Here is a 225,107-nt window from a genome sequence, read left to right as displayed (position 1 = left end):
ACTTTGCTGAAGGGATGGATTTAATCATGCACTTAAAGTAAGATTGTGCTTAAATGCTTTGCTGATTTGAGGCAAAAATGATGGTGCAGGAAATAGAAAAAGAAACATTTGACATCACAGATTTCACCAAAATCAGAGTTGTAATTTTATGTAAACAGTGAAAACACAAATCTGAATGTATTTACTATGTGAACATTTTAGTTAGTGCATCACTGAACAGACAGAGCATGAAGAAGAGAGAATTCTTATCTTTCTAACTTTTGTTCTTACAAGATCTCTAAATATATATATATATATATATATATATATATATATATATATATATATATATGTATATCACTATTTTTTTATCGCTGTCCTCCATGTGGTGTGAGAGGAATAATATGTACTGAAACAAGCAATGGTGTAAAGTGGAAAAGCCACTTTGAAAATTGTACTGCATACTGTAAGTGCATTAAAAAGAAGTTATAGATGGCCACAGAATAGTAATTGGTTGAGCTTCTGATGTTCTTACTGAAATGTAAACATACATTTTGTTTCAGCCCTAAACTACAATCTGTACTTTTGTCCTAAATAGACAAAACAGATAAGATTTAAAAACAATATTCAAAGGGGATGCCATTATATCATAACCCAAAGGTCAAAAAAATGCCACTTGATCAGAGAATGTGCTAAATTAACTCCAGTAAAATTAAAGTGAGCTCTCTCTCAAATGTTAATTGGATAAAGCTAAAATGCTATAGTAAAAATTCTCTCAGAGAATATATGCCTCTAAAAATAAACAAAAATAGTAAATTCAAGAGATTCAATATCAACCTTCATTTCTCAGAGGGTTTAGCATGATTAAAAGAAAAATAATCAAAAGTATTTCTGAAAAATAATGAGTGACTGGAATTAGTCTGGGCCATAAAACTAATCCTTCCCACAGCTAAAAGATCGCAACTTTGTTTGATCATATTTTCTTAAAATGGTTTCAGTGGCATGAATCTACTCATTTGAACTTCTAAGTAACATGAGGCTATATTTCTCTCTCAGAGAGTAATCCCTATTAAAAAAGCCAAAATTTATTTTGTTTTTTTGGGAGGGGAAAAAAGAGCAAATACTTGAAGTGAACTATTTTTCCTTTTTGTATATCTTGAAGTTCTTTTGCATTGCTGGGGTTAATTGAGAGATTGAGATTAATTGGGAGAGAATTTGGGGGCATATATCTAGCCATGCCGAGCCCCTAAAGCAAGGAAAAATGAGGTTTTTCTAAGTCCACAATACAGTAAATTTCTTTCTTTCTCTTTTACAAATGTCAACTGGCACTAATATGTTGATACAGTCCGAGTATTACCAGCAGAATTTTGACATATTTTTCTTGCATGCATATACAATTCTATAAAAATAAAGCTGCTTCTACTGTATCTAGGCATTAACATCAATGTAGCTATATTATACAAATGATGTACTAACGTGCATTAGTACAAGCTGTATGGAGTCTGGTGATCTTTGAACCAACTGGAATGCAAAATGCAATCCAGAAATTTAATTTACAATCACTAGGTCCAATCCTGCTTCCATGAAATCCAGTAAGTGCTTCCACCATATTGAAAACAAATTGACTGTGATTATACAGCCTGAAGCAAGATATGATTCTGCTTTGATTTTGATGGGAAAAATCAAGACCAGTATTAGTATTTAATATTTACTAATTCAACAGAATTCCTGCATAAAAGCTAAGATAAATGCTGTATTTTCATTTTCACACCATATAAACAGTGTGTTCAGATATATTTTATTTTTTCAAGAACTTTCAAGTCACCCAAATACTTGTAGGCTTTATTCAGAGTTGTTGCCAACAATATTTATAACCAAAGAACATGTGTCATTGAATCAGCATGGCTTTCCTGTGACTCCATAAAGTCTTTTTATTGCTAACTGTTCTTTTTATAACCAGTATAATGCTCCCCACTACACAAGAGAACCTCACCTATATTTTTTACCATTATTGTTTCCTTTCCCCTGAGTTCAGGTCTTTGATCATCATGAAAACTATCTCAATGGCACTTCCTGAAGGGTCTGAGGTGTTTGTTCTGTGGGTTTTTTTTTTAATGAATGCATCAGTGAACTCATTCTATTTAATAAGAACATGGAATAATCAAAGGGAAAATAAGCTCTAAGCAGTTAGCACACCAGTATTCTTTAATGTAGCAGAGACAGTGGGTCAGATGCTTTCTTTTAGCCTAGCCTCTATATGTGACAGTATGTGGACGCTACGTGAGGTGGAGTGACAATTCTGGTGTAGGCAACTGTTCTGCCAAAGCGGGTGGCAGGAGCATTCTGGTATGTTATAGTGCTATGGAGGTTCTTCGTTATGACACACAGCCTGTAGGTAACTCCTGAGAACAGGGCCATCCCTGGTGGGGGGCAAATGAGGGTGAGGAGCCTGGGCCCCGCGCTTTGGGGGGCCCTGTGGAGCTGGGCGAAGCGGCTGCAGCGACTCTGCGCCACTGCCACTTGCTTCGCATCCAGCCACTCGCTACCCCCTCCTCCCCATCTGTGACACCACCAGTGCCTGGCAGCAGCAGCCTCTTTGCTGCATGTGGGGATCGGAGCTGGGGCGGGGCCCCACATGGGCTGATTTGCCCCAGGCCCTGCACCCTGCTTGGGTTGGCTCTGCCTGAGAGACTGCTATAAATTACAGCAACCATTGGCTGCTCTGGTTTACTTTGGAGGCTGCATTTGCCCTCACAAGATCTGCAAATCTGAAGTTGCTAAGGTGATTTAAAGTCCTCTTTGCCCCACCTCAGACTAAACTCCACTTTTTCAAAATTTGAAAGAAAGCTGTTTCTGTCTCCTGAAGATCAAGAGCTGTCCTACTGTTGTGCCAACTCCGTGCTCCTAGTTTCTCAAGCAGACCTTTCTGCCACTGTTCTGGGATCATTTGTTTTCAAAAAAACTCTAGGGCCGTGTATAGGTGAGCATGGACTTGCAGTATGTGGTGCGGCAGACCCATCTGCAGCAGCACACACTACATGTGCAGATGTTCCCCGAGCTGCTACTTTGCAGTGGGGACAGGGGGATGGGTTGACCCTTAGAGATGCCAAGGTAAAAAAAAAACATGCCCTAAAAAAGCAGGTGGCAGCACATGGTGGCAGCACATGCTACCCAAAACTGGAGACTGGCCTGCTGGAGCCACATGCCGGCTGCCAGCCAGGTTCCCAGCTGCAGGAGCACTGTGGCTGCAGCTCCCCAAGCCCACCAGGTAAGGTTGCTAGGGCCAGCACAGTTACTGGCCCCAGCTTCCCCCACCCAACCTGGGGTAACCTGCTGCATGCCAGAGGGCACGTGGATGTGGCCAAGTAGTGATGGTTGGCCACTATGCCAAACAAATCATTTTGAACATGGAATATTGATCATTGATCATAAGCCAGGTAATTTTCAGACCTGGGCAGCCATCCATTAATCTGGAGAAATGGTGCATCCTTTGTCCTCTTTGGGGAAAAAAAGCCATTAAATTATTGCAGGGAGTTCTCAGGGTTTGAAGAACTTTAGGTGACAATGTAACTTTACCTACTCTCTTCTTGGCACTTCTAGTTTAAAAGGTCAAAGTACAGATTCTCCACCTCCTCACCAAAAAAGTAGATTTGCATATGGGAAGGAGGACATCATTAAGACTTCCTTACATCCCAGGAAACACTTGCTGTTGGCCCTTTGGAGCTGTTGGAGTCCACTGTAAGAGAAAGGTGCCTGAAGGTTGTCCTTCCACATGTCCACAGTTTAGATGAGACCTTACCAGTTTTGGAGTCAGGGGGCACATCTACACATGCATTTTAATGTGCAGTAGCCTATTTTACTGTGCATTAAAACATTGCATCAAAAACCATGCTAATACACTAATGCACAGTAAAAATAGGCTACTGTACATCACTGAAAAAGCATCACTGAAAAAGCATACACTTTCGCTACTGTGCATTAGGGCAGCCTAATGCGTATGTATTTAGTACCTCACATTAGAGGTACTATATTTAATGCACAGTAGCAAAAGCATATTAATGAACCTAGGGAGTTGTAAAGGTAGATGGCTTAAAGCAACTTTACTCCATAATCAAATACTGGAGGTGGGCCAGGTGCAGCTCAGCTGTCCAGAGAATCTAAACCCAAAGGTTTTACTCTACCATAGTTATCAAGATTCCAAAAAGGACCTGTGAGAATGAGGACAATGTGCCCAGTGGGATTAATTTACCAAATAAGATTAATTTACCAATATTGTCTGAAATACGATTATATTTATGAATACAAATGTATTGACATGCATAAATCAGAGTCCAGGACTACTATAGGCCAGTCCTGAAAAAGGTCTGCAAAGGCATATGGGACCTGTCTGTATGGATTATTGTATACGGTTGGAGCTTCTGCCTCCACCTGAGTACACCCCAGTTCACACTGTGCATGTATTGGAGAAATAGCTAGGAAATTCTTCCCAGTAGAGTGGCATTTATTTAACTTAGGCTTTACAAATAGAACGTCAGTTTGTGTAAAGACTGAGCTACGTCAAAGGGTGTAGGCTTTATAAGAGATCTCCTTCCACATTGCTGTACAGCCTGGACTACTGTGTTTATAAATTATTTAGAGAAAGCTGGAGGTATCTCCTATTCTTGAATAATACCTGTTTGCCAATTGTGCAAAAACTGAGTAATGACAGGGAAGACTGCAGCTCAATATTAACTTAGCTTAAGTTACAATCCTCTTTCCTTTTGCTTAAACTTCGGCACACATTAAAATGCTGTCCTGGATTGTAGCGGAAGTTTTTGTGCAGTGCATGTGTTTATGTGAAGAAGGATAATATAGCTTCTGGCTGTCCCATCAGGTCTTATCAAACTGCCTGTTTCTGCTTCTCTTTCTAGCAGCTTTGTCTCATTAAACCTAAGCTTTTGAGAAGCTTTTACAGGTGTCCTAGATTCCTGTCTGCTTTTATTTTCTTTCCCAACAAAATAACTGTTCATATTATAGCTCAGGCTCTCAAAAGTTCTTGATTTGCCACACACTGCTGAGTACCTAAAATTTAATCTGAACTATTAACCCTTAATGACTGAAAATTAATATGTGTTATTATTTAAGCAAGAGCTATTAAAAGTACTATTCTTAAAATTATTTTAAACTTCATATAAACATAACCATTTTTTAAATTCTGATAAGTTCTGTTTATTAATGTGTAGGCACCTGATTCTCTATTCTTGGTATAACTGTGATAGATGAAAGAACATTTTTTAACAGAAAACTTCATTTCTACATTACAAATTATACCATACTTCCATATTGGGAAGAAATATTAAAACTAGTTTGGGGTTTTTTTGCTTTTGTCTGATTTTTGAGATAGCTGATATATTACTGTGATCTGGTGTTAATAAGGTATTAAAATATTAAATAAAGAATACTGAGTATACTCCATTACATTCAGGAAAAATATATTGTCATTCTTAATGCAGGCCAGTGGTGGAGTAGGCAAATGTAACTGTCTATTTTAATTAAAATATGTACTTATACTGCCTGTATTAAATGTGATAGTCTAATACGTTGCCCTGTGCATTAACGCCACTAGATTGGAGGAATTGTTGTTGTTACTAAAAAAAATACTAGGTAGCAAAATATGTTGCTTGACTGGAAATGTCCAATAAACTTCTGTCCCTAAACTTCTAAGATAGTATTTATTCTCAGGCATTTCTCAAGTATTAATACAATTAATACTTATTGTAAATGCATCTGACAGAATATTGCAAATAACTTATGTTTTCATATTATCTTGACACTTTGGGCCTTTGTACATGCAACAAAATTGGCCTTTAAAGTGGCTTAATTGCCCTTTTGCACCACTTCAATGGCGTTGCTAACATGTTCAGTGGCATATTCCACTTCAATGGTGTTACTATTTACACACTCGGCGGCATATTCTGTTTTAAATGACTTTGTTATGTAGCAAGGTAAAAGCCATCCAAGGTGTTTTAGTTTGCTATGTAACAAAGTGCAACGGTACACTTGGCGCTGGAAGCCGACATGCTTGGGGAAGCTCGGGCTTGGAGGGCTTCCAGCGGCCTGTGTACTGTCCCTGCCGCCTTCTCCTGCTACCAGTACACCCAGCTGCCCTCCTGCCACCTTGCCGCTCTACTCCAGGGGAAAGCCAGCCATTCCCAGGCAGTCCCAAGTGGCGGGAAGGCAGTGGGAATGGTTCACAGGGTGCTGGAGCTTACTTGCCTTTCTCTCTCAGGGGCTGTGCAACCCTTTGGCAGATTGTGCAGGCAGGCTCAAATGAAGGGAAAAAAAATTGGTGAGGAGCCTGATTTTTTTTTTTCTCCCGGAGCCTGCCTGCCTGCCTGAGCTGCGCAGGGCCCAGTTCTTCCCTCCGCAGCTGCAGTGCCCCCGGACAGTGCCTGCCTGCTAGCAGCCCACCTGGGATCAGTATTTTGTCCCTAGCAACTACAAAACAAATATGTCTGAATCAACAAATCCTGTTTACTGGTCAGAATAACAGTGAGACCTGTTTTGATGCTAAGCTAAGCTTAGTATCTAGGAAGGAGTTCTGTTTTCCTAAAAAATGGAAGCATTTCAGTTTAAGAAGCTCAAAAATAACAGGATAGAGTATAATAAAAGTGCACTAGTATTCTGAATCCTTTTACATTCGACACTGATGTATTACAAAGAAAATATCCTTGTAACACCATTAATTGCTGGGCCATAGGTGACTTCTGTTTAGTTTACTAAAGTAGCTAATAAGACTAGTGTAAATAGTCTTTTTTAGATAATGCTTAAATGTATGAATATGTATGACACCCTTGTACTATGGCTTGCACTTTACTTGCATATAAACTGTGAAGTAGGCTGTAGTAATGTTTTGTATATTCAGGGGTTGAAATACCAAAGCACTGGAGTATTGTACTGCTGGTGTTCAACCTGTACTGTTATTTAAATCTGAAGAAGCTCACAAAGTGTATTTTGAAAACCCAGCTATCTTAAAATCATTAGCAAATAATGCCATGGGGTCTCCATGGTCTTTTGTAAATATGAACATTCTTACTATTTCTGTAGCAATAGGAGGTTATAAACCAAACTTTCACTAGGACTGTTTTCAACAACAAAAAATTCTCTAGCGCCTTGTATAAAAACCATGGAGACTCCATGACTTGTGGGCATTTTGTTTACAGGCAGTATGTATATATGTATTAGAGGCAGAACTGTTATTTATCACAAACTTATGTTGTAGTTATTTCTAAAGAAAATGTGTATGTTTTCTGTTATTAAAAAAAAATAGTATTTTAGTAAGAGCCATCTTAAAAAGAAGTTTGAAGACTCAAACCTGCAAGTATTAATATGTCCATACTACTGATGTTCCAGCCCCTCAAACTGTACATTTTCCTTAATAAATCTGACAGAGATGCTAAATCACCTGTCTGTGCCAGTTTGGGTAGAATTACAGGTCATACATGGATAGTCTAAAATTGCAATGTAATTACCATTTTGCTTGCACCCTTTTATGAGCAGACACCATTCAGATCCTGTAGTAAAATCCTTCCACTCACTGATGCTACAGTGATAGAAAATGAATTCCTCTAGACTCATACAGGTAAAACTAGATTTCAACCCCTGGATAATACAGTATTTCTTCAGTTTCACAACAGTATTTTTAATTTTATACTTGTCCTATGTTGAGAGATGACCCACTAGTTTATATAGGCTATGAATGTTAGTTTATTTTTCTTTTCTCTTTTCAGATGAGTTCTATGTGAATTACTGTAACTGGCTGCATTTTTTCTATCACAGATTAACTTGTTAACTTTTTGTGTGTCTACAATGAGAATTTATGAATGGAAAACTTCACTGTGTGTTGCTCACTGGGCATATACCTCATGGTACATTGCACAGACGTGTAAGTTGTAAGTTGCACTGCAACATTAAAAAAGGAACATATTGCTCTTTTTTCAAAGATATTAACTTATTTAAAAATATAGTCTGTACATTATTGAAAAGGACATTTATTCTTCCTAAATTCAAAAGTAGCTTTTGTTTTGGGAAAAAAAGTTGAAAAATTCAGTTGTAAATTTGGACTTCAATAAACTGAATTCTCTGCACTTAATTCTTTGCTTCTCTCTTCCTTGATATTTGTGTCTTAATAAATATAATTAAGATGGATAATTTATGCTTCGGTCCTGCAAGTAGATTAAAACAAACATAAGGAAACACGTCTACATTTAGTTGTCTAATTTGTTTTACCAACACCCTCCATTTTACTTTAATATTAGAAATTTGGCTGGTAAATGGCCCTCTTCAAATGACTGTTTGAATTATTTTTTTGGCCAAAGCAATGTTAAGCAACTTTTCCATTCCTTTTGAAAAAGGTATAATTCTAATTTGTTTGTGAACATCAACATCAACAGCTGAGGAAAAAGTCAAATGGTCTTATGATGTGCTCCTGAAAAGGAATGTTGTAGCCATGATTATCCAGGAATTATGTGAGAGCCAAGGATGTCTTAGGGCAGTAGTCACCAACCCATCAATCCTGATTGACAGGTAGATTCTTGAGCCTCCCCCACCTGTGCTCAGGGTGCAGCAGGCAGCCCGCAGCAGCGGCTGCCTTGTCCCGAGTGCAGGTGGGGTGCCTCCAGCAACGGGAGCCCCCTCACATGTCCCTGGATGACCAGATCTTCCCAGACTCGGCTGGGCCAGGGCCAATCCCACTTCTGTGCTGCAGCTGCACTGAGCCATGCCCACCTGGCAGCCAGGTGAACATGGCATCGGGCCCCAGCCCGGCTGGGTCTGGGACTCTCTGAGGCCTAGGTGCGCATTGGGTGGGCTCCCACCACTGGGCACAGCTCGGTGGAGGCCTCAGGGGCCCGTGCCCCCCCTTGTGCTGTGGGCACAGCAGGCAGCCCACAGCAGCAGGCTCCTCCTGGAGCACAGGTGGCAGGGCACAGGCCCCCGGGGCCTCCAGAGCACAGATTGGGGGGGGAGGGGGGCACAGGCTGCTGAGCCCTCCCCATGCACCCCTAGACAGTGGAGACTTCCACACCCCGCCAGGCTGGGGCCTGACGCCACTTTCATCTGGCTGCCAGGCAGGTGCAGCTCAGCGCAGCCATAGCACAGAAATGGGATCGGGCCCCAGCCTGGTCTGGCTGGGTCTGGGACACTCTGCAGTCCAGGGGCACGTGGGTGCCCTTTACTTGCAAAAAGTGATCTTCACCATAAAAAGGTTGGAGACCACTGTCTTAGGGTAATATTTTTTATTGGACCAACTACATAGTTGGGATATAGTTAGACAAGGTTTCAGATGGAAGACCTTCTTCTTCAGATCAGATGCACCTGATTAAGTAGGCTGTCACCTACGAATGCTTATGCCTTTTTGAATGAGGTAGTCTCTAAAATAACAGCCTGTCCTGCCTTCTGCCTGACTTTAAATGAACACAGTTAACTATCTCGCCTTATCAAAAAAATAATAATAATAAAATTTTCAAAGTGAGTATAAGTGGGAAGAGACAAGAAAAGCATGTTATGGCTGCCACCTTAGGGGGATTTGGAGAACAGCTGAAGTGTATTTCAACAGTAAGAAAAGACTACAAAATTGCACCTCACCTTATTTTGTAGTTTGACTACTCCAAAGTGGGACAGCCCTGCTTTAACCTATTGCTCATATTTAGCGTGGAATCAGTTAACTCGTAATTGATTCATAGTCCCTCTTCCCTCTTGTACTCTTTCTTTATGCAGTTTAGTAGCCTTGTTGACTTTGAGACAGACTAGAATATAACAGCCATGTGTTGTATAACTGAGGTGACTAATAGTACATTCATTATTTACTATTATTTTTATTAGCCAGTCATAGTGCAGAAGCATCAGGACACCCAACTCAAAGTTGGGACCACATTTGGGTAGACAAAGTACAGACAGAAAGACCAAGTCCCTTGGTACATTACTTTAAACCAGTGGTTCTCAACCTTTTTAGGCTCAAGGCACCCCTTGGAAAATACCAGTTCCTAGTTTTCACTTATTTTTTGACTATGGAAAAATAATAGCAAAAATGTTCTGTTTCAAAGAACTCAGAAAGACCACAGCAGGTCAAAATGTTTTTAATGCTATGGATTCTTATATGAAATCTTTGGGTTTATCCTGTGAATCATATTTGCACACCTACAGTACTAAGATTGGGTGGCATCCTGCAAAACCCCTGAAAGGATCTCAAGGCACTCTGGGGTGCTGCAGCACCCTGGTTAAAAATTACTGCTTTAAACAAAGAAGAGAAAGTTCTTGCTTTGGGTCTTGGAGAGAAAAAAGAAGCATTTGGGAAGAAAAAGCAGGACTCCATGATAAAAACACTGATATCTCTAACCCAGGCCACATGCAGCCCCTGAAGGTTAACCTGAAAACTCCAGGTTCCCAGTCAGGGCACCACTCCCTCACCACTCCAGCTACTGCTTCCACTGAAGTCTCCAGGCTCTCTCCTGTAGCTTCTGCTTCCTGTCCTTTTCCTTATGGGCAGGATATGGCTGGGAAGTAGAGCCTGCAGGACTGAGGTAGCCCATAGCAAAGTGGCTCAGGTGGACCCAGAGGCATCAGACATTTTTGTTAAATGTCTTCACCAATGACCTGTAAGATGTTAGAGAGAGCACCCTCAGGAAGCTTGCAGATGACACCCAACCTGGGGGACTACTAGATACGCTGAAGGGTAGGGCTAGGATTCAGAGTGACCTAGACAAATTGGAGGACTGGGCCAAAAGGATTCTCATGAGGTTCAACAAGGACAAGTGCAAAGTCCTGCACTTAGGATGGAACAATCCCATGCACTGGTACAGGCTGGGGACTGACTGGCTAAGCAGCAGCTCTGCAGAAAAGGACCTGGGGGTTACCATGGACAATAAGTTGAATATGAGCCAGCAGTGTGCTCTTGTTGCAAAGAAAGCTAATGGCATACTGGGCTGCATTGGTAGGAGTGTTGCCAGAAGGTGACGGGAAGTGATTATTTTAATCTATTCAGCACTGGTGAAGCCACATCTGCAGTACTATGTTCAGTTTTGGCCCCCCACTACAGAAAGGATGTAAACAAATTGGAGAGAGTTCAGTGGAGGGCAACAAAAATAGTAAGGGGATTGGGGAACATGATTGATGAGGATAGACTGAGGGAACTATTCAACAACGACAAGTGCAAAGTGCTGCACCTGGGCAAAAAGAACCACCAACACACTTACAGGCTGGGGGATGACCCTCTCAGCAGCACAGTAACGGAAAGGGATCTTGGAGTCATAGTTGACTCCAAGATGAACATGAGTCATCAATATGACAAAGTGATCAACAAGGCTAACTGTATTTTATCGTGCATTAACAGATGCATAACAAACAGGTGGAGGGAGGTGATGCTTCCCCTCTATGCAGCACTGGTGAGGCGCAGTTGGAGTACTGCACCCAGTTTTGGGAGCCACACTTCAAGAGGGATGCGGAGAATCTTGAGAGGGTTCAGAGGAGGGCCACTCATACAGTCAGAGGCCTGCATGCAAGCCCCTATGAGGAGACCCTGAAGGACCTAGATCTCTTCAGCCTTTGTAAGAGAAGCCACCAGATCCCCTCTCAGCCTTCTCTTGTGGAGGCTGAACAGGTTCAGGTCCTGGGCCTGCCCTGCTGCCCCCTGATCATGCAAATGGCCCTCCTTTGGACCCTCTCAATGCTGTCCACATCCCTCCTGAAGTGCGATGTCCAGAACTGGACATAGTACTCCAACTGCAGCCTCGTGATGGATCTGTGGATGCATGACAAGGTGCGGTTAGCCTTAGTGACCGTGTAAGTCAGTACTCACATTGGCGGCCCATGTTCATCTTGGAATCAATAGTGTCTCCAAGATCCTTTTCTGCCTCTGTGCTAACGAGAAGGGAGTTCCCCAGCCTGTAGGTATGCTGCTGGTTCTTCCTCCCTAGGTGCAGTACCTTGCAATTGTCAGTATTGAAACCCATCCTATTCTCATTCGCTCACCCCTGTAACCTATCCAGATCTAGTTGTAGCATGTCCCTCCCTTCTAGTGTGCTCACTTCTCCCCACATTTTAGTGTAATCTGCAAATTTGAACAAGGTGTTTTTCACCCCCTCGTCCAAGTCGCTGATGAAGATGTTGAACAGTGTGGGCCTGAGGACCAAGCCCTGGGGAACCCCATTGCCCACATCCCTCCATGTCGAAAAAGACCCATCCACCAACACTCCCTGGGTGCAGCCCTCCAACTAATTTGCGACCCATCTGACTGTGTAGGTATCGACACCACAGTCACCTAATTTTTTAATGAGAATGGGGTGAGAGACAGTGTCGAAGTTAGATATTAAGAATAATTTTTATCACGAAAACACTGGAAAAGCTTACCCAGAAATGGTGGAATCTCCAACCTTGGAGGTTTTAAGACCCAGCTAGACAAAGCTTTGGCTAGTAGTGGATGGTGATACTTTGAGCAGGAGGTTGGACTAGATGACCTCCTGGTCCCTTCCATCCCTAACTTTCTATGATTTTATGTTTCTATGATTGGCATGGTACAGAGGGGATGCACATGGCATGGTATACAGGCACTGTCTCAGAAGTATGACAGCCCAGCTCTAACCTATTGCTCGTGTGTTTAGCATGGACTCACCTAACCATGAGCAGAGTAGGCCTTAGGGAAAATTGCATCCTTGGCAAATTTGTATTTTGGGGTGGGTGTGTTGTCCTTTCCCCAGCACCCCCCAAGTCACCAGTGCCATGTGTGTGGGCTGTGTGCATGGGATGTGGGTGGCAGGGGACCCTGTGGGCTATCATGAATGTCTGCTCACCTGAGATGCTGACCTGGTGCTGGGCAGTGGGGTTAGGCACGTGGCAGAGGCTCAGTGTGGGGTGGCAGGAAGGGCAGCTGGGCAGGCAGAGCTGCCTGCATAGGAAGCCAGCCCCAGCAGCAGGGGGCTGCCCCCCAGCACCACCCAGACCCTCGCCCTCAGCAGTGGTGATGGTGGCTAGGGAGGACTGCAGCTCAGCCCCCAGGCCCACCGGGTCAGTGCTGGTAAATCCCTTGGTGCACAAACTGGGGCTGGCCAGCCACACCATCTTCTCATTGGACATCATTGCCTTGCCCTTGGCCAAGGCCTTGGCACCCTCCTCTCAGCTCCTCATGCTGCCTGGCAGCATCTACTGCTGCCATCACCACCCAGGGGCTTTTTATTCTGCTGCCCTGGCTGGCTGGCTCCAATCAGCTCTGGGCGTGGCAGGCCCTGCTGCCCAGCCCCTAGGATTAGTTGCCACCAAAGTCCTCCAGTGGCTCCCACCCGGCATGAGCAGCAGGGCAGGACAGAGCATGCATGTGTCTAACCATGGTGTCCTGGGCATTTGTCCATGCCTCCCACTCCAAAAGCTAGCTCTGACCAGGAGTTGACAGTCATGCCCCCTCTTGTGCTCTTTCTTTATGTATTAGTGGGCACATCTACACATTCATTAACACACCTTAGTTACTGTGCATTTAGTTTTATACTTCCTTAATGGAGTATTAACTAAATGCGTAACTATAGTTACTGAGCAGTAGCGCCAGCACAGGTTTTTAGTGACAGTGAGTGTGCATTAGCCTAATACCACTGTACAGTAGCTTACTAGCATTGTTTTTGACCACTATGCTACTACGCAGTGGTATTAGGCTAATGCACAGTAAGCATCTCTTGTAGATATGCCCAGAGTCTTGAATTCCTTCCTGCATAGTAGTAGTTTCATGAGGAGGAAGACGGTGGGGTATCCCTCTACTTCTATAGCCAGATGGTTAGAGCAGTCACCTGGGACGCAGAAAATGGAGGTTTAAACCCATGTAGGCTTACAAGTGGAACAAATCAGCATCTCCCAGTTCTGAAATAAATAGTTTCTTTTCCAGCTATGGTTTAAATGAAGAGTGACCCACTTGGAAAAAGTTTACAGGTACCTATGCTGAGGTTTTAGACTCAGTAGGGCAGGAGGCCCCAGGCACCTCCCTGTCGCCTGTTCTCAGGTAACTGTCTATTTGTAACACTCATACTGTGGGCCCTAAGGCCCACCTGGCTAACTAGTAACCCCATGTGGGGCTGAGTGAGCAGTACAACTAAATTCTTGGGACAACTAATGAAAAAACCAGGATAGGAGTGTTGTGCGGGTCAAAGGGTCAAAACATGAAAATAAGTGCACCTGAGGGGGACACTGAGCAGAGCCCCCTGGGCTGGACCCACCGGTTCTCAATGGCATCCAAGGAGCCAGTGGACACTGCCCGCTGGTGCTCTGCCTGGAAAGGTGCATGAACAAGTGAGGGGAAAGTGGCCCTGCAGTCTCAGGGCACATTCCTGGCCACAGCCTCCTTCCTGGTCAAGTACAGGGCCCACTTGGCCAGGGCCAGACAGAGGTTGACCAGGAGGTCCCAGGACTTAATGGGGCCATGGATGGGGTGACCAAAAACAAAAAGATGGGGGGTGAAATTCAGGAAGCGGCTCTGGGGGTGGAAGCAGATGGGCTGCAGCCTGGCATACTCAAGGGTCATGTGCACCAGGGTCTCCCTCTGCCTGCAGAACGGGCCAGCTGAGGTCCCCAGTGGGTTGTGGGGTGATGGTGGAGTACAGACTCAGCCACAGGGGATCTTGGGCACCTGAGCTCTGCAGGGAGGGCAGCCAGCCCTCTCCTGAGTGCTTTCCACCTCTAGGGAGCTGCTCGCTGGGGAACTTCTGTTCCCCATTCTGCGCTAACTCCCTGTGCCCTAGTCAGTCTAGACACTGGGTCCAGGCTTGGCCTTGCCAAGGAGCCTGACTCCCTCAGCAGAGCAGGCTGTGGCCGCCTCAGTGGCCCTTTGTGCCCCACACTGAGGTCAGTGTAAGAACAGCCCAGGCAGCACCGGGGCACTGAGGCTGCCTGTCTTGCCAGGTCTTTGCGACCAGCTCAGGACGCACAGGGCTCGGACCTGTCTTTATAAGGGCTCAACACGACTTTATTTTTGCTCAGCTGAGACTCGTTGAGCTGAGACGGTGCGGATCCGTGGGGCCCCAGCGCGGGAGAACTGGGCGTGGCTACTGCAGACGCCTGCTAGCCCCGCCCCAGAGCTCCGCGAAGCGGCCGGCAGACTGTTTGGTCCTCCTGCTTTGCCGTAGGCAGCCGGCACCTAGGAGGCGCTGCTGCCGCCAACATGGCGGCCAAGGTGAGCCGCTCACTGGGCGCGCTGCAGGGGGAGGGGCGCGGCCAGGCGTGCGGGCTGTGCCGCTCCCCTCGAGATGCTTCAGCCCCCCGTGGTGTCACTGTCCCAACAACTGCAGCCCGGCGTGGGGGGAGTCGCTGCCGCGCGCTCCAGTCGCTCGCCCCGCACGCCCGTGAGTCGGTGACGTAGCGCCTCCCGCTGTGAGCCTGCGCAGTGAGTCGCGCCGGGCTGGTGCAGCTCTGCGGCGGGGGGGCGGGTGATGTCCCGCCCCGGCCTGCGGCGCTGGGCCCCTCTGGTGGGCACGCGCGGGCTGGCTCTTGCGGCCCCGGCCTTTGCTGCTGCCGGGAGCTGCGGCTAGAAGTACGTCCGGCGAGGTGCTCCTGGGGGCTTTCAGGAGAAGCCGCTTTGCCCCGGGGTTCTTGATCGGATCCCCTTGAAAATTCAGAGTATGAATTCTCCCCCGCCCGCTCCCAGTGACTCCCAACCAGGGGCCGTGAGAGCCTTTCTCGAGTGCGAGCGTGATGGCACCTCTTCCCTCCCCTCCCGGGCCCTGCCCCACGCTCCTGTGGCTTATCTCCGTGGCCAAGCAGGCCTTCCCCTGCCTTGGGTGTCTCCCCCAGGGCTTTCCTGAACGAGCTGACAAACAGACTGCAAGTGCTCCTAGGGCCTCTCAGTTGCCCTCCAGCTAGTGGCATTCAGGGATTCCTTGCACAACTGTTTCAATGCCTTGTTTGGGTTCCCAGATCCTAGATCATTAAGAGGTATGTGTGTGTGCGCGCGCACGCTCCATCACAATCTAGGGAAATGGAAACACTGGGGTGCTCTGCATCAGTGGTTCTCAACTTTTTTTGGCCAGGACCTTTATAGGCTTTGGTCAGTCCTGACCTAGTAAACAGTTTAAGTAGAAAACAGTCCTCTGGCTCTGCTGGTGCCCCTCACTCCTAACCCACAACTCCCCACCCCTCCAGCCCTGCTGGGGCCCCTCACTCCTGATCTGCCCCCAGACCCCTGGTGTGTGGGGCATGGGAGCAGGCATGTGCACCCACAGCGGGCACAGGGCTGCTATTGGGCTGGACCAGCATGGGCAGGAGCTGCCTCCAGGGCCCAGCTGGTGGGACTTGGCACAGGAGGGCAGAGTGGGGCACCAAGACTCATTGCTGCCATTGCCACAGGAACCCCTGTGACAACCGCGCTGCCCTCACCTCCAGTTGCTGATGCATAGGCTGCAGCTCTACCTCACCTCCATGGCCTGGCGGCTTCTACCACTTCTCTCAGGCTATGGCTCTATCCAGGAGAGGATGTGGGGTAACCTGTGCCCCCCTTGCAGCCCTGATGTCGTCTGTGACTCCCCTTTCTCCTGCAGACTTACCTGCAGGAGCTGCTTTCCAAGCCACCTGGCTGTCATGTGCACATGGCACCCCGGCCTGATCACACTCCTCCCATTCCCCCAGCCCCAAGCAGTCCCTTGCAGACTGGAACTCTGCTAGTCTGCAAGGGAAAACCCAGTTTCCCATGTTTTTCTCCTTAAAAGGAAAATCCATTTTTAAAATTTGTTAATTTTTAAAAATTTGTTCACAAACCTTTCATATATTCTTGCGACCCCCTTCTGGGTCGCAACCCACAGGTTGAGAAATGCTGTTCTACATAACTGGTCTGAATTAGCACGCCTCATTTTTTAAGGTAAAATAATAGGATGTTGAATAATTTACTTATTGTATTGGAATTAAGAGGACTAAATAAGCGTAAGTATAGGTATGGAATAACCTTTTTATTCAGTTTTTCCTCTGAGACATTTTCCACAGGGAATAAGGAGCTCTGAAAGATTTCTTTGTCTGGCCAATACTAGGGGTGCACCAACAGAGGTTTTCGGAGCCAATACCAATAGCTGATTTTTAAGGAGGCATATCGGCCGATACTGATCTGATTTCTGATGCAGCTGTGTGCAGCTGGTAAGTCTGTTGTGGTGGTGGAAGAGGAGCGGGGAGGGAAGAGGCATGGGGGGTGGGGTAGATCAATGCCCCCTGCAGTGAGGGAGGAAAGGAGGGAGGGGTCAGGAGCAGGCAGTGCCCAGCCAGGGTGGACCAAGGTGTGGGACTGACCCGTGGCTCAATGTGGGGGGGGGGGGCAGCTCCCACCATTGGGTGCATCCCGGGAGGGTATTGCAGGGGGAAGATCTGCGCAGGGCAGGGCAGGGCAGGGCGGACGGGCTGGAGCCGGGGCTGCGCCAGGCTCTTCTCAGTGGGGACTGGGCTCAGGCGGGGGTGGAGGGGGCTACAGAGGGGGCTTTAGCCATCCCAGATTTCACCGTAACCTCCCTATAGCCCCGCTCCCAGTGCCAGCACAGCCCCAGCTCTTCCCAGCACATGGTTGGAGGCGGGGTGTTGGGCTCGGGGCTGGGCTCAGGGCAGGTGGCAGGGGCTGTGGGGAGGCTATGGTGAAACTTGGGGTGGCTGCAGCCCCCTCTGTAGCTCTCCTCTCAGTGCCACTGCCCAGCTCAAGCCCAGCCCCCACAGAGAAGACTCTGGTGCAACTCCAGCTCTAGCCCGCACCTGCAGCCCGCCCACCCTGCCCTGCGCAGATCGGGGGCACATGCCCGCCATGCCCCCCCGGGGTGCACACAGCATTGGGAGCTGTCCCTCACCTGCACCCCCCAGACGAGCCGCAGCTCAGTCCCGTGCCCTGCCCCACTCTGGCCGGGCAGTACCTACCTAAGCTCCTGCCCCCTCCCTCCCTCACTGCGGAGGTCCTTGATCTGCCCCCCCACATCCATTCCCTCCCCCCTCCTCTTTCACCACACCAGACTTACCATCTGCCCACAGCTTTCCAAGCTGCTGGGCTGTGCTTCTTGCTGCTTGCGTGCTGCGCTGTGTCTGCAACCATGCACAGACATTTATTGGCATCAGACTGATTTCCAACACAGCCAGTTTTCTTTATATCTGTACCAATCCGATATCGAACCAATGTGTCGGTGCACCTCTACCCATTACTCTATCAGTGGTCACAGTCAGACTAATGCCTGAAGAGCTATATGATAATCTAGTCTGACCGCTAGGCTCACTTTTTCAAAGAAACTTCCAGTCATTGGGTCTTGCTCTGTTTGTCTGTAAGAATGAAAAACTTTTTCATGACTAAGTATCTGAACCAGTGGTTCTCAACCAGGGTGCCTTGGAATCCTTTTAAGGGTGTTGTACGTTACTAGGTATGTAAACACTTACACATCATTCACAAGATAAACATAAAGTTGGCAAGCCAGTCAGTTGACCAGTAAATTGACTGCATATTTTTGACCAGTCAAAGATTATAGCAATTTTACAAAAAACTATTTTTTTTATAGTTTTCTTGACAAGAAGGATTTTTAAATTGTTTTTGACACATTTCTTAATAAAAAAAAATTGTCCTTTTTCTGTGTACTATTTGAACATATTGGCAATTGTTTTAACCAGTATTTGACCAGTCAATTGACCAAACTTTATTTGACTGATCAAATATCGAACCCTAGATAAACCCAGATATATCAACTAGAGATCCAGATCCAAGTACATTCTGACCTGTTGTGATCTTTCTGAGTTCTTTGAAACATAATAATTGCCTGTTATTTTTCCATAATTAAAAAAAAAAGTGAAAACTAATTGCTGGCATTTTCTGAATAGTGCCTTGAGTCCAATAGGGAGTGTTTTGCATCTAAAAAAAGCTATCAATTTATAGACAGTAATCAAATCACCTCCCAACCTGTTCTTCAATAAGCTGAATGAATTGAGCTTCATAAGCCTCAGAATGTAAGGTTTGTTTTCGAGCTCCTGAATCATTTTGTGGTCCTTCTTTGAACTTTGCCTAATATTTCCATATCCTCTTTGAATTGTCAACACTAGCAGTTGACACTGTATCCTGTTTTGCAGTTTTACTAAAGCTGTGTTCAAAGATGAGACACTTCCCCACTTTTGGTAGATATTTTCATAGTTGGTAGGTTCAGAAGGGACCTGAGCAGATCATCAAGTCCAACCCCCTGCCATGGCAGGAAAGAGTACTGGGATCAAATGACCCTGGCGAGGTGTTCATTCAGCCTCCTATTAAAGACCCCCAGGGTAGGAGCCAACACTACTTCTCTTGGAAGTTGGTTCCAGATCCTAGCTGCCCTGACAGTGAAGTAGTGCCTCCTGATATCTAGCCTAAATCTACCCTCTGACAGGTTGTGACTGTTATTTCTTGTCACTCCTGGTAGTGCTCGGGGGAACAGGGACTCCCCCAATGCCTGCTGGTCCCCCCGACCAGTTTGCAAACGGCCACTAGATCCCCCCTCAGCCTTCTCTTGTGGAGGCTGAACAGGTTCAGGTCCCTTAACCTCTCCTCATAGGGCCTGCCCAGCTGACTCCTGATCATGCACGTGGCCCTCCTCTGGACCCTCTCCATGTTGTCCACGTCCCTCCTGAAGTGCAGCGCCCAGAACTGGACGCAGTACTCCAACTGTGGCCTGACCAGTGTTGCATAGAGGGGGAGGATCAGCTCCTTGGACCTGCCTGAGATGCATCTGTGGATGCATGACAAGGTACGGTTGCCCTTCCTGACCGCATCCCCACACTGTCAGCCCATGTTAATTTTGGCATCAATAATGACTACAAGATCCTTTTCTGCCTCTGCACTGACGAGAAGGGAGTTCCCCAGCCTATAGTTATGCTGCTGGTTCTTCCTCCCCAGGTGCAGCACCCTGCACTTGTCAGTGTTGAAACCCATCCTGTTCTTATCCGCCCACCCCTGTAACCTGTCTAGGTCCAGTTGCAGCCTATTCCTCCCTTCTAGCATGCCCACTTCTCCCCACATCTTAGTGTCATCTGAGAATTTGAACAAGGTGCTTTTTACCCCCTCATCCAAGTTGCTGATGAAGATGTTGAACAGTGCGGACCCGAGGACCAAGCCCTGGGGGACCCCGCTGCCCACATCCCTCCAGGTCGAAAATGACCCGTCCACCACCACTCTCTGGGTGCGGCCCTCCAGCCAGTTAGTGACCCATTTGACTGTGTAGGTGTCGACACCACAGTCCCCTAGTTTTAACGAGAATGTGGTGAGAGACAGTGTCGAAGGCCTTCCTAAAGTCCAGAAAGACTACATCCACTGCTACCCCTGCGTCTAAGGATTTTGTGACCTGGTCATAGAAGGCCACCAGGTTGGTCTGAAAGAACCTGCCTCTAATGAACCCATGTTGGTTGCCCCTAAGCATAATCTCCCCTGCTGGCCCTTCATGGACATGCGCCAGGATAACTCTCTCAAAAAGCTTACTCAGTACCGAGGCAAGACTGACTGGTCTATAGTTTCCTGGGTTCTCCTTCCTCCCTTTTTTGAAAATGGGAACCACATTGGCCCTTTTCCAGTCTTCTGGCACCATGCCAGAGCACCATGAGTGCTCGTAAAGCCATGGCAGGGGTCACGCAATGACCTCTGCTAATTCCCTCAGCACTCTGGGGTGGAGATTGTCAGGACCTGCTGAATTAAATATGTCCAGTCCCTCCAGAAGTTCACTGACTAGGTCCTCGCTGACCCTAGGCCTGGGTGCGCCTCCCCTGGGACCTATGGGGGTCCCAGTGGTGGGGGGTGACTTGGTCCCTGCTCAGAAAAATGAAGGCAATTCCCCTCTTTATATATTTCATTAGCCTTTTTAGCTCATAACATGTCACAAAGAGCTTGTGTTGAGGCAGCTATCTGCAAGGATGCCCAGGCCTCCTTGTAGTTAACTTCTTTCTTTCCAAGGAAAGCCTCCCATCCTATAGGACTAACCTCCTCGTTTCCAGATTACCTTGCATTTAGCTATACTGAAAGACACTGTTGGACTGTGACAGTTTTAATGAGAGTATTAATATCACTCTTACAATAATTATTTCCCCTCATTATTTACTAATCTAACAATCCTTGTGCTATCTGCAAATTTTGCCTCCAAAGAATTTATCATTTATGTATTTTATTAATACAAATACAGAAAAGCATTGCATCAAGATTTGATTCCTCTCATTGAGGTCTCTCAGTTAACAATTACAAATTAAGATTTGTTGTGAAGCCAGTTCCAGCATTGGTATATAAACAACAAGAAAAATGTTCCTAATGTGCATCTTATGCAACCCGTGTAGCAGTTTGTAGGCCTACATTGAACTAGCTGATAAATAATTGGGGGGGGGCGTTTAAAATAGAACTGTTCTAAGTAAGCTTTTTTTCAAAGTAATGTATGAGTTCAGCATATAGCTTGCTCGTTTGAGGCTACTTTTTTCTGCACGAGACTTAGTCGCAACTGCTGGACAGGTTTCTTTAGATATGCCCGAAAAGATGGAGAGAGAATACCAAGTTTGCAGCATTTCAGTGAGAAACACCACTTACTTAACTTGTGTGGATCTCCAGGACATGTAGAATATAAATTAAAGCATAATAAAAGCCTTTCAGTTGTAAGACACCTGAATGCTTTGTAGTTTTGTGGCTCTTTAGAATTCACACGTCTCACTGTTTCTGTATTTTTGATCTTTGATATGATTCTGACACTTCAAAGTAGATTATTTGAAATGCAGAAACTTAAAGCCCAAATTATGCAAGTATAGTTTGACAGCTTCATTGTTATGTTTTGATAGTTTTATTCTAGTTCTATTTTTTAAAAGCATGCCTTTAACAGTTTTCTTTTGACTTTCAGGTGTGCTTTCCAGTTTTCACACACTAGCAAAGTCTGTTGTTATGGTCCACTGATCAAAAATAATGCCAATCCTGACTGTTAGTCTGTGGTGTTTTGTGTAAAGCCTGGTTTGTGTTTATCTTTTGGAAAGCCCGGTTTGTGTGTTATCCATGTGAGAAAACAACCCTGTGATGTACTACATGGTACCACGGTCTCTTTTAATCACCCTTCTATATAGTATTAAGGGAGATGCTTTCTGATTATTATCATTGACTTGCTTTCAATTCAGTTATTCACAAAGCAACACCATAAATGTCAGCACCTTAGAAGTCAGCATCTGTATCCGTATTGAATTCATGTCTACAAAATACTGTTTGGGCTCATGCCTTTTTCTTTCTTTTTTTTTTAAGTTCTGCTTCAGGACTCACCCATATTTGTTTAACAACATATCCTATGCTGTGTTTGCTTTGGATACTGAATCAGATCTTATTTCAACAAGCTTAGGTCACCAGTACGGGAAGTGCTGTGGGACCAGGGACTGAAGACGAACGCCAGGTAGAATATAGGATGAGCACAGTAGGAATAATCACCTTCCTACTATTGCCATAGAATTGGTGTATGATGAATTAAAAAAATTAGACATATATGAGTCATTGGGACTGGCTCTTCATCCAAGAGTGCTGAAGGAGCTGGCCAAAGTCATTGTGGAACCCCTGGCGAAACTCTTCCACAACTGGTGGTGCTCTGGAGAAGTCCCTGAGGACTGGAAGAGGGCCAGTGTTGTACCCATCCACAAGAAGGGCAGGAGGAAGGACACAGGTAACCATAGGCCAATCAGCCTAACTTCCATCCTAGGGAAAATCCTAGAAAAGGTCATCAAGGAGTCGTCTATCTGAGATAAGCTTGCAGAAAGTAAGATTCTGAATGACAAGCCAACATGACTTCCATCACAGGCAGGTCTTGCCTTACCAACCTCATCTTCTATGACCAGGTAACTCGCCACCTGGACATGAGAAAGCAGGTTGACATTGTATACGTAGACTTCCAACAGGCCTTTGATCTAGTATCCTACCATGTCCTCATGAGAAAATTGGAGGATTGTGGGCTTAACTCCAAGACAGTCAGGTGGGTGAGAAACTGTCCTCAGGATAGGACCCAGAGAGTCGTAGTGAATGGATCTGTGTCATCCTGGTGAGTAGTGGGCAGCAGTGTCCCACAGGGGTTGGTACTTGGTCCAGTACTTTTCAACATCTTTATTAATGATTGGATGTGGGTGTGAAGAGCTCACTGGCCAAGTTCACGGACAACACCAAGTTATGGAGAAATGTGGTCACTCTTGAAGATGGGCTACAGATGCAGGCAGACCTACACAGACTAGCAAATTGGGCGGATTGGAATCTGATGAAGTTCAGTGTCAATAAATGTAAAGTGCTCCACCTTGGGATGAGCAACCCCCAGCACACCTACAGGCTTGGCAGCACCAAACTGATTAGCAGCACGAATGGAAGGGACCTGGGGGTAATAATAGACCACAGTATGAATATAAACCGGCAGTGCAGTGCTGTAGCCAATAGGGCAACCAGCACTCTGGCATGCATCAATCGTTGCATTTCCAGCAAAATCAAGGAGGTGATTCTTCCACTGTATTTGGCACTGGTGAGACCGCAGCTGGAGTACTGCATCCAGTTCTGGGCACTATACTTTAACAAGACATGGACAAGCTTGAGAGAGTCCAAAGAAGAACCACTTGTATGATCCATCTTACACAGGAAGCCATACGAGGAAAGGCTGAGGGATCTAGGACTCTTCAGCTTGAAGAAAAGAAGGCTGAGAGGGGACTTGCTAGCAGCTTACCGCTACATTAGGGGAGTATATCAAGGGCTTGGTGAGCAACTGTTCACCAGGGCACCCAAGGGGAAAACCAGGAGTAATGGCCACAAACTCCTGGAAGACCAATTCAGGCTCAGCATTAGGAAAAACTTCACAGTTGGGGTGTCCAGACTGTAGAATAAGCTCCCTCCAGAGGTGGTGCAATCACTTACCTTGGAAATCTTCAAGAGAAGACAAGATGGTTACCTGACCCCCAGTTATCGTTCCTGCTTGGTGCAGAGGGCTGAACCCAGTGGCCTTGCAAGGTCCCTTCTGACCTTACAATCTATGAGTCTGAAAGCTAGAGGAAAGATATTAATGGACTTTAGTTTGGGTTGGATCCTTCTTAAGGGTCCCTTTACTAAGGATAAAAAAGAAAACCACAAGAGGAAAAAGAACCCGTATAAAAATATAGCGCACGTACTGGGTAGCCGAACATGCATTGTACAATTTCAGTTTAAAGGAAATCTTTTAATATAAAAGAGTTTAAATGAGCATTTATTGAGAGTTTTTACTGGTTCTTTGCAATAGAATATGAGATTTTTACTTCAGATTAGACAGATGATTCATTGCTGTTCTGAAGTCACTTTACTAGTTAGTCATGAAATTACAGATTGATTTATATGGCCATGAGCTTTTTACAGAAGTTTTTCACTGTACTGCTTTCATCATCTCTTGCAGATTTGTTAAGACTTCATGATCATGTTCTTCTTTGGTCCTTAGTATCTCCTTATAGACTATTTGAAATTCTAAAGAAACAAGAAGGCTTTGACTTGACCCACATAATATTACATTTCTAATGCTCATTAGGTGATCTTACTCTTTTTCTGCTTAACCTTGTTTTGTTTTGTTCAATGTGTTCTGGACCTTGGCATTCTCAGTAATTGTATTTTACTTCATTATACCTAATTATTAGTCTGAGGAAGGAACATACTAACCTGTGAACCTGGCAAAGTTGATTGGATGTTGCACAAATTAGGATATTGATTTTCTTTGTTTTGTCTGGTAGAGCTTTTGTCATTTCAATAGGGAAAAGTAAGCCTTTTTAAAAAAAAATAATTGCATTAAAACAATTACTGGACAGTAGAGATGCTCCCACTAGCATAATCATGCAGTTGTCTTGAGTAAGTGTCTAATCAGTGCTATTCTGAAGTTGAACTATTTTCAGCATTCATAAAACACCTCCTTTTCTTTTTCTTTTTTTATTAATTTGCCACAATACAGCTCTCTGGCTGCTTTAATTTACCACAGTAAATATGGTATGTGCATTAAAACAAGCAAAAACTATCTTGTGTTTTTCCTTTGGAAAGCCTGGTTTGTCTTCTCGTTTATAATGTTACAACTTTGGTCTCCTTCGTTGTATTGAAACCAGGTATAGTTGTTTGCAGTATTGTGTCCTGGATTACAGTGACAATAAGGATTAATTCTGAGAAGGCTTCATAGGTAAAGAAGAATGATTTTAAGCAATTACAATCTATTAACATGTAATTATAAAGAAAATTTGTTTTAACAGAATATATTCAAATAGCAGAATAAAAGTTTGTGTGCTCTGTGTTCCCCAAGAGATAAGTGTCTTTCTGAGTGACATCTTCACTAGCCCTGACCGTGGTATTTTATTCTAGGTCATATTATCACAAAGGCAATTATTCATGTGTTAATTGGTTTGATTATTGTCATCCTGTTTCTGTTCTCCCTAAACCTTTAGGGTTTGTCTGTGCTTTAGAAGGGCCTCTATGGCTTTAGCTATTCCAGCATCACTAAGGGCTCTCCTGACATAGCTAATGCTGAGAATATGCCATAGTGTTTTTTCTGTTGGGGTTGCATCATCTTCCTAAATGACATATTAAGCCAAGGGTAAGCATCCTGCTGTCAGCACAACTGCATTGGATGTTGTACAAACTACAGTTTTGCCAGTGTACCTGAGTCAGTTAGGCTGTGTGGTTTATTTTGTGCTCCTCCCTGACTCAGATAAACTTGCAATGCTTGTGTAATATAGACTTGACTTTAGTCTCTAAATATGAGTAAGGCCCTATCAGTCTTCTGTTCAAGCCAGGTCTTGACTAAAAAGTTTTGTCACTATAATTACATCAGCTAAGAGTGTGAAATAAGTCACTCCTTTTAGCTGCTAGCAAACCCTGTGTTTTAGATACAGCTATGCTGGTCAGAGTGCTTTGTCAGTTTAATTTCAGAAAAGTGGTGTGGCCTTTCTGGCAGGAAAACATGTCAGCGTATGCTGTGTCTCCACTAGGGTGTAGTGCTATATAACTAGGGGTCTACCTAACTTGAGGAGGCGGCTGGCTGATTTTCTTGGGCAAATCCCAAGGCCGGCTGCCATTTTCTCAGGCTGTGGGCAGTAGGGCCTTGGGATTTGCCCAAGAAAATCAGCCATGCTTCTAGCTGAAGGGTCTCAGTGGTCCCATCCGTCACTGCTGATAGTTGCAAGGGCTGTCTGTCACTTGGCCTTGCTCCTTGCCACTGATTTGTTGTCAGGGCTGTCCGTCATGCACCCTTGCCCTTCGGTACCAATTGGTGGAAAGGGGTGGGGCCTCATGACAGGCAGCCATTTTGCCAGCAGTCCTTCTTGCCAGGAGCCTCCCTCCCCACTTCCCACCTGGTTTGCTGCCTACCACAAGGACTGCTGGCTCCCCCAGGGGACCATGCAGGCAATCCCCCCTGGGGAGCCAGCATTATATTTTCAGTGAAGTATTTTTTTTTTTGTTTATTGGGTTTGGTTTGGTTTAGTTTTGTTTTGCAGTGACTCTGCTGTGTTTTTAAAAAGCCCACCATTTTTTGCGGAGCTGGCTAAAATCTGCAGTTTCTGCAGAAATTGTGCAATTACAGACACAGTAGGTCCCTGTATATAACTGTTCCAGCAGAGTTCCAGATAGACGTCACGCTTAGACTGTTTTAAATGCTGTTTAAACTGCAAGCGTCCAGATGTTCAAGCCTATTTAGAATGTTGTAAAGCTCCTGGAACGTTTCAAAAGTATGCCTGGATAATCAGGTGTTATTTTGAAATGGTCCTTTAACTTGTTCAGTGTTGTGAGAGGGGTGAGGACAAAAAGGGGTTAAAAGACAAGCTTACCTTGCCAGAGGGGTGCTGGAGCAGCCAGGTGAGCAGCTGGAACCAGAAAGGACATGACACCTCACCCCCTTTTCAAGAAGCAGCTCACCTGCACATGGGCAGGCTCAGCAGTTAAAAGGGGCAAGAACAGCAGTTCAAGGAGGGCAAGAGAAAGATGAAGGGGTTAGGTTTGGTTGATCTGGTTGTAGTGGATGGATGCAGGGATTGGTACAGAGCCCAGGGGGAGACAGAGCAGAAACCTTCCCGTGGCCCCATGGATTAAATGAGAGTGTTCTGGAGCAGGAGGCAGCGTACAGAGTTAGTACAGGAGCAAGAATCTGCTTCCTAAAGCTTGTTACCAGAAGGTAAACAGAGAGGATATCTGAAACCAAGTAGCAAAGAAGTGGTAAGTGGGCTTCAGGGCACAGGCACTTCTAGCTAAAAAAACAAACCAGATAGGAATTAACCCTTGCCTGCCTAGTTCTTTAGGTTTCAGTACCTAGCACTTTACATTGCCCCTAGCACTCAGCTAGATACGGTGGCACAGGTGCATCTGGTAAGTTATGAGTTAGATTATAGTTTGTTACACTTTAAGATTCAATGGGAATGTGTAATATTGATAAAGCCATGTGCAGTTTAGATGAGGCTGAGATGCAGTAGTCACAAATCTGGGGTACTTGATGTGAAGAAGGGAGGCTGTCCAGTAAAGTGTGACAGACAGGGGAGTGGTCTGAAGAAAACAGGATTGTGATGGTTTAGACAAGCAATTTATCAGACAAGACATTAAACATCAAGGTGGCATAAGGCTGGGGTGTCAGGGGTGGCAGAGCCCCAGAATCTTATACCGGAAGGAAATTCACTGGTCTCCAGATCCAGGGAATTAAAAGGGGGGCTGTGACTGGACTGAACACCTCCACATAAAGCTTTGAATCTGTTTGAATGTAACATTTAAACCACATTAAGTGTGCTGTATTTAATTTTTTTTCCCTAATCAAACATTTCAGTTCAAATACTTGTTACTATTGAGACATAAAATTAACGTGGGGGTACTTTTTTAGTTTTGTTTACTAAATATAAGTCAAATAAGCATGCTATATCAGATTGTGCTCTATTTAGGGCTTTGGAAATTTTTCCAATTCAAAATGTTCTGGAAAACCCACATATCTGCCCCTGTTTTTGCATTCCCAGGGAGCCATCCAAGATCTCTGCAATTTTTAAGCAACACTTTTCCCAAGCCACTGGTCAAATGCTTGCAATGCCGGCAACTTACATGGAGACCTTCAGCAGTGCACCCAGGAACCCTGAAGCACCTGGCCAACCCTCCTCCCCCACCCCAAATCAGCCTGGGATGCCCCAAAGCCTGGTCAGTTGCCACAAATGCAATGAAACCGATAAGCAGCTTGTGGGGAAATGTGTTTAAAAGCAGAAACTTTGGGGAGTCCTCAGAATACCCAGCTCCCTAGGAATCCACAAGCAGGGGTCTAGGCACTTTCCCACCTGACCACCTGGAGGTAACGTTTCTTAAGGGAGTAGGCTAAGCCAGAGACCTTGAGCAGCACTCTGGAGTACCCTTCCCCCCAGGAAGGGAGAAGCAGAGGTCCAGGTAGACCTGCCCCTCCCCAACTATCTGGTCAGCCCTTCACCTCCTAAACAGCCTGTGATACATTACCACAAATTGAAGAAAATTGATGAGTGGCCTGTAAGAAAGTGCTCTTTGCAAGCCACAAAAGCTCTGACAATCCAGAGCACCCAGCTCTCAGGAACCAGAAGCAGGGGTCAGGCAGCTTCTCCTCCCTCTCCTCTCCCCCCCCCCCCCCCAACCCTTCCACGCACATATCTAGGCACCTCTAGTCAGGGTACTACCATGAAGATTTTGGTACAGCACAGGGAATGGTCTTTACTGAACTCGGTGTTAGTGAGAAGGAGGATCAGTGAATTGCAATTGTGGGCCATTCATACAGTCTTCCTTCTCTGCTCAGGAAATATTGGGGAAACTGGGCCACTTGCTACTAAGGCATGCTAAGCTGGATATTCACTGTCACCCCCTGGTGATAGTTTGACAACACTGCAATATCTGAAAAGTGGCTCCTATTTAGGAACCTTGGCGGTGTGTGTATGGACACCTCTAAACCGCGACAGTTGTGAACCAGTTCCCAATCAGTGACATTCTTAAAACTGTTCAAGTGTTATGTTTGTCGCCCCCTCAGAGGTCTCCCATTGCAGACAAATGCTAAATCACCTTCACTCTTTTTCTGTCCTAGTAAGTATTTGTCAGTTGTGTTTCTGACCGTCTGAACTTCCCTTGACCCTGCACCATCTTTCAGCTTTGTAATTTTTTATCTGCTTGCCTTCTCTGCTTGCTATACAGCTCTAACGTTAGCATTCTTCTTTTCTTTGTGCCTGCCTGATCCAGCTAGGCCTCTTTGCCTTCTTCCAAAACAATAAGTGAGTTCACCTCTTTCTCTTACCTCACTGTTTAGCTGTTTGCTCTTGTTATATTGACTTCTTTGCTTCATTCTTCACAGAAAAATACACTGCCATGAAACTAGAAAAAGTAATATAAAGAAATAGGGGGAAAGGATACAAATAATGAATTAACAGTGCATCTAAGAACTTCTGAACAATTTAAAAGACTTCAAACCAGTAGGGCCTAATGGATTTCACCAAGGGTCCTGAAATGATTAGCTGAAGAAATTCTTAAAGCCACTGGTAGTATTATTTACAAACTTATGGTACTAATTGAGGTTCTAGAGGATTAGAGAAGTTATGAATATTAAAAAGTGGAAAAAGGAGGACCTGGTAAAATAATAGTCTGGTTAACCTGATTTTGATATTTTGGACCAGGGCTGTCCAACTGGCAGCCTGTAAGGGGTTAAACTGTGGCCCCTGGGCTCCCACCCAGCTACTGCTACCCCCTATGCTCTGACTGCAAGAGCAGCCAGGGTCTTCAGGTTCCTTCTCCCTCCTGGTGCCATCCCAGGGATTGCACTGATGCAGCATGGCCCACCCGGCAGTGCTAAGAGCATGGTGCAGCAGGAAAGCCCACAACTAGGGAGCTGAGGGTGAGGTGGGGTGCCTGGTGTAGTGTGCAGGGAAGGGGGTGAGACTTAATTTATTCTTTACTATGGTTTTCAGAGAAAATATGCTTATCATTTGATTTTCTGTCATTCGTAGGGTAACTAACCAAAGAGCAATGGAGTATGCAAACTCCTATAAAGAACTAATTACGTGACTTCTGATTAAACATAATTTGCAGTAATCTTGTTGCATATCAGAAACAACTGACAAATTTTAATGCTAAAATCATGTCTGTCTTGAGCTTAATGTTATAACCATGACATTGCTTTGACATAATGGAACAGTAAGTAGCAAGAATACTTCTATGATCCTTAAAGGGTAGTAGGAACATTCTCTTATCTTTTCAGGAATTATCCCAAAAGTCTTGTTCCGCTGGATTACTTCACTGGATCAGTTCTTTTAAGCAGGAAACCATTGATGGGCACTTAATAACCTATGGAGTTGTAGACTACACTGTTTTTTAAACCTGTCTTCTAGGAATAAATTATTGCTGATACCTTGAGACACTATCATGAAAGTCGTGTTCATTTCTCGAAGAAAAGTAATTAGAGGTGCACCAATTAAGCTTTTTTGGACCAATACCTGTGTTGATTATTGACTAGCCATATTGGCCAACACCGGTCAGTTTGGCAATATGCATCGGAGAGCAGCATCTGGCTGGTAAGTCTGTTCGAAAGAAGGGGTGTGGGGGAGGGAAGAAGAGTGGGAGGAGTAGATCGAGCTCCCCATGGTAAGGGAGGGGCTGTGGCAGGCATGGCCTGGCTGGGTGTGGTGCTGCTGATCCAGGAGAGGAGGGTGGCTTCTGCCACTGCACATACCCCAGGTGAGGTGAGGCATGGGGGGGCATGTGCCCCCCCAGATCTGTGCTCAGGGTGTGCAGGGGTGGGGCAGTCAGTGGTGGCACTGGGACAGGGCTACTGGGGAGGGCTACAACCACTCCAAAATTCACCATAGCTCCCCCATAGTCCTCCCTCACAGCGCCATCACTTCCCAGCCCGAGCACAGCATCTGGCCTGAGCGCACAGCAGGCAGCCCACCCTTGCCCCATACACAGATCAGGGGGGCATGTGCCCCCCATACCTCTCCCCTGCAGCCGTCAGACAAGCTGCTCATGACTTCACTCTGCGTCCCACCCTGGCTGAGCAGCACCTGCCCCAGCCCCATTCCCTCCCTCCATGGGATCCTTGATCTGCTTTCCCCATGCCCCTTCCCTCCCCTCCCCCGTCCCTTCCCCACCACACTTACCAGCCAGGTGCTGCTCTCCAAGCTACCAGGCTGTATTCTTGGCCCCATGCATGCTGCAGCTGTACACATGCACGCAGCGTTTATTAGCAGTATAATCAGCCAAAAGAAGCTGATTGCCGATAATGTCAATTTAATGCACATTAAGCAATTTTTGCCAGGTGTCTGCACATACAGAGACTTGGGACTAAAGTTAGTACCAAGTCACTGCAGCCCTGCCATGTACCCCTACTGGTGTCTACACATGCATTAATGCGCTTTAACTAATCACACCTAAATTTGCTACCTGCATTTGCAGCCAAAGCATTGGGGGTAGCAGTAGCTGGGTATCAAATTTGCAGGTATCAAATTTAGGCGCGATTAGCCTAATTTCACCATTTTAATACGCATTAAGAGCATACATGTGTAGACATGTGTCCATAATGTGCATTAAATTAAGCTAATGCACATTAACGTGTCTCCTGTAGACACGCCTTTAGTCTAGCAGATTTAACACAACTTCGGGTTTTTTTATTTTTGTTTTATCTGAAGAATATCTGGAAATTTTTTGAATGAACCAACATAGCTTTTTTGATCTTGGTAGAATTAGTAAATCTGGCAGTTACAGAAACAAACTTTATTTTACATGTAAACTGAGAGGGTATCTTTCAGTTACTCCAGATTATAATAAAACAGACTCTTAGTCTACAGATGTAACCACAAGCCCAGTTTACAATCTTTAAAGTCATACTATATCTGTTGTTTGCTTATTTACTGACATGGTTTGAGAATTCTGTCTTAGGGAGCTGTTATTTATATGTTTATCTATAAAGTTTGTTGGGGGTCTTAAACTTAATTTTATTTTAATGTTTCCTGTTAGAAGCCCCTTTTCTGTTTGCCTATAACTGTACCAAACTTAAACCATTTGTGCTGACATTTTCCAGGTTTGATAGTTTTATATTGGTTTCAGATTATGAGGTCAGAGAAAATATAGTGTATTTTTGGTATTAAAAAATGTTCAGCATTTTAAGAGTTCCAGAGTCATGGTTTGAGTCTTTTCTCTTTTAAATCTGCTGTTTTTTTTGCAAAAAAATGTATATGGACAGAGTCAGGTACAGTATGACAGTCTCCTGAAATCAAATGAAATGTCAACTGAAGAACAGTAAGAATCAGTGGAATGGCCCTAAGATATGCACTGTGTACATCCTTTATCTCTAACATAGTACTTTATTGTTGCTCCACAGAAAATCCGTATCCCCTGCATATTCACTGTGTTCTGATAGTTTGTTCAGACCCTGAGATACCTCAGGCCTGACTTACTGACCACTTGTTATTCCCACTGACTTAGATTGGAGTTGTGGGTGCTCAGCATTTCCTAAAACCAGGCCTGACAGGTCTGTCTCGACCAGGTGATCACATAGGAAATACCCATGGTCACATAGCAAATAATGTGTCATTCTGGGGTAGAACCTAGAAAAGAAAACACAGTTTACTCTTTAGATAAGTTTTTTTGGATATACAGTAAAATCCCTCTTATCCGGCATTCTGCAAGCCAGAATATTCTATTTAACCAGTATTTCCGGCTGGACCTGGGGAGGTGGGGAGAAGCTTGCACACATTGGCCATTGCCCCCACCACCCTGCGCTGCCGCTGTTCTGCATGTGGTTGCCACTACCCCCTCCCCCTCCACTCTGTGTTATCTGCCTTAGATAACTGGAATTTTTACATAACTGGCACCCAGCATTCCCCACTCATGTCAGATAATGGGGATTTTACTGTATATGGTAATTTTGAGTTTTACTACACAATTTCAAAAGATCTGAGAAATAGCATAAATGTTGTGGAATACTACCAGTTATCCTTAAAATAGGGGGCTCTAGTAGTTGTGAGGAATACACACCCTCCCACTAGGACCTATTGTCTCATGTTGTGTTTATACAGGACTTAGCACAGTGGGATTGAAGTCTGTGACTGGGCAATATATGTAATAATACTTCATAAGCAATGTATGACAGTATTGTTCAGTCAAGATTTCATTGTATTAACTAAAATGAGTGTGGACAAAAATATCCAGCCACAGTATTGTGGTACTGGCAATGATAGTAACAGTGAGAAACAACTTTTACTGCTCTCTGAGACTGAATTAGCTGATATACTAGTGTACTTTTAGAGTACTTTCAAAATTAATTCTGAATAATAAAATATTGCTTTAAAAAGTAGTTGGGCTGTACTTGTACACTAGACTGTACTTTTCAGGTTGTGGACCTCTCTGTTTGCATACCTGAGTATTTTTTTGTTTAAAAAACTTCTGTTGTTTCTTCTAAAATGTTTTATATTACAAAAGAGGATTTTAAAAGGTACATTTTTAAACCAATTTCAATTAAATAATCAAATAACAGATTAAGCATGTCAGATTGATCAGACGCACAGAAATTACTACTGGATGTTAATGAAGAGGAGAAAATATGATTTCTCAAATAACATTTAAAGCTGCTTTTTTTATCTTTCTCTGTCCTAGATGGCCAAGCTGGTCGCTGTCCCTTGTGCTCTGGCATGTACATCTATTAGTGTATATGCTGCAACAGAAGAAGGATCAAAAACCCACCCAATAAAGCCAAATCAGGTGAGATTCTTATTGCTGCTGCTTTTTTTTTTTTTTTTAAACAATAACTAGAAGTATTTGAAAACTACCAAGGCTTCCCTTTGAATGATGTTACACAGCAAACAAAATTATTTAACTACGAGTGATACGGAGTTATACAAAAGTAGGCCTGGAAGGGATTTCACAAGGTTATCTAGTCCAGACCCCTGTTCAAGGCAGAATCATTCCTAACTAAACTATCCCAGCTAAGCGTGTCCAGCCTGTTCTTGAAAATTTCCAACAATGGGCATTTCACAACTTTTCTAAGAAGACTTTTCTAATGTTTGACCACCCTAGAGTCGGAAAGGTTCTCTGAAAGTCTAATGTAAATTTTATTCTGCTACAGCTTGAGGCCATTGCTCCTAGTCACAGCCACAGACAAAAGTGCATCTTCATCCTCTCTATAATCTCCCTTTAGACATTTGAATGCTGTTATCAAATTCCCCCTTAGTCTTCTGTTCTCCAGGCTAAATAATCTCAGCTCTTCCAAAATTGACTTATAAGTCATGCTTCCCAGACCTCTAATCGTTCTTGCTGCTGTTCACTGGACTCTTTCCAATTTGTCCACATCTTTAATGAAACGAGGGGCCCAAAACTAGACCCAGTACTCCACACCATGCCTCACCAGTGCAGAATAGAGTGGAAGAATCACTTCCCTTGATTTGCAAGAGACACTTCTGGTATTGTAGTTCAGTATACTATTGGCCTTTTGCAACAAGAGCAGTTAGCTCATATCAGTTGATGGTTCTCTGTAATACCCAGATCTTTTTCTGCAGTACCACATCCTAGCCAGTCATTCCTCAGTCTGTATTTGTATATGCAATTGTTCACCTGAAAGGCAGGACTTTGCACTTGTCCTTATTGAATTTTATTCATTTGACTTCAGATCATTTCTCCAGTTCATCAGGGTCATTCTAAATCTTAACCCTACCCTCCAGAGAGTCTGCAACTGGTGCCCTCTGCAAATTTTCCAAGTGTATACTCAATCCCAAACTTCAAATCATTAATTAAGGTATTAAACAATATTGAACCCAGGATAAACCTCTGGGGAACCCCACTTAATACCTCTTCCCAACTAGGCATCAATCCATTGATAACTGCTGATTGAGCATGATGGTCCAACAAGTTATATATCCACTTTAGAGTACCTTCATTCAGTCTCTGTTTCTTTAGCTCTCTAATAAGAATGTCATGGCAGACAGCGTAAAAAATCTTGACAAAGCCAAGGTATCACATCAACTACTTCCGTCCCCACTATCCAGAACCCATCAGTTTATCATGGAAGGAAATCAGGTTAGTCAGGCATGACTTGCTCTTGAATCCATGTAGGTTGTTCCTGATCACATTTTTTCTCCTCCAGGGGCTGAGAAATAGATTCCTTGATAATCTGCTCTATGATCTTTCCAGGTACTGAAGGCAGACTGACTAGTCCCTAATTCTTCAGGTACTCTTTCCCTTTCTTAAAGATTGGTACAATATTTGTCCTTTTCTAGTCATTTGGGACCTCTCATAGATTCATAGATTCTCCTGACTTCTATGAGAGCTTAAAGATGATAAACAGATGATTTTGAAATTATCTCAACCAATTTGTTCAGTACTTTTGGATGCGTCCCATCCAGCCCAGCTGACTTGAAAGCATCCAGCTTCCCATGGAAATTCTTAACCTATTCTTCCATTACTTCAGGCTGCTTACCTCCTTGCAAACTGCACGTGTCAACTAATAGTTGACCTTATTCATAAAGACCAAATAAAAAGAACATTAAATACCTTAGCCTTCTCCTCATCCATTACTACATCGCCCTCTGCATTCAGTAAAGAACCTACACTTTCCTTGTCACATTTTTACTTCTGACTTGCTTGTAGAACCTTTTTAATGTTCCTTGTTAGTTGCAAATCATGCTTTGGACCTTCCTGATTTTCTGTCTGAATACCCATGTGATACTTCTGTACTATGTCCTAGTAATATGGCCAAGTTTCCACTTTTTGTAGGATTCCTTTTTGATGTTCAGTGCATTGAAGAGTTCACTGTTTAGCCAGGATAGTCTCCTGCTGTACTTTTTAACTTTTCTTTGAATCATGATAGCTTACTCCAGGACTCCTTTCTCTCAGGCTTGTCTCCCTGGAAATCCTACCCACCTGTTCTCTAAAGTCTAATGTCTTTATACTGCTACTCTCCCTTCTCCCTTTTCTTAAGATCTTGAAAGCAGTCATTTCATGGTCAGTGACTTCCAAGTTGCGTTCCACTTTGACATTCTCTACCATTCCTCCCTGTTTGCAAGAAGCATATCAAGAAGAGTTTCCATGCAAGTTGGCTTCTCCACCTGTAACAGGGAGCCAGAGGCTCCTGTAACTTTAAGGATAGTGGCAGGCCAAGCTTGCTGGTTGGGACTGGCAGCTGAGCAAAAGCTAGCTGCTGGGAAGCAAACAATCCAGTGACAGCAGGGATAGAAGCTACCACTTCAAGAGTGACTATCCTAAAATATCCTAAGATAGTCACTGCAGTAAGCAGTGAAAGGGAGCAGACATCTAGGCAGCCCAGAAGCAAAAAACTGCAAGCAGCTGAAGTAAGCCACAACAGGGAAGGGCAGGCTGGCCATCAGGCCACAGCAGAAACCCCTGTGGGTGCCTGGAGAGCCATTTGACAGGAAGGGGTGGGGCTCTGGAGGCACTTAAGGCTAATGCCTGAGACTAGGAAGTCATAATGGGCCTGCAGTCTGCAGGGAGAGGAGATCCTGAGCAAGATGACTGCAGAAGATGGACTGACTGGCACCCAAGCTTTCCCAGAAAGCTGCAAGGAAAGAGCTAAGGACGTCAGGGAAGTAATTACCCAGTGTGGGGAGAATTTTTGTTGTACAGCCATTTTGCATGCATTTATGTTCTTACTAGGAAAACTGTAGGGCCAGGTTGTGGCTATGGGGGAGGTGTGGAGGCCACAGAGGGATGCCTGGTGAGGTACTCAATATCAGTAAGCCTTGCCTAGACTCAGGAACCCAGAGGGCTGAAGCTGATGTGATGCATTAAGCCAAGGCTGGGAGAGCTAAGGCTAGGGTCAGGCAGCCTAGCCTGGGGTCAGGGGTCCAGAGGGATGTGGGCTGGTGTGAACTGAGGCTGGGAGAGCCAAGCCCAATGGGAACAGCTTGGCCTGGGTTCAGGGACCTAGGGGGTTGAGACCTAGCATAGAGTTACAGTAGCTGTGTTGGGGCCAGCGGCCCAGAGAATAGAAGGCTGAGGCTAGAGCAGGCCAAAGCCTGAGGAAGGGCTAAGGCCAGAGGCCCAGAGAAAAGAGAGAGCCTTTCCAGGGCCTGGCAGGCTGACTGAAGTATGAAGAGCCTTGACAGGGCCCAGTAGACAACTTAGTCACAGCTGTGAGGCATGGATGTGGCTACAGGGGCAGAAGGAGACCATGAATAGCCCATAAGGCAACTGGTGTCCAGAGGTACTAATAGGGCCAGGAGGGTCATAGCGTAGTGTCTGAGGGGCAAGGTGGAGCTAGATTGGGTTCACTCTGAGATCCTGGGGGCAGCCTCCTGAAACCTTATGAATAACATCAAGGTATAGCAGGTAAGGTAGAAAGTGAGGGTACCCTGAGAAGCCAGAATGAGGTAGGGGGTCAAGTGGCCATCAGGAGACGTCATAGCCACTCCTGGGCCCTGATCCGGTCACACCACCCCCCATACCGTAATGTCATCTCCAGCACTTCAAGAACTTGATGTGCACTGCTGATGTGCCTGTGCACTGCTGATGGGCACCGATGGGCAAAGTCCGGCTCATGGGCTGAATCTGGTCAGCCATGGACTTCATTTCGCAGCCACCCCTGCCCACATGGCTTGGGTCGGTCTCAATGGAGACCCCAGCTGCACCTGCATGGGAAAGTGGAGGCTGGGACTGCCATGGAGACCAGCCTCAGCAGCACGCTTGGCAGAGCAGTTCAGGGGGCTGCTCCAAAGCCAGGACAGAGCCGCAATCTGTAGCCTGCACTCTCTGGGCTGGAGCGCGCAAGCAGGGGATCACGGCTCTGCCTCAGCTCCAGACCAGGCTGTCACCACTGCAAGGAGCCGGGGTAGAGCTGTGATCCTCTGCTTGCACGCCCCTGCCTGGAGCATGCAGGCTTCAGATCATAGCTCTGCCCTGGCTCCAGAGCAAGCTGCCCCCATTGTAAGTTCCTAGAGGCTCTGGAGCAGCCCCCTGCACTTTTCCACCACCTGTGCTGCCCTTGCTGTTGAGGCCGGTCTCCATGGCAACCCCAGCCTGAGCTTTCCCACACAGGTGCAGCTAGGGTCTCCATGGAGACCAGCCCAAGCCATGAGGGCAGGGGCAGCTGGGAAATGGAGTCCAGCTGCCAGCTGGTTTGGCCATTTTGCCCACCCCTGCTCTAGAGTGATTATTTACATTACTGTATGTTGCAGTAACTACATTGCTGTTATATGTGCACTACCAATAATCAAAATGTGTTAAATTATAGAAAGAAAATGTAAAAAGTGTGTGTAAGAATGAGGATAGACAGCCACATATACCAGTGTGATTTACATTAGGATCAAGAGGCAGATGTGCAGTTCTTCCAGGATCATAGGCACCATTATTGTATCGTATTGCTTGGTATTTAGCAAATGGCTACCCCAGGATGGAAGCAGATACAGTATCTAAATCAGCATAACATAACAGTAGATTATTTTTCCATCCTTTCAACCCTGTCCTTCCCTTATTCTTTCAGGGGCAATTCTCTACTTGATTGGGTGAAGTTACCATAGTTTAAGGGTTTATGTTGTCTATCTCTCACTGTTTACCATGATATAAAGCTGACTCTACCAGCATTAACTTTTTGTCTTAAGTAAATTATGTTCAATAACATTAATTCTTAGTATTTGTATATTTATTCAGTTTATATGCTGCTCTTCCCAACAAAAGCTCAGTATGGTTTACTTTAGAAGAACATAATAACTTTTAAAACAGGAGATCAACAAGAGAGCAAAACTACTTAAAAGAGAACTAGAATATCAACATTAAACAGAGACTCCCTAAACATATTTCAGCCTAGTTTTGTTTGCTAAACCTCTGCCCAATTATATGTATATACAATGATTCTCATTTTCAACAGATTTTAAAATAATTAATTACTTTTGTTCAGTAAGTCCATAGATATAAAACTTTGTTTTCTAATGGGAGGGAAGGATTTTCTTTTTACTTTAAAGATGTTTTTAAAAGCAGTTTTCATCTGAAGACTATTTATATGTTTCTGAAACTAGTTATGTACAATATGTTTGTTCCTGCCCTTCCAGCTTCCCATTTATTGTGCACCACCTCTGAAATCTAAATACATTGAAGAACAACCTGGTCGTTTGCAGATGGGCTTTTCTACATTAAGAAAGACAGCTAGTCGCTATGTTAAATGGACCACGGTAAGAACTATACATTAATGCTTGAAACAGTGTCCTGGATTTTATTCCACCCTATTTGTTTGACTACTTAATTAAATCACAGTTGCTGTGGAATTTCAGGGACATGTGAGGATGATGACCTTTGTCTCAGCATAGTAAGGGGAGTGAATGGACATATTCGGTATCTCTGCAATCTAAGTGAAAGAACAGAGAGACAAAATAGATTCTTTCAGCCCCTTTATGGAGTTCACAAATATGGTTGGTAGCATCTATTGGTAACATTTAAAATGTTATATAATTAAAAAAAGATGTAAACTGTGACATCTCTAGTGTTGTCTCAGTAATTGGCAAATGAAGATTTTATGTTTTTATATCTGTCCTGACATTAATTGGCTTTTTCAAATATGTGAAAAAGAAAACGTGTTTCTGGCAAATCTTGATTGCACTGAAATCACTGCATGCTTTGTCTCTGACAGTGAAACCAGGATTTAGCTTCTACACATTTATGCTTACTCTCATAGCAAAGTCAGAATTACTTTTTCTGTTAAACTTTTTCCATGTGCTCTATCTTGAACAATTCCTCATGTGGCTTATGATGTTTCAAAGCTTGTATAGCAGCATCCTCAAGTGGTGCAAATAGAAAATATGATTGCACCAATATAGCATTGAATATCTCAACTCAGATAAATACTGTTCATTTATTGTTTTTCAATTTTCTTTTTTGTAGGATGCCTATGTCTTCGTTAAAAATGGCATAATGGACTCAGTCCAATTTGGCAAAGGTAGGCAAGGCTTAAAGAGACATTTAAAAATGTCTCTTTCTAGTAATTGTTTGGCCATGTGAATTACAAAGCTGGTTGAAACTGAAGAACAGTAAATTTTATTAAAAGAATGTTATTGCATCAAAACAAAATCCACAAATAATAAAAAGGTGTCTGCCATGCATATTCCACCCTAATAGTTTTGTGTGATTTACTGTAGTCCTTTATTTAAAATAAAAAAAGGAAACTCATAACATTGTTCACAAAATTAGGTAGTATTTACAGTTAGTTTGGTTCTTATTCATCCTCCTGTGGGTTCTCTTAAATGGAGCAGTCAAAGGGCTACTGATAGGGATGGAGAGGAGGAATGGAGCAAGAAGTCTTGTAAAGTATCTCTGTAGTCCACATGCTCTGTGCGCTACATAATTTGCTCTTGTGTCAGCAAAGAGTAGAGCGTATCGGGAGGAAGGGGTCTGCACCCTCATGAGTTGTGCATAGCCAGCCTTAACTTGGTACAACCTATAAACTGGTAGCCAAAGAAAGGAATGCATAAAGCTCTACACCAAGCTGTTTGATAAAAGAAAAGAATTTCTGATCCCTGTATCATTGTTCTAGTTCTGAATAGCAGTTCAGTTTTTTGGTAATTCTGGCATTGCAGCTAAAAGTAATGAAGTGCATATCAGAAATTACCAACGGAAAATAACATGATAAATAAGAGATTAACTAAAATGAGTATGGGAAAACAACTATGCTATACATCTATCTCCATTTTACATATCTGAAAGTAAAAACTACTGGGTTTTTTTCTTCTTTGCTTTTATTAAATCAGTGTTAGCATATTCAAAATTATCTGCTGAACCCATTTGTGAACTTCGTTGTATATTTTGGATTCACATTAGAGTCCTAATCCTGCCAGTGCAGATTCCTGTGCAGTTCCTGGGTGCATCTGCATGAGACACTAACTGCAGTAGCCTAATAACACTGCGCAGTAGCGTGCCAGGCAGAACTCATGCTAGTATGCTACTGCACAGTAGTATTAAGCTATTGTGCAGTTAGTGTCTGTAAGAACCTGTGCGCCAGTGCTACTGTGTAGTAGTGCCAGTTACTGCGCATTGTTTTAGTACTTGGTTTAGTCCTATGGCACGTTAATTAAATGAACGTGTAGACGCACCCCTAGAGAGTAAGTTAATGAATCCTCAGGAATATAGACATCTTCACTCATGAGGATCCAGTTGTAGGACTAGGGATTATATTGAAATTAATCTTTGGCTCGATATAACTTTGTTAAAATGAAAAAATAATCTCCACTTAACATGTCTTATCTGTTTTAATTTTTAAGATACATATGTTTATCTGAAGAATCCACCTCCAGAATTTCTTCCAAAAGTTGGTGTAATTACAATTTCAGGCCTATCCGGTATAGTCCTCGCAAGAAAAGGTATGGGTTTTTTTTTTCCTTGTTTCAGATATCATCTGGTTGATTGTATACCACATCTTTAATTTCACAGTATCTGAGATGCTTTGACATAACTACTGGAAAAAGCTTTTGTGCTCTTGTGAAAGCGGCGGTAGTAAAAAAGCCAAGCTTTATACAAGTACAGCACATAGAGGTGATATTGGTGAACATTTTTCGCTAAGGTGTCTGACCTGCTAATAACTTCTGTGCAATATACTTAAGTATTAGAGTATTTTTGAGGATCAGAATGAACTACTAGGGCTATCCTGAGCAATCTTAGCCATTCAAGAAGTATCTCTTAATTCTGCACCTATGCTCCTGGAACAAAATGATGGTATCGATGACACAGAGTGTTGAAATGGAGGTGTGTTAGGTGGTGGGAACTTGTTGCTCAGACAAAAGACCTATTGAAAGAAATAACAAAGTCAATATTATAATCAAATTGAATTTTCATAAAATTATGAGGTAACAAACCGTGAACATTATATTTTATTATTTCAAAACATTCAAATATTTCCTTAATGACATTTTCATGAAAATAACTGTCCAGGTAAATTAATGATTTACACTGTAAATTTACATCAGCATTGACTCTTTTTTTGTAAAGTCACTGTCAAACTGAAAGAAAAATACTGGGCATAATTAGCATATCACATTTTGCAAATTATTTTTGTTCCTTTAGTTTTAAACCATTCAGAATTAAATTTCTCAATTTTCATATAGAAGAGCATGCTAAAGGCAAGGGGCTTAAATATTTTATCACTTCAGAAAAGAAGAAAAGATTGTCTAGGCAGAAGGGCTCTAAAATGAATCAGTGATTAAAAGTTAAAACAAAAACATAACAAGAAAACAGGCACAACAGAGTAACTGGCACTGGAAGATTACTTTGTTATACCAAGCTTTGTTAAAACATGATAGAATCAAAACTGGTAGGTATAAAGGTGAAACATTTTTAGTTTGAAAGGTCAAAAAAAAAAAAGCAAGTTAAATTAGTCTCTTGTCCAAATGAAACAGCTTTTGTGACTTAGAACCAAAAGAATAGCAAGTAACTTGTACTAAAATGTGGATATCGACCTTTTCAGAGTCAGAGTGGTTCCCAGCCACTATATTTGAATATAGTGGTATCCCTGGTTGAGAACCACTGTTGGTGCTGCCTCAGTTTACCTCAGTGGTTCTTGACTGGGTGCTTACAGGAAAAATTGTCCCACATGCCTGCTGCCCAGCCAGATCAGGAAGGGCTATGACATGTGCATGTTCTCCTGCCTCGTTAGGGTTATCTGATAAACCTAAAGGAGGCAGGAGAGCTAGTTCAAGCAGCAGCCCTCCCCAGTCTGACAGTGTACACCTCTCCCAGAAACAGAGGCACACAGGGGGAACTGTCCAGCATGCCTCTGTTTCTAGCAGGAGCTTGGTGGGGCAGGGGGCCGAACAAGAAGAGCTGCCACACAAGCCAGCTCTCCTGCATGCTTTTAAGGCAGGGGCAGGCAATTATTTTGGGTGGAGGGCCACTGACTGAGTTTTGGCAAGTTGTCAAGGGCCGCATGGGTAGCCCCACCCCTTTACAGGTGCCCTGCCCCCTGGTTGCCATCTTGGGCCTGGAAGTCCCACCCTCTAACCCCTGACCTTTGCCACCAGAAGTCCCTTCCCTTGCCTCTGGAAGTACTCTTTTCAGCAAAGGGTTTTGCTATTTCAGACCAAGAAAAAAACCAAATTATATTCTAAAAACCAAACAACTACAGCATTCATTAATTTGATTTAAAAAAATCTTTTTTTCCTGATTTACATGTCTGTGTAGTGTACATAGAGGTGATCACACAATAACTTAAAATGAAGTCTTACTCTTGTAAACTGTGCGGGACATGGGGGGTGGGTATAGGTTTGTGGGGGGCTGTGGGTGTGTGGGGGGGGTGGATAGGTGTGGAGGGGTGAGGGAGCACAGCATGTGAGGATATGTTGCATGTGGGTGGGTATGAGGTTTGTGTGGAGTAGGGTGGCTGTGCTGTGTGAGGGGGTGTGGGTGTAGGGTTCTGCGTGTATGTCAGTGCGAGGGGGTTGTGGGTGCGTGTGTATGGTGGGGGGTGCTTGTGGGACTTACCCTACAAACACACACTGTGTTTGCCTCACTATACACACACGCATGCACTGTGTGCTTGCCTCATTGCTGTCTCTCTCCCCCTTCCTGATTGCGTGGGCGCGCACACACACACACCCACCCACCCACCCAGCCCCTCCTGATCCTGGGTATCATCACACCCCTGCTCCTGCAGTCCGGTGATGCAGCTGGAGGCCACATGGTGCTGAAGCAGCTGTGTGTGGGGAAAGCTGCCGCAGGCAGACACTTCCAGGTGGGGGGGCATGAGTGGGAGGGATTTGGGGGTGGGGTGGGGCTGAGCTGGCCTTTCTCCTGACTCCTGCTGGCTCTTCCTGGGTCTTACCACCCCTGACTCCTGTCAGCTTTGACAGGGAGCCCTGAACAGATAAATATTAATTTTCTAAACTTTGTAGGTGCCCCACGGGCCAGATAGAATGGCCTGGCAGGCCGGATGCAGCCCGCCTCTGTTTTAAGGTTGTCAAAGAACCCTGTACATGCTGCAGCCCTGTGCAAAAAGTTTTATTTGGTTTCCACTGCTGCGGTAGCAGCACCTGCCACAGCACCCCAGATGGTCTTTCTGCCAGGATACATCATCATCCAGGTTGAGAAGCACTGATGTATATCAAAAAGTTATGGAAATGAAACTGTTTTGCTGCTATTAAGAATATGCTGCCTCTCCTTAAAGAGAGTTATGGTACCCAGAAGGATTAAAAGAGGACAGAAAGGAAAGATGGAAAGGTAGCAAATATATTTCTTTTTTTCTTTTTTTTTGGAAGACATGCTAATGGTGAATTGCAGACCAATGCACTTTACTTCAGAACCAGGCAAGCTGCTTAAAATAATATTTGTCTAATAGAATAATAAGATACCTATCACTAGTTGAATATGATGCAGATAAATCCCAGTCCATTTTTTTAAAGAGAACTTTGTGTTTTTCCTTATGACTAGATTTTTTTTCAGCATGTAACTAAATAGTAGCTAAAAACTGGAGAAGAGATTTTATTTGAACTTTTGGAACCCTTTGAAAAAATCTGTCAAAAAGGCTATTAGGGGAGATCATAAACATTGCTGTTCTTTCAAAGGAATGATTTTAATTGTATAAAGAAAATTAAAGGATAATTCATAATTAAAGATATAGTGCCTGTTGGCTAGCCCCACACTGAAGCATCCTCTTGCCCCAGCCAGCCCCTCTGCAGTATATTGAGTCAGTGGGAGCAGCCCTGGGCTGACAGACTGACCCACTGGACCACTTGTCAGCCAGGGCTGCTCCAACCTGGCTCAATGTGCTGCGATCCCGGACGCGTGTGTAAGCGAATGCCTGGGAAGAATAAACTCTGGTGCGATAAGGATCAGAGTTTCTTGCATTGTATTAATATGCACATGTAAATGCGCCCAGATTCTCACTGTTTGTCAGTGTCTGTTTCTTAAACAACATTTCTAAATTTCCTTTTCATGAGTTAAGAACATTTTGATTTAATTTGAAATGGACAAAAACCAAATTTCAGATAAGTCTCCCAGTCAAACTGGGGAATCCATTTGTTCTGAATAATTGCCAAGATAAATCTCTAAAAGGACATAGTACTGGACAGCTATGTTTTATTTGTATCTAATATCTGGGTTTTTTTGGCTTATGCAGGTTCTAGATTTAAGAAAATTGTTTATCCATTAGGACTTGCCACTTTAGGCATATCAGTTTGTTACCCAGCTCAGTCGGTAAAAATCACTAAGGTAAGAGTTCATACAGTGTGAAAGTATTGATATTAAAAAATTTAAATGAGACTGAAATCTTGCCAGTCTTCAGTTTCCCGGGGTATAGAGTTGGCATCCAACTGCAATGACAGTAGTTTATAAAAAATTGTGTTTGTGATATGTCGGTTGTTAATTACATGTCCATTAAAAGTGAATAAAATAACTGAATTTATTTTAATATAGTGCTGTTTCATGTATTTAATTCTTATGTGGAGGAACCAGTTTCAATTAAAATGTGGTACAATTAAATTTTCAATTAAAAAAAATCACATTTTCTGGCAGCCGTTTCTTTCAACACATTATCATAATACAGGACAATCCAGTTGATCTACAGCTGAAGTTTCTTAAGCTTAACTGTAAAGTGCACCCAGTCTTTTAGCAGGGAATCACTGTCTTTTTTACTACCATCTTGCAGTTATTTGGCTGTCTGGTTAGAATACTGTCGTTGTCTTGTCTGTGTTAATCACCTAGATGTTTGTTTGTTTGTTCTGTCATTCATTTGTTCATTCTGTCATTCCTTATTTTGTAAATATTATTTGTTTACATCTGACTGTGTTCTGTCCTGAAAACTAGAAGTTTCATCCTTTCATGTAACGTTTGCTGTAATTGTCAATGGAGCTTGGGCGGCTCATGATCATGAAAATCCAAATTTCAGTTCAAACGAATAGGAGAACTACAGTGACAATACACTGTGGCCTTGCCTCAAGAGTTCTCATTAAACCAAACCATTAATCCCTATGCAAAATCTAAGTACAGAAACTTTTACACAGTGTGTGCAAAAATTTTTGTCTGAGTAAATAGCATCTTCCTTGGTTGCAGAGAATTAGTAGAACCGTTATGGAGATGTTACTGCAGCTTAATGCATTTTCCTGGTTATAGGCTGAGTAAGGACCTCGGGACAGACTTTTGTAAAGTGAAACAAAAGTGAACTTTTGTAGAGTTCACTAATCAGTCAGGTCTTTTTTATTTCTTTGTTTTCCCTTTCTTCTTTGTGGGTTTGCTTTACCTGTGTTTAAATTTAACTTCCATTTTCCTTGTATGAATGATACCAGACATAAAGTAAGCCAGATTTTGGTCTGTCATGTTTGTCGCATGTGTTAGATTGATGCTCATCTAGCCAGTTGTATGCACTTATTCAAATCAGTATTCCCTGATCAGGTTTCAATTCTATTTCATGTAAAAGGATGCACGGTGATTAAAAAAAGGAACATTGCCTTCAGATTTACCATAACTAATTAAATATGATTTATAACCTAAGAACTGGGGGAAATAATTCTGGGTAGCATCATGTTTTTGAAAGGCAGATTACTGAAAAGTTATGTTTTATCTAGTATTGGATAATAGTTTATTACAGGAGCAAATTTGCTTTACATGAAATGTTCAAAAACCTTGAAGTTCTTAAAACTTCCTTTGAAATAACACATTTTTTAAAATTAAATTAGGTAACAGGGAAAAAGGTATATTCTGCAAGCCATCAAACGTATGAAACAATACAGTCGTTATGGACAAAAAGCTCTTCTGTCAAAGAAGAAGGCACAAAGGTACGTTTTTCCAAGGACTGACCTGCTGTATTTTTTTTTTCTAAGTGCAGCTTTAAGCAAAAATATAACATATTTGATAATATAATATAATTATGTTTGTTGATAGAACCAAAATAAAAGAGGGCCAGAAAGGACTTCAGGAATTTATGTAGTCCAGTCTGCTTCTCAAAGCAGGATCTTATCCCTGTCTAAGTATTTGCCTAACCTATACTTAATACCTTCCAGTGATAAAGATTTCACAGCCTCCCTAAGTAGCCTCTAGGGGTACTGCTTAACTACTCTTAGGGTGCGTTTACATGTCACCATATGGTGATGTTGCTAAGATGCTGTGCTTTAGTGTTTCTTTTTGGTACTAAAGTACAGATGGTTACTTTGTCGTGCATGCAGTGGTTACTTCACCATGTGTGCGGCACATGAGTAGATTTCACTGCTACATCGCTGTAGCATACTATAGCATACTATACCCAGGAAGTTCACCCCTACAGTGATGTAGCTGGTGATCTTGTCGTCATAGTGCACCATATGGCAATGTAGCATATTGCTATGTCGCCGCAGGGTGACATGTAGACACACCCTTATAGACTATTATCAAGTCCTCCCTTCTCTTTATTTTAGTTTTCTCTTCTCCTTCTTAAATAATCCCAGTTTTTCTAATCTTTCCTCGTAAATCAGGTTTTGTAGACCTTTAATCATTTTTGCTGCTCTCTGGACTTTTTATTTTTTATGTTTCTTAAAGTGCGGTGCTTAAAACTCTAGGTGATGCCTCACCTGTGCTGAGTAGCATGAAAGAATCACTTCCCATTACCCACAAACAACACACCTGTTAATATAACTTTGTATACTATTGACTCTTCTGCAGCAAGAGCACACTGTTGACTTTTGATCAGCTTGAAGTTCCCTGTAACCCCGGGTCCTTTTCTGCATTACTGCACCCTAGCCAGTCTTGCTGCAATTTGTATTTGTGGATTTGATTGTTCTGTCCTAAGTGCAGTACTTAGTACTTCTCCTCACTGACTTTCAGGCAATCGCTTTGAACTGTTTCTCCAGTTTTGCAAGGTTATTTTAAACCCTGACCCTATCCTCTAGTGAGGCTAACCTTTTTAGCAGAAGGACCACAAATTAGCTCCGCACCCTTCCGGAATATCACTTCGATCCCACTCCCCTGCCCAACCTGCTGCTCTGTTTCTGCTCCCTGCCTGATCTCCTGCTATGCTTTCTGCTTCCTGCTCAGTCTCCTGCTGTGCTGCCTGTCCCACACAGAGGTTGCCCATGCCACTTGCGGTATTTGTACCACAGGTTGACCACCACTGCTCTAAAGTGTTTGCTGCCTCCCTCAGCTTGGTGCTAGCTGCAGAATTTCTGACTGTGCATTCAGTCCCATCATCCAAACAGTGCCGTAGCCAGGAAAGACCAGTAAAAAGAAGTTGAAATTGGTAGCCTATGTTTCTACTTAGATTATTTCATTTATTTCATAATGAGATTATCAATTTCAGCTGCCCTTTAGTACTTGTGTAGCTACTTCTGATAGCCTCTTCTTCACAGTTGTAAAGCCCTCATCCAATTCTTTGGGTGATTTATTTTCATTTAGGTAATGGAGTTCAACAAAAGCCTTTGTTTTATCAAGTATTTAATTACTCTCTATCTGCTTCTTTCCTAGACTTAAAAAAGGCACTTTGTGTTTGTGCCCAAGAGTTTATTTAATATGTTAAGAAGGTCTGTCTTTTTCTCCCTGGTCTGTCCTCTCTGAACAAAGTGTACTCATCCATGACAACTTTACAGTGATGTTAACTAGCTGACCAAGTCTCAGTTATCTTAAGTTGGTTACAGTTTTGTGCTTGGATTAAGTCATCTTGCTTATTCCCTGTCTTTCTTGCATTAGTGTATAAACATCTTGAATAACTAGCTAATTGCCCAGCCAATTCACTTCTTACAACTTTAAGATTCCCCTTATTACTAACTATTCTTTGATCTTAATCCAAGTCACCCTGCTTTTTACTTACTGTGCTTTTGTCTCCATTTCCTGTTGAACCTAGTTTAAAATCATCCTCACTATGTTAGTGAGACTATATGCCAAGATACTTTCACCCCACTTCATTAGATGGATACCATCTCTTCCTAGAACACCTTTTCTTGTAATACCACCCCATGATCAAGAAAGTAAAAGCTGTTTGAGAGAGACTATCTGCTCAGCCATGTTATTTTCAAAATGTGACTACACCTGCCTAGACCTTTACCCTTGATTAGAAGGGGTGATGAGAACACAGCTTGAGCTCCTGTCTTCTCTTCATGGCCATGGCTCAGTAGTCATTTCTGATCTGTGCAGGGTCGCACCTGGCTATATCATTAATGCACCCATCTCAGCAACCTTTGCATAACATCTTATATTCAGGGTCCTGGTAGGCACCAGATCTTTTAAGATGATAGGCAGTCAACAGATGAATGCCACTGTGCCCATCTATGCCATATCAGCCACTTCCAAGCAGCTTGGGACCTGGTAACCCAAATTTGGGCCCTTGTGGTTTTTGGTACTTTGATCCGTTAAATGCTTTCCCCTAAGGGAGTCTTCCCTTGCTCACCTTGGTCTTAAAAAGGTAAGGGGGGCTTTTTCATATGGTATGGACCACCCTTAGGTGCACTTCGTACAGATGTTTCTTGGGGCGCCTCCTCCCCTACACCCCATCCATGTGCCAACCTATAAGTGTCTTGCGAAATGGTTTTCACTGCCTGGACTTTTGTCTGGCTGGACCAGCCTGATGACCCTGGTCCTGTTGACTACTTTCTTGAGAGGGAGCTGGTTTGTTATCACTGAACAGCTCCAGGGCTACTGAGGAGTAGCCAGGGTTACTTCGTGACTCCAGTCATTGAACAAAAATGGTGAATGGAAACTTAAGTTCTATTCATAGGCTGTCTCAGTCTTTAGATTACAGTCCGTTCCACTGGGGCTTCATAATCAGATTAGATCATCAGTTAAATTCATTGCAGATCCCGTCATCCACGCAGGCCCTCTAGGAGCTCTCGGTCTCCTCAGCCCTGCAGCGCTCAACTGTCAGAGATAATGTGTGGGAAATGGTGAAAAGAAAAACAAAGGTGAAATTAAAACACAAACAGGGAGGCTGTAGTGCTCCTCCTCACTCATGCATCCCCTTCGGTAGCCAGGCCTTCGGATCCTAGGCCCTTCCTCCTCTAGGGTGTCATCGGTCTTGGGACAGGGGAGATACCCCTCTGTAGAACCAGTGTGGCATGTGCTTGCTTGGTAGTGCTGCCCTGGAGCTTGCAGCTGCTGTGATGCTGCTCTTGCTTCCCCTTTTGCTGTTCTGTGCTGGCTCTTGTTGTCCATCTCCAGCATGGGCATATAACATCATGTCTCTGCACTGCCCCAGCCGCACTGACATCATGATTAAAAACCACACAGACAGTGTCAACCACTGCTCCATGTCTCCAGCTGCTGCACTTGTAGCAGGTAAATTCCCTCTGGTTCCAGCCCTCACCAGGCCACTTATCAGGACCTCTGGCATCCTTCCACCGCCCTTTCATCCCCAGGGCAGGGGTTTTCAGCCCCTAGGTCTTGTTGCACTGCAGCAGCCACCATCCACAGAAGGGAATTGGTAACAACCATCACCCTTTGTTTTCTTCTGGATATCATGGATTTGTTCTTCCCAGCTGTTAGGGTACATGGTTTTCTTCTTTCACCAATGGAGTAAGCTCCTTCTCTGATGCCAGGGGTTTGTACCAGTTCTTCACCTTGATGGTTGGGGATTTAGAACCCTACTTCTGAAGCAGAGGTGACCAGCTGAGAGCTTCTACCTTCGTGAGCATCCAGTTCTTCTTTGTTCCCTTGCTGCCTTCACTGCCTGATATTCTTGAAGGTCTCCTTAGCAGCATCATACCATGCTGACTTATGTAATTTACCTAAATATTCTTTAACTTTAGAAATTCTAAATATTCAATTTGTTCCCCAGTCCATTCTTCACTTGTGTCCTTTTACTGTACAAACTTTAGTTTTAAATATCTGGTCAGAATTAACCTCCTTAACTTGAATAAGTATTTGCAGGATCAGGGCATAAATCCTTAACACCTCTGATGTTGCAAACAGGAATGCCATTTAGTGAGAAATGTGGTACAGGAAACCCTTGTTATTTGCAGGTTCGGCATTCGCAGTTTCAAATATTCACGAATGCCGAACATGAATTTTACACTTCTAGGAGCTCCTCGGGAGCTCTGTGCTTGCTGCCGCCGGGGTCCTGCCGCTGGAGCTGTGCCTGCCCACCCCGTCCCCTTCCACTGGGGGCACTGCATTCACGAACGCAGACTGTGTTCATGAACACAGTGCCTTATTCACGGATTTCACCATTTTCAAGAGATACAAGAACGTATCCCCCACAAATGGTGAGGGTCGCCTGTACCTCTTATCACAGATTACTGTCTGCTGGCAACTTCCATAAAACAGGTGTATTAAGGCCAGTTGTAGAATACCTTAGTTTGAAAAAGATGGAGCTGGGAGGACTTTTCATCCAGCAAATAAAAAAACTTTTTCCATTGGTTCAAATATTTCCACATTTTGGTGAATTTGGCTTACTGAGGTTTAGAAAGCAGCATTGTGTTGAATTTTGATATACAGTTTAAAAAATCTTCTGAGACTGTCTGTATTTCTGAATAACAGTAATAATTAGAGCTGACCAAAACTGGGAATTTCCAGGAGAAAGTTTGATATTTAAATTTTCCTTTCATCATGAAGCAGAAGAAAAAGTTAAAATAATAGAATTTTTTCTCACAATATTCTCTCCCTCCTCCAAAAAAATTCAGAAATGGCAAACATTTCATTTTGCCTTTTTTCATAGGATTAAAACATTTTGATATACGTGTGATTTGTCAACTGGCATGTAAGATTTCAAATGAATTCAGGATTAAATTGCCCTCCCCATAATACAGCATTTTCTACCTCGAGTGGTTCCTGCCTCTATTTTCTTTCTTTTCTCAACTTTTTATTTACATTGACATGATAGAATGCCCCTCTGAAATGAATGGTGTATCATAGGAGATATAGTCCAGCATAGGAGATGTAGCCCAGTCCCTAGGAGGGAATATGGATTTTAAGATACCCAAAATACAACTTCCATAATACTATGAAGTACCATAATTTTTAACATTGAATTAGTTTGAAATGAAAAATTCCAGGTCAGTTCAACAAACTGAACTAGAACCAACCTGAAACAAAATACTTCATTTATTTCAGTAACACATAATTTTTAAAAAGCTTTGGCAAAATCTTAATTTTCTGATGCAAACAAAAAAAAGTTTTGTATAACCTGCTTTTGTGCTCAAAATAATGTAAATGGAAAATTCCTGACTGGCTGTAATAAAAGCAAGGCTTCTTATTCTAGCCCTACAAAATGTATTACAGATTTTCCTTTTCATTACTCATCAGTTGTATTAATAATGAGGCTTATGAGCAGAACATACTGTGAAGAATGCATTTCATTAGAATGTACACTGGCCTAGACGACTTCCTGAGGTCCCTTCCAGTCCTACTTTTCTGTGATTTTAGGATTGTCAAACAATTTGGGAAATGATGACTGATGTGGTAACAAGAATTACAATCATGAACACCGCGTGCCCCCGGAGCCTGGGGGGGCATGGCGAGCTCCCTCAGGTGGCAAGCGGCAAGCTCCCACAGGCAGCTGTGGTGCTGTTAGAGGGTGTGGGTGGATGGTGAGCGGCCAGCGGTGAGTAGGGACCGCCCGCAGACACCGCCAGCAGTATTGGGAGTGGGGAGAGGGGGTGGTGAGCGGCAGCAGCATCAGCAGCATTTTTTGCGGGGGGTGCACTGCCAAGCTCAGGGGATGCACGTGCACCCATGTGCACCCCCTGTGCATCGTGAATTATTACAATATCAACTTTTTTTTTTTAATTATAGTATTTTCTAACTAAATTAAACTGTAGGGGTACCAATAGCCAATTATTAACCAGCCATATCGGCCGATACCGATCCAATAACTGATACTTAGTATATTTAGCACCATTTCTAAGTGTGAGGATGCTGATACAGGAGACACGGTGGCACTTTATCGGTGGCACTGTACCCTGGGGCACAGACCGCTGGGTACTGGGGGTTGAGTCATGCCGAGCCAGGCCGGATAGCTCAATTCAGCTCTGCCTGCCCCTTGCTCCCCACCCCAACCATGTCTGCATCATTTGGCAACTCTTACAGCGCTAGCCCAGGCACCAGCCCACAGTCCTCACCACATTGCGCTAAAACCCGGGACACCGGGGCAGCTGCACCACTCTAGTCCAGCCCAGGCCACCAGTGAGAGGATGGAGGTGTATCTGGAGTCACCCCGGTTCATTAGAGGGTGCCCCAGCCAGAAGGCATAAGTATTGGAGAACATTATCAGCTACAATGGCCAAAAATAGCTGATAGCCAATAGTGTAAATTTCCCTTTTATTGGTGCCAATCTGCTAAGCAACTGATATATCAGGGCATCTCTACTAAACTGCCATTTATCATTAATCAAGATTAATCTGTAGGCATATATTCTTCTGGTAAGATAGGAACTAATTATTCAAATTTTGCCTCTTCCAATAATTAAAACTTCCAGTTACCCTAACTTTGTTCAGCACCTCAATTTCCATCTGTAAAATGGAAATAACAGCCTGTACCCTTCTTACTAAAAGCATTTTCAGAGTCCTGGGTTAAAAACAGAAGATAAAACCTAAATATGGGCTGCTTGCAGATGTTAAACGAACAAAACAAAATGGCACTTTATTTTAAACTCAGCGCAGCATATGCCCAGAAGAGACAGCATGTTAATTGGACCGGGCTCTCCCAGCATCTGTATAAATCAGACATTTTCTCATAGATAATTGACTCGGCTTTAGATAGAAGTGCCAAAAAGCCCCACTGAATTGCCCGATCTATATAGACAGCGCGGAGCTGGGTTGAAGTTGTGTTCATGCCTCTTCCGATGAAGCACAATTTGTTTATTTGTTGTTTGTTTATTTTGTAACGTCTGCAGACAGCCATTATTATTTACTAACTACCAAATAAGCTTATGTTTTCACATATGAATTTGAAGTTCTTAACTATTTTGGAAGGTAGGGCACTTTCGTGTCTTATCAACTAACTTATTTAGAGGTGTGAGTTTTCACAGGTCAAGTAGCTTATGCCTTTCTGAACAAATTAGTCTATAAGGTGCCACGCTTCCCTGCCTTCTGCTTAAATTCAAACCAACATAGCTAACTGCCTCTCAGACCTATTTATAGAAACGATTTTTTTGAATTCCTGTTGTGGTGCTGATTGCTGAATAGATAACACTTCACATTGTTAGGGAATATCTCATAATAAGTGTACTAAGACACTCTTAAGAAATTTCTTCTGCATATTTCTGTGTATCCAGTTCAAAACACTGTATAAAAAGAATACATCCGTGGAAATAATTTATTAAACGATAAATGAAAGAAGGCTCTTCTACATAAAATGAATATAATATATAAGTATATGCATTCACAAATATGTTTTGTTCTTTATGTTCATTATTTAGCTTAGTTCGCATCTTCAGGTGCTGGAACCACTTGTAGAAGGAGGTAGTAAAAGTGCAGAGGGTCATAAAACAACCCCCGAATCTCAGGTGACAGTAAAACTACCTCCTATAACAGAATTTGCTGCCATGAAGACTCAGAGCCCCCAAAATGCAACATCTGTGTCAGCAGAAATAAAAATTCCAAATGCGGTCTCAGGTATGAAGTTCAAATAACCACCAATCTCAGTAAATTGTGATTTATTATTTTAATTACTCTTTTATTTATTTTATTTTATGTTATGCTTAGCCATTAATAAGTATGCAAAACATTTTATTTTATATTCACTATGACTTTACTGTAGTGCTGTTCATGAATCTTAAAATATCAATAAGAAATTCATTGCGTTGCATGCTAACAGTGGTATTCTTGGCATACGCTCATTTCTCCATATAATGATGTCGCAGCAAAATTCACATCCTTCTGTAGGCAGTAATCCTTATACAGTAATCAAGAAAAGTAATGATGGCCTTAGCTAATAAACCTGAGCTTTTCCCTATCACTTGATAACTTGAATTTTTGTTTGAAAGTGTTATAGCAGAGGTAGGCAACCCCTGGCACAGGTGCCAGAACATAGCATACAAAGACATTTTGCTTGGCACGTGAGGCTCAAGTGGTCAGCAGGGAAGGGACCAGGACTGTGCTGTCACAACAAGGATCAGGCCCTTTGTGGCGCCCCCTGCCCCTGGCACACCAATGTCTTACAAGTCAAAGTTGCAGGGTTTTTCAGCACTCTGCCCAAAAATACTGCCGAACCCTGTGTTATAGCAAGATCAAATAAATGGGGAGTCAGTTATCATTATTTTTAGCTAAGATATTTCATTGTGTATCCTCTTATCCTTTATTCTAGCCTTTACCTCTTCCTTTTTGTAAAATAAAGGGGTTATTTGGGTTTTTATGTTTCTTTCCCTTGATATTTTTAGTTTTAATTTTCCTCCTTAAACACATCCCACCTCTTCCTCTTTTTACTTTATTTTTTAATTTTTTTGTGGAGCCTTTTGATCACTTTTTACAATTCTTTTAAATTCTTTTCAGTCTATACATCTTTCCTTTCATGTTACGTATCTATATGTGTAAAACTTATATTTTCCTATTTGTTCCTTATCTTCCCATACAAGTAGTTTCATGTGCCTAATGGAGCCAGCTGATTTACATCATTCTAAATAAGTTAGGCTAAATAAAGTACTCATTCTTACCTGATTCTAAGCACTTGAAAAACTTGCTTGTTCTATTCCTACCAATGTAACTCTGAAGAAGTTACATCTGTAGAACACTAGCCATATGTATAAAAATCATCACAGCTTTCTATTTTAATATCTTTTAACAGATGTAGTGAAGACAACAAAATTTAAACCTGACCCAAGGCTTATGGATCATGGGCAGTCCAAACCAGAAGATGTGGATATGTATAGTACTAGAAGCTAAGGTGGCTATTTGCAGGTCTATGGAAACTCCTAAAGATGTCAAATTAAAATGGAAGGATTAATGATTGTATGATTGATACTGTGTGTAGTATAATTTAATCAGGTATTTTCTAAAATCTCAATGTGTACAGTTTTGTCCTTGTCTGTGGCATATTTTGTTTCTTACCACCTATAAGAAGTTAACAAAGAATTCAGTATTATGTTAATTATTTTGAATTATGATTAGCTTCTTGACACAGAGAATTAGTTTTTTCTCAATATATGCTTGCAGTAGAGTGTATCAGGACTGTTAGTGCCAAGTTCTTAATAAGCATAAATCACCCTTTCAGGGAATATTTCAAAATGTAAATATATTTCCATTTTCCCTCCAGCCAGTTGTTTAAAGATGGCAAGAAATCTTCTTTCATCTTTTGTTTTTCTCACCTTGTTTCCATTTCTGCAGTGTTATGGTAGCACTTGCCCACAGTGTTGGAATAATTAGTGCAGCTGAAATACTAATACAAAAGTATCTGTACTGCTTCTAGTTATAGGAGGCAGCCCATGTGGAACAGAGCATGTTTGAGGGTGGTGCTGCTGCCCTGGCATGGTAAGTTTCCGGTATAAACCTGCCTTAAAAAGATGTTGGGCAGAGTGGGTGAATCCTGAGTCCTGGTCAACTTCTTAAGTAAGAGCATGGGTAATTTTGCATCTATTCCCCCAGGTGAGTGAGTAGATACAAAGATAATGGAATAACAGTCAGCTTATCAGAAAATGGATACAACCATGGGGTTACCCAGCACCATTGAGAAGGGAGATCCTTTGCAAGAGATACGGAGGAAGCTGATGGGGAAACAAGAGGGACAAAACAGAGGTTGATCCACGTTGTTTCCCAAGAAATGTTGCAGATCTCCCTGGAATCCATCGAGTACCTCCCCACATTTATTACCCTTCAACTTCTGAACTGAGGAAGGTTTTTCTAGTCAACACCCAACCTGACCTCCACACACTGAAAAAGTAGTCTGCTACTGCCCAAGGCAGGGAAAGACACAAAGGAGAGAGTGTACCCCAACATAATATTTAACTTTGCTGTTTCTTAAGCACATTGTTCCCAAGAGAAAAGTGATGTGTTATAATACAAAAAGGATTTCTAGTAGTCAAATAGTATCCAAGAGATTCATTGGACTATCCTCTAGGTAATTGCTTCAGAATCCTCTAAGATATCTCATGAAATGATGAGAGAAAAAAAATCAATGTATGGCTCATGAGGTTGTATGTCAGCCTATACCTTGTTAGTAGATCACTGAATAAGGAACTTCCACAAGAATTTTTTACTTTTTTCCGGGGATGGGATGTCATGATGTTGTTTTCCCAGAAGATGTTTCTGGGTGGGTGGACGTCTGTAATGAGGTATATATACCCTACCCAGCAACAACTGAATGAGGGGCCTAATTAAGTTGCCCGTTGTGGCCAAGCTGCCAGTTTGAAACAGCAGTGATAAAGACTACAGCTCAGTCAGAAAGGGGCAACAGAGAATCTGCAGGCTGCCATAGATAGGCTTCAGAAATTTGAGTTGAGAGAGGTGGTTGAAGGAGCAATCTAATATTATCACAGCATGAAAAATGATAGGTAAAGTAAGAGCTATTTTGGTAATATGCATGTTTACTCTAAATATAAATAGGCATGCAGGACAGTCCACACAGTACAGTAACATTTTTGTAATGTATCTGTTTGGTGCAGATAGAGAGGTGGAACAAAATAAAAGATGAGCCAGTCTCAATAGTGTCTATTTTTCTAGGAGAAATCATGACAGAAACTTTTAGTGGTACCTAACAATAATGGCAAGGAATGCTGCTTATGATGTAGAGAAGATACTTAAACTTGATTAATCCTTTTTAAATGCACAACACAAGTTAGAATTACTGGGTATAAACGGAAGATGTTGTATTTTGCTAAAAGGAAAGTTGGTCAGATCAAATTAATCTGATTTTGCACACATTTTGGAATGGTGAGTGTGAGTCTTCATTGTTATTCAGTTGCCATTCTGAGAAGAGTCTCTTTGTCAAATTTGAAAAGATGCCAGCCCTCTTCAGTAGAAAGATCTGAAGCTCCACGTCTCACATAGTACTCGATAGACGGCTTGTTCCAGATGACTACAAGGAAATGCATGCGGCTACAGTTGGTCTCAATTGCTATCTGTTAAAAGTAAATATTCTGTATTACTTGCAAGGCACTATTTTGGAACTCATTTTTCATATTAGTTGGGATACTGTTCTGCATATAGAGAAAATGGTCTGTGTAGGAAGAGTCATTGGTACCATGTGAGGAACTATTGTACACACAGTAGATGCTGAAGCAGTTCATTTTTTCTAACAAATGAGTCCATCTTCTCACATAGATCAGTAAACACTCAAGAAAACAGCAACACTTTGAGACTTAATTGTCCTTGATGACACCTTATCTTTTATTGCCATCATTGTATTCATGGGACCAATGAGTCAATAGGGTGCTGGATTAAACAACTCTTAGTTACTGAAAAGAAAAGGGCAGTATGAAAACCTAGTCTTTGGGTCCAATTCTGGAGAATTGTGTGAAACAAGTAAACAGGTTTGGAAGAACTAGATACTCCTTCATGAGGAGTGGCATCTTCAGTACAAACTCTGGTGCTGATTCACAGCTGCTAGTATCGCATAATGGCTGAGAGTTGCTCTGCTGTTTTGTATAGGAGTTTAGATCAAGCATGTGTCCTGGCCAACATATTATATTTACCTAAATCCAAGGTGACTTCAACATTTAAGATGATTTCCACCCCCTCCCCCCATTAGATTCTATACGTGGAAAATGTATAAATGTGTTGTTATTTTCTATGTATAGAATTTAATTACTGTCATCTTAAATTTGTCCCTTCTACCATTACCCTGCTGTCTGTGTCCCGCCCCACCATTAAATGCTTGTGCCCCTAGCACCTGCTGCACGCTGCTACTTGCCACCCCTGCTGCCACTTGCCCTCAGTTGCTGCTCCAGCTCTGGCCCCCACCCAGCCAGATGGTAGCAGTGGCAGCTCTGGCACTGGGACCCTAGGAAAAACACAACTTTATAAAATCTACATTCTCCATGTTTGTCATGTTAGTCCTTAATGTGGATTCTGTAAAATGAATGCACAGATAAAAATCTTACATTCTACCATAATAAAATGAGGAAAATGACTGTTTAAATTGTGTGGAATTTGTAAGTCTTTGTCGTAAATAATACATGCCTGGCTTAATCTCCTTAAGATTTCAGATCCGATGCCCAAACCTGTTAAATAATGCAAGAATTAAAGTATCAGTATAGCAAAAGTTGCACTGCAGGATGTAATTTTAAGAATGTGTAGTGGAACATTTTAAATACATTGAACGTATTTAATAGAAGTCTCATAGTAATTTAACTTTAATTTCTATTAGAAAAATCAAGAAAAATATTCTATTACATAACTTTGTTCTATATTAGTAAAGTTAATATAGCACTTCACTGAAGTCTATTTTAGAGAGAATATACTTTAATGTTTATGTGAGTTGTTTTGAACTATTCTGTGTGTGCAGCTAAGCTTGTATAAGAAAGTGATCTTAAGTTAGAATGATATAATGATCTCTTTAAAACACTACATAGAGTATATTTTTATTTAAGATTAATTATTTCCATTATCTGCAATTCTGGATTTTGGTTTAAGTTTTTTCTACAAATATTGGAATATGATATTGTGTTGTCCTAACACACTTTAAAATAAAAGAGTAAGAAAGAAAAAAATAAAAACTTCATATGATATCTATCATGTCCTATTACAGGTCAAGTTCTGGATCTTTTAATTAATTACATTTAAAAGCTAACTTTTTAACATTTTTTATCAGAAGTTAAATCACATTGACTTCATTGAAAAATAATTTTAAGTTCACATATAAACTAACAAACCTCCTGTGACTTACATTCTGAGAAAAGCTTTGAAAATAATGGGCAGCCTGTGTTAGTAATTTGTAGTCAAGTATATTCTGTTTTGAAAGAGACTGTTTTTAATGTTTGGAAAGAGATTCATCTCTTCTTTCCATACTAAACTTTCAGGATTTTTTTCCAGAATTGTGTAGCTCAAAGTATTAGAGAGAGAGAGCTAAAAGTTGCTAAACAGTAAAAAATTTAATTGGTTAATTATTTAATATTAAGAGGAAAATTACAATTATTTTGATTTTTACCTCTATATGTCTCCATAATATAGAAGTCTTCCAGGTAAAGTAACTTGCCAATCCAAGGGTCATATGTAAAATAATACATAGCATAGCCTACAGCGTAACTACCTGCAGGGGAGGCGGAAAGGAAAAAAAATGAAGTGTGGGATAACTAGTTCGTTTATGTAAAAGCTAATATCATTTATGGCTCTTCTAATAGATTCCCTTTAGCTTTCTAAATTAGGGCTGTCCAATCAGCAGCCTACAAGGAATTAACATGTGGCCTCTGCACTGCCCCCCCACATGACACCTGTTGCTGCCGGAGCTGGGGTCCCAAGTTTCCCTGTCCCTCCTCTGGCTTCTAGTTCCTGCACTCCTGGGGGTGGGGCAGTGGAACGATGCTGCTCGTTGCCCACAATGTGCATGCACATTCAAAAGGGAGTTGTACATATGCAATCCCTCTCCCAGAAATTGGACAGCCCTGATAAACTCAGGTCGCTCTCATTGAAGATTGGAGTCTACTGAATTATAAAATGCAACAAACATAGATTTTGCAGTAATAAGTACTACATAAAAAGATAGCATTAAAAAATATTCCTTCTGAATTGCAGGTATTTTTCAAAATTACTCATATATTTTGACAAAGAACTTTTAACATCTGGAGAGTCTAAACTTTCTGCAATTCAGGAGAGCCTAAGATGCAATGGCCATAAGCTACTGAAGAGAAGGTTTAGATTGAACATTAAAAAAAAAGTTATTCATGGTCAGGGTTGCCAGGATCTGGAATGGGCTTCCAAGGGAGGTGGTGCTCGCCCCATCCTTGGGGGTCTTCAAGAGGAGACTGGACAGGCACCTGGCTGGATTCACAGGACCCCAGGTTTGGTGACCCTTTTCTTGCCTGCCAGGGGCAGGGGTCGGACTAGATGGCCCACTGAGGTCCCTTCCCACCTTAGAATCTATGAATCTATTAAGTGCAAAGTTACAATGTAGAAACAACCATTTTGCAAAGGTACTTTTATTATTTGTATTGCATGGTACCTGTGAGCTCTAGTTGTGGACCAGGACTGGATTGTGCTAGCTGCTATATAAATGCACAATCCCTGCCCCCAACAGCTTAAGCTACAGGCCTGTTTATACCTCACCTCTCAGTAGTGTTATGTAGCACAGCAGTGGGGCTAGTTAAGTGTGGCTACACTGCTTCCAGCTCAGGAAGCAGTGCATGCAGAGCAGTACGGCATGTGTGTTTGCTACAGCCTGGCACAGAAAGTTTTTGTGTATGCATGTCCTACGTATCAATTTGTTTTATCTTGTCTGATACAGACATCATGTAGAGTTGAAGGAGAAAGTATGGATGGGCAGTTGTCTCAGCATGCTAGCAACGTCATCATTATCGAGTGTTGCGTTGGCAGTACAGCAAAGGAGAGTTTTAAGAAAAGTTGTAAAGGAAGACAATGAGATAGGTGAATGGCACCATAGAAGACGGCCTGAAGGTGTTTATTTGAAAAGGTACTGGGGGTTGCTAATATGGGCTGACTGGAGGCAGGAATCAACTTTTTGATACTGAATGAGACAGGATAAATAGGATGGAGATGGGGCATGATGCAATTTAGAAGTAAGGACAAGTAGCTTGTATGTGACTTGGTAGAAAAAGAAGATATAAGGAATCAACATTTTCAATGAGAGATGATTGCATAGGGAAACAAAGGTTCTTGAAAATGAAGACAATAAGTTTGTGACACAGAAGAGGAAGCCATTAGAGGGATATGAAGAGAAAGGGAAATGGTCAAAATGACAGACTTAGGGGCTCTTTCAAATATTTTTGTCACACTTTTATCATCTGTTTTAGCAGCACAAAAAGTCTGTGCGCCCCACATTCATTAAAAAATATGGCCAATCCAGACTAAAAATTGTAGATGTACAGGTGAAAAAATTACTGTTTAAAACAGAAACTTTTGTTTTGGGGAGGCTTTCTGCAACAAATTTAAAATGCAGACAGGTATTCCTGTCCATCAGTATTCAGTAGTCCTCACTCTCCCCACTTCCATGAGGAAAGGAAGGAGGGAGGACTGGCTTGGTCTGCCCCTCCGCCCTTTACATGGCTGGCTGGCAGTCAGCTGGAGTCTGAAGAACACCACTACCCTTTAAATGTTTGCACAGCAACAGCAGATGGGAAACCTGTCTGCTGACTGACAGACTCCCTTGAAAGTGGGGGGAGGGATGCTAAGGATCAGCCCCCTATTGTCCCCTGGATGGAAAGTGTGCCTTTATTTGCAATTGTGTTGTTCTCCAGCCAAGGGAGCAGGCACATATGACCACCTGTAGCACTTTTTACATTTTTTTTCTAGCGCTACAAGCTATTAAAAAAGAGGAGTGATATTTTCTGAGTTAGACTGCAATGTTAGCATATATGTCATTGTTTCTACAATTGTTGAAGATAATCATTACATGAATGTTTAGCTTACTTCCTGCTTGCCCCTCCTTTGGCACCTCTGCTATTAGACAGTAATACAAAGGATGTTCTCTGAAGCCATCTTCAAGCAAATCTAAAATTAAAATGAAAGCCGTTGAGCTCATGGCTATCTTCCAGCACAAAAATTAGTACATGAGATCATTTGTGTTGCCATATATTGGAGGAGATTACCTAGACTATAACTTTTTAGAAACACCACCATCTCTCTTTCTCATAGGAGTACATGTCTTGTTCAAAAAGTGGTAGCCTGGAGTAAAGAAGGGAAAGGAAATGGGTTTCTCCTTTCATTAAGGTCAGAAAAAACTATGTTGAATTAGAGGAAGACATGGCATTTGTCTTCATTATATATATTTTAAAGGTAGCATTCAACAGGTACATGGGTACAGCATGGAACCAGATAAGAAAAATTCTGCCGATTACAAGAACAAAAGTATGTGAAAAGAATAGCAATACTTTTCTCTTGCACATCACCTTTAAATAGGGATCATGTGTCTTTTCCCTAAGCTGTTACATTATTTTTCTCTGTTCTCAGAGGAAGAAACAAATCATATGACTTCAAAACTAGTGAAACTACAAGTTAACAAAACATAAAGGACAGAGCTTGGAATATCCATATATTCTTGTGTACCATATGCCCTGAAATAAAACATGCACTCTGTTGTTGAAAGGAGGAATGTAGGAGAAAAGATTTTTCCAGTCATGGCCAACTGTGTGACATGGAGTAAGTCTTACTGAAAACGTGGAGTATCCAGGAGGTGTGGCATTCCAGGAAACAGTCTAGGCAAGACAGCAGGAACTTCCTGCAAGAAGGCTAAGCCCCAGATTCATGCAAGAGCAGTGGCAATATTTACTATAACTATATATAAATTCTTGTAAATAATGAAGTGTTGTTTCCACACCATAAGCCTCATCAAGATACTACAGACTGCATGTAGCCACTCACTTGCCTGAGCCAACTCAATTACTGTTTTAGCTTGTGGGCGACTAGTGCCACTGTAGTCAGGGGGGCACGCTCCCACCTCCCGGCCAGTGCTCACGGGGGGCACCAGCGCTTTCACCTGCTCCCCCTGCCCAAGGCCTAAGTGGCAAGCATGGCTTGTCAATGGGTGCACTGGTGCTCTCAGGTGGTGTACGTGCATGCCCTACGCGTCACCACTTGTTTTAGGCACAAGCTACAATGCTCAGCCAATAGCTACAGCAAATTCCTAAGCAGCTAAAAGAGGGTTAACACTAGTATCTGGCCCTTCTACCTCCTTGGCCACAGAGAAGCAGCAGACACCCTGATAGACATTGGGAGCACAAGGTATCCATGCTTGTACTCCTCCCTGCTTCAGTTCATAAAATCACAGAAAATTAGGGTTGGAATGGACCTCAGGAGGTCATCTAGTCGAACCCTTTGCTCAAAGCAGGCCTGTTCCCAACTAGATCATCCCAGCCAAGGCTTTGTGTAACTGGATCTTACCTTTCTGGGTAACGTGTTCCAGTGCTTTACTACCTCCTAGTAAGAAAGTTCTTCCTAATATCTAACCTAAACTTCCCTTGCTGCAACTTGAGACCATTGCTCCTTGTTCTGTCATCTGCCACCACAGAACAGTCTAGCTCCAACCTTTTTGGAACCACCCCTGAGGTAGTTGAAGGCTGCTATTAAATCCCCCTTCAGTCTTCTCTTCTCCAGACTAAATAAGTCCAGTTCCCTCAGCCTCTCCTCATAAGTCTTGTGCCCCAGCCCCCGAACCATTTTTGTTGTACTCTGTTGGACTTTCTCTGTTTTGTCCAAATTCTTTCTGTAGCAGGGGGGCCAAAACTGGACACAGTACTCTAGATGTGGCTTCGCCAGTGCCAAAAAAAGGGAAAGAATCACTTCCCTTGATTTGCTGGCAACAGTCCTACTAATGCAGCCCAGTATGCCATTAGCCTTCTTTGCAACAAGGGCACACTGTTGGCTCATTCTCAGTTTACTGGCCACTGTAACCCCAAGCTTTTTTGCTACAGATGTGCTGCTTAGCCAGTCAGTCCTCAGTCTGTACCAGTGTAGCCCATCAGGTGTATCCCTTGAGTGCATCCCATCTGGCCTCATAAACTTGTACATGTATTCCAGTGAACAAAAATCAGCTTTCCAACTGAAGATACGCAGCCCAATTTTGGAGGGTTGATTTTTGTGGGAAAGGGTGTCTGTGATATGCTAATAAATAATATAAATGTGAGTTTTTCAAAATTATCCAATGGAATGTCAAATATTTTACCAATGGACTGTCAAACCCGCCCCAGGCCAGATCTGGACTGGAGGACTCCTTGTGGGTCAGATCTAATCCAAGTCCTGGGGTAGCAGTGGTGGACCCAGCCTTGAGCCTGGAATAATGTCTGTGGCAGATTCAACCCAAGGTATAGGACAGCAGCGGGGATGGCAGCAGGAGTCAATCAGGCAAGCTTGCCATGGACCATGGTAACAGGCCAAGTGGCCTCAGAGCAAATGGGCTGTGTTAGGCACAGCCCTCACTCATCCTCCTGCCACTCTAAATTCTGTGCTAAGTCATGCCCCCAACTTCTCTAGCCTGCTGGTAGCTGCCAGACGTGGCCCGTGGACTATTCATAGATTCATAGATGTTAGGGTCAGAAGGGACCTCAATAGATCATCGAGTCCGACCCCCTGCATAGGCAGGAAAGAGTGCTGGGTCTAGATGACCCAGCTAGATGCCTATCTAACCTCCTCTTGAAGACCCCCAGGGTAGGGGAGAGCACCACCTCCCTTGGGAGCCCATTCCAGACTTTGGCCACTCTGAACTGTGAAGAAGTTCTTCCTAATGTCTAGTCTAAATCTGCTGTCTGCTAGCTTATGGCCATTATTCCTTGTAACCCCCAGGGGCGCCTTGGTGAATAAAGCCTCACCAATTCCCTTCTGTGCCCCCATGATGAACTTACAAGCAAACACAAGGTCGCCTCTCAACCTTCTCTTGCGGAGGCTGAAGAGGTCCAGGTGCCCTAGTCTCTCCTCATAGGGCTTGGCCTGCAAGCCCTTAACCATACAAGTGGCCCTTCTCTGAACCCTCTCCAGGTTATCCGCATCCCTCTTGAAGTGGGGCACCCAAAATTGCATGCAGTATTCCAACTGCAGTCTGACCAGCGCCCAATAGAGGGGAATTATCACATTCTTGGTGCTGTTCGTCATGCATCTGCTGATGCACGATAAAGTGCCATTGGCTTTTCTAATGGCTTCGTCACACTGCCGACTTATGTTCATCTCTGAGTCCACTAGGACTCCAAGATCCCTTTCCGCTTCCGTGCCACCAAGCAGGTCATTTCCTAGGCAGTAGGCATGCTGGACATTTTTCCTCCCTAGGTGCAGCACTTTGCATTTCTCCTTGTTGAATTGCATTCTGTTGTTTTCCACCCATATGTCCAACCTGTCCTGGTCTGCTTGTGGTTGTTCCCTGCCCTCTGGTGTGTCCACTTCTCCCCACAGTTTTGTGTCATCTGCAAACTTGGACAGAGTACACTTCACTCCCTCGTCCAAGTCGCTGATGAAGACATTGAAGAGTATCGGTCCAAGGACCGAGCCCTGCAGGACCCCACTGCCCACACCCTTCCAGGTCCTATGTTTGACACCCCCACTTTACCACATTATCTACAAAAGCAATATTCACCATAAACTGTTGTAAATATTACAGCAGGTACCTATTTTATACAATACATGGGTTTGCATTAATGTTTTTATTTAAACTCTGAAAAATTAAGGTTTTTAAATTTTACCTGTTTCTGTTAGTGTTACTGCATTTGGCATATTTTCATAAGCAGCTAGTTCCTGTCAAATGAAGAAATCCAAGTATGAGACTTAACCAATAATTGATGAATTTTCAGAGCACTATGGAAAGGATAGTACTCATTGTAAGATCAGGATTTTATTGGACACTTCATGATTTTTTTCAGGGAATAGACCCTGTCAAGTGAGTAGAGGGAAATTTCATCTATTGTTTAGTTTACTATGGGAATTGCAAAAAACACATTCTAGTATTTATAAATTGAGTACTGTGTGACAAAAATAGTTCTGCTAATCAATTTCATTTTCATAACCTTTTATAGAAAATCTTGAAGGAACATTAAACTTGAAATCTAGTAAATTTTGAAAACAGAAGTAATTATACAGACAATACCTTGCTGTTGTACGAAAGATAAAAGCACACAGACAAACTAACTTTATACACAGGGAAGAAAAATACTGATTATATACAATCTGAAAATAGAGAAAATATTTTTTTCACTGCTTAGTTTTGTAGTAACTTAAGTGTCACTTATAAGTTATATTACAAGTGTGAATTTTCAGTCTAATTGCCAAACTCCTCCAATTACTATAAGAGCTTTCTGGGTTTGAGGTTTTTGTTTGTTTGTTTTTGTTTAACTAGGAACAACATTCCTAAATCCAATGTGAAAGTATTTCTGAAATTAAAACAGTTTACTGTTAATTCAAAATTACTGCTATTAAGTTAGCTCAATATCTTCCAGAAATATTAGCTAAAATTAAGCTGTTGACAGATGTCAATGTTTTAACTGTCTTTGTATAACTTCATCAGGTGTGGCATGCACATTTGGTACCAAAGGCTATATTATGTCCTCAGATCTTAAACAGTTAATTAAACCTTAATGGTGTGGTAGAAGTACCCTGGGATAATGGGTTGGCAAAGAGAAATAGTTTATTGCCTCTATAGACTGCTAGGTGGAATTCTGCATTTGGGGATTTTTTTCATCCTCTATAGAAAATAATGTGTTAATATTGCTCTTTAAAAGCCAGATAAACTAGGTGAGTGATATGAGGACTTGTAGAGCTACCTAGGATGTGCTGGGACAAGAGACGGAAAGAAAGGGACATGCTTTTATAGTAAGAGAAAGAGTTGTGTTTATACCTTAGGACTAGCCAAGGTCAGAAGTTGCTGACCTGGAGAGAGAAAGAGAAACCATGGTTCAGAGGACAAGTCTGAGCTGCCTGAGAATGATCCTGGACTGCTTTGTAGCACTACAACAGTCTTGCATACCCCTGACAGTGCTACAAAAATGGCAGAAGTGCTGACAGAAATGTTGCTGAAGGAAACAGCAATTTGAATAGAGCTACATTTTGTAGTGCTACTGCAATAGGGAATGTAATGCTCCTGATACGTTAAGAAAAGAAAGGCTGTAAGATAAGGCTCAGGCAGGAATCCAGGGGAAACACCTGATTGGAAAGGGGCAGAGCTTAAAGAGTATATAAACTCAGGGCCTGAGTTGAGGTAAACAGTCTGGCCCTGGAGACTGTGAAACAAAGAGCTCCTGAGCAGGAGGACTGCAGAGAAGCTCCTGATTTACACCTAGGATACCCTTGTGCAAGGCAAGAGCCTATCCACTCCTTCCTTATGAGGGAAGGGGAGTAGGTGGCATATTGTGGGTATTGTGGGCTAATCTATGATGGGGAAACTAGGGGCAGAATTGAGGACACTAAACCTATTACCATTTCCTATATGTGGGCAAGACCCAGTGCTGCAGTGCCATTTCTGAGTCCTTGCTCTTCAGGACTTCCTGTGAATTGATCCAAGAATCCTGCTAAATCCATAACCTTTTCTCTGTGCAGATATATTTAGAGAGGGCCTAGAAGAAGCATGGGCAATTTATTTGGGCTGAAGGATCACTTAACAAGATTTGGTGAGCTGATGAGGGCTGCACACATATGCATGCTCTGCAGCCCTAGCCCCAGCCCCCCTAACCTTGGCCCCCTCGCCCAGAATTAGCACCTGCTGGCTGCATCCACTGCTGGGAGGACAGGAGATGGAGCCTGGCTGTGGGCCTCTGCGCTGCCCTGCCCCACCATCAGGGCTCCTAGTGTGTGTGCGAACCCCCCCCCCCCGCCAACACACACACACACCCTGTGGCTCCCAAGTGCCTGGGGGGGGGGGAGCACAATTAGTGGGCAGGCCCGGCGGTGGACCAAAAGCCCCATATCCACTCCTATACTTTTGTGCTGTGGCTTAGTGTCCCGCATGGCAAAAAACTGCCCCACCTTCAGGGGCCAATCTCGGGGGGGGGTATATGCCCCCCCATTCCCTTCATACCAGTCACCTGTGCCATCATAGGGTGAGAGGAGACAACATAGAAACCCATGGTCAGGCTCCATTCCCCCGTGGCACCTAGGAGATGGCATCTGGCCCTGCAGGCCTGGTGCTGAGCGTGTAGGCAGGGCTGTTTCCACTCGGCATTCCCTGCAGCACCAGTAGAGGCCAGAGCCACCACCCACCCGCAGTCCAGATAAAATCAATTGGCAAGCCAGCTCCGGCCCACAAGCCGTATTTTGCCCACCCCGATCTAGAACCCATCTGTATGGTATATAAGGAATACAAAGACTCTATGCATTCACCCACATGGAAACCTAACGTGAGACTTGACAGTACAATGAGCCTTGACAGGCCATTCTGAAGGGATGAACTCCTGCCCCAGAAGCACTAGTTAAAAATAATAATTAACTGGTCTCATTAAACAATTTTGCACTCCAGAAGGTTTATCTAGTTTCACATATTAACACCAATATGATGTGGTTGGTATGCTCATTTACTACCGTTATTTACCATTCACTGGGTGTGTCTACATGAGACAGTTACTGTGGAGTAGACTAATTAGCTCCACAGTAGATTTCTCACGTTTACATGTGCTGCCCTATTAACCCACAAAAAACGAATTAACTCTGCAGTAGGGTAGTACTTGTAAATACAAGTACCATAGTGCTGCATATTTTTTAAACTCCACAGCACTGCACTTATAGATACTGATGCGGCTGGTTGGGGCACAAGGGTGCTTCAGTGCAGGGGCTGCTTGCCAGCTAGCGCTGCAATGGAACACCCCCATGCCCTAGCCAGCCCCTCCGCAGCACATTGAGCCGGGTCAGAGCAGCCCTGGGCTGGCAAGCTGACCCCTGGACCCCTTGCCAGCTGGGGCTGCTCAGACCCAGTTCAACATGCTGCAGTCCCAGGAACACATTCAAACAGCACACTGGGGAGCAATAAACTCCGGGGTACAATAAGTGCTGGAGTTTATTGCTTCACCTTAATAGCATATGTAGATGTGCCCCCTGATGGGCAATCTATTTGCTTGCTTTTTTTTCCCTCAAACTATCTTCTACCATTTTTTTTCAACCTAAGCAAATAATAGAAAAGTAAAACAGAGCTTTTGATTAAGTATGGCAAGTCGCTCTGTCTTGATAATACCATGACATCAACAGCATTGCCTGAGCACCATGTTTTTGTATGACTGTAATAGTGCACGTTACAAATGCTATTATAATATATTAATTACCTCTATTTTTCATAGTTATATTTAGCAACATATTTCTCTTGTTTTTGTCATAGACAGTTTTAATCATCAGGATTACAAGCCAATCAGTCTTGTCTGATGGAAGAACAACAGTAGTTCAACACAATCTGTTATTCAGTAATATATAACTTCACATTTTTGGTAATAATAATTAGTTTAAAATGCAAATGTCATTGATTATCAGTCCTACTATATTTTCATCTATCTACTCTTCTAAGTCCCAAGGAAACTAAGTGGCCAAACTAAACAGTTTCTCTTTTGTAATACAAAGATATTTAGAAATATGCTATCTCCAAACAATACTATTTTTTTCCAGCAGCCAGTTACACAAACAGTGCTCTCAGATTCAGCACTTTGTAAGCAGTATCTCTTAGCTTCCTAACAGAACTCTCACAAAAAGCATAACTGAGCTAACTCCAACTATGTTTAAGAACAAATATGAACATTGGCGCTTTAAAGAGTAGCTATTGCAATTGTTTTGTTTTCATACTATGTCAACTGTCCATAGAGCAACAGAAGTCACAAGTAGAAATAGACCCATTAGTTCATCTACAGTAATCTTCCCCCTACCAGTAAAAATTGTTTCCTGTGATGCATCATCTCAGGTTTTATCTCTTGGGTTTTATGCTCTTAAAATTCACAAGTGTGGCTTTTGCTACCAGCCTTGGGGAGACTGTTACAAGCTTTTAGTGAATCTCAGAAAAAATTCCTGACAGTCAATATGTTCCCTTTCTAAATTGATTCTTAGTAGTACAATATTGTATTCAAACAGCACCAAAATTCTGTTAGATCCTTTGAAGACATGATCCCTATTTCAAAGAGTTTACAAAGATCTAGTGTGCTAATCAGGACACTGTTAGGAAATAGAATCCAACAAGAAACAAGCTCAGTCAGTGCACAAAGTTCAGCACAAACCTATGTATCATGGTAGCTGTATGACTTGTTTTCCTTCCCTGCCCCAGGTCCTGTCTAGTTCATTGGGCACCTATTTTTTCAGGAGGATTATAGCCTTTTTGAAAGAAATAAAAGTAGCTGAAGGAAGAAAAGAAGAAAGTATGAAATATCAGGACAGGGAAGAAGCAGCATGCAAAAAGAATGGGGGACAAGAGAGAGAAGGACATTAGTGGGCAGGTAGTTTTGTTATTTGGGTACACTGAAAGGGAGAAATAACTGGCAGAACAGAAAGTAAGTTTTTTGCCTACTCCTCTGACATGCTGTTTAATTATGACCGGTAAGGTAATTCTAATTAATTTGTTTCATACCACCAGCACACTAAAAGCAGTAAATTCAAAAGATGCTCACTCTGGCATATGGGTAGGAGAGAAAATACTAGTATGTTTTAAAAAGTAAACATGGAAGGAAAGCGGACATATCTGACCTAGGATAAAGCAAAGATACCTGCACACCCCACTGTCCCTTTCTTACTTTGATAAGACGCAGGATTTCAGGACAGTCTTGGGGCCTGGCTGCACGGATTCTGAAATGGCTCATGGCACCAACACTAATTTCAGGCCTAGGGGAAGCAGGAGGCAGCAGAGGACTGGTTACTTCTCAGGAGGAAGCTTAAGGAGGAAGCTGGGATGCTACTTGAGATCTTGCTCTTCATTCACCATTTCAAAGGATGGACAAAAGGTAAAATGTTTATTCCTTCCCCTCTTCCTCCTCCTCCACTCCCTGCCTCTTCCTGGGTTACATGCTGCCCTGTTTATACCCTGAGTCTTACAACCTTTTCAACTAGCAGCCCTTGAGCAGGTGGAGAGTCACAATGGAATCCAGCATCACAATCCTGACCTTTCCCCTGTCTCAAGGTAATGGCACAGTGTCATACTAGACTGAATTAATTCACTAAGAACAGGATAGAAAAAGGCAGAGGCCAGTCTGTGGAGTGTTAAATTTGAGCAGTTGCCTGTCTTAGCACTAGCTATGGGTTTTCTCAGGTTTTTTTTTTTTTATTATTTTTTGGGGGGGTGCCTAGAGCTGATGGCCATCATCTCTCATCTCTTCTTTGATTTCTTTGGGTAGCAGGTGGACTCTTTCACAAAGATGAGTGAATTGAGAAACATATTAAGCTGAAGGTGAGAGCACTGAGAGTGCTGGGTGTCAGGAAGATTCAAAGTGAGTCAAGGACATTCATAGCAGGGTACAACTGGCCAAGAAGTAGGGGAGGAAATCAGCAATAAGCATAATCCACTGTTTTTCCCCAACCATAGACTGATTAAATACCACTCCGTGTTTAAGTTTTATGTTTTTGCTTTCTTTCCATTTCATGCCAATATGTATTTATCCTTCTGCTTCTAGCTTTTTAGCTTCTATTCCCTCAGTTTCTAAAGTATATGCACCTCAAACATTTTTAACTTAATATAAGATGTTTCTCTAAAAATATTTTCAGCATACCAAAGGGTTTTTTTTTGTTGTCTTGGTTATTTTCAGTACCATTCCCCACAGGCTACAGTATCATCAAGCCCAGATACTAATACTTTGTAATAGTTGCTAAGATTTTCCTTCTTAATTCAACAAATGTAGAGAACATGTAATAAGAAAAGCTCAGTCAAGAGCAGCCTTCTGCAAGTAGCCTCCATGTGTCAAATTCAAGTGGCGAAAACACCCAGGAGAGTTCTGTGGTACTTGATCATCAGCTCTTCAGCTCCCTCCCACTGTGATCCATCAGGGCACAGGCATGATAGCTTATGGAAGACCTTTTTACTTGGCTGGGCCATCAGCAGGCAGTTTCAGATAATTGTCTAGCAAGTTTTTTTCTATTTTATATTATTTTAATATTTTAATTGTAAGCCACCCCAAGTTGCTGCTTGAGATCTGGTAAAGAAATAAACTTGGCCTTCCTGATTTGCTCCCTAAGCATGCATGCAATATTGTTATACACTTCACTAGAAATAAGTTGAAGTTTCCACTTTTTTGTTAGGTTTTTTTTTCTTTTTTAGTTTCAAATCATTGGAGCTATGCTGGTGTCTTCCTGCACTTCCTATCCTTTTTTTGCATCAGAATACCTTGCTCTTCACTCTTAATATTACTTCCTTAAGGTACAGCCAGTTCTCCTGGACTTCTTTTCCTGTCAGCTTTGCCTTCCATGAGATCCTGCCTACCATTTTCCTGAGTTTGCAAAAGTCTACTCTGCTAAATTACAGTCTATTCTGCTTTCCTTTCTTTTCCTTAGGATCTTGAACTCTATCATTTCATGGTCACAGTCACCCAACTTGCCTTCCACCTTCATATTCTTGACCAATTCTTTCCTGTTTTTGAGATTCCCCCATAGTTGGCTCCTCCAACATCTGTACCAAAAAGTTCTCTCTGACATGTCACAAACTTGTTGGGCTGCCTGTATACTGCTGTGTGGTCTAGCCAATAAATGTCATAGTAACTGAAGTCCTATGATTTGAATGCTTCTGTTAATTGTTTGAAAATAGTAAACAGGCTGGTAAACACAGCAGCATACAGGCAGATAGTCACTATGACATCACTTGTGCTGTTCTCTGGTCTTCTCTTGTCCCCAAGGCTTTCAACAGACCTACCTCCTACTTCACACTGCACCTCAAAACAAATGTACACCTCTCTTTAAAGAGTAATAGCAGTTCACTTTTCCCACTGTCTCTCCTTCCCAAACAACTTGCACACTTGCATGACAGTATTCCAGTCATGAGAACTATCCCACCAAGTCTCAGTTATCCCAATTACATCATATTTCCCTGATTATACTAGGACTTCCAACTGTTTCTACTTATTCCCTATGCCTCTCACTTTAGTATACAAACATTGTAGATAACTAAGCAAATGCCCAGATTTCTAAATCCATTGTTAAGGCTCCCCATATTGCCTCTTCTTAATTTGCTATTATCTAGGTTATCTGGCTCTTTTATCAACAGGCCTTTGTCTCTGTCCACCGTTGAACCTAATTATCTCTATGGACACAAGGGAAATTATAATTGAAAAGCAGATTTTTTTTTTCTATAGTCATAGAATCATAGAGAAGTAGGGCCAGGAGAGACTTCCACTGGTCATCTAGTCCAACCCCTTGCTTGAAGCAGGGTCATCCTTATCTAAACCATCCTATACAAATCCCTAATCTAAACTCTTCCTAAAACTACAGTTAACCCTAACACAACACAACACGGCACTTTAATCTGCCTCAGGTAAAGCAGAGAACCATGGCAGCCAACATCCTGCTTCTATAAAAGGTTGTTGACATATGCTCATTGTACCTATGTTTGATCATTCTAAAATTTACTATTGGAATGTTGTTATATCCACTATATCAATAATGCTTAAATAAAAAGCTACATTAAAAAAGTAAATAGCTGTAACAAAGTTGAACAAAATGTTCTAAATATCAATTAGAACATATCAACTTATGTCGCTAAATTAACAGTTTTAGTATCTGGTTACAATACTTCAGCCATAAAGATGTTAATGTTAAACATGTTTATGGTCCTGTTTACAATCACAGAAGATTAATATATAGAAAACATTTTACAGTAACTTTGATACAGGCTAGTAGGTCATTCTTTACCAAGACAGATGCTGTAAACTAAGTTCAAAGTCCGTAATCAATGATCTGCTATAACAAAACAAAATCTGAAAGTGACAGTTGTGTTCTGCTGCAGGACAAATCTAGAAGAGTTTGAGTAGTTGTGTGGTAAAAAGCTTCATAATGTTGCATTTCAGTGACTTACTGCTTCTCATCGTGCTGCTGTCCAGTGTTTTGCTGACTGCCCAGGCTTCAGAACGTAAGAAACCTTTGGGTTACTATGCATTATAATTTTAAAGAAACAGTGTTTTGTATAATCCTACTCACCTATTCCTAAAAACAGCTATGTTGGAAAACCTTCTAATAGTTAAAGTAGAATATATTTACAAAAATGAAAAAAAAATACACCAAATGTGACAAAGCTGTTATGAACACTGACAATATATATATATATATATATTTGTTGTTAATCATTTGAAGTTTTGAGTTCTGGAATGTCAAGTGATAAGATTTTATAGAGATGTAGGTAAATGAGAGAGAATGTGTGATTCTATTTTTGTTTGCTGTTGCTGTACTCTGTCTATATAGACAAAAGTACTGCAGCATATATGTTGTCTCATGTGCATGTAGACAAATAATAAGCTTTACTACAAAAATAGTTACATTTTTTTAGCAAATCCAAATAATTTTGAGTCAATTGCATTTGACGCCGAGTTTAAATGAATACGGTGGTCTAGCTCTTACATTTGGTTAGAAGGAATTAACGATACAAAGTACAAATTCAAAGTTATGGTTTTAGAAATGCTGTAGCTCCTTATAGGTGAATGGGAAGAAAGTGATCTGAGTTAACAGACCCAGATAGGTTCTTTTATAAAAAATGTAAGCAGCTAAGCAATATAAAGCTTTATCTGGGTTCTGTTGACATATTTTTGTACAGAATATTTGATTTAACAAAATGGGTTTATCTTTAATGCGCTATTATTTTCATCCCAGCTTCAATATCATTATTGGAAATAAATACTGTGTTGCTTCCTAAAGTCTAGGTGGCATAAACTGTCTTCAGTTTTTAGCTTCCTGATCAAGACAGTTGTGATATGATTTTTCTTTTACCCCTCACAAATCCAGGGACGCTGATAGACGTGATGCTTTGGGCGCTTTAATTACCATGGCTCTTGGAGCCATGCTAATTAAAGCATCCCCTCCCCCCACCTCCTGAAATATGTCTATAAATGCCCTTAGGTATTAAATCACAGTACACATGGTAGGTATGATTTACTGACTGAAAGAGAATAGATCAGGAGGTATGCAGAGATTCAGAGTAAAATAATTTGAGACGGTAAGCATTTGTCCCTCAGAGGGAAAAGATGAGATTTCAAATCGTTTCAGGTCTGCGAATCATTGAGAGAGATAATTTATAAAGTTTAAAGAATATTTCACAAAGTCTTGAGGTTTTTTCTTTTTTATGCAGCATATCTACAACATGCTCACTTACTATGTTGTTACTTATGTGTGTGTGTGTGTGTTTGTTTTAATTTACAGCCAGATGCACTAATGTTTCTGACTTTGATAATTGCATGGGTAATACAGAAGGCTTCTGCCCTAATAGCATTGCTTGTGGATGTAAAGACCAAAAGCCCTTTTGCAAGTAAGTGTGAGATATACTAAATAAATGTAAAAGTGTCAGTGTATTTTTGCTGATAAAGAAATAATGGGCATTGCATTCTGATCCATGAGGATGAACTGTTGTCTTGATTCACTTCCTGCAAGAACAAAATATTCTGATCATGAGACTCAGATTCAGGTTCAGGGTCTAACATTGCTGCAGTTTGGGTTTTGTTTGTTTGTTTGTTTTTTAGCTTGTTTTACACCAACTGAGATGCAAGAATTGCATATATAGTTAAGATTACATATAATAATTAATGATTAGGACCCCCTGTTTTCATACTCTTATCATAGCCTCAATTGTTTTCTCAATGAAGTGAAATGCTCTGTAAGATTCAACCCAAAAGTGATTTATTTACGAGCATGATCAAAATGTAAGAAAGAGTCTGATTTGTAATTCCTTAACAACATCCACCTCTTTTCTTTCTAAAGTACATTTCTGGTTCAAATACAAATGTAATACCAAATTTTCCTTCCTTATAAGTTAATGACATGCCATGTACTGTAGTCAGCATTTGAAATTTGCTATTACAAGGCAGAATTGTTTTATGACTGAATTGCATTTGTAACTGTATAGATTTAAAATTCTGATAAGAAAAACTTAATGCCCTGAATCAAGCCATAATTTTAATCACTTTTAGGATTCAAGAGAAGAATTTCCCTTTGACAATTACAACACTTCCTTATTGCTTAAGTTATAGGCAGAAGTATGGCAAATCCTGCATGCCTAATTTATAGCTCAGTGCAATTTGAAAGTAGCTGTACATTATGTTCTGGAAACTTGATCTATATAACAAATATATTAAATCCACTTTTAAAAAGCTGACCAGTGGAGGGGATGCAACTATGGAACAAATTTCCAGGGGGAATTAGGTAGAATCCAAACTGAACATTGGCAGAAAATGTTACAAAAACTTCATAGTAAAGGCCTTCCACTACAAGACTGCACACAATAGTGACACCCTTTACACTAGGGGTGAGCAAAATACAGCCCACAGGCCAGATCTGGCCCACCAGGTTATTTTCCCTCCACGCCATCCAGCCCATGGGCAGGTGCCTACCAATTCACTATATCCAGCCTGGCCCCAGGCTGCCCCTGCTGTGCTTGAGTGGGGCCGAGCCCCGCTCACTCCTGCAAGGGCAGCGCACACTTCTCTCCCACCTTCACCTGCAAGATGGCACTGACCCTGGCCCTGCAGGTAGGGAAGTGGTGGTGGAGGGGGAGTGGTGGTGGTGGTAGATGGGGAGGAGAGGGCAGTGGGTGAGTGGGCGGGAAGGTAGGGAAGTGGCAGGGGAAGGTTGGCAGCAGTGGCAGTAAGGGGTAGTGGTGGTGGCGGTGGCAGGAAGGAGCAAAGCAGCAGATGGGATGGGAGTGCAGGGCCCATGCTGCTGCCCCAGGGCCAGGGCCAAGTCAGTGAGGACCCAGGACAGGGGGGCAGGAGAGTAGAGCCGGGCCAGTGGGGGCATGGGGTCCATCTGGCTTCATTGCATGGGGCTCGCAGCGGTGGCTCAGCCCCACTCACTGCTATGCGTAGGTCATGGGGAACAGTGGGGGGCTCCAAGTTATGGAGCCAGGATGCCTCTGCCCCTCTCCCTGCTGCCTCAACTGATCCCCATAACATGCACCACTGTCCTCATTGTGTAGGGCTCCCCCTAGTGTTGTGAGGCGCAGGTATGTGAGCTCTGTGCAATGGAGCTGGTGGCCTGGTCACATGCAGTCCTGGGGCTTGCCAGGACGGTTCGCCATCAGGGGTTCTGCCTCCTGCTGCCACTGACAGCAGGGGCTGTGCATAATGGGGACATGTTTGTAGGGGGACCACACCCACACACCCTACACATCCCCATCCCCACACCCACTGACATCCACATACACCCCCACAACCTTCCCCACACCCCACATACACGTGAGCGCACACACACGTGCACACACACACACACACACACACACTTTCCCCTACACTGCACATCCACACACCCCACAATATACAAGAGTTAGACTTCATTTTTTAGGTATTATGCAGTCACCTCTACATATGCAATGGAAATACACACAAATCAGGACAAGAAATTATTTTTAATAACATTCAAATATGTGATTGCAGATTTTTAGTATATAATTTGTTTTGTTTTTTCTGGTTCCAAGATGGCAAACCCCCTTCCCAAAAGGCGTACTTCCAGTGGCAAAGGTCAGGGGCATGGGGTGGGACTTCCAGTCCCAAGATGGTGACCATGGGGTGGGGCACCTGTCAAGGGCAGGGCTACCCTTGTGGCCCTGGACAGCTTACCAAAACTTGTTAAGTAGCCCTGCAGACAAAATAATCGCCCACCTCTGCTTTATACCCAAACTCTCAAACAAAGTCAAGAAATATTGAAAATAAAAGAAAATCAATGTGCAACTTAAAAATCAACTTGAAAACTCAAGAGTTTAGCATTATTGTTTTTACCCTGTAGATACATAGATACAACAAAGATGGGTAGTAGTTTAAAACATGAATGCCACATGCCCCCGGAGGCTGAGGGAGTACGGCGACTGCCCGCAGGCTGCAGTGGCAGTGTCGGTGGCAGGGACATGGTGATGGCAAGCGGGGAGCTCCTGCAGGCAGCCACAGTGGTGTTGGTGGTGAGGAGAAGAGGTGACAAGCACCACAGATGCTGCTGGCAGTGTCGGTGGTGGCCAGCAGTAATCAGGGACCACCTGCAGATGCTGCTAGCGGTGTCAGCTGCGAGGGGTGGGGTAGCAAGCAGCGACTGCCCACAGGTACCGCCAGCGCTTTTTGCAGGGGGTGCACATGCATGTGTGTGCACCCCTATGCATAGCTAATGGTATAAAACAATTATATAGATCATGTTTCATGTTTCCCTGGACCCCACATGTTAAATAAAAATAGAACTAAACATTTTTTTCTGATTATTTAATGATTTTTGGTTAGACTAATGCTTTAATAACTCATTTTTTATTGGCAGATGTCCTTACTATAGAGGCGTCTGGGGAGAGTACTGGTATCTGGGTGAAAAATGTAATCAACTTTGGAGAACTTTGGACTTGATTTTAGTAGCTGTACTTCCTGGAGTAGCACTGGTTTTTCTGGTTTGTGTAATATTGCAGATTGTCTACTACTGTAAACGTGATAAGGGAGAACGGTAAGTTACTTATGAACATAAGCTTTTCTGAAAAAAAAAGTGGGTGGCAGAGGGGAAGGACCGAAATATAACTATGCCCTAATGTTATGTGTATGTTTATTTATTTAAAAAACGATCACATTTTCTTATTAAAAATAGGAAACCAGTCCTAAGAGAGGCTGTGGAAAGATAGATTTTTGCACACAGTTTTAGGAAAACAAAGTAAAGGCTAGCATTATAGTCTTTCATAATTTAAATTAACAGCATTGCAATTCAAAATAACCAGCCATATTGCATATTATTTTATCAAAACACTATATAATCATTCAGCATTTTATTGCTACAAGAAATTTGTTTCTCCTCTCCAGAACTGACCTGGCTGACTAAGCCCCTTTAACTTGCTGGTGTAACCTGAGGCTACCATATTTGTCCTGTCCTACTTATTTGTTACTAGGGCTTGACTGCATTTCAGTAACATCAGGCTGAGAGAGAGACCTGTAAAAGCCTGATCAGGATCCTGTCAAGTTCTCTGAATTACTAAAGGAAAAAATATAGCAATTTAGGGTTGCATTATTATTGTAAGTGAAAATAACTGCTTGGGAGATATCTAAGTGAACTGAGACTCTGTTAGACGTAAGGGAAAGAATGTAGTTGTATTTCAGAGTGAAAAGGGGTTTGAAAACATTAAACTGTACGTTTTAGGGCATGGACAGACATAACCTTTAAAGTATTCCAAACAATTTCATAACACCCCTAAATGTGACAGTACAGATTCATGCAACTGATGAAGCACTTCAGAGATTATCCTGGATAAAGCAGGAACTTGAAGAGCTTAACAGTGAAGCAGTTCAAGGTTACATATGCATCCTCAGGCAGAAAGGTAGGGAGTTGGTCAGTCCTGCATCCCACACTCCTGCTGCTCCAAGGAAACACTTATGTGACACACCTGAACTCCACTGCTTCAGGGTTACAGAACTTGACTGGCCTGTGACCTCAACTATTTACTGCCAGGTATAAAGGCACAGCTAATTTTTGCTGTGCACCAACACTAACGCTTTAGCCTCTGCTAAAGTATTGAGGATCTTTTGGAGCATATCAACAGCTGTCTCCACTCAAAATGTTGGCAGCTGCCATATCCACAAGGAGGTCTATCAACTAGATGGTGGACAGAGGTAATATTGCTCTTTGACATTTAGGATAAAAAAACACATTGCTCACTCCAGCTGAGCCACTGCAACAAGGCCATCTATGAGCACATTGCCTCCAAAATGGCTGCTCAAGGGCCCAACCACAATCAACATTATGTCCTACTGTCCTCCCATCCTCACAGCCACCTATCTCCTCCATATTCCTACCACACATCCTTCCACTACTTGCAATGAGTATCCTCCAACAGTCATCTGTGACAAGCTGGCCTTCTTCCTCTGAATGCCCTGAGCTGAGCTGACCAAAGACACAGACAGGAGTGATGGCCACCCAACCATCTGGTAATTTTTTATGCTCCAGCATGTGACAGTGCTTGTGGTTTTCAAGTCCCCCCCCCGCAGCATCATTATATCATTAGGCTGCCTCAGGAGCATGAGGTCCCATACTGTTGCTTAATGAGGACATGGCCAACTTGCAACATATACCCTTAGGGAGAAAAGGTTTCAGGATGTGCAGAGCTGGTTGGGGGTGGGGGAGGGAAAGGGCATGCTTGCTTTGAATCACTCCAGGGTCAGGTTCCTGCCCTAAAGCACCATTGCTTTAAAAGAGTGTAATGCTGGTTTGAGGGGGAAGAGGGAAGATGGTGGGAGATTACATCCTGAGAGTTTGTGCCATGTCATCATTTTTGTGCTGGGTTTGATGCATCTGCCATGAGGCTGCTGCCAGGGGGAATAACCAGGGTGCAAATTATGGGCGAGTTCAGGGGGGCTGAGCCCCTCCCATAAAAAATGAGAGCCCCCCTGTAAGATTTGAAAATCATAACCCAGGGCGTTCTCCAATCGGTTTGCTCCTTCCAATGAACTGGTTTCATTTTTTTTGCAGACCTCCCACTCAAGAATCAAAGTATAATTCGAACCCTGGAAATAACACCTGCCCACATAACCATTACAGTAACAAGTTATACTAAAAGGAGAGTGATTAAGCAGTGTTTGGGGGATCAGTGGAGATCTCTCATTGCAGAATGCTATTTGTGGACTTACTTGACAGTTGTCAGGTAATTCACTAACAGGCAGCTTAGCACTTTTTTTGTTCCTGACAATCCTCCTTTCCTAACTATCAAGCAATAAGTCTTGGCAACTGTTCCCCAGTTCCTGTGCCTTGCCTCCTTCAATTGCTACAGAGTGAGGGCTACAGTGGGTGGCAACATCACTGGCACTGCTCCGACATACTCCCCACTCCCCACCATTGCCAAGTGGTTGGCCCCAGCCACTTGGGAAATGGTCACTACTGCTTGGTCACCCCCTTGGTTTGGCTACATCTCTCTAAAGACGTTAGCCAGGCAGTCGTATGAGCAAGGGTAAACAAAGTAACATAGGAACTCAGCTGCCACTCCTCTTCCCTGCCAATCATTGCCCAGAAAGTCACAAATAAATACCTGAGGCCCCCTATGCTCCTTCCCAACACTTCTCAGTTGTGGAAAAGTGAGAGTGATTGTCAATGCAGGGAGAAAATTTAGAGCAATTAATCAAGGTACTGCTCTTTTATTTGCTAATGTTTTCAATCTCAGTCAATACCATGTAAGTAGAAAGCATCAGTGGAAAACCATGCTTTCCAACAGACTGTGACCTGCCCTCCATGCCCAGCCCACAACAAAAATAGGTCACTCTCGGCAGGATGAAGAGGAAGAGCTTACCCTCATTTTCCCACACAGCAAATTGTGTGAACACAACGAATCCCAGAAGCGCAGCCCTCTTCTGGTCCTTTTCACTCCCCCTAATCTCTGGGATCAAGTAGGAGGGTAGAAAGTATATACTGGGGGTTGGAGTGACTTGCATTCTTCACAGCACAAAAGAAAGCCCTGATGGTAGTCCTTTCAGAGATCTCTTGCCTGGTGAAATGGTTTTAAATGTCTTAGGAATGGTTCCTGCTCTCAAGTTACTATTGGTCAGCACAGTGGCAGGCAGGCTTCCATAATTCCTGTTGTGGTGCCTGGGGTACAGCAGGAAGGGGTCCAAGCTAGTGGGTGCAGGAACAGTGATGGTCAGTGTGGTTAAAACTCATATAACTTTAATGGGGAGGCCTTGCATGGGTGGCAGTTGAGGTTGTCTGGAAGCTAAAAGCTGTGATGAGAGGAATGCCCAGAATCTGTCAGTTTTACACTGTGCTTACAGTCTCTCCACAGGAGTTGCTGGACTTCCTAGGCAAGGAAGAACTCAGTGGCATTCTTCAGTGATTCCCAATTGTTTGGTGATTGGTATTGGAACGTCCTCTGCAAATACTCTCTCCTGACCAGGGAACTGGCTACCATCCCCTGCCATCCCTCATCAACTGAGGAGAGGGCTGTGCAGGCAGAGGAGGGTTCCCCCAAAGATAGCCCTCTCTGTTCTCCAGAAAACATTGGGGGCACCAAAAATGGCAAACCAGGCTGCATCCTCAGGGTAGGAGAAGGACCTCTACCTTTTGCTGTCCAGGAGCATGATGCATAGGAAATTATCACCTTGGAAACTAGGAGCAAAAGTAAAGAATATCTCAAAATTGAACATGGAGACATGTTTGGGAGTACCTCACTATCTTCATGTCATTAAAGTTTAACAAAGGATGCTTGTTTCCAGGTGCAGCTGGTGAACTCTGAGACAGGTGGGGCGGGTGGAGCATCACACTGTATCACCCAGTTTCAAATCTTTTTTAATTTTATTTATTCAATTTTTGTTTGTTTACAAAAACAGTGTTATAAAACATAACATGTAATTTTTTATGTTTATCAAAACTAACCCCTCCCCCCCACCCCCCGCTCCCTGGCCGCAAACCACCCCACTTACCTCGCAGGCTCCAGAAGGAAAGTGAGCCTAAGCCAAGCCCTGGGTGACTGAGAGCGTCAGGCCCCACACTTTCGCCTCCCCCTCCTGCTCCCCGTCCCCCTAGGAGTTTCCCAGGGTTTCCCCCTGCCCACTTAAAGAAGTGGTTATTGCCATCCATTCAAACTGTTCACGTGTTTTTCCTGCTCACACACCACTTGGGTGGTAAGGAGATTGCCCCAAGGTGCTTACTGCGTATACTCAACTTTTTGTTGTGTATGCATAGTAGATGAGCATAATCATTGATTATGCTACTAGCAGACATAGGCAAGAAAAAAATTATTATTACTTTTGTTTACATTGTTAATTCAACTGACACTGTTTTGGATACTGCCAGTTAATGATACTATTATTTTTATTTATTTATTTAGCTGACACATTTTTTGTGTGTCGTTTTGAAACTGGTGGGGTGGCACCCAAGCGCCCCATATTGACCAGCTGCCACTGTTTGTTTCCCTGCCACTAATTCAGGGTCAGCATCTGCTTCAGGTGGAGCTCCCACGGCATTAGGTACGGAGGCTTTCCCCAGGGAAGGCTGTCTTGCATAGGGTATTGTGGGCATGACTTTGCCTCAAGCTGGACAGGAAGGACAGCATCTCCTAGCTCTGCTCAGTCAGCAACTCCAAGGTGAGGAGAGGCTAGGCATCTTGTCCAGGCTCCTCAGTGCTGATCCTGTAACTGACAAGCCTTACCAAGGTGAAATTGACCAGGCTCTCAGTAGGTCTGAGGACCCAACAGAAGCTAGGAACAATACAGCCAATGGGCGTTCTCCTCTGAACTCAGCAGTCCTTGAAAGCCTCTAAAGACTTGGACCTGAAAGTCACGTGTAGGATCTGTGCTCTCCAGCTCCTAGCTGCACAGCACTGCCACAGGGTCATTTTTGAAGCACTTGAACTGGAAGGGGCCTGCACATCTGTATGATGCCAAAGTGTTTCCAATTTGAAATGCTTCCCTCAGAGCAGTACTTTAAAGTACTTCAAAGACATGTCTATCCATGCCTTAATAGGATATGACCCTACACTGCATGTTATTATTATTAAAACATTATTATTAGTCATACATACAGGCTTGTTGACATCCACAGTGCAATATAAACAGTAAAATATGTTTTCTGCTCCAATTTCAACATTTAAGGACTACAAGAAAATGTATAGGTCAGTGTCAGTCAGAAAGTAATTATTACCAGGGAAAGCGAGGAAAGATGGTTTCTTGGAAGATGTAAGGAGGAACTGGAGCACATTGGGAAATGTAGGAGACTGTTCTAGGCCCAGGGGTGTCTGAATGAAGGTATTGAGCTGAAAGTAGGAGATGAAAGGGACAATGAGAAGAGGATTGAAAGGAGATATGTGGTAGTTTTCTAGATCTTTAGCACAGTAGGCTAAATTTTGACCTCAGTTATATCCCTGCAGCATTGTCAGTGGATGGCCAGGTGTCAATAGAGGGAATGTGTTACATTTACTTTAGCATGTATTTCTGGTCAACTAGAACTCACTGCCAACAAGTGCTCACATTGTTGTCATGACTGACACAGCATATAGGCAGCTGAACCCCAGAAGACAGATTTGGTGTTCCTAGTTTTCACTGCATCTTCATACAACAAAGAATGAACTTGTGACATCTTTATACAATGAAGAATTAACTTAAAAGAAATGGTCATGCATACATTGAAATCCTGTCCATTTTTTTAATTTTCAGGAAACAGAAAAGACAATTAGAACACAAGGCACACCATAACCCTGCATACACTCCAGAGCTGACTGATAACTTGAGAGATGTTTCTCAACAACCATTTGCTGAGGTAAAAGGTGAAATACTGCTGTCACATGTTCCCTCCTCACATTATGTTTAGGTATCATTTTCTGGTGTTTCATTGTAAAGATGAATAGTTAAACTCAGTGAAGCAACTCTGGCTCTTTTGACTCAAAATTAACAAGCCTCATCTTGCCCATCTGAGAGGCTCCCATCTCATTCTCACTCCCAAACCACACAGTTTGCTGTGGCACTGTTCAGCTCAATAGTTGAATGTCACAAAGCTCTTTAGAGCCTTACAGAAAGCTAAGCAGTATAGCTACATTATCTAATTAGGCTGTGTGGAGCACTGCACAAAGAGTATGTTTAGAACCAGCTGAGTCTGTGCCATGCAGATGTACATTTGGACTCATAAATAGTTTTTATTACATCAGTAAAACTCTTTGCATAAGTAAGGGTTACATCATTAGATTGTAAGATATTTGGTTGAAGGACTGTGTCTTCCTCAGTTTACACGGCACTACGCACTGATATATTTAGGAAAAAAAAAAAACCAAGTCATTTTTCTTTATAAGCACGCCGACTTAGACAAAAGGTTATCTTCCTGAAGGTTAGTTCTATTGCTAAAACAGTAGTGATAGTTGTTGCTTAGAAATGTCTGTTTTCCATGGACTGCTCTATGCTATTGTGGTTCAGTGCAACCATAAAATACAAAATGATCATTTGCATGATTTAGTTACCAATACATCTTTATTTTGATATATAGAGTTCTATGAGAACTTGCTTCAAGAGATACATTTTCAGTGCACTTAATTTGCATCTGCAAAATTTGCAAGTGCACCTTATTTGCATGTGGGAAATGTACAAAAAGAATTTTTGCGTGAACAGAGTGGGCATTTCACAAACATTTTTGGCCCAGCTACAGAGGTTCACCTTCTATAAAATATATTCTTGGAGACAAGAGATCAGGCATTATGGTAATTCTCTGTTTAAGCACCTTCTGTTATGAACATCTACCAGGTAGATTTTTTTTTCATCTAATGTAAATCAGGCTAACTATATTAATGTCAGTTAAGCTACATCAGTTTGTTGTAGCTGAGGATCTGGGCCACCATGGATAAACACAATGTAGTACATTTATAAATCTGTATAATGAAAACTTAGACTAAAGCTGTGTATAAACTTAAAATTAAGCATTTTTCTTAATGTATTTGGTTTGCCTGCCAATTTATTTTAAACAATAGATTTAAATATTGTTAGAATTGTAACAGTATGATCCTTTTTCTCCATCAGACCTGTTGAGAGTGGTGTTATCTAGGGACACATTGATGTTTTGCCGAGCCAGCAGGGTGTGGTTGTTTCTAATCTAATTATCATTTTATCAGGTTTTTTCCAGAGGAACACTGGTTTGGACTACCATTTACATACCTAAATACTAAATAGTTTTACAACAATTCAGAATATAAATTTAATGCTTATGCATTTTCCATTTTCTTTCACTAAATTAGTATAGACTGAAGTACTACCAACAACTATTTTTTGTTTTATGATCTTCTCTTTTGGCACAAGGAAAATCAAATCCCAGATTGCAGGGAGCGTGCAGCTGCCTGTCTTACTCATAGGTTAAACTGAATTAAAACATGGAAATTATGATGTGCCCAAGGTCATGCTGTAAGTCAGTGATGAGTCATAAAAAGATCCCAGTCTTCGTTCCTAGATACTTTCCCTATGAAATAATTGGGGTACTTTTTATGTCCCTCTCCCCCATTATGTTTCAGCAGTCCATTACAATTCATGTTTTTTAACTGTACAACACTCCTGTGAAATAGAGAAATTGTAAGTGATCTGTGTAAGTTCATAAAGGAAGTCCATGAGTGAATACAAACATTAATCCAGATCTTGCGAGTGCCAACCGCCCTTACCACTAAACCGTCCTTCCTATGTCAAGTTCAAACTCAAGTCTCAGCTTTTTCCTATTGCCCTTGACAACATACTCTCAGTAATATAAATCATCACTTGTACTGACACCATCATACAGATGGGAGGGATAAATAAATTTGAACTGTAAGGGATCAGGGAAACACAAGCATGTGGAGAAATAGCAACATTATTCCATGTGCACGTTTGTTTTCAGATAATCTTTCTAGATAAATCAAATCTGGCTGCCTGAAAAATTAGTGTAGATACCAGGTATGATAAATAAATGTGTTATATATTTTAACCTGAAAAACATTAATGTTGACACTTAAACCTATGCCTCATGCATTTTTATATTTTAACCAGTAGGTGGTGCCATTTAGTTTAGTTTATAATGATAAAACTTTGTAGTTCAGTATGTTGCTGTGTTGGTCTAAGGACATAGGCAGACAAGGTTCTTTGGGTGAATCTGATATCTTTTATTAGACCAACTTAAATAGTTGAAAACAATTTTTAAGCATGTTTTCGTGTTCAAAACCCTTCATCAGGCTGAGGAAGTTCAGCAGTTGGTATGCGCTCTTCCTGGATGGAATAAAAAGTAAAGAAGCCAGAGGCTGGGCTGGTATGCATACAAGATAAGCAGTCAGTGAAGATGTAGATTGAAGAGTCAATGGGTGAGAGACAGGCTGGGTGGCGGGGAGAGAAGGGGGTGAATAGTGGAGAAGTACCTGGGTAGTCAGAGGTCAGGCAGGTTATAAGGTGCATAAATCCAATGTCTATATTTAGTCCATGATTTTTAGTATCCAGGAGGTTGATGAAGTGGAGTTCATAGGCTCATCTGGGTTTTTGAACCCGAAAGCTTGCTTAAAAATTGTTTTGCAACTATTTAAGTTGGTCTAATAAAAGATATCAGATTCACCCAAAGAACCTTGTCTGCCTAGGTAGTTTAGTATGGTACTTTCAGTTGTCTCTTACTGACATACTGAGTGATCTATCTACCAGTTACAAGTACAGTTTAAGTGCTAAAATTAGGAAATTAATTATGTACCCTGTACTCATATAAGATGCACAGTAGCTGCTCTACAAAGAGTTACTACACTAAGGACTGCAGGATTAGGTCCAACTCATCTGCATGGTGAAATCTGGCAATGAAATACTTCAAATTGTCAATTTCTAAAACAAAAAAATGCAATAAGATAGCTGTTGCTATTGTTGTTATGTTGTAGCAAACAAGGACCAAATACTAGCCTGTGCTATAGCTCTGTTGTACCAACCCAGCTGTGCAAACTATAAAATCATAAAAGTGCCCTGAAGAAGATGCTAGCTGGAGACTTCTCATGAGCATGGTAAGAACAAATCAGCAGGAAGTTTTCTTCCTCAGTTTCCAATCCTGACTTTCCAGGCTGCACTTTGCCCAAAGAGACTTATTCTTTCTTGGCTTCCACTCAGTGCCTTACCTCCAGTGTTCCTCTAGCTTTCTTTTTGGCTGTTGCCTGGGGGCTTCACAGCTTTGACACAGACATCCACAGAATGTAAATATCCCAGCTTTTGCATTTGCAGTCACATCTCCATGGGCATGTATGTCTTCATCCAGGCTTACCATGCAGTAGTGCTTTCAAACATATGCCATATAGACCATCCTGAACCAAAAAAGCAGTATTGTTGCTTTCAGACAAACTAATCAGGATTGCTGAGAATCAGTACTAATTAGCCCACATGAACACAGCCAGCAGTGCTGCTTCTGTTTCAAGAGATCTCCTGCACAGAGCATTGTGCTGCGTGGCCTGTGGAGTAAGTTTGCAGGGCAGACATGCCACATCTCTCTCTCAGTTAATTCTTGCTGAGGTCTCCCAAGCTGGTGACATCCATTCTTGCAACTATCTAAATCCATAAAGGAGCTTAATTACTTCTTCTGTTTATGCATAATGAATGGTCTAACATGCCCAGAGGCTTCACAGGGAGGTCTGTGATTAACCAGAGATCAAGGATATGCTTCCTGACAGTTTCCAGCACCCTCCAAGGTAACAACTTTCCTTGACCATTACACACAGTTGCAAATTAAAGGAGCCCAAATAACTATGCCCTTGGTTGACAGGGTTCTTTGGGTAAATGTGATATCTTTTATTAGATCAACTAAATAGTTGGAAAAATTGTTCTTTGCAAGCTTTCGGGCACAAACACCCTTCTTCAGCATAGGAGAGTCTGCTATTGATTTGTGTTCTGCTGGATGCCCTTGGTGGTATTTCTGGTGATGCTGCTGGAAGCACTCTGATAAACACAATATCGGCAGTTGTCATACATTTAAAAAAGTTGAAGAAATGATGGAACTGTAATCAGTATGATTTTTTGCCTGAATAAGGAAACCAGGTCTCAGGGGCTTTCATGCACTGGACAACACTGGACTTGACAAAATGCTAATAACTAATCACCTATGGATACTGGGAGGGAGCTGTATCAGTGCCCTTCCCTCTAGATGCTAAGTTGTTAAACTAAGTACAGTACTTACTGTTATTCCTGAATTGTTCTTGAAGAAGAAATACATTTTATTAGCTGGGTTGGCAATACAGAGTACTTTTTTTTATTCTTCAGGATGTTCCCATTTCTGCTGCATAAAAAATGCTGCCTGCTTTGACAGTATCATTTTCAGGAAAGAGCTCTTGCCAAAACAAGATGGTGTTAAAAATGGTAGTTTATTATGTGGCTCTGTAGAGTTGGAAGACAATATAGGACCCTGCTCATAGTAGCTACATAGGTACATAGTTGGTTTATATTAATGCAATCTAAAACCTGCATTTAGTCATGCAGCCTACATTAGTCTGAGGTAAAGGGATTGAGAAGGTCCACTGTGACACTACGGAAAGTAGAAAGACAAAACTTTGCACATTGGTTAGAGTTGTGAGTTGTAAGACATTCTTAGACCACAGTTTTAACAGGCCATGTACAATTGTTGGGGTAGGTAATATTCAAAGGCATTAACCCCTAGTAAGCCTATAGTATGTCTCATGGGGGAGGGGTATCAGTTTATCTCCTGGGTATTGTTTTTGGTGGGTGGTGTCAGCCAGCTGTCTTCATACTAGCAATGTCCCATAATGTGCTAGACATAGATGACCCTTGAACATCAGATAGTATAGGATACCATCAGTTTCACGTAGTGGTGGGGTACTCTGCAGGCTCCCAGGATGCTCTCGTTGCTTGGGTCCCAAGCTCAAAGTTCCCATGATCAGTGCCTGCACCATCACATCATGCCCCTTCTCTGTCAGGGTATCAGCCAGTGGTCTGTTTTTGGACAGCTTTGACTCCTAGGATTTGACAAAAGCATGTCACCAGTTCTCAAATGGGATGGTCACATTGACCATCAGGATCTTTTAGTTGTCCTCATCTATTACAACAATGTCTGGATGTAGCTGGCTGTCACAACCTGGGCCAGTATTGTTCATAGGTACCGTCCTGACCAACACAGAGACAGCCTTCACCAGCCAGTCCTGCACAGTATTGTGACAGAGTTGCCATGCTCTCACATGAGTCTTTCAGCCACAAAAAATGTGGGATAGGGTCTCATTCTTGTAGCTGGACCTCTGACACCTCTTGTCTTAACGGCCATAGCTAATGGCACCATTGAGTGAAATGCAGTTGAGACTGGCCTGGTGGATGAAGTACTACTCTCTATGATTGCTTGCATCTATTAAACCTTCCCTAATATTGTGCAGGGGGAAAACAAATCTTTGGGAAAACATTTAAATGACCTTAGCTATCAGCAGAGATGTGGGTTTTCCAGAAAATTTTGAATTGGAAAATATTCTGGAAATTTTTCCAATGCCCTAAATAGAGCATGATCTGATTTAGAATACTTATTTGACTTATATTTAATAAACAAAACTAAAAAAGTACCCCCATGTTAATTTTATGTCCCAATAGCCACAAGGACTTGAACTGAAATAGTTGATTAGGATAAAAATTAAATACAGCATTCTTAATGTGATTTAAATGTTATATGCAAACAAATTCAAATCTTTATGTGGAAAGAAATTATTTTTATTGGAATACTTGTAAACATGTAAAGATAATACATGATAGCATATACTTCCCTTGAATTGTTTGTTTAAATTTTAAAAACCAAAAAAATGAAGGCACTGAAAACTGTTGACACACTAATTTTAACATACCCAAAAAACTGCATGGAATGCCATGCTTTGGTTTTTATTTAACTTGCACAGACAATTAGATGAATTCATAATTTGATTTTTGGTTTGGATTATTATGTGAGTATATTTACCCTCCTGTTTACAAATCAATAAAACGTGTACTCTCTCACACACTAGGGACAATCACCTGAAAAACATTAATTACAACTTTGAAACTGCCAGGATTGCCTAATATTGTATTGGCATCCATTCATTGTTACTAATGAATGTTATGAAACAATTTTTAGAAATGGAAAATTTCCCATGGAAAAATAAAGCACTGGAAAATTTTCCACCCCACATCTCTGGCTAGCAGTCATTTCAATGGGTTTGATTATTCTGTCTTCACACTGGATGTGAATCAGAAGCAACTCCACTAAAAAAGTGGCAGGTGAGGATGATCAGACCCACGGAGCATTTTTGTTATGTGGAATTTAAACTTATTAAAATATGAATGTTTCAAGTCATTCTGATGATATACTAACTTTACAACAAATAGACAAAAGTAAAGTTTATATTTGTAAATGAATTGATAAGAAAAAATCCAACTAAACCATCAGCTTTTTAAAACAAGTGAACCTCTAACAAGCTGTACGTAATGAGCTACTTTATACCATTTGTTGACTTGCTGTGTAAAATCTTGGCTTCTGATCTTTCATATGCAGGGTCACCTCACCACACAAAGTATGCAAATACCAAAAGTTATGTTGAAAAATAAAAGCTTTGGCCAACCTCAGGCACCAGGTCGAGTAGAAGTTCACAGGTATGCTGTGTTTTGTCATCTTTTTTTTCATTTTCTCTAAATATTTGATCCTTGGTTTAAAGGGTAAAGTTTATATAGTGATTCTCCTGCCAGTGACATAGGTAATGACAAACAGGATCAAATTATAGCAATAGCCAGGACGAGATATTTCAAAAGATGCTGGAAATTTTATAGTGCAAAATTCTGGGGAAAAAACCCTCTTAATTGGAGAAGTTTTTTTTCATACTTTCTCCATGGTGGACATCTGCTTTGAAATTTGCAGATGTATTTCTCTTCCAACTGGTGTAACATTGACTATTCTTTTACACTTGCAGTCTATAAATGTCCAGTGCGTCACTGAATCATTCTAAACTAGGGCCTAAGTGGCATCTAACACTAAAAAATTCCTTATTTTAATGTTGTTTTGTATGTAGAAGAATATTTATTTTTACCAGCTTAATATTTGAAACTTTTTATTTAATTTTCTTTTGTTCTTTTCTTTTATCAGAAGAATAGAAATAGGGCTGGAAAGGATAGCAAGATATCAACTAATCTGGGGTGACAAAGATGGGTCCTCAGGACTCCTCACAGACTGAGGCAAATGCATACTATACTCCCTGACTTCCAGATCCTTAGCTTTACTTTCTCTGGGCTCCCCCAAAAGAAAGCAGAGGCTAAGTCCTCTGTTCTGGCATTAGGGTCAGAGTGATACTTTACCACAGGCTACGGTTCCTACAGCTGCAGGGATGTCATGCAGAGAAATTACCAAGGGCTCAGTTAGAGAAGGACTGTATCCAAGTTCGATTCTCCAAGAGCTCACCTCATTACCACCAAGGACAGCAACAGAATCAGCACACTTCACGCACCAGAGACTCTCTCTCTGGAGCAGAAACCCCCTCCTACTCCCATATTCAAGCTAAACTCAGACTGTTATACCCCAAAATCACCCCTTCTTACTCATCCAGTCACTTCATGCTCTGGCCTTACTTACAACATCAAGTTTTGTATCAAGCCCACACTCAGCTCATATACTCTCCTATCAAATTTTCACTTACCTCTTGCAGGCTGCAACAATTCTTATCATAAAATTTTATCAAACACTTGCTCGGACCATGTCCTGTCCAATCAAATGCTTATGCACATGCTACTACACTATTGCACACGGCACCATACCTTACACTCATAGCTGCTCATGCAGGTGGCCCTCATCCCTAGCTTGATCTGTCCCCAGTCCCCAGATATCTCCATGGCACCATCATGGTGGGGTGAGGAATATGCTTCTGCAGATACCTGCACTGTCCGTCCTGGCTGCTCCTGAGCAGCAGCTGGGGCCGAAGATTGGCTAGGGCAGGGCGGGGGTAAAGTGCTGGTGTTTGTGTGTTTATGGCACTCCCCTAATGCCCTCCCTGGTGTCCCCCTGACGAAGGCGCCCTTGGCCACCCATGTCACCTACCCCTAAGGCCAGCTCTGCTCACAGGCACAGTGCAGTGGAGGGTAGAGTATCCTGGTAGACCTGATGCAGGAGGGAGTAGGGAGTGTCTGCATGCTGTGTGGCAGAGGAGTGCCTACAGAGCCTGGTTTGGTCCCTGCAGCATGGGGCCATCACAGCTTGCAGTCTCCACTAGTGTGGCAGGGTATGTGGACATTAAGAAGTTGGAAAGCAATGGTTTAAGAGAAGAAGTGGAAGACTTTCAAGTACAAACATTCTGCAACTTTATAAGCCACACTTGCAGTATATACATATTGTGTAATTTATTTGAAATATGTTTTATATCATGGAGGCTTACAACACCTTCTAACCCTCCCTGTTGCTATCAGAAATCTCATATGGGCCTAGATTTTAAAAGGTTACTGTGTTCTAGAAGAAAGTATGCTTCATAACTTTATAAAAGAAATTACTGGTATGTTAAGTTAGAAAAGGTCCATAGAAAAGTTATTTTTAATATAATTCAAAAGATAATACAATATAATTGAAATTGATTATAATATAAAAATAAATATCATATATTTAGTTCAAATGGCAAATGGGTGGAAGTAATGTTCCATTCTAATAGCAAATAAGTAGAATACAGAAAGGTTTGGGTTCTCTAGCTTTGGTTAGTATTTCCTGCTCTGATTTCACATTTGTTCTGATTTTAGCCATATTTAATAATACACATTTTAGTAAAAATAAATTTATGACTATATGGGTTTAAAATATTGTTAATAAATCATCATTTATATTATGTTGGGCCCAAACTGGAATTGGTGCTGCATTGCGCTCAGTTCATTGTGCATGTATTTAGAACCAGATTCTCTGATCTAAGTAACCTCACAGTCGGGGAGAATTATTCATATGCCTAGATTAACTCACATGGTCAAGTATTGGTAGGACTGGAGCCTAAGAGTAAAGTGAAATGGTTAAAAAAAAAATTAATCTAGTGATTGCTGTGACTTAAAACATACGAAAACTATGTGACTGTTTCTATTTTTCTAAAAATAATGTTATAAAATGCCTAACGTTTCATATAATTTTCTTTTTATTTTAGCTACATTTTTAAAGCCCTGTTTATTTCATTTTGATAGCACTCTCTTCCATCAGCCATTGCGAGGGCCAGTTTCAGGAGCAGATCATTCTTTCAGCCACCAATATCCTCAGCATAATCAGTTTGCCTACCCAGGCAGTAATATTCCTTATGTGGATTATGAAGAGGAAAATCCAGTTCCAGCTATGCCCATCAGACAATTTCCAGTATGTATTAACAACCTCAAACGCAAAGATTAACTACATAATAATGTGTGCACTGAAAGCAAGCTGTCATAACTTGCACTTCTACGTATAAGCTAGAACAGTATTTATTTGGAAAATGCGTTTACTGGCTACAGGTCTGCCACATCTCTAACTTTCCTGGGCTTTATCACAGAAACCTCAGATTTGCTTGCTTTAGGCTATATTGTGTAAATCTCTTTTTGAGGATTTAGGCCCTTTGTGGGCTCTCTGTACGTGGATGAATTTTATCTAGGCTATGTACAGTCAAAAAACCTGGGCCTGAATTGATTCAGTCTTCGCAGGTTAGTCTAAACTGCAGAGATTAAACTGAGAAACAATTGGATACACGCTTACTTTTGATTCAGGGGATGCAGCCACATGCCTGCAGTGCATCAGGCCAGAAGCCAGGGGGCACTAGAGCATATCGCTCTGGCACCCAGCCAGCATGGGCTGTGTGTTCGCTTCCTCTTCCTGCTGCCCCTGAGGTCTCTGGGACTTGCAGTCCAGAATCACAGCAACAGGACTCTCCAGGGTTGCTCATCACTTCCTCTTCCTACTTCCAGGTGCCTCTGGGATTTGTAGTCCACAGTCGCAGCCAGCAGTAAGTTTCAGTAAGTTTAGCAGCAGGGCAGCTCTGTACTCAGGGGAAGGTGAGTTTAACCTCCCGCCCTGGCCTCAGACCCCAGCTGGAGTTTGCTGGGTTGGGGGGCGGGGGGAAGGAGGGGAGGGGAGGGGAGGGTGTAGTCCCTGCCTTCCCCTCCCCCACCCCCAACTCTTCTCTGCTGGAGCAGATGACACAACCCAGCCCAGGGGTGGAAAGCATGCTAGGATACTGGGGGATTATTTCATAGTTTCATAGTTTGTAGGGTCGGAAGGGACCTTGACAGATCATCAAGTCCGACCCCCTGCCATGGCAGGAAAGAGCACTGGGGTCAAATGACCCCATCAAGGTGTTCGTCTAGCCTCTTCTTAAACACCCCCAGGGTAGGAGCCAGCACCACTTCTCTTGTAAGTTGGTTCCAGATCCTAGCTGCCCTGACAGTGAAGTAGCGCTTCCTGATGTCTAGTCTAATCTACCCTCTGCCAGCCTGTGACCTTTATTTCTAGTCACTCCTGGTAGTGCTCGAGGGAACAGGGACTCCCCCAATGCCTGCTGGCCCCCCCTGACTAGTTTGTAACAGGCCACTAGATCCCCCCTCAGGCTTCTCTTGTGGAGGCTGAACAGGTTCAGGTCCCTTAGCCTCTCCTTGTAGGGCCTGCCCTGCTGCCCCCAATCATGCGGGTGGCCCTCCTCTGGACCCTCTCAATGCTGTCCACATCCCTCCTGAAGTGCGGCGCCCAGAACTGGACGCGGTACTCCAACTGTGGCCTGACCAGTGCCGCGTAGAGGGGGAGGATCACCTCCTTGAACCTGCTTGAGATGCATCAGTGGATGCATGACAAGGTGCGGTTGGCCTTCCTGACAGCGTCCCCACGCTGTCAGCCCATGTTCATTTTGGCATCAGTAATGATTCCAAGATCCTTTTCTGCCTCTGCACTGACAAGTGATTTAACTAGAATCAGGAAGGGGTCTGGGACAGAAGTTTCATAAACTGATTTGACTGAAATCAGTTAAATCTCATGCTACATTCAACTAGGTTTATCGTAAACCAGTTTCAGCCATTTTGAAACTGGTTTATGTGTACTTAGTTTCTGTTCTGTTACAGGTTTAAACCAGTTTCTGGTTACTTAAACCAGTTTATGTGTAACTTCTATCCCTAGCCCTACTGGTGAAGTTAATGGGACTAATCATAAGTAAAAGTTATTTGAGTTTCATCAAAATGAATATGGCTGCACAATCTAGCCTTTTCATTGAGAATATAGACCAAAGTCAGAGTAGGGTCATCCTTCCACTGCTAGGGCTACAATTCTAGGATCAGAATCTATGAGAGGAATGTTCTTGGTTGACATGAACTACATATCTAGAGAGCTCTCTACCATGATTCAACATTGTGTTCCTACCATTTTATGTTCGTAACGTTCCTCTCTTCAGAAGCTTGTATTCTTTCTTAAGTATGGTCTGCATTTAATATTTCTATGATAGCAAATGGGTAGAAGTAATGAAAGAGTGAAAAGTGTGTTCTTTCTCTTGAGCAGCAGCTATGTTTAAGGATGCTTCTTGCCTACTGTTAAACTAGTTTTTCTGGTTCTGGGAAAGGTAAGATCTAATCTGTAGCATAATTTTGTAAAACCATGTTACATAGATGAAATTGTGGAGCCTTGAGATAATTTGCATTTATCATATACTTTTGAATATATCATCTATGCACTGTGCTACCTTGACAGAAAATATTCTTACATTCCAAATCTCTTGGTAACTTTAAAAAGATAAGTCTTTTTAAAAGAAGAAGACATTCTTTCTTTCCCAAGTATGAAAATTCCTCCCCAGAGTTACACTGGCCTGAGTCCCACAACAGGTGATTAAACAATATAACTCTTTCTCAGCCCTGAATGATCAAAATGGAAGGTGCTTATCAGGAAGGGTAGAAAGTGGCTCCTAGATTTCCAGTAGAACATATAGCACTTGCTTCAACAATTACATCATGAACATGCTTCATGATGGTGCAGTTTGTAGCCTTTGTGGACACATTTTGGATAACTAACTTACTGGTAGCTTCGCTATCAAAGAAATACAGCTATCCATAGTTCTAACTTATAAAATCTATGTATTGTACTAAAACTCTGTTATCTCTAACAGTTTGAACTCCAGTGCACAAAGGGCCCAAACCTGTAGTAATTTACATCAAAATAATCTCAAGGCAATGTAAATAGCTAGGTGTTCACACTGAAAACATAATTTCTGAAACTGGGACATGAGACATATAGTGTAAAAATACATTGTTATGTTAATACATACAGCCTGTCTTAAATACAAACAGAATAAGAAATATCTTACTAAATTAAAATCTTATTAAATTACTATCTTACATGTTAAATTCATTCTCTTTATAGAAATATGACATCTCAGCATTTCCTAGGCCTGACATGTTTCAGAGTGCTACTCAACCAATGGACAACATGGAAAGACCAGTAAGACCTTATGGACTAAAACACTCGGGAAATAGATATAACTACTAGAAAGTTTATAATACGGGGAACACATGAAAAATCAGTCGTATATTCGGAGTCTTTCTGAAAATATCATGTGATTTGTTTTTTGGTATGATTTGATACAGTTCTAACTTTCTTTGGAAGACTTGATGATATAGAATACCAGGTTCTGCTTATTGCCAAAATTGCCGCATATCAGTAATAGCACAGGAATATTTTGTATCGTTAAGCATGTGCTGAGTGCCAGGAAATGTCCTAACACACAAAGCCAAATGTTGTTTTCCTTAGAAAAACACACAAGAAGGAAAAAATGTTCATAAATCTCAGACTAAAGAAATAGAAAAATCCATGGAAAACCATTGTTTTCCCTTTGAGAGGAGAGTCTTGAGTTACGGGGAGAAGACTGGGAGTATGGCTCACAGATACTCTCACCTATTGTTTCATGTGAAAACCTATCCCAGTGCCACTTTCTTGCCCCCTCTCTTCTTTACAGTGGTCAGTCCACTCCCATAAGATTCCTTGCACTGCATTACTATGTCATGTCACAGACTGAAGAGAAAGAGCAAAAGTATAATATTATTGTTAAGGACATGAACTTCCATCAGCTTTTCTGTCTAAAATAAACTGTTTTTTTTAAGACAGCATAGGATGTAGACTAACTGCTCCTCAACTGACTTCTTCACAGCCTCTGATTTTTCCTTTAGGAGCAATATTCACAAAATAATTCCAGTTACAATTATAACTTTCGCTTTTTATTTACCACCTACATAGATTGAAGGCCAAATTCTGTTCTCGGATTACAACCATACAACTATGCTGACTTCAGTAGTGGTGCACATATGTTACTTGGTGCAGATTTGGCTGCAGATTTCACTAACTCCACAAACAAAATTCTACAAAACATCTTCATATATATTCATACATTTCATATTGTCCTGCACTATTCTTCTCCTTTCTGTACAGCTGCTGTCCCAGTCACCAGACACCTCCATAACCTAGGGGCTGGCAAGCTTTTATGGGGTAGGCAGGAGCTTGCAACCAGGCTATCGCTGGGCTACAAGTCTCCAGCCCTCTTCCTAGTTTATGTGGCCAGTTGCCAGATATCCAAGCTCTCTGCAGCAAGGATAAGCTCAGACACCATGGAGCAGCAAACTGCAGCAGAGGGGAGCTTTGGGGAGAGGATGGGAGGCATTGGGCTGCCCCTCCGTGGGACTGGACTTCCACAGACCAGATCCACCCTGCAGGCCATAGGTTGCCAATCCCTGCCATAACCCAATTTCTCACTGATTGATAGAAGTTTGTAATTTTAAACCTACTAGGCAGAATATCCTTCTGCTAGAGATCCGTGATGTCAGATCTCCATGGTTACATGGGCATATAACAAAGAACAGGTAGAGCTGGGGAACATGTTCTACAGACTCAAAACCTATCCATTTGGAAGTTAATTCTGCTTTAATTTATATTAACTCCTTATTGCTTTTCCCTCTGGTTGCTACTGTACGATTCAAGTAATAGTAATAGTATCTTTGAGGCCATGTGAAAAGTGTGTTGTGATATTGAATGTCCAAGTGACCAAAGATCTAGCCTACTCTGGGATCATCCATTAATTAACAGGCCATTCCATTGTGCTACCTAGTCTCTCTCGTACTTTGTGCAACCCTTGAATATTCAGGAAGGTACTTGGTCATATCCCTAAGCCTTCAAATTCAACTTGAAATTCTTCAGTTTTCTCTTTTAAATTATACTTTGATGTTTTTGTAATTTGTTTTATAAATAACATAAATAAAATGACACTGAAAATTACCTACTTTATGAGCATCTAAAAAAGAAAAAAGATATCATCTGTCCAGGTCCTGAATACCTTTGAAATTGCCAGAAAAATAGTGTCTTAAGTGCATTTTAACCTTTTTATTAAAGTATGATCTTAATTAATTTTAGAAAATCAATAAAAATTAACTACAGAGATATAACAGAAACAGAGACTTTTGTATGTTTCTTTTATGTAATTATAGTGGTTTTCTCTCAACATCCCTATGACAGCCTATATCCTGGCACCTTCCATTTTTTTCCCCACAGCTTTCAGTTATGGCCCAGTACATGTCTATCTTCCCCTGACTGCATAATCAGAGAAGGCAGAAGCCTGTTCAGAGTTCTTCATTTTATTTCCTGTTCTTTTTGCAAGAAGTCCGTTGAATAGACATAGCTTCCGGGAGGGGGAAAAGTAAAAGTGGCCCCTCCCCACTCCTAGCTAGCATCCTCTAGTGCCTATCACAACTGCTGTTTCATTCTTTTCCTTCCAAATACATGTCCGTCTTCAATGAGTCATTAGCTGGGGAAGAGTCAGTTTTACTATTCCTGTTTCTAGGGATGGAATATGCCAGCAAGGATAAAAGATATTTAAATAAGGGTCTTCCACACATCACACATATTACAGGGGCACGTTGACCAATGCACTTGAACCCATTTATCACACTGTGGTTTAGCAAACCACTAACTTATATATAGCTGCAATATTATATGCCATAATCTATACTTCCATTAAAAAGAAACTGAATTTGCAGAGACACCCTGCGATAACAGCTTTACACGACAACATTAATAATATCACTATTGATCAAAACCCAGAATAAGACATGTCCATCTTATAAGGATTTTCATGGGCCACTAAGAGAATGATTTTGTTTTAATGTTACAAAATAACAGAGTTTTTCATATACCATAATCTATACTTCCATTAAAAGAAACCAAAAACTTTCCAAACGTGCACTGAACTTGCAGAGACACCCTGCCATAACAGCTTTACATGACAACATTAATAATATCACTATTGATCAAAGCCCAGAATAAGACACATCCATCTTATAAAGATCTTCATGGGCCACTAAGAGAGTAATTTTGTTATAATGTTACAAAATAACAGAGCTTGGGAGATGCAACTGTTTAATTCATTCTTTCCATTAATCCTTCGCTGCCTAGCAGATTTAAACAGCCTCAGCCATCTGGTCTCCCAGTTCCTCTCATAAATAAGAAAAAAAGAAGCAATTTCTTCAACAGTTAATACTATCCTTAGACATGACTGCCATAAGAAAAGCAGGGAGAATTCGGTGTCCTCAAATAAATTTTAGTAGTGAAACAGCAATACAAACTTTAATGACCCTAGAAAGCTAGGTACCTGCATTTGCATGAGTCTCACCTCTGACTTTCTCCTCTCATATTTTTAAACAAAAGAGTGATCTGTCCAGTAGCCTGCAATCATAGAATCTGAATGTTTTAAGTGGCTATTGGCCCTCAGCTCTGTCCATCAAGTTCTGGGAAACAGCTGGGATTTTCAGTTGTCACTTGAGAACATACAGGCTGCCTCAGTTTGCCCTAGCATTCATTTGAAGAAGTGGTTGACAATATCAGAAGAGGAGATGTGGAATGACCTTTTCAAAGGAAGAACAAAGAGAAGAAGAGAGGAAGAAACCCTGAAGGTTTAATGAATACCATGCCCCACAGAGTTGGAAAGAAAAAGTAGTAGCCTTAACAGTGACAGAAGGTATCCCACACTGGTGACAGTCATGAGACTATAACAGGGTGAAGGTAGTTTTACACAGAATTACATTTTCTTCTTGAGGGTCCCTCTCTTGCCTGACATTCTAGGGGTTTTTATCCTTTTTTAACTAATGTACCCCTTCTGGTGGTGGCGGCTGGACACAGGGCAGGGGAGAGGTGGAACTCGCGCACAGCCACCACCACAGCCCACTTTCCCACAGCTGGTCACACATGTGGCTCCAGGGGCTGCTGACGGGCCTCGCACCCAGCCAATTTTGTGCTGCCCATCAGCAGCCCACGGACCCGCATGTGTGACCAGTCATGGGAAAACAGTGCGCAGCAGCAACATAGGGCAGTGGGTGGTGGCGGCTGTGTAAGGTGTCGGCTGCCGCGTGCAAGAGCCCCCCCCCGGCTGGCTGGATGGTGCCTGTGCAGCCCAGAGAGAGAAGCCATTGCCCTCATCCCCCTGTTGGCACTGCTCCTAGGAGGTGGCAGTGCAGGGTGTTGGGTGGTTGCGGCAGATGCTTCATGCGAGCCCTCCCACCTCAAGTCTGTCCACAGAGGGGTGCTGTTGCCCTCAGCCTCCCTGCCCTGCTTCTGGGAGTGGGCACAGAAACACACTCCCCTCCCACCCCACCTCCTGTCATTGAGACCCTTTGTGCCTTGCTGCCCTCATGGCTCTGTAGGCAGGGGTGGCTGCGATGCCTCCTTGCCGTGGGCTATTAGCAAAGGGCGGTGGCCTGGCAGCCAATCAGGAGAGCGAGCTGTTGGGGGAGCAGGGAGGTGCCGCAGTGTGCTGCATGGGGCTGGTGGTGCCCCATGCGCCCCTCCCTCTCTGCCAGGTAAGAGGCAATGTGTAGGAACATACTGGGGGGGACATCGCCACTGTGCCCTGGGGCACGCTCCATCCTCGCCCGCCCATGCATATCCCATATGACCTTTCTAAGTACCCCTAGGGTTATGCATACCCCCCGTTGACAACCCCTGTTCTAGGCAGATCAAACACCAATAGCAGGACACCAGCAGCAGGAGTAAGTGCTGCTGCACACAGATATAATATTCAAGAATCAATATTAGGGCATGGCACCAGGCCAGCTGTATTTGAGTTATAGTACTATAAAATGCTCTGACTGTACTTTCTAATAATAGTAATACTTTCTTAAGGATCCCATTCATCAAGAATCTTGTTTCAGTCTTTGCTTCTTTCTTTGTAACCTGCAATGGAGTTCCTTAATTCCTTAGGTCATCTGCATCCCAAGCAGCATGGCAATGAGCAATCCAAGCATACTAGAGGCTGTCATACACAGAATTCCTGTCAAGTGTAAATGCTGCCTTCCAAATGTTACTGTTTTTGTCTAGGGTTGCTTGGGGAAGAGTATTCTGTTGGTTTTTGGTCTAACACATCACTATGTTCCAGTGAAATGACTATGGTATTCTTTATTTATGACCTTTAAACAAACTTGCTTGATTATCTAAATTTTTGAGGCTTTTGCTTCAGGCACTTTGCAGCATTTCCTGTGGCATTTTGTGTTCAGTTTATTCTTGATGTCTCAACACTGCTATTTTGGTACTTGGAATTTCTGTCTTCTCTGTTTTTTTCTGAGCCTCTGGCCAATTCTTGCACAGCATTTTCTTATAATTTCTGTCTCACTCTGTAAACTTGCATGTGGGTCTCATGCTGAATGTTGTGTCACATTGTTGGCAGTAGCCTTGTTGTTGTTACTTATTGTGGCTTTATGTTCATTTTGCTTCTGAGACATCCCTTGATCTTATTCCAGGAGGCAGATGAGTTATTTTTTCAGTAAGAAATAATTAATCAATATATAATTCTGCTTCTTTGAATAGATCACCTTGCAGGATCTCAGTCATCTGCCCAAGTATCTTCAGAGTTTGGGAATTTCCTTTTTTCAGATGTTTTTTCTGTCATTCTGTGCTTATGTTTATCATCTTGTCCTGGATAGATAGGAAGGAGGGAGGGGGAAAGGTTGGAGTTGTAAAAAATTAACTCCAGAAGTAGGAGAGTCCTCCCAGTTTTATTTTAAGGAATTAAAATTCAGAAGTGCGGATCCTGAAAGATTACGTCTTCAGAAAAGGAAAATTATTTTATAATCATTTTTATTTAACTGTAAAATTAAATGAACATTAGCAAAAGGAACTCAGTCCCAAATGTAATTATTTTATAATGGTAAGCTTTTACAAAATTTTAACCATTAGAAATGTTTACTTTAAAACAAATTAAATCAGTTGTTTATGTTCCCTTTATGCATTGGAAGTGGAAACACTGCAACACGAGGGCTGCTGTATACAAAGTTTGTGCACTGATCTACCTAAATCAGTTCCTAAACCAGTTTAGTTAAGTAGGTGTATATAATCTTTTAAAATTAAATCTAATTTAAATCTATTTAAAGATATTTATAAACAAATTAAAGTGTATACACCAAGAGGGTTTTACCACTTTGGTTTCTAAATCTCGTTAGTTCAATCAGAGCACAAAACTTGAAGGCTTGTCTACAGAGAGTTGATCGATATATTTATACCGGTATGGTCTCCTATGTGCACACTGAGAGCAGTTGCTTTGTGATTTAATTTAAAACCCTGCCCAACTAATAAATTAAGGCAAGAAGACACTTTTACACAGGAACAAGAATGTTGGCATGGTGGTTATACTCACATACTTTTATTGATTTAAATCTGCCCTTTTCAGTTATCACAATAAAACCCTTTCCATTTTCTGGAAAGTAAACATATTTTTCTTTTTTTTTAACCAGAGAAGCAATGTGTCTTGAAACCCATTATCAAGTTGTACAATTTTTTAAACAGACATTTCTTGATTAAAAATAACAATTTCAGAATCCCCCAAATTCCCCAAAAAACAGCTTATTTTATGTACACATGTAACAAACTTCCTGTAATGATTAGTCTCCAGGGTCAACAAAAATATTTATGCCCTGTTTTTTCCTAAAGGTAGCTTATTAATTCCTTAGAACAGAGGTCAGCAACCCCCGGCACACGTGCTGAGCATGGCACGCAAAGCCATTTTGCTTGGCACACCACCTCCAGCCTCCAAGCAGCTGCTGCCAGCCACGGAGCCCAGGCTGCTCCCAGCAGGCAGCTGGGAGGCAGCAAGCCCTGCTGCAGGCAGACTGGGCTCCGTGGGCTGACTGCAGCCAGGAGGCTGCAAACAGCTGCTTTGGGCTCCAGCATGCCAGCGCTCCGGCACATTCTAAGGTAGACATTGTGGTTTTTTTGGCACTCTGGCCAAAAAAAGTTGCCTATACCTGCCTTAGAACATAGGTTGGCAACCCCTGCCCCCAGCAACCTGGAGCTTGTGACCTGACCCCTGTGGCACACTTAAATTTCTGCCCCCCAACCCACAGCAAGATAACTAGCCTCTCTGCAGCAAGAGGAAGCAGGTGAACACAGCCAGAGAGTGCTGCAGAGGAGGATGCTGTGGAGGGAATGGTCAGCTCAGTGCAGCTCCATGCCACCTGATCCCACATGCTACCCCAGGCTGGGTCCGCCCTTACAGGCAGAATCTTACCTGTGGGCCATAGGTTGTCATCCTCTGCCCTAGAAGAGTAGAGCCCTAAGACCCTTGGCTAATCTTCAAAAGTTCAAAACTTTTATCAATAGTTCTAGTTACACATAGATGCTTGGGTTCACATATGCACCAAATAGTTCAAAGAGCATGTGTGCCAAGAGGGATCTGGGAGTTTATGGTGGATCACGGGCTCAACATGCATCAACCGTGTTGTGGAGTTACAAGGCAAGGAAATGTCATTTTGGGTTGCATTAACCAAAGCCTTGTATGGAAGATATTGGACTTGTATACACCACACTACTTAATGCTGGTTTGATCCGAGCTGGAATATTTTAAGAATGTAGAGCAGTGATTCTCAACCAGGGTGCCTCCAGATCTTTTGAATGGAGATAGGTAAGGTGTGAGGAGATAAACAGATTCAGGCTTGTCCCCCCACCCCTACTGACCAGCCCCTCTTGGAGGTGTAAGCACTGTAATATATGAACTGTTTTTTGAAATGAGGTGGCACTCAATTCACAGAAATTAGAGGGGTGTCTTGAATCCCAAAAGATTGAGAACAACTGCTGTAGAGAACTGGAAAGAATCCAGAGGTGACTGACAGAGATGATACAAAAGGTTAAAGCAGCTATGTTTGCAGAACAAAAATAAGGGGAGATATGATGGCAGTCTTAACATATTTGAAAGACTGCCATGGAGAGAGAAGACAAGACTTGAGGCAATGGGTTTGACTACAGCCTACAGCAAAACAATTTTAGATTGAATATGGGGGACCTTTCCCAACTGTCAGAACAAAGAAGGATCTTCTTCAGATGTTTTCAAGAAGCTTGCTAGGCATGTGTCTAGGATGGTTTAGAAACAGCAAGCCTTGCATATATCTGGGGGGTGGGTTATGTGACCTCAGAAATCTCTTACAACTTTGTAATTCTATGATTGATTCAAAGTCAGAATACCCAAACAGCTTGGCTTGCTTACTTTGTCAAGTAATACGGAAAAATCATTTAAAAAAGAAAACAAAATCAAACAGTAACTTTGTAATTAGATTGCTCACCTCATGCATACTGTAAAACTGTGGATTTACACCCAACTTGCAGTCACATAACCTTAATTATGCCAAGTGGGATGGCAGTAAGAACTAGGAATAGTACCGTATTTTCCCCCCAAAAGGACACCTGAGCAGGACTGCCTGCCCACTCGGCCATAAGGAGTTATTGTTGCTAGATGACAGCCGGCCCTGGCAACGGACATGTTGCTGTTTGTGCTTGTTTCCATTTGCAGTCACAATGAAGCTAACAACTAGCCTGAAGTGGAGAAAGATGATTTTGTTTCATAGAAGTTTTTATTTCAAACGTTGTTCAGATTGGGAAGGAAATGGCAGAAAGCTGGAACTGCACGAGGAAACGTTCTCTCCCAGTCTGCAGCTCTGTGGAGGTCTGGGAGGCACTCGAGCAGGCAGGCTACCACATAACTGGGCAAATATCTTGGCAAGAAACCAGGCAGGTTTTGAAACGCACCTGGCAGGAGCTCCTGTGTGTCCAGGTAGCTCTGTACCGATTCAAACTCTGTAGTTCCACTGAGGATGCAGTGCTTGGTGCCCGGAACCTTCCTACCAGCACCAGCGCTACTAGCATTGCCTAGGGTCCCGCACCCCCTTGGACAAACGAGCCCTCTTCCTTGATGTGCTGCTCTGCTTTCAGCCGCTAAATCTCCTACTCCTCCCGCCCAGAGCTGCAACGCGAGCTGCGCGCGCTCGCTGCCCACTTTTAAGCTTTGCTCCCCCCCTCCCCCTTAGCTGAGGGCAGAGTAAGGGCAGCGGCTTCAGCAGCCCCTGGCGCGCATGCGTGCAGCTCCGAGGCACGCTCCAGAGCCAAGTGACGTGTGGCCGCCGCGGCAGGGCTGGGCGCGAGGCGGGGGGGGAGGGGGAGAAGGCCGCGCGCGCTCGCGCCCCGTTTCCTAGCCCAGCCCGCCCGGGATTGGTGCAGGCCCGGACCTGGCGGCCCCGAATGCAAGGCCCCAGCGGCGGCAGCTGCGGCGGCGGAGTGCTGCGGGCTGCCCCCCACCCGGACCCCGGCCCGCACGGCGCACGGAGCCGCACAGGTGAGCGCAGCGGCCGGGTGGGGGACAATACAGGCGGGTAGGCCTCGCGCAGGCCGCGCCCGGGACCTGGCCGCTTGGCTGCTGCCCGCGGGCTCGGGCGCCCCCCTCCTGCGCCGCCCGGGCGAGCGGGGCTCGGCCGCCGCCGCCTCTTTCTCCGCGGAGCGGCGCGCGCGGCCTCCGCGGCCGGTCCCTGCCGCCGAGCGGCCTTGCGGGCGGCGAGAAAATGGCGGAAAACAAAATGGCGGCTGCCGGGCCAGGCAGTGCCAAGGCCTCCCGGCGCCTCCTCCCTCCCCGCCCGCACTCCGCGGGCCCTGACGCGACGCGCGCAGCGCGGGGGGGGGCTGGGCTCGGGCCTGGTGGGCGGCTTGGGCAGGAGGCGGAAGGGCCCGCGGCTGCACCCGGCACGGGGCCTTTCGCGCACGGCCCGAGTGCGGGGACGCGCCGAGCGGGGACTGCGGCTGCAGCTTTTATTGTTCGCTTGTGACTGGCCCCGCGCGCGACCGCCCCGCCGTGCGCATGCGCGCGCTCCGCCGCGCCCCTCTGCGTGCGCGGCTCGCGGCCTGGCTGCGCGCTCGCGCCGGCGGTCACGTGTCCCGGGGCAGCCTCTTGCCCGGCGAGAGGGGGAGGCTGCGGGGCCTTGCGCGCGCGGGGCGGCGCGTGCTGGGTTGTTTTCCTGCTTCTGCGCGGCGCCGGCTGCAGGGTCTGGGCCCCGTCAGGCTCGTGAAAGCCTCTCCCTGCCCTGCTGGGCCCCGTTCTCGTTCACACGCAGGCCCGGGGTGCTTCTAGGACGGGGTTCGGCTGCAAATTCCCTTCATGAGGTTCTCACAGGGCTGCAGGTAGACCCCTCAGTGGCGCGGGGCATTTGATTCCAGGTAGCAGCTTTTTAGAGGCGGAGGGGAAAGAGCCACGGCTTCTTTTACTTCAGCATTGAAGCAAAAAATGCTGTGTATTAGATAATTTAGGCACAGGCATTGCAAGATTGTGAGTGCCTTTATACCAGTGGCTTACCCATTGAATGTGGTGGAACTGCTTATGTAGACAAATCTACAGACATACTTTCCTGGCAGGACCAGGCCCCTTCTATGTATAGAGCAAAATATATTGACAGTTTTACCCAAGGTGTGTTTTGGTGTAGTGCTGATGTTTCCGTAAGTTACCACCCCGCTATTCAGATGAGAGAAATTGCTTCCTGTAAAACACGGCGTCATTATAAATACCGTAACAGCCCCCCAAAACCAGTGTAGATATTTGGAGCCCCATTGTGCTTGTACAAGCAGGTAGGAAGATGTGTTCTAGAAAAAAGGCAGGGAGGGTTCTTTGGGTTTTCGGGGCATTGAAGACTATCTTGTGTTTACATGTAAGCTTCTTGCCACTTGGAAAATTTGTCAGGAGAAGATGAAAGAAAATGTTCCTTAATTAACAAAAGTAAAAATACTAAGTCTTAGGTAGGAAGCAATGCCATTGGAGGTGGGCAGCCCTTTTCAATTTCAGTTATAGTTTTAGTGAAAACTTAAAGCACTTAGCAGGTATGTGAGCAGCAATATATACTTTCAGGCAGTTATAAGCTATGTGTGATCCCCAGATTTTCCTACTCTTTCCACACTGCATATCTGTAGACTTCATTGCAAGATCTCAGTCAGGGCCTGAGCCCTTTTTGAGAGAGAGGCCTGGGACAAATAATTGTAAAGCCTCTCTGTAGATCTGTTCAAGATTTGAAAATTGCCAGCAGCAGGATTTTTAAATTACAGCCTTTACCACAAGCCAGTTAAGAGGCTAGTAACTCTCTTTTCCTAAGAAAGCAAAACAGCTTGTAATTTAAAAAAGGTGGGCAGGGGTGGGCTTTAGAGTACAACTGAATATAATAACATGAGCTTGGCCTGTGTGGATCTCCTTATTTTCTAGACTTTCCTGGCAGTGGGTTCCAAAGTAACTCTTTTAACAAGACAAGTATTCTAGAACTGTTAAAAAAGAGAAATAATGGATAGTAGAGAACTGCTGAGCTATGAAGCAAACTCGATTTATTTGCTTCTGTGCACTGTCTTTCCAATTAACATTTTGTTTAAATGAGAGAATAATTTTGACAGGCATAATTGTTTAATAAAGGGGGGTGGGAGATTCAGTTAAGGTTTCTGGTTATAGGTTTGTACTACTTCATCTTTTGTTTCTGAAGACAGTTTTGTATAATTTGATTGAACTACCTCCTCTGTCTCTTTTTTATAGATGTTTACCTTGTATTCACCACCACCAGAAAAAAATCTAATGAGCCATCATTAACATACTACACACGTCTGGGGATGAGGCAGTCCAGGGCATATGCTGCATGTATTCTCCTGTATGCTTATTCTGATCTGAATCAGGCCCACAGATTGGCCCCATGCACTGAAATGTGCAGAGCCAGTCCAGCAGGGGTGCCTCATACAGTGCATGCCCCATGCTGGCTTCATGCACAAACTCCAAACTAATGTCAGTACATGCAGCATGCAGGGCTGGTACACAGTGTGCATGGCATGAGCTGCCTGCACTGAACTAGTCCTGTGTTTGACAACCCTGAACTAATGTGTTTGTGTATGTGAGATAGATATAGGTATACATGTCAAGCCACTGTTTATTAAAGGGACACATTTATACTATTTAAAGAACTGCATTTGTTCTGTTGACAACATTGTTCCCTGGCCACAACTCTGTTTGGGGTCATCCATGCTACAGATTTTTAAGAAATCCCTGGTTTGGTTGAATTTGAAAAAGAGAACAAAAGATGAAGTAGCACAAACCTATAACCAGAAAATACTTGACTTCAAACCAACACAGCTAACCATACGTCTCTGCTCACGGTTGGTACCACACTTGTAATGGACTGCAGTCAGTCTACACAAGAAACTTACTCACTCTGTTCATGTCCTTTCACAGCAACTGATGACATCGGCTTCAAACCACAAAAGCTTGTATTATACACATATACAATATCTGCTTTGGTTAGTCTGTAAGGTGCAAATCTACCCTGTCTTCTATTTGTAAATGTAAATAGACTTCAAGGATCACTTTCTTTTGAGGTTATGAGGACCTTAGGCAAAGCCTCAGCAATACCATGTATGGAATTGCTCCAGTTTCAACTATTAGTTGTTAGCCTTTTGGTGTACCTGCAGCAGCAGATAAGCCTAGGATAGATAGGGAAAGCTAAAAATTGTTCCTGCTATATGCTTATTAGTATAGTTCATATTTTGTATGTGTTTAGGATTTGTGCTACTACACGTATGTGGGTGGTTGGCCGTCAGTTGCAAGAATTAGTGGAAAATTCTAGAATAGGTATGGCCTATATACTCTCAGCTGCCTTTTAATTAAGTGGGAATTGAGTATACACTGTGTGATTGGTCCCTACGTGGTGCTGGGTGCATCTACATGAGAGGCTCCCATGGCAAAGTAGATTAATTCTACTGTGCATTACCGCAGCATGAAGAAACCGTGCTATGTGCAGTAGAATTAGTCTACTGCACATTAGCGTCTCTTAAAAAGCATGCACTGGTGCCAGTGCACACTAATGCAGATTACAGCGCTTTAAAATAGTACCTGTTTAATAAACACGTAGATGTGCCCACCCTTTCCCATTTTTTAATCTTGCTATTTGGAAAAGTAATCTGTCCTTGCCAAAATTTTGATTTTTGTTTGTTTGTTTGTTTAAATAAATTTGAAAGATAAGGCAGCAGACTTGTGTTGTGTAGAATTTTCTCAGTACTAAAAATGCATAATTTACTTAGATAAATAAATCCAGTTAATCATACAATCATAAAATTTAGGGTTGGAAGGAATCTTAGGAGGTCACCAGTCTTCTAGTCCAACTCCCTGCACAAAGCAGGACCACCCCAGCCAGGTCATCCCAACCAAGGCTTTGTCTAGTCAGGTTTTAAAAGCCTCTAAGGATGGTGATTCCACAACCTCTCTGGGTAGCTGTCCCAGTGTTTTATTACCCTCCTAGTGATAGAGTTTTTCCAAACATCTAACCCAAACTTCCCTTGCTGCAACTTGAGACCATTGCTCCTTGTTTGGTCAGCTGCCACCACTGAGAACAGCTAGCTCCATCCTCTTTGGAACCACCCTTCAGATAGATGAAGGCTGCTATTAAATCCCCCCTCAGTCTTCTCTTTTCCAGGCTCAGTAAGTCCAGCTCCCTCAGCCTCTCCTTAGGAGTCATGTGCCCCAGCCCCCTAACCATTTTTGTGGCTGTGCACTAGACTCTCTTCAATTTATCCAGATCCTTTTGGTAGGTGGGGCCCAAAACTGGTCACAGTGCTCTAGATGTGGCCTCACCAGTGCAAAATAGAGAGGAATAATCACTTCCTTTGATTTGCTGAAAACACTCCTACTAATGCAGCCTCATATGCTGTTAGCCTTCTTTGCAATCAGGGCACACTGCTGGCTCGTATTCAGGTTATTGTCTGCTGTAACCGCCAGGTCCTTTTCTGCAGATCTTTTATTTAGCCAGCCAGTTCCCAACCTGTTCCAGTACATGGGATTGTTCCATCCTAAGTGCAGGCCTTTGCACTTGCCATTATTTAACCTCATGAGGTTTCTTTTGGTCCAGTCCTCCAATTGTCTGTCTAGGTCTTTCTGACAAATTTGACAAGTTTTTATATTTGCTTTTTGGCAAGTTGCATATTTAAAAAAGCAAAAAATATCACAAACCAGCCTCTCTATAATCTAGCATCATCCTTTACGTAAAATAGTGTAGGAATTACTCATATAAAATATTTTAGAGGCTAAGGACTGAGTTGGAAATTGTTTCTGGGTTATTAATTGTGAAATTACTATTTTAAACTGGCTTAAACCTGGTTTTCTTATAGGTATACTCTTTGGTAGCAGTCATAAGAAGTTTGTATGGCTATAGGAATAATTTGAGAATACCTGAGCACTACGTTTGTAATCAGAAAAGTAGGTGGTTTGAAGATTTCATAGAATTCATAGACATTAGGGCTGGAAGGGACCTCGGAAGATCGAGTCCAGCCCCCTGCCCAAGGGGCAGGAAGTCAGCTGGGGTCATAGGATTCCAGCAAGATAAGCATCCAAATTTCTCTTGAAGGTGTTCAATGTAGCTGCTTGAACCACCGCCGATGGCAGGCTATTCCAGACCTTGGGGGCTCAGACAGTAAAGAAATTCTTCCTTATGTCCAGCCTGAAACAGTCTTGCAGTAGTTTATAACTGTTCAACCTTGTCATTTCTTGGGGCGCTCTGGTGAACAAACGTTCCCCCAGATACTGGTGGTCACCTCTGATAAACTTGTAGGTGGCCGTCAGATCACCCCTGAGCCTGCACTTTTCCAGGCTAAAGAGCCCTATAGCTCTCAGCCTGTCATCGTAAAGTCTGTTTTCCTGACCTCTGATCATGCGCGTGGCTCTTCTCTGGACTCTCTCAAGCTTCTCCACATCCCTTTTGAATTGTGGAGCCCAAAACTGGATGCAGTACTCCAGCTGCGGCCTGACCAAGGCCGAGTACAAGGGGAGAATGACATCCTGGGATTTGCTTGAGAAGCATCTATGGATGCAAGCCAGCGTTTTGCTCACTTTACTAGCTGCAGCATCGCATTGAAAGCTCATGTTCATCTTGTGGTCAGTGATGACCCCCAAGTCTCTTTCTTCCATAGTGCTAGCCAGCATAGCACTGCCGAGCCTATAAGGATGCTGCAGGTTTTTCCTCCCAAGGTGGAGAACCTTGCATTTTTCAGTGTTAAACACCATCAGGTTCTCCTTCGCCTATTTGCTGAGCCTGTCCAGTCAGCCTGGATCACCCTCCTGTCTTCAGGTGTGGGTGCTTTGCCCCAGACTTTGGTGTCATGGGCGAAGTTGTCCAGTCCGCTTCTGACTCCAATGTCCACATCATTAGTGAAGATGTTGAACAATACAGGCCCAAGGACAGAGCCATGGGGGACCCCACTGGTCGCAGGGCAACATGACGATTGACTTCCATCAATTACCACCCTCTGGCTCCAACCACGGAGCCAATTTCCCAGCCAGCGGATCGTGGTGGACCCAAGGCCACAGCTGGCCAGTTTCGCCAAGAGGTGATCATGGGATACCAGATCGAAGGCTTTTTTGAAGTCAAGATATATGACATCAGTCTCTTCTCCCTTGTCCTTGTGATATGTCACCTACATTTAGTTTCTGTTTTGAATAGTTTCTGATTCAGGTAGTAATGAATCTATGGATTAGAACTGACACTGAAATCAGGACAAACTCATGAGTGGAAATTGTGGAATTAGATCCTTAAACGTTTACTTTTTCCACTGTTTCTGAGTAGCTGTTTATAGTATTACTGTGCCTATCAAAATACTTATTTCTTTCTAGTACGGAAGGATGCAAAACTTCCATTTGAAATTGGGCACCCCAGCTCTACAAAGAATAAACTTTCTTTGCTTTTGAGACATTTATATACTAAATCAGGGTTGTCTAGCTTCTGAGCTGCCAGGGTCACACCCCACTAGCCACATCAGTGGGGCAGGCTGGACAGGCCACACCAGTGTGAGCCATGGTTCTGGCCCCCTTCCCAGTCACACATGACAGGACTTTTCCCCTCTTCCTCCCCTTGCTGCACAGGGGCACCCTCTAGATACTGTGGGTTGCACCACACCACATCCTTCTCTGGGGTGATCATAGGAATTAGAAGCCGGAGGAGGGAGGGGAAGGTTGGAGACTGACTGCTACTGCGGCAGCTGGCTAGGAGCACCGGTGCTATAAATTAAAGGATAACATGAAACAAGTGTATTTGTACAAATGTTAGGAGAGAAGGGATAGAAAGGATAACGGGGAGATTAAGAAGGTGATGTGGTAGTACGTTTTCTTCAAATGCCCTTTATGTATTCCTTCTTGTGGGACTGGTGCCCCCCGATCAGTTGATCAGTAGAATTTTCAGGAAGGCGATGGCTGTTTTCCTTGCCACCCTCACGGGGAGATTCCAAGTGTACAGAAGGGGTTGTAGTCTCAGTTCTTTCATCAGTGAAGCTAGGGACAGAAATCCCAGTTTAAGTGATCCAAAACTGGTTTAAACCTGTAACAGAAAAGAAGTTCAGTACACATAAACCACTTTAAAAATGGCCAGAATCAGTTTAAAATAAACCTGGTTGAATGTAGTACCAGACTTAACTGATTTAAGTCAAACCAGTTTATGGAACTTCTGTCCTAGATCCCTTCCCAATTCAAGTTAACTCAGTCTCCCAGCATCCCAGAAGGCTTTGCAGCCCTGGACTGTGCTGTCTGCTTTAGAGGAGCAGGGCTGGCCCCTCCCCTAGCTATCACAGAGCTAATGCACTAAAGCAGGCTTGTCCAACATACGGACACGGGCCGCCATGCGGCCCGCCAAGGCATTTTCTGTGGCCTGCGGTGCTGCAATGGGAAACGAAAGTAAACCCGGTTTACTTTCATAGATTCATAAATTGTAGAGTCGGAAAGGACCACAGTGGATCATCGTGTCTGACCCCCTGCCCCTGGCAGGAAAGAGGACTGAGGTCAGATAACCCCAGCCAGGTGACTATCTAGCCTCCTCTTGAAGACCTCCAAGCTAGGTGATAGCACCACCTCTCTTGGAAGCCCATTCCAGATCCTGGCCACCGTTACTGTGAAAAATTTCTTTCTAATATCTAACCTAAATCCACTGTCAGCTAGTTTACACCTGTTATTCCTAGTCACTCCCTGGGGCGCCTTAGTAAACAGCGCTTCCCCTATTCTCTGTTGACCTCCCCTAATAAATTTATAGGTGGCCACAGGATCTCCCCTCAGCCGTCTCTTGTGAAGGCTGAAAAGATTCAGCTCTCTCAACCTTACGAAGGTCTATCACGAAGGTCAGTCATGCGAGTGGCCCTCCTCTGGACCCTCTCGAGATTCCCTGCGTCCCTCTTGAAGTGCGGTGCCCAAAACTGGACACAGTACTCCAACTGCGGCCTGACCAGAGCCGCATAGAGAGGGAGCATCACCTCCTTTGATCTATTAGTCATGCACCTGCTAATGCACGACAAGGTGCGATTGGCTTTGTTGATGGCCTTGTTACACTGCCGGCTCATGTTCATCTTGGAGTCAGTTATGACTCCAAGATCCCTCTCTGCTTCCGAGCTGCTGAGAAGGACACACCCCAACCTATAGGTGTGCTGGGGGTTCCTCCTTTCCAGGTGGAGTACCTTACATTTATCTTGATTAAATTGCATCCTATTTCTCTCTGCCCATTGATCCAACCTGTCCAGGTCAGCCTGAATCTGCTCCCTGCCCTCCAGTGTACTAACTTTGCCCCATTACTTGGTATCATCAGCGAACTTGGAGAGGGTGCTCTCTGTGCCCTCGTTCAAATTGCTGATGAAGATAATAATATCGGTCCGAAGACCAAACCCTGCGGGACCCCACTGCCCACCTCCCTCCAGGCCGAGAAGGAACCATCCACCACCACTGTCTCGGTGTGGTCCCTAAGCCAGTTGGCCACCCACCTGACCGTGTAGGTGTCCACTCCACAGTCTGCTAGCTTCCCAATGAGGATAGGGTGCAAAACTGTGTTGAAAGCCTTCCTAAAGTCCAGGAAGATGACATCAGCCTCGGCTCCCACATCCAGGCAGTGTGTGACCTGGTCATAGAAGGCTACAAGGTTTGTCAGGCAGGATCTACCTGTGACAAACCCGTGCTGGTTTCCCCTCGGCATCATTTCCCCTGCTGGGCCTGCACAAATGTATTCTTTGATTATTTTCTCTAGCATTTTCCCAGGAATAGAGGTAAGACTGACTGGTCTAAAGTTACCCAGTTCATCCCTTCTCCCTCTCTTGAAAATGAACACCACATTGGCCCTTCTCCAGTCCTCAGGGACCTGGCCGGAGCACCACGAGTGCTTGAACAGCTGTGCCAGCGGCTCAGCTATGACACTGGCCAATTCTTTCAGCAGACGTGGATGGAGGTCATCCGGCCCTGCTGACTTGTACCCATCCAGCTCCTCCAGGAGCTCCTTAACTATTTCAGAACTAACCGTAGGCAGACTGGTGCTATGTGGACGTCTGTCAGTGATGGAGGTAGGGGAATTGGCTTGGTTGGTACATCGAAATACTGAAGCGAAGAACTCATTGAAGAGCTCTGCTTTTTTCCCTGCGTCAACCACCAGCTGTCCTGATTTGTCCTTCAGGGGCCCTATGTTGCTCTGAGCTTTCCTATTGCCCGCTATATACCTGAAGAAGGACTTTTTATTTTTTCATTCCCACCCCTTGTCCCTCCCCCAGCCCCTCAGCAGCTTCCTAATGGCTGCTGAAGGGCTAGGGAAGGGACAGGGTTCCCACACGCACCGTGTCAGTTTGATGTTGCCAATATGGTGCGTGTGAGAAGAGGAGTAGCCATGTGCCGCTCGGGACAGGACGAGACTGGCCGGAGCGGCAGGGGCTCAGCTGCACTTTCCCCTTACCTGCGCCAGTCCGTCCCGAGTGGCACACGACTCTGCCGCTGCCTCTGCTGGCTGGTGCCAACCTGGGCAGGTCTGTCCCATCCGGGGCAGCATGCAGCTGAAGCCAGATTCCCACGTGCTGCTGGGGACGGGAGGAGCCTGACTGGGTCAGCACCGGCCAGCAAAAGTGGCATTGGAGCCGTGTGCCACTCGGGACTGACCAGCACGGGCAGGGGGAAAATGCAGCTGAACCCCTGCCACTCCAGCAGGGCTCGTCCCGTTCCAAGCAGCACACGGCTCCACCGCCACTTCTGCTGGCTGGTGAAAACCTGGCCGGGCTCCTTCCATCCCACGAGGACCAGCCTGGCCCACACTGGGCATTGACACAGAGCTCCGCGACCGAGGGAGCCAGAGCCGGGACTGGCACTGGCAACAGGGCCTGGCGGAGTGAGGCAGATCAGCAGCGGGTCAAAGTGGGGACAAGTACAGACAGGTCCTTCCCCAGGAGAAGCTGTGCTTAGCCCACTTTACTGTGCTTGGGAGCCGAGTAGGGCCCGGAGCCGCGTGGGGCAGTGCGGCTGGGCCGGGGGAGCGGGGGTCCTGCAGGAGGGAGGGGACGGGAGTGCCCGGGTGCAACCCACAGGCGCTCACCTTGGAGAAGCTCCGCACCCGGCACCATGCACAGCTCATCTCCAGAAAAGTGCTGAGCCAGAGCCTCCCCCTGCCAACACCCGGCCGCACCCAGGAGGACCAGCCCAGCCAACACCGGGCACTGACACAGAGCTCCGTGACTGTGGGCGCTGGGACCAGGACTGGGCCTGCCCGCAGGGCCTGGTGGGGCGGCAGCAGGTGGAAGCGAGTCCTTCCGCAGGAGAAGCGGTACACATCCCGCTGTTCTGTGCTTGGGAGCCGAGCAGGGCCGGAGCTGCGCAGGGCAGTGCTTCCCACCACCCAGCTCTTCTGTGAAGTTCCCACACTTGAATACAACGTGGTACGGGTTCATATGCCTTTGAAGCTTCTTGTCACCACCAAGATCGTATTTGACATTTACCATAAAACTTGTGCACCTCTTCAGATGGAATATATACCCCTCAGAAGTGTTTGGTATTATTTATATACTGGCCAATTTATAAGACATCCTTTAATAATTTGAATTGCAACAGGCAAACTTACCTTTTGAGTTTACCAAAGCTACCCAAACAACACTGCACAATTGCTGAACCAAATTTAGTTTTGATTTTAACCATACTTTAAATGCAGAGGTTCTAAGTTCAGGGAAGCCTTGACCCATTGTTTTAGGGGAAACAAAAACCTGCAAGTTAATTAATGCAGCTTCTCACACATCCCGCTGTATTGGTACTGGCAATAGCATCTCAATCCAAACAAGATTTTCTTTATAGCCTTAAAAACCACTTGTCAGTTGGCTTGCTAAAAAACACACACATTACCTTTTAATAAATGCCATTTTGCTACACAAATGGAATTTGTAACTCAAAACTTTTATTTGAATTGCTGTCCTTTGTTTCAAAAATTAAGACAATCTTCCAGTTCAAGCTGGAGAAAAGTGTTCTCTTCTGGGATCCACAGCCAAATTCATTTTTTTTGTAGATAAAAATCAACCATTTGTATCGCATCTTGATGATATCCATATATGTTTCAACTTTTGACAACTTAACCAAACAACACAAAACAAACAAACACATTTTTCTAATAATAAAGCCATCACTTAGTTGAGGAAGAGCTGTTGGTGGTAACAAGGCCTTGTGCTCTTATCAGTCACCTTTGCTACTGGATTGAATTTTACCCTATAGCTGCTATGAAAAAAAAAGCACGCACACAAAACTCCTTGGAGTAAAATCATATTTACAATACTAACATGTACAGTGGCAATGTACACATTTTTTTGATATTTCTATATACATATTAAATAACAAGAATTATCTATATTTATTTTATTCTTTCAAAGGCCCATTTTGGCAATTCAAATGGGAACCTTTACAATTTTTTTTTTTTTTTTTTAAATGTGAGTTCATGGGATGCCAATACCCTTGTTACAATTTTAACCACATTGCCATTTTAAAAAGGAGTTTTGTTTTGTTTTTTCCTTCAGGGGGACAATTTCTCCCTCAGAATTTTCACTTAAAAAGCTTTTTCCACATTCATATTGCTGAGACAGTTGCAGGGATTGGGAGGTCCTGAAGGCTGAGCTGACTGACTGACATGGGTCTGGCTCTGGCCCTCCTGCCTGCTCTTGCACCCAAATGAGCTCCATCAACCTCTGCTCTGCGTTGCTCTCTGACTTCCCACATTCATTTGTTGACTCATTCCTCTCCTCTGCTGTTGTCTTTTGTATAACGCCCATCTGCAAAGCTTCAACACACATCTGACGCTGAGGATCTTTCAGCTGCTTCACCTGTTTCTCTGTATCACCTTTCAGCTCCTCTACATACTGCTGCAGTCTTACAGGCTGCAGAAGAATGGACACTAGGGCTGTGTGAAATTTTACTGCCTGTTTTGTTTCGATGCTGTTTTGACCCATTTTGACCTTGAAACAGCGAAGTCAAAACAAAACAGGCAGCATTTAAACATCATGGAAACAAAGCAGGGCAGGTCGAAACATTTCAAAAAATTCGAAACATTTTGAATTTCGACCACGAAGCTGGGGCTTCTTTTCAATGCCTTGCCTGCAGGGAAAGAGAAAGTAAAGTAAAGAGGGGGCGGGGGGTGGAGGAGTGCTCTTATTATTGACTGTGTAGCTGGCCAGTGACTGTCACCCTTCTCTGAGGTCCCTTCCAACCCCAGTGCTCTGGGGGAGGGATGGAAAAACTGCATAAAAGCCATCCTTTTTTGAACTGCCCTGTTTTATGCTTTGGGGTCACTTGCTGAACTGTCTGTTCTAGCAGCTCACCGTCAGACCACTATGGCTAGGAGCCCTGATTTTCTAGAGGATTCCCTGCTTGCTACCCTAGCTACAGGGATTTCAGTATACTTTTTTCTTCTAGGCGCTTTTAGCGGGGAATGGGAACAGGGTCTCTCCCATTCCCCACTGGTCCCCCCCAGGTAAATTCACAGATGTCCATCAGGTCCCCTCTCAGCCTTCTCTTGTGAAGGCTGAACAGGATCAGGTCCCTTAGCCTCTCCTCATAGGGCCTGCCCTGCTGCCCTCTGACCATGCGAGTGGCCCTCCTCTGGACCCTCTCTCCATGTTGTCCACATCCCTCCTGAAGTCTGGCGCCCAAAACTGGACACAGTACTCCAGCTGGGGCCTGACCAAGGTCACATAGAGAGGGAGGATCACCTCCTTGGACCTGCTCGTGATGGATCTGTGGATGCACGACAAAGTGCGGTTAACCTTAACTGACCGCGTCCTCATATTGGCAGCCCATGTTCATTTCAGAATCAGTAATGACTCCAAGATCTCTTTCTGCCACCATGCTTTCGAGAAGGGAGTTCCCCATCCTGTAGGTATGCTGCTGGTTCTTCCTGCCTAAGTGCAGCACCCTGCACTTGTCAGTATTGAATCCCATCCTATTCTCATTCGCCCACCCCTGTAACCTGTCCAGGTCCAGCTGTATCCTGTCCCTCCCTTCTAGCGTGCTCACCTCGCCCCAAATCTAGGTGTCGTCAGCAAATTTGAACAAGGTGCTTTTCACCCCCTTGTCCAAGTCGTTAATAAAGAAATTGAACAGTGCGGGCCCAAGGACCGAGCCCTGGGGGACTCGACTGCCCACATCCCTCCAGGTCCAGTGGATGCTATACAGGTGGAGTTTTGAACTGGTTAGACCCATTTCATTGTCACTTCCTGTAACTTCATTGGTGTCAAAGGTCACGTGACATCACTTTCTGATGTGATACCACTTCCTGTGAGGTCTTTGAATATGGCTCGCCAGCCCACTGGGTGATAAAAAGTTTGTGATCTGGCCCCACATTCAAAAAGGTTGGACACCCCTGCACTAAAGCCTCTGCTCCCAGCCAGCACCTGTCTGCCAGGCAGGATGTGGGAGGCAAGGTCTCTAGCCCCCTGTCTGTGCAGGACAAGGGGAAAGAAAGCACTGTCAGTGGGGGCTTTTCATCCCTACAACAGCCAGGCGGGTAGGATTGGCATTGGCTTAGCCCCTCCCCAGCCCCCCACCTCCAAGAGGGGAGGTGGAGTAGGAGGGGAACGCACTGGCCTGGCACCAGCCCCCGCCTCCTTGCCTAGCATGGGAGGGAGACCCCCACCAGGGGCTTCTCAGTTCTTCACAGCCTGGATCCCCAGGCTGGGATCAGCTCAGCCTCACCCCCTCTCTAGCCTCCACCTGTGGGAGGTGGAGGGCGAGCAAACCAGCCCAGCTGGGCACTGGTCCTCCTAGCTGGGGTCTGCTGGGGGTGGGGAAAGGAAAGCCCCCACCAGGGGCTTTCACTCCCCTGCAGCCTGGCTCACCAAGCTAGCATGGGCTTAGCCCCACCCACCCCCTCCACCTGTGAGAAGTCTGGGAGTGGGGAAGGGAACGCACTTGTCTGGTGCTGGCCCCGGGCCCCCCCATCAGGGTCTGCCCAACATGGGGTTATGAAAGCCTCCACCAGGAGTTTTCATAATCCCACAATCTGGCGAGCCAGGAGGGGATCAGATGGTGTGTTCCTCCCTTACCGCACTTCCTTTCTTGGAGGGGGGGGCTGAGCTTCCCAGCCCAGCAAGCCAGGCTGCAGGGGAACAGAAACCTCCATGGGGGCTTCCCATCCTCCGCACTGGGCAGACCCCAGCTGGGGGCGGGGGGGAGGCAGTGCTTGGCAGTGGTAGGGCTGAGCTGATCCCTGCCCAGTGAGCTCAGTTTCAGGGGAGCAAAAACCCTATGGTGGAGTCTTTCCCCCACCCTGGGCAGACTCAGGCTGGGGGAGGGGGAGAGTGCCCAGCTGGGTTTGTGTGTTCCTCCCAACCTTAACAGGCATGGGGCTGGGGAGGGGGTGGGGCTGAGCCAGTTGGATCCCTGGTAGCCAAGCTGTGAAGGGGTGAAAAACCCACCTGGTGGGGAAAAGCCCCCACTGCTGGGGGACCAGGGCCAGGTGCTGCATACTCCCTCCCCAGACCCCTCAGAGGTGGGGCCCAGGGAGAGATTTTTCTACTGACTCTCCCCTGGTGGCTGATAGCATTGGGGGGGGGGTGGAGGGGGGCTGTGTCTAGCAGCCAATCAGGCCTGGGCTTCCACTGTGCTGGATTTAGCAGCCTTAGGCAGCTGGCCGTTAAGAGTGATGCGTGTGAGCGCTCCTAGGCTACCAGCCTGGGCCAGTATAGGCTTCTCCCTGCCCTGGCCACCCAAACACTGAACAGAAGTTGAGTTTGTTATCGGTTCAAGCTACGCAGTTTAGAAAAACCAGTGAAGATTTAACCAATTTTGTCTTGGGCGTTCTGAACCTCTGTACTTAGCCTGAATGCTTAGCAAGCTTAGATTGTCTGCAGCATCATCAGTGCTTTCTTTGTTTTTTTCCTCTGCCATTTCAGAGCTCTTTTAAATTTCATTTGCCAGTTAATACTGACTTATTAATAGAGCAAAGAAGAAATAATGTCCCTCCCATGTATGTGTCTGGATCAGCATTTAGTGGTGTGGCTGTTTCTCCCCCTGCTGATGAGGATTCTCCTCAAATGCAGTTGAATAAGTTTGGAACAGTACTAGTCTACTGTTGACTTTGATCTGCCGACCTAAGTGGTTCTGCCCGGTTGAAGTAGCATCCATGTCTTCATTTTAATAATTTGAGCAATCCTAGTGCCAAAGCTGTAGTACACTACACAAATACTAGGGGTGCACCAATAAAGATAAAGAAAGATTTTCTTGCCCAATGCCAATAGTCAACGATTTAACCAGCCATATTGGCCGATGCCGATCCGATAACCGATATTTAGTAATAGTGCAAGGCATTTTAAACTGCTGACATAAATAAACTTTTTGTTTGTTTGTTTGTTTGTTTTGTATTTATAGCACATGTCTCCTGCCTGCTCCAGCCCTCAGTGAGGAAAGCGGTGACCATGTTATTCCCATACACGTTACAGCCTTGCCCACAGCTCTTACCTGCAGGCCCATACAACTCATGCTATCATCCCAGGCGGGTGGGGCAGACCTTTACACGGATAGAGGCGCCGGGTCGGAGCCCCAGAGCACACTGCTGCCTCAGTGCTGCCAAGCCCCACACAGCTGAGCTGCAGCCACTAGGGAGAAGCCACTTTTGCAAAGGCATCCGATGGAGCAAAATGTCCCTTGTGCAGCACCTTACTCTGCCCACACACAGCCCAGTATCTTCACGGCAGCCCCGATGCTCAGACCTCTGCTATGCATGCACCGTTGCCATGGCAACAACAGCAACAGGAGCTGGTAACAGCCCCTTTGTTGCTGAGAACAGAGCCCTATGCCTGTTCCCCAGTGCTCCCTCCCTTTCCTGCTGCTCTCCAGGACCTGTAGTCTGCCACAGGCTCAGGCTGGTGGTGAGGTACGGGGACCGGACTTCGCTCGCCAGGGTGCTCCAGGAACACGGCTGTAATTAACAGCTACAACAACCAAAAAAAGTTGATAACGTCATCTCTCCTTTTATCGTTGTCAATCCAATAGCCAAGCAATATATTTAAACAGGTAATAGCTAACACGTACCATTCAGTAGAATATCAGATACCCTGGCTCAGCTTAATTTAATAAAGGCCCTGGTGGTGTTAGTCTCAAGTCTGTATTCATCTCAAGCAACTTGATCTGCTACTAAGGTTTGGGCACTGCCAGTATTAACAAACCAGAAATGCCAGTATTAGCAAACCCCACAGCCCACCCCGCCCCCCACTTCTAGCGCTGCTGCCTCCCACCCCAAGTGCAGCCCCAGGCTACCCTCTCTTCCCCCCCTCCCCCCCCCCCCCCCAGCCAGGAAGAGCATGGCTCAGCCTGCAGCAGCAGCCCACCCTCACCGTGTGCATGGATCTAGGAGGGCACATGCCCCCTATACCAGCCCTGGGGAGTGCACGCAGCAGCAGGAGCCACCCCTCTCCTCCCTGCACCCCCAGACGATCCACTCACAGCTCTGTCCTGTGTCCCATCCCAGCTGGGCAGCACCTGCCCGAGCCCTGCTCCTCCCTCACTGCTGAGGCCTCAACTTGCCCATTTCCCCACACCCTTGGTCCCCTCCCCCCGCCCAACACACTTACCAGTCGGATGCTGCTCTCCAGGCTGCCATGCTGCATATCAGCAATTAGATCAGTATCAGTTGATACGGCTCATTAATTATCAGTCATCAGTATCGGCCCAAAACATTTTTATTGTTGCACCCTTACTGTACATTACTGTTCTATCTACATTTATGTCAGTTCTGATTTGATATTGGTCTTGTGCCTTGCCCTTCCCAACTCTGAAAGCTGTTTTTATTGTGTGCATGATGCCATCAGCTATCATAAATGCTCTCTTTCATGTCAGCAAAATAGTACAAAATATCCTAGCCAGTAAAACCTAGATGCTTGAGTTACAGTTCTGTGAAGCATCTCTTAATAACTAGTTTACTTTGTATCTCCAAAGTATGTCCCCAAGAATTTGTCAGTCTTTTACTCCATCGGTGCTAACAAACATTTGTGGAAACTGTCATATTTTGGTCCATCAGTTGCAGAGTATTTTAGAATCTCTACAGTTAAAATAACAGCTAGGTTCCTCCATCTTCCTCTGAAGTATCTGGACTCCCCATAATCATAGAGATTGAATGTTGTTATCAGTTTGTTTAACAGTCCTGCTCATGGATTATGCTAGGTACTTTATGGACACAGAACCAAAGGATAGTCACTGTCTCCAAAGAGCTTACAGTCCAAGTATAAGAAGCATCCGATAAATACAGACAGGAAACTAAACGGAAACAATGCAAAAAAAAAAATGCCCTGCATAATGGGTGGTGCTGTGAGCACAAAAGCAGGCTAACTTTGTCAAGTTTTATGTACATCTCTGAGCAAAGGAGAGTCTTAAGGAGAAGCTTGAAGGAGGCTATATTACCTATAGAAAGTAGAGGTGCACCGATACGTCGGTCCAATGTTGGATTGGCACCAATATAAAGAAAATTTTCTGTATCAGAAATTGGCCCAATGCAGCTAATAATTTGTCTGATAAATGCCCGTGCATGTGCGCAACTGCTGCGCAGCACGTACGCAGTGAGGAGCAGAGCTGGCAGTGTATGCAGCTGGTAAGTCTGGTGTGGTAGAAGGGAGGGGGAGGGGGCAGATCAAGGCCCCCGCAGTGAGGAAGGGTGCAGGGTTGGAGATGGAGCTGGAGCAGGGGCTGCCTAGCCAGGGTGGGCACAGGACGTTGGGGGGATGGCTCCCACCTCTGTACACTGCTCATCCAGTGCTTATCAGGATGACTCCAGCTGTTCATCCACGAGGGCATGGGGGGGAATGTGTGCCTCCATATCTGTGGGGCAGGGTGGGCTGGGGCCGGGCTCTTCCCAACTGGGGAGATTGGGGGGCACATACCTCCTGCCCCCATGCCCTCCCAGACAAGCAGCAGGACCAGTGGTGGAAGCCGCCAGATGAGCACTGGACAAGCTGCACCTCCGTCCCACGCTTGCGCCCCCTGTACATGCAGATCCGAAGGGCACACCCCCGTGTCCCCCAGACAAGCCACTTGCGGCTCTGTCCCATGTCCCTCCCTGCCCCAGCCCCATTCATTCCCTCTGTCGCTGTAGGGGCCTTGATCTGCCTCTCCCCACCACCTCCAGACCCCTTCCTTCCCCTTTCACCACACCAGACTTGCCAGCTGGGTGCAGCTCTTCAAGCTGAAGAGCTGAGTATCGGAAATCAGGTCAGTGTCGGCCAATATGCCTCCTTAAAAGTCGGCTATCGGTATCGGCCCCAAAAATCTTTATTGGTGCACATCTAATAGCAAGTCTTAAGTTCAAATCAGGGATCAGCAACCCCCCGGCATGCAAGCCAGTTAGTGGCACATGGAGACATTTTCCTTGGTACTCCAGGAGGCATGTGAGGAAATTGTTTAAAAACATTTTTTTTTTTAAATTGCTGCTCTGGGCTCTCCAAAGCAGCCACCAGTCCCGGTGCAGGGGCAGGCACTGGGGACGGAGTCAGGATAACACAGGCAGGGACACAGGCTATGTCCTGCTAACTCTGCCCCCTGTCCCTGGGCTTGGCCTTCCAACCCAGCCTGGCCCCTAGAGGGGAGCTGCAAGGGGGTGATGGGGAGGTGCTGTGCAGGGCCACTGCACTCAATGCAGGTGAGTGGGCCCAGGGCTTGGGCAGATGGACACCCTGTCTCACCCAGGTAGGGGCAGCACTGGGGTGCCAAGTGCTGGGGCTAGGCGGGGCAGGGAGAAGCTGTGGGCAGTAGGGCCCATGAGAAGTGGGGCTGCCCCAGGGTTCCATGGGCTCAGGCCACAGGGGGATGAAGGTGACCAGTGGGATCCAAGATAGGGCCTGGCCCGCGCAGCTCCACAGGAATGTGGTACAGCTGCCCTACCTGTAAGAGACTGCCACGTGGCCAAAGCAGGATGCTGGGCTCGGGGGCTTCTGGTTCTGAGGTCAGCCTACTTACATGCTGGGCAGAGCAGAGCCCCACCCCCCCAGGGGAGGGGCCTGACAGCAGGAGCTCCTGGGAGCAGCTGCTGCAGCTGCCCTGGCCTTGCCCACCTGCAGCTCCCCTCAAGGGGTCAGGGCCAGGTAAGGCACTCTGCAGGGTCACTGCATTGAAGGCTCCCAGCCAGCTCAATCCTAAGCATCACCTGTGGTAGCTGTTCCCAGAGCTTGGGGGGCTCCTGCCATGACCCAGGGGGCTCTGCCCCACTCGTGCTGTGCCTGGTGCACACAGAACCTGAGCCAGGAGCTCCCCAACCCCAGCGTCCTGCCCCCGCCAGGCAGCATCCCCTTTTTCTTTCTCTCTGTCCTCTTTTTCTCTCTTCTTTCCTTCTCTTTTTTCTCCTTTTTTTTCTTTGTCCTCTTTTTCTCTTCTCTCTCTTCTCTCCTTTTTTCTCTCTCCCCTTTTATCTTCTTTTTTCTTTTGTTTTCCCGCTCTTTCTCTCTGTTCTTTCTTTTCTTTCTCTCTCTCATCACAACATGCTTAACAAAAAAGACTACACAAAAACAAAGATAGTATATGAAGTCGTATTTATTGTCACCAGATTTAGAACTTTTAGAAAACCTGGTATTTGCCATAAAAAAAAAAGGCAACATCGATGATTATTAACTATATTAATTTGCAGTGCGTCTTGCCATGAAGCCTTCGACCCAGTTTTGTTTTTCTGGCATGCTGACACTCCAGTCAAGGTAGACATTGCAGTTTTTTCTGCACTGGCCAAAAATGTTGCCTACCCCTGGTTTAGATGTTATAACCAAGGGCTTATTCACTGTGCATACAAAACTAATAGCTTGTTGGGGTTGGGCACTCATAACGCTTCAATTAGGACCTATGTTTTGGCAGTTTTATCCAGATGCATTGAAGGGTTCATCTGCATTTGCTGATAAATAAAATATCAGCAGCTACACTTTTGCCCTCATAGATCGGACTCCTCTATGCAGTTTTTTCAACCCCTGCCCCAAATTTTTAAAATATATATATTTAAAAATGTGAAGGAATGAATATGTTAAAAACTGAGTTATGAAGCAGTTTGCTGCTATATACACCACGTGCCTGACATAAAACACTCCTCCCAAGGAGCGTCCTTCCATACACATTCCTTTATTTACCTATTCTTAAACCAAGCATCTGTAACTACTAATGTTAAGAGATGGGGAAATAATTAGATAACAGGGTGCATACAGGAAAATGCAAGTGGAGGAAGTTTTCATGAATGGTCTGTAGTCTCTAGTATTATGATAAGGTGTGTGCTTGCGAACAGAATATGAGAGCTGTTAAGTGGCTTACTTTTGATTTCCTTGGTGTAGATTTGTTATAGCTAAGTTGTCTTTTAAAAACCCTAACTTTCTTTTGAGGAAGAGTTTTGTGTATATGTATTAATAAGATTAGTAACTTGCTTCAGTTACTAGCATACTTGTCACGCTGTTTGTTACCACAGTACAACATTTGCCAAAAACAATACTATCATTTCAGCTTTTTTTTTTCCCTTTAGTTTTGCAGAACTTCAGACCATCTTTTCTTATTATATACAGGATAGAAATATGAAAGTTTGAAACTTAGTGTCAAAATTTGCTCCTTGACTTAGTTTCACATTTGTCAGATGATCCTAGTATCACAGATGTTCCAAAGCTTGTTGTAGATAAATCCACACAAGTAAAAAAAAAAAAAAAAAAAAAAAAAAAGGAAGACCACACAGTAATAAAATTGTGTGTATAAAGTAAGGCCATACCCAACGAATACTTACATGTACTTAAGTTTATTTTATGTAAGTAGACCTTTTAAGTTCTTTAGGCATACTCTTGGATATAAGTAGCTGCAGGATGTAAAAGGCAGGGTTCATAAGGAAACACAAAATAATATAACCAGCTAGATCAGGGATGGGCAAAGTATGGCTCGGCCCATGAGGCCATTCTATTTAGCTCGCGGGGCCCCTAAAAATGTAGAAAATTAATATTGATTTTCCCTTGGTTCCTGTCAAAAATGGGAGGAACCAAGGGCAGTAGGACCCAGGGGAAGCCCAGCAGGCTTCCACAACAGCAGGGCCCGCCCACCTGCCACAGGGCCCGCCCACCTGCCCAGCTGGAAGCCCCAGCCCGGCTTCTGGCCTGGGAGCATGGGGGGAGGCGAGAAGGGCAGGCCCTGGGCAGAGAAGGGGGCGGGGGAAGCTGAGCACAGGGGAAGCAGCCCCGCCCCATGCCTGGCGCCCCGCGCTGCAGCTGCTTGTAGCCCACCTCGGGCTGCCTGTGCCTGCTCCGGACAGCCCCGCGCAGGCTGTGAGCACCTGCAGCAGGGAGCTCTGGCCATGGGGTGGGGGAGGGGCCACTTTCCCCCCCCCCCCGCACTCAGCTTTTCCCTAGGATCCTTCCCTGCTCCTTCCTGGCATGGAGGAAAGCGGCCCCTGGCCCGCCCCATGGCCGGCGCTCCCTGCTGCAGCCGCTTGCAGCCTGCATGGGGCTGTCCATGTCCAGAGCAGGCATAGGCTGCCCCAGGCGGGCTGTGAATGACTGCAGCATAGGGAGCCGGGCATGGGGCAGGGAGGGGCTGCTTTTCCTCCCTGCACTCAGCACCACCTTGTAACCCGGCCCTGCTGCCAGCCTGGGCCCCACGCCGGCTCCAGGCTCGCCCACTGGGGCTGCGCTTGGCGACAGCAGCTGCAGCCCCCCTGCTTGCCACGCTGGGCATTGTTTGCCACCGCTGCCTGTGGGCTGCCCAGCGCGTGAGCTCCAGGGCAGGTTACAAGCTGGTGCTGAGCACGGGGAAAAGCGGCCCCTTGCTTGCCTCGTGGCCGGCACCATGTGCTATAAGCTGCTTGCAGCCTGCCTGGGGTTGCTTGTGCCTGCTCCAGACAGCCCCGCACAGGCTGCAAGCACCTGCAGCAGGGGTTGCCAGCTGTGGGGAGGCGAGGTGCCACTTTTCCCCTGCTCAGCACCAGCTTCTTCCCTGCCAGTGAGCAGGGGGTCAGAGCTGTGTGCTGCACCCCGCCTGTACCGTGGGGCCTGGGGGGCGTTGGGTGCGAGTGGGGGGCATTGGGTGTGAGTGGGTGGGGAACCAGTGGGAGCATGGGGCCAGTGCCAGGAGGGCCCAGAGCAGGGTGGCAGGAGCACGGTGTCCCAGCTCGCAGGGGCTCTATGGAGCCGGGCCAGCTCCCTGCTGGTGCAGCCCAGCCTGACTCCACAGACCCCTGCCAGCCTGCGTTCCGCTTTGGGCCCCACTGGTGCTGGCCCTGAGACATTGGTCCCAAGACGGTGACCAAGGGGCAGTGCTACCTATGCGACCCTTGACAGCCTGCCAAAACTGGGTAAGTGGCCCTCCACCCAAAATATTGCCTGCCCCTGAGCTAGATTGTATAAGTTAATACATATCTTTTCCCTTCAGGTTAGGAGGCATATATTCCTACGTCTAAACTGCATTTATTTGCACATAGTGTATTATACACTAATTCAGAAAATTAATGCATTTAATGTCATTTACAATTTTGCTTTTGCAGCTGTTTGAAAAAACATAGCTGATTATGGATCCAGGTGGTGGAAGTCTTGGATTGCAGACGCAAGATTCCAGAATGCCTCACACTATGATTATGCAGGATTTTGGTAAAACATTTTTACTTATAAACACTAATGGATAATACAGATAGGTTGTTTCAAGTAAAACTATTCTCTTCAGTATGAGCTTATGCTTAAATGTAAAGTTGTCTTGAGGTTTATAATAACATTCAGCATTTCAGCATCTTCAAAATGCTATGCAGACACAAAGCTTCAGGAAATGTCCTGTACACTTTTTGAATTCCTGTTTTTGTTACTGTTCTGCTCAGTTGCTGATACTGAAAAGCATGTGTCAATTTTAAAAAGTGAAATGGCTCAAGACAAAGTTGATTATGAAGAAGCAAGTTGTATAGGGTTCTGGATGCTGCTTGCTGAATGCCCTCTAATTGGAATTGAAAATTGAGGTTTAGATTAGACAAGTTCATGGATGATAGGTCCATTAATAGCAGACAGAACAGTCAGGGATATGTTTTTTGACCTCGCTAAACCTATGATGGTAGATTCCATCTAGACAAAGTGGAGGATTAGGCCAAAAGAAATCTCATGAAGTTCAATGAGAACAAGTACAAATTCCTGCACTTAGAACAGAGCAATCCCATGCACCAGTACAGGCTGGGAGCTGACTGACTGGGCAGCAGCTCTGCAGAAAAGGACCTGGGGGTTAGAATGGACAGTTAGCTGAATATGAGTCAGCAGTGTGCCCTTGTTGCCAAGAAGGCTAATGGCATACTGGGCTGCATTGGTAGGAGTGTTACCAGTAGGTCAAGGGAGGTGCTTATTCCCTTCTATTCAGCACTGGTGAGGCCACATCCGGAATACTGTGTTTAGTTTTGGGCCCCGCACTACAGAAAGGATGTGGACAAGTTGGAGAGAGTCCAGCGGACTGCAGCAAAAATGGTGAGGGGCTGGGCCACATGACTTATGAGGATAGACTGAAGAAACTGGGTTTATTTAGTCTAGAGAAGAGGAGACTGAGAGTGGATTTAATAGCAGCCTTCAACTACCTGAAGGGGGGTTCAAGAGGATGGAGCTAGACTGTTCTCAGTGGTGGCAGATGACAGAACAAGGATCAATGATCTCAAGTTGCAGCAAGGGAAGTTTAGGTTAAATATTACAAAGAATTTTCTCACTAGGAGGGTAGTAGAACACTGGAACATGTTACCCAGAAAGGTGGTAGAAGCTCCATCTTTGGAGGTTTTCAAAACCCAGCTAGACAAAGCTTTGGCTGGGATGATCTAGTTGGGGATGGTCCTGCTTTGAGCAGGGGTTTGGACTAGATGACCTCCTGAGGTCCCTTCCAACCTCCTGAGATCCCTTCCAACCCTAACTTTCTATAATTGTATGTCAGGAAGAGTATAATGGGGTGGGTGGATCACTTTAGATATGCTCTGTATGTATGTCCTCCGTCTAAAGGATCTACTGCTGGCACTGTCTGAAACAAGCCTGTGTTTGTTTTACATATTGATGGTGGGCATGGGCCCACCAGAAACTGTAAGCCTCTTCTTTCTGCCTGCAGTAGCTGGAGGGAAGCCACTAAATGTATAATAACCAATTCTGTGTGACAAATCATGAGTAAACAGGAACAGAAGTTAAGGTTATAGGTTAATAAATTAGGGCTGCTTGCAGATGTTTAAAAAACCCCAAAAACCAGCCCTTTACTTTAAAATCCACGCACTCCTATGCCAAGCCCAGCACATGCCCACATGGGGCGGTGTGTTAGTTAAATGGAGATAAGTTTCCATCTATGAGGTGTTAGTCAGATGGAGGCTCATCTGGCATCTGTGTAGATCTGGTGATTTAGTGGGGGGTTTTTGACACTTTTATATCTAACAGTTGATCGACCCTTTTATCTAATAGCTGCATAGGGAGGTCGAATTGATGTGCTGCTGCTTCCAGTAAAGTGGGGTTGTTTCTTTTTTTTTTTGGGGGGGGGGGGGGGGGGGGGGGGTTAATGTCTGCAAGCAGCCAGTGGTGCTAAGGGAGAGCACTAAGCAGAGAACTCCTACTAGCACCCACTGCCCCTTAAATGTACCTAAGGAGCCTGTGGATGCTGCCCAATGAAACTTTGCTCAGAGATATGCATGAGCAAGGGAAAGGAAGGCTGCCCTGCATTCACTCAGGTTCCTTCCAGCCAGCACCTCCTTCTAGCCTAGCACAGCCTAACCAGGGGTGTGATAAAGCAAGAAATTTTTTAATGACCTGTAGGTCCCCACCCCCCCCCCCCCCAGTCTTTTAACTTTAATAGTAAATGCAATTTGGTGATATTTGTTGAGCTAGATTAATGGTGTTAATTCTTTTTTGACTTTGCCAAATTTAGTTACAAAGGAAATAAAAATGGTAAATATGTTTAAAGTTTTTTAACCCTTTATTGATAAAGTTTTTAATACACTATCTGTAAATATTAAAATTGATGGATAGCATTATCTGTCATTTTCTTTAGGCTCTAAGCTTGACAGTGTCCTCCTTAGATGAAGAGAAAATAAATTTATTAATATTTATTTTATAACTGACATTTCTGGCATAACATACTGGAAGTAAAACAAAGGATCTTTTCACAGTTTAAACTCTTCACTTTCTGATAAACTTAAACCATCATCTTTCATATTGAAATAAATTTTTCTCATCTGCGTTAGCAAAGTCATTTGACTTCATGCTGTTTAGTCATCTTGTCGTCGACAGCCTTGCACAGACAATGCTTTTCTTTTTCCTTTCCAATCAGCAAAACTGATGCATGTGTAAATTAACTTATTCAGCTTTGCTCTCAGCTTTTGCTACACCAAGGAATAATACAGGATTCAAGTTGTTAGCATAATTGTTTTAGTTTTTAAAAATTATTAAGACTTGTTTTTAAGAATTGTTTTAGTTTTAAAAATACATATAAAATCTCATAATGGTCTTTTGCCGTATAAAAACTTTTAGCAGGTGTTATAATTTTAACCCTTTAAAAAGAAATGTGCTTTTGTACTCTGACTTAAATAATAAAATGTCATAGTCATATGTTACAAGATAGTATTAATTTATTAAACAACATCAAACATAATAAAATTCAAGGGGAAGCTGAGGAACTTTTATATATATAATTTACTTTTATGTTTTAGTTATGTTCCTTGGCGTATGGACAGATGAACAAATTGCAGTGAGCTAAAAGGTGAAATGTTACTTCCACGAAGCTGCTAATTGTTAGTAATTATTTACTACCAATTTACTATTAATTATATTGTGGTGAGTGCAAACTAACGTGATAGCTTGCATCTTATTTCACTGAGAGTAAGATGGGTAGGGTAAGTTGAGGTGGATAAGTCTCCACCTTCTTTAAACTTACTGCAGTTTGTCCATACCCTTTGATATAGTAGTGGTGATGCCATATGGTAATATAAATCTTAACATTGTTTTCCTCCATAATTGTTTCATAGTGGCTGGAATGGCTGGCACTGCTCATATTGATGGAGACCATATTGTTGTATCAGTCCCTGAAGCTGTACTAGTTTCTGATGTAGTCACGGATGATGGAATAACTCTTGATCATGGCTTAGCAGCTGAAGTTGTTCAAGGACCTGATATCATCACTGAAACAGATGTTGTAACAGAAGGTGTAATTGTTCCTGACTCTGTGTTGGAAGCTGATGTTGCTATTGAAGAAGCTTTAGATACCAGTGATCATGTTTTGACTTCTGATCTAATAACAGAAACTGTTAGAGTTCCTGATCAGGTTTTTGTGGCTGACCTTGTTACGGGTCCTGATGGACATTTGGAACATGTAGTACAAGACACTGTGTCAGGAGCTGATTCTCCCACAATGGTGTCAGAAGAAGTTCTTGTAACTAACTCAGATACAGAAGCTGTGATTCAAGCGGCCAGTACTGTTCCTGGTTCTACAGTTACTATAAAAACTGAAGATGACGATGATGGCAAGAGCACATCTGAAGACTACTTAATGATATCTTGTAAGTGAAATAATGGTAGATATAAGTAGGAGACTGTTTGAACTAGAACTGATCTAGTGGGGAGAGAGTAATGAATCTGAAATCTTGCTATCCTGTGCTCCTGGACTATCAAAGAACAATCTCACCACATTTTTTTTTATCAAGAGTTGGATTTTGTGAGTGGATAATCTGTAGGCAGTGTTGCAGAACAGAGGCATGATGACCATACTGTCCTGCTCGTAGTGCCTATGTGCGCAAAGAGTCCAAGAATTTATGAATAGTGATATTTTTTAAAATCTTTTTTAAAATCTTGTTTAGCATACTATGTGGGTTGTCTTCTTACGGTTCTAAGTATAATACATTTTAAAAAGTCGAACCTACTTACCAAATTTTCTAGATATATGCCAAAAGTAACATTTGGTAAGTTTCAAGAGTATCAGGAAAGGGGTGAGAAAAAATGTAAATTGAAGGCAGTTTACTCAGGAAGTGATTTTGGCCATAACTTACTTGTTTGACAAGAAAAGATGGTTTACAGATAAAATATAGTAGCCAGATTTTTGTTTCCTCTGGAGCTATTGTCTGAAGTGGTCCTCAGTATCAGTACCTCTGACCTGATTTTGAAAATGAAAACTAACTTCCTTTTTCAGTTTTCCAAGTATCATGTTCCCCCCATACTGCTCTATGAGGAGGGCACTTTTATCATTAATTATGCATTTACAACACATACAGTTGAAGGAATTTAGTAAAATGGCATGCTGTGAAAATACTTGTTCTTTTTTGGTGTTTAATTGGATGTTGGGGACCAGTTTTCACTTTCAGACACAGGACAGTTATGCAAGTAAGTTAATACACACAATAATTTTCAATTCAGCCTTTCAACTCCTCTAAATTAATGCAATTTTGCTAGACCAGAATGAGTTTTTGATTCTCCAAGTAATCATTGTAGCTACCTGGAAGCAACACAGTTCAGTAAGTTAAGTTTTGACATACATAATTTACATGGCATTGTCATAAGAGATCTAGGCACAATAAATTGCTTTTATTCAACTTTCCAGAGTAAATATTGCTATGTTCATGCTTGTCTTGTCAACTCTTTAGTGACATGCCTGTGATACTATTTAAATAATTTTAGCAGTACTGCATGTTTAGTTTTTCCATCATTGGAGGAGAGATATTGTAATTCTTATCACTCTGTCCTTCATGTAATGTCATGTGCTGCATGAAAAAGTATTTTAAGTATAATATGTTACTTACACTTGTCTTAGTTTGTAACAGAAAGCAAAAAGAAACCAATGTGAGAACAAATCAAAAAGTCTCCAGCGGTGGCATTACTTTTTAGGTTTTTATGGAAAGGAGTACCATTTTAGAGCTCAGTTACTTTAACTGAAATCATTTCTCCTTTCTAATGGCAAACATAAAATGATATTATGTAACGGTGATATTTCCTGCATCCCTGTATTTGTAAGTACAGTCATGTTTATAATTCTTTCTGATAGAGGAGTTGATGATGGAGACTATATTAAGCCAGTAGTTTTCAGATTTCTTTGGACTTGGACACCCTTCCAACTACAAAAATTACTCTGCAAACACTAGCCCATGTGATTATTTTAAATAAATATGAATATGGTCAGTGTTTGTAAACCTGTTAATAAGGTCTGATAACCCTATTGAGGTCATGAATCCTGCTCTGAGAAACTCTTCTTCTTAAGCTGATCAAGGTTATATGTCTGAATAAATATAATTGCAGCCCAGATTATTAGATAGTCTGTTTTTTTAAGTCATTAGTAGACTTCAGTATATATATTCAAATATTTTTGGATTTGTCTTTGTTAGCTATGTAAAAACAGAGCCCCCCTAAGTGAAGGTGCAGCATATGCTGACGGGAACCTTTTCTGCCCCTACAGTTACATTAGCTAGGTCAGGTTGGGGGGGTGGGGTGAAGAGGAGGGGCAACCTTTTTGGCAAGTGTGCTAGAAATTAGCCCTGCATCCTTGAGAAGTTCCCTCTCCCATTCTTGATCACATAATGTTTAGCAGCTAAAGCAAGGAATATAAGAATAAGCTTTAAAAGTGTTTAAAAGTATTTTTAGCTGCCTTAATTAAGTTTGGCAACTGGAAACAAGGAGACAACTTCCTGAACCAGTTAGCTTTTCATGGATGCACCACATTATGCTTGTGCGACACAATCTGGGAGCCTCTAGTAAGGGAGAAAGCTAAATTCAGAGAATCTTTAACATATAAATATTTGCTTTTTGTTAAAGTTATAATTTAAATGAAGTTTTCACCATTTTAAATTTGTCTTATCTAGCTATTCAGTGGATTTTTTTAACAAGTGATATAAATGTTGCTTGGGAAAACTATAGTCTGATACTTACTTGACGTATGTGAAAAGAACTTTGTATCTGTCTGAATTTTGACTAGAAATTTGTCACCATCTATCTGTCTAGTTACTAGTGCAGATGAGTTTAATTTCTTAAATTAAAGGAAACATGACCATGTCCTATAAGAATTGTAAGAAAACTCTATTCTTAATAAATTGTGCCATGGCACACCAGATACCAGATCTACTCCCAATGGGACATATTAACCCCATAAAAATAATGAAATATAAATGTGGAGTAGAAAGTGTGTTTTTAAGCATAATTGTGTTTTGGAAAGTAAAGCACTGAGCTCCCAAAATATACACTGTACACATTACATAACCAGATTAAATGCAACAGTAGGCACCGCTCTTAGCTTAAAACACGCCCTTTTTTTGTTTTTCAGGTTTGCGATATTCAGACCCACAGCGGATTGCCAGCTTCTGATCCACGTGTTGGCCCTGCATGCACTATGCTGGTGACCTCATACACACCAAAGAACAACACTGGAGCTGGCCTTTAGGGGTAAGGTAATGTTCCACCACCACCTTTTTAGTATATTGCAGTACAGTGTTGCATAGTTTGCTAAACATTTTAATACATATATTCCTATATTGTACCTAAGGGATATAAAATAAGCATATTAAACTTTAGAAAACTTTGCAAAATTGTAAAACTGTGGGACTTATCTTGCCCTCCTGTCATACCTTGGGGGCTTCTATGGTGGGTGTGATATCACCAGCATAGTGCATGCTGAGACATCACGTGAATTGGGAGCTGGCAATCCACGGTGAATCTGGACATCACACACCTGAAACCAACTGAAAAACGTAAGTTTTAAATTACAGGTGAGCTGAATATTCCTCCTACCTTGGTACCTAGGAGGATTCAGCATTTATTTCTAAAGCTATCGGGATACTTTTATAAATGTGGAGGCAACATTATGTAGTGTTGCTGATGAATGATTTTGAGCCAGGAGCCTGTGTTTTGTTCCCTATTCTTCCATTGATTTACTAAATGGCAGTTATTGCTTTAAAAAAAGACAATTTGCAGTTAACAAAAGGCACAGGCTTAGCAGTCTGTAAATGGAATCCTGTTTGTTAACACAAGGATTTGGATACTGCCTGACATCAGTGGGGAAATATGTGGAGATTATAAATTTAGTTCTTAGTCTCTCTGCTAAATAGCGGGAAAGGATTAATTAGCATTATTTTTTTTCTCTACTGGAAAATGGCCTGAGGCCACCAAAAATTATTTAATGTAAACCCACAATTCAAGTGGTAACAATTTCTGGTTGTCCTTTATAGTTGCCACCGAGGTAGGGCAAATATGAAGCAAGTTGCAAAAGACATAATAATTTATTACCATTCAGTCTTCTGAGTTTATCTGTTACATTGCAGATTTAAGTCAGGATTTAATGCTGAATTTTATTTGTTTCGCTTGCTAAGAAAAGTAGGAGCCTGACTTTTAGAGGGTCTATATATATAGACTTGGGGACAAACTCAAACTGAAATTTATTGAATTGGTACATGCTGCCCATGTCTGAATGAGAATCAGGCTAAGGATGCTGAATGCTTTAGAAATGCCATCAGTCTTTTAGGTTTTGAAACAATGTTGCCTCTCCGAGGAGGGAAGCGTTGCTTTTAACAAATATCAGTTTTCTGTGTCTTAAAGGTAAGATGCAATTTGTGATGGTACATAGTCTATGAACATGTTTTACTCTATCCCCAACTAAAAATACTTTGTAAAAAAAATATTTTAAATTTTTCATTGTGAAATACTTTATCTCTCTCTGTCTTTCATTGGCATTGATTCCCTAGTAAATCAAACAACTGACCGACCTAAATTATTAGTTCCTGGAAGTATATCATCTCACACAAAGAACATTCAGTCATTTTCATGTCTATATACCTTGAATATTAGAAAACTTTCTTTGAAAAAATTAGTGTAGTGGCACATACTGTTATTCCATTATTACTTATCTGTAGGAAACTTCCACTTTTTTAATAGCCTTTAAGTATTAACATTTTTATTTACTATGTTTTGTTTGTGTAAATCTTATATGAAAAAAGGGATTTCTGCTTTAAGATACCATCAGCTTGAAAAATCACTTTTTACCTCCAAATACAGTACATGCCTGGCTTACAAGTAACAGTCAGGAAGGAGTACAGTAACTGAATGAAACTTGAGCAAAATATTTCTCTGAACATTTTTTTTTCTACTCATAAACTTCATAAACTTTATGTATTGTTTTCATTCCTTTCCTACATGGTTGTTTAGGCTCAAGCCCTGCAAAGACTTAAATATGTACAATAGAATTTCTGACTTTACTAACCATGCATACAAGTCTGCAATATGGGAGCCATAGTTGGAAAAAAGATTGTAAACCTCAGATGTAGAATAGAAAAATCCTTTCATCTTTAAACAAGAACTTTTTAAATATAAAGCTTTAGGATGTTGAGGTAGTTTGCTGGAAGATAGATTTGTTTATAAATTATATTCAAATCATCTAAATTCATATTGCCTTTTCATAGAAAACATTAGCTATCTCTGCTAGCTTCCCTACATTTTCCCAAAAATTGTGCTTGTATAAGGCACTGGTCACACCAAAAGCTGAGAAAGCAAGCATGCTCCTATAGAGGATGTCACATTCAATTGCATGAAACAACTAACATTTGTATTAACAACTTTATGCTGGTAAACGTAATAAAAGGTATTTGTAGATTTCTATCTAGTGTTGCTGGTGTCCTTGCTATTCATTTTCTTGTTATGCTTGATACCATGCAGGCATTTGCAGGGGGCTGCATATGTTATGCAGTTCATTTATTTGGAATACATTTTTAACAAATGCATGATCTTGCTTCCACTGACTTAAGTAGAACATTGTCAAACCACTAGCAAGGTTTTAGTTAAATGATACAATCTAAAAGTTGGTATTTATCCCAAAATGAAATTCATAATATTTCTGGGATCAATTCAAATTTGAGTCCTCTGTAAATTCTCTAAGCAATTAATGATCAGTGTTTAAAAAAAATCCTTCATCCATTCATATTTTCTTGTTGTTCATTATCAAATTGCAGAAGTCTATTTTTACAATAGTTGATAACAGTGTTTGTTGATTTTAATTTTAAGCGGTTTATTTCAGTTTTGTTTTTAGTTTATTAAGTTTTTTTTCAGTATTTCCTGTATCTTCTGAGGCCCCTGCTACACATTACATATATTACACAATTAAGTGCTTAATCAAGCCATAAATTTAGACTAGTCAAACATGGAAAGAAAGACCGTCCGCAAGTGCAAAGCAATAATCACACAATTAATTGGTTAATTGCACAATAAATTTACACCAGCCACAAGGTGCAAAATAATTATTACACCTTAAAAATGACTGTCTAGCTGTAAAAAAAGTCAACCAGCTATAAAGTTAGTGCTTGGAAATATGTGACAACTCTATAGCTGGTTTCTACCTAGCTTTAATTTGAATGTGTAGCAGGATCCTGAATGTCATGAGGTTCACTAAAAAAGCTGGCTACAGTTTAGTAAATATTACTAAATGACATTCACAGTAGACAGTATGCAAAGTCATAAAGAAATAACCTGCTGTTGTTTCTTACATTTCTTTTTAAAAATATATATATTTGTACATGTCTAATATAATAGGTATACATAATTAAAAATATGTGCATATTAGAAAAGATAGGGATTACATTTTCTTTCAGATCAGAAATCATCCTTGTTATGAGGGCTTCAATGGGTATTCAGTGGAGCAGTGGCCTTTTGCCGGACCTTTGCACTGGGGTGCATTTCACCAGAGAGAGTAAGCAGTGTGCTACCGATACATAAATAGTAAAGATGTTTGCAGATACATGCCTTTGTGATCAGGGTTTAACTGTCCTTTACTGTGAAAATCAGGCGATATATATGTAAACACCTACATTATCAAAACTCATAATATTCCACCTAGTAGGGGTTGGAACATAATTATTTAATTGATTTAATAAAAATTCCTTTTGACTAAATAGATTAAATATTGCTTAATTTTTAGATGTAGACATAAAATATATTGGTAACTCAACTTGAAGTAGTTGGAAATACATCCAAATACTGTCTCAGAAGATACCAAGCTAAAGACCTGAAGTACTTTAATCTTTGTTACATTGTAAGTTTTTAGGGAACGTCCTATTTGCAGGATTTATCAACAGTGTACTATTTACTCTTTTCATTCTGCAAGTCACTCGTTATTAGCCAAATGTACATTTGGTAAGAATAGCAGCTGCTAGTTGCCAATAATAGAATTCACAAAAACAACCCAAAACTGTCTTCACATCTGAAATTTTCAAAATGTTCAACTGCCCAAAATATCATATCTATTTTATATTTTTATAGATATAGATATACACACATATGCAATGTGTGTATTTATGTATGTATATTGCACTTTATTTACTCATGTATCATCTAGGCTTAACATAGAACAATATCTGTATACTATTTACATGATTTAATCATGCTTTTTCTTATGAAGTTTATTTTATAGTAAAGTTTTTGTCCTGAATTTACTAAAAGGTTGATAGTGAAATTGTTGGATTTATTTAAATGGCCTGGAACATATTGAAAAAGAATCTGGCTTACATTAAAGCCAGTTCCAGTGGATCTTGCATCTCAGAATATAGACCTTCTGTGTGTGTGCGTACATGTGGGATGAAGGAAATATTACTAACATTTTAATTTTTAAAAATTGTGTTTGAACCTCACTATCACTTTTTTGTTTGTTTTTGCATTTTTACAGTGGATGATGTTGGAGAAAAATTGGACCATATTGGAAGCGCACCCTTAAAAATCAGCACTGAGGTTTCAAATGATGATGTTGCTAAAGATGATGGTTTTGGTTCAGAAGTTATAAAAGTATATATATTTAAAGCTGAAGCTGAGGATGATGTTGAAATAGGTATCTATCTTAAATTCTGTTTGGTCACATAGTAGTTGAAAATGTTTGCTTCTCTTTATAATTAAATCAAATGTTTTATGGCAGGGGTTAGCAACATACAGCTCATGGGCTAGATCCAGCCTGTGGAGCCAGAGTTTTGCATCTGTCCACACCTGTGTGGGGGCTGGGCAGCTAGAAGCTACACCTGCGTCGTCACGCTTCTCCCCACCTCCTGCTCTGCCGCTGCAGCATGGGGACAGCTTCCAGCCAGTGGGGAGCTGAGCTGGGGGTTGAGAGCTTTCAGCTATACCTGCATTGTAGTTGGGAGGGAGGTAGGGTGCAGGGAGAAGCAACAACAGTTTGAACACAGCTTGCAGCTTCCTGGCTGCCACACAGCTTCCCATCAGCTGGAAACTGCATCTGTGCTGCAGCTGAGGAGCTGGGGGTCAGGGAGAAGCAGCAGCATGGACACAGTTCCTAGCTGCTCAGCCCCAATGCAGTTCCTCTCCAGCTGGAAGCTGTACCTGTGCCCTGGCTGGGAACTGGGAGACTGGGAGAAGTAACATCAGCATAGCTCTCAGCTCAGACATTGGCAGACTCCCCCTTACTGCTGAGACACTGCCCAAGCCACTCAGCACATGCTGGACTTGAGCCAAGTTATTCTGGCCTGTGGCTTAAAAATATTTTTTCCCTCATTTTATGGAGTATGGCATAACATTCTCTGAGGGTTCGTACAGATTTCGTACTTTGGGGCATATAGTCCACAAGTTTAGCATTCTGTTTGAATAGCAGTATTCATTCAGTCTTTGCCTGTACTTCTCATTCTATTCAGACTGCCGTAGTCAGGCTATTGTGAGGGGTGGAGCACCTGTAACCACTACTTGGGTTGTTCTTACCTTCCATGGGCTTTTCTAGTTGGACAGTGTAGAGATACACCTTATAGACTAATTGAATCAGAGATGCATATGCTTTCATGACCAAGAGTTCACTTCATCAGATGCTAGCTCACAAAAGGTTATATATCTCTGATTCAGTTAGTCTACAAGGTGCGTCTCTACCCTGCCTTCTGCCTGAATTTAAACTAGTGCATCCAACTACCTCTCTCTCTTCTAGATAAGGGAATAATTTTTTTCCCCTCATCTAGTTAGTCAAATTATTTTAGTTTTTCCTTTCATTTTACTTCTGTCTGGTGGCTTAAAATAGCTGTTGATAGATATTCTTTGAGGGCTTAGATGGTCAACTGTCTTGCTCAGGAAGCCAAGAAATGGCAGAGGAGGAAGGAAAGCACACAACATCCTGGCCAACCGTTTTTTTCTTGCTGAAAAAAATCCATGGAAACTTCGGTATTTTTTCCTAAGGAGCTTGAGAAAAATCAGCCTCATCCTTCCTTGAAACAATTAACTTTTCCTTAGTGTAGATTCTGTTCATAGCCCTCACTCTTCATGCCTTTGTGCTATCAAGGGGTTTGGCCGGTGGAACGAAACACCATATCCTGGAATCATGCATATAAGCAGGAAGCTCTAAACTTCTCTATGGGCGCATTTCTCCAAAATCCACAGTTCTGACACTCTTGTTACGCGCTCTAGCACTGAAAACACACTGGTACCAATTGTTTTCTCATCTCCTGAGGACCATGCTGTTCCAGCACTGTGTTGGACTTTGCTCTCTGGGATCATCCACTACCTTGCCTCCCACTACTTAGTGCTTATACTTTATCACTGGCTCTCACTTTGCCATCAGATACTTAGATCAGGGTTGTTCAACTGGCAGCCCCTGAGGAGTTAATTTACAGCCTGTGGGCTCTTACCCAGGTGCCAGCTCTCCCCCTTCCCCACACACACTCTCTAGAGGCTGCTGCCATGAAGGTCTCCAGGCGTCCATATTCCCACCTCCAGCTTTCGCTTTCTGCTCCTGCCCCTGGGGGCATGCCAGGGTGGTATGGCTGGGGGACAAGGGACCCAAGTGCTGGGGGGGAAGCTGCTAGCAACCCAGTAGAGGACCCATGTAGCACATGACCTGAGGGACTCACACAGGTGCAGCCTACAAAGCATGCAGCCCCCAGATACTCCAAAGCTGGACAGCTCTGATCTAGATATCAGACATCCCACAATTCACTGTAACTGATAACCTGTCCATAAGCTGGGTAGTAAAGCCTTCATGGAGTATGTGAAATATCTCCAAGCCATGATGCTCCCTGATCCAGTACTGTGCAGACCTTCATCCCAGGCAGAACTGTGCCCCCAATGAATGGGGTTAATGTATTCTTACCCTTTTCTCTGAGATGCACCAAAGAGCGAAGACAATGGGAGTCCATCAGAGAATAGAGAGAGGAGTACTTAAGGAATACAAAAGAACCAAGACCCTTGAAGGAGTAACGATCCTTGTATGCTCTCATCTGCTTTTTTCCTCAGTATGCCTTATTATCCCTGGATACAATATCTTTGTAGGTTATGAACATTACTCCAAGAAATCTTCACCCATATCACTTTCAAGATCTGCTTCTTGAAAGATTGGATGCAATCATCTTGCGTTCTAAATCTTCCTTTAGGCTACAAAAAAAAACTAACGCAACGTGGCTTCTATTTTACCCACTTTGAAGAGAGGGATAGAAAAATACCAGGTCTTAGTGAAAGCATGTGATTATTTTGGTCAACTCCTAGTGTCTTAATGAAAGTGGACAGGAGAAGTCTAAGCATCAGGTAAACATCAAGACCACCTTGTCTGAAAAGGTTTTGAAGTTTGGCCTTTTTTGGCCATAATGTTTCTTTGTCTGCCAGCCCTCAGGTGAGTGTGTGGATAATTATAAAGCCCCATTTTAGAAATTAGCTTCTTCGTTTGGGACATATGGTTGGGTTGACAGATAAACTGCCTCCAGCAACAGGAAGAACTGAAGTATTTTGTGGCTGAAGGCCAGCTTACAGCAAAGATCTTCCTGCAGACTGCTCTGGATGCATTTAATATGTGCTCTTTCTGTCTTCCATCGTCTCTTACAACTGTAGAAGCCTTTCTCTTTAAAGGGAGTAAACTATTTAATACTACCTCTGACAAGTTACTTTACAGTCTCAAGGACATTAGGGCAACTCTGCAGTCTTTGGGTCTCTATCCCTTCATCCCAAAGGCTACAGCAGCATATTACAGAAGTGAAGTGTGCACTTCCCTTTTAACTCTGCCCATCAGTATTGTTTCTCTAAGCCTTCATAGTAAAGTCAGAGACTTCATACACAGTGGCTCTGCCCTACCCAGACCTTCTATCTTCACTTATCGCTTTTGGAAACAGCCTTTACTTTTTCCTGGAGCTTGGATGAGGATAATCTCAGTTTGGTAGGTTCTTGGTACAGTGAGCAAGGAGTACATCTGTACCTAATTCTTTCTCCATTCCATTATAGCTTTCTTGGCTAACATTCCAGTTCCTGATTTTTCTAGGATATATAGAGCAGTTTTGTGAAGCACATTCCAGATATTCATCTACCACTCTTCCTTTGTTCCAGTTCCCAAACCACATGCCAGATTCAGATGTCCCTCCCAGTCCCTTTTCAATTGAGGCTTTCACACTAAGAAAACCAGTGATTAGTTACCAGGAGAGGATTCTGACTTCTGATACGTTGCATTTGACATGGACCTCATTGTCCCATAGTTTGATGCAGATCAAAGCAGGCACGGCATGGTTACACACACACGTTGCCTGTCCAAGCTTCACTCTGTTAAATCAATCGGACATTATCATAGACGGAGGAAGAAAAAACAATTTGGGGGGGCTGAGTGCATGCACATGCAAGCATGCATGCACCCCTCTCTCCCCCTCCTCCCCCAGCAAGTTAGTCTGTCGTGGGGAAGGGGCATGGTGGGGTCAAATCAAGGTCCCTGCCAAGAGGGAGAGAGTGGGGCAAAGGCAGGGGCTGATGTGGATGGGGGGCTGGGCCAGGTTGTGTGGGATGCCTGTTTCCCGGGTGGCTCATCCAGGAGCACAGAGGGCTCCTGCTGCTGTGTGCACCCCCGGGGCAGACAGAAAGGATACATGCTCCCCCTCCCCGCCCCGATCTGTGGTGTGTGCAGGGCAGCGGCTGCTGCGGGCCACATACCACACCCCACTGCTGGTGCCGTGTGCCTCCCACCGCTGGGCAGGGGGTGCAGGCAGCACGCAGGAGGCACATGGCGTTGCACAGCGGTCGGGGCACTGGCAGTGGGGTGCAGAACAACTGCCTACACCCTGCCAACAGCACAGATCTGGGGGGAGGGGGAGGGATGGACGAATCCCATGTGCCTGCCTCAGGGATGCGCGCAGTGGCAGGACCCCCCCCGAGCCCCTGGACGAGCCACCTGGGCAGTGAGCATCCCACAGTGCGCCCCCCCTTCCATCCCCCACACCCATTCCTGTCCACACATTTACCTGCTCAGCTGGGCGCTGCTCCACACACTGCTGACCTGGGCTGGGCTAAGTTCTTGCCCTCCAGCTGCTTGTTTCTGTCTCTGTGCCACCGCCCCCCCCACCCCCGTAGCCGCCTGGAGCGTGTGCACGGTCTGCCTGCATTTTGCTAAACTCCCTTAGCCCTGGCCTTTCGCTGCCTATGGACATTATAGTATGGTTGGTTATTATTCAAGATAACTAATTGAGGTTGGAGCAGGTTGAGAAGACAGCCTACTGGCTTGCCCCAGGATTCGTAGATTCATAGACAATAGGGCTGGAAGGGACTTTGGAAGATCATTGAGTCCAGCCCCCTGCACCAGGGGCAGGAAGTCAGCTGGGGTCACAGGATCCCAGCAAGATAAATGTTCTATTGACTCTTAAAGGAGTCCAGAGTAGGTGCGTGTACCACCTCTGGCGGCAGTCTGTTCCAGGCCTTGGGGGCTTGGACTAAAGAAGTTCTTCCTTATGTCCAGCCTGAAACGGTCTTGGAGAAGTTTGTGACCATTTGACCTTGTCATCCCATGGAGCGCTCTGGTGAACAGGCGTTTCCCCAGATCTGATGTACACCCCTTATATACTTACAGGCATTGTCTACACAGAGAAATTTACTAGCAGTATTATTCTAGTAAAATCAGAGCACTTTGGCTGCTCACAGACGTGGAGAAAAAACAAAACAAAACAGCGCTTTACCAGAAGAGGCATTGCATTAGTTTGACCTGCCTCACTGTAGAGATCAGGTGCTTCAGCAGGGCCCCCTGGTACTTTTATGTAATAGATGATTCTATCAGCCATTTGATAAAATTAATAAAGAGCTCCGCTGAAGCATCTAATCTATACAGACATTGGACAAACCAGGTCAAACTAATGCGATGCCTCTTCTGAGCATGCACTGCGGTTGGTGCAGGGGTGCACTGAGTTTAAAGCAGGGGTGGGCAAAATACAGCCTGCGAGCTGATCCAGCCTGCAGCAGGTCCTTTGGTCTTGTGTGGCCCAGGTGCCACCCAGCCATGGTGCATCCTGCCACCCCCTGGGCACACAGCGGGGTCGGGGCAGCTTTGTGGCTGGACTGCCTTTCTAGGCAGCCCAGGCAGCAGTGACTCCTTCCAGCTGCCACTGGCCCCAGCCCCACAGCACCAGCAGGGACCCATGCGCGGAGCCCCAACCTGGTGCACCCCATGCCTGCTCCAGATCAGTCCATTCAGGCCTAGCAGTGGCAGCTGCCGGGGAGATGATGACTTGTGATTAACCTTACACACATGCTGATGTCCTTGGAAAAAGTAATAGCACATTTTATCCTAAATGATTCATCAGGACTAGATGCTGGCTAGCAGACTTGCCAGGGTTGCAGCTTGCTCCAGGATCAGTTACTTATAGAATAAGTAACAAATTTATTTGTAATGGGTCTGTGGCTACCCACTAGCATCTAAATAATACTATCCAGTAATTTAAGCCCTGAATTTGTTGGGACAGATACAGGAAGACAGGATTTTGTCTGACCTATCACTGATGAATGTCAGACTAGGGATTTTTGATGGCAGAATTATGTTCATATATTTCAAGGCAGTTAATCAGGATTTTATTGAATGCCTGTCTGTTCTAAAATAGAGAAAAAAAAACAGAATTTTATTTTATTAATCACATGACAATACTTCTGTTTGTTTAGGCTTATGTTCTTCTTTTTAAAGGTGGGACAGAAATTGTCACAGAGAGTGACTTTCACAATGGACATTCTGTAGCTGGAGTAATCGAGCAGGGAGGTGTTGGTAGAATGCAACGAGAGAAGATGGTTTACATGGCTGTAAAGGACTCTTCTCAGGAAGATGAAGATATTAGTAAGAATAATAAGAAATTTTACAAGAAATGAAAGCTGTGCATCTAATTTAGGTCATTTCTAAAAAGATATTTTTTGTGTTTGTGAATTATTATTTCACCTTTAAAGTAATAAAAATGATAAATTGTCTTGTATACCAGAAAATCAGGCTATCTAACTATAAAGAAGTAGAGTCATATAAAATGTACTGTGTGCCAGTTATACAGAATCATTATTTTTATTGCATTTAATGTGTTCATGGCTGAAATCAATAAATCACTGAGGTTTTTTATTTTTTTACAACTTTCTCATTTTTGAATTTGTGTAATGCTCTGTTTAACCAGTCTTATTTAAAGTGCTAGCACTATTTCAGAGCAATTTTCAAATTTTATTAAAACCAGAGGCACTTGTTCTGCCACACTAGCAAGTCAGCAAATATATATATATATGTGTGTGTGTGTATATATATATACGTATGTTGTTGTTTTTTTAATTAACTTTTGTTGGAGAATTTTTCCTTTTTAAAAACTAGCAAGGCATATAAATGAAGTAATGTAACAATCCTGGATAAATTGTTGGAGGGGGCAGTAAATACCAAGATAGAAAGGAAGGAAATTTTTAGTTTAAGTTGCTAATAATCGTAATAACGGGATTAATTTAAGTGAGGGACAATTTAGGCTAATCATAAATTAAAATTAATTAAATAATATTTTTTCCTTAAATCCAGGCTGTGCTGAAATAGCAGATGAAGTGTATATGGAGGTTATTGTAGGTGAAGAGGAAGCAACATCACTTCCTGACACACAGCTTGAAGAGTCTGGTGTGAATAAAACCTTTGTTCCTGTTGCTTGGGCTGCTGCTTATGGTAGGGTACTAGATGAATTTTGTGGGAATCCTTTGCTATTTTTTCCCTTAATTTTGTCCCAAACCCTTTTTGAAATCATTATAACTTGTGTATACATTCAGTTCATTGGAGGGCTGTAATTAGCTGTCTTACAGGACATGAGTTATTTTATAAAAGAGTCAAGACAGTGAAATTGTTCACTAGAGAACTCCTGTGTTAGAGGCTATCTACTTTTTACAAAGAATACCCTTAGTTCCTCTCAGTACAGGCATGCAGGGAAATGCTGGTCCTGAACTCAAACTAACATTTTTGTTACTCTTTTTAATCCTAAAAAATGGGTTTGGGTTTTTTTTTTTTAATATTCAGCTTTATGAATGGAAAACTTAATTATTTATAAGAGGAGCCCAGCATTTAGCTTTCCATACATGTGAGAAATCAGATGTTAAGGGTTGTGGAAGCTTGCGGAAGTTAGAAAGAATTAGTTAAAAATACACATCTGTCTGGTGAAGAGTTTACACCAGTTTTATCACAGTTGCATTGAAAGAGGACACGGTGAGTCTGAGGGATAGGCATATAGACATATTCTCAATAGTCTTAAATAACACAGAGCTTTCATTCTCCCTGGTCTTTTTAAGTAAATCATGATTTTAAAAATATTTGTAGTATTAAACTGATCCTCATCTTTTTCTGCAACAGGAGTTAAAGTAGAAATCCTGTAAGGAAGTTTTTACTCATGTAAACTCTGTATGTTGTTATTAAGTATTTTCTATACTGTGGGATTTTGGCTTGTATCTACACTATACATAACAGAATATATTCTCAGTTAATCTCTGAGTTATATTATAAATGAGAGTATCCTATATTGATGTATTTGAACCTTAGAGCACTCTGGACCACAAGAAAAACATTTTAAGTCCAAAACAAGAATATGTGTAACAAACAGACCCTCCTTAGGCATGCCATGGAACTTCATATTGCTTTATTTAAGCAAGCACTGATGTATCAAGAAACATGATAAATAAGTAAGTTTGAACTTTCATGTGCACCTAGTTCTTGTACAGAAAAATTATATATTTGGGCCCGCACCCATGCAAGAAAGAAATTGGGTTTGAAGTATTCAATACTAAGGGTTGTATACCATAATCTGTACATGAAAGCAGGTCTGTGAATGCTCAGCATATAGTTATTGTATAGTTTAACATCCTTGTCAAAGGAGTTCAGGATGGAGAACTCTGCAATAAATAAAATTATTACTTTGCATCATTTTCCACAGAAATATCTTTCTTAGTACATACATTTTCCATTACATTGGATTAATTAGAATAGTTGTGTCTGGGTCAGACCTATTCGTTACCCATTCTGTTATTTCTGACAGCCAGGAGTGTAAGGGTGGGGGGGTTGGCTTAACCCATGTTCACTTCTTTTATCTTTTTTCCACATGAGAGAGACAGAAACCTCTTGTCTACATTCCTTACTCCAAATGAGTTAGCTAATGAACTTCTATAGTTAGGGTTAGATTTTGTTAATAGCGTTAGTACATTTTTTAGTCTGGTTCTGGGCAGAGGTTTGTGTCAATAGGTTTTACTGTTCCAGTGTTTATCTACTCCCATCTGTACAAGAATTAAAAATGTATAGTATTGAATCAAGAGGATTTAAGATGTGTTCCTCTCATGTGCAGGATGGATAAAAATCAACTCTCTTAAAAAAAATTTGGATTTTTTAATTTAAATCAATTTTTTTTATTTAATCATTAAAAAAATATTGTTAGGATGTGTTTTTAAAAAATAAACCTGTATAAAGATAGTTTTAATTTAAGATATATGTTAAAGCAATATATTCATGTAACTTTTTTTAAAAGGTTTTATAAATAGGTCACAATAGGCCATGGACTGTATTAGGGGCCCAATTTTATGGGGTTCCCAGAGACTCCTCTGTAGATTAATAAAGATTAAAGAAAACCACTGTAACCAATGGGATTTGGTGTTCAGTCTAGAAGATCCCATTAAACATATCTGTGATGCTTAATTTCAGTTCTCAAACTGTGGATTTGTCTCTCCAGAAATAACATCCTTGTTTACAGCAGTATATGGAGATGAGAGATAACAGCTGATTACCTACCCATCAGCCTTTTTATCTTTCTGCAAGTTTGTATACACAGAGCCAAGCCCTTACCTCTCTCAAAGTGCAAAGTTTCAAGAAGCTAAATGAATAAAGGATATCAAGCAACAAGAATGCTCTTTTTGTAGAAAACAGTGATTTAAATCAAGGCTTCCTAACCAATGAATCAAATCCACCCTGCTTATGTGGCAAAGTTTGAAAATGATGGGGGGGATGTCTGTTATCTTGGATATGGTCATACTCAGATCCTTTGAAAATCTCAAGGAACCAGGTCAGCCACAAGCATTGAGTTCCCCCATTGTAAATTAAGATGCTACCCCCAAGTTTCCAGGCAACCTCAGGAGAATTAATCTAAGGGCTAAAATAGACATGGAAATTAATCCTGCCCTGTTCTCCTAACTGGGGATGGAAAGCTTCCCCTAAGACTTCCTTATCTGAAAGTGGAGTTTCTGTCCAGTAAACCTACATCACAGGACAAACTAGCACTAGTGATTTCTCTTTATACCAAGGAGCATGCTGTTCCTGGATTATGGTAGGATGCTCATTACAGCACTGAAGCTTCCAACATATGAGTATGTTGGTACTGCCATCCTCAATATCAGGCACTCCAGCACAAAGTAGCTCTGTGTTGGGAGCTATCACTTTGGCTCTAACCACTTCCTTGGTACTGACCCAGTATCTAATTCAAAAGCTTTCTGCAGTGACACTTTGAAAGATATCAAGAAGTGCCAATCAGGTCAGTTCTAGACCAATTTAGAGGGAGCACAGGAGTTATCTTCAAACAGTTGCTGGAAATAATTCCATAACAGCATACCAGACAGTACTGCATTTTGGCTAAAAGAAAGGCATTCTTTTTCCTCCTCAAATGAGGAGTTGAACAGACCATCTTCCCTCAAACTCTCACCCTTTCTTCTCTGTGGAAAGGTCAGTAGAAGCCTTGGAAAGCTCCTGAGGAAAACCATAAGATCATTGGGGCCCTATATAACAGTCTCCCCACCAGGTATTCACCCATGTGCTGCTCCTGCCTCACAACCATTATTAACCAGAGATTTTATAGGTCCCTCTCTAGACTGAATACTTGTGCTACCAAACCCAGATCTTTGAAAGGATCTATATCCAGATCCTCCTGAGAACAACTTCATTTCACTGCAGCTTATAGAATATGAGGTGGAATATAGTGGTGACAGACACACATGCACCTGATCCACAACCTTGGCTCCTTCCCAACATCTTGCTGCCAGTACCAAGAGACATCCTTTGGCCACTCCTTTGCCCCAAGCATGATTGTTGATGTTCTGACAATTATGGTTACCTTCCTACCTACTTACCATGTCTTGGATATTGGCTGATATGCATAGAATTTGCCCAGAGTGTCTGATTCCTTTAAAAAAAAAAAAGCAACTTTGCAATTCTGGTACTTGTTTAAGTAAAAACAAAAATGCACATGGATTTGTTTTGGGTTCATTGGTGCAATTGTATTTGAGGTGGAAAGGACATACCTAGTTTAGCAGTGGTTCCATAGTTAATGGATCTCGTAAGACTACTGCTATTTCATTTTGACAAACCATTGTGGTCTTACCTTGGTCTCATGCAGTAGATGGTAGCAAGCTCTTGGCCTTTGCAAGAGCAGTGTCAGGAGCAGTGTATCTGCCCAGGAGGCACAGCAAAGATTGCTTGACTGCGATTCCTCAAAAAGTCCTATAGTTGTTAAATTGGCAGGTAGATCTTACTCAGGTAAGCAGTGGAATGCCTGTCTCAGTGTTGACTAGCCAGTTAGGTTCCCTTCATGACTCTCTGCACGCTTATATATGTGAAGTCAGTCTTTGTAGGAGTTATAGCATAAGCTAGGAGGAATAGTGGAGAAATGGGCCCTCATAGAAGGCCCCAACCAAAACTGTATTTCATAAGGATGGAGTATTTCGTGTGTTAGACTGTGTATGAGGTTGTGTGCTCTAATTAGTGTGTATTTAGGGATTAAACAAAAGAAAGCCTGTATGTTTTTCCCCCAGACTATCCATTCACTACCTGAACTCAGTGTTTCTCAGGGTCCTCTATGCTTCTCATAGCAGCATTGGCCAGACCTTGTCTGTTTTACTGTAGCAAATTATAATTACAGTGCCATAACTGTCTTGTTTGTTAAAGGCCAATGATGAAAAGCTTGATTTGTGTTTATCTGACTAATCTTCTAGGGAAAACATAGTACACAGCAGCTATTTAACTCAATAGCTGAAGCTTCTGATGACAAAATTTTGCTTCTTTGGGGGTGTTTGTTTTAGATTAGCATTGGGTTCTCTCTAACACTGGTCGGCAGCCAGTCTAGGAGTGGAGCCCCAATAGATGGACAAATGAATAATCTCCTTTGCTTCAGCAGCTCCTGCCACCAAGTTGGTTGCAAACGTACCGGCACCTGCCTTTCCTTTGTTTTAAATCAGCAAGGCTGGTGGGGTGGAGGGATGGGCACGCTGGTGTGTGGGCAGCTCAGAGTCTCCATATACACTGCCCGGGCTTTTGCACCCTGGAGAGGTCACTCCAGTTTCAGTTTATCTTTCAAGCAGGGATTACGTTCAGCAAGCTGATGTCTCACTTGGCATGATTCTGTTGTCCCACAAGACAGACAGATGCTATTAAGTAAGTTATCATTACAAATAAGGTACTAAGTAGATACTGGGGTTGAAGAGTTCCTGTGCACTTAAGCAGTGTATTATTATTTGGATCAAAACAAGCTGCCCAGGAGATACTTAGGCAGGGTATTGAGAGGATTAAGGATTGACCTTTATGGTCTCCTGAGGGCCAATCCACATTGTTTGTCAAGACAAAAGTAAATCGTCCATTATACAAAGTGTAAGATTCAGCTAAGATGAACTGAGCACAGAATAAATTAAAGCTCATTCCACTAATCCTCAAGCAGCTGCTTTACCCTGCCTTGCTAGTACCCTTTACCAGAGGTATGTAAATCTATGGTTTAGAGTTCTAAATACACGTCCCGCTCTCTGTGTGGATGCATGTACATTTGGAGCCCTTTTCAAAGGGGAACATTTCAGAAGAGCAGCAGCTGTTACCTTCTTATTGTTACATGTGAATGAGCTGAGAATGATTCAAATGTAGCAAAACATGCTTCAACTTTTAACACTGCCTCCCACTCTGTTGCTTGGTTCATGTGTTCAGATCATGTGCTCTTTAGTTAGTAGGTTGATTCTGCAAATCCTGTTCAAGTAGGGATGCTGGGTGTTGGTCCTGATGAATTGAATCTGAATGTATATACTCAAAGCATGGTTATTAACCCCACTGTGTTTGTGGTACTTCAAGATGTGCTGTCCATGTAGGCTTCATCATCTACCCCTACTGCTTCTTGTTGGATTCTTTACTGATATTGGTAAAGGAACTAAGTTAAGGATGTGGCCACATTTTGCATTTCATGCCTGTGGCTGTGGCAGGCAGGAGGGTGGCACAAGTGTACTCCAATATACTTGGCTATTCAAAAAGATTCTGATTTTTTTTTTTAATTTCTGGCGCTCATACATGCATTTATGGGTGGAGTCTGTGGACAAAACATCTTGAACTGCACTTATTGTAGAGATAGTGATTATTCTTTTCTAGCTAAATAGCTTTGAAAATCTGATACCATTTCTGTTTGTGAATTAGTAAAATATTATTTTCTACAGGAGATGAAAGACGGCTGCCAAGGAGGTATGAAGATGGACAAGCAACAGGTGAGGATGTTAAATTACAGTTGGTACAGGAGCACAGACTACTTTGCTATTGTCCATCTTTGGAAATGCAGAAATTTGTATTTCAAGTTTTTCAGTTGATGTTTAAGTCACATCTCTTGACTTAAATGAACATTTTCTACTTAGTAGTTGTCATAATAAGTTGAATGCTTACCAAACATGTTTATGATGCATATGGGGAAAGGTGCCATGTTCATGGTACTCATTGAAAAATTAAAACAGTCCTAAATGTAGCAGAGGCATTCAGAAATGCGCTTTGCTGCTATTTTTTAGTATAGTTCTGTAACAAGGGAAGAGAAAATAAGTCTGAAAGGGTGAAGGAAAGTACCAAAATAATCAGCTGAAATGAATGGATTGATGTAAAAAACAAAGTCCAAAACAAATCAGAATGGTTAAATGATGGTATGCTAAATCTCTTACGAGAACCAAGTCAAATATTAACCTTTTAAAATATAAGCTTGCCCATTCCTTTATATAGGAAACACTTTTACATTTAAATTTTAAAAAATCATTTGCTGTTACTTGTCCAGTCACCTCAGTCCAAGAAGAAACTCATGGCTTTTATTGTTTCTTATTTTTAATTTCAGGAAATAACTTGGATGCAAGGTTAGAAAACAAAAATGGTAATGCAACACAGTACCTGCAGATCTGTGATAGCATTAGCACAAATAGAGTGCTTAAACAAAAAATCAAGAGAAGGAGGAGGGGAGAAGCCAGGCAGTGGCAAACAGGTAAAATATCCTTAATTGATTATTTTATTTGTTTAACATGAAGAAACACTTAATTCTTAATAGTGGCAGAATTCTTATCCATAGCTTATTTTACTGTTGATCTGCAGATTTCTGCTTGGGACACAGTGCTGGCATTACCAATTTTGTAGCTAGCAGATTGCATTAAAAACAACCAAGAATATTCTACTTTCCTATGTATGTGAGCAATTCCTGAATATAAATGGAGGAGATAGACTTAAGAATGGGGGAGAGAGAGTTTAGACAGTCTCTCTGTTCATTTATGGTCCATACTCTAAAAATGTCACCAATCCTAACGCCTTTATGATAGCATTAAATTCTCGATTTTCTCCAAAATACATGCATTGTAAATGTTTTTAGTTTGGTTGTTTTAAAACTGCTAAACTATTTACTTTCTGCATAATGTTTTAACTGTGTGATCTAGAACAGTGCTTCACTGATATCAAGCTGTTTTTTTCTTTCATTAATTGTTCTGTTTTCTTCATAATTTTTTTCTTTTTGTTTTGAAAACAGCTGTTATAATAGGTCCTGATGGACAGCCTTTAACAGTTTATCCATGTCACATATGTGGAAAAAAATTTAAATCCAGAGGATTCTTGAAAAGGCATATGAAGAACCATCCAGATCATATGATTAAGAAGAAATATCAGTGTACAGACTGTGACTTTACAACTAACAAGAAAGTTAGTTTCCACAATCATCTGGAAAGCCATAAACTCATAAACAAAGTTGACAAATCCCATGAGTTTACAGAATATACAAGAAGATACAGAGAGGCCAGCCCATTGAGTTCTAATAAATTAATATTGAGGGACAAGGAGCCTAAGATACACAAGTGCAAATATTGTGACTATGAGACTGCAGAGCAGGGATTGCTCAACAGACATCTGCTAGCAGTTCACAGCAAGAACTTCCCCCATGTTTGTGTTGAGTGTGGGAAAGGATTCCGTCATCCCTCTGAGCTTAAAAAGCATATGAGGACCCACACAGGGGAAAAGCCATATCAGTGTCAGCACTGTGTCTTCCGATGTGCTGATCAGTCCAATCTGAAAACACACATCAAAACTAAACATGGGACAGACTTACCATTCAAGTGTGAGCACTGTCCCCAGGCATTCGCAGATGAAAAAGAACTTCAGGAGCACACAGAGTTGTTTCAAGGACATAAGACTCATCAGTGCCCACATTGTGACCATAAGAGTACAAACTCAAGTGACTTGAAACGGCACATTATTTCAGTTCACACAAAAGACTTTCCCCATAAATGTGAGGTGTGTGAAAAAGGCTTTCATCGTCCATCTGAGCTCAAAAAACATAGTGAAACCCACAAAGGTAAAAAGATACATCAGTGTAGACACTGTGACTTTAAAACTTCAGATCCTTTTGTACTTAGTGGGCATATCCTCTCAGTTCACACCAAGGACCTCCCTTTTAAATGCAAAAGGTGCAAAAGAGGATTTAGGCAGCAAATTGAACTTAAGAAGCACATGAAGACCCACAGTGGAAGAAAAGTTTATCAGTGCCAGTATTGTGAATATAGCACCACGGATGCATCGGGCTTCAAGCGACATGTAATATCAATACATACAAAAGACTATCCACACAGGTGTGAATACTGCAAAAAGGGATTCCGTAGACCATCAGAAAAAAATCAACATATAATGAGGCACCACAAAGAGGCCATAATGTAATATATCATCTTGAGAAGGAAGAAATTTAAAAACTGATATGCTAATTGGGGAAAAAAATCTCATGAACTGTTTCTCCTGGTTTCAAAGCTTGATATTAAATCATAACTTTACATTCTTTGTATTAAAAGTCTTAAAAGTATTAGGGTTGACAGGGGATCTCATAGCCCTATGATTGTTGCTTATCAGAACCTAAAGAGCACTATAGAATGCAGAAGGGTGGATGAATGTCTGAAAGGTTACAGAATGGTTGCAGAATGTCTTCTATTTACTAGTATTATATGTTAAGCTGTAGAAGACAAAATGAAGATGATTGTGTTACCTACCCTTTTTGTCAATAACAGCATTTGTCTCCAACATGCAAACAATTCAGACTGGTGGGATTATTACAAACTGTTTGCTAAGGCAACCAAGTCTAACTTATGCATTTTTGAAAAGAAAAAAATATAAATCAATCACATGGTCATAATGTTTTTAAATTGTGCCTGGGAATTGTATTCCAGATTTGGTCAATTTGGGGGGTTTGTCCCATTTTTTAACATTTCATTGGGGAACCTTTTTGTTTCCTTCATTAGTTTAGGTTCAATGAGTAATTTTTTAAAACAATTTTCAGAGCTGCTAACCTATTTTATTGCAGGATATGATGTTTAAAATATAGCATTATGTTATGAGCTCAAAGGTGGTGTTCTGGTGCTAGGGATAAAGATGTATATGTATATAATTTCCCTTTTTTATCTGAAACTACAGTTGAATGTTGTTGAGTATGGCACATATGACAAAATTAACCTTGAATCTGATTTTATTTTTAAGGAAAATGGATGCAGCTGACAGTGTTGAGACAACACCTTTTTTTCTTGCTATTTCACAATCTTCTCTAAGAAAAAAAAGTATTCAAATTCAAAGAACAGAATAGTTTTCTTGAATTAAAAGACAAAATATTTAGAGGTTATTTAAGGCAGTGTTCATCACAGGTATGGCTGTTATAGTCCTACCTGCTAATATAAAGTTTTCAGTATAGACATTAAATTGCACCTTTTAATCAATTCTTTAAAAAAAAATCTATACCATACTATAAACATGCATTTTCAATCTGTAAGAAAGTATATATGCAGTATTTAACCAGAAAAATATGCTGCCACTAGAGTTTGGAGGTGGATCTTCAGTTTACAGTGTATACATTTAAAATATGCATCCCTTTAAACAATGCTTTGTGTTAGCATGCTGCAAATCAAATGGCGCTTAATATAACAAGCTGGTCTAGGGCTATTTAATGAAAAACCTGTTCATAAATGTTATGCATATAATGTGTACTTTTTTTACTTTTTTTAGTTGCTTCATGTTTGCACACAGCTGTTCACATGATAAATTGTAACTTTACTTCATGCTATATTGTGGCTTTGTGTTTCAGATAATGTTCATATTGTTTTTGCACCAGATGAGAATCAGTTCCTTGAGAATAAATTTTTTTTATATTTCTAAACTTCAGAAAGTTAAATTGGGAAATCTCTTAGAAAAATACGTGTTTTATGTGGCTGTAAAAAATGATGTACACGCTGTAAAATAAGATTGTCACTGTTATGTGGGATTATTATTTCTAAATGTGTTACTCATCGTAATGAGCATACAATAAAACGCATCTCTTGCACTCCCAAGGGTAATTTTTTTGAGTTTTTCTCATTTAGGTTGATTCTAGGAATGTATTCACTGAAAGTTTGTTAGTATTCTAATTTTGATTATTATCATTTTTTACGTGACGTAATCATTTGGTCTTTAATAAACTAATTAGTTTAGAAGTGTTTTTCAGAAAAATATTGCTTTTTGTTTTTCAGTTTATTTACTCTGTTGTACTAGTACTGATAATTTTCAGTAAATTTAATTCAGGGTATTTACTAAAACTCTCTTGAAATATGAATATTGGTATTTTTTTAATCTCCTTGTTGAATTATGTCAAACATATTTTTACATGAATTTAATGGAAAGACAAGTCGGTTGATGTTTTTTAAGTGCTTAACATTTGGGATTTAGAACACAATTTTTCTTGTTTGAATTTAATGTTTATATCAGACCACTAGAAAAATATAAACTATAATCAGATATATAAAACTAGTTTATTTTAATCAGACTTTATGTTGTGGGAAAGTTAAAAAAAACAACCCTGAAATAATTATATTCTGCAAATATCTTAATGGAAATTTTTTTCAAAAATGCTTCCCATTGTCTTGTTGCAAATTCATTGTACCCTGTGTACTTGTTACTGGTAGGAAAAAATGAGGCCTTGTGGATTGATTCATTCATTGGGGAAGAGGGTTCCCTATTTAAACCAATTCCTTCTCATAGCCAGTTGCTAAGGCAAGAAACAATACCATCCACAGATCATTTGGATTAATATTTTACTTAATTGAAAATGTTAATGTTTGTTTATGAAAAATATGCAGAATTCATAGACAAAGTATAGACTTAGCCTTTTAAGGAGAATGAAAATTTAAGATTGCAACTAATTTGCCACTCTTCAGACAGTCCCCTCCAACAAATAGACAAAGGCGGAACAATTAGATATTTTAATAGTACAGTGAATAATTATAATAAATTAGTCCCCTAGCAGACTTATCTATCTATCTATCTATCTATCTATCTATCTATCTATCTATCTATCTATCTATCTATCTATCTATCACATGATTGACTGTAATATGATACATATTCAACCAATGTATCATGCAAGAAAAATGGCAAACTAGCTACTAAGATGTTCCACGTACTTGTTACTGGTAGGGAAAAATGAGGCCTTGTGGATCCATTCATTAGGGGAGGGGGGTTACCTATTTAAACCAATTTCTTCTCAGAGCCAGTTGCCAAGGCAAGAAATAATACCATTCCACAGATAATTTGGATGCTCCCTAATGCTAGGTTTCTTGAGCCTGGCAGCTGTGCAAAGTGTTTTGAGGATTTTTATCCCAGATCCTCAAAATCACACCTGCTGCCATGGCAGGATATGTAATCCTGAGATCCAGGATAAATTCCTTAGATTGTTTTTCTTGATTTAAATCAACATTTGCCAGGAGTCTCAAATGACACTTTACAGCAGTGGTCTCCAACCCTTTTAAGTTGGAGATCACCTTTGGCATTTAAAAGCAACCCAAGATCTACTGTGCACCACTGCCACCCCCTTTTTCCCCTCTTCCCCAGCAGGTAAGTCTGTGGGGAGGGAAGTGGGGGCAGATCAAGGCAGAGGGAGAAAAAATTATTTGGGCGTACGCCTCCCCAGCAGGTAAATTCCACGTGGCAGGGGTCCCATTCAATTTACCCCTGTTCCTGCCTCTCAATCTAGCCCCTGCCCTTCCCCACAGACTGACCTGCTGGGCTGGGGCGCACACATGTATACACATGAGCACTCAGCCCCCCACCCCAGCCTCGGATCAACTCCAAGAAGCTCCACGATCTACCACTGGTGACCACTGTTTTACAGAGAGATTTAATCTTGTGCCACCAACCTTTGCTAAAATGCTACATCTAGAATATTAGGCCTAAAAAATGGAAATAAAAGGGTTTAATCTTTTCAGTGGATGCCAGTACCTGTATCTTGCATATAACCCTTGAGTGGTCTGAAATTTTTTATTTCAGAGTTGACATTTAAGTATACAGAAAAGGTATTAGAAGCAATTGATAGTAGTTTTGGGGCTCTGATCCTGTACATTTGGACTATTGACAGTAAATGTGTTGGGCTCTACAAGTGAGTGAAATTATTAATTGCAGTTTTAAATTCTTCAACTTGTAAAGCATTTTACTGAGATAGGGTTTTTTGTAATTTAGTGACATCTACAGAATATGTGATGTGTGCTACCAGAATATTTTTCTGTAGCAATTAGATTTATAATTGTAATTTGCTTCTTGTGAATAACGCGCCTTTCTCAAGATTGTTTTGAAAGCTCATGTGCCATACCAGCATGTATTCCTGATAATTCTGTTTGTGCTGTATACATATATTGTGTTTGGGAGGAGTGGGGGTGGTAAGAGGCAAAAAAATAAAAACATCCCTTTGAAAGTTAGAGAAATACCCATATGCTTAAGCAAGACTGTTCATATACAGGTGAAACTCACTCCTTTACATTTTCAAAGCTATTGTATAGCTGTGATCCTGGTATGGAAAAGGAAGCAGTTTGAGAAGCTGGTTAGGACTTTGATTCCATTCTTTTAAGAGAGGTGCATAGGTTCTCAGTTTTGTTGGGTCTGTCAATGCTCCCAGCTATTGGGGTAGAATTGGTGCTAAGAAATATTTTCTTTTATCTTTAGCTATCCAGGTGATTGAACCTTCCTTTGTGGTGAGGCTGTGGCCATTGCCTACTTGTTATCTTGCCAGCTTCCTGAGCCAAAGGTCATGAGCTAAAGATCCCTATGTGACAAACAGATGATTGATTACGCTGATAAAACTTCCAGCTTCCTGAGCACCCAAAATGCCACAATTGTCTGCTAACGTCAGTTTTCCAAACTTATCTGAATGATCAGTAGTATCCAGTAAAAAGTATTTCTTAAGTAATTGGAATACAGGATAGTTTTATCATTAAACAAAGCCAAGAAGTCCCGTGGCTTCCCAGTTTTCACCCTCTCTTGGGTCCTCATAAATTATGGAATTGGATGCCTCCCATTGTATTTTCTCACATGCTACGTGATCCAGAATAAAACATACACCTTGTTTTTGAAAAACAGAAAAGAAAAAAACTCTCCTCCTTGTAGTAACAGGGTGTTTATACATGTGCTGCGGGGTGGGGGGAGAGAGGGAGGCACTCTGAGAGCTGCTTTAATTAAAGTGTCCAGAGCATCATGTGTATCAGCGTCCCCGCGCTGTAAAATGGTGGTACGGGCACTTTAACTAAAGCTTATCAAACAAGCCTTAGTTAAAGTGCCCCTGCTGCCATTTTTCAGCACAGGGATGCTGATGCACTGACGCTGGAGTCTGCTGGAGCACAATAATTACCACACTCCAGCAGACACAATTAATTGAGTCTGTTCTGATGCGCTACAATTACAGCATGTTGGAGCAGCCTCAGTGTACATTTATGTGTACAGGAGCAGCAACTAGGGAGCCAAGCCTGCTCATTGTATTGTGCTTCATGAATCACTGTAGATTTTTTTTACTGTATTACATTATCCAGATCAGTTTGTCCTATCGTGGTAACCAAGGCATCTTTTGGTGGTGTTTTCTCATTAATTTTTTGACAGGTTTTGGTTCCCTGATTAAGTCATTGCTGTTTTAACTTGTTTGGGAGCTATGTGGGCTGGTATCCAGTTGCTCCCCGCTCCTTAGCTGTACCAGTCACATTTATAATCCTATTCTGTGTAAGAGTTCAGGGGCATCTTCCTCATTAACTGTGGAAGTGCTGAAAGCTGGTAGCCCTTATTTGGTTTGAATCTGCTTTTCTTACTGTCTGTTTTTTACTTCACACAGACTATGATTCCTCTACTTGTAGTGGGCTTAAGTAGGGAACTGCTGAGGTCGGATATTAGTACTGCCCGCACCAGATACCTGGATCTGTTCCTAGTGGGGAAAAAAATCAAGCCTCAACCCCAAAGCTTCATCCATGCTTTACCTCAAAACCCCCCACCAAATTATAGGGAAATGTGCAACCAGCCTACCATATAGTAGCTGTCTTTGTTGGAGCACCACTTCTGTTACCTGAATTACGAACAAACTTTGGTAGCTTAACTACTGACAGGGGTCAAGAGACTTTTATTTCTTGTACTCCAAAGCACAAAAATAACCACTTACCTCAAAGTCTGTCTAGCTACCCATGACAGCACAACATAGCACAATTATTACAGATCAGTGGTTCTCAACCAGGGTGGGTGAGATCCTTTCAAGGGTTTCACGCTGCTGGCGCCAGATGAAACCAGCCTGAGTATCTGTTTCCCAGAGGTACATGTGGAGCCAGATCTAGTCCCTAGCTCCTGCCTGCATCAGTTAAGAGCATCTCCATCTATCCCAGCTGCTCCTGGTCCAGCTCTGTACATGCTTTCTGGAAAGAGGTGTGAAGGGCTGTTTCACCTGGTAGAGGAGGTGGTGATGTAGCCTGGAGATATAAACTATTATTGCTGCAGTCTCCATGGTGCTGGCTGGGTAGACACCCATGTGCCAGGGTTGGAGACCAAAATGGGGCTCCCTTTCTGGTATGTCTTGGAGTGGCAAAGCAGAGCAATCGGGGAGCTCCACGGACAATAACAGCAGCAGCAGCCAATGCAGGTAGTGAGTGATGGGTCTAAGAGACATCTCTCCCACCCCAGAGCATCAGCCTCTGTTGCTACACCCAGAAGATTGATACAGCACTCACAGGGATATCTGAGAAGCCACTGCCAGCAATGCACCTACCAAGGCCTGGCTGGAAGGGGAGGGGAAGCAGGGGGCTGTGATTGCAGATAAGGGGATTTGTGCATGCTAAGGGAACCTTGTGTGTCTGGAGAAGCAGGGTTCGGTGTGCTTATACCACAGAAAGGCTGCTCATGTATCTATCTATGTATGCATGCAAGAGAAGGGGATCATGTGTGTCAGTGAATGCAGGGAGGGAGGACTGTAATAAATCAGCTTTTTAAATTGTGGGGAGAAGGGGGTTACAGAGGGTGCCTGGAGTCTAAAAAGCTTGAGAACCACTTGGCCATTATTTACTCACAGCTGAGACCAAGGCTGGCAACAGCCCCTTGTTTCGTGAAGCAGGAGTGGAAGCTCACTGCTAGATTACTCTTCTTGCTTCACACAACATGGGGTGGAAGGTGGCAAGGTATTTCCATTGCGGGTCCTCAAATGAAAAAGGCCCCATACTTGCAGGAGCCCCTGTGGGGCTGGCAGTTAATCTAGCTTTAGCTGTTTGTCTCGCTCATCCCTGGTAATGGGAGGAGCACACGATGGTGGTGGCCTGAGCCTGGTCAGAGCAACAGGATGGATTCTGGAGGTTCAGAGGGCACATTTACTGCCTAAACATGTTAATTCTTACCCTGAGCACCTTTAACTCCCCACTACTTGCCTCCAAATAATAGGTAAAGTGAACCACCTTGCCTGTTACCTAACAACAAGCTAGGCCCAGGCCCCAAAAATGGAGCCTGGCGTTTTGCTTTTGTCCTTAGAGTCTGACAGAACATCTTGGACATCCAGCTACTCCACCGTGTTTGTCTGCACTGCCAAGCATCCAAATTCTTAATATACGGGAGGGTGCTGATATGCTACTAGAATACATAATTACAAGATGCTGCTCTTAAATCTCTGAATGGCAGAGTTTGCAGCTAGTACAATAGAGAGAGAGAGAGGTTTACATATTAATTCTACTACATTTTTCTTATTTTTAAAAGTAAGATTTAACATTTTTAAATCTAGTCCCACTAATTTAGGCTATTTATACTGATGGGCTGATTACAGGGTTTAGATGGAATATGTAATATTCAAAAATAGTTATTTCTGCCATAAGGAATTCTAGTAAAAAGGCAAGGAGTGTATGCATGCGAACGAACAATTTCTCATATAAATCATGTCCCTAAAATAATTACATTTCTATTATTTAGGAGTTGAAAGAACCATTTAATAGATAATAACACAAAACTCCACCCTTCTAAACCTCATGAGTAAACAAAGTTAGAAGAAAAAAAGCAAATGTGCTCTAAAGTGCCATCTGGTGCTACAACTAAGTTATTTATGTATGTACTTATTAACTCGCAGCATAAAGTTGAAAACCTGAAGGAAAAATTAATAGTGATCAATACTTGATTTTCAGTATGTGCATTGGCTGGTGTTGCAGGGGTGTAGGTTGTAGCCATGTTGGTCTAAGGATATAGGCACACAAGGTTCCTTGGGTGAATTTGATCTTTTATTAGACCAACCCAAATAGTTGGAGAATAGTTTATTAAGCAAGCTTTCGGGTTCAAAAACCCTTCGTCAGGCTAAGGAAGTTTCAGCAGTTGGTGTGTGCTCTTCCTGGATGGAATGGCTGGTGTTGGCTGCCTAGGAGAAAACTGGAGAAAAAAAAAAGGTTCATATCATGGGCAACAAGATTTTGCTGCTCTATATACCATGAAGTTCTACTATTGATTTTTTTTCTGCAGGAAAAAAATCCAACTGCATTTGTCATGGACTAACAGAAAGTGGATTTTGTATAACAAATAGAAGACTTCAGGGAGGCTGCTATGTTCTAGTTGAAATCACTAAGTATCCTATAGTTGCATGACACCATAGCAACTGGTCAATTATGCCATCCTTTTATTCTTATGCTACCTTTTACACAATTATTTTACATATTTTTCTTCCTTATCTTTATTTAGGTTGCATACTCTATGCTAACTGTCTTATCTTTTTTTATTTGTACATTTTATTTTATTATTTATTTGCGGAATGCTAACTGGAAGTCTTAGGGCACTACCTAATTTTAAATACTTACGTTCCCCATTTTATTTTCAGGCAAAAAAGACGGAGAGAATACTAGAACTGTGAGGTGGGTGAGGAGTAGGCTAAAGGGAAGTCTTCCCTGTGCTGTACTGAAAGGGTAATTAATCCAGATGGAGGGACATTTCTAGCTTTTTCCTTGAGGATTGTGTTAGAGGGACTCCTGTTTAATATTTGCATAAGTGCTTTTCATGCAAGAACCTTGTGTCCTGAAATTTGGTGCTGACGTTCACTATTGCCAGCACCAAGAAGGTCAGGTAGTGTAGGAGTAATAACGAGAACTGTTGCTATAAGCTCAGGGCTGATCAGTTGGAAGCACCAGAGCAGAAAGCTCCGGGTGTAAAAGGCAGGTGCCAGATGCCTAAGAGCATTCCATGTGGTGCATTTGTGAAATGGGCTGATGTGATTTTAAGCTGTACCAGGCAAAGTGTTTTTAGTAGAGACATGGATGTGTTAGTACCATTATACCTGACACGGGGAACCTTCATTTAGATCAGTGTGTACTATTGGTCACCCAGATAAATGCTACATTTACCGGGTTAGGGGCACGGAGGAGGACTCTAGGGATGCTGTAGTAAATGGACAAAAAAACTCATTTATGAGAGGCTAGTGAAAGAGTTTAGGTGGTTCATCCTGTCTAAACCTCTCTCAGATTGTAATGGATAAAGTGGGTAACTCAGCCATGCAGGAAGGATTCAGCCTTTCCTCAAAGCATTGTCATTTTTAAACAGGAATGCTTCCAGCATCACATTTCAGCTAGACCAGGGGCACTCAACCTCTGACCTGCAGGCCAAAGGCATCCCTCAGAGCCATGGGGTTCCCCATGGGTTGGGAAACGTGGCAGTGGGAGAGTGGTAGCAGTCAATACAGCCACCCTCCCCTACTGCCAAATCCACAAAGCACAAGCCTTGTGGTAGGTTGGAGCCAGACCCAGCCCCGCTTCCCTCCACAGGGTTGGGTTGGGGACCAAGCCTCTTCCCCCCTTCCCTCCCCTGGCCCCACAGGACTGGGCTGGAGCCAAGCCACATCCCCTTTCCCCCAACTCTGCCAGGCAGGGTTGAAGCTGCATCAAGCCCCCTTTCCATGCCTCTCCCTGCCCCCCTCAGCACTCCCGGTGGTGTCAGGTTGGGGCTGGGCTGCCCCTTGGCCTCTCGATAAGGCTCCACTGTACCCACCCTGAGTGCCAGATTAGGACCTCCAGCAGGATCCAGTTCGTAGATGGACTGGGCACTGCCTATTCACTCCCCGCACCCCTCAGGCAAAAAGGTCGAGCACCACTGGATTAGACAGTTACAAGACCTGCCCCGTAACCCTGCCCTGCTTTCAGTTGCCTGCAAATGTCAGTGGTGTGTTTCCTGCACCACTGGAGCAAGGACTAGCATTTTCATAGATTCATAGACATTAGGGCTGGAAGGGACCTTGGGAGATCGTTGAGTCCAGGCTCCTGCCCAAAGGGCAGGAAGTCAGCAGGGATCATAGGATCCCAGCAAGATAAACATTCAAATGTCTCTCGAAGGTGTTCAAAGTAGGTGCTTGAACCACCTCTGGTGGCAGTCTGTTCCAGGCCTTGGGGGCTCGGACAGGAAAGAAATTCTTCCTTATGTCCAGCCTGAAACAGTCATGGAGGAGTTTGTGACCATTCAACCTTGTCATCAGATCACCCCAAGCCTGCACTTTTCCAGGCTAAAGAGTCCCATGGCTCTCAGTCTGTCGTCGTAAGGTCTGTTTTCCTGACCTCTGATCATGCGCGTGGCTCTTCTCTGGACTCTCTCAAGCTTCTCCCCATCCTTTTTGAATTGTGGAGCCCAAAACTGGACGCAGTACTCCAGCTGAGGCCTCACCAAAGCCAAGAACAATGAAAGAATGATGTCCCAGGATTTGCTTGAGAAGCATCTATGAATGCAAGCCAGCATTTTGCTTGCTTTACTAGCTGCAGCATCACATTGAAGGCTCATGTTCATCTTGTGGTCAATCATGAACCCCAAGTCCCTTTCACCTGTAGTGCTAGCCAGTGTAGCACTGCCGAGCCTATAAGTCTTCTGCAGATTTTTTTTTGGTGTTAAACACTATCAGGTTCTTGTCTTCCCATTCCCTGAGCTTGTCAAGGTCAGCCTGGATCACCCTCATGTCCTCAGGTGTGGACGTTTTACCCCAGAGTTTGGTGTCATCAGCAAATTTGGCCAGTCCGTTTCTGATACCAATGTCCACATCGTTAATGAAGATGTTGAATAGTATAGGTCCAAGAACAGAGCCTTGAGGGACGCCCACTGAACATTTGAACAGATCTAAATATTTCATTCCAGGGATTCAGGACAAAATGTCTGGCTGGTGGTGCAATTTATACCCCTCCCCCAGCTTTGTTTTTTAATCCCAACCAGTTTAAGGGAAACATGTATAAACAGTACCAGTTTTAAAGGAGCACAGAAGAGCAGAAGGGTATAATGTTATGTAGTGAGGTGTTACCGGATTTGCCCATTACTTTGGGGTGTGCTCATTTATTAGGGATACGTTTCTAGGGTCTTGGTAATTCTGTCAATGTGCTGCATGTGTTACTTGTGTTTCTACATGGAGCTGTATCTCTCCCTTCTGCAAGTCCTCACCCCCAAAGGAGCTATCTTGCAGGACTCTGTTTCAATGGGGCTGGGTTCCTCCAGTCATCAAATCAGTGACACACACAGATTAACGTGACATGCCTGACCTGGCCGGGTTGATCAGCATGGACAGGCTGACACCCTCATATGCCAGGAATCAGTTCATCAGAGCAACAATAAACTGCAGTCAGACACAAGTACACAAGTAAACAGAATCCCTCTGAATCCGGCTGGGTGTCCAGCTGACACCCTCATGGGCCAGCATTCAGTTCATTAGGGCATGTCTGAGCCAAACTGGGTCAATCAACCTGTACAAGCTGATCCCCTTCTGTGTTTCAAACTCAGCACGTCCTAATCTTTAGCCTCTTGATGAGCAGACCCCACAGTATTTTTGGGCTTCACAGGGCTCTTTAGCTTAGGTAAAAGAAGCATTACTGCAGAGCAAGTGGGAAAGGAGAAGCAGTGAAGGAAAAATGTACCCAGTTACTACCAGTTTGACTATAAAAGTTATTTTATTGCTAAGTATATGAAATATATAATGGTAGTAATAATAGCCATGCAAAGGAAAACAAACACAAACAATTACAATACTACCCTGGTTTCACTAAGTATTTGGGGAAACTTAGCTCAAGCTTAACTAGTACAGTTCAGGTTCAGAAATCTATGCCGAGAGAGAGACAGAGAGAGAGAGAGAGAGACAGAGAGACAGAGAGAGAGAGAGAGAGAGAGAGAGAGAGAGAGAGAGAGAGAGAGAGAGAGAGAGAGAGAGAGAGAGAGGATCTCACCAGTCCAAGGTGCTCCGGCTGCAAAACTGACAGGTAAAGTTCATAGCACAATAGTTGAAGGGAGACGATATGTTTCCTCCAGCCTCTCGAGAAGAACAGTGGATGGTATCAGAGATTTTTTTTTTCTTCTTGAAGCACACACACTGCTGCTTTTTTACAGATTTTTATACCCTCAGTTCAGCTTCTTCAAAGCATTCTCAATAGTGTAAATCATTGTCTTTTCTATTGACAAGGGGTTATTTGGTTTGGAACATCTCAAGAAACTGATTGATAATCAGGAAACACATAAGGTTAGGGTGTAATCAGACACTTAGGAGCCAGCTTGAAATTCCTATGGATAGAAGATATACTGATGGGATATCTCATGGTTTCTTCAGAAACAATAGATAGCTTGCAGCATCAGGGTTTTGGATTTTTACTTGTTGTGAACAAGCCTCAGCTTAGCATGACTTTTCCAAATCTTACTATAGACTTTTAACAGCCTAAAGGCAATTATTGGAGTGTTTATAACCTTTGGGCTGGAGGACTTCCACCAGTTGTCCTGGGAAAAGTATGACAACACTTGTGGTCAGGGCTCCAACGGGCTGGACACTGTGCTGAACCCTTTACCATTGTTCCAATGTTGCCCATACCCCCTCTGACTCGGTCTTTTTGCCTCAGTATTCCCTAACCCAGCAACCGAGTTTTAGTCACTCTAGTTTAAATAGGCCTCCCATAGTGGGACTGGGGAATGTACGGCCTGAGATGCCTATTAAACTTAGGAGGGGGGGTGTTTTGTTTTGTTTTTTTTGGGGGGGGGGAGGGGGGGGTCCTTTGTAAATCCAGATTAGAACTGGTCTGATAAATGCTGAGCTGAGTGTGTGTAAATGTGGGGTTGATTAGCATTTGGAGCACAGATTCCCCATCATGTAATGCTCCCTTGCTTCTCTAGTCCCAGAATTCACTGCAATCTCTGCTTCAGGCTTTCTGTTCTCCATCTCCTGTGTAAATGAGTTGTCATTGGGTTCCATCTCGGATGCAAATGAGACCTAGGGCAGTTGTGTCACACAATTCTTCTGAGCAAGCTTTTGGGCACAAACACCCTTTGTCAAGCTTCTGCAGACAGTCTTTGCTCTTCCTGGATCAAGTGGTAAAGCAGCCAGAGGCCAGTATGCATGCAAGTCAGTCAGTCAGTTAAAATGTAAATTGAGATGGTCAGTAGATGAGAGACAGGTGCAGGGGAAGGGGGAATGAATGTAGCTATAGTCAAAGGATGAGAGACAGGAGGGTGGGAGAGAAGGGAATGAGAATAGCTGGTAAAAATTGGAGGGTTTACCTGGGTAGTCAGATGTTAGGCAGGTTATAATGTGTCATAAATCCAATGTCTATGTTTAACCCATGATTTTTTGTATCCACTAGATTGATGAAGTTCATGGGCTTGTCTGTGGAAGGTATTTTGTAAATTCCCTTTGAGGATTAGAACTGAGAGATTGGGGTGAGTGGTTTTCTTGTGAGACGTGTGCACCTACAGGTAACTGGGTATTTCTGTCTTTGATAGATTTTCGGTGTGTGTTCATTCTGGTGCGCAGTTGTTGTTTGGGTTCTCCTACATACCTTCTATCAGGCATTTAGTGCATGGGATGAGAGCTTGCTGAAGGTGCAGCTGTAAGATGCAGGAATGCTGATGGTTCTGTTGTGAGGTGTAGTAATTGTGGGGGTGGTGGAGTTGTGTTGTCAGGTTTTACATTTCCTGTACCTAGTCTGGTCTGGATCCATTTGGTGTGTTTTGGGCCGTAGGTTTTGTGTGTTTTGATGCTCTTTGATGTGCCATTGCAAAGTCTCTCTGTCTCTCTCTCCAGAAATGTACCTTTCACTTCAGAGTAAAGACATGGCAGTTGGGACATGGCAGTGTATGCTTGTTCTGGTTTTCCATTTCATGGTTAGAGTTCAGGGGGACAAACAGTTTTAGTATTACTATAAATGTAGTACGTTAAGTAATAACATAAGCACCAGTTGCTTAAAAAAGTATTAAGGCCAGGACCTGTTTAATGAATTTGTTCCTTGCTGTAGTAAATTACAGGCAGTATTTGCTTGTAGACAGGTCCCATTATAATGAAACAAAAGACAGTTTGTAAAGACAGTGTATCCAAACAGAAAAGTGCATTTTCATACACACACACACTGTATATATTTATGCTTTTTACAGCTCTCTCTAGGGATTGATACCCCTAGATCATTACTGACCAATGCTCGTTCACCTCTTCTTGAAGATCTCCAGTGAAGGTGATTCTACAATTTCCCTAAGCAGCCTGTTGCACTAAGTGAAGCACTGGAATAGTGAAGATCCTTTTCCTACTTGGCAGTCTTAAAGTACTTTACTGTAATTTCAAACCATTCAAACCAAACACAGATGCCCTACACTCTGCCGTGAGGAAGAAAAGTTTATCTGCCTCTTCTTTATGACAGCAATTCAGATAATTGAAGACTGCCATGGTGTCCCCCAATTTAACTGCCTTTTCTGCAAGGTAAACATGCTTATTTCTCTCAAGTTCTCCTTGTATGGCTTGGTTTTCAAGTACATGATTGTTTTTGCTGACTCGCTTTGGATGTTCTCTGTATCCTTTAAAAAAAATTCAGAGTCCCAGGCCACAACACTGGTTAGGCCTCATCTAAAGTGGCACTATCACCTCCCATGTCCTACACCTAATATTCCTATTGATGAGCACAGCACCTCATTTGCCTTTTCTTGCAGCTGCATCGCATTACAGACTCATGTCAAGTCTGTGATCCACCAGAATCTGAGGATATCTCAGCAGTGCTGCCACCCAGTCGGTTATCTTCAATTCCTAGTTGAGCTGCTGATTATTTTTCCCTAGGTGTAGTACTTTGTATTTGTCAATATTGAACTGCAAGTTTGCTCAGGAAGGTTTCTTTTCTGGCGTTCAAATCATTAACAAACATGTTGAACAACACCAGGTCCAGGACAGACTGCAGTCGAAGTCCACTTGCCATCTCTTACCGTTATGAAAGGGTGCATCTATATGTGATGCTACGTCATTGTAGCAACACACGAGTGACAGCAGCTGCAGGCAAAAACCGTGATGCCACAGCTACGTCATCGTAGTGGTGCATTCTCTCCGTATAGCGTGTTGGTATGAAACTGTAGGACCTGAAAATAACTGAGAGCCATGTGCATGATGCAGTATGGGCTGGTACTATGCCAAAATTTAGCACTTCCAAAATGATGGTGCAGTAACAATGGCACTGTAGGGGGCATGTGTAGATGCACCCAAAGTTATACCTTACACATTACAAATTACACTTTACTTGCAGATATTAAAGCAGTTGGCTCTCCACTGCATAGTAGTTCCATTAAGCTCATATTTCTCCAATTTGTGTATGAGAAGGTCATGGACAATTTTATTAAAACAGTTATTGAGGTCTAAGTACTGAAGTATATCCACTAAGTACTGAAGTACTAAGTATTGAAATATATCCACTGCATTCCCTTCATCTATCCAATTAGATATGTTGTCAAAAAAGAACAAATTTGTTCTTAGCTAACGTCCACTGGTTGCTTGCAATCAGTCTTTCCTCCTCCAGTTGTTTACAAATAAACTTTCTTATACAGTTCCTCCAGTCATTTCCCAGGCATTGAAATCAGGCTAACTGGTCTATAATTTCCCAGGGCCTCCTTTTTTCCTTCTTCTAAGCCTTTTCTAGGCTTCCAGTCTCCCACAATATGGTAAATATTGCTAGGGTGACAATTTTGAATCTTAAGAAGCACTGGATTTGCAGCTGAAGAAAGGCATGACCTGTGGCCTAGCAGAGCTGCTGACCACAAGGCAGAATAATATCTAAGCCAGCCATTTGCTTATGCTAAGTAACCATCTTAACTGTGTCAACCATTTTCTGAGGAAAAAGCAGCAAGTGAATCTGTGTGAGTCTGTGTGCTGTGAATGAGGTGACGTTTTAGGGATGCGGAAGATGGTACAACCTGAGACAGAAAAACAGACTGGAATGTGAAAAACAACTGAATTCGAGATGAACATATGCAAAAAGGTGAATGGTGAAGAAGAGGAGCTTCCAGGTTTTGGTCAAAGTCTGCCCATTGACCGAAGAAAAGTCAAGGTCTTAAGACATGCGCTTATAGCAAAAAGACATGTAAATGAATGAAATGCATAGGCAATTCCATGCTAATGAAGCGAACAGTAAATAGAGGCAGAGCTTGAGATGGGAGGAGAAATGGGTGGAAAAAAAGGAGGGACAGAGGTGGAATGAATGGTTATGAGCATAAACCAAAGTGTATAAATGTGGGAAAAAAACTATTGTTCATGGCAGATCCCCTGGTTCATGGGCTGTGTATCTGTGAGGGACCTTTGTCCAAAGCTGTGTCCATTCTGAATAAAGCTGTTGTGAGCAATGTGTGCTGGTGTTTGCCCCCTGCCTGCTCTGGCTAATGAGTAACAGGACCCATAAACAATTGGATTGTCATCTCCCTAGTGGCTGGGCGCCGCATGGAGTCGGGGTCTAACAAATGTAATTACTAAGGTCTCAGAAATCCCTTCTCTCATTCCTTCAGTACACAGGGATGAAGGTCATCAGGCCCTGCTGATTTTAATTCATTCAAACCTGATCAAACGTGCTCTGACAATCTTTCATTACCACTTGTGTGCATGGGTGTGTACAGACAAAGGTGAAGTAGCAGGTCTGCCTCCTTTGGTCATAACTTGTGTTATAAGCTTACCGCAAGTATTTGGCAGTGGACTCTAATGGCTCCTTAGTGTTTCTGATTTGACCACTGTATTACCAGAAATTGGTTATTGTTGTCTTTGTTAGTCCCAACCAGATGCAATTTGTTTTTGACCTTTGCCTCCCTGAATTTGTCCCTGCAAATGCTTTGGGGGTTCAGGCCCAAGTGCCAGGTCTTGCAACTTTGCACTCTGCTGTTGTGGCAGCAGTTGGGAGGATCTAGGAGTGGGGCACTGCTCTACTTGGATGCTGAGGGAAACAGCCAGTCCAGGCAGCCAGCCATCTAGCCCCAGAGCCAAGTCACTGCTGTATCCCAACAAGGTGCAGGGGAAAAGAGCCTTGAACTCCCAGCTTGCCGTTAGCAGGCCTGCAACTGCAGCTCAGAGTGCCACAGGAGCCAGGGGCAGGAGCCTTCCTTGTGGGGCTCCTCCATAACAGGTGTTGTTCTTGGCCACTGGGGAAAATGTAGAAGTCAGCAGCCAATCCAGACTGGGGGTCTGATCCCAGTGCCTGGTGGCCATTGTGCTGTGACAGGCTCCAGAGCTGGCAGCGTGCTTTGTCAGACTCCTTGATTGGTGATGGCTGAGGGAGCAGGATGAGATTTAAAAGTTGCAGGCAATCACAACCCACAGTTTAGCCAGACCCAGATCTGGCATCCAGGATTTTCTGCTTCACAAGCACAGAAGCCTGTTGCTGTACCACAGACAAAGGCAATGGTGACTCCACTCTGCCTGCACACTTTTTTGGGTTGGCAGCCTCTCAGGGGACTAGGTCAGTGCCCAGCCCTAAGGTACCTGCCCGCTCTCCTCTTCTTCAAGGATACAGCCACTTCAACCTCACAGATTGAAGCGAGAACCCAGATGGGGGTCTGAACAAGGTAGCCTCTACAGTGCCTCCCTGTCCTGCCTTCTACATTTAACAAACTTGTGTAGTATTTTTTATACATTTACTTTCTTGTAAAACCTAGTCATATAGAGTTATTAATTCTCAATAAATGCATCGTACACCAGTCATTTGGCACTGTTACCATACAAGCTTTTTTCAGTGCCTAAACAGGCTATAAAATGCATGTACTTACATCTGGTTTTCCTGTTGCCTGTAGAGTTTTTTCCTTCCAAACTGCCTATTTACTTGTTTCCAGCCATATATACATATTCTTGATATATACTTTTTTCTTTCAAAGATATGTGCGCGCGCGCGTGCGCGCGCACACGCGCACACACACACACACACACACACACACACATTTATTTTTAAAGGACATCTTGATTGAAGGGATGCAGAAAAATAAGACTGTCCACTTCTCACTCAGGCTTGCATGCCACTGGTAGCAGTTCAGGTTTTTTTGGCTGCAAGTACAGTGTCACAAAACACATGCAGACCATACTATTTAGTATGTTCCTACCTGTTCATGGCCAACACTTTAGATTTAATTTTCAGGAATTTCCTATATAGGAGTCCAGCCTTTGAAGAACTGTGCAAGTTCTGGCCTGTTATTTTTAGCTGGGTATTTTTCTGAGGAAGGGTGGAGCTCAAGGACAGCAACTAAGGGAACACATACGCCATAAAACTTTGAATCTGCACCTTATTATTTTACTAGTATAATTGCTGCTTCATGATTTTGAAGGGGAAAAAATCTATGGAATTCAAAACAACAATGGTCTCCCTATTATTCCAGTGGTGCAGTGGGACCATCAAATCCTGCACCCAGCATCTGAGGGACTTGGAAACAGTGATGCTCTATGGCTGGTTCTTTGCCCGCAGTACTCAAGACTATACTGCCATCTTTACCACTACTCTCAGATTCCACGTGAAAAATTTGAGGGCCTTATCAGAGCAATTTGGTATCTAGTAGTAGTCTTTTAACATATTTAAAGTGCCTAATTTTTTAAAATAAAAATATAACGTTACATGAAAGAAAATGAATAGACAAACACTGGAGGTTTCAAAGGCAGGCAGATCCATGAACCAAAAAATTGAACTCGGGCAAACTATACATCTTAGTACTCAGGAATGTTTATTTCAAAGCTTTTATCATCACTAGCTCACAAGGGCTCTTTCACCAACCTACATGTCAGATACAAAACAGTTTCCAAATTAATATTTCTTGAAGTGGATGTACTTATATAGAAAAGCAAACCTTTATATATGTGATACCATAGAAGCACCCATTTAAAGTACTATATATCTCCTTAATTCCCCCTAAATCTTATACAACTATTATATCATTTTCTAAAACTAACAATATCGCTTAGACTTTTTAAAATTATATATAAATTGGGACACACTCTGTAGTCCTGAATGAAGCAAAACTTTCCAGTGAATTAAGAGGAAGTTTTGCTCCACTTACAGAATTTAGCCCAAGAGCTGTATTTATTCTAAATGTTTCTATATAGAAAGAAACCATAAACCATGTACTTGAAATTTATAAGTTATATATAACTTAATATATTTTTATATTAAGCAAAAGATATATGGTAAGGATAGTCACAGCTTTTCAGTAAAGGTTCAATCCAAAAATCTCTATTCCAACATAATCTCAAATATATATTTCTTTAACTGCTTACAGGATTATTTTGCTAAATATGATGTTTTGCACAAAAAACCCCTCAGCAGCTGACAGAATACAGGCCAGAAGTAATTACAAGCAAATTTACACAAAGCAAAGAATATAATGACTTTGGTAACCTATAATTTCTAATTCAGATGCGTTTGTTTTGTAGATAATTTTAGATAGATACAAGGTGTATATAAAATGTCACCAATTAAAATTTCAAGCAGTTCTATAATATGTGCTTCTTGTTAACTTGACATTTTATCTCAATATTGATAGGGTAAACAAATGCAGGACTGGAACCAACCTAAGATTAGTGAAATCAAAATATTTTCAAATAGGGTTATTAGATTTCACTACTTGAAAAATCTTGTATATGTGCAGCAAAGGCACAACATTTTTTATACCGTATAAATTTAATACATGTAAAGATAAGTAGTAAAAAAGAGGAACAGAAACTACTCGGTTATCATCAGGAAAAACTGAATGGTCTTTATAATTCACCATAGAGATGAACACACTAAATCAAGGCACTGTGGAAGTGGATCATCCAGCCCATAGAGTTTCTCAGTATGACACAGAGTTAAATGCCACTGCCACTCATTGCCCCCCCTTTCCTCCCACTGAATTTGTGCTTTTCAGTAGATGAAAAAAATGCATGTTCTTCAGCAGAAGTTAATCAATTGCTCCAATGAAAGCTCATGCCTCCTTTAAATCCATTATTTCCTTCTCTTTAATGTCTCCCCCTAACAACTACTTCTGAATTTCATGTTGAACCTTTTACTGGCTGAAAGACAGCAGAAAGCAAAGCAAGGACGATCATTTGGTGAGAACTCCTTTGAGCAGCTGTGACCTCCAAACGGATTCGTTCATTCCTGAATGAAGTAGTTCTTTAAGTGGAAGTGAAGCATTCCTGTTCACAAAATAAAAACCTCTCATTATATTTTTGTAATTAACAAAGCATATACCATGTTTCTTACACCAATTAATTTTTAGGTAATATCTAACTTCTCTGTTTTATTACTGAGGGAGACCATCAAGTCTTCCAGCTCATTAATATGTGCCAATCGTGAAGGCTACCAGCCTTACAGCAGCTGGTGCTATCAAAGTCAAATCATGAAGCTGTAAACAATGTTATTAAGCACAGAGCAAATCCCAAAAAAGGGATGATTCACCATCTCTCTGAAACCAAGGGAACAAGGGTATCATTTATACTTATTTTCATGCCCAGAAAAGAATACAGAATTTAAATTGTTAGAATATAATAATATAGTTTAGATCAGCGTTTCTCAACCCATGGGTCGCAACCCAAAAATGGGTCACAATAATCATGAATGAGTGGTGCCTCCCGCAACTGGGGGGACACCATGGCGGCAAGTGGGGACCGCCTGCAGCTGCCACGTCGGTGGCATGGGGTGGGGAGAAAAAAAAACCAAAACAAAAAGCCAAAAAAACCCAGCCATGGAAAGCTGTGGCTTTTCCTTTGCAGGCTGGCGGTTCCAGCCTGGAAGGGGCTGCTTGGTGCCCCACCATGTCCCATGCACACCTCCCCACCTCACATACCCACCCCCTACCCCACACACTAGGACTGGGGGCGGGGGGCAGTGGGTTGGGAGTGAGGAGCACTGGGTCTGGACTTGCCATTGATGTTTACAAATTGGTCCTGGTACAAAAAAGGTTGAGAACCACTGTTTTAGATAATCTGTCTTAAAATGCTTAACGTTCTATAAACTTGGTTGTCTAAAGTTTAGATGTCTACAAACGAATGGCCTGATTTTCACAGGCATTGAGCATTCAGTTTCTACTCAACAATGCTGGAAAAAAACCCCAAAACAACAAATCATTTACACACACACAGATATAAATATTTTGGCTCTGTTATTCAACTAGTTGTATTTAGCATGCCATGGGTGCTAAGCATTTATATGCTACAGTAATTTGAGTCCATAGATAGTTTTCAAAGTTTTACCTATAAACACATCCACTATCCAATGACAAAAATATGCTTATATGCCGACTATCTTTGTGGTAACTGATACAAACTGAAACATTATCAGGTATCATTAGAGCAACTATTCTGATGCTGGAGAAGTAAGGATAAATTAAAACTTCTGACAGGTTTCACTATAACTACACAATCCATTTCCAGCTGAAATTTGCTTAATGTTTTGGGATGATGTAAATGTGACCAGGATTTCATCTTTAAATCTTTTACAGATTTTTCATGTAATTCGTAAGTTGTGCTGTTATTTTGAGAGAGAAATTATCATTTTTCTCAGCTTATAGTTCATCATCATTATTTCTCTACACTAGATGAAAACAATTTTAAAAAGGCCATGATGCTATACTTTGGGTTTTTAAATAGCATTTAACTTTCATAATAATTCTATTCACCAAAGTTTGAACATAAGCAGATAGTGTTGTTACAGCTGGGATTTCCTTTTGAATTGCATTACAAATGGATGAGTCTCAAAGCTGTCTCTTCCAATCTTCTGTATCCTTATGACTGGCAAATCACTCACATTTCCCAGTAGAAAATGGGATAATAAAATGTTTAACATTTTCTCCTCTTTTTCTATTCAGTCACACATCTCAAACTGCCTGTTGTTCAGCTACTATCACAAACTCATTCCTCGCAAAATTCATATTTTATTTTTCTTCCTAATCCTTTTACATTTCTCATTGATTTTATTCTTCTCATTTTAGATCCTGTAACTTTCTTGTGAAAAAAAGAATGGGAGAGATTAACAATGCAATGTAACATATGCTTGTGTGGTCTCCTTGCTTCTCACTCAGGTTTTACCCACTTGAGGCACTTCTGAATATCTTAGTCCTCAAATATGAATTTAATTGTTTTTACTGAAAGCCTACCAATCATTGGTTTAGAGTGTAAAGTTCTTTCAAAGTGAAAAAAAGACCTGTGTAAATTGTCAGGCAGGTTTATGGTGCAAAATATTTTTATTAATATGATAAAATAAATGTATATTCAAGGTTAAAAAAGTACTGTTCACCTTAAACTGTTATCTGTTTATATCAGAAACCTAGGGTAAGAACTGTACTTTCACCCAAGGTAAAAGAAAGGGGCACAAAATGCTTTAATTTCACTTATATATGTGCACACAATCATTTTTAGTGCAAAATCCTGAGATACTTTTGCAGCATTTAAAAAATGAAGTGCTATGCAGGTGTATACATGTGCACAGCCCCCTGGCTGGAATGCTACAAGGTCACTTAGTGCTACAGTCAATTAGCAGTATTGGCAGCCCCTTTGCCACTCTGTGGCAACAGCTGATGCTACTCCTTGAGATGGCAACCGCTGATTGAGTTGTCCCCATCCAATCAGGAGTTGCTACTCCTGGCAGCCTCGTCAACTGTTGCATCCTGTGACAAGCCCTGCAAGCCCTCTCTGGTAGCAGCAGCTGATGGACAGTCTTTGTCTCTCATCAGCTGTTACCCCCACCCCAGCTCAGCAATGGTTTTATAAACAGCCGTGGCAGGAAGCAAAATGGCAGCTCTGAAGAAGGGTTGGGAGATAAGAGTCCACTGCGCCACTGACAGACGCCCCTGCAGTGCAATGTGGTATTACAAAAAATAGGGTTATGAAGCAGTTCCTGTTTAAAATTCTTAGAGTACAATCTTCCTATTGCAGGCACTGTGAAAGACAGTCAAAAGTGGCTGCCTGTGGATGACCCCTTTGCCAACCCTAGTAACTTGTTTGGTGGTAGGTAAGAGGCTAAAACCCTAAATGGCTTCCATAACTTGGATCAGTTTTTCTAGTAGTCAGACCCCAGGTTTTGAAGAAAAACATGACTTTAGGTCAGGCTGGGTAGGTTTCCTCCTGAATGGCTCTTCATTCTAGCTGTTGCTGAATATGTGGTAACTTGACTAAGAACTAATTTTCAGGGCTAGAATTCAGCAGTTACTTTTTCTTTATTGTACCACATTTAGATTTTTACACATGAAAAAGGATGGTATGGAGGCAAATTTAGGAAGGATTATCATATATGAGGTGCAAATGATGCGAGGGGAAAAATCAGAGGCTGTTTTGTTAATACTTTATTAAGAAACACAGCCCATTTTTAGAGAAAGTATAATTTCACACACTAGTAATACATTCTCTGGGCTCTTCTTAGTAACTTATTGCTTGCTTCACTATTTTAATTTATAGAAATGGAAAAGTACTCCAAGAGCACATCTCCACATGAGAGGGCAAATTTGTGCTATTCTGCTGATGTGCATCCACTGAAATGCAGGGCAAAACGCCCTTCCTCAGGGAAACTACCATTTCCCCCCTCCTCCTGATGTGCTAAAGGAGCTAGGATATGCTCTGGTCAGCAGCCAGAGCATCTACTGGGAGGATCAAGTCACCCTGTTCGCCAGTGTTCTGTTGGGGTTTTTTTGCAATGCTTTTTTTTTGCTACTAGGTTTTCCTGGTAGCAAATTTTGTTCTCTTACTGCAAATTTGCAGCATAGGGCATATTTTAATGTGTGGGGTGTGCAGTTTGTGGAGTTGTAGAGAGGTCTGTGGTGCCACAAACCACATGTAGTGGCACATCTGGATGCAGCCCAAGAGAGATTCTCAGTTGTATTCACACTGCTACTTTACCTCTTTTACCACATTTTTGCTGTTAAAGTCTAAACACATAATCAATGGATTTTGGAATATGAAATCTGCACGTTCAGCGGGAAGCAACATGGGTAACTTACACGTTTCCAACTATCTCCAGTCCTCTCAACTACAGTAGTGCAAGATTGATTGCCTGGTAATGTAGCTTTGAAGTCATCAGACAAGAGACCAAGAATTGGATACTGGTTCCTGTACCTGTGTAAAAAAAATGTTGCAAAATAGTAAGTGGAATACTGTCTACTTCTACGTTTTCCAATGCATATATGGATGTTACTAACTTCCTTCAGGAAAACAAGTTTCTCACCCTTTAAAACAAACATTTAAAGGCTCCATTTAATTGGTTACTAGACAAAATTCCATTACTGTACTTACTTGTATATCACTTGTATCCCTCCCTCACAAATTAGCGTTAAGTAAGGAAGCTGATTTTTCTGACCAGAATAGAGACATGGAAATACTAAGATGGCTGCTGCTCCTTTTCCTTCTCTTCCCTCCAGGAACTATATGGAGGGAGGGGAGGAGTCTAGCAAGGGCAGATCTGGGGGGTGAGGAGGAAGGTGCTACGTGATAAAAAAAAAAAATATGGCAGCATGTGTATTTATGAAAGAGCAAATGGATTTTAAAAAGCTCACATTTGTAGAGATACACTCACTGCTAATTATGATCAATGCAGAACATGTTTTTAAATAACTATAACCTGTATATATCATGGGGTTTGTTAATTACAGAATCCATGTTTTTATAGCAACTGTTAATTAGCAACAAACAGGATGCGAAGCCATGGGCATGCTGTTGCTAAGGGGGAAAAAAAACAAAAACAAAACAAAACTTGAAAAGGACACCCAATCCTTAAGACTATTCCTAGTTTTAGATGTTTGGGGGTTGATCTCTAAGAAAATTGGGTTAAAATTAGGTGAATTGTTACAATACAAAAGTCAATTTGAGAATACTTGAAAAAGTTTTATTCTGCAAGCAAGTTCTACAAATGGCACTGGGCATAGTTTAGCAGTCATTTAGCTGGAACTACTTAGTTTGGAGGGTTTTGGTTTGTTTTTTTCTTTTTTTAAAACTCCATTCCCTTGAACTTGGGATGCGAGTACTACATTCTGGCACTTCTCTCACTAATGGCATCCCAACCTTCTTAAGTCTCTCCGAATATAACCACTCAGTTGTTAGCCTTTGTGCCTTTAACTCCCTGAGTGAAATCCCCCCAATTCTCCCACTCCTTGATCAGGTTTCAGCTAGGGTAACTGTGCACCAACTGTAAATTTCTCAGCAGGCCACACTAGTTTTGGCACCCACCAGTTTGCTTGGGAACAGTTTGTTGGGGACAAACAGTAGCCTGACAGTAACCATTGTTTTATTTAAATAATAGGAAGAGCAAAACCTGAGAAGTTCTTAACAGAATAAATAATCCACATGGCCCCTGGCAAATACTATGTTTATCATATGATTAATGCAAGTTATATGCATTAAATAGTAACATGTCAGACATTCAAAAAAATTATGACATGATAAAAAAGGGCAAACCTGCCTCAAAGAAGGTACTCATTCAAAGTTGGTCAGGGAGGCAGGCACAGAGCACTGCCCCTCCTGTAACCCAGTAATAGAGGACATGGCAGCCATGGTGTTGGTAGGGATTGATGGGGAGGTAGAAACCTTCCCATCAACCTTTGATACCCTCAGCATCTTGGAAGCAGCCCTAGTCCTGAGCTATGCATGAACCCTTTAAACTTCCGCTGGGCTGGGCACATTGAAGAGCATGTGATCAGCCTGGGATCAAGCAGCTGCTCACAGTGCCTGATGCACAAGCAGCCTGGCACCCAGAAGGAAGGTCCCCAGTCCCTTTTGGAGGGGAACAAACAGTGATACCAAAGCTTTGTCTAGCCGGGTCTTGAAGACCTCCAAGGATGGAGCTTCCACCAACTCTCTGAGGAACCTGTTCCAGTGTTTTACAACCCTTCTAGTGAGAAAATTCTTCCTAGTATCTAACCTAAACTTTTCTTGCTGGAACTTGAGACCATTGCTCCTTGTTCTGTCATCTGCCACCACTGAGACCAGTCTAACTTCATCCTCTTTCAAATCCCCCTTCAGGTACTTGAAGGCTGCTATTATGTTCCCTCTCAGTCTCCTTTTCTTTAGACTAAATATGCCCAGTTCCCAGTCTTTCCTCATAAGTCATGTGCCCTAGCCCCCTCACCTGCCTTCCACTGGACTCTCTCCAATTTGTCCACATGCTTTCTGTAGTGGGGGACCCAAAACTGAACACAGTATTACAGATGTGGCCTCACAAGTGCTGAATACAGGGGAATTATCACTTCCCTTCACCTGCTGGCAACACTCCTACCAATGCAGCCCAGGATGCCATTAGCTTTCTTGGCAACAAGGGCACCCTGCTGGCTTATATTCAGCTTACTGTCCACTATAACCCCCAGGTCCTTTTCTGCAGAGCTGCTGCCCAGCAAGTCAGCCTGTACTGGTGCATGGGACTGTTCTGTCCTAAGTGCAGGACTTTGCACTTGTCCTTGTTGCACCTCATGAGATTTCTTTTGGCCCGATCCTCCAATATGTCTAGGTCACTCTGAATCCTACCCCTATCCTTCAGCATATCTACTACTCCCCACAGCTTGGTGTCATCTGCAAACTTGCTGAGGGCACGCTCTGTGCCATTTTCTAGGTCATTGATGAAGACGCTGAACAAAACCGGCCTCCGAACTGACCTGCGGGTCACTCCAACTGATACCAACTGCCAACTAGACATCAAGCCATTGATTACTACTGAGTCCAATGCTCCAGCCAATTTTCTTTTCACTTTACAGTTTGTTCATCCACCCCATACTTCCTTAGCTTGCCTGCGAGAATGTTGTGAGAGACTATATCAAAAGCCTTGCTAAAATCAAGGTAGACCACATACACCTGTCTCCCCACATCCACAAAGCCACTCATCTCATTGTAGAAGGCAATCAGGTTAGTCAGGTGTGACTTGCCTCTGGTGAATCCATGCCGACTGTTCCTAATCACCTTCTTCCCCTCCAAGTGCTTAGAAATGGATTACTTGATGAACTACTTCATAATTTTTCCAGGGATTGAGGTGGGGCTGACTGGTCTATATTTCCCTGGATCCTCCTTCTACCCTTTCTTAAATATGGGCACTATGTTTGCCCTTTTCCAATCATCTGGGACCTCTCCTGATTTCCATGAGTTTTCAAATATGATAGCCAATGGCTCTACAATCACATCAGCCAACTCCCTCAGCACCTTCGGGTGCATCTTATCTGGCACCATGGACTTGTATAAATCTAGCTTTTCTAAATAGTCCCCAACCTGTTCTTTCACCACTGAGAGCTGCTCACTTCCTCCCCAAACTGTGCTGCCTGGTGCAGTAGTGTGGGAGCTGCCTTTGCCTGTGAAGGCTGAGGCAAAGAAAGGCATTAAACACTTCAGCCTTTTCTGCATACTTTGTCACAAGGTTACCTCCCCCATTCAGTAAGGGACCCACACTTTCCGTGATCCTCCTCTTGCTACCAACATACTTGTAGAAACCCTTCCTTTTACCCTTCACATCTGTTGCTAGCTGCAAATTCAATTGTGCTTTGGCCTTCCTGACTTCATCCTTGCATACCCAAGCAATACTCTTGTAATCTTCCCTAGTTATTTGTCCAACTTTCCACTTCTTAGAATCGTCCATTTTGTGATTTAGTTCAGGGGTTTTCAACCCCCACTACAACATCACCCTTGTTGCTCTCCCCTCTGACCCTAATCCAGACACTCTCAACAGGCCTATCTCCAGCTTCATACTGGAGCTCTGAGCAATCACACAGCTCTTTAATGTAAAGTGAAACTCCTCCTCTCCCCTGCTTGTCCTTCCTAAACAATCTGTACCCATCCATGACAGTGCTCCAAGTGAGCTATCCCACCTAGACCTGTGCGAAGTGGCAAGTATTTGATTCAGATTCAGCCGACTGGGAGGGACAGCGATTTGATGATTCAAATCCTTGTCCCAATTCAATCTGGTCGATTCAGATCCAAAGATTTGGAGATTAATCCATAGTCTAAACAGGCAGCAGTCCTCAAGGGCACTGGACACAGCTGCCTCCAGCTCATAAGTCTGTTGCGGTGGGCGGAGGAGAGGGGAGGAGGGAAGGGTGTGGGTGTGGGTGTGTGTGTGTGTGTGTGTTTGTTTATATATGGAGTTGGGGTACAGATCAATGCCCCCACAGCAAGGGAAGAATTGAGGGTGGGACTGGGACAAACTGCCCAGCCAGGGCAGGGAAGCGCGGGACTTGGGGAGGGGGGCTCCCGCCACTGCGCGCCACCAGTCTGGGAGGGCATGGGAGCGGGCACGTGTCCCTAGATCGGCGCAAGGTTGGCTGGGCCGGGTTGCGCTCCGGATGGGTGGTAGAAGGCACTAAGAGTGGGCGCTATGCCCTCCTGCCACTTGCCGAGCCTTCCCATGCCTCCCAGACAAGCCGCAGCTTTGATCCAGCTAGGCAAGCAGCAGTAGGGGATGGAGGCGGGCGCATGCACCTGAACTGGGCCTGGCCCAGTGGCAGGGGCTATAGGGAATTTTGAGGTGGCTGCAGCCCCCCCATAGCCCCTGCTCCACTGCGCTCTGTGGGGTGGGCGGAGCCAGGGCTGTGCTCTGGGCTGCAGCTGGGGCCAGCCACTTGGAGCGCAGCCATGGCTCCACCTGCAATGGAGAGCGCAGCCCAGTGGCGGGCGGGCGACTGGGGCTAGCTTCCCAGAGTGCAGCCTGGCTCAGCCCGCTCCGTGCAGATCCAGGCGCACACGCCCACTTCCATGCTCTCCCAGACCAGCGGTGCATGGTAGCACACAGTGGCTGAAGTCCCCCTCCCTAAGTCCCATGCTGGGCCTGGACTGGCTCTGCCCCCTCACTAGGACTTCTGTCAAGCCCAGGCAGCAATCATTCAGTAGACCACACCCACTTTGGGGAGTGAGTTAGGCCAGCATTAAGGTTTCACATCTCTTTGGAAGGGAAAATACATAGGTATATGTAGGCCCCTGGAAGACATTATTTTGTCAAGCTGTTATCTTTGTAGCTCAACAGAAAATAAAGTGCTATGGGCAGCCACACATTCACAACACCCTGGCTGGAGGGCAAAGGCCTCTCTCTAATCAAGGTGTGATAGAGAGATGATCTGTAGCTCTCCCCACCCGCAGCGATGCCTGTCAGTGAGCTACATAGGCTCACTGACAGGCTTATGAGCCTTTTAAAGCTCCCAGCGTTTTAAAAGACAGGATCACGGTTGCCTATCCTTAAAGAAAGCAAATCTAAACCTCCTTTGTGTATTCAGAAGCAAGTGAAAGGTGTTGACATTTTTATAGTCCTCTAGGCATAGATGTACTTTTTATTCAAAATAATTGGCAAACCTCTTCCTGCACGAGTAAGACAAAGAACATAGTCATTTTCCAGGAAACATGGAGCCTGCCAAAGTTATCTCAAAATGAAATTTAGATAACACAAATACTGATTTTTTTCTGTTATTTCTTTTAAACAGTATTAACACATGGTCAGTGAGACCATATGGATTGAGTTCTCTCCAGAAAGGTTTTCTTAATTGGAATTTTCGTAATTCGGTTGAAATTTTTAAAACAGGATGTTGTATATCACTGCCTGCAAGAGGCTATTTCTTTGAAAAGCTGTATCCACTTAAAATTTAAAAAGGACATATTTTTTAAAGAGTTTTAATCCCATACCTGGTGATATTGACAGTCCTTGTTACACCTGGACAGTGATTGCATGACAGTCTTCCATTTTTCAATTTGAAGAGTTCCTGAGGAAGCCAAAAATAAAAAAGTGAACTCCTCTGGAAAGGTCAGTAGGGAGTTTAAACTCCTTTCAGAAGGTACTATGAAATAAAGTTTGTCATTCCAACAGAGTGGGACAGGGGAAGGCCTCTACTCAGCAGTCGGTGGAACTACAATAAGTTGGGCAAAATGTAATACTGTTTAAAGGAGGAAAAACTGAATGGGGTACATAACTCCTCTCTCAAAGCTTTGAAGTATACTCAGATTCCTCTGGCATCTATTTACCATGGAGAAGGAGACACCTGTACATATACAAAGCATAGTACAAAGGAGTCTTGGAGCACATTACATTTTTTTCTACTTTTAAACTGTTTCCTAAAGATGTATTTGACCTTGATATGTTGACAAAAATGCAAGAAAAGAGCCTTGTTAAAATGTACAGGTAGAAGAGGAATTATAGAAAACTAAACTAGTGGAATGGTGCTATGGCAGGACTTCTCCTGTCCATCACTTTTCATTCTATTTTCTCTTTTAATTGCAAATTATTTATGCCACTGACATTTAGATTTTCTTGTGGCCCTAAACAGGGGAAGAATAAACAGAATTCTTATAAAAACCTACACAGAACAAAAGCTCATTCCTTACCTCTTCCTGCTGTTTAATAAAAACTTCTTTGTCTTCCAACTTTGAAGTCAGTTCATGCAGCTTTATCTGTAAGTCACTGTTACTTTCATTTCTTTTTGAAACATCTTGCTGGTATTGACTTAACTGAGACTAAAAAAAACCCCAAAAAGGTACAATCATACGTATTCTAAAGAATTTCATAGGAATAAATTCTGAAATCTGTGCATCGAGAAGTTTACCAAAAAATGGAATCCCTTTATTACTGCTTTAACTTTATAGCAGAGAATTGATGCAATTAAATTTGAATATTAGAGGAAGAAATTTTTTATTCAAACTGTTTACAACTCTGACTGCTTGCTTTTAAATTAACACCTACACCTATTTTTTCACGTGTGCAAACAAGGGAAAGATGGTTATGTTAGACCCAAAATAATCTGTCATTAAATCCACAGAAATACATAATTTAAAAACAGTTAAAAAGAGAAAAAAAGAAGACAACGACATGCGCACTTTAGTGTCTTTAATACTTAGGCTATGTGACCTTTTTGGTCTGTTCATTTGCTGGTCATATTTAAACTTATTTATATAAGTTCGTAAATTTATTCTATGTACTGACCCCTCACATATTTTGTTAATGGTTTTTGCCGTTTACTGTTTGCATTACTGTGGCACAAGATTTAGACCACATAAATATGAATGTAATAAAGTCTGATCCTCTGGTCTGTGTGATATTGTGGTCACAACTCCAAAAACTAACAACCCTGGATAAATAATACAAAACAGGACAAATGGATCATCAGGTTCTCATTAAATTAATTTCAAACAAAATTCTGTAGCTGCAATAAATTTATTCTATGCATCTTACTTTTTAGTTCAGAAAATGGAATTTGCCTTTTAATGGTGCCTATATTTTACTCAGAATTCTGTATTATGCTACAAATCTATAGGTTATAAGATAATCACCATACCCTAAGATTGCAGATCACTCTATCTTTATCTTCTCTCAAGTTGTTAATCATTTCCACATAACGGCTGGAGAGCTCATCTGTGGCAGACTGTACCACTGAACTAGAACAAGTCTAGAAAACAAATGTTGCAAAATTAAATACAATATTGATTACAACATAATTTATCACAGTTGTAAGGATATAACAGGATCTCAGTAGCTGATAAAAACAAGTTTATTCTGAATTAATATGCTCACTAGAATGTCCATTTTTTCTTTAACTTATAAATCTACCGCCAGTAATTAGTAAACAGTAATGTTTTGAGATAACAAAGGAGTCCATTACCTGCCTTCTCAGGTTCTGGATCTCTTGTTCCAAGGCGCGTTTACTGTACTCTAGTTCCTTTAAGTGACACTCCTTCTCTCCCTCACCATGGCGGAGAGAAAGGATCTGTTCTTCCAGTGAGCGACATTTTGCAATATTTTCTCGGAGTCCTTGCTATGAAAGCAGTGCACAACAAAGTAAAATTAGATATGGAGCAGCGTGGTAGTCTCAAAGTCTGTCTTTGACTAGTGCTCATTATTTGGGGGGACACAGTTATTTATACACAGCCATTTCTTTATTCAGATCTGATGTAGGGCCAAATAATGGGAGGTGTTTCAGAAATTCAACTTTCTTCGTAGCCAATGGGAACTAAAGACACATCAAGATCAGATCCTTAGTACGCAATTTCACCAAGGGTTGGCTGCACACTCAAGACTGGAAATAGGCTTTTGTATTTACTGTTCCTGGAACAAGTGGGTGTGGACGAAGTTGGGCATGCTAAGAACTAGGCAAATTTGCTCTTAAACAGATTATAAAACTTTACCAAGCACTGGATTAAAAAGTGTTCTTCATATTTTTGTTTTAAACAGTCTTCTTTTCCTCTGACAACTACCCAGCTCCCATTTCAAACTAATTTTATCCGTTAGGCTGAATTGCTAATTTTAATTTTTCTAAACAATGGCAACTATTGTACACAGAACTTTAGTGAAGGGGAGAAAAACAAAGCGCTAGCACGCTGCGCTAATTATTTCTGCCAAAGCGTTAAGTGAAGAATAATCTTTTTTGTGAACTACCACATCCCACACAGGACACATTACTTGTTATTCACATGCAACCAGACATGAGTCAGTACTTAAATACATTTAGAAAAAAGTTTACTCCCACTTTAAGAGCTTCTTAGGTTGTCAGAGAACTATCAGTTGGCTTTAGTATTAGATGAAAGTTGAGATGAAACAATTATATGGCTTCAGTTCCACTATAGTTCAGCCAAATCTACTTACAGTTTAGTTTGTCCATTGTTTTATATGGGATAAATTTTTGTGTTTTAACCTTCACTTAGTAGAATAGGAGCAGATGGATATGAGCATGTCAGTTGCTCTGCTGTAATGAGTGGTAAGCTCCCCTCCATTATACATACACTTTAAAACAGTATAATTACTTTAACAGTATAAATTTAGTATATTAGTATAATTCAATAAAATGTATTCACACATTACAGAGAACGCAGATTTATGTTGGAAGTTGATAGGATCATGAAGAATAGATTTGTGATTTTTATTTTATTTTATAAAGCTCAATGGTATTCTGTATGTTAGTTTTGGGTGGTAGTTACTTTGTTACGCAATAAGTCTTCCAACTTACCTGCTGCTGGCGATTATTCTCTCTCAGAGAAGCCAACAGTGTTTCATATTCCTTTGCCTGAGATTCTTTAAAAGCAAAGTCTTTCTTGAGTAACATATTTTCAGTTTCTAGTTTCTGAAAAATAAAAATAAATCAATAACTACTGCAATTTCTCTACTGAAATAATGGACCCTTTCTTTTAAGATACAGATGAATGAAAAAAATAAATTAGCATCTATACAAAAGGAGACAAAAATATAAAATGTACCCTGTCCTGCAACCTTTACAGATTGGTTCCCAATCAGTGACATGTTGGAATGGCTCAGTTGCTCTGTGTCTGCACACACTGGGGGGTAAGTTTACCCTGGAGCAGAGTGGCTTACACTAGAATAAGGCTGTACATTAAGTGTCAGTGTACTCCATAGCAAATATACTGTTTATCTGCAACTACAGTTTCCTTAAGATTAAAGCCAATACCTCAACTTCTTGAAGACATTTAAAGCAGTGAGAGGCACATACCAGAGGCCTGATTTGTGTAAGAAAATAGACCCAGTGATCAAAAGTTACTCCTCCATTGTTACAACTAATTTAGATGAGCCAATGAAAAACTAAAAAAAAAAAAAAAGAAAATGCAATGACCTACCCCTAAATCACCTTGTAGATGGCAAAGCTCCTCTCGCAAACTGCTAAAAGTGGAAAGCACGAGTCTCAGCGATTTATCCGATGTCACTCTCATCTGGAAAGAAAAGGATCAATTTTCAGTATTTTGTGGAATATAATCTTTTACCACAATTAGAGAGAGTCAACATCAGTTATAAAACCATTTTTCTTCTGGCTTAATGGTACAGATTTTGTTTGAAATATGCTTAGTGACTTAATAATGGCAGTAAAGAGGAAAATAAACTCACTCTGTAGTTAGCCAAAAAGAGCTGTGCTCTCATTATTCAGCTTTGAAACTTCAATCAATGTCTACAAATGTGAGACTTATGCTCACTGCAAATTACAGTTATTAGTTCTTGCCTCACAGGACAAAACATATATTCAAATTAATAAAGAGAAAGAGAAATAAAGAGGAACTGGAAGCATGAACTTAATGTAATAAATAAATATGCTAGTATTTAATATTTTCAGCTAGTTTGCAAGTTTAGTGCTTTTTGAGGTTATAGCAATTTAATAACCACCACTCCTAGGAAACTACATGGCAGTGATTCATCTCTGAGGTTTGTGAAACTAAGCCTTTAGCCCAAGGACAAAACCATTAAACAAAACAAAAAACCCCCAAAACAAACAGCTCCTCCCTTCAAAGTACAAAACCAAAAAGATTAAGAGGATTCAACTGAACATTAAATAAAACCAGTAGTGCTGGTAAATGCAACTTTACCCATTTTCATTCCCCCCACCTCCATCATTAATACAGTCAAACAGCTGTGTCTGTGTCAGTTTACATTAAAGTGATTTTTTGTTGCAGTACCAACTTAAAATCCTGGGAAGGAGCATCAAGTTTTTTTTGCCAAATACAAGAACAGCTGCAGATAGCAAGTGCTATAGATCCTAAGATTATAAACAATTGCTTGTCACTTATCTCAATATCAAAAGAACAGGACTACATTATCTACTATAAAAATGTCTGTTTCCATATTTGTATGGATTATATTAATAGGATATAAATTACCAACATACAATACTGTTGAAACCTTCTTTTGCAGGACTTACAATGTCAGTCAGTTAAAAACCAAAGCACTTTTATAACACAGAAGATGTGTTTCAGTTTGCATTATTAGTATTAAATAATTTATTTTACACTGAAGTCAGAACTGGCTGGAACTACAAGTATCAAAATACCATTTTATATTTATGAATACACACAGTGCTCCATTTTTACACCAGCTGTACCTGGACCTTCAAAAATGCAATTCTAAAGCTATGGAAGGTAAATTTCTATTAGAAAACAGAATTAGATTTTAATTAGAAATCAGAATTTCTCATTTTTAATTAAGGTAGAATGTGATAGAATTTCAGTTTTAACTTAAGATATTTCACAGCTATGGCCAAAAAGGTAAACAAAACATCTACACCAAGAGAGATTTTCAATAAAGGACTTATAAAAAGCATTTGGGTACCTGGGTCCAAAATTGAAATCCAAAAAAGTTAAAAAAAATGCTCGCTTCCTAACCCTATTCCTGAAGCTGCATTGACTAGAAAGAAACTTGACTGCCTAACCCAGCAGCCACTGGCAGATACTAAATTTAGTCATACGACTCAGATCTGACATTTTACACTAGATCCCAAAACCTGTGCATCCTACTAAGCCATATTTGCAAGGCAAGAAGTCTGATTTTGGGGATCTGTCATAAGTGTCATCTGATCCATGACTGTTGGGTTTTTAAAAGCTTGGGGTACTGGGAGTCTGACACCAAGGACCCTCTCCCTGATGTTGTATATCTGGCACCCTGGGACCTTTAAACGCCATGGATGCAGCCCAGCTGCACCTGCTACCCTTTGAACATGTCAGCAAACCACATGTTCAAATTACAGCATGATGCAAACCAGTCCACTTTTATCAATTTAAAGAGGAACATCTTTGCCGCCGATTTGGCATTTTAATTGTTTCATAAATGTTTTGCACGTGTGGCATGTTGCCATTTATCATGCAATTAACAGAAGTCTGTCATGGGCCTGTACTTTTTTTTTTTTTTTTTTTTTTTTTACTTTACAAGTACTATACAAGTACTTTTAAAAAAAAACAAAAAAAAAAACCACAAAACTTTACTTTATTCCCTATACACATAAAGATATCTTTGCACATGCCCCTGTGAACAGCCTGGTGCCTGGCATTTAATTCTTGCCCAAGTTCAACCAGGATCTGGAAAACAGACTTTCTTCTCTCAAAGTCCCCTGGGGAGGAAGCTGTTTTTAACTATATTGAATATATGTTGACAAAATAAATACAATTGTGACTGTTTTCTTGTATTACACTGGGTGGAGAGGGAGGTATTGTTAGGGCAGTTTCCTGGGTGCTGTAAGATGCAGGTTTGGATCCCTTATAATCAAAAGGTGGAATTAAATGCAGGTCCCTGATTTTCTGGGCAAGTGCTTTAACTTTAAAAAGAGACTGATTCCTATTCAGTTCTTTTAAAGAATGGTTATAGGCCTCAGCCTCTACCCTAAGGAAAGGATTCCAGGCTGTGGATGCCAACTAGATTGTGGTGTGAGATTTAGAGAGTGACAGGATCTAAAATTCACCCTGGTACTCTGCAATACTTACTGGCCGACTTAGACAGCTGTCTTGGTTACCATTCTGAGTTGTCTTGATATCAGCTGCTAAGAAGTGCTTAGGCTCTTTATACAGTCCATGAAGAGAGCCTAAGCACGTAAATTAGGGTTCTAAATTCCACTGTGGGCTACATATCCTGTACTGAATCTGGCCCCTCTCTCTTATATAGCACCTTTCAGTAGCTGGTATCAAGACACTTTATAGTATGAGAATACCATACTAATATGTATCAAAAGATGGTAAGAAAGTAATAATGTGACTATTATGAGGCCATTAGATGACCCAGCTTGCTTCATTTTGAGGCTTCTGTTTTTCTTTTTCTGATCACCTCAGATCTCAAGATATGCAAACCTGGCTGAGGAGAGACTGCACTTGTTAGGAGAGAAGATCAAGGGAACACAGAGATATAAAACAACAGGGCACACTTTTACATTAAAAGTTGCATTTATAAAGCTTATAAAATTGTAAAATGACTAAGATATCATCAGTGTAAAACAGACGTGCATGCTGAGTGTCATAGATGGTTCTTAGCATATCAACATGAGTTAAATGGTTGTAAGAAATTAAGGAACTTGTTGAAGTATGACAATTAAACATTTGTTAAAACCATTAATGACTTTTTAAATCTTTACAATTAGAATCTTAATACAAAGAACAACTAACAAAAGGTCTAAAGATGTAAAGCAGGTGCTATTTAATTCTTCCGTATAAGACTAAATAGTTTCCAGCAAAATTGAAAGACAGAATTAAACATTTTAAAAGAGAAAAAAGTGCATCGTGTAAAAAGTAAGTAGTCTGCTGAAACAACTGTGATGGCATACCATTCAGACAAAGCCCACAGTAGGATTCTAAGACGGATAAGGCATTAGGATAAAATAAAATATCTAAAGTATATGTTCATGTGTATTTCAGGAAATCAAGGCAATTACTAGCTGCTTCAACTTAACTTTTCCCCTTATCCCCATCTCTTTTAGTGGTTTATTTTATATGCATACCTGAAGGATATAACGAATTAACTGCTTTGTTGATTCTGATAATCCTTTAGGAATCAAACATTCAATGTCTTCAATCTAGAAGTGGAATGAAGGGAATAAAAAGTAAAACCAAATACAACTGGTTATCTTTGAAATCCTGAGAAGTTTCATAATATCTCTTTATTAATCACACATCACTATGAAGAAACATGGTTACTGTGATGTAATAAATAGAATGTGAATAGATCACACTCCATCCAGAAATCTGTGTTTTACACTCTATATAACGTTACATTACGTTATATTATTTAAACTTTTGATTGATGAATATGCTAAAAACATTTTTTTTAGAATTAAAGTGGGTCTTGCATTTAAAAAAGACCCAAATGGCTAATTAGCCTCCTATTATGGAGAAATAAAAAAAGTTATATTAAGTTGTCACTATCAGTTTGTAATAGAATCTGATCAAATTTCCATTGCTAAGTATAGACAGAGTTATAGGCACCAGAAAGACCAACAAGCTGAAAGAAGCACTGCAAGTATTTTAATAAGTGGCCCTCTTTCCTGCAGCTTACTATGGAAGTATCACTTCACCTTCTGATCCAAAAGCCTTAAAAAAAAAAATAGAGGCCTTTATCAACATCATATTTACACCTCTACAGCTGTAGATTCAGAACCCTATTAATAACTAAGACTCTTCTATTATCATAGATTCAGTAGGCTGCTCCAGATCTTCAGCTGATGAAAGTTCATATAGTTTCACTGCAGAAGGCTCCATCTGCTTCACACAGAGGCTCCATCTCATTCCCACCACCAGTGGAAGTCAGTGACAGACCAGACTGGATTGCACTGGACACTTACTTCACTGTGAGATTCAATGTTGTGTTTCCTGTAAGACACACACAATGACAGATTGAGAGATAGTACTTCCTGCTGATTTTAATGCAGAATAGAAAAACTGACCCAATACTCAAAAGTGGTACAAGGCAAGCCTTTGTTCTCTCCCACTTTTTAAACTTCATACCAGAAGCAAAGGAGGGTTAACCCCAGCACAGACTTTTCCTTTATGAAAGGCAACATCTGGGAACCATTAAGACATTTCTAAGCATTACCAACACTTTAACAGTTACCACGATAAGTTAATTCATAGTTCATTCTGATTTTCTGCAACAGAAAATCATTAAATAGTCATTAAAATTGATGAGTACCTTTACTGCTTTAGGGAAAAATAAACATGGGCCAGTGAGAGCAAGAAAAAACAGGGTGGAGAGGGATGGAACAACAGTTTTAAAAGAGTTGAAAAGTTTATTTTGAAAAATAAATGCAGCCTGGTGAGATTAAGTATCAAATAAGTCTTTCAAATACTATTAATCTATGCAGCTTAATTTTCATTTAGGTGCTGTACATTACAATGCATGAAGCTGATCTCTCAATCCAAAACATGCCTTAATATAAGGAATAAAGCTACAATGTTAACAAAAGGGTAATTTTTCTTAACATTTTCAGTTAAGCAATGTAATTGTTTCTTTGAGCAACATGTCACAGCACGCTGTTCACACACTGCAGTATACTTCCTATGCTGTCTAAATATCTCAACAAGAGTGAAGATACGTAACTCTTAAGTGCCTTGAGCATTTAATCACAGACAATGCAAAATATACTGGATTTAATAAAGTTGCATGGTTATTGCCATCTCTTGTAGCTGTGTGCAAGTCAGTGAGTGTATAATCTGTGAGAGTCCTAGAGTGAGGTTGTGGCCATGATGGTCCAGGAATTCTGAGGGGCAAGCATTTCTTAAGGTGATATCTTTTATTGGACCAACTGCATAGTTGGGATAGAGTCTGATAAGCTTTTGAATGCAAAATATTTTTCTTTGGTCACCTGAAGAACATCTTGCATTCAGAAAACTTGTCTAACTCTATCCTAACTATGCAGTTGGTCCAATAAGAGATATCACCCTAAGAAATCAAAGGTTCATAGAAAATTAGGGTTGGAAGAGACCACAGGAGGGCATCAACCCCCTGCTCAAAGTAGAACCATCCTCAACTATATCATCCCAGACAAGGCTTTGTCTACCCAGGTCTTAAAAGCCTCTGAGGATGGAATTTCCACCACATCTCTGGATAGCCTTTTCCAGTGCATTACTACCCTTCTAGTGAAAAAGTTTTTCATAACATCTAACTGAAACTTCTATTGCTGCAACTTGAGACAATTGTTCCTTGCTCTCTCATCTGCCATCACTGAAAACAGTCTAGTTCCATCCTCTTTGGAACCAACCTTCAGGTAGCTGAAGGCTGAAAATAATCCCCCCTCACCTCAGTCTTCTCTTCTCCAGACTAAATAAAACCAGTTCCCTCAGCCTCTCCTCAGCAGTCATGTTCCCCAGCCATCTAACCATTTTTGTTACCCTCTGCTGGACTCTATCCAATGGCCCCAAAACTGGACACAGTACTCCAGATGAGGCCTCACCAGTGCCAAATAGAGGGGAATAATCACTTCCTTCAATCTGCTGGCAACACTCCTACTAATGCAGCCCAGTATGCCATTAGCCTTCTTGGCAACAAGGTAACACTGTTGGTTCATATTCAACTTATTGTCCACTGTAACCCCCAGGTGTTTTTTCTACAGATCTGTTATTTAGCCAGTCAGTTCCCAGCCTGTACCAGTGCATGGGATTGTTCCATCCTAAATGCAGGACTTCACACTTATCCTTATTGAACCTCATGAAATTTATTTTGGTCCAGTCCTCCAATTTGGCAAAAGCTCTCCAAATCCCAGCCATACCCTCCAGGATATCTACTACTCCCCCCAGCTCAGTGTCATCAGCAAATTTGCTAAGGGTGCACTCCATTTTATATTCCAGATTGTTGATGAAGGTAGTGAAGAAAACCAGCCCCAGGACTGATGCCTGAGGCACTCCACTTGATACTGGCTGCCAACTAGACCTCGAGCCATTACTTATTCTTGCATGAATGTTGTAGGAAACTAAATCAAAAGCTTTGCTAGACGCAAGGTATAATCATGGCCACTTCTCTCCCTGCATCTGCAGAGCCAGTTATCTCATCATAAAAGGTAATCAGGTTGCTCAGGCATGGTAAACTATGGTATGCAATCCTAAGATTTTTAGAATACCAGAAGGATGGGACAACTATTCCTAAAGTACCTCCTTCCTAGCTTGTCCACATGCTGCAGTAAACAGGTGTACAGGTCATTACTCTTGCAGTTCAGTTCAGCAAGTAGTTCTCCAAAATATCGGCAATCCAGCTGGTCGTTACATTGCTGAGGACATGGCATACATTGCTGAGGACATGGCACCTAGAAGTGGGGCAGGGGTGAGAAAGGCAAATCAATATCCTGATTAATATGGAAAAATAATATGAACATTTCTACCTTTAAAAAAAAAAAGTTACAACAACTTCAGAAGGTTTATGACATGCATTATTATTTGTTTGCTCTTATTATTTACAAAAGTTTTTGTATTTTGAAAAAAGCAAGACTTGTTTTGGTAATAATCTTTTACCGAACCTACTGCATAATTTGGACAGATGTTAGGTAAGTCTTTGAACACAAAATACCCTTCAAGTCCAAAAGCTCATCCAATGTCTCTCCCAATTATGCACTTCAGGCAATGATTAAAAAAAAAAAAAAAAAAAAAAGCACCAAACAAACCTTGCTTTTCATGCATACCTTGGACCACCCTGGCTACAGTAATACTATACCATCTATTTCATAATTTTTTCAATAAAGTCCTATAAAAGCCAAATAATTCCTTTACTACACCACAGCAATAAAATAAAGAAGCAAAATCAGTCTCATTACACTAAACTTATTCCAAAGACTTCTCACTGAAAATATCTTTCTACTATATCAGTGTGGTCACTGTTCTGGAAAGGAAGGTGCTAAGAATTGGGAATTAAGCTCTCTTTTTAAATATATTTATTTAATGAACAGCACACATCCCTGTGGCTTCGTCTGCACAGTTAATCCAGAGGGGTGGCCCCCAGATTGGCCTGGCCATAAGCATGAGATTCCCCACTGCAAAGCTATGCACATATTACTGTGTCGTCATTGCTTCTGTATTCTCCTACATGTGTCTGCAAGTATATCAGGCTAGGCTAGACATTCATGTGTAGCACTACAAAGAGCCTCAGATGAATAATTCTGGTATAAACAAATTAAAAGAATCTAGACTCCCTCTCTCATGAACTCCACCTTTGTGATAACTTACGAAATGCAAAACCCACGCTTCTCCTATCATAGCTAAAGCAAAATGTTAGGTGCTCTGTTTCAGACCTACCTTCTCTCCAAATCAATCCTTGCGCCATAAGTGATATATTTGGCCCTTACTCACAGACAGGCATTTCATTTCCTGGACACACAATTGTGCATTCATACAAGACTATGTATGTGCATACCTGACTGCAGTCCCAGAGACAAAGGATGGAGAAATTTTTCCAAGCAGTTTGGAAATTTTGTAGTTTTTTTCAGATGGTCTGGAAAAAAGCATGAAGTTGGAGCACTAGGAGACAAGAGAAGTCTTAAGGAAATCTCAGGGAAGGAACTGGAGAGGAGATAGGGAGAAAAAAAAATTAAGAACAGAGGAGCAAGACTGATATGCTAAGTGTTTTTAAATTAAGCAGGGAAGTCCACCAGTACAGAATTTGTGGAAGGAATAGGGAGAAATTAGACATAAGAAAAGAAATCTCTTTGCACTTCTCCAAGCAAAAATCACATTAGCAGAAGTGTCTACAGTATGATGTAAGGAATTCTGTTACAAAGTTTGAGGAAATTACTGTCACACTAAGGGTGGCATTCTGTTTCCCTCCGATTGTCTAAGTGGAAGATTCTGTTTCCTGGCAGTGTGGAGAAAGTATGGGCATACACAGTTTGTGCACAGAATTAGTGTGCTCAGGAGACATACATGGCTATAGGCACTGTACACCCTTGCGAAGCATGCTGATAGCTAAAGTCCAGAAGTGTAGGCAGCCCAAAACTATGATAGGAGAGAGGAGGGAAGACCACCTTACCACATTTTAGCTGAGTGAGGGCACTCATCTGGAAACACAGGGCTCCTATATATGTGCAGGAAGGCTGCTCCGATGTGCTGCAATAACAGCGTGTTGAAGCAGACTTGATTCATTGAGTCTCCTGGAGCATGGCAATTACCAAGCTCCAGCAAACTCCAGTGCCACAGGCATCAGCATCCCCACACTGAAAAATGGTGGTGGGGCACTTTAAATTAATGCTGGTTTAATAAGCTTTAGTTCAAAGTGCCCCACCACCATTTTTCAGCATGGGAATGCTGATACATGTGACACTTATTTAGTGTGGCTCTTGGAGCTGAGCTAAATAAAGTGCCTCCTCTAACTCCCAGAACACATCTGTAAGTGCCCACAGGTTCTAGGCCCCCTTTCCCACAGTGTGCTTGAACTTGCATCTCTCCAACTTCCCAGCACAGCACTCTAACCACCACACCACAGATCAAGCCTTACCCATACCCTTTTACGGGAGTTTTCTTTGATACTATCTCCACCCCTCCCCAGGCAACCAATGTGGGCCCAAGTAGAAGAAAGCAAGCTAGAGAAAGTGTGACTCAACAAGACAGCACAGGCCATGGATTTCAGCCTAGAGCCCTGCTCCCAGTGAGGCAAAAACTACTTTTTGTCCATCTTTTCCAATAACTATTCAATGCAAGGCACAATGGCTCATTCTCAAAAGAAGCACTGGGGAGAGGCATATCTAACTGGTCATTAGAGTACTGTGAAGAGGTGTCAGAAAGATAGAGGTTTTAACCCTCTTTAAGCAGAGGTCACCTAGAACCTATGTCTCCAACTTTCTGTATAAGTGTCCTGGATCACTCAGCTACTGGGGTTAAACACACAGGAGTGCCCTTCTCCTCCATCATTTTGTTCGCAAGACTTGATCTCAGACATGTGCATACATAGTCTTCTCAGCATGCAGAGTTACATAGCCAAGAAACGAAATTCCTACTTGTACACAAGTGCCAAACATGCCCCAAGACGATTAAAAATCTGACCCTTAGATAACAAAAAAATGGAAATAGATAGTGCTAAAAAGACTGGCTTGACATCACACACTAACTGATAACAGCCAGAAAAGCCACCTTAGAGGATACTGTGTGCTGCTAAGACTACATACAGGTAAACAGATTAGCCAAGTGTGGCATGCTTATGAGAGTACCACAACAGGAAGATCATACACAAACATCTTACTTCTGAGAAAAAGATACTAAATTCCCACAAAATGTAAAAGGAGGAATGAATAAGCCTATGTACCACACTTTCTGAAAACAAAGTAATCTTCTGAGACAGGATAAGTTTTCTAGTCTTTTCTATTTAGATGGAATATGCCTAAGAGTCAAATTTCCAACCACTGCTTAGTAAATGTGTTTCTAGAGTAACTGTCAATTTGACAAGTGCAATGGTCAAACACACAGTTTTTGGACAGCATGGGTTTGGTTTAAAATTACCCTCAAAATGCCATAAACAGGATATAGGGAAAACATATGTAAAATCATCATCTCTATCTGCCAGTGACATGATCGTAAAGCTACAGAGCAGTTTTGAAGTGTATTTTGTCTGCACTCCAGCCAAAAAATCTCCTTCCACTTGGGCCCCTTAAAATATATACAGCTGACTCAATAAGCTCATAAGTGTGTGCTTTGACAACTCTGGACAAATCACAAAAGAATCACACTATGCTGAGATTGCAAGAAAAGGGAAAGTTGTCATTGTTCAGCAGTAAGATACATACATACATACACACACATTTTGTTTATTTATTTTGTGCATTTTCCAAAAGGAGACAAGGAACTTAAAATCACCACGTCACATTATTTAGATAGAGCACTTCAAGGAGAAAACCTAGAACACAGCTTCTCTGTAAAGCACTATCGTATATTATTATAAAATAAGACGAAGGTCCTCTGGAGCCTAGTTGCCCATGGGGCTAGAGCAGTTTCTATAGCCAATGGCACAGAAGACATGACATGGTCAGCATCATGTCCAACTGCCTTAACTTCTGTAGCCTGAATGACCCATTTACAGCAGGGACAACTGGGGGTGGCCTGTGGCACAGCTCTGAAGCTGCTGTTTGAACTTTTGCATCTAGAAGTGTAGCAAGGTATCTTAACCTTTCTGAGACCACACCCCTCAAGGTCATAATAATATATTATGAAAAGAAAAATACTTAGTAGAAGTTTTTCTTACCGGTTCACATGTCTGGACAGTTACCCTGCTCCTTTCTCTACCATCACCACACACAGGGATTGGAATTATTTCACAGGGAATACCAGTTTGGGTTTGTTGGCACTGCTGAGTGATTTGTGACTGTTCAGTTTGCTGGCATGTCTGGGGAACATGGCACTGGTTAGATTGCAGAGGAATTTGGTAGGAAACCTGGTATATAAAAAAAAGGAACAAGAATTCAAGATTACTTTACATCGAGAACCACGCTTTACTCAGTATAGAAGTACTGCACACATAAAATATATATTTTACATGGAAAGTCCTAAAAATCATAGTTTATATTGACTGTCTTTTCAAATAGTTGAATTACACTGACAAATGTGCCTTTATAAACATATTTAAACAAACAAAAAAGGCTCAACTGAAATGAGAAATACAATTTTTAGCATTTATTTTGCTGGTCTCAACATGGACTATACATAGGTTGGAATTTTGGGGCTTTTTGATTTTTTTCTCAGTTTCATAGTAGCTAGGGTCAGGAGGGACCTGAACAGATCATCTAGCTTGACCCCCTGCCATAGGCAGGAATGAATGCTGGGTTCACAAGACCCCAGACGGGTGATCATTCAACCTCCTCTTGAATTTGCCCAAGGTAGGGGCGAGGACCACTTCCCTGGGAAGTTGGTTCCAGATTTTGGCCACCCTAACTGTAAAATATTGCTTTCTGACCTCTAACCTAAACCTATTCTCCATCAGCTTATTACCATTGTTCCTTGTCACCACAGGTGGTGCTGGGGAGAAAAGGGCTCTACCTATTTGCTGTTGATCTCCCCTGATGAGTTTGTAGGCAGCCACCAAGTCCCCCCTCAGCCTCCTCTTGCTGAGGCTGAACAGATTCAGGTCCCTCAGCCCCTCCTCATAGGGCCTGTCCTGCTGCCCTCTCACCAAGTGGGTGGCCCTCCTCTGAACCCTCTCCAGGCTGGCCACATCCCTTTTGAAGTGCGGCGCCCAGTACTGGACGCAGTACTCCAACTGCGGCCTGACCAAAGTCGCATAGAGGGGGAGTATCACCTCTCTGGACTGGCTTGAGATGCATCTGTGGATGCATGACAAGGTATGGCTGGGCTTTGCTGGCTGCGGTCTGGCATTGGTGGTTCATGTTCATCTTGGAGTCAATAATGACTCCAAGATCCCTTTCTGCCTCTGTGGCCAGATGACCACGAATGCTCATACAGCCAGGTCAAGGGCTCTGCGATGACCCCTGCCAGCTCCCTCAACACCCTTGGGTGGAGGGCATCTGGACCTGCAGATTTTAAAATGTCTAGCCCTTCCAGAAGATCCCTAACTACATCTGCACTGACTGAAGGCCTGACAGAGCTATCCCCAAGATTGTCCCTACCTCTGGTAGGTGGGATATCCCAGTCCCTGTTCAAGAAAACAGAGGCAAATAAATTGTTAAAAAATATCAGCTCTCTCATCTGGTGTAGCCACAAGATTAACATTTGCATCTTGCAGGGGCCCTACATCGGGAGCAAGAAGAGGGCACCAGGCAATGTACTTGAAAAAGGACTTTTTGTTGTCCTTAATCCTGGATGCTAGTCTGAGTTCCATCTCTACCTTGGCCTTCCTAATAGCCCTCCTACACTCCCAGGCCAAGGAGGAGTACTCCTCTTTGGTGATAGCTCTTCCCTTCCACTGGTTGTATGCCCCCCTTTTAGTCCTCAGGCATTCCTGAATGCCCTTGCTGAGCCAAGGGGGTCTCTGAGCACCCTTACCCCCCTTGCTTCTCTCAGGGACTGTTATACTTTGGGCCCGGAGGATCGCCCCCTTAAGGTACGACCATCCCTCGTGGACTCCCATCTCCTCTACCTTCTGGGCCCCTCATTGCCTCTCCCACTAATCTCCTAAGCTCATTGAAGTTGGCCCTTCTGAAGTCAAGGGCTTCAGCCTTGATGTAACCCCTTGACGCCCTACACCGAATAGTGAAATCCAGCAGGTGATGATCGCTATTGCCTAGGTGGTCAAGGACCTGCAGTCCCCTCACCAGGTCATCCCCTGTGGCCAGGACCAGGTCCAGCAAGGCGTTACCCCTAGTGGGACTGTGCACTTGCTGGATAAGATGAAGGTCCTGTAATACAGCCAGGAACCTACACGAGTGGTCAGACCTGGCTGTCTGCTCCTCCCAGCAAATGTCTGGGTAGTTTAGGTCACCCATGACAATAACATCCCTTGACCTAACCGCCTCCATAAGCTGACTGGAGAAGTCCTGGTCCAGCTCTTCCCCCTGGTTGGGTGGTCTGGGTAGACACCCACTGTAAGGTCCCTTTTGCCATATCTCCCTTGTAGTTTGACCCATAGCGTCTCTGCCCGACCCTCCTCTAACCCGAAGCTAATCCTCGATGATGATTTTCCTGCTACACATTTCAAGTGTTCTCTCAGTTCAGTCTGTTCTCACAAGTGCCCTTTCCTTGACCTCTTTTTTCTTATTTTCCTCCTAGACCACGAGTGGCCAATGAGAGAGGAAAAGGTTTGCTCCCCACCTTCTACACTACAGAGTTTAAAAAATTAGAACTCACAGAATCAGAAAACTAGGCTGGAAAAGACCCCAAAAAGCCACTTAGTCCAAAGGTTCCCAAATGTCTTTCTTATTGCATACCCCCTTCCAGATTTACCAGCTGCCTGTGTACCCCTACCAGGTAAAATTTGTATCTTAACCCCTTAAAATGTTGATTATTATTATTATTATAATGAAAATTAAAATCTGCCATTACACAATTTCTCTCTTGTACACCCCTCTCCCCCCCCCCCCCGATGTCTTGCGTACCCCTGTGGGTATACATTTTGGGAACCCCTGACCTAATCCAACCCCCTGCTCCAAGGCAAGATTACCCGTATCCAAATCATCCCATACAAGAGCTCATCTAACCTCTTCTTAAAACATTGAAGGATTAAGATCCCACAGCTTTTATAGGCAACAATAGAGTAATTTAGGTACAGATTCAGAGGCAGTGTCAGAATAGCAACCTCTAAGGAGCCTATGCTCGCACCATCACCTGTGTTGGGGGAGCTCAGACTAGGGCAACACTACCCATGCCACTGCCTCAGACTGCACAAGGAGGCAAGCACTCTCCCAATATGCCACTCCAGGCACCAAAATTTAAATTTACCCCTCTGCGAGGTAATTTGTTCCAATGTTTGACTACCCTCATTTTCCAATTATGGACAAGCTAGAGAGGTCTATCACTACAACTGTCTGCTTACTAAGGTGAATAAGGGGCCTACAAACCAAACAAATGATACCATAAGACAAAGGCACAGGGACTCCATGCTTGAATTTTAAAAGGAAGTTTTAGAGCAAAAACACAGTTAAACATGCCAAATCCTGCTCATCTCACTCATAAAAGTACCTCCATCGACTTCAAGGTTTTAATCTGATTTTATACAAAAAACTATCAGACTAGATATTAATGCCATAAAAAGCAAAAACTTGAGACAACTGTAGAACGTGGTAATTTTATTGCAAAACAGGTAAGTACAAACAAACAAAACAAAAAATTGCTTACCTTTTGGGGATTTAAGTATTCATATTTTCTTATGGTCTTTTCATAAATAACATTATTTCCTGGGCAAAAGCTTCCTCCTCTCAGAAATGGAGACAACGGCTCCTGCATAGTAGGTAAGAAAAAAAAAAAATCCACCACAAAACATTAATACACCATCTTCCTGGCTATGCCACACATACATTTGGCCCATTATGAATTAGTACCCTGCAGACTGAAAAAAAACAGTTTTATTTAGACATGACACAGGACTGCATACATTGAAAAAAAAAAAAAAAAAGACATACTAATAAGATAAAGTTACTTTACAGCAACTGGAGCTCTTTGAGAACTCAAGAGCTTGAGCATTTCTGATCAGCAGTAGCTCCAGAAAGTGTATAAGCCCTATGGATAGACAGTGCATATGCACTGTGGACATAAAGGGCAGGTCACATCTATCATGCCAAATTCCTCAACTGCAGACCCACAGCACAAGAAGTGAAGAATGAGAAGAATGGGAGCCCAAGAAGGGTGGCTGTGCCTTAAGGAAACGATCCTTCGGGCACAAAGCGAGACGATCCCCATGTGGAGTAAAAGAGGGAAAGGGGCCAGGAGGCTTCCCTGGCTGACCAGAGAAATCCAGGGCAGCCTAAGGGCCAAAAGGGGAGCACATAAAAAGTGGAAACAGGGAGAGATCACCAAAGACGAATATACCTCCTCTGCTCATGCTTGTAGGGAGGCAGTTAGATGGGCCAAAGCTACCATGGAGCTGAGGATGGCATCCCAAGTAAAGGACAACAAGAAATTGTTTTTCAGCTATATAGGGAGTAAAAGGAAGGCCCAGGGAGGAATAGGACCCCTGCTAAATGGGCAGAAACAATTGGTGACGGACAGGGGGGACAAGGCTGAACTCCTCAACAAGTTCTTTGCCTCAGTGTTCCTAAGCGAGGGGCACGACAAGTCTCTCACTGGGGTTGTAGAGAGGCAGCAGCAAGGCGCCAGACTTCCACGCGTAGACCCTGAGATGGTGCAGAGTCACTTGGAAGAACTGGATGCCTTTCAGTCGGCAGGCCCGGATAAGCTCCATCCGAGGGTGCTGAAGGCACTGGCCAACATCATTGCAGAGCCACTGGCAGGAATATTTGAACGCTCGTGGCACACGGGCAAAGTCCCGGAGGACTGGAAAAGGGCCAGTGTGGTCCCCATTTTCAAGAAGGGGAGGAAGGAGGACCCGGGCAACTGTAAGCCAGTCAGTCTCACCTCCATCCTTGGCAAAGTCTTTGAAAAAATTATCAAGGCTCACATATGCGAGAGCCCGGCAGGACAAATTATGCTGAGGGGAAACCAGCACGGGTTTGTGGCAGGCAGATCGTGCCTGACCAATCTAGTCTCTCTTTATGACCAGGTTACGAAACGCCTGGACACAGGACGAGGGGTGGATGTCGTATACTTAGACTTCAGGAAGGCCTTCGATACGGTATCCCACCCCATACTGGTGAACAAGTTAAGAGGCTGTGACTTGGATGACTACACAGTCCGGTGGGTGGCAGATTGGCTGGAGGGTCGCACCCAGAGAGTCGTGGTGGATGGGTCAGCTTCGACCTGGAAGGGTGTGGGCAGTGGGGTCCCACAGGGCTCGGTCCTTGGACCGATACTCTTTAATGTCTTCATCAATGACTTGGACGAGGGAGTGAAATGTACTCTGTCCAAGTTTGCAGATGACACAAAGCTATGGGGAGATGTGGACACGCCAGAGGGCAGGGAACAGCTGCAAGCAGACCTGGACAGGTTGGACAAGTGGGCAGAAAACAACAGAATGCAGTTCAACAAGGAGAAATGCAAAGTGCTGCACCTAGGGAGGAAAAATGTCCAGCACACCTACAGCCTAGGGAATGACCTGCTGGGTGGCACGGAAGTGGAAAGGGATCTTGGAGTCCTAGTGGACTCCAAGATGAACATGAGTCGGCAGTGTGACGAAGCCATCAGAAAAGCCAATGGCACTTTATCAGCAGATGCATGACGAATAGGTCCAAGGAGGTGATACTTCCCCTCTATTGGGCGCTGGTCAGACTGCAGTTGGAGTACTGCGCGCAATTCAAGAGAGATGCGGATAACATGGAGAGGGTCCAGAGAAGGGCCACTTGTATGGTTAAGGGCCTGCAGACCAAGCCCTACGAGGAGAGACTAGAGAAACTGGACCTTTTCAGCCTCCGCAAGAGGAAGTTGAGAGACGACCTTGTGGCTGCCTATAAGTTCATCACGGGGGCACAGAAGGGAATTGGTGAGTATTTATTCACCAAGGCGCCCCCGGGGGTTTACAAGAAATAATGGCCACAAGCTAACAGAGAGCAGATTTAGATTGGACATTAGGAAGAACTTCTTCACAGTTCGAGTGGCCAAGGTCTGGAACGGGCTCCCAAGGGAGGTGGTGCTCTCCCCTACCCTGGGGGTCTTCAAGAGGAGGTTAGATGAGTATCTAGCTGGGGTCATCTAGACCCAGCACTCTTTCCTGCCTATGCAGGGGGTCGGACTCGATGATCTATTGAGGTCCCTTCCGACCCTAACATCTATGAATCTATGAAAAGTAGACTGCAAAATGAGCATGTGGACATTAGATCTCAAAGTAACTTCTCTGTTTCCGTTGCCTAAGTGACCATAGACACATTCCACTGTGGACAACCCTAAAGAAAAGACCAGTCCATTTGGAAACAAAACCTCAATCTCACCAAAGAATAGTGATTTGAGACACTGTTTTATCAAAAACAGAATGCAATCTAGAAACTTTAGAAATTATACAACTTCTTGTGAATTTGTGAAGAGAATTTCAGGCAGCCACTTCATAAAATTTCTGCAATGGATACATTTTTCAGTCATGCCTTGAAGCTTACTTTGAGCTCTGGTGAAGTGCACTCAACTAGACCAGATTATTTGCAAAACCTGTTCTCACAGTCTGGAAATCAAAGGCTCTGGGTGGAAACTGTTTACCCTTTATCTGGTCCACAAAGGGCTAAGGAAATTACCTACCTCAGCTGCCAGAGACCTTTCAGGCTGTGGCTTGGATGGACCCAGTTCAGGTCACAAGTGGGTGGGTGCTAGAACCCAGCCACTGACAGTGTTTTACTACATGGTGGCAGGGGGAAAGTGGACACTGCAGATTCTTCCACACGGTCATGGCACAGGAAGGCAACTGCTGCCAAAGCCACGCATGGCCAAATGGCACTGAAGCCCCCCATGTCTATGTGCTGGACCAAATGGCTTCACAGGCTGGATCTGGCTGCAAACTGTAGGTTGCCGACTCCTGACCTAACTAGTTTTGTCCCTTAAAAGGAGTAAGCCAAGGCAAGTCTTGCATTCAGATATGGAGCGGTACTTCCATCCTGGATGCATGAGGTTTTGAGAAAAATATCACTAGGTGCATACATTGGTTTAGGCAAAACTGAGTAATCAGCTTCTCCAGGTATTTCAGGTGCATCTATAGAGACTTGCTGATTTTTCTGGGTGAAAAACAATGTGCGGGGATCTATTATAAGAGCCTTGTGCCCTCTTCACCCTTATTTACAAGGTGATAGAGATAAAAAGGTTATTACTATTGACAAATGCTGTGTGGTACATCAGAGATCCAACAACTAAATTCATATTCCAACCCAGGACCAGATCTCCTACTGCTAGGAATACTTTAGTTATACCTTAAGAATCTGAGTTGGAAAATACTAACTGCCTCTCTACTGGTTAGCCAAAATGGTTAATAAGTACACTTTAAACTCAGGGCAGTTTGGTCTGCTTCATTTGCAAAAGGTAATCTAGGTTAAACAGTATCAATTCCTCAGATAGAACTAAGGATCTCATACTATACTACAGGTATGTTTATACCACAACAATTCAAGATCTAAATCCAGGAAACTGTCATGTGAAGACTCTCTGGGATTATCCCTATGTAATTAATCCCTATGTAATATAATTAAGCAAAAGAGGAAATATTGTTAAATTTGAGTTCCACACCAAGGTAGATTGAATTCACGAAAGCAGCTCAGTTTCACTGAAATTGAACTCATTAATTTCAGTGGATGAAGCCTTGTCCCAATACACCAAGTTCTCCATTTTATTATTGTTATAATATAAATTGTGCATCAGAATACAAGCAATCTGAACTGTTTGATCAATTCCAGAGGACAGAGACAGACTGGTACTGACCTACAACAAGATTAACAAGTCAGTTATTCAAACAAAGCAAAAATATGCAGGAGAAAAGAAATTATATACAACATGGTAAGATGCTGTCTCTGCATAAGAAAATCTTATTTCATTTCTTTTTTATTGTCTCATAAGCATTAATGGCCTCAAAGGGAAAGGAGGGGGAAGAGATCAAACACTTCAGAGGGTCCATGTACACACTGGACACTGAAAAGTTTCCTTGAGTGTACAAATCATAATCTTTTTAATGTAGTTGAATACTGCATTATCAGAGTTCAAACTTACAATATTTATTGCTTCCTCACCTAGGACAAATAAATTATTTTCCTTTGAGGTATACCTGCTGAATAGAAGAATTGTATCTTTCAATAAGTCTAGCAGAACAGCTGCATAAAATGGCTTAAAAATCTTAGTGCTAAGAAAGTATCTTGCATGCTTTGCAACTTTAAATATACTATCTGTGCAAAGTTCTGCCTGTTTACAAAACAGGTTTCATAAACTGATACAGAAAGCAAGAACATTTTACCTGTATCTCTTGGCATTCACATTAAATCCCAGCTTAACTGCCTGAATAAAGATTCTAGAGTTATATAGTTCTGAAGCTTAGGCTAAAGCCAGCAACATTTCTCCCCCCACCCCCCAACCTTCCCCCCCACACTTTCTGCTAATTTTAATAGCTTTACAAGCCATAAAACTTGGATCTGCATCATGAGCCATCAAATAACATGAGCCATCAAACAACAGCAGGATGGACAAGCTGGATATAGGTGACAGGAATACAGGGTCTTCATAAAGTCCTTGTGCACTTTTAAACTTTAGTAACTTAGGTTGTGCACAACAACTTTATGAAGACCCTGTATTATGCAACAGGAGAATATAAGTGAAGCTGAAGGGAAAAGTCTGCAAGACATGTACGTTCTTCACTACTGTACGGAGCAGAGACATGGCCCCTGAAGAAAACTCATGAAAGGAAACTGAATGTGACAGAGATAAGAATGCTCCAATGGAGGTGTGGAGCAATGAAGAGAGATAAAGTAAGGAATGCTTACATCTGAGGATCAGTGAAGGTAGTGGAGGCATCTAAGAAAGTACAAAAGAGAAGACTGGCATGGTATGGTCATGTTCAAAAGAGTCTGGAAGAATACATGGGAAAAGAAGTTATCAGAATGACACTACCAGAGAAAAGGGGAAAAGGAAGACTGAAGATGAGTTGGAGAGATATAGTGGAGAGGGACATGAGAGGAGGAGTTGAAAGAAGATATGCATGACCAAAGTCAGTGGAGAGCCAGGATCCACAACAGCAGCCCCACTTAGACAGGACAAGGAAGGGAAGGTGATGACAAGCCATAAAACTGTTCTAGAAATCTAAATATATTGGGAAAATGTAAGATTTGTGCATCAAGGTCCAAATATTTCCATGATATTCTAAACCGTATGTTACAAGTAGCATAAGTGAACAATACATATTCCAATAACAATAATAAATAGAATTACCATGAACAGAATGTATCATGGAAGATGAAAATCAAGTTTCATATTGTCAGTTTTAAATGTTTTAACCTGAAAAGTTTTTACCAAGGATTGTGTCATAGAAGATTAACTTGGACAGATATGTTTTCAAAGCCTTTTGTATACAACTGCCCTCCTATAGCTGGGAGCAAAGCAGCTGTCCCTAATCCTAGATAATGTCCTTTTATACAACCATAGTCAAGAATTCATCCCTAACAGCAGCAATGTTTACACTACCTAAGTAGATCTGACTGTAGAGACAGATCCTGGGAGGTGCTTAGTACCTCCAATTCCTGTTGATTTCAATTTTCAATATTTACATCTAAATTTACAGAATCATGCCCACGGCCATGAGAATTTAAGATGCTTGAAACATAACAAGGAGTTATTCAACATTTCAGAAGACCAGGCATTTGGAGAGTGAGAAATATGAAAACAGAACATTCCAGTTTTTATGCAATCTTCCTACCTGTTCAGGATTCTCTATTATAATCCTCCGAACAGTACCCTGTGAACAGGGAGATATTTTTATGTTTGGAGACTGGATTTCCTATAAGAAAGAAGAAAATAAAAAGAATCAGCAATTACTGCTATTTACTTTCCAAGGTCTTTGGTATGATCCTAAATACCCCAGCTTTTAAACATTTCCAAATTTACACAGAAAAACACGTACGAAAAATCAGGTATAAATGTATTATGAAATGAAAAAGTATTTCTAAAGATTTCTTCTTAAGTCATGGCCTAAACTTTAAAAGAGGGGTGTCAAATTAATCTGGCCTCCTGGGCCAGATACAGACTGCAGAGCTCCTTGGGGCTGGATCCAGACCCGATTAGGTCAGCAGGGCCCTTGAATCAGGGACCGGGAGGGGAGGGGGGTAATGTAGTCATTACTTACCCCTTGCCAGAACACACATCCCCACTGGTGTTTGGTACCCTGGACTCTGGCAGCAGGCTTTGCCCTAATTCATCCCAACCTCAATTTCCCAGCTCTCCTAGGAGAACTGTGGCTGTAAGCTTGACAACCCTGCTTTAAAAAATTGCTAGAATTTGTTGTGCAGTATAACCTCATAAATCCAGATACCAAAAATCCAGAATTCTTGAAAATCCAGCACTTTTAAAAAAATACATTACAGTGGGGAGTAGTGGTGGCCAGTCCCAGAGCAGTGGAGGGAGAAGCTTGCACACAGCGGATGCCCCCATGTACCACCCTGTGTTGCCGCTCTACATGTGGCTGCTGCCCCCCACCCCACACACTGGTTGCAAAAATCTGGAATTTTCAAATTTCTGCCAGGTGCTTGGTCCGAAGCATGCTGGATTTATGAGGTTATACTGTATCTTAGTTTTGAGGTTCCAAAACTAAGGACTTAAAGCCTCTTTAAAGCATCTTAAATTAAACACCTAAAAACTGAAACACCTAAAGTTACTTTTGGAAATGCAGGTCCATACCTTTTTAATGTTATGGAGCATAATTATTATGATTACTGTGGTTATAAATATTATTATTATTGTTATTAGATTCTCCCAAAGCTCGGGGGGGGGGGTTATGTTTTTTGGGGTTTTTTTGTTTTTGTCTTTTTTTAAGAGGCAAACTTCAAAATAAACAAGTATATAGAAATTTATCTTGAGAAATTAATGCATTGGTTAAATAAACTCCACAATAGTAAAAAATAAGCAATTTATCTAAAAATATGCAACAGGATAATATTTATTGCTTGCCTGTAGATAGTATGTAAACAAGAAACATTTTTTAAGCAGCTAAAAACAGACTATGATTAATATTATTAATATTTGGCCAGTGAATGGGTTTTGTAGTTTAATAATGCCATATTTGAAGATTTGGTTGCACAAATGCACACGGACGCTAAAAAATGCTAAAAGTCACTTTGGGCGTGTCTACACAAGATGCTAAATGCTCAGTAGACTAATTCTACTGCCATGACGTGCTGATGCGCAAGAGCTGTGCTAATGCACTAATGCTTAGTAAAATTAGTCTACTGCACGTTAGCATCACAAAAAACTCTGTGCTGGTGCTACTGTGCAGTAGCGCTGGTTACTGCTCATTCAGTTAGTACCTGTTATTAAAAGGTACTAAATTTAATGCTCAGTAACTATAATGCATTAATGAACATATAGATGTGCCCTCTTAGGCATGCATGCACATGCGCGCGCGCGCACACACACACACACACACACACACACACACAGGAGTTAAAAAAAACAACTTGTATTTAAAGTGTACCCATTTTGTGTACAAACTTTGGCACTATACATGCCGCTCTGACATCACTTAGAGTCTGGCAGGGACTATATGATATGGACATGCTGCCAACCCAAAGTTGGCAAAACTAATCCACTGGACACTCATGCAACATACCATTTCTGCTAAGCACAGTGCTTTTAAAATTAATTTACTGCATAAGTTTCCTACAATGCTCAACACCAGAGTACCTATCCTCATCTTCATTAAAGAATTTACCATCACAGAAATATTTTTCTTCTTTGCAGTCAAGAAATGAAGGGCCAGACTTTCAAATGTGGAATCCATTTTCAGATCTAACAATAATAAATACACAGAGGGGCCCTGGGCTTTAGGGCTAGCCACAATAATTTCTCCAGCATATTTTGAAGAGCTGGCTGCAAGAGATACTATTTCATCTGTGAAAATACAGGTAATAAGCACAAACAATACCAAGTATATTCTAAGACTGGGGGCAGGCATTCAGGGAGGCCTCCATTTTCACTTCAACCTAAAACTCAGGTCTTCCACACAATTAAATTAACCAGTACTTCAGGGCAGCTGCACAAGTATCCTAAAATAAAGATATACTTACTGTATGCATTGTACTAAAACACTTCTGTCCTGCTGTTACCCCACTTCATGTTTCCACTCATTTTGACCACCAGAGTTCATTTTCATGCAATTCATTAGCATTTTTGACCACCTGCACATTTTCCTCTACACTACATAAGACTTTTTTGGCATGTAGTTGCTGAGTTAAATTTGAATAATAATAATTTCATTTTTCTCTATTATTTCATCTGTACCCAACAGAATGATGGAGATATCCCTTAGCCTCTGTGCCCATGTGCAAAATGGGAATAGAAATCACAGTACATGCTAATATATTGAGGTAGTTCCTCATGTATTGTCAATCAGTGTAACTACATTGAAGTCAGAGCTACACCAGTTTTAACTGGCTGAGGACATGGCTCATAGTATTATAGCTAAGAAAATAATTTATGTTGAACTTAAAGTGCTTTTAGTTTCTCAATACCTCACTTTTGTGATGAAATGTAGATAAAAATCTATACTTTGCTTAAACAGCAAAATGACAAGAACGTAAAAATGCCATACTAGATCACTCTTGGAACATCTGGCCCCATATCTTATTGTAAATTCCTTCACAACACGGCATAAAACTTTGTAACTTTCAATTATGAATCAAGATGCCAACAAAGGAAGTTTAACTTTTCCTTTCAATTGTTAATTTTTTTATGTTCACTTTCTTTTGGCAAATATTTCTTTCCATTTCTTTTTCAAGCACTGCATCCCTTAATGGACCCTTAACATGCCACGCATAAGCCTGCGACATTAATGTTATCAAAAAAGTGCCCATTGAGACCACAGCACTACTTTCCCCAACATGCAAAATTCCCAAAGAAATCAGTTTGAAGACTGTTCCTACTACTCTACCACAAAAGCTGCAATCTGCAGACTGTATTCTGTTGCAATCTACAATTGTACTATATTGCAATTTTAAAATTTGGAGACCAAACATAGGCATTTCCTCTCCTAACCTCTCAGCAACACTAGGAAGTTTTTGTTGCAGTTATTAACTGTAGAGAGCATTCAACACTGGATAAGAGCCACTGCAAACTATATCGGATCTCCACTTTCAACTGGACACATCTTTGTTGTGGTGTAAGGAACCTACAGCAGTTTTTCAACCCTCTTGCTGAAAAAAGATGAATCATAAATTATCCTCAGGAGAAATAAACCGAAGTAAAAAAGAAGTAATCTGACTAAGCATCAATTATAGTAATTAGGGAATTTAAGAGTGAAACACTTGTCATTGGCTTGATTTTAAAAAAAAATTTTTTACTTAATTTGAGTCAGATCCTGCAAGTTTTAACCATGCGACTAATCCTACTGAAGTCAGCAATATTCTTTGCAAAACAAAAGCGAAAAAAAGATTATAGAAATTTATATACTATAACCCAGTTTCAAAACTACCTGGTGCAAAAGTGGGGCTGGTAGGCCAAGTATAATATTAACCACAGTAGATGATCAACAGTGACAAAAGATAGGTATCTCTTGATCCAGCCACGAGTACCGGAGCATGTTATGACAGTGTTTCAAAAACTAATGGTAAAAAATCTGCCCAACCTATAACTATGAGGAAATGGGAAACCATACAGCAGTGCGGAACGCTGATTGCAGCATTGCCAAACACACCCATCAGTCACGACTACATACAGAAGTGAAGCAATGTGGTGCAGTAAATGATTGTTGCCCGTAAAATAGTTTTATTTTGAAACTGCCATTAGTTTCTGAAACCCCCATGTACATTGAAAAATGTATTCTTTTAACAGGCTGGCTTATAATAAAAGTAAACCTGCTTAAACTAAATCCTGCTGTCCCTTGGGACAGATGACTCATGCTATTTACAGCTACCTAACTCTGGGAGGGAAACATAAAATAATTTAGTCAAATACTAATATGCTCTCATAAGCATAAATTCATTTCTGAGAAGGCTGGAAGAATAAGATGAAAACCCTCTCTAATCAAAGATTTATATGGACAGATTTTAGATCCTATGTAGACCTGGATACTTAGAAGTCTGGGAAAATGTTTTACTCATAATAATAGTAATAATAATAATAATATTATTATTATTATTTCTCTTTAAGGGTATAGACATATACGTTTGGAGCTGTTTCAAGAAGGGAACATTTCAAAGAGGCTGTTACCTTCCAGTTGTTGTGTGAACAAGCCAAGAAAAATACGAATGTAACAATGTACATTTACATCATTCCTGGCTTGTTACTCTACATGCAACAAATTACATTGCAATGTCTACTGCTCTTTAGAAGCACTCTCCTTTTAAAACAGCTCCAAGTACACCAGCATCCATATCCTAAGATATGAAGAAGCTTTTTCACAAACCCTGAGCCCAGTTACAGTACTTTAAATTCATAGCAATGCTATTAATTTAAATGCAGTGGTGATCACTTTCTCAAAAGCCCTGTGAAAGGGACAAAATAGGAGGAAATCTTCGTAGTTTCTCACTGAGAAACTCACTATTTTTCTCACTATTTTTTCCTAATAGTTGTGCCAGAGGCAGGATCTCTCTGCCCTTTTCCTCACTAGGGCAAACTTGCGGTACAGCTAGGCATCATAAACATCTAGGAGACAGACCAGAAGCCAGGACCCTCTATACAAAAATCCTATAACTCCCCATCAGCTACATGGCTTTGCAACTCTAATGGATATGCCCTGTCCAAGGTAGGAAAATGAGTGTACAGGAATGCAACAGAGTTACAGCTAATACTATGTTCTCACCTTAATCTCAGTTTGATGCCTAATTCAGGGACAATCCTCCTTTCTACCGCACAGGTCCTAAACCTAATCACTAAAATCCTAATGCAACAGACGCAGGGGAGGTGCAGGGGGGGGGATTAGCATTTTGTCACCACGGGCTGAAGTTTATGACCCAGCCCCCTGCCATGGACCACAAATCTCCATCTCCTGGAGAGCTCAAACTGCCTGCATTTACCATCACCACCAATCCCCAGCCTCTCTGCAGCAAAAATAAGCACAGGAACGAGAGCAGCAGAGGGCTACAGAGGAACACACTGCTGATGGAACGGGCAGTAGAGTGAAGGTGCATAGCACCCGATCCCCTATGTTTCCCTGGGCCAGATCTAGCCCACAGGCTGTAGGTTGTTGCCCCTGCTAGAGTAACTTCGGCAATATTAAAGAGGAGGAACATGCTGCAGTGGAGATAACTGAATTACTTTCATCGAGAAGTAGAGGTTAGCAAGGTTGATGCAATGCTTGCATGGATTTCACTGGTGTGACTGAGCTCTCTGGATTTGCAAGAATGCAAGGAAGAGCAGATTTGTTCAAAAGACACTTCAAATGTAAATTACCAGGTAAAAAGTTTATGCAGTTTTCCCCTCTTTCTCTTTAAGATGTTCTAGGATGACATCAGGGATTATTATTATTTTTAATATAATCCTTTGATAGTACTACTCAGCCCCAGGATAAAAAAACCCCTGCACTGCAAAGTAGCAGCACAGGGAATGCCTGCACGTGGCACTGCAAATGGGTCTGTGGTGCTGCATGCCACATGTCTGCGCTCATCGGGACATACCTTTTATGTCTTCACAATACAAAAGTGTCATCTTCCAAGTAGAAATTGAATAAAGAATTTAAAAGTCTAAATAACAAGACTTAAATTGTACATGTAGATACTTTTCCCTGTATTTTTATAAGATTTATTATACCAGCTTGCACTATGCATGCATATTATCAATAATCCAAATCTAAAAAAACTGGTTAAATATTCAATAAATTTGTAAATATATCTGAGGGGGTATTAAACTCATCTGGCTTTGCAGGTCAGATGAGAGGTATAGGGCTGGTCTACAGGCCAGATCAGGCCCACAGATCAGCCCCACATATTGGATGCAGCATATAGGGCCGCATGAAGCACATGTGCCTACTTCAGCCCCATGCGCCACGTGCAACCTATACTGGCCCCAGCCCCACCTGCTGCATGCAGCAGGCAGGGTTGGTCCAGGGCACATGCTGCATGCAGCGCTCAGGCCACACTGGCTCCGAGTGCTAGATCCAGCCCATAGGGCTGATCTGTGGACCCAATTTGGACTCCCACCAGATCTGGCATGCAAAGCTAGTCTGGCACACGTACCGCATTCAACATGCACCCTTGACCACCACTGCATGCAACTTCAACCTTAACTGATGCTTCTTCCAGCTAACCAGGCAAAAATTAAACGCTAAAAATAGAGCTGCTCTGTATTTCTTCAGGGACATATTTTTTAAAATAGATGATCAGCAGTGTAACAAGCAAAGAAAAATTCTGAATGTTTGCAGACAGGTTCTGGAAATGCCAATGTATGCAGGTATCTTTACTCATGAAAGTAGTCCCGCGGCAGTTATGTCCTATCACTGGACTCTAAAATGCATTTAATTAGTCCCTATATTAAAAGCTTTGGTACAAAAAAAATGAGTTTATATGCTTCGACATGTAAAAAACAATAACAAAGATATTCCATCCAATTCATCTCCAGTATTTATGGGCATATCAATAACAAAGCCAACACTGTACAAACAGCTATAAAGGAACCTTCAAAAGACTGGCATAGGAAGAGCCTGCAACAAACTGGCTCCAATGAAGACTTTACTAAAGACTAGGTTACCTCTGGAATTAGTCTATATTAAAAGCACTGTACATTATGTATGTGGTGAGGCAGCTGAAATTTGTCTGTTCTTCAGAACACCCATCTAATATTCTGTGGGATACCTGTCAATGATCAGGTAAAATACAAAAAGGGTCTCCTTTTACTCCTGTGTAGGTTTATCTTGTACTCCAAATAAAAATATTTGTCAGCTATTAATTCCATGGAAACCATAGATTCTGACCAGAAAGAAACCAGCAAAATTAAACATTTACCCCTGAAATGCTAGAATCCTTTTTTCAATCACACTTTTTCTTTTTTTAAAACATGTACGTAATTTCTACCCATAACTAAATCAAAATGAGGCAGAATTCTGCAGAAAAACACACCATAATGCATGATTATATATACACAAGTACATGCTAGAAAATCATGACATTTGATACTAGTTCATGCAAAGATTGACACAGGGCTGAAACCTACAGCACTTTCCCAGAAATATTCCAGTGAAGTTAGTGAATGCTTGAGTAAAACTAGTAAAATCAATCCCACAGACTTAAAAAAAAAAAAAAAAAATACACAGACTTATGTTTTAACTCGGACAATTAAAGATGTGTCCCTGTGTCAAACTTCCTAAACAAGAGGATGTCCAAAAACATATTTAAAATCAAATACTATGAGCCTTGCACAGCAAAAATGTGAGCTACAGGTATGTGGCATCATGTATAAAGTTGTGCCACTGTTCATAATGCACTCTGCTTTCCACAGTTTTGAGGAGCCCTGTTTCGAGAGCTATAACAGCCATTTTATGCCAGTGAAAGTGGAACTGCATGACGAAACAAAGCAATTATAAGTTAGAATAACTCCATTATTGTGAACATTTTACTTTCAGTAACATAAAAGCACCACAGCTAAACAAGGAAACTTGGTTATTTCATTATCAGGCTGTGCTCTCTGCTCTACTTTCTGCTTCCTTCCCTGTACTTCTTCCCCAATCTGTTATTTTCCTTCTGCTCCCTGCCCTATCTGCCACTCCCTCCTACCTCTCTGATCTGCCTTGTACCACACACACAGGTTGCGGGTGCCATTTGTGACACCTGTGCTGCAGGCTGCCCCCCCCCACCCTCCCTTAACTCAATATTAATTCAACATCTTTCCTCTGCCCTGTGACTTTATTTAAGACTTTTTGTTCTTCATCTGTTCCGCTACTGTTTTAGTTGCCCTTTCTGGAAACCAGGCTAATGTGACATCCTGGTGCATGATTTTCAGCTCTAAGCAGAATTTCTTAAACTTATATTTATACTGCAGTTTAATTATGTTTCTTGTAAAACTGCACTGAAACTGGTTCTGGAAAAAAAAAATCAGTATTCTGATATTAGTCCCTATTCTTTCTTGGATATTAAAAATTTCATATCAAAATAAACAAGGCCCAAACAAGAAATAAAAGAGGTACCCAACAATAAAGAAGACTAAGGGCAGAGGCAATAGAGGATTCCACATACCTTTCCCACCTTCTGACTGCCATGTCCCTAGCCTACTTCCACTGAAATTAGTGGGAGTCTAGGTACAAGAGGGAAAACTTAATTCAAGAATAAATCCTGCAATGCTTATTCAGATTTTACAGCCAGAGTCCTGATGAAGGCATATTACTTCTTCTGATTTCTAACCCCAGTTGCTGCTTTTTTATGTTCTGCTAGAGATCTGGACTATTTACCTTACTATACATCAATCTCAATTTAAATTCCCTGGTGGACTCGTGATTCTTCAAATCCTTATTCGACTGAAACGCACTGTGGTAAGTGTGCTTGAAATAATTTATAAAGATACCCGAGCTCTATACACACGATACTCTGAATCCACAAAACATGCATGTACATAATGCTTTGATTTAACTGTGAGTTGTTTTATTGACTTCCACGGGACTACTCAGTTGCTAGAAGTTAAGCTCGCACGTCTAATATTTGGACAGTTTAATGACAGGTAAACGTAACAAGACACCTTTTGCATTTCTTCCCCCCCCCCCCCAACTTTCTTTCCTTTTTACTAGAAGCAATATGCTTTAACCAAAACTCTGAAATTCAGTGCTTGAAGAAGTTCTAGTCCGGTTCTGAACCTGACATCCCAGACATCTCTCTGCTCAACTGTATCTTACAAAAACATTTTCTTTTTTACAGAAAAATGCAGACACAGAATTTTAAAAGTTTGCTGGGACAATGTGAAATAGAGAAAATGCTGCAACAGGATAGAATCATCTGCAGGGTTTTGCTGGTTTTCAATTTTTTAAGCCTTATACAGTAATAGAGCAGAATTAGTAAAGAAATGTCGTTCATGTAAGAAAGAGAATAATAATAATAATAATAGCACACACTCCGGATTAAGAGAAGCCAATATTGTGACAGAAAACTTCATGCATTAAAAAACCCTAGTTACCTCTTCTTTCAGTTACACCCTACTTTAATGATTAAATATATTATACCTTTATCTCTAATGTATTATGGTGTAACTACTATAATAAAAATTACTGTCAGAATACAGAAACACATCTTAAAATACTACTTGGTTTTGATTTCACCAGCTTTTCAGGTCCACCTATCCTCCTCCTCCATAATGCAGCCTCCCTCTTAACAGCCCCCAAGCATTCATTCCTTTCACCCGACAAAAAGAAATTACCGTTTATAAAAGAACTAATCTGTCAGAGAGAAGAAACAAAACTGCCAAGACAGACAACAAAACAGTTCTATACCTCATATTTGCATTAGAGCTTGGCAAATAATGGATGTTACGGTTCACTGAACAACCAGACTGAACCATCTACTGTTTTCTTATGTGCAAAGTGAATGAACCCAACTGCTTTGTTACAAACAAATAGAAATAACATAATCAGTTTGAACTGGGGGGTGGGAGGGTGTTTTGGTTTTGAAAAGTGTTTCCAGGGAAGGAGTACAGCACTCTAGAGCTCTTGGTTCAGAAATGATACCTTTTATCAGACCAGCTAAGAAACTGCAAACAATTATTAGGTTGGGGGGGGGAGGGTTGGTTTTTGTTTTTGTGCAGTTTCTTAGTTGGTCTGATAAAGGCATCATCTCTGAACCAAGAGTTCTAGAGTTCTCCATTTCTTTTTTGTCTCAGACCAACTCGACTACCAAATACAACCCTTTCCACGAGAAGGCCATTTCAAAGGTAAAGTCATGCGGAAGAAAACAAAAACCACTCAAACAAAACACTTGGACCTTCCTCCCTGTTCCCAGCCCCCTCCCCGCTCAGAAACAAGTTTGGCAAAACGGAGGCAAGTTGCCTACACATGCGGATGCCGCCAAGCCTGCCGAGCCCCGGGCCCCGCAGGGCGGCTCGGGCCAAGCTGCCCCTGCTGCGCGTGTCCCGGGACGGGAGGGGGGTCGCGGGCGGCGCCTACCTGCGGCGGGTCGCAGCTGGAGATGACGTGATGGCAGCCGGGCGTGCAGGCGGGCGGGGACAGGGCGCAGGGGGAGCAGGCGGGCGGCTCCAGCACCTGCGGCAGCGGCCGGCGGCAGCCCGGCCCGTAGGTGCGCTCCGGGGGCGGCGGCGGGCCGAGCGGCAGCGGCTCGGGGCAGGGCGAGCGGCGGCGCAGCGGCAGCGGCAGCGGCTCGGGGCAGGGCGACGGGCAGCGGCGCAGCGGCAGCGGCTCGGGGCAGGGCGAGGCGGGCCGCGAGCCGCAGGGGAGCAGCGGCTGCAGGTGCGGCGGCAGCGTCGGCGGCTGCAGCTGCTGCTGGCTCCCGTACATGGCGGCGGCCCGAGTGCGGAGGCGCGGCGGCGGGCGGGGATATGTAGCCGCGCCGGAGCCGCGCCCAAGAGCCGGGCGGCGCCGGGCAAGGGTGTCCTCTCCCGCCCCGGGCGCGGGCGCGGGCGCGGGCGCGGGGCTGTGCGTCCCCTACCGCCGGGCCGGCTCTCGAGCCGCCTGTACCGGCCGTGACGGCGGCTCTCGCCTGCCAAGCGGACTGGCGCCCCTGGGTGCTACCGCATCCTCAGCACGAAGAAGGGTGCTCGTTCCCGAAAGCTTGCAAAGAGTTTCCCCCACGATTTGAGTCGCTCTAATAAAAGATACCGGATATACTCGAAGAACCGTGCCTATGTCTTTGGACCTACACCCCTGAAACTAATCCTAACCCTGACCGTGAAACAGGGGCCCCTGGCACCTCCCCCCCCCCCCCCCCCCCGCTTTACGCCCGAGCCTCTGAGGAGAATGGCTCCCTGCCTCAGGGAAGGGGTCAGGAGCCAACGGCTCTCACCTAGAGGGTCTTGCCCCTCCACTCGGGGTCAGACTGGTCCTGGTACTTGGGGTCAGGAGAGACTTTTACCCCACGGCCAGATTGGTACAGACATGGGGGGGTTGTCTTCCTCCGTAGCAGGGGGCATGGCTCTCTACCCTGATTTCATGAGCCTATATTGACACCCACCATGCCATAGATGCAGGACATGGCTGCCTGGTCCCCTGCTTACCTGTGGCAGGTTAGGGTGTTAGGTCACTTGTGCCAGGGTTGACGGAGGTCTTATGTAGTGTCTGGATCAGTGGTCGTGTGCCAACACCCCCCAGCCTCCACTTGTAAGATGTTATTCCAGGGACAGATGATGAGGAAGCCAAGAGGGGCCTAATCCTTGTGGCAGCGCAGCCCCAGCCCCTTTCCCACTGTCCACCCTGAGGCCTGCGTGCAGCCGGCGCCAGCAACAAGCAGCCTAGGCTCCCTGGCTGATGGCAGGGGCCTGCCCAGAGCCTGGCCCAGCTGTGGCAAGCCAAGCAAAATGGGTTGAATTGCCGCACACTGGCACGCATGCAGGGGGTTGCCAAGCTCTGGTTTAGATGATGGATTGTATAGGCTGCTTTGGATCAGGATATACCTGCCTCAGGTAGGGGGTTGGACTAAATGACCTCTGGAGGTCCCTTCCAGCCCAACTGCTCTATGAGTCTATGACAAGTCACTATCAAGTTCTCTGCACCTCTTCAGGGTCCCTGTCCCAACACCTGGGCCTGATCTCCCCTACACAGGTACTAGTGTATTTCTCAACTGCAAATATTTTCTCCAGGCTTTTTTTCCCTTGCAGCAACCAGCCTGTCCTGTCTTGCAAGTCAGCACATACAGCAGTAGTGTAGCTGCACATCAAACATTTCAGAGCAGTGCAGGACTGGAAAGGGGGCTCTTGGACCTCCGAGACATGTGGCAATTGGTGCCCCATCACCTCTTGAATATTTTCTTATAACCTAGCTGAGTATTTGAGTCATGTGTAAAGAAGATTTATGTTATTGATGCTTATTTTATTGATTAATCTTCAGTGTAATTAGAAGTAGCTAAGAGGTGTCACACAAGTTGGATTTGGAGGTGCCAGGCATGCACACTGGTATTTATTTGTAAAAAGTTTGTTATGGATTCATCTGTCTAGTGTTTCAGTTTATTGTTCTAAGGGACTTCCCTTCACAAATTCCAGCAAGCTGTTGACAGTCATGTATAAGAACAAGGTGCAGCAAATTGACTTGTCAGTATTCAACATCTAAAAGTTTCCATCTACACATTATGAAGAATACACATTTAATTGTCTTTGAAGCTGCTGAACTTCCCTTGGAAATATATTTACTTATGCTGCTTGTACCAGGAGATCAATACAGGGGTTTGACACTGTAAAACATAGTGTAAATTAAAAGGAAAAACAGAATACTAAGGATGAACATTCTCCACTTAATAGAGAGAAGAAAATCTGACTTTTGCGAGAATCATGCTTTACAGAGAACCCATTTAACTTTTATATATTGTAATAAAATGTAAAGTAGTTCTTACAATGTCAATGTGGTAGAACTCACAGGACAGCCTCTGCTGGATGACCAATGATAGAGGAAGATTTTAAGTCAATCCAGTCATCTTGACAAATGTTTATGCCCAATATCAATGCAAGAAAATATTAATAAATTTCCTACAGCAGCACTGTACTAAATAAAGGGCTCTGATAGTAGAAGGTAATAACATATAACAGATTTTATCTGCACCGCAGAATGCTGTTTCTCCCAAGTTAAGAAACCCAACTAGGACCATTTTTTGCATTTCTTTCCTCCAAATACCTATTGACTTCAGCTAACAGTTTGGATAAGTAGGAGTTTCAAGATGAGATCCGAAATCAATGCAGTAACTGGGATAACATTGAAGACATTCAGACAAAGACATTTCACATTTCATTCAGTAGGGTTGGAGTGGTGCTGTACCCATGATGGTCTAGGAAATGTGTGAAAAGCACAGGTATTTTCAGTGACATATTTGATTGGGCTAAATGTGAAGTACGGAGATGTTAGACAACTTTTGGAGTCTTACATTTTCCCCTTGCCTTGCCACTCATTTTGGCCATGTAAAATGACAGCCATAATAAGCAACACAAGTGTGTGCAGTTATCTGTAAGTGCAGGCATGGAACAGTGTTTGGCTATGGAATTTTCAGGGGACGAAGAACAACCAGGTAGCCGGAAGAGGGGACTCAGGAACAGCTACTCAGAGCAGGGATACCCATGGAAGAAGAAATGTTGTGAGACAGCCAGAAGTGGACAATTCTATTCCCACATGAATTATTTCCTTTACAAACACTAACAGTGATAGCTCAAGAACCTGGAAAAGACTATACCCACTCTGCAACTAAAAAACTTACACCATTTAACAGGGAGGTACTCTGATGCAGAGGTACCTCTAAATGCCTTATTTTTCATGTCAGTGTTACAGCTGATGTACATAAAGGGCCCTTTGGAACATAAGGATCCTAGATATCTATCCAAGAATTTTTAGGCACATTGCAACTCTAAGGGTGCATCTACATGTGCCCCCCATGGCGCAGTTGTTACTGCCCCATCATTTAGTACTTGCTTTAGGAAGTACTAAATGACAGCACAATAACAGCCGTTACTGCACCGTCCCAGCGGCTCAGTTACTTTTAACAGCTATGTCTCTATAGCAATCTGCTATAGAAAAGTAGCTCATTGCTATGATGACGTAGCAGGGTGTCATGGTTTGCTATGCTATGTCACCACAGCGTGTTGCTATGGTGACATAGCATCTCATGTAGATACACCCCAAGACACTTATCTGCCTGTAACAGGTCGTCCTCCCCAGCGACATTTTCCAGGTTGTCCGCGCCTTACGTAGGGCACCCTTGGAGTCCTCTTGGAACTCTGCTGTCCTGCTCTATCTCTCCTGCCACGTCTTGATGGAATTAGTATGCGAGCGGGAGACTGCCAATTATATTGGGTATGTTGGGGTCTCTCCTATGATGATCTGACCCCCTTTTTCTCTAGCTAGGCCTCTCCATCCAAACCCACCAAACAGAGTTAGACTCTGAGGCTCTAGCTCTTCCTTCTAGTGCCTGGAGGCTCTTGGTCCCCTTTTCTGCTCCCTTCCGAGGCATAGCACCCCCTGGCCCAAAGGCATGCACGCTGCCTCCCCCGCCCAAGCTAAAGGGGTCACAAGTTCAAAACCTGGGCACGACCGCACCCGTCCAAACAACAGAAAAATATACACTTGTACCCCACCCCCCAGCAGGTGCTGTAGGCCTCCCTGGCCTTTTTAAGATCGTCCCAACACAGTGCCCTTACTGGCACTCGGACAGCTCTCCACAGCTCTGTCTTTCTCTGTGCCTCACTGGTGCTGGGCTGTGTCCCCAAAAGCTGCACTCTTCTTGGCGCCAGGGACTGTGTGCCCCCACTGGCGCTGGGGATCCCACTGTGGAGTGGATCCCCAGAATGAGGCCTCCTCCAACCCCTAATAGCCTCGCCCAAACCACCAGTCTTATTCCATCACTAAAAGAAAACAAATAAACAGTCCTGTCCACGGGCAATATCTACCACCCCAAAAATGGGAATAAGGAAAGCGGTATGTCAACTTACAGTTGCAGGTTCATGTTTCAGTTCCCCACCATCAACTCCAGTCCTTGCTGCAGTGCGGCTGTCATCTCTCCAGGGCTTCTATAGTTCCCCTCTTCCTGGCTTTGGGCTTTCCACCAAGCTTCTCCCGGGAGCTCTGAGATGCACTCCTTCCCCCTTGGCTGCTGGCCTCTACCACCATTCAACCCAGGGTTTTTATAGTACTGCCTCTTCCAGTCAGCTGACTATCTGTCCCAGTTCATCAATTAACCCCTTCCTCCCCAGCCCTCTGTGCCCAGAAGGTTCTGGCCTTGTAGGGGTGCACCTTCTTCCTTGCGACAGGGTTAGGGTTCCCTGTCACACTTCCCAAATAATGGAAGATGTTACTTCCTCTTTCTATGTTTGGTCTTTGTCATGGGCATGCATCCTTGATCTATGACCCATGAGCTCCTCTCCCTGAAGACAGATGCTCTAAAAATATATTTCCATTCTCTGAGATTCAGCTTCATTTAATTATTTCTTGTAATTTACTTTCAAGTTTTTAGCTTTAGCACTGATTAGTGCTCAGTGGGAGTTTCTACATGTGCGCCTGACTGCGCAGTTGTTACCGTGCAGTCATTTAGTACTTGCAATACTAACCACTGTTACTACGCAGTCCTAGCACTGCATGGGTCGTTTCCAACCCTACTGTGCAGTAGTATTGCTACTGTGCAGTAACAGCGGCATCACAGTTCATGCCCGCAGCACTACCAGCGATGAGCTACGGCAATGTAGCGTCTCATGTAGATGCTCCCAGTGTTAGCAACCATCATGGAAGTAGGAAATGAATTCTGTTATATATGTAGGCAGCATTTGGATGAGTGAGTGGCTTTCAGCAATTTTCTAAGTGCAAAAGGTAAACTA

The 225,107-nt window shown here is 42.6% G+C and overlaps 5 protein-coding genes across 11 annotated transcripts; 3 read left to right on the top strand and 2 right to left on the bottom strand.

The window, feature by feature from the left end:
* Positions 1-15,066: 15,066 nt before the first annotated feature.
* On the top strand, positions 15,067-58,834 carry APOOL (apolipoprotein O like). 5 transcript variants are annotated; one of them, XM_014607244.3, is made up of 9 exons: positions 15,067-15,160; positions 33,548-33,652; positions 38,947-39,066; positions 39,773-39,827; positions 41,146-41,244; positions 44,991-45,082; positions 46,546-46,644; positions 54,183-54,378; positions 55,547-55,713. In XM_014607244.3, exons 1-9 carry the CDS (start codon positions 15,149-15,151, stop codon positions 55,642-55,644), a joined length of 876 nt encoding a protein of 291 aa, XP_014462730.1. In that variant the 5' UTR covers positions 15,067-15,148; the 3' UTR covers positions 55,645-55,713. The 5 variants fall into 5 exon arrangements, with proteins under 5 accessions (XP_014462730.1, XP_014462729.1, XP_019343464.1 ...); XM_014607243.3 differs by lacking the exon at positions 15,067-15,160 and adding an exon at positions 15,215-15,329; XM_019487919.2 differs by lacking the exon at positions 15,067-15,160 and adding an exon at positions 15,385-15,517.
* On the bottom strand, positions 57,543-71,322 carry LOC102571079 (spermidine/spermine N1-acetyl transferase like 1). Its single transcript, XM_014607245.3, has 6 exons — positions 71,034-71,322; positions 66,033-66,084; positions 62,278-62,358; positions 59,843-59,944; positions 58,876-58,916; positions 57,543-57,815 (listed from the first exon to the last, which is right to left on the bottom strand). The coding sequence occupies exons 1-6, from the start codon at positions 71,097-71,099 to the stop codon at positions 57,648-57,650; spliced, it is 510 nt and encodes a 169-aa protein (XP_014462731.1). The 5' UTR covers positions 71,100-71,322; the 3' UTR covers positions 57,543-57,647.
* A 4,311-nt stretch (positions 71,323-75,633) lies between these two features.
* Positions 75,634-99,279, top strand: LOC102571781 (uncharacterized). The gene is made up of 6 exons (XM_019487922.2): positions 75,634-75,733; positions 78,715-78,891; positions 84,567-84,669; positions 91,384-91,481; positions 94,026-94,191; positions 97,201-99,279. The coding sequence occupies exons 1-6, from the start codon at positions 75,663-75,665 to the stop codon at positions 97,324-97,326; spliced, it is 741 nt and encodes a 246-aa protein (XP_019343467.2). The 5' UTR covers positions 75,634-75,662; the 3' UTR covers positions 97,327-99,279.
* Positions 99,280-106,258: 6,979 nt separating this feature from the next.
* Positions 106,259-157,160, top strand: ZNF711 (zinc finger protein 711). Of its 3 annotated transcripts, none has more exons than XM_006261885.4 (9): positions 106,259-106,468; positions 128,913-129,015; positions 132,381-132,911; positions 140,036-140,194; positions 146,264-146,410; positions 147,116-147,253; positions 153,013-153,060; positions 153,666-153,809; positions 154,341-157,160. In XM_006261885.4, exons 2-9 carry the CDS (start codon positions 128,937-128,939, stop codon positions 155,516-155,518), a joined length of 2,424 nt encoding a protein of 807 aa, XP_006261947.1. In that variant the 5' UTR covers positions 106,259-106,468; positions 128,913-128,936; the 3' UTR covers positions 155,519-157,160. The 3 variants fall into 3 exon arrangements, with proteins under 3 accessions (XP_006261947.1, XP_014462710.1, XP_014462711.2); XM_014607225.3 differs by lacking the exons at positions 106,259-106,468; positions 128,913-129,015 and adding exons at positions 135,656-135,779; positions 138,966-139,063 and having other exon boundaries at positions 132,823-132,911; XM_014607224.3 differs by lacking the exon at positions 153,666-153,809.
* Positions 157,161-174,034: 16,874 nt separating this feature from the next.
* Positions 174,035-220,119, bottom strand: POF1B (POF1B actin binding protein). The gene is made up of 15 exons (XM_019487945.2): positions 219,757-220,119; positions 209,389-209,469; positions 203,244-203,345; positions 199,702-199,890; positions 195,636-195,787; positions 193,334-193,361; positions 192,494-192,568; positions 188,868-188,960; positions 188,246-188,359; positions 186,905-187,057; positions 186,581-186,691; positions 185,634-185,762; positions 184,938-185,014; positions 179,300-179,414; positions 174,035-175,505 (listed from the first exon to the last, which is right to left on the bottom strand). Exons 1-15 carry the CDS (start codon positions 220,102-220,104, stop codon positions 175,485-175,487), a joined length of 1,788 nt encoding a protein of 595 aa, XP_019343490.2. The 5' UTR covers positions 220,105-220,119; the 3' UTR covers positions 174,035-175,484.
* Between the last annotated feature and the right edge of the window lie 4,988 nt (positions 220,120-225,107).

This window comes from Alligator mississippiensis, chromosome 8 (genome assembly GCF_030867095.1).
Source record: "Alligator mississippiensis isolate rAllMis1 chromosome 8, rAllMis1, whole genome shotgun sequence".
Classification (NCBI taxonomy): Eukaryota; Metazoa; Chordata; order Crocodylia; family Alligatoridae; genus Alligator; species Alligator mississippiensis.
The sequence above is the reverse complement of the archived record's forward strand: the minus strand, read 5'-3'. Positions and strand labels throughout refer to the sequence as shown.

Excerpts from the sequence above, each read along its gene's own strand:
- APOOL (XM_059732738.1), top strand. The coding sequence starts at position 27,977 with ATGCTTGCAATGCCGGCAACTTACATGGAGACCTTCAGCAGTGCACCC. Across the intron at positions 28,094-33,547 it reads CTGGGATGCCCCAAAGCCTG|ATGGCCAAGCTGGTCGCTGT; the intron begins GTCAGTTGCCAC and ends TCTCTGTCCTAG. Across the intron at positions 45,083-46,545 it reads AGTCGGTAAAAATCACTAAG|GTAACAGGGAAAAAGGTATA; the intron begins GTAAGAGTTCAT and ends AAATTAAATTAG.
- ZNF711 (XM_006261885.4), top strand. The coding sequence starts at position 128,937 with ATGGATCCAGGTGGTGGAAGTCTTGGATTGCAGACGCAAGATTCCAGA. Across the intron at positions 129,016-132,380 it reads TATGATTATGCAGGATTTTG|TGGCTGGAATGGCTGGCACT; the intron begins GTAAAACATTTT and ends ATTGTTTCATAG. Across the intron at positions 153,810-154,340 it reads AGCCAGGCAGTGGCAAACAG|CTGTTATAATAGGTCCTGAT; the intron begins GTAAAATATCCT and ends TTTTGAAAACAG.
- POF1B (XM_019487945.2), bottom strand. The coding sequence starts at position 220,104 with ATGTACGGGAGCCAGCAGCAGCTGCAGCCGCCGACGCTGCCGCCGCAC. Across the intron at positions 193,362-195,635 it reads GTGGACAAGCTAGGAAGGAG|GAAACACAACATTGAATCTC; the intron begins GTACTTTAGGAA and ends TGTGTCTTACAG. Across the intron at positions 187,058-188,245 it reads AGAATAATCGCCAGCAGCAG|CAAGGACTCCGAGAAAATAT; the intron begins GTAAGTTGGAAG and ends CTGCTTTCATAG.
- LOC102571781 (XM_019487922.2), top strand. The coding sequence starts at position 75,663 with ATGGGTAATACAGAAGGCTTCTGCCCTAATAGCATTGCTTGTGGATGT. Across the intron at positions 75,734-78,714 it reads GACCAAAAGCCCTTTTGCAA|ATGTCCTTACTATAGAGGCG; the intron begins GTAAGTGTGAGA and ends TTTTATTGGCAG. Across the intron at positions 78,892-84,566 it reads AAACGTGATAAGGGAGAACG|GAAACAGAAAAGACAATTAG; the intron begins GTAAGTTACTTA and ends TTTAATTTTCAG.
- LOC102571079 (XM_014607245.3), bottom strand. The coding sequence starts at position 71,099 with ATGAGCCATTTCAGAATCCGTGCAGCCAGGCCCCAAGACTGTCCTGAA. Across the intron at positions 58,917-59,842 it reads TATTATGGAGACATATAGAG|GTTTGGGCATCGGATCTGAA; the intron begins GTAAAAATCAAA and ends ATTATTTAACAG. Across the intron at positions 57,816-58,875 it reads TCTTAAGGAGATTAAGCCAG|ATAGCAATTGAGACCAACTG; the intron begins GCATGTATTATT and ends TACTTTTAACAG.